We start from the raw sequence: 288,358 nt of genomic DNA, 5'->3' as shown, positions 1-288,358 counted from the left end.
AGACAAATGGATAGCCATGGTGGCGTATTATATATAAAAATTAGACCGGGTTTGCCCCACAGCTGCCCCAACACCCTCACTTTGTCTTATTACCCCTCGGATACGATTTGGAGGAGCACAGCGCGTGCCATCAGCGCAGTGACAGGTTAAAAAGGCACCGTCAATGTCACTTCTCCATCCAAGATTGTGAATAAACCCCTTGTCTGCGTGCGACTGTGACAAACCCCTCAAGCTCTGGTTTTCTTGTCTGGTGGCCATTTTGGTTTTGACGATGGCACTTTTGATCGCCGGGTTTGGACTTTTGCTTTTGTTTTCTGGCTTTGTCTCCTCCTCTGGTCACAGCTTCTCTTTCGCTTAGCAAATCCTGGGACAATTCAGCCGTCGGTCACTTGAGGACACCTAGTGGAGACTAAGGGGCATTGCAGTTAGGTTGGAAATAGAGCAGCACTGCAACCCAGAAAATGCCTTCAACATCTGGAGCAAAACAGCTGGTTATGAGGTTGAAGAATCAGCTGGATGAGACAATTAGCCATTAGGATCATCACGGTCTAAATCCTCTTGTTTATAAAATTTCTTATGCATCACACAAAGCCCCTTCAACTTTCTGCACAGCAGCAGTCTGCAGATTTGATCTTAAGCTAACAAAGATGAACATATCGTGGGTGACAGGACCCTGGCACCCCCCAGTCCTCTGCACGGCCCCTTCACTCAGTTTCAAGTGGCAGAGGATGCGCCACAGTGTGACTTTTGATGGACTTCTGGGAAACACCTTGAAGCGGAGAAATCTGAGATGTCAATGTCAGGGGCTGTCACTATCCCTGGCAATCAAATCCGGAATCTTGAGGAGGTCCCAGCGGAACGCGGCCGGCCGCCGACGCTTCATGCCTGCTGTGCCAAAGTGGAAAAGGCTCAAATGAGAAATTCATGTCTAGAAGGGAGGCGGGAGAGGGAGCACGGAGGAGAACGAGTGGAGGCGCTGGCAGCAACGGTGGAGACACAGAGTCGCCGAAAACGCTGAATGACAGGGCGAACAAGCCGGGGGGATAATTAAAATTTCACAATGCGGTGTGAGAATCGGATCCACTGCCTGAGGAGACCGCAGGGGACAGAATTTGACACGCAAGGGTGGGAAGAAAGGTGACCCTGCCAGCAGCGGCGTCTCATCGGGACAGGGCCCGGCCGCCTCATACCGTCCCATCCCAGTTGTGCTCCCACCCGGTGGGTCCACTTTCTCCTTGTCAGTCCTTTTTCTGAATTGACTTTTTTCTCTTTTGCCCCCACACCCCCCCCTTCTGTCTTAATTACTACATTTAAAAGAGTTTATGATATTTTTTAAAAAAAAAACAAAGTTTATTTCTTTGAATGTCTGGGTCTCCTTGGCAACATGGAGGTCCATGGCACAGTTTGGCATCGTTAAACTCGGCTGTGCCCTCGGTCTCCGCATTGTCTTGTGTTTCTTACATTTGACCACAATCGTTACAATGAAGCAGCTACACTTTAATATAAAATGTTGCACCTTCACGTCATAAACTTTATATCTTCATTAAGGACTAATTGCCATGAAGTGACACCTTAGTCACTAGAGGGCCACCACGCTGCTGCATGGAACTTCGAGCACAGAAGGAAAGAAGAAATAATTCCATCTCCAGAGTTGGGCATCATAACTCTACAGGCTTGCCACCAGGGGGCGACACTGCACTCATTATAGCAAGTCTCTGTAGCGTTCATTTGTTTAAGTGTAGCCATTGACTGCCAGTTGGAGCACCGGGGAGGGAGGCGACTTGCTGTGTGGGGCACAGAGACAGGCGTTCAACTGAATGATTTGCAGCTCTGCGTTGTGCAGCCAGTAGGGGGCACACTGCAGACTTCATATGGCACTTTTCTTCAGCTGTTGGCATGTGAGCCACGAGAGGTGAAGTGGGCCACTCAGGGCCACACTGGCAATCAGTGGAAGGGATGGAGTCTATAACACCATACTATAAAGCACCTTGACCACTAGGGGGTGCACACTGCAAATGGTGTTGCTCTTTTTTAACAGTTTCCATTTTTAAATGACACGGATCATGAGAGGTGAAGTGGAACACTCAGGGCTATGTGGGCAATCAGTGGAAGCGATGAAGTCTGCAACCACATGCTTACAGCACCTTAACCACGGGGCACACTCTACACTTTTCACACACTTTTTCAATAATAATTTGCAGCCTTGTGTTGTGTGGTCACTAGGGGGCACACTGCAAATGTTATGGCTCTTTTCCTTTGAATGTTTCCATTTTGATATGATGTGAGCCATGGGAGTTGAAGTGGGCCACTCAGGGCCACACTGGCAATCAGTCAAAAGGATGGAGTCTACAACACCATACTATAAAGCACCTTAACCACTAGGGGGCACACTGCAAATGGTATGGCTCAACTCCTTTAACTCATTCCATTTGTAAATGGTGGGAGGTGAAGTGGGTCACACAGGGCCACACTGGCAATCATTGGCTCCATAATTTATAGCATCTTAGCCTCTAGGGGGCACACTTTTGCTCGCTTTTCCATAAATGATTTTGCAGCTTTGTGTTTTGTAGCCACTGGTCGGGGGTGTGCGGGTTTGGAACTGCACACTATTTAGCACTTTTTCCATAGTTTTCAATTCCTTTCACGTTCCTACAAAATAATTTGCCCGACTCCCAAGTGCTCACAGTGCAGGAGTAAGGTTTATAAACAGCCAGTCGTAAGGTCACATATTGTAAAATAATAAAACCTCTAGGCATATATTAACCACTCATGAGAAATTTAAGGGATGATTTTATCCGCATCTCCTTATGGGGCAGGTTATGTTTGGCCTTCTATCCAGGATGTGTTCCCTCCCCTGTTGATACATGACTACCTTTTCGAAAATACACGCGTGTGTGTATATGTGTGTGTGTATATATATATATATATATATTGTCAGGGATGCCAGGGGCAACGACCCTGCCGGGACGCCATGAAGGACCGGAAGAGGGTCAAAGCCCACCCTGGATCACGTGGGGGCCGCCTTCCTGGTTGCTCTGGGTGCCACGGAATGGAAGCCCTACCCTCTAGAGGCCTGTGGTCACCGCCAGGAGGCGCCCCAATGCTTTGGGGACCTGTTGCCCCAGCACTTCCGCCACACCAGGAAGTGCTGGGGAGACTTTGGACGACACCCGGAGAGCTGCCGGGAGAACAGCCGGCACTTCCGCCACGCTGGGACGTGGCCAACGGGGGAGTGTCGGAAGCACCTGGAGCTCATCCGGGTCATGTATAAAAGTGGCGGTCTCCCTTCATTCGAGGCTAGAGTCGGGTGGAAGGAGGACGAGGCAAGAAAGGAGAGTGGAGAAAGGCATTTGAGTGGCCAGGACTGTGTTGGGGTTTGTGCACTTGTGGACAGTGGGTCTTAGTGACCATATATATTGTAAATATTGTAAATAAAATACGTGTGATGGTGAAGAACAACATGTCCGCCTGTCTGTGTCCGGGTTGGCTCCACTATATATATATATATATATATAATATTATAAAAGAGAACACAGAAACAACAAAAAGGTTTGGGGATCCAGCCCGTGTATATTGTCGTAAATTATGAGCCCTGACTGGAATTGATTGAGTGGTGGAGAGGAAGAGGAGGGTCCAGCCGGGCGCCAGAGGAAGTGAGGTCAGTAGAGGAGGGGGGTGTGGTCTGGAGAGGGAAGTGGCGATTGGTTAGCCTGTCGTCAGTCCTCTCTTCTGTGTTTCTGCAGAGGAGGGAGAGGAGACCTTAGTGCTCTTCATCGACCGGCGACCCAACCCTACAGCCCATGTGCACGCGTGTGACAGTACACCCTAGCACAGTGAGATACCATTTTATTAAAATGGGCTTAATGGTTCAACAGTAAGTCTGTCTGTTTTGATTGCGTCACCGGATATGCCTTACGCTCCTCTTTCTTTGCATGAGGGACGTTCAAATAGTTTCCGCACTTTTTTTTTTTTTAACTCTATTAAGAATTTCAAAAACAAATGACATCACCTGTCTACATCGTCACCTTCCTTTGCGATGCAATTTTCCAGGTGTCAGACCAGCTTTTTAATGCCATCAGCAAAAAGATGCTTTTGGTTGAGTGCGTAGCCACTGATGCACCACTGCTTTCACATCATCATCATCATCACATGTAGCTGGACATCCGTCACACTAGTACGGCCATTTCCGAACATTTCAATCCACTCATGGACGACTCTATGAGAGAGAGAGAGAGAGAGAGAACTTGATCCCCATACTGAGCACACATGCCGAGATGAATCGGTGCTCCCGGCACACCTTCTGCCCACAAAACAGTGTAAGTATGACAGAACGCTCTTCCTCTTTGGAGCAGTTTAGAAGTTTGGCAGCCATCTTCATCACAGGGTGACGACTCTGACACTAAACTGTAAGGGCAGCCGGCTGGCCAGACAGAACGAGTCACATGACCCTTTCAGACACGCCCAGTGACGACTCCTCCCTCCCACCTTCATCGTTTCCAACGAAAATTTAAAAATGCGGAAACGTTTGGAGTGTCCCTCGTACGTCTTGTTGCCTTCTCTCGTCGGACTCTCCAGCCCTCACGTTCTTCTTTCTTTTGTGTTTTTTGTTACTCTTCTTCATCATCCATTCCAGTTCTGTTGTGAACGCTGGACGACGTGATTCATGGAGGTACGCCGTATGATTTATTATTACGTAGGCCACCAGTCTTTGTTCACTGGACATTCCCACCCCCTTGTGGACACCGAACGACCGTCCTCAGTCCTTATGTCCTGTCACACACGTGCGACTGGGAGACATCTGAAGGGCCTTAAGAACAGTACTACCATGCCAGACCAGGTGGCAGCGAGCTGCACGAACTCGTTTTCTCAATCTTCTGCAGACCATCCATGGGAAATCTTGCCAGGTCCCAGCGTCTGTGTGTGTGTGTGAAGTGATGACATCACTTCTGGTCATGTTCCATGGATGACATCAATTCTGGAATTAAAGTCGTCACTTTCCTTTTTTTTCTTTCCCCTACAGCACCAGTGATGACGTCACTTCCTGTCCTGGGCGCCATGAATGATGTCACTTCCAGGTGTCACAAAAAGACTCCACACAGTCAAAAAGGTTTGGGGCAGCCACCCATACATTATGATCCTGGGTGCAAAAGGTTGAAAAAAATGACTGAGTGAGTTGTTTACAAGACTGAGTCCAAAACGGAACGGAATACGTGGAGATAAGATGGCGGTTTTAAGGGCTGGTGGAGGAAATGATGTCATCTACGCTGGAACTGGAAGTGTCGTCTCTGGAGACCGGAGGTGACGTCATCAGAGGTGCCAGAACCGGAAGCGACATCATTGAAGGTTCCAGAACTGGAAGTGACATCATCGGAGGCGCCAGACCCCTTTGGAGGGATTTTCTGGGAATGGTCTGCAATGAACTGATTTAAAACAGTCCACAGACTCCGCCACCCCCTGGTCTGATGTAGTATTACACTTACTCAAGCCCTTTAGCTGCCTCCTAATCACACGTGTGTGACACGGGATAAAAGACATCACTTCCGGTCCTGGGTTTGGGTGTTGGGGGGAGATCTGTGTGTGTGTGTGTGTGTGTGTGAGTGATGACGTCACTTCCGGTCTCACTGCCATGGATGACCTCACTTCCGGGAATAAAAGACATCACTTTCAGTTCCGGTTCCAGTGACGTCACTTCCGTTCCCGGGCTTTAAATCCGACATCTTTTCCTGTTTTATTCAGTTCTGTTGTGGACTCGAACCTGTGATCATCTCGATCAATTTAAACCCAACTGCAGCCAAGGCACAACATACAGGTGGCTGCCCCAAATAACTTTTTATGTCTGCGGTCTGCTATTGTGACAGTACGCATAGAGCTCCTCACACCTAGCAGCATAACAGTACACCCGTGAGAGCCCAGCTCTAGCTGCTGTGCCGCCGTGCTCCTTTACCGTATATTGTATAGCTGCCTAGCTGGATGAGCAGACACGGTGGGTTTTCAAGCCTCACTTTAATTTTGAAATCGGACCCCTCGAGAGCAGTGACGCCGACACCAGAGATCTCTGCCACTTGTTTCTAGGCGATCACCAGCTGTGAAGTATCAGGCTCTCATTCTAATTTATTTGCTGTCGGCTGGGAGGGGCGCTGATGCCAGGCGGCGCCGTGTCGGGGCCGTTTATCTGCTTTCCTCGCCTGGTATCCTTGAAGATATTTTGGCGCGTTATCGGCTCCCCAGTATACAGCATGATTAATTATCCAATTAAGCCGACTGTCCTGCCGCCTCCTAGTAGGCAAATCAGTCTGTCATTTGTCCCCTCGCTCGTCATTTCATGGAGCCGTCGGGGGTGTGTGGGTTTCCGTCATCTCTGTGACCCCGCCGCCGTGTCCGGCTCTGGGACTGGGATTCAAAAAGAGGATCGCCAGGTGGCACCTTGATGCTGACAGTTCTCTGACATCGCTGATCAGTTACTGACCCATGGGGGACCTTGAGGCTATACGGTAGACCACCATATCCTGACTCAACCTAAGGCCCCTCACATTATATTTATATATATATTCTCTCTCTTTTTTTTTGTGTTGAAGATTATTTCTTCTCTTGTTAGCTTACAAATATCGAAATAATGAATGAGGCCGGGCCAGAAATGGCTGCGCTTCATTTCAGTAATACATCAAAGTGACAGGAAAAACGTTTCGCACAGAAGCGCAATTCCGAAACGAGCGGAGAAAAAGCTGCGGCAAGTTGGCTTATCTGCTCTACCGTCCCCCTGGGACGGCGGGAAGTTTCTTTGTCAATTACCAGTACGGCCCAATTGTTTTATTTGTTTCGGTTGATATGCGGCTCGTGGGAAATACAGTCCAAGTACAGTGAGCTGTTGAAAGATGGCGAGCCGGCCGCTTCATTAGAGACGGCCGCTCTTGATATGAAAGGGGCCCGCTAACTCGGGAGACGCCGCCCGTCGCGTTTGACAGCCGACCCTCGCCGAATGAGGACGTCCTAATTTACGGCAAATGTCTGCCGACAAGTTGACTGCAGGCAGAAGATGAAGCGGCTCTTGTGCTGGTGTCGTAGGGTACACACGTCATTACGCCAGGAGCTTCTTTCACGGGAGACCCTCATAACGCTCGCGTGCGCGGGGGGGGGTATTTGATCTGCGAAGGGTCTCGGGTCAATTGATTTTATATAGTGCTCTGCAGAGAGACGCGGAGTCGTCAGCCCCTCGGACGTCTGCATGTTCTCTTGTCCTGCAGCAGTGGCTTCAATTTGGCTGATCCACTGGAACAAGAAGAAGGAATGCAAAATAAGGAGACGTCGGTGGGAATCGTGCAGTCGCTGAAGAGTCCTCAGAAACTGGGACCTCCATTGTTTCAGCACAATACGTGTAGGGAGAGGGAATTGTCATGGCCTGGTTTTGCTGTCCTCCCCCACCACCATCATCAGCAGCAGCAGCAGCAGCATTATCTTCGGTGGTCCCCCCACAAAAGAGAAGGGCGACCATTTTAGGTGCAGGACCTATAAAAAGTATTCTCCCCCTTGGGCGTCTTCACGTTTTATTGTTAACGCAGCATTGAATCCCTGGGGGTCGAGTTTGGATTTTTTAGACAACTGAGCCACAAAAGGGACTCAAAGTGAAAATGGATCTCTGGAAAAAACACAAGAACTGATCACATGGTACCCCCTAAATCGTCACCGGAGCAGCCCATCGGCTTGGGAAGTCCCGTGTTTAGTTTACGAGGACGACTCATGGTGAGCCAATAGGGTGGGCTGTGTGGAGGAAATCAATTGGACATTTACTAAAGAAAGAAATGTGTGCTCGCTTGTTTGTTTGTCTTTGTGAAGAGGGGGCGCCCTACGGGACGGCTCCCCGAGCCGACGCTGCCCCGCAATGGTCGCAGAGCAAAGGCAGAGACAGACGTGTAGGAAATCGAGTTTCAATGACAACAGCACCTGACATTTACTCTGATTGGTTCATTAGCTTTCTGTTTTGCTTTTCGTAGTGCATGTGCTAATAAAATGCACTGCATTTCTTGTTCCAGTGGAAGACACATTTCAGAAATATGTAGTAATAAAATGCATTGCATTTGTCGCTCCAACAATTGGCATGTCACAGACAATTGTGTAATAAAATGCACTGTATTTGTCATTCCAGCAGATGGCGCATTTCAAACGTTTGCAGTAATGAAATCCATTGCATTTGTCATTCCAACAATTGGTGCATCACAAACTTTTGTAGTAATAAAGTACAATTGCATTTTCATTTCAACAGATGGTGCATCACAAACATTTGTACAAATAAAATCATTGCATTTGCCATTCCAACGGAGGCCACATTTGAAACATTTGTAGTAATGAAATGCATTGCATTTGTTGTTCCAACAATTGGTGTATCACAGACTTTTATAGTAATGAAATTCATTGCATTTGTTTTTCCAACAATCGGCATGTCACAGACAATTGTGTAATAAAATGCACTGTATTTGTCATTCCAGCAGATGGCGCATTTCAAACGTTTGCAGTAACAAAATCCATTGCATTTGTCATTCCAACAATTGGTGCATCACAAATGTTTGTAGTAATAAAGTGCATTACTAGAAATGTTTTGTGAAGTGCCATCTGTTGGAATGACAAAGACAAAGCAACTGGATGGACACACAGATGCAGCCTTTTATTAACGTGGATTCTGAGTCGTAGAGGGACATAAAAACTGATCATAAGTGTTGTGTGGGCCTGACTGTGACATGGTAGTCAGTGGCGAAGTTTGTGGTCGTGTGCCTCGGCCTCTTTGTGTGTCACATTCTGCTAATGTCCTGCGGAGTTGAAGAGCGCGGGTCACACTAAGTATTGCCTCCATGAAGAACGTGACACGATAGAAGTCTGACGCTCTGCCTACAGAGGCCTTTCGCAAATCGGCGGGGAACTGAATCCGCAGGTTTTACTGTAGCAACGAGGCTTTTCTCTCCACTGTGCCATTCTTTGAAAATGTGACCCCTGAGTGGATGTCTGTCTTAATGAGCTGGGGGGTTTATTTTCACCTCTTACTTCTAACAACGGACCCCAATCTTCATTCTGTATCGGAAATTCAAAAGGTTTCACTTGTGATGGAATGGCCGCCAGTCTGTTGTAATGACTTTGTGCTGTGCATGATGATGATGATGAAGAAAGGTTTGACCTGTGATGACGAATGGCGTCCTGCCCAAGGCTGCCCCCTGCAGGTGGTGACAGTTACTATAAATTCTTTTAAAGCGGGTAGCCGCCAGTCTGTTGGAATGACTTTGTGCTGTGGATCAGGATTATGATTATGATGAAGATGATGAGTGGGTTTCCTGATCCATTTAGTTTTTGGTCTATCAATCACCGGGGTGATGAAGATCTTGAGCCCCCCCTTAGACCTTCCACTTATTTGCATGAAGTGAAGAGCACAGTCACCACATCGAGATGGTGAGCAGCGTCTCCCGTACATCAACGTTTACACAAAGGACAACGAGCAAAGAAAATCGTTTGGGAACCGCCATCTCCTAACCGGCGTAATCACGTCACACGGGAGGTGCGTGTGTTGAAATTCAGAGCACAGGTTACCTCCATCGTGCCTCCCTCCTCACGACGGGCACAGAAATTAGCGGGGTTACAGGTGCGGTGAGGCGACGCGCGGCTTTCATCCCGGTGAAGCATCTGCTGTCCCAGAGCAGCGGGGCCGCTATGATGATCGGCGCAATTAGTGCACCATTACCGCTGAGTGCAATCCAGTGCACCCCTGATTTTCCCCTTTTTTCTTTTTAATTTATTTTTTAAGTGGTGCTTCATCTATGTGGTTGGAGGGGGGAATGTCCCTCCCTGGTGAAGCAGCTCCCGCTTTGTTAAAAAAAAAAAAATGCTGCAAATAGGAGTGTCAGGGGTCGTGATGGCTAAATGTAAAAAAAAAAGAGAGAGAGAGAAAAATCAAGATTTAATCGTTTTTTAATATGATTCAGGACCCCAATCAATCCCTGCTTTGTCCAGAGAATTGCTTTACATGTACCAGTTAGAGGCGCCGTACCTGCTCTCCCTGCTAAGTGTGCCAAGATCGATTTCTGTTTGCCGGCTGCTGCTGCTCCTTTCTTGTCATCATATAGAGATGTGATTTTATTCCTCCCGGTGTTAGTAGGGCAAAAAAGAAGCCTAGCGCTATGTTTGGGGGGTTTAGGGTAGGGACATGCAATGCATGTATGAGATCAATCAGTTGTGGGTGCCAGCAACTACACATCTGGGCAGCAGGAGGCGCTGGTTTCATCAGTGTTTGGCTCTATTGTCTGTATCTGATCGGCATTGAGGGTGTACAATCTAATGGGGTCTTAGCTCTAAAGTGTCCGGCGATGATGATGTCTGCAGGTGCTGATCAACATGCAACACGTCTCTACTCTCCGACTCCATCATCAGTGGGTAGAAAAATGTCAACTTTACCTTCAAATGATGGCATCCCTCACTACATCGCCCTCTAGTGTCTGAACTCCGTCACTGATGGCATCCCTGATTATGCTGCCTTCTAGTGTCCCTGTCATTGATGATATTCCTGTCTACATCGCCCTCTAGTGTCTGAACTCCATTACTGATGGCATCCCCAGCAACATCATCCTCTAGTGTCTGAACTCCGTCACTGATATTCCTGACTGCATCATCCTCTAGTGTCACTGATCCTAGCTACATCGCTCTCTAGTGACTGAACTCTGTCACTGATGGCATCCCTGATTACACTGCCTTCTGGTGGCACTGTCACTATTGGAAGTCCTTGTAAGTTCAACCTCTAGTGTCTGAAATCCATCACTGATGATATATCTGACTATATTGCCATCTGCTGTCACTGCTACTAGTGAGAATCCTAGCTATAACGCCCTCTAGTGTCTGAACTTCATCACTGATGGCATCCCCGACAACATCATCCTCCTCGTGTCCAATCTCTTGTCGGTAATGGTAATGCTGACCAGATCACCCTCTAGTGTCCATCACTGATGAAATTCCTGACTATATTGTCATTGAGTGTCACTGTCACTAATGAGACTCCTTGCTACATCGCCCTCTAGTGCCTGAACTCTGTCACTGATAATAATTCTGACTGTATCGCCATCTAGTGTCACTGTCAAGCAGGTTCGGTCCCGGCCAGTGCTTGGATGGCAGTCCAAGCAGGAAAAGCTGGGGTTGCGGCTGGAAGAGGTGTTGGTGGGGCCAGCAGGGGGTGCTGATGCTGTGGTCTGTGTGTGGATCGCAATGCCCCAGTGCAGTGATGGGGACACGGTGCTGTAAAACTGGCACCGCCCTTCGAGTGAGATATAAAACTTGAGGTCCTGACTCAGTATCTTTAGTGTCTAAACTCTGTCAGTAATGGTAATGCTGACAACATCGCCCTCTAATGTCCAAACGCCAACACTGATAATATCCTTGACTATTTTGCCATTTAGTGTCACTGTCACTGATGATAATCCTAGCTACATCACCCACTAGTGTCTGAACTCCATCACTGATGGCATTCCCGACATCACCCTCCTCGTGTCCAGACTCTGTCTCTAATGGTAATGCTGACCAGATCACCCTCTTAGTGTCCATCATTGATGAGACCCCTGACTATATTGTCATTGAGTGTCACTGACACTAATGAGAATCCTTGCTACGTCGCCCTCTAGTGTCTGAACTCCATCACTGATGGCATCCCTGACAGCATCACCCTCTAAACCATGGCTGTCGAACTCCAGTCCTGGAGGGCCGCAGTGGCTGCAGGTTTTCATTCTAACCATCTTCTTCATTAGTGACCAGTTTTTGCTGCTAATTAACTTGACTCCACCCCCTTAGTTGTCTCTTTTTTCTTAATTAGCAGCCAAACAATAATGAGACACAAAACAAGCCGCCACATCACACGATATCTGAAAATAAAGTAAGGTTGATCTCTCAGGTCACCAAAATATTTTGACGGTGTCCTTAGAAAAAACAGAAAAATCAACAGTTTTAAAAATGTCTGCTGTGGCAGAATGAGAGCAGCAACAAGCCAATTAACAGCAAGAATCAGCTTCTCATTAAGAGATTGGTTGGAGTTTGAAATCCCAATTTAGCTGGTCATCTGTCAGCTCATTTCTGTTTGGCTGTCGTTTAATGAAGAAAGGAATAAATTCAGAGGACTGAATCCTTAAAAACAGGCCTATTAAAATGAAGGGAAAAAATAAGTTAATTAGCATTGAAAACTGGTCACTGATTAGGAGAAGGGTTAGAATGAACACCTGCAGCCACTGCGGCCCTCCAGGACTGGAGTTCGACACCCCTGCTCTAAACTAAATTTTATGTCAGTACTGGTAGCACTGATAACATCGCCCTCTAGTGTCTCAACTCTGTCACTGATGGCATCACTGATTTAGCTGCATTCTGTTATCACTGACACTAATGATAATGCTGACTACATCGCCCTCTGGTGCCTGAACTCTGTCACTGATGATATTCCAGTCAAGCAGGTTCAGTCCCAGCGAGAACTTGGATGGGGAACCAAGCAGGTTGCTGTTGGAAGAGGTGTTGGCGAGACCAGCAGGGGGGTCCCTTACCCTGTGGTCTGAATGTGGACCCCCCCAACACCCCAGTGTAGTAAAAATGGCGCCGATCCTCAGATGAGAACTGAAGTCCTGACAATCTTTGATCTCTGTCTTTTGTAAAGTGTAGGGTGTATCCCAATGTCATGGCTAAATTTCCCACCTCAGCCTAGCCATTCGAGCCCCCTAATCATCCCCTGTCTGGGTAGTGAGAAAAGCACTACATAAATGTAAAGAATTATTCTTCTTGTCTAAACTGTGCTAAACTACATCGCCCTCTAGTACCTGTAACTCCTTCACTGATGGCAGTCTTGACTACACTTGCCCTTATGTCATGATGGACATAACACAACTCATGAATTGGATGTGCAGGGCCACCTGGGCCAGGGAATTGGGCATCGAGTCCTCCTTACATCATGTAGAAGTGCCTTGATGGCTCTCAGGGGAAAAAAAACACAAAGTGGCCATGCCTGCATGTGGCACGACTCTCAAGGAAAGAAAGACGGTGACATCTGCTGACAGTGAGGCACGCTGCACAGGCCAACTAGACGCGCTGCAACTGTACACCGTTGTGCTACGAGAAGCAGCATGAACAGCTCAGTGTTGAGCCACAAATGAGAGCTGTTTCACTGACGACGGATGAGAAATGACGAGCTGGTGGGGCACTGCCACACACACACACACACACACCACAGGAAGAGATCAGCTTGAAAGTGAGCCTGCAATTCCTAGGACGCAGGTCAGGTAATGTCCACATCAATGAGTCACAAAGCGCCCTTTGAGTAAGATAACCCTCCCACAATCCTAATCTTAACCATAGTGTAATGCGATGGGCATTGCGTGACTGGCATTGAGGGTGTTTCGAGATGCCAGGGTGATCCATGACTGACCTCATAGGCACTGCGGTGTCTGCAGTTACACTCTGGTGTTCAAAGTAGAGCCATTGAGGCCCGGCACAGACTGCAGAACAAGAAGAACAGCAGCGCCATCTGCTGGGCATCAAGTGAAGAATGCCAACCAAGTTCAAGGTTCGAGGTTGGTTTATTTAGTCATATTTGCACAAGTATGACTTCCTCAGGACTGGCAAGAAGATCACATTTACAAGACGTATGCGGCAGTGACGGCTTTGAGCAGCGTATGAAGTGGGGTCAGTGTACTGGTGGTGGTACTCCATTGATGGCGATACACTACTGGATTATTCCATCACAGAGTGTGTGTGTGTGTGTTCCCCGTTCCACATGAAACGTCAGGTGCTGTGACAAAATAAGTTTCAAGGGAAGCGTGGCTGGGGACCCGTTAAATTACGAGTATCGCGACAGAATCGTTATTGAGCCGGGGTGGGGTTGGAATTCCCCGTGAAACTTTGCGCGCCGATGGTACTGCGTTAAGAAACGTTGCCAGACACGCGTACCGCTGAGTAGCGGCCTCGGACTGTGAGAATCGGGCGCGTCACGGAAGGCGTTTGAGCTGCAGTAAGCAAGTACGAGACGCATACCGACACCGACAAGCGAGCAGCACTTCAGGCGTGTCACGAGCACGGCTTATATAGAAAGGCGTACACGAGCACAGGTCTGGAGGGGTGGGCTTCCTCCGCGACGTAACTGGGCTTCAAACACAGTCTCATACACACGGAAAAGGTGGCGGCACCCTCATCGCCGTGATCAGGGGTGCTGTGTTTCGAGGACCGGTGGTCCGAGTGTTTCCTGAGTTTTATTATTACTCTCATCATTTCTGGATTCCGCATTAAGTGCTTGTTTGCTCAGCCTTAGGCTCTGCTGACAACGCCTGCTCTGTATAAGCCTGCACTGATTTGTTCGGCACAAGTTTGAATTCTGCACACTGCACTCTACCGCCGTTAAAAAAAAGGCTACAGTAGGGACACTCGGCTCTATCTGAGGAAGACTAATTTCTGGAGAGCATTTATGTTCCTACAAGCGTGACAGGCGACGGCGGCCGCTTTGCTGGCTCTGCTCCTTCCGACGTCTGGGAGCAGCCAGTTTCAAGTGCGGCTGCTGGATCGGCATTTTGCTTTGTCTGGAAAATTCAACTTCAGGGATTAATTTGGTGCGTCGCTGAACATTACTTCTCTCCGTCCCCGGCAAATGCAAACTAAGGGGATAAAGACGCAAAAACTGGGCAACATAGCACATCTCAAGTTTGACGTTGTCTTTCCTTCTCGCTCTTTTTGCTCTCTAGCAGTCGTTTGCAACTTAAATCAGTTGTAGAAATGGAAACAAATAAAAAAAAAAAAACGTTTTCGTCGTGTGTGCTTTGACTGTGGTGTGAGGAACCTGTTGGGTGGAGCGACCTCTGAGCGCCGCTGTTATGCTTCCCTAAATTATGCTTATTTTCTTTTTTTGTTGTTGGTTTTGTTTTTGTTGTATAGTGATTCTTTGTTTTTATGTATTTTTTTAATATTGGCATATTTGTATTCTTGGCTACAGTGCCCGAACTTCATAACTGATGGCATCCTTGATGACACTGCCCTCTAGCATCTGACCTCCATTACTGGTGGTAATCCTGACCACATTGTCCACTACTGTCACTGTCCTTAATGATAACGCTAGCTACATAACCGTCTAATGTTTGGACCCCATTACTGATTGAAATCCTGACTACATTGTCTTCTGGTGTCACTGATGATAATGCTGACGACATTGCCCTGTATGGTCTGAACTCTGCCTGCGGTGGCATCCTTGATAACATAAACCACTACTGTTTGAAGTCCATCACTAATGGTCTTCTGACTTATGCACAATGTGTCACTGTCACTAATAGTAATGCTAAATGTGCCGCCCTCTACTATCTGAACTCCATCACTGATGATAATCCTGACTACATTGTCATCTACTGTCACTGTTACTAATGGTAATGCTGGCTACATAACCCTCTAATGTCTGGACCCCATTACTGATTGAAATTCTGTGTACATTGTCCTGTAGTGTCACTGTCACTGATGATAATCCTGACTACATCTCCCTCTGGTGTCTGAAGTCCATCATTAATGGTCACCTGACTACATACATGCATTCTGCTCTAGTGTCACTGTCACTAGTGGTGACTACATCACCGTGTAGTGCCTGAATCTATCTATCTATCTATCTATCTATCATATAGTGCCTTTCGTGTGTCTATCTATTATATAGTGCCTTTCATCTATCTCTCTCTCTCTATCTACTATATAGTGCCTTTCATCTATCTATGTATTTTTATTTACACATTACAAAATATAATCCACAACATTACTATTTTGCCATATAGTAAACACAAATCATTTCATTCCATTTCCATCTCTTTTCTGAAGCCCTCATCCCTCTAAGTCTTTGGACCAAACATTTTTACTATTCACATATATTTTGGTTTAAAGCCTTATTCCCCGCTATCCTCACGACTTTCCGTCTCTCCTGAACAGCCGTGAAACCCCATTTCTCAGTCTCTCTCTTTATTTTCTTTTCAGGCTCCTTTTCTAAAATCGTTATGCTGACTACATCGCCCTCTAGTGTCTTAACTCGGTCACTGGTGGCATCCTTGATCGTGTTGTGTCTGAGGTCTGGCACTACAGGTAATCCTCACTCATTGACCGCTAGTGTCTTAATCTTATTTTCGTTTTAATAATATAATAATTTGTTTAAATATTGGTTAATGATTATAGGTTGTGGGCGGCACGGTGGCACAGTGGAGTTTGCATGTTCTTCCCGTGTCTGCGTGGGTTTCCTCCCACGGTCCAAAGACATGCAGGTTAGGTGGATTGGTGATTCTAAATTGGCCCTGGTGTGTTTGTGTGTGTCCTGCGGTGGGTTGGCACCATACCCGGGATTCGTTCCAGCCTTGTGCCCTGTGTTGGCAGGGATTGGCTCCAGCAGACCCCCGCGGGTTGATAAATGGATGGATGGATTATATGTTGTATATGTGGCCTGTTAAGCTACATTCCTTGTATTCTGTGGGAGGAGACCCAATAGGTGTGGCCATCGTGACATCAGTGGTAAGGACCGCCCCCTGACTTTATATTCTGCCTAGAGCTCCCGCAGAGCTTCATTGAAGTTTAACACGACGTGACAATCACACTCACGGTAAAGTGCAACATGTAAAACGCTGCAGCTGCTGACCCCACTTTTAAAAGCCCTAAATGAATCCTCCGAATCACTTATGAGCCTCGCCGCCGCAATGCAGGGGTCGGCTGGTGCGCGTGTGTCCACAGTCAGGCCGCTGCTTGTCAGTTATTTCTTCGAAACAACCGGCTGACGTACGGTGGAAAGAAAATGCAGCGAAGTTCCGGACGTCAGGTGCAGCATGAGATCCGTTCTCAATGACTGGCACTCAACATGGGAGGGCAACAGATTGTGCTGTTGACAAAAGCCGGAGTGGCGCCGCGTGTCACGGCTGATTATTTTTATGCCGCTTGTACCACACAAACGTTGATTTATCAGACGATGGCTCGGTGTGAGTTTTTTTTTTCTTTGTTTGCTCGTCATTATTCCGCCAGCCTTGTGCTGCTTTTCATCGTAAAGCTGAACACCTGCGACGGGCGGCGAATTAGACGAGTGCATTGAAAGGGGAATCCGCTGAGCCTTTGAGTCGGCGACACGATGCTTGGGGTTGCAAATTTAGTTGTGGAATAGAAGTTTAGTGAAGGAGTGAGTGTGTGTGTGTGTGTGAGAGAGAGAGATATAGAGATAAACAGACAACACCCGTATGTGTTTGTGGTATATGACTGTGTGTATGTGTGGTCGTGCTATACGCCCGTGTGCTGTCTCTGCCGAACCTCCGAGACGAGTACACGAGTACTGATCAGCGTCACTGCGCACCCGTCAACACTGAACTCAAGTGACTACCGAGAATGGAGGACCGAGGACTACGAGCCACTTGCGTCAACAGAGCAGGCATTCAAATGTCTGCCAGCTACTGCCTCGTTCAATAAGGCAGCACGTCATCTGCCAAGGACGCAAACACGCGAAACACAAGACGACACAGTAAACATTATATAGCGCCTTTCACATCTCTCTGTCTGTCCGCCGATTTTTATTATATAGTGCCTTTTACTATCTGTCTATCGGGGTCGATAGATACCGAGGAAAATTTAAGAAAAACACTGTACATGTAGTAGACAAACAGTGCAGAAGAAACTACTCGTCTTCCACCTATCTATCTATCTATAGTGTTTTTCATTTCTATCATATAGTGCCTTTCATTTCTTTCTATCTATCTTATAGTGTCTTTCATCTATCTAACTATCTATCTATCTATTGTAGAACATGGCCCGGACACAGACAGACGGACAACGGTTTGTCACCCAGCACACACATATTTTATTTATATACACTATTTACAAATTCAAGTCCGTGCACAAACCCAGTGCCTCCAGCACCAAATCCCCAAAGTTCAGGCCTCACTCTCCAGTGCCTTCCTTCCGGCCGCCTCCACTCCACTCCACTCTCTCTCTCTCTCTCGTCTCTCGTCCACCTCCTCCCGACTCTTGACTCCGAATGAAGGGAGGCAGCCCCTTTTATACCAGCCCGGATAGGCTCCAGCTGCTCCCCGACACTCCTCCGCGGACACTCCCCTGTGTGGCAGAAGTGCCGGCTGTGCTCCCAGAAGCCCTCTGGGTGTCCCCAGTCTTCTTCCCCCCCAGCACTTCCTGGTGTGGCGGAGGTGCTGAGGTCCAGGGTTCTTCAGGCACCGGGGCACCCCCTGGCAGTGGCCATGGGCCCCTACAGGGTTGAGCTTCCAAGCTCTGCACCCGTGGCCCCCAGTGCAACCAGGGCGGTCGCCCCCTCGTGGTCTGGAGAAGGCGCAAGCCGTCCTCCGGGGCGTCCCGTCTGGGTACCACCCCCAGCTGCGTGCCACACTATCAATCTATCAATCATATAGTGCCTTTCACATTATCTACAGTGCATCCGTAAAGTATTCACAGCGCATCACTTTTTCCACATTTTGTTATGTTACAGCCTTATTCCAAAATGGATTAAATTCATTTTTTTCCTCAGAATTCTACACACAACACCCCATAATGACAACGTGAAAAAAGTTTACTTGAGGTTTTTGCAAATTTATTAAAAATAAAACGACTGAGAAATCCCATGTACATAAGTATTCACAGCCTTTGCTCAATACTTTGCTCATTCCTCTTTGCAGTGCCTCTCAAGCTCCATCAGATTGGATGGGAAGCGTCGGTGCACAGCCATTTTAAGATCTCTCCAGAGATGTTCGATCAGATTCAAGTCTGGGCTCTGGCTGGGCCACTCAAGGACATTCACAGAGTTGTCCTGAAGCCACTCCTTTGATATCTTGGCTGTGTGCTTAGGGTCATTGTCCTGCTGAAAGATGAACCGTCACCCCAGTCTGAGGTCAAGAGCGCTCTGGAGCAGGTTTTCATCCAGGATGTCTCTGTACATTGCTGCAGTCATCTTTCCCTTTATCCTGACTGGTCTCCCAGTTCCTGATGCTGCCACCACCATGCTTCACTGTAGGGATGATATTGGCCTGGTGATGAGCGGTGCCTGGTTTCCTCCAAACATGATGCCTGGCATTCACACCAAAGAGTTCAATCTTTGTCTCATCAGACCAGAGAATTTTGTTTCTCATGGTCTGAGAGTCCATCAGGTGCCTTTTGGCAAACTCCAGGCGGGCTGCCATGTGCCTTTTACTAAGGAGTGGCTTCCGTCTGGCCACTCTACCATACAGGCCTGATTGGTGGATTGCTGCAGAGATGGTTGTCCTTCTGGAAGGTTCTCCTCTCTCCACAGAGGACCTCTAGAGCTCTGACAGAGTGACCATCGGGTTCTTGGTCACCTTCCTGACTAAGGCCCTTCTCCCCCGATCATTCAGTTTAGATGGGCAGCCAGATCGAGGAAGAGTCCTGGTGGTTTCGAACATCTTCCACTTATGGATGATGGAGGTCACTGTACTCATTGGAACCTTCAAAGCAGCAGACATTTTTCTGTAACCTTCCCCAGATTTGTGCCTTGAGACAATCCTGTCTCGGAGGTCTACAGACAATTTCTTTGACTTCATGCTTGGTTTGTGCTCTGACATGAACTGTCAACTGTGGGACCTTCTGTAGACAGGTGTGTGTCTTTCCAAATCATGTCACATCAACTGAATTGACCACAGGTGGACTCCAATGAAGCTGCAGAAACATCTCAAGGATGATCAGGGGAAACAGGATGCACCTGAGCTCAATTTGGAGCTTCATGGCAAAGGCTGTTAATACTTACGTACATGTGATTTCTCAATTTTTTTTTATTTTTAATAAATTTGCAAAAATCTCAAGTAAACTTTTTTCACGTTGTCATTATGGGGTATTGTGTGTAGAATTCTGAGGAAAAAAATGAATTTAATCCATTTTGGAATAAGGCTGTAATATAACAAAATGTGGAAAAAGTGATGCGCTGGGAATACTTTCTGGATGCACTGTATCTCTATCTATCTATCCGTCTTTCATATGGTGCCTTTTCATCTATCTATCTATCTATCTATCTATCTATCTATCTATCTATCTATCTATCTATCTATCTATCTTTTTATTATATAGCGCCTTTCAAAAGGAAAACCACAAACGACCAGCGTATGGTTGAAGATTTAAAGCAAACTAAAATGGTTTTGTAAGTCATAAATGTGTAAAACACATGTAATATTATTCATACTACCTTACGTATACACACACATTTTTCTATAATAAGTTTTGTTTTAATCTTATAAAATGTTACCGGTCACTAAAGACCTGCAGAATTACGTGCTTATCGGGGGGACGCCACTCTTCTTTTTCTCTTGGCATCCCACCTCAGCCATGTGATTTGCTTGCACGGTGGTCGTTCCTTCTCGCGTTTCTCTCAACTTTTAGCGTCTTATTCTCGGAGACAGAAGAAAGTGGGGACCCTTGCATCAACAAGAGTTTGTGTCACTGCGAACGTTTTGCTCGGCGATGTCAGCTGCTGTGGTCGCTCACATTTACGGAGTTAATTGTAAGGAATATCAATTGGAAAAAGAGCCGGAAATCCGTAAAGCCGTGGCAGCAGTTACACTAGAGGGCGCTGTTATTTCCTGTACTCTGTGACATTATCATTATCGGCTCTTATTGGTAAAGCGTGTGGTCAGCAATAGAAGGTGGGGGTTTGAAAGGAATACAGTTGGCCTTGGGGTGGGGTTAGGGGAAGGACCCCTGCAAATGTGAAAATCAATGACTACATTTGCCCCATAAGCCCCCCTAGGGACAACTGCACGTGAATCCAAGATGGCCACGGATTTTGCTCAGCTTGTCAGCCTTGTTCAGGTCAGACAGTGGACTGAAGCACCATTTGTATTCCAAGCCCCTGTCAACGACATTGAATTCTTTGTCAGTTCTTAAGTCTACGCTGTAGTAATGTGAGTGTAAGCTATACCGTCGTAAGCAGTTTATATTTCTGCGTTTGATTGTTCGGCAGGCACACGCCTGAACACTAGTGGGCGGTGTTTGTAACAAACAAGAAACGTGATCAATCCGCGTTTCAGGAGATACGTAGTTACCAAACTGGCCAATCGTAGACTTGGAGTTTGCGTAGGATCCGCGTCGACTTGACGCAAGGTCACATTTTAGAGGAGGTGCGTGTAGTACGGTAAGTGGGCTCGCCTTTAGCCAAACCAGGCAGTGGCCGATGACACATTCCCGGCACCTTTAAGGCCCTTCTGCTTTTGGTTTGAACATCTGACAGCCTTAGTTAGCCCTTCTTGAGGACAGAGCACAAGAAAAGATGATCCACGTGACCAGGCATTCCTCAACGGCTTGATCTGACAGATGAATGTCGACCGCTGAAGCTGGAGGATCTGGTAACAGAAAGAGCAACGTCCATCTTGAGGTGTCCTAATGCAAAAAAGGCAAAGAAGGGTCTCCAGTCATTATGAAGAAAGCACCAGACAGATGATCCAGTCTTTGACAACTTCGGTGAACCGTCAGCACATGTGATACTAGTGAACGAGGCACTTAATAATACTTTAATAATAATTCTTTACATTTATGTGCCGCTTTTCTCACTGCTTTTCATAGGGAGCCACTTCAACCGCCACCAGTGTGTAACATCCAACTGGATGACGTGACAGCAGCCATTTTTGTGCCAGTGCGCTCGCCACACATGAGCTGTTTGGTGGTGAAGGGGTGAGACACCTTCACCAACATCACCTTCCAGCAACAACCAATCCAAGTACTGGCTCAGTTTAGCTGTAGTAATAAAATGTAATGCATTTATCATTCCAACAGATGACGCCTCACAAACATTTGTAGTAATAGAATGCATTGCATCTGTCATTCCAACAGATGGCGCATGACAAACAATTGTAATAAAATGCAATGCTTCTGTCATTCCAACGGATGGCACATCACAAACGCTTGTAGTAAAAAAAAATACATTGAATCTGTCATTCCAACAGATGGTGCATGACAAACATTTTATTGCTACAGGCATTGCAAAATGCATTCCAATAACGATGAGGTCTACGATGGTCTGTTTGTGATAACACCATCTGGTGGATGTCACCTATATAAGATGGTGGCATACAGCTTCTAAAATCTCCATGTTTGGTCTCTTTTCCTAAAACTCTCAATCCTTCTGACATTCGTGCTAGAAGCTAAAAGGTGTTTTGGAGAAGACTTTGATGCTAGAACAGTCCATCGCAGGGTCAACACACACACACACACAGACAAACACACACATGCTGCCAATGCACCTATCCTACATGTCATTTGACTGCTGAAGGAAGTCCACACGGATGCGAGAAGAACATGCAAACTCCATGCAGCGAGCACCCAGAGCTTGAACCTTTGGTCTCCTTGTTGCGAGGCAGGAGTGTCACCATGCCATTCTCGTCCCCCATCCTAATTAAACAAAAGCCATCTGAATAATTATAATTCAGTAACAATCAAAAAGGAACACGAGCATAAGCCAAGGAACAAAGCCTGGCTGTATCGTGACCCCGTTGAGTAGGACGGGCCTTCCTTTCTTTCTGTCCAGGGGTGCACATGGCTGCTTGTCTCTGCACGATAACACGAGCCAAACGACCGTCTCCGCAGGCCTAGGAGCAGAGGTGCAGGGAGGGGGTCCTTGACAGTTCTGGGGGGGTGTACCCCGATTGTCAAGTCTCCTCTCCCATTTTAGGTCCCGAAACATCAGTTCCCCCCTGGTCATTTCATTCAGCTGGCTGCCACGTTTTCTGTCACCTCAGAAGAACGCGAGAGGTGGGCACAGAGAGTCTCAGCAGTGCCCGGGTAATTGTGTCCCATTCAGATTGGTTCTCCTTTTCACCCCCGGGTCCCCTCTATGAGAGAGAGAGATGGGGGATCATTAGGGAGCCAGAATGACCACAGGCCACAGTGGGCATCGGGATACAGCCTACTATTCTTGAAGGATGCCCAAGGATCTTTCATGAGCACAGAGAGTCAGAACCGCAGGTTTTACATCTCATCTGAAGGACGGCACCTTTCTTACAGCACAGCGTCCCCGTCGTTGCACCGGGGGGCATTGGGGTCCTCAAGCTGGCCTCACCAACACCTTCTTCCAGTAGCAACCCAAGCATTTCCTTAGATGGCCTCACATCCAAGTACTGGCCGGGCTGAGCTTCAGGCGGGTGACCTCTTGTGAAGGGTTTATTATAAATATGATAAAAGAATGAAAGCAGCCTTGTGGGGAACTCATATGTGTTAGATTTTTTATATTTTTGGACCACCCCACTGCTGTGCCCTCATTGGCCCCCCTCATCTTTCCTCCACATTACTTTCTATTTCTCTCTTTGGACGAGGACAGATCCCTGAAGAAACTGATGCCAGGTGTTATAATTGTTGAGGGCATCTGGGACTCTGGTGGGCACGTGGCGCTGATTCCTGGCCTATTTTACCAACCCTGCTTATTTTAATGAACTCGGGTGTCTTGGGAGGAGAGAAGTTGCCATCGACTGAAAACCTCACTGGCCTTCTTCGCTGTTTTCTCTTGTCTGTGAGGCTGCGTGGAACAGTGGCAAAGTCAACAGCCATTCTCCTCGGTGAGGATTTTAAAAGTCACCTGTATCTCCTGCATGCGGTGTCAGTAACGTGACAAGCGCTATAAAGTCACGACTGCAAAAGCGACTGGCGTCATGTTACAAGTCCATTGTTTGTGCCAAGCACAGTAGACAACGGCAGAACATGATGGCATAACTTGGGGGTAAGGTTGGCTCACTACAGTACAGAAGACCTCACTCACAGAAAAGCAACATGAGAAGGAGCTCTTAATTGTGTGGCATGTAGAGTGTGCAGCGCAAACGTCCATCATGGCATCCTTCTAAATATCAAACGTCGTTTTAGCACTGGAGGGGTTAAAAGTGCTGGCCTGACCCAAACTCGACGGTCAAGTGAGTCACTTGGGAAAATAATATTGAGGTGGAAGGAGTATAGGGAGACATGCACTGTGAAATAGCATCTAGGAGACAAACACAAGAGAAAAGAACTCCCTCAGAGGCCTAAGAACTCAAATCAGATGTGATTGTCATTGGCCAAATCTCTGTCACTGTCACTGTCCTCTTACTCTGACAGCACTTTGGACTTGCCATCCAACCCCCATGCCAACTCATTTCCCAGCTTAAGGCTCAGCCATTTACTTCTGGGGTTAGGCATGTCCTACACATTCCAGGGTCCAGCCAAATTGTAGCACACCCTGGTGGACCCCTAAAGCTGCTGCAGTCCCCCAGCATTGGTAGTCCACTGAAAAGAGAAAAATACAGAAGATCAGCAGGCACCGCTGCCCAGTAGAACATCACCTGATGGATAGGTATAACCTGCTGCCACCTGCTGGCTGGCAGAAATAAAACCCAAGGACCCTTATGGTCCTTGTCTCATCATGGACCCTATTATATAGTGCCTTAGTGTCCTATCTATCTATCCATCTATCTATCTATCTATCTATCTATCTATCTATCTATCTATCTATCTATCATATAGTGCCTTTCACATTTCTCTATCCAACTATCATATAGTGCCTTTCACATTTCTCTATCTATCATATAGTGCCTTTCACATTTCTCTATCCATCTATCATATAGTGCCTTTCACATTTCTCTATCCATCTATCATATAGTGCCTTTCACATTGATCCGTCTATCTATCTATGTAACAGCAGCTTACTGTTGATGTGGCCTGTCCAGTGATGTCACACAGCGAGTCTCGCATTTGCTCATATAGCGCCTTTCACACCTGATGCCTGTACTGTGCTGTATGTATTGAGCTCAGTTGTACTGAATAGGCAGGATGGTTGGGTCTTCAGGGTCCCAGGTGTGTGTCCTGCACGGCGCCACCTGCTGGCCGTTACGTCTCCGTGTTACTAGTCGTTGTGCTGTCAGATTTTCGTTTGGCTGCTCGTGTTTCCCGCGCCGGCACCCCATGCTGTCCTTTTATGGCAGTCCAGTCTGTCATGACTTTCAGCCTCACTGCCTGCTTTAGTGGTCTGACAAATCAAAATGTAAAAGAAGCTCCAGCAGGTCACTAAACATGCAGCTCTCGTTATTGGGGCTGACGCAGAGGATGTGGTACGTGTGTGTCAGAGGGCCGCGGTGAAAGAAAACTGGAAATCATCTCAATGGATGTCACAGAGCCGTTACTTGCAGAGCTGAAGTTCAGTAAATCGGAGAGGCGAGGCACTGTAAAGACCATTCCAGAAATTCCTTACTTGCCAGTGCCTTACGTCGCCTTAACAAGGACTATCAGAGATTATCAGAATTGTAGGAGTGTTGAGTTTTTCATGTGTTGCATTGCAGTTGCTTAAAGTAAAACCGAACCATCAGACTGCTAGTAGTCAGCCAAGAGTGGGTTTTCAAATGACGTAAAGTGTCACTTTGCCCTCCCCGACCCCGTCTTCTCTCTGTTTTATTTGTTTTTTATTTTTTATTTTATTGCTGTCTGTTCTTGGATGCAACAGAGAAGGTAAATTCCATGTTTTCTTGTGTAAAGAGAACTAAATCAAAGCCCTGAGCCTGGTAAGTGCCCACAGGAAGAGAGAACGGCGTGTCGCTGCGCTGCCTCGAGCTGAGCTCTGCCTTTGAGCCTACGGCCGCCCGTTGGCACACCGTAGATGTCGACCTCGAGGTAAATCAGAAGAAATTTCTACAGAAAACAAAAAGAAAAAAAAAATTCCGCACAAGGCTTTGAAGCCCCCCTGACACCCGCTCAAGAGTTTTCAAAGAGACTCAGATCCTCGGCATATCCAAGAGTGTAACTTTGAAGTGCGCTGGAACTTCCTTTGCTGTGTTTTATTTATATTCGACATGAAGCGTGGATTATGGAGGTCAGACACACAGGCCTACAGGTTGCCACCTGCCGAGACCCTCCAGAGATCCTCTGACTCTTTTGGTATTTTTTTTAATTTACTTTTCTGTTTTATTATGGCTGAGCAGCTCGTTGGGTTTGTGACTCCCTCACCACAGGTGGTCTTTATAGACACGATGATCTTAGTGGCTGGGAGAGGAGAAGCAAAAGTCCACTACTGTTGTGTGCAGACTGGAACAGCCCATCTGTCAAGAGGACAGTGCAATAATCGACCCTAACAAAAGGGTAAGTGTCTGGGTATCTGACTAGTCAGTTTGTTTCTGTCATTCCAACAGATGGCGCATCACAAGCATTTGTACTAACAAAATGCGTTGAATTTGTCATTCCAACAGATGGCGCATCACAAGCATTTGTACTAATAAAATGAATTTAAACTGTCATTCCAATTGATAGTGCAAATGTTTGCGATGCACCAAAAAATGCATTGAATCTGTCATTCCAACAGATGGTGCATCACAAGCATTTGCACTTATGAAATGCATTGAATCTGTCATTCCAACAGTTGGAGCATAACCAACATTTTACTAATAAAACAAATTGAATCCGTCATTCTAACGTCATAAATATCAACACTGCTTTTACAAATCCCATACCAAATGGAAAATAACCAACGATATCCAACTACAGAGCCACAGCTCCATACATCAACAATGGGCTACACAGCAGTTTCACAGTGGAAGGTGAGGTTAGGGGATAGGGTGGTTATCTTATCATACAGCATGTATACTTATGATTAGGGGTAAGTTAAGGTTAGGGTTTAGTGTCGTTAGCGTGTAGTACAGATGTGTGGTGATGTCACTTCCACCATGGAACCGCTGGTGTAGAACTGGTGCTGTAAACTTACTATGTGTCTCTGCATTTGGCTGCTTCTCAGTATAACAGAGATTTTTGCATTGCATTTGTTATTCCAGCAGATTGGGCATCGCAAACAGTTCTAGTAATAAAATGCACTTCAGAAGATGACGCATCACAAACCTGTGTAGTAAATAAATGCCTTGCCATTCCAGCAGATGGTACATCACAAACATTTGCAGTAATAGAATTGCTTTTGTCACTCCAACAGATGGCACATCACAAGCATTTTATTACTACATGCATTGCAAAATGCATTCCAATAACGTTGAGGTCTACGGTGGTCTGTTTGTGATATGCCATCTGTTGGACCTCACCTATATAAGATGGTGGCACACGGTTTCTGAAAGCTCTTTTCCTAAAACTCCCAGTCTCCTCCTGACATTCATGCTAGAAGCTAAAAGGTGTTTTGGAGAAGACTTTGATGCTAGAACAGTCCATCGCAGGGTCAACACACACACACACGCTGCCAATCCGCCTATCCTACATGTCATTTGACTGCTGAAGGAAGTCCACACGGAGAACATGCAAACTCCATGCAGTGAGCACCCAGAACTTGAACCTTTGGTCTTGTCTTCTTGTGAGGTAGGAGTGCCACCATGCAAGCATCACCCCATTCAACAAAAACCATCTGAATAATTATAATTCAGTAACAATCAAAAAGGAAAACAAACATAAGCCAAGGAACAAAGCCTGGCTGTAACGTGACCCCGTTGAGTAGGACGGGCCTTCCTTTCTTTCTGTCCAGGGGTGCACATGGCTGCTTGTCTCTGCTCGATAACATGTGCCAATCGACCGTCTCCGCAGGCCTAGGAGCAGAGGTGCAGGGGGTCCTTCACAGTTATGGGGGCAGCGTACCCCGATTGTCAAGTCTCCTCTCCCATTTTAGGCCGCCCACTCTTACATCAGTCCCCCCCACCCCCGGTCATTTCATTCAGCTGGCAGCCACGTTTTCTGTCACCTCAGAAGAAGGCGAGAGGCGGGCACGGAGAGTCTCAGCAGTGCCCGGGTAATTCTGTCCCATTCAGATTGATTCTCCCTTTCACGGCCGGGTCCCCTTTATGAACCTGAAAATCAGACATCGTCACACCTGCCGAGCTCGCTGGGATGGGGAGACTGGCAGCGAGCTTAGGCTTTTACCCAAATGCGAGCCTGGATCAATCGAGCAGTTAGTATCGATTCATCCTGACATTTAACACAAATACTGAGACGCGCTTAACGCGCAACCTGGGAGGAAGACGAAGAAGAAAGAAAGAGGAATTACAGACTGGCACACGCAGCTATGAAAAATAACCATAAACAAAACAAGGTAACGCAGACCTTGTGCTCTCAACTTTGGGGACCCCTGGCCCAGCAGAACAGGGGCTTTTTCTCTGCAGTGGGGGATCTGGTCTTTAGTCTTGGGTAAAGAGAAAAAAAAAAGACCTTCCAGGGGCTCCAGTTTGCCTAAACTCACTCTGCCCTTTAAATCCCAGCAGACAAAAAAACAGCAGTTTGCCTCCCTGAAAAAGATCGCCTTCCGCTCAAACAGCCGCTTTCTTTCAATGCCACAGAACGTTCAACGGATCGATGCGGCAGGATGAGCACAAAATGGAAACGGAGAACTCGGGGAAGGCGGCCGTAGGGCTCAAGTGCGTCAGACGGCGCCGCTCACGGGGCAAATCGGGTTACAGGCTCAGCTGGAGGCACATCTGTCCTGGTCTGTGCCCAGAACTTCCGTGGATGGGTTTGAAAGTGAAGATGATGATGATGATGATGAAGAACAAGTTGGGGGCACCATGAAGGTGTGAACATTAGAATTAAAATGTCAGCTCTCGCAGGATAGTCTCTGGTGAACATGAAGCGTGCAAAAGTAGTTAGAGGTGGAGGGTTTGGGGGAGTAAAAAATAAAATGGATGTGGTGGTAAAAGGCTTCCAGAATTTGCTGCCAAATCTAAGTGGCTGTGCTATGCATGAGATGTGAAAGGCGCTATAAAGTCATAAGCACATAGTCTCAGCTCTCACCATTGATTCCAAATGTCACTCAAAGTGTGTCACTTACTCAGGTAGTGATGACTGTAGTAATAATAATAATAATAGGACCTGCAAAGGACCTTGGGACAGTGAGCTTCATGAAAGGCACTACATACTGTAAAGTCACATTAGGGTCTCTGTGTGTCCCTATGTATGTCACTGTCAACTAGCAGTGAGATGTGCAGGGCGCTATAAAATTATTAATAGCATAGACTCAAAGCCACTGTAAGTGTGTATGTGATGACTGTAATAATAATAATAATAATAATAATAATGGCGACAGGGGTAGCGCTGCTGCCTCACAGTAAGGACACCAGGGTTCACTTCCAGGGTCCACCCTGCGTGGAGTTTGCATGTTCTCCCCGTGTCTGCGTGGGTTTCCTCCCACAGTCCACAGTGCATTGGCCAATCTAAATTGTACCTAGTGTGTGCTTGGTGTGTGGGTGTTTGTGTGTCCTGCGGTGTGCTGGCGCCCTGCCCGGGGTTTGTTCCTGCCTTGTGCCCTGTGCTGGCTGGGATTGGCTCTACCAGACCCTATAGTGGGTTGGATAATGGATGGATGGATGGATGAAAAACAAAGTGCACAAACTCAAAATACATTGGGGTGGACGGCCAGCCAGGTCCCATGCCCCAGCCGGGACGCCCCTTTGACGCTGGATCCGGGGGAGCAGCCATGGGATGCACACTACGTCCCCTGTGGTGGCAGCCATTCTAGGGTACATCGGGGCCACAGGCCTGGGACTTCAGGGCTCAACTACCGGGAGGAGCTGCACGGCTTAACGAGCCCATGTGGGCTGGAATGCGGCCACACCCGGAAGTGCAGCCTGAATTATGTTAATTATCACCTGAAGCACTTCTAGGTGGGCTATACGAAGACCCTGCAGCCACTACTTGAGGGTCAGTCGGGATGAAGCCGAAGCGGCGCTGCCTGGCAGGGGTGGAGGAGAAAGAAGAGTGTGTGTTGGGGTATTCGTTTGGTGTGCTTCTGGGGACTGTGTAGGGACTGTGGGGCACGGGGAAGACAAAATAATCTTTTATTTTCATTTTCACGTGCCTCCAGTGTCAGTCTGTGTTGGGTCAGCACCAACCAAGTGTTTCTGCCACTATATATATATATATATATATATATATATATATATATATATATATATATATATATAACACCAGAATAAAGCTACACTAGGAGATATCTATAATATATACAAGAAAACATTTACACAATAAGGCACAAGCCGATGCTTGGTATTCTGAACAGAAGCGCTATACCAGGGGTCTCCAACACGTCGCTCATGAGGTACCGGTAGCTCGCCACCCCTTTCCAAGTAGCTCACCAAAGTGTTAATGATTACAACATACATTTGAAAACTGGATTAGTCAAATCAGGGGTGGACGATCTTTCCATAAAAATCATATTACGATCCTTTTAACACAAAATCACGATCCACAATCTGAATTGCTATCTATCTTTTCAATGTGCCATACACTTAAGAGAATATCCGGACTCAAACTCATCAAGTAATAAAGTAACACTTTATTTTAAATTTCAAACAAAGTTGAATTCAGTTGTTCTCTGGTTCCCTAGCTAAGCCGAGTTAAGGGACACGCCCCAAAGCTGACACGTGAGTGAGGAAGGCCCCTCCCCTCGGCCTGTTGTGCGGATTTCAGATTCGCGCTAATAAATCGGTACTGCAAGCGAACTCTGATACACAGCGACATGAGAGAAGTCGCAAAATCAACCAGAATGTTCAAGCAAATTATAGAAAAAAACCCGATCTAAATCCGTTAAGTAATTCTCTCGTGAAAAGCGGACAGACCGACATTGGAATTTATATATTACTGTATACTGTATATTAGTATATATTAGTAAACCTTCAAAATAACGTCCAGTTAAAGTCTTAACAGGATTTCTGGAGCTTAGTAGAGCCTGATAACTATAAGAATTTTCACCAAGCAGCTCTGAAAATGTCTGCTTTGTTTGGGTCTCCATAGCTCATGAGTTTGACAAGAATGTCATGAAATCAAAGTTCAGAACAAGACGGACAGACGATCATTTTAATGACTCCAGATGAGTGAACCTGTGTGGCTCCCCTCCACCAACACCTGCCTCTCCTGTTGGTTCCAAGCAGTGCCAATCATCACACATGCAACCGGACACGTGAATCAGTGACATGTGACAAAATGACAAATGAAGAAGTCATATCTGCGAATTTGGAATTGAATTGTTTTGTTTTGACAGCATTCATGTTTTAATTTAATAATGTGAGATACACTAGAAAATGCATACAGACTTACAAAATGCACTTGCAGGTGAACTAAATATTTTTGGTGATGTTTTAATGCAAAATGTGAGTTGTGGACACCAACATTTTGTAAATGTTCAGGCAGAACAAGCTTATTCAGTTTGTTTGGGTTGAAATAAGCTATGAGAATAAACGTTAGAAAACACGCTCAGCTCTCGTATCTGTAGCCAATCCCGCGAAACGTTACTCCCTTTAACCAATCGCGACTGACGCAGGTGGTCCTCTCCACCTTTGCAATGTAATGGGCTAACGGCCCCATGCGCGAGCACGAGCGCGACCGCCGCGCATCCCGACACGCACTACAAAAGGACGTTTCTTTTTTTTTTTTCTTGGGAATTCCCTCCTCACACGAATGTGCGCACGAACGTTCTTAACCAAAACGCTTCTCACCTTTATCTTTGCCAGTGGCAGGGGTAAAGAGACGACCGCCTTTAGGACGGGGTACGCGCAGCGTCCTCCAAGTAGTCCTGAACTGGAGGCGCGCACGACCCGTCGCCGTCGTCCCGCTGCGTGAACCTGCCAAAGACAAAGTTAAAATGATGAAAGCGCACCCTGCACTTAACGATTTAACAAGGTAATGCTTTATCCTCCTCATTTTGCGACAAAAGTCGAGTTTACCCGATTCTTAGGAATTGTTCTTTCTTTGAAAGTGGTAATGCCCAGTAGGCGGATTACCGCAGAGAGTTTGAAATTCTACCCAAGTGGATGGAAACTTCTGACTTCATCTGTACATCTTGCTTAGACACCTCGACACACACACACAGACTCTCCAGGGGACCCAAACGAGTCACCTTTAACCGCCACAGATGTTCTCCTGAGGCCCCTCGTCATGTCACAGCTGGACGCCCTGCTCCTGTGATATTCCCTTTAAGGCTCCGCCCGATAATCAGCGGCAGAGAGACACGCGAAACGCTCATCTGGCGGAACGAGGACTTGCGGTGCGTTAACGGGCGTCTGAAACGCTCACACGCCGGAGACAAGAGCCTGTCCTGGAAGGCAAATTCCTTCATTATTAGGTTTGGACCCAGTGGCGCCGTCTCCTTTACTCCTGACTACACACACACAACACGCTCACTCATTGCAGACCCCACGCACGTGAAAGGGCGTAACGTGCTGTTCAACAGTGGGCTTCATTTTGTTCATTGCATAGTGGGCTTCACTTGCTGTTATTGCAGCCTTTATGTGTGTGTGTGTGTGGCAGCAATACTTTATTTTTATTTCCATGTTGTAAGTGCCCAGGAGGACAGGCCAGGATGGAGGAAAATGTCTTGCCCAGCCGGGAAACCATAATGGAAGACATCACCCGGCCAGGACCCTTATAATAAAAACATTATAAAAACAAGAATAAACCAGAGTATAATACTAAATTCAATACCAAAATTCCCATCCTGGCTGGGATACCAGAAGGCATAGTGGTCTGATGAGAGCTGGAAACCAGGAACAATTCATTCCCCCAAATTAACAGGTGGCACCCACGGAAACCAACTCCCATGATGAAATGCGACACTAGCGTATCAGGGGATACAGAACCAGCCATAATGTTGTCCTTCCAACATACTGGCCTCCCTGCCGGGTAAGGATTTCCGTTCCCTTACGGTTAGAAAGCCTTTCCTTCTATTTTCCTTTATAGTTGGGTCCATCCTCTGCGACATTCACATGTTTTAATGTTCTAGAATGGGAGCCAAAGGCAAGATTAGACCCCCAAAAGATTTCAAAAGCGTGACGGGGATATCAGAGAGTCAGGCAACAGAAATGAGAAACAGCAGGCAGGATTAGCAGGTGAAGATGCTACTGCGTGTTCTAAAATGCCGTAAGCGGTGAGACACTGAAATGTAAAGCTACGGGGTTTTGCTGAAGCCTGACCACAAACATACACACTCATAACTCAGCTCTGGATATAAAATGACTTTTGAGCGTGTCAGACTTCACTCACTACTAACGTAAATCTTTGAAACTTCGAGGCTTGTTTTCTTAAAAGTAGTCCAGTGGGCTCTGAATGACGGTACTTGTCTGTCCCCTAGTGGTGACACTGTGTCATAGCCACTAATTGACGTCTTACTCAGACCATCAGCCCAGCGCTTCTCCTGTGGTTTTCAACGCCCTTGCGTTTTCAATTAGACGTCTAGCTGAATTAATCAAGTCGGTATTTTCCAGTTTTATTTCTTTGGGGTTCAATTTAGAAATAAATAAAATGTGTTTTGGGATTTTTTTATTTAAATGTGCCGATTATTTATGTAGAGTTGTCTTCAGAAAGTCTCCAGACAACTTCACTTTTTCTCATTTTGTTATAATAATAATTCGTAACGTTTATATAGCGCCTTTATCCCTACTCAAAGTGCTTCAACTTCAACCACCACTAATGTGTAGCATCCACTGGAAGATGCAACGGCAGCGATTTTTGCGCCAGACGCTCACCATACATAAGCTGTTAGGTGGTGAAGGGGTGAGAGAGAGAGACAGGGGATGATTTAGGGGTCCAGAATGACCGGGCTGTGGTTGGCAATTCATCGGGATACACCATGCTGATGCCCAGGGATCCTTTAATGACCATCGAGGGTCAGGACCTGATGGCGCCATTTTTACAGACGGACTGCCAAAGGGGGTCTTACTCTGCTGGGCCCTTGAGCAAGGCCCTTAACCTGCAGTTGCTCCAGGGGCTGCTGTACAATGGTTGACCCCAAGGGGTTATGCGAAAACTGGCAAATTTCTAATACAAGAAATTGTATACGGTGAACAAAAACGAAATATTCCTCATACAATCATACTAATATCATACTAATATTCAAGTTTACCATTCCCACCCCCCCCCCCAGGGTACCACCCGGCCCAGGTCCTGATTAAATGATACCAATTTGAACCCAAAACAACCTGAGCCTTAAACCGCTACGGGTATTCGGTTAACGTTGGGTAACAAAAAGCACAATGTTGGGGAATACAGAGGTGCTAAAGTGGCATATTGAAAACCCAGAAAACGTTATTAATACGAATAATGAATAATCCATCAAGATAACAGATATCAGGATAACCATGCTACAGATGAAAATTAAAGTTAAAAAAACAAAGAAAACCATAAAATAAAAAAAGATCCAAATGTCCAATTGTTTGTTGAGCCCAGTGTATCAGCTCACTGATTCCGTACAAGGAGAAAAGCTGAAAAAAGTACAAACTATGATGTTTGGTTTCATTATAGATTGTGACTTAGTTATTATATCTACTTTTTCTTTCGTGAACCCTTCAAAGAAAGAATTATGCACGACTTAATCGACGTCCCTCCAGCGGGAAGAACTCGTATAACACGAAGGGACGAGAGTCGTCACGTGACAGGGGATCGCCTTCACCCTTCCTTGTCACGTGATGAGGTCGGTGTGGGTCTTCCGGAAGCACGATGGCGGCTCCCTTGTTGGAGTACGAGACGCAAATATTCCTCGATTTGTTCGGCTCCGACGGGCTTTTGGTGACGGCGGAGGGCTTGGGTCTCGACCGTATCCTTCTAAATTTTCTTCGACTTTATTCCGACGCGGAGAACCTGGTGCTGCTGCTGAACACCGGGGTGGCAGAGCAGGTGAGGATCGAGGAGGGGGACACTGGTCCCAATCTAACAAGTGACATGACGACTGCTGAGTAGTTCTGCAGCTTTATTTAATTTGTTTTATTTTATTTTATTGAATGCTCAGCACATTCCAAGAGTATATAAATATGTTTTAGTGATGGCTCTGCACATTCCAAGAATATATTACCTTGTTTTATTATTTGTTATTATTATAGGTATTTTATCATTTGTTCACATGTTTTATTAGAAAAAGATAAGAGTAGAATGTTGAATGTCAAAAAGTATTTTAAAGTTGGACTGCCCGAATAAAGTAGCAGATTTACCTTTTTTGTTTTTAAATCGCAAACCTGTTAGTTTAGTTGTGTAATATTAATAAGTCAATCTTGTTGGTGTATTTAAGTCATTTTAATGTCTGCCAATATAAATGATGATGGCATCCTGGAAAACCTCGTATTATGCATGTAAAATGTAACTCAAATTATAATGAAATGAAGTGTGTGATGTTTGGTTGAGCTAAAGGAGGCATAATGAAAATGTAACGGTAAGTAACACCCCAGAACTGGGATTTCTCCACCAATCGTTTTCTTCACGTCTAAGAAAAGAGCCGACAAACGCAAAATGAAAACATCGGTGGCCGGTACCTTGTGAGTGAGGCCTCTTTACAGAGCACAATACACGGCGTTAATATCAGACGAGTTTTAATCACCGGCTAGTATCCGTGCAATATTGTAAATTGCAATTGACTCTTTTTTTTATTGCTCGTACTGTGACAGAGCGGGACTGAATCGGTGACACTGAGCGCTGCCGGGGACTGCGCCGATTCTTGCATCTCGGACAAACAAAACGGTCCATACGTTCGGCCGCTTAAGGTGGGGACTGTAGAAGCGGGTCTTGCGGGGAGATGCAGTAGTACTTTTGGTGTGCTGTCCGAAGCCTGCTCTACATTACAGCTCCTTATTTATTTATCCGTCCATTTTCTTAACCTGTTTAACCCCTCAGCGGGGTCGCAGGAGAGCTGGCGGCGATCCGAAAAAGCGCAAGGCTGGAACAATACCTGGACAGGACGCCATGCATCATTGGGTGAAGACACACGGGCCTGTATAGCAAAGCCAGTCCACCTAACTTTTATGTCTTTGTACTTTTTGGGGTGGTGGGTGACCCACGTGAACCTGTGGCAAGAACATGCAAAGTGAGGGAAGACCCCAGTTCTCCACAATATTGCATTTACAGTATTTCACCACCAAGGGCCCGTTGTCCTCCACAGGGCTCTTCAAAGTATATGTAGTGTGTATATATATATATATATATATATAACGTGATCAACAATCTTTATGGGGTGTCAGCCTTATACAACCTATACTTATACAAGTTAAGGCTTTGGACCTCAAACCGTGAAGTTGTAGGTTCAAATCCCACCACTGACTCTGTGTGACCCTGAGCAAGTCACCTCACCCACCTGTGCTACAATTAGAGGAAAAAAAAAAAAGAAATGTAACCAGTTGTACCTTAAATTTGTAAGTCGCTTTGGATAAAAGCATCAGCCCGGTAAGTAAATGTAAATCAAAAGGAGGAAGAAAAAGCTGACAGATTAGAGAGTAAGCAAAAAAAAAGTGCACCAAATTAAAGTCTAAATTAGAGTAATATTTTTATAAGGTTCAATTTTGTTGATTGTTCCAAGGGACATAAACTTTAGTTTTAATATTGTTTATATAATCAGTTTAAAACATTTCAAGTAATAATTATACATAATACTCCTTAATTACACTGCTGGTCAAAAGTTTTAGAACTCCTCAGTGTTTTCAGTTTTAATGGAAATGCATTAATGTTTCATGAAATCAAGGCATAGAACTAATAAACAATGGCCAGTAAACTAAATAAGTCCAGGAGTCATTAAGTGTACAAAATTGAATTGATATTTTTGATTCATCAAAGTAGCCCCCCTGTGCTGATATAACAGACAAACTTTGGTAACCCTTGTGATTCCGAATGCCAGTCACTCTGTGCCAGTCACCAACTGTGCCTCCAGCAGAAGGACCCCCAGACCATCACACTTCCTCCTCCATGTTTGAGAGTTGGGGTCACACACTGAGGAACTGTCACTATCACCAACTCGATGGCATACAAACACCCTGTGTGATGAACCAGAGATTTCAGATTTGGATTCACCAGACTATAGGACTTTTTCTCAGTCTGCAGTGGTCCACAGCTGGCATTTCATGACCCTCTTTTATCCTTTATGGGTTTGGCTTTCTTCCTGCCACTCGCCCAGTCAGACCCGCAGCTGACACTCGCTTTTATTGACCTGCACTGTTAGGCTGTGCTTGAAGCTGTTGTGCTGTGAGAGGCGCCTGTCATGTGACCCTCAGAAACCTGTCGTCTTATTGGCTGGTGACTTTTGGCTCGGCCAGATCTCTTCCTATCAGAGTTTCTTCCAGTTGCCTTTGGATTGTGTAGCACACCGCAGTAAACACAGACATTTTTGGCAGTTTCTCTAAATCAGGGGTGCCCACACTTTTTCGGCTTGCAAGCTACTTTTAAAATGGCCAGGTCAAAATGACATTAAAAATGCTTATATATATAATATATATATATATTGAGTATCAGAGGTGGGTAGTATTAAGCTACATTTACTTGAGTTACTTTTTAAAACAATTGTTCTTCTCAGAGTAGTTTTACTGCACCATACTTTTTACTTTTACTTGAGTTTATTTGTGAAGAAGAAACGCTTCTCTTACTCCGCTACATTGGGTAACACTCGACTCGTTACTTTTTTCCATTAGATAAAGTCTGACAGACAATTTTCAATCTGCTCGGTGTAGCGTATGCTGTCAAGTTGCGCACATGCCTTCCATTGCGTCTCCAGCTCTGACGCGAGGTTTTGGATGTTCCCCAAATCAAGGCGCTGCAGCTCTGAGGACAGATTTTGCATTTTTCATTTGAAAGCATTAACTGAGCTAATCGTATTGACTGGTTTTCTCTTTTCCTTGCAGCTGTAAATTAAGCTCATTCAACATGTTGGTCAGATCGGGAAAAAAATGCCAAGTCTAGCAGCCATTGATCGTTATTAAGTTGCTTGTATTCTGCATGTTTAATGACGAGGAGAAACTAGTTTTTCTCCGGCCAGGGGTCTTGAAATCTCAGCAGGAATTTCTCCCTCAACGAAGGCCTCTTTTATCATCTCTCCATCTTGGAAGGACTTCTTATGCTTAATGATCGAGTGACTCACCCTGAACGATGCTTCGGCGTGTCTGCGTGGCTTTTGAATTCAGCCGAGTGAAAAATAACGGCTGTTCGATTAACTGCGATTTTAGTTCCCTCTCCTTTCTCGTTCTCAGATCGCTTTTTGGAAGGACGTCAGTTTCGTAGTTTTTATGAACAGTTCGAATGTGCCTTTCCACATTTTTCTTCTTTGGAATAGCAATGACAGATTGACAGATCAGACAAACGCACTTCGATTGTGACATTGGGAGAGAAAAAAAGTCCTCTTCCAATTCCACATCCAGCCCATAAACAACACATTTATTTTAAATCCCTTCTTTAGTCGATATAAATTGGAAGGCTAACTAGATCACTTAGATAGCTGGAGTTTTGCAGTAGCTCATACGTTTCATCGTGTGTGCGGGATGACCAGTGTGTTAGAAGAGAAGAGATCTCAGACTGGCCGCCCTGTATGTCAATCAAGTGGCAAAAACCATAGGGAGGATCTATGATAGACTAACGAAAAAAAAAAAAAAAATTGTTTTTTGAATGCAACACGATCTACCTGCACTCCCTTTCCGATCTACCGGTTCATCGCGATCGACGCATTGAGCACCCCTGATCTAAATGAAGGGCCTACACTTCTAAGGGTAATGATGCTTTGTCTCGTTTCATTTGCCGACTATCACCGGCATATTGTCCAAGTAGGAGGGTGTAGTGACACAGTCTGCTTCAAGGCAGACTGAGGGGTTTTAAGTAATCAACAGAAGCTGGGACGCCTGTCCAAATTGTTTGCAAGGCTTCATTTACTTTAATTACTGCACAACATCTGTAGGTTGTAACCTATTAGTTGTTTCCTGATGAAGACCCATTTGTAATATTCAGATATTTCCTTTTATTTCCAGTTTTTGGTAACCTAAAACTTCAAATTTAAACCTCTGGCAGTTTACTGCTTACCTTTTCACCATTTTAGGTCATTTATTGCATTTCAACTGATTAAGAAAAAGTGGCAAAGCCGAGGTGTTCTTAAACTTTTGACCGGTAGTGTGCAGTCAAAGTAAAAAGTATGCAAACCCCTAGGAGTTATCAATATTTATGTCTAATTCCCATATAAAACACGGTCGTATCTTCATGTCAGTCACAACAATGAACAAACACAGTCTCTTATAACTAAAGATACACTGATTTTCAGAGAATTTTTGACCATATTGAATAAAGTGTCCTATCTATCTATCTATCTATCTATCTATCTATCTATCTATCTATCTATCTATCTATCTATCTATGTATCTATCTATCTATCTATCTACTGTATCTATCTATCTACTGTATCTATCTACTGTATCTATCTATCTATCTACTGTATCTATCTATCTATCTATCTATCTATCTATCTATCTATCTATCTATCTATCTCATTCAAACTGTGAAACTGAAAGATGGAAAAAGTAAGTGAACCCTAAGCTAATGACTTTTTCAAAAGCTCATTGCAGTCCGAATTTAGCACACGTGGAGTCCATTTAATGAAACGAGTTCAGAAGTGTGGCCCTGAATGACTTTGATTGATAAAAAAACACGATAAAGTTTGAGTTGGAGCTTTTGACAAGAAGCATATCCAGAAGGGAATCACACCACGCACAAAAGAGCTATCTGAAGAGCAACGATGGAGGATTGTTCATCTACAGAAGGCTGGAAACGGTTACAAAGTCATCTCAAAGATCTGAGATATTCATCAGTCTACTGTTAGGCAAGTTATCTAGAAATTGAGCCAAGTTGGTATTGTGGCTACTCTGCCTAGAAGAGGGCGCCCTGCCAAGATGACCCCAAAAGCACAACGCAAAGTCAGCAATGAGGTAAAGAAGAACCCTGGAATGACAGCAAAGGACTTGAAGAAGTCATCAGAACTGGCTAACATCTCTGTTCACGAGTCAACTATAAGCAAAACATTGAACAAGAAAGGAGTCCATGGCAGGACACCAAGAAGGAAGCCACTGCTATCAAAAAAGAACATTGCTTCTTTTCTAGAAACCCAATCAGGTGGCATAGTGGTAGCTCCGTGTCAGCAGACCAGGGTTTGTATCCCGGGTCCTCCCTGTGTGGAGTTTGCATGTTCTCTCTGTGTCAGCGTGGGTTTCCTCCCACAGTCCAAAGACATGCAGGTTAGGAGAGTTTGTCATTCTGAATTGGCCCTAGCGTGTGCTTGGGGTGTGTGTGTGTGTGTGTGTTCACTCTGCAATGGACTGGCACCCCATCCAGGGTTTGGTCCTGCCTTGCACCCTATGCAGACCCCCTGCGACCCTGTTCAGGATAAGTGGGTTAGACAATGACTGACTTGACTATTCAGAAATCTGATTTCCTTTCTGGTGGTCTTGGTTTCAGTTCTTTCGCGTACGGCCGATTGCACCACCCCGTGAAGTGCGGCTCAGCCTGTTGTCTTTGATCGTTTTATCCCCTCCCTGTTTTGCAGGAATTCTTCATCGAGCAGCTCCGGGCCGAGGGTGTGAATCATCTCCCCCGTGTCGTCACCAACGAGGTCCCCAGCGGTGAGCGCTATGACGTGTACACACAAGGAGGGGTGCTCTTCGTCACCAGCCGCATCCTCGTGGTGGACTTTCTCACGGACCGGATTCCTGCCCACCTCATCACTGGTGGGTGTCCATTTTCATGATTCATAGGTTTAGAGGCCTTGCCATGTGCTTGTACTGCAAATGGCACACAAATGGGTGGGTGGGTTGGTGGATGAATTCAGTAGTACAGTAATTAAACAATTCAGGGTGGGGCCAAAAGTCAGCATACAGGATATATTCATACTTACCAATGGAATTGTCTTTTTGGGGGGCAGAGTAAAGGAGAAGGGTTTTTGAGAGGAAGCCCCACATTGATGCTAACCGGAGTTTGGGTGTTACTGCGTGTTGTCATAGTGTGGGGGGGGGGACGGGTTCCAGGAATGTTGCAGTGTTGATGGAGGACATTTTAAGCACCTAAGAGGCAAAACACAGTCCAGTCAGTACAGTATAACTACTCAATACCTGCTGTGAAATAAAGAGCCTCGACACACAGAAAAAGGTTTGGGGCGTTGTACCCAGCAGGGGGCGTTCGCTCTCCTGTTGGAATGAGTTCTTTTGTAATTGTTACATAACCCAAATCTATATAGATGGGATATTAAAAGGTGATACGGCGGTAAGAAATTACATAGGAGAAATAACTTGGCTTTCTTTAATGACAGCTTATGCTGCATAACAGACGAAGGAAGGCGATGGCAAGAACCGGGAGTGGGGGCCCGATGTGTAGAGTCTGCCATTTCCGTTGCTGCGTTGGAAGGATTTTCAGGATCGGATGACGTTATCTCCCATCCGTCCGTCGGCTTCAAAGGTGTGCCGGGCAATGTTCCAAGGCTTTATACTCTTTGTTCATGTGCAGGCCCCCCACTTAGGTAAATCATGCCATTTATTTCAAACAAGGCAAAGAGAGGACAGAGTTTCATGCTGAGTTTGACACACAGAAATAGTATACTGTACAATGGCCATCAGTCTGACTGCCTGTTGTCACTAACTGTCTTGTCTTAAAACGCTTGTTCTTATATGGTGAACCCCTGTGCTACATCTGGCTCGGTGTCAACTATGCATGTGAGTAGAAGAAGGCAGATTTATAAAATATATTTGCACAGAGACAAATTAAACTTGTACATTTACTAGGAGGCTCCGCCTACTGGTCCGCTTCGCTCGCCCAACCCGGGGGCAGGCGCTGGGCTTCCATCTGTCCCGCAGCTGAGCCGCTCCGTTAGAGAAAGCGATTGTATTTAAAGATATGGTACAAGCCCCCCGGCACCTTCGGCCCCCAACCCCCAGTTGCGGCCTAGTAGGCCGCCCCATGACTTTCTTGATATTTTAGTTTATAATTTAAAAACGGACTAAGAATCTGAAAATCTTAACAACATCACATTAACATTCGATAAATTCTGAAAAGAATGATTCCAAACATATATATGCAGGTTTTAAAATAAGCCCGATATAAAATGTGACATAAAAAAGTCACGTAAAATCGTTGCACTTTTAGGCTTAGGATTTTATATATGTAGAGTAGATTACAGGCAGCCACCCGCAAACTTGTGCCCTGGATGCAACGGGCAATTTAAGTTGCAGAGTTATGCACTGGTTTGAGTCCAACCTTTGACCGACTGGAGACAGGAAGTGGTGAGGGTTTAAAGGTGTCTGCCAGAAGTGACGTCTTTGGGGCCGCAGCCAGAAGTGACGCCTTTGGGGCCGCAGGCAGAAGTGACGCCTTTGGGGCCGGAAGCAGGCAGAAGTGACGCCTTTGGGGCCGGAGCAGGCAGAAGTGACGCCTTTGGGGGCCGGAAGCAGGCAGAAGTGACGCCTTTGGGGCCGGAAGCAGGCAGAAGTGACGCCTTTGGGGCCGCAAGCAGGCAGAAGTGACGCCTTTGGGGCCGCAAGCAGGCAGAAGTGACGCCTTTGGGGCCGCAAGCAGGCAGAAGTGACGCCTTTGGGGCCGCAAGCAGGCAGAAGTAACGCCTTTGGGGCCGCAAGCAGGCAGAATTTCCTGTTGTTGACCTGCAGAGATAACAGAAGGAGGATTAGTGCGCCCTGCCACCCCCTGGCCTGGTGTGGAATGACCTTCCTTCGGTCCTTTTAGCTGCCTCCTCATTGCACGTGTGTGACACTGTAAAATTAAACATAAGTAAATAAATTGAAGATACTGTATGAAATACTGTGGTGCCTTAGTTTGCAAGCGTAGTTTGTTTCGGAAGTGTGCTTGTAATCCAAAGCACTTGTATATCGAAGCGAATTCCCCCCTAAGAAATAATGGAAACTCATATGATTTGTTCCACAAACCAAGAATATTCATATAAAAATGATTAATACAAAATATAAAGTAAAAATATATAAAGCAAATTAACCTGCACTTTACTTTTGAAAAGAATCATGGCTGGTGTGAGGGAGACGAGAGGAGGAGGAGGAGGAGGGTTATCGTGTAGGACGACTTTCACTGTAACTAACGGAATCCCTGCTGTCTGTCGGCTCACTGGAATCTTCTTTTTTTGCGACTTTAACAAGGAACCTCCCTATTGACAGTTGCGTTTGCCTGAAGAGTCACTACACTTGAACACAAAATAAAAAATACTTTACGCACTGTAAGGTTTCTAAAATCTTTATGGCTTTCCCCCCCCCCAACGGGACGGCACGTGGAAGAGCATCCCGAAGCAACCACAAGGCTCCCAGCGCTGTAACAGTTTGCCGCAAAAGCAAATCCAAAAAGATTGCGGTCAAGCTATAAGTGCCTGCTGTCGATGGGTGATGCATGGGACATTATAAATGCGCAGGGCACAGAATTACTTGGCCCTGACCCTGCCTGAGTGCTGTGTCTGTGTATAGGAGAGTGGCAGATCCCGCTACAATAAATAACCTTCAAGCTGCATAAAGCTGGTTTTGCTAAAGTACTGAGACTCAGCTTCGTGTTTTGGGGTGCAAGACAGGGACACACACGTCACAACACACACACACACACACACACACACGGGGTCACCATGCCATAGTAAACAATATACGGGCGTACAGATGTTGACTGTACGAGTGAGGCACGCTGACTGAGAACCAGCATGGGAGACGATTACCCACAATCCCACAGCGAGAGAGAGAACAACAGAACCGTCGGCTGAGTGGTGATCACGTGACACTCCGCAGACAAAGTGTATACGTACTACTCGTATTGCAAGACCTCGCTCGTTTATCAAGTTAAAATGTGTTAAAAATTTGAGCTCGTTTTGCAAAACACGCGCAGACCAAGTTACTCGCAATCCAAGGTTTTACTGCACTGCATTCCTACTTTTGGCCCACCCTGTAAATTGGACAAAGTGGTTGCTATTCCATCTTTCACTTGGCTCTTAGAAGTTGCATTGACTAAACAGAGCTGGAGAAATATTTTTTTTTCCTGTGTTTCTTCATTTCAGGCTGCAAAGCAACAAAATGTGAATATTTTGATTCTTTTCTATACTCGCTGTATGCCAGTGGTGTCAAACTCTGGTTCTGGAGGACCGCAGTTGCTGCAGGTTTTCATTCTGACTCCTTTCTTAATTGGTGACCAGTTCTGCTGCTAATTAACTCCTTTTTCGTTCATTTTAATTAACTTCTTTTTTTTTAAGATTTGTTCTTTACTTAAATGGACCCAAACAGAAATGAAATGTGATGTGAGGGAGCCAACAGAAGACCAACTCAGGGCCTCAAACTCCAACCAATTCCATAATAAGGCGCCAAATCTTGTTGTTAATTAAACCCGTTCTTTAATTCCATGGCTTGTTGCTGCACTCATTGTGCAATAGCAGACATGTCAAAAATTGTGGATTTTTACTTTTCTGAGAGCTCCATTAAAATGTACGGGGGACCTGAGCAGATCAGCATTCCTGAGGCCTTCATCTTTCTTTATTTTCAGATATTGTGTGATGGACGTCAGTTGTTTTGGCTCATTTTGTATCTCATTGTTGTTTGGCTGCTAATTAACTCTTTGAGGGCTGAATTCTTTTTCCAAAAAACTCAAGTTTTCTGTAAAGCACACAAAGCCACGGTTTCACACATAGATCAAAATAAAACATCTGGTGCTATGTGGTGTGGCTGATGTTGGCGCATGTTCGGCATCACAGCAGGAGGGTGGAGGTAGTGGTGTCAGTGTGACACAATCTGGTTTGTACCTCTTGTCATCATAAGTGATGGTCCAAGGCGAATGCTGCTGTAGGAGACCGATCAGATGACGCCGGTACCTAACTTTCTTTTTTGATATCCATCTCCAGATTACTCGCAGTCAGAATCCCAGTTTATGAAATTACGTAAAAAGTCCATGGAGTATTTTGCTTCGCACATTCGCTTTGGACTCTCACCAGATGTCAATGCCATTTTAGAGGTTGTAGGGAATTGAGGTTAAATCAGCAAGGCCATGTAACTTACTTACTTGTTAAATTTACGGTAAAAAACTGGCAGCTGGGGTCGCCAGGATTTTACCGTAAAAAAGAAGGTGACAATATTTTTTGGTCTATGGTACACTTTAAAAAATAATGTTAAATTTACGGTAAAATACTGGCAGCTGGGTTGCCAAAATTTTACTGTAATAAACAAGGTGACAATATTTTTAGATCTACAGTATAATTTTGTATTAAAAACTATTTGGTCTTTACAACAAATTCAAACAGAAGAGAATGTTTAACCATAACCAGAAATTCATGTTGTGTAATTAATATGACAATCAATAACCAATATGTATTGGCAGAGTCAAACCCCAGTACACAGTTTGCATCAGTTAAGTAACAACAACCAATAGCAAGCATGTGCCATTTAATTATACACAATGAAAACAATTCAATATTTAAGGAAGTTACGGCACGTTGTCTGGTGGAGAAGTAAAGTTTTCTTTTGTGGTGTATGGTGTCCTAATTATCGAATACAGCCCACCATAAATCAGCTTCCATGACTCAAAAAACCTTCAGCACGTGGGGAAAAATAAGTCTGCTAGCTTAGGTTGAGTTTTTTTCCCTACTATTCAAAGGTATGCGATTCATCAGGAACAATATTGTAAAAAGGGGCGTGTCCTTATGCAAATATCGTAACCGGTTTTACTGAAACAGTGATTTACCGTTTTACATTTTACGGTTGTTTAATATTTTACACTGTAAAATTAACAGATTTTTTTCAGTATAACTGTAATGCATCAATAAACGGTATTTAGCAAATTTTCAAGGTAGAAAAATATTGATTTTACAGAACTTGGCTGAAAAAAATAGTGAAATTTATTGTTTAAGATATACAGGTAATTTTCAGTAGAACATAAGGTAACTTTCCTTTTTTTCAGAAGAGGTCTTTTACTTTCACCATTTACGGTATTTGTACCGTTAAATTTACTGACATTTTTTACAGTGTAGCAAAGAGAGTCGGACTGAAATGTAAGGGCAGGTTTTGTCACAGTTTACAGCTGATTACCATCCTCTACCCCTGAATTTTGACAAAAGTCGACATCGGCCCTGAAAGAGTTAAGGAAAAAGAAACAATTAAGGGGTTTGAGTCTTCAAGAGCAAGTCAGTTCAAATGAATTCAAAAGAAGTTAATTAGCAGCAAAAACCGGTCACTAATTAAGAAAAAAGGTGAGAATGAAAACCTGCAGCTGCCACTGCGGCCCTCCAGGACCGGAGTTTGAGACCCCTGGCGTACAGAAAAGAATCAAAATATTCACATTTTATTGCTTTGCAGACTGAAATGAAAAAAAATATATAGGAGACCCCGGCTGTATGCAGATCTTAAAGTCTGCAGTGTAGAATATTCTTCCAGTTTTCCGAAAAGCACACAAAGCAATGGTTTCACACAGAAATTAATATCGAATGTCTTTTGCTGCACGCCGTGGCTGCTGTTGGCGCCTGTTCAGCGACTCTGGCAGCAGCAGCTACACGGGGGCAGCTCAGTGACCAGCAGGTCTACGCGATGGGCCGGCTTACCTGGCTGTCTTCGTGCAGTAGCAGCGGTCTCGGTGTGACACAATCTGATTTGTACCTCTTGTCATCGTAAGAGGCGGTCCTCCCAGGTGAACGTTGGCGTAAGTACATTAGCTACACGGACGTGTTCAGCACCACAATCGGCAGAGGCTGGTCCCTCACTTTCGTTTTTGACCTGTAGATCACTTACATCAAAATTCGACAACTCGGAGTCCAACTCGACGATACGTAAAACGTTATACACAGAGTATTTCGCTTTGCACGTTCGCTTTGGTCTTTCGACAGATGTTGATGCAATTTGAGGGACTGTTTGCTCTTCACTACTCAGACGTGCGCAGGAAATCTCAGCCAAATCAACAAGGCTAACTTATAAAGAGAGTCAAACTAAAACATAACGGCGAGTTTCGTCACAATTTTACAGCTGATTACCGTCCTCTACCCCTGAATTTTGACAGAAGTCGACATTCGCCCTGAAAGAGTTAATCACGATGTCTGAATTGTTTGATTTGTAATTTTAAACTGTGGAGCAGAGGTGGGAATGTCAAGGTAACGTGTCTTTGTCCCAACCATTATGGAGGGCAATGTATGTGTTAACGAAGCAAAGACTGATATACTTGGGCTTCTGTATTTGCAGGTATCCTGGTCTACCGCGCACACAAGATCATTGAGTCATGCCAGGAATCCTTCATCCTGCGCCTCTACAGGCAAAAGAACAAGACAGGATTCATCAAGGCGTTCACGGACAAGGCCGTGGCATTTAGCTCTGGCTTTTGTCAAGTCGAAAGAGTCATGAGGAACCTCTTTGTGAAGAAGCTTCTCCTGTGGCCGAGGTGCTTGTGCTTTATCATCATTATTCATGGAGTCATCCATGATCAAGGCCGGCTTTTGCTTTCACAGTGGCCTTGCGAGGTCTTTTCATCATTTAAGTGTTTTCTACTTTCATTTCTAACCAAATGTCTATGAACGCATTTCCCATTATTCACAGCTCTTTGAAATGGGATTTGTTTCTTCGTTTTTGTTACAGCGATTGGAAATTCATTCTCTTTGGTAGCAGTGTGCTTACATTACTGTAGACAAAGAGAAAAAACACCATAGTAACACTTAGTTTTACAACAAGGAACTCGCCATATCAAAGTACACTGTAAGTTGTTTTATTTAGACTCAAGAGTGAACCATAAGTGACTGGTATCTGTACAGATACGGAGTGTAATATTATTTATAGGGTCGCCATTGCCACATGTACAGTGAAATTGTGCAAATCAGCATGCAGTGCTTGTTCAGGCCTGTGTTACGAGTGTAGACCAGTGTGTCGTTTTAGAAGGGTTTGGATTCTGTGCTCAGTGTAGGCTTTTAGCAGTGGGGGTGCATACAAACTGATCACTATGTGCCGGAAGTAGATGTATTTATAGACGATTTGGGGGTCCCCACAACGTGTTGTGCAGAGAGGGAGGGATTATTAAATATGGGAGTAGTGTGACCGCCGACGCAGCCCACAGCAGTCCCTGCCACAGCCCGTCATGCGGGGCAATTACAATACACTAGAAACAAAGGGTTATGATAAAGAGGAGGAGCCATTTCAGAACTGAATGATTTTAAAAGTGGTGTCCAGCAGGGGTCAGTGCTGGGATTGCTGCTCATTTTGATATACATAAACAATCTGAATCAATCTATCTCTATATACACTCACCTAAAGGATTATTAGGACCACCATACTAATACGGTGTTTGACCCCCTTTCGCCTTCAGAACTGCCTTAATTCTACATGGCGTTGATTCAACAAGGTGCTGAAAGCATTCTTTAGAAATGTTGGCCCATATTGATAGGATAGCATCTTGCAGTTGATGGAGATTTGTGGGATGCACATCCAGGGCATGAAGCTCCGTTCCACCACATCCCAAAGATGCTCTATTGGGTTGAGATCTGGTGACTGTGGGGGCCATTTTAGTACAGTGAACTCATTGTCATGTTCAAGAAACCAATTTGAAATGATTCGAGCTTTGTGACATGGTGCATTATCCTGCTGGAAGTAGCCATCAGAGGATGGGTACATGGTGGTCATGAAGGGATGGACATGGTCAGAAACAATGCTCAGGTAGCCCGTGGCATTTAAACGATGCCCAATTGGCACTAAGGGGCCTAAAGTGTGCCAAGAAAACATCCCCACACCATTACACCACCACCACCAGCCTGCACAGTGGTAACAAGGCATGATGGATCCATGTTCTCATTCTGTTTACGCCAAATTCTGACTCTACCATTTGAATGTCTCAACAGAAATCGAGACTCATCAGACCAGGCAACATTTTTCCAGTCTTCAACTGTCCAATTTTGGTGAGCTTGTGCAAATTGTAGCCTCTTTTTCCTATTTGTAGTGGAGATGAGTGGTACCGGTGGGGTCTTCTGCTGTTGTAGCCCATCCGCCTCAAGGTTGTGCGTGTTGTGGCTTCACAAATGCTTTGCTGCATACCTCGGTTGTAACGAGTGGTTATTTCAGTCAAAGTTGCTCTTCTATCAGCTTGAATCAGTCGGCCCATTCTCTCCTCTGACCTCTAGCATCAACAAGGCATTTTAAGCCCACAGGATTGCCGCATACTGGATGTTTTTCCCTTTTCACACCATTCTTTGTAAACCCTAGAAATGGTTGTGCGTGAAAATCCCAGTAACTGAGCAGATTGTGAAATACTCAGACCGCCCGTCTGGCACCAACAACCATGCCACGCTCCAAATTGCTTAAATCACCTTTCTTTGCCATTCTGACATTCAGTTTGGAGTTCAGGAGATTGTCTTGACCAGGACCACACCCCTAAATGCATTGAAGCAACTGCCATGTGATTGGTTGATTAGATAATTGCATTAATGAGAAATTGAACAGGTGTTCCTAATAATCCTTTAGGTGAGTGTATTGTGTGTGCGTGTATATATATATATATATACAGTGTATATATTTTATTTATATATATCTATATATATATCTATATATATATATATATATCGATCTCTCTCTCTCTCTCTCTCTCTCTATATATATATATATAGATATAGATATAGATATATATATATATATATCCTTTTGCATATCATTTATGAATTGAAATCTGACTTGTCAGACTCTGATTTTGATGTAAGTGAGCTGGAGATCGAGGCTGAAAACGAAAATGAGGTATCGCTCTCCAGTTGTTTGTGGTGCTGAACTGCTTTTGTGTAGCTGACGTGCCTATGTTGGACCGCCACTTATGATGACAGTCAATCAATCAATCAATCAACATTTATTTATATAGCACATATTCATACAAAAAATGTAGCTCAAAGTGCTTTACAAAATGAATAGAAAAATAGAAGACACAATAAAAATAAACATAAGTCAACATTAATTAATATAGAATAAGAGTAAGGTCCGATGGCCAGGGTGGACAGAAAAACAAAAAAACTCCAAAAGCTGGAGAAAAAATAAAATCTGTAGGGGTTCCAGACCAAGAGACCGCCCAGTCCCCTCTGGGCATTCTACCTAACATAAATCATCATATTTTCATGGAAGGACCTGATGATGATGGTCAACTTCTGGCTTTCAGTCCATCATTGTTGGAGCATCATGATGCTTTGAGATCGAGGCTGGTGGCGCAGGTATCGCCACCACAAAGAAACCGGTGCTGAACAGAAGAGAGTAGGGGTCAGTATGGATTTTAGAGCCACCATGAATAGTTATTATGAAGAATTGAACAGGACAGACAAACCAGATTGCGTTGCGCTGCGAACGTGACCACCACTGCCGCATGAAGACAGCCTGGCAGCCAGCCTGCTGCACATTCCTGCCACCAGTTGTGCCGTCCGTGAGCAGCAAACTGGCGGCCACAGTACACAGCAACAGATGTTTTGATGTTGATCTCTGTGTGAAACAATTGCTTTGTGTGCTTTTCAGAAAACTGCGTTTGTTTGGGAAAAATATTCAGCCCTCGAAGAGTTAATCTCTAAGGGCAAATTGTCTTTGCACATGACCTTTGGATGTCAGAGTGCAGAGTCAGCCATTGTACAGCGCCCTTGGAGCAATTTTTTAGGTTAAGGGCCCAACAACGTAGGATCCCTTCTGAACCGGTAGCCTTCCAGATACCAGCGCAGATCCTGAGCCACATGTGCATACCATATCGTGAGAATACAACATTCTCCTTACAGACAACTGGATGTGGAATTCAGAGCTGGGACGCTGCATCTGGGAAGTGGCACCGCTAACCACTGTGTACCACCCCATGTGTGAACCCTTTAGAGCTGTAAATGGTCAGTTGCCTTACTTTTAATATTTCATGAAATCCTTGCTGTGCTCGCCAGATTTCACGCGGCCGTGAACTCCTGCCTGGAGAGACACAAGCCTGAAGTGGTAGAGCTGCACGTGTCCCTGACGCCAGCCATGACAGCCATCCAGACTTCCATCCTGGATATTATGAATGCCTGTCTGAAGGAGCTCAAGCGCTTCAACCCAGCCCTGGAAGTGGAGGACTTGTCACTGGAGAGCGCCCTGGGCAGGTCCTTTGAGAAGGTGAGTTGGTTTTGTTTTGTCTCCTCAGGTTCTGTATAATTGTGATTAAGAAGTGCTACAAAAAAATAAAGGGATATACTTTAAAGCAGCAAGGAGTATGTAGTAATGAACCCCACTTTCTCTTAATTGTCATTATTCAAATACAATTAAGGGAGCAAAATCCACAGAAAAGGCTGAATTACCGTATGTACTCACGTTTAAGTTCTCCCACAGATAAGTCTGGGTTTGATTTTACTGTATAATTTCTGGTGGTCTTGTATAATACGCTACCGTAGCTGGCTGTCCGGGATTTTAAATCGCCTGTAGCTCACAAACCGTTTCACCTATCGACTTGAAATTTGGTACACATATACTACATGACGTCTACTATACGCTTTCGGGGTGATGATTTTTATTACTCATATTTTTATTTTATTTTATTGTACAGTAGTATCAACCCTCGACCGTGCAGCGCATGCGTATAGGCACCATTCTCATTCCCTACCACCTTCGCTAATCATTCTTGAGGCAGATTGAACACTTAAGTGCCAGCTTAAGTAAAAAATTAAAGAAAATGTACTAAGTCATTGCAACACAAAAATTAACTTAATCAGTTTTAACGCGAAAAGATGCTGACAGAAGAAGAGAAGAAGCGGCCCGCTAGGGTGGAGAAAAGAAGAGCTGCTTAGGAAGGAACAAGAGCATCAACCTCTGAGCAAACGCATGGTAAACGTACAGAGAAAGAGGAGGAAAACTAGGAATACTCAAGTCAAGTGAATTCACAGGACGTTATCGTGCAGTACGCCGTTACTGGTATCTTATAATGTCAGTCGTATAAGTCAAATGTGGAAAACTTGCGCTATTGGTCCAAGAGATTACAGTATGCTAATGCCCACCTGAGAGAGTAACCACGGAGCACACTGCCTTTTTTTTTTTTTCCTATGTATTGTGCCTACATGACCACATGGTAAGACCGAAACTATTCGGAAGCGACGTTTGCACTGTTTTGTATATCTCTTGCCTTCATACACCTTTATCGTAAGAGCATCCCTTATCTACGATAGAGCGTTCGATCAGAAGAAAACATGAAGCTGGTTTTAAATTAAAACTCGTCAAAGTGGCAAAAGAAAATTGGTAACTGGGCTGCTGCAATAAAATTCAATTTGTCTGAGAAACTGAGATTGGAGGAAGCAAGAAGATATTAAAAATAAATAATAATAATAATTACGTGTCGCATTTTTGAACAGGCGTATGTCTGTCGGGGTCTGATTTTATGGTCGATTTTTTTTTTTTGGGGTTTCAAGAATCAACTTATACACAAGTATATACGATAATAGGAAAATGACAAAAGTTTCCAGCTTTACGTTTCTGGGAGTCACCATCTCGGAGGACCTGTCCTGGGCTGATGATAACTTGGCTAGAATAGGCAAAGCACAACAATGCCTCCATTTTCTCGGGAAGCCAAGGAGAGCTGACCTCCCCCAGAAGCTTCTGGTTCATTTCTATCGCTGCACTATAGAGAGCATCTTAACTAAGTGCATGATGGCCTGCAGGTACAACAGATGCACCAAGGCTGCTAAAGAAGCCCTGCAGCGGGTTGTAAAAATAGCAGAGGTCATTATTGGGACTGAACTGCCATCACTCGAACTCGCTGTGTGACAAGAACCAAAAACCTTCTCAAAGACAAAACTCATCCTGGAACTTCTTAGTTTGAGCTCCTCCCGTCAGGCAGACACTTTAGGTCAATCCGTGGACGCACAGACAGACTAAAAATGAGCTTTTTTCCCATCTGCCATAAACTGAACTCTGAATCTCCTCAGTCTGAGATCATTTTTAATTGAACATGTGCAATAAGCTATATTGGTGATGTGCAATATACTAATGTATTACAGTAAAGAATATGTAATGTACTGCTCATTAACAGGTTCAATAACAATTTATGCTGCTGTACTTTGAGCAATAATAATTTGTTCTGGTTATTTGATCACTTAACACTGTATACAACATATATGGAATTATTTGACTTTTCTTTAAATGTAGCTTGGGGCTGTCACAAAAAGTTATTTCATTGTGTTACACAATAAAGTGCTTGATATATACTTGATGTTACAAAAGAAATTTAATAACAAAATGCTAAAATGTCAGTATTTTGAAATTTCTTATGAATGTAAATCTTACACAGCTGCTGTTTTCTAAATGCAGAAAAAGACAAAGTAAAACAATCTGCTCTATGCAGAAATAAAATGACTTCAGGGTTAGAAGAAAAAAACCCCTCAGCCATAGGTGGTCCAACAAGACTGAAACTGGAAACAGTGAGGTTTAGTTTTAAATGATTATCCAATCAATCAATCAATCAACATTTATTTATATAGCACATATTCATACAAAAAATGTAGCTCAAAGTGCTTTACAAAATGAATAGAAAAATAGAAGACACAATAAAAAATAAACATAAGTCAACATAAATTAACATAGAATAAGAGTAAGGTCCGATGGCCAGGGTGGACAGAAAAACAAAAAAAACTCCAAAGGCTGGAGAAAAAAATAAAATCTGTAGGGGTTGCAGACCAAGAGACCGCCCAGTCCCCTCTGGGCAATCTACCTAACATAAATCAGACAGTCCTCTTTGTATTTAGGGTTTTCATGGAAGGACCTGATGATGATGGTCACGTAGACTTCTGGCTTTCAGTCCATCAATGTTGGTGCATCATGATGCTTTGAGTAGGTGGTGGTGGCGCAGGCCGCCACCACAAAGAAACCGGAAAAAGAAACAGAAGAGAGAGTTGGGGTCAGTACGGATTTTGGAGCCACTGTGAATAGTTATTATGAAGGATTGAACATACAGAGTATCAGGATTAAGTTAAAGTTAAAGGCAATCTCTATCACACTTAAGCAGCCATTGGGGGGGGAAAAAATGCAAAAAGAAACATTTTTAGTGCCACATTTATATCTTTGATCACCCAGTCCCCACAACTGTAATGAAGTCGAGGAGCCGCTGCACTCGGGTCCCAATCCCGGTGGTTCGTCATGTGGTGGGTGCAGCAGCGCGCTATCAATGCCTGCTATCAATGCCTGCTCCCAACCTTGAGGGACTATCTTGGGTTAGCATGTTTCTGTTATGGAGATGAGTGACTCTAAGCTGGCCTGGTGTGAAGATGTGTGGCTTTGTGCCTCCATTTACTTTGTCAAGGCCTTTTACTCCATGCTGCTGGGATAGGCACCAGCTCCTGGTCATTCTGAAGCACCTAAGCAAGTTAGAGTACACCTGCCACAATATGCATCTATCCAGTATTTTTATACTGTCTTAACCCCAGGATTAGTTATTTTCTATTCATTTTTGCAGCATTTACCTATTATTTTGTATTCATTTTGGGAACAGGTTCATTTTATAGACTTACCACACGGTGGCAGCAAACAATCAAGCAAACACATGTAGTAAATAGCATCAGCATTATCAGGAAGCCCTGTCCTCCTAAACTTCCTTTGCTCCTCCTGGGAATTCCCCATTTCTTCTACGGGGGTCAACCCTCCAGCATATCCTGCATCTGGCCCTTAAGTCTTCTCCCAGTTGTACAGTCGTGGCCAAAAGTTTTGAAAATGACCCCAAGTGTTGGTTTTCACAAAGTCTGCTGCTTCAGTGTTTTTAGATCTTTTTGCCAGATGTTTCTGTGGTATACTGAAGTAGAATTACAAGCAGCATTTCAGAAGTTTCAAAGGCTTTTATTGACAATGACATGAAGGTTATGCACAGAGTCCATATTTGCAGTGTTGGCTCTTCTTTCTTTTTCAAGACCTCTGCAATTCTTCCTGGGAGGCTGTCTGTCCATCAACTTGTGGACCCAATCCTGACTGATGGCAGCCCATTCTTGCAGAATCAGAATTGGTGGGTTTTTGTTTGTCCACCCGTCTCCTGGGGATTGACCACATGTTCTCAATGGGATTAAGGTTTGAAGATTTTTTTTTTCTTTCTTTATTTTGCCTTCTACAATTTCTTGAATTGGGAATTTGTTAGTTTTCGCATACCCCTTGGGGTCCGAGCACATGGTACGGCAGGTTAAGAGCCTTGCTCAAGGGCCCAGCAGAGTAGGGTCTCAATTGGCAGTGACGGGGATTTGAACCGGCAACCTTCTGGATACCAAGACAGATCCTTAGCCTCAGAGCCACCACTAGCCATGGACCCCAAAAGTTCAATATTTTGTTCACTGAGCCACTTAGTTATCACTTTTGCCTTCTGGCTCGGTGCTCCATCATGGCTGGTCACCAAACTGTTGTTGGATGGTTGGGAGATGTTGCTCTCAGAGGATATTTTGGTCCCATTCTTTATTCATGGCTTGGGATCGGGGGGGCACCACCAGTGCAGAACTTGCTCAGGAATGGCAGCAGGCAGGTGTGAGCGAGGCAGATACTTTTGGAGGATGGCCTGGTGCGTGTCAAGAAGGGCAGCAAAGAAGCCAAGAAAAAACATCAGGGACAGATTGATATTCTGGGTTTGAACTGCTGAGTACTGCTGGCGTCAACTCATTTTTTTCGGATGAATCCCCTTTCCGATTTGTTTGGGGCATCCAGAAAAAAGAAAAGGTGAGCGATGCTATCATCAGTCCTGTGTCACGCCAACAGTAAAGCATCCTGAGAACATTCATGTCAGCCAAGGCGGTGGGCTCACTCACAATTTGGCATAAGAACACAGCCGTGAATAAAGAATGAGACAAAAAAATATCCTGCGAGAGTAACTTCTCCCAGCCATCCAAGAACAGTTTGGTGACCCAAAATGCCTTTTCTAACATGATGGAGCACCGGGCCATAAGGTAAAAGTGAAAGCTAAGTGGCTTGGGGAACAAAACTTTGAAATTTGGGGTCCATGTCCAGGAAACTCCCCATTGAGAACTTGTGGTCAATCCTCAAGAGGCGGGTGAACAAACACAAACCCACCAGTTCTGACAAACTCCAAGCTTTGATTGTGCAAGAATGGGCTGCTGCCATCAGTCAGGATTTGGCCCACAAGTTGATGGACAGACAGCCTGCCAGGGTGAATTGGAGAGGCCTTGAAAAAAAATGAAAGAATGGCCAATACTGCAAATATGAACTCTTTGCATAAACTGAATGTAATTGTTAATAAAAGCCTTTGAAACTTCTGAACTGCTTGTAATTCTACTTCAGTATCCGATAGAAACATCTGACACTAAAGATCTAAAAACACTGAAGCAGCACACTTTGTGAAAACCAACACTTGGGTCCTTCTCTAAAGTTTTGGCCGCGACTGTACAAGTGAGTATTTTTAAAAAGACACTACGATGAAGGCTGACATTACAAGAGTTAGGGGTGGAAATGAGCCTGCAAATGTTAAGTAAAAGGCTAAAAGGTTCAACAAACTTGGCGACACAACGTTTCACGTATTCATCTGTCATTACTTATTTTATGGATTTGCTTGATTAAATATTTTAGGTGGTAGTGAGCCAGAGTCAACCACCAGGAAATGGATAAAATATTTATGTCACAAAACTCATTTTCTACAATTTACAAATGCCATTTCTAGTTTTACTTGGCAAGGGTCACAAAGCCTTCCAGTGAGTCATTGGTTCCAACTGGCCATCGCTCTTCTTAAGACAGGATGAGTGTTAATTTACGACACAACCAACTAATTGCCAGTTTGTTTAGTGGCAAGAATTGAAAAGGATGTGAACTTTTTATCAAAAATCAGGTTTGAAAAACTCTGCCTACAGAGCACCTCCCCATTTTTGTGAAGCCATCTGGTCACCCTGAAGTCAGAGGGTGGCCAGGCGGATCCGAGTTACAGTCCCAGATGTGCTGCCATTGTACGTATAGCATCCTGAGACCACTCGTGTCAGCCAAGGCAGTGGGCTCACTCACAATTTGAACACAGCCATGAATAAAGAATGGGATCAAAACGTCCTCTGAGAGCAGCTTCGCCCAACCATCCAAGAACAGTTTGGTGACCAACGTGATGGAGCACCGGGCCATAAGCCAAAAGAGAGAACTAAGTGGCTTGAGGAACAAAACATTGATATTTTGTGTCCATGGCCAGGAAACTCCCCATTGAGAACTTGTAGTCAATCCTCAAGAATGGGCTGCCATCAGTCAGGATTGGACCCAGAAGTTGGTTGACAGCCTGCCAGGGTGAATTGCAGAGGCCTTGTTAAAGAAAGAAGGGCCAACACTGCAAATATGGACTCTTTGCATAAACTGAATGTAATTGTTAATAAAAGCCTTTGAAACTTCTGAACTGCTTGTAATTCTACTTCAGTATCCGATAGAAACATCTGACACAAAGATCTAAAAACACTGAAGCAGCACACTTTGTGAAAACCAACACTTGTGTCCTTCTCAGACTGCGTAAGGTTTGTTGCTTAAGTGAGGTGTTCTTGCTGTCAGAATTTCAATTGCCACTGCCTAGAAATTCTGCAATAGTAAGATTATAAAACACATGAGGATTCCTTTCCTCCTGTGTTTTGATTTGCCAACATTTTCTAAGAATTGTCAGTGTCAAATTTTTATCCCATGTTCGCTTCTGATGTCTTTCTGAAAAATGGTATGCCTAGTTTTATCATAGGATTACGCTGTCACATTAAAGACACGTGTATTGTCCCACCCTAACTAAAGGGCAGACTGGTGTCACTTTATGGACATAATCAAGTATCAGCATTGTTCTTCCCCACAGGTCATCCGTCATTACCTTGACCCTTTGTGGCACCAACTGGGCATGAAGACAAAGTCTCTAGTGCAGGACTTGAAGATCCTCAGGACGCTGCTTCTTTACCTCACACAGTATGACTGCGTCACTTTCCTGAACCTGCTGGAGTCTCTCCGAACGAGTGAGAAGGCTTTTGGACAGAACTCTGGTACGTTTACTTCTACCTACCTTTTAATGACTGACGATGGTATCGAACCGTTTCCTATGTAAAACCATCCAAACTCTTGTGCTCCTATAGGGTGGCTGTTCCTGGATTCCAGCACTTCCATGTTTGTGAACGCCAGATCTCGGGTTTATCGCATCCCGCAGTCGCTTACAGGAAAAAAGCCTGGACCTGCAGGATATAAAGACCAAATTACAAGTGGAAACTCAGGTAGATGCCTCTATTATTAACTGAGCGGCAAATTTTACTTTTGCAAAGTGATCAGCAGTCTTGACGTTGGTGTCTTTTTCATCCATTGATGATTGGGGAAATTATCCCAATGATTGTCAAGGCTGACGGTAGCCTGCTGTAAAACCTGAAATTTCTAGACATACATATACATATAGTATGTATGCATATGTACAGCATACATTAATTAATAGTTACAAAATCATTACCTACTAAATAATAGAACGTTAAGGTCAGTGTGTGTGTTCATTTTTTCCGTGAAGATAATTCACATACTCCCGCAGCAGCATACTGATAAAAAAACAATATTAAATTAAAGAGTGATAACAATGCAGGAATAACGGACAATAACTTTGTAAAATGTTAATGTTTACCCCACCGGGTGGCATTGGAGAGTCGCATAGTGTGAGGTCTCCTCAGTCTGTCAGTGGAGCAGGATGGTGACAGCAGTCTGTCGCTGAAGCTGCTCCTCTGTCTGGAGATGATCCTGTTCAGTGGATTCTCCATGATTGACAGGAGTCTGCTCAGTGCCCGTCGCTCTGCCACGGATGTCAGACTGTCCAGCTCCGTGCCTACAATAGAGCCTGCCTTCCTCACCAGTTTTTCAAGTTGTGAGGCGTCCCTCTTCTTTATGCTGCCTCCCCAGCACACCACCGTGTAGAAAAGGGTGCTCATCACAACCGTCTGGTAGAACATCTGCAGCATCTTATTGCAGATGTTGAAAGACGCCAGCCTTCTAAGGAAGTATTATCGGCTCTGTCCTCTCTTACACAGAGCATCAGTAATGGCAGTCCAGTCCAATTTATCATCCAGCTGCACTCCCAGGTATTTATAGGTCTGTACCCTCTGCACAGTCACCTCTGATGATCACAGGGGTCCATGAGGCCTCCTAAAATCCACCACCAGCTCTTTGGTTTTGCTGGTGTTCAGGTGCAAGTGGTATGAGTCGCACCATTGATTAGGTTCCTATACTCCTCCTCCTGCCCACTCCTGATGCAGCCCACCATAGCAGTGTCGTCGGTGAACTTTTGCACGTGGCAGGACTCCGAGTTGTATTGGAAGTCTGATGTATTTGGGCTGAACAGGACTAGAGAAAGTCCAGTCCCCTGCGGCGCTCCTGTGCTGCTGACCACAATGTCAGACCTGCAGTTCCCGAGACGCACATATTGAGGTCTGTCTGTAAGACAGTTCATGATCCATGCCACCAGGTATGAATCTACTACCATCTCTGTCAGCTTGTCCCTAAGGAGCAGAGGTTGGATGGTGTTGAAGGCGCTAGAGAAGTCCAGAAACATAATCTGATTAGTCAATTTAGCTTTGTTGTGACTGGTTAGTTTGGCTTTGGTGACGTAATTGAAAGAGGAAGTGTAAGTCACACAAGGACCAGTAAAGGCGTAGGAGGCACGCAGAGAGTCCCCTTCAAAGACAGGAAGTATAAAAGCGGACAAGATGTGAGCAAGGCGTCTCAAAATGACTGATGTCTAAGATCCTGACAAGAAACGAGACAGCCTCGGAAGTCCTTTGTCAGCAGTTCATGTACAGTACACATTAAATGATCATTCTCTTTGCTGGTCTACTTCTACAGAAGTGAAACGGGAGCTGGTTTTAGAGGTTAACCCCAAATGGGAGGCACTATCTGAAGTCCTGAAGGAGATTGAGCGGGAGAATAAGGAAGCGGAGCTGGAGCCAGGTAAAGGGGGTTCTAAAGGCACAGGGGTTGGCCACTGGGGGCTGCACTACTGGCTTCAAACACAACGTTATACTCTGTGATGGTAATTTCTCGCTGATTAGGGTGGTATAGGGTACTGTCAGTTATTTTGTGTTTCATATTTGTAATTAATTTAAACCACTTTGCAGTGATCTGTTTTTGCCTTGAAATTTAAAGAGACTTTTACTGTCGATTGGGGTCAAAAAATCCAAATTCAATCCACTGTGAATTCAGTGTTGTATAAGAATAAAACTAGCAAATCATGCTTGCGAAAACTTTGCAAGAATAAAAGCGTTAATGAAATGATGATGAGGGAGAGAAGAACATCACACATTACAGTAAGACAGGAGATTATTTTAATAAGTAGTGACTTGTGAGAAGAGTCAATATTAGAATAGTCACATGATTAGTATGGGATGTTCTTATAGTCACTCGCAACAGCATAGATATTTACAATACAAAGTGTCACGTGAACAGATTAACAGAACATATCGGATAGGAAGGGAAACACAGGGCACTCGTAAGTCAGTCTGTGTGAAGTGTGGCCGTCAGGTCGTAGTATACCGACATCTATAATAATTGTTGGAAAAACACAATTTATTGCATAAACATTATTGTCGGTGAAAATATTCCCCTGTGTGTAACCCGCAAGTACCTGTACATTTAATCAGGGTTTCGATGTAATTCTGGAAAATGTAGTGTACAACTGGCCATGGGTGAAAACAGGGCCTGGCAAATAAACTCCAGAGTTATTAGACATTTGTCATTGTGACTTGGTGATAGTCATAATGATGATGAGGGAGAGAAGAACATCACACCTTACAATAAGACAGGAGATGGTTTTAATAAGTAGTGACTTGTGAGAGGACACAATATTAGAATAGTCACATGACTAGTATGGGATGTTATTACAGTCCCTAACAACAGCACAAATATTTACAATACAAAGTGTCACATGAACAGATTAACAGAACATATTGGATAAGAAGGGAAACGCAGCGCACTCGTTAGTCAGTCTGTGTGAAGTGTGGCCGTCAGGTCATGTAGTTTACCGACGTCTATAAGAATTTTTTGGAAATCGCAGTTTGTTGCATAAACGTTATTGTCGGTGAAAATATTCCCCTGTGTGTAACCTGCAAGAACCTGTAAGTTTAAAGCGGTGTCGCAAGCATCACACTGAGACATCATGACGGTTTGGGGCAGACACCCGTATATTAAGTCCTGGCTGCAGAAGGGTTGAAAAAACAACAACAGATCTTTACAGATCAGAGTCCACAATTGATGATGTGGAGGTAAGATGGCGGCTTTAATGGCCAGTGGAGGAAGTGACATCATCAGGGGCCGGAAACCAGAAGTGACGTCATCAGAAGTGCCCAAATCGGGCGGGATTTCCCGAGAATGGTCTGCAAGGGATTAAGAAGGACAGTTAGTGCACATCGTCGCCCCCTGGTCTGGCATGGCATTACTATTATTCAGTCCCATTAGCTGTCTCCTATTCGCACGTGTGTGACAACGGGTTTCGATGTAACTCTGGAAAATGTAGTGTACAACTGGCCATGGGTGAAAACAGGGCCTGGCAAATAAACTGACGTTGTTAGACGTTTATCGTTGTGACTTGGTGATAGCCCCACAATATGCTAAAACAACCGGGAAATTGCAGACGCCGTAATATAAAGGGAATATATTTTGAGCTGTCAGTTGTTATGGAATCCCTGTAGTTTTTCTGTTGTAATGTTTCGTGTTGTCTGGCAGTTTGCCGCTGCTCTTCAGAAAGGTCTTGTGTGTAATTCATTTTTCGTTCGCTATCTAGGGTGCGAGGCTTGCTGCCGCTGATCTTCGGATAATGTCGCTCTGTGGTTTGTCATACGTTGTCTTTGTTGTTCATCTCGCCTGTGCTGCTTGGTCTGGCGTGATGTCTTCTGTGCTTTGGTGTGAGTATGTCGGCCGGCGAGACCATTTCTGTTGGTCGCCGCTAGGCTGTATGTGTCTTCTCATTTTATCTGGAGGATTACGTTCAAGTGAAGGAAGAAGGAGGTGTAAAATGGTAGTGTCATAATGCAGCTTCGGTCAGCAACAAAGTATGCACTGAATAAACAGTCGATAATTGGTCACATTGAAGAATTAAAGGTAAGCCTAAGACCAAAACTCTGCCAAGGACACAGATTCCTCGCTATTGTTGTAGAGGGTGTGATGGACGGCCGGGGGGCTACTGGAATGGAAGAATGGGGGAAGGCACCTACTTGCCAACACTGCTTCCCCGAAAACGCTAGATGGCAGCTCCCCTTGCAGTGTGGGTGGTGCCCCGGATTCCCACAGGGCATCCTGAGACTCGGAGTTCAGTTTCTCCGCCCTGTTGGGTGCCGTGGGTGCCACCAGGAGGTAACTGTCGAAGAAGCTGGGGACTCATAATTTCCTTTAAGCCCGGAAGTACGAGATGGTCACGAGGACAGAATCCCTGAAGTACTTCCGGGCTGAAGAAAATGACAGTTCTTCATTAGATCCGAATGTGCCAGTCAGTCACATGGTCGTAAGGACAGAAACACTTCCTGGTCACGGACTATTTAAAGGACTGATGGGAACCCAGCAAGCGAGCCGGAGTTGGGAGGTAAGAGGACAGAGCTTGCTGGGAGGTGTGGAGGAGAGATTTGGAGATTTAAATATCATTGTGTTTATTTGTTTATTGTGGTGGAGATGCGTTGGGCATTATTTACTTGAAGAAGAGAAATTAAACAGCTTCTTGGTGTTTTAAAAACGTGTTGTCAGTGTCTGTATATCGGGTTAAGTGCTGGTATAGCACCATCTAGTGTTCCAAGGCATATAGTAGTAGTGGAAACCGTTGTTTATATCGAGCAAAATAATAGAAGGATGTGAAAACTCGCCAAGGGGGTGAATCATTTTGATCGGCCCTGTATGCACTGCTTATTTTGTGTTTGCTTTTGCCCATTTTCTTTCCAGCTGCTAATAATTCCTGGGCAGACTGTATGCCCAGAATGCCCTGGCACAAGGCCCTAAATGCTCTTGTTGTCTCCCCCAGGACGTGTTCTTATCTGCGCCAGTGATGACCGGACCTGTGCTCAGCTGAGAGAGTTTGTGGTACGAGGACCTGAGGCTTTACTCACCAGGCTGTACAACCGAACCTTTGGGAAAAATGATGCGGCGCAAGACCTAAGCAAGGACGGGAAAGGCAGAAAGCCCCAAGGGAAAGGACAATCGGACAAAGCTGCGAAGGCCAAGAAACCGAAACTGCAGTCCAAGGGAAAGCTGAAGTCGCTGAAGCCTCCGGAACTGACCTTGACGCAGATGGTCGACAAGATGGATCCAGGTGAAGAGGCAGAGAGGGGAGTGGAGCCTATCGATGAAATTGGGAATATCGTTGAAGAAGATGAAGAGGAGGAGGAACAAGAACTAGAGGAAGTTTTACTTAATCTTTCATCTGATTCTTACTATGGCATTCTGAAGGAGCCGTTGACTGTCATTCATCCGCTGCTGGGGTGTAGCGACCCCTACAGCCTCACACGAGTACTGCATGAAGTGGAGCCCCGCTATGTTGTCCTGTATGATGCAGAGCTGTCTTTTGTGCGTCAGTTGGAAGTGTATAAGGCAAATCGCCCAGGAAAGCCTCTCAGGTGTGTAAAGATATTAAAAGAAGCAACATTCGCCAAGCTATTGGAAACCATGACGTTAAAACTTCCTTCACTGCCTTTTGCAGAGTTTACTTCCTAATTTACGGCGGCTCTACCGAGGAGCAGAGATACCTGACCACACTGCGAAGAGAAAAGGAGGCCTTTGAACATTTAATCAGGTAAGCCAGTCCTGTGTTAATGTGAGCGAACGTTATCAAGCCAACGTGATCCGAATCAGAAAGGAACCAAGCTTGTAACCACCGGCTTGCATATTTTCTATTTGTACCTTTCAATGTTTCTGCTAAATCATAAAAGAGAGTCTGACCAGGTAAGATACATTTATGGATTGTGGGGGGTAATCAGAAATAAAGGAGGAGGAATCGATTTAGGGAGGAAATGGTTAAGGAGAAGTGGCAAGAAGTTAAAAGGTGGTGAACAGGACAGAGGAAAAAGTCAGTCAGTCATTCTCCAACCCACCAATCCCTGCCAACACAGGGCGCAAGGCAAGAACAAATCCCGGGCAGGGCCCCCTGCAGGGCACACACACATACACACACACACACCAAGCACACACTAGGGACAAGTTAGGATCACCAGTGCACCTAACATGCATGTCTTTGGACTGTGGGAGGAAACCAAAGCACCCGGAGGAAACCCACACACACAAGGGTGGAGTGGTGGCTCTGAGGCTAGGGATCTGCACTGGCAATCGAAAGGTTGCCAGTTCAACTCCCGTAAATGTCAATAGGGACTGTGCTCTGTTGGGCCCTTGAGCAAGGCCCTTAACCTGCAATTGCTGAGTGCTTTGAGTAGTGAGAAAATTATTATAATTAAACATGCAAACTCCACGCAGGGAGGATCTGGGAAGCGAACCCAGTTCTCCCTACTGTGAGACCGCAAGCGCTACCACTGCGCCACCGTGCCACCCCAGAGGAAAAGTTGGACAGGGAACTGCAGGACTCCAACAGATGAACACCCAAGTGGTGGGGGGGTTGAAGAAAGGCCCTGAAGGGATAGCAGATCCATTTTTCTTTTTGCTGTGTATTTAGGAGAGGCGCCTAGGTGACTGTTTCTTTTGAATTTTTAACTGAATTGTGCAGCAATCACCCTGATTAATGAATATAAAAATTAAATTTGAACTTTTTAACCGACTTTCAAAGGAATACTCCATAAAATTATCATTTTTTTAGATGCTATTTACCCCATATAGTTTGTGGTCATGACCAAGAAAACTTTTTATTCTCATGTTTCCCTACTTTATTGAGATCACAAAGTTTCTAATTAAATGAATATCTATGGTGACCAAAGCTGGAACACGGCAAACAATTTAAAAACATCCATTAAAAAAATTCTCATTTTACTTGTGTTGCATATTCCACATTTCACGTCATCTACAGGTGCATGTTAGTGAATTAGAATATCATTGAAAAGTCCATTTATTTCAGCAATTCAGTTCAAAAAGTAAAAGTTGTATATTATATAGATTCATCACACACAGAGTTATATATTTCAAGTGGTTATTTCTTTTCATTTTGCGGATTATGGCCTACAGGTGATGAAAACCCAAAATTCAGTATTTCAGAAAAGTGAAATATTACATAAGACCAATAAAAAAATGATTGTTAATACAGAAATGTTGGCCTACTCAAACGTATGCCTATGTACACACTCAGTACTTGGTCAGGGCTCCTTTTGCATGAATTACTGCATCAATGTGGCGTGGCATGGAGGCGATCAGCCTGTGGCACTGCTGAGGTGCTATGGAGGCCCAGGATGCTTTGATAGCGAGCGGCCTTCAGCTCGTCTGCATTACGAGGTCTGGTGTCTCTCATCTTCCTCTTGACAATATTTTTACATCCTATATGTCACACTTTTCCTCAGGTCAGGGGTCCTCAGTCACGGTCCTGGAGAGCCGCAGTGGCTGCAGGTTTTTGCTCCAACCCAGTTGCTTAATAAAAAGCACTTATTGCTAAAGTAACACTTCTGCTTCGCTTAAGTGATTTTGAGCCCTTATTGCTTAATTTTGTCTTAAACAGCTATTTTAATTGCTCCTTATTATCAATAACATGCAAATGACAAGAGAGAGCAGCATTTCTCCATTTCGCTTCTTTACATTTACACCTGTGTGTATTTATCTGCACTATTGGGTTTAATGAAATACTTGGAAGAAAAATGAAGAGAAAAAAGTGAAGGACTGAGAATTACTCGTCCATTTTAGCCTTCAAATCATTTGCATGATAGAAAGGGAAAGAAAATCTAGGATATGAGAATGAGCTGACATAGCAGAGTTAATTTAATTTCGTAGCTTGTTAGTGCTTTATTGGCAAGAATTGCTTTCTAATTAAGCAACCAGGTCAGAACAAAAACCTGCAGCCACTGCGGCTCTCCAGGACTGGGATTGAGGACCCCTGCCCCAGGTCAATGGAATTAAGCAATGGGGCAGGCCTTGTAAGTGCTTCACCATTTCTAACTCGCTCTGCCTCACAACACATACTCGCACACAACCAAACAAACACCTTATACACAGTTTATCAGGATGGCTCTGCACCTTCTCACAGTTTCTCTCTTTCCCCTCCAGGTTCTGCCCCATATCATGGCATCCCACTGTCACTCTCTCCCCAGCCCACGGCCTTCTGACAGCATCTGCCTCTCTCTCCCTTTCTCTCTCTCTCTCCCCCCCACCCAGGCTCCGCCCCTTTTGACAGCATCTGTCTGTCTGTCTCTCTCTCCCCACCCAGGCTCCGCCCCTTCTGACAGTATCTGTCTCTCTTTCTCCCTCTCCCCCCACCCAGGCTCCACCCCTTCTCAACACTTTTATAAAAGGGTGGAGAAGCAATGAGGCAGTTTGTAAACACTAGGGAAATGAACTGATTTTTTTCTAATTTGAAGTGTGAATCGGGGACTTTTTTACTGTTTGATTTTTACTTTCTGGCATACGAAGTATAGAGGAAATATTGGAATTGTCCAAAAATTCCATTTCAAGATTTTGGTGAATCGCGACGTTTTAGACCTCCCCGAGTCCAACAGTACCATTTTTGGAATTGTGTGTGTGTGTGTAAACACGATAACTTGAGTACACTTTCACTTAGGTCAACCAAATTTTTCATACAAGTATTGGGTGCTGTAAAACTGATTGTTCAAATTTTTATTTCTCAAAGCTCTCTTTCTCTTCCAGGCTTTGCCCCCTCCAGTCTCTCTCTCTGTCTCTTTAGCCCCCCCTTCCCCAGCCCATGTGACCACTCCAGATCTTTAATGCCAGAAATGTCACTGATTATTATTATTATGTTCATTAGAACGGCGAGTGTGGTGGCAGAGGATTAAAGGACCAGTTCATTTGTCTTTTTTTTTTTGGTATGCTTTAATTTATTATTTGGCTTTCTCACCATTTAGGGAGAAAGCAAGCATGGTTGTTCCAGAGGAGAGGGAGGGCCGTGGAGATACAAACCTGGATCTGCTCCGAGATGCCACGCCGGCCAATGCCACCACGGACACTCGCAAAGCAGGTCGGTCTTTCTTTTTATTTTATGATCACTAACACCTGATATTCAAATTCTGCATCCCGTTTCAGGTTTGGTTAGCTGCTGTTGTGCGTCCGCTGGTTAGTAAGTCATTAAAGGCACAGAACCTTCCTTTTTATCTCCCCTAATTTGGTTTAACTCTTCCTTGTGGATTAATGTAAACTGCTCTCCACTTGTGCCTTTCTGTCATTTTGTAATGGGACACTTGCTGGGGAGGTGTACACCACACAGCGATGATTAGGTTATGAAGCCATTTCGGCAGTATTCCATTCCTCAGGACAGCAATGGATGCCGAGCTTTAAGTCAAAGCTCATTCCAGCAGTTCCAGTAGCCACTCACTATAACAAAATGGAAATTGGGTTTGCAACTCAGCTTTGTCTCGTTTGTTTGTGTCCTGCAGGTGGACAGGAAGGTAAAGGGGAAGCCGCACGGGTGATTGTGGACATGCGGGAATTCCGTAGTGAACTGCCTGCCTTGCTCCATCGTCGCGGTTTGGACATAGAGCCCGTCACGCTGGATGTAGGGGACTACATCCTGTGTCCAGACACCTGTGTGGAGCGCAAAAGCATCAGCGACCTGATTGGCTCTCTTAACAACGGACGGCTGTACACTCAGTGCCTGTCCATGTCGCGCTTCTACCGACGGCCCGTTCTGCTCATCGAGTTTGACCCAAGAAAGCCTTTCTCCCTGACCGCGAGAACCGACATCCGCCAGGAGATCTCGGCCAACGACATCACCTCCAAGCTGACGCTCCTCACCCTTCATTTCCCACGACTACGTCTTCTCTGGTGCCCATCGCCTCACGCTACCGCCGAACTGTTTGAGGAGCTGAAAAGGAACCGACCTCAGCCAGATGCCACAGCTGCCATGGCCGTCACCGCTGAATCGGAAACAGTCCCAGAATCCTCGGACCTCTATAATCCAGGGCCGCAGGACTTTCTGCTAAGGATGCCTGGCATCAGTGCCAAGAACTGCAGAGCACTCATGAGCAAAATCCACAGCCTGGCAGACCTTGTAACCCTGAGTCAGGAAAAGCTGGCAGAGATCTTGGGAAATGCCATCAATGCACGTCTGCTGCATGAGTTTATACACAATCCAGGTACTCAGATGGCAGTGCCCAAAAACAGGAAGGAGGGTAAGGGAAAGAGATAGCTGGCAGCATGGACCAGCTCCATGATAGGTCAACCTGTGAATTTTGAACTGATTGATCTGAATGGAGTGATGGAAAAGCGCAAGAGGCGTCCCCATCACATCCACGGACCCCATTCATCATACTGTGGAGTAGACAAATTGAGATCTGGGGCTCAGGGGCTGAAAAATCTCTCTAGTTTTGTACTGTAAATTATAAATGGAAGAGCAAACTTTTTAACATGGCATAAAATAAATTATATGAGCTATGCAGGCAAACGCAGTGTATCCTCATTTGCCCTCAAAATTGAGTGTCGCCCGCACTTCATATAAATGAAGTGTTTGGACAAAACAAAAAATAACGCCCCCCCCACCCGTAACCTTCAGCGTATCTGTGCTGTTTTCATCAGGTTTCCACATGCAAAACTGGCACTAAATATCCCTGCACGTTTTCATGAAATTCACCATGTTAACATTTGACCACTTGCACCACCACTGCATTCTGGGATAGTAAGGGACGGTGATGAACAAATAAACAATATCATTACCATCATACTGAATTAACAAGGAATATCAACAGCAAACTGAATACATTAACACCTCTAACGTCGTTCCCTCCTTATATGGTAAAGCTCGGCCATCAAACCCTGCCCACAGTCTGACCACGCCCATCCTGTGTTCTGCTTCGGCACATACAGCTGAGGGGGTCTCGCTGGTCTGCCTTCAGGAACGCCGGGCGACCAAGAAAAAGGAAACGTACATACCAGCTGAAGTAGCCCCTCTCAAGGTAAAGCAGACGCCGTGAACTAATCTGTAGTTGAAGTTGCACCAAATGTTTCTCTGTTTTAAGACGGACGAGTTTGCAAATTCAGCCATTGCTTTTTTTTCAGTGGGAGATTTAGAAATTTTAATCATGCATACAGTGAACTGTATTTGAGATATTTTAGCAAAAATGGAGCTGTTCTGACCCTTTTTGTTAATCTTTTATTGAATTTATTAAAAGCAGGTAACATTCCATACAATCAAGTGAAAACTTAACAACCCTCACCCATGAGAAAGAGAGGAAGGCCGTCAGCCAGAGCGTAGTAAAGAAAGAAAGGAGACCAATAGAAATGCTTATTCTAAAATATTATTGATTAGGTCCTGCCAGGTTTTAAAAAAAGTTTTTGTGTGAGAATTTGATTTTTTACAATTTCAAATTTAGATACATATATAGATAGATGGGCGGCACGGTGGCGCAGTGGAGTTTGGATGTTCTCCCCATGTCTGCGTGGGTTTCCTCCGGGCCGCTCCGGTTTCCTCCCACAATCCAAAGACATGCAGGTTAGGTGGATTGGCGATTCTAAATTGGCCCTAGTGTGTGCTTGGTGTGTTTGTGTGTGCCCTGCGGTGGGTTGGCACCCTGCCCAGGATTGGTTCCTGCCTTGTGCCCTGTGTTGGCTGGGATTGGCTCCAGCAGACCCCTGTGACCCTGTATTCGGATTCAGCGGGTTAGAAGATGGATGGATGGATATAGATAGATAGATATATCTACTGTATATAGAGATATATGATATAGAATATATATGTGTAGAGAGAGAGAGAATATAATATATATATATATATATACACAGTGGTGTGAAAAACTATTTGCCCCCTTCCTGATTTCTTATTCTTTTGCATGTTTGTCATGAAATGGCTTTATAACCTTTACCAGACTGATAGATCTCAATGACTTCTGTTCTCATTTGTTCCTGAATTTCTTTGGATCTTGGCATGATGTCTAGCTTTTGAGGTGCTTTTGGTCTACTTCTCTGTGTCAGGCAGCTCCTATTGAAGTGATTTCTTGATTGAAACAGGTGTGGCAGTAATCAGGAAATTGAACTCAGGTGTGATACACCACAGGTAGGTGATTTGTTAACAAGGGGCGATTACTTTTTCACACAGGGCCATGTAGGTTTGGATTTTTTTTCTCCTAAATAATAAAACCATCATTTAAAAACTGCATTTTGTGTTTACTTGTGTTATATTTGACTAATGGTTAAATGTGTTTGATGATCAGAAACATTTTGTGTGACAAACATGCAAAAGAATAAGAAATCAGGAAGGGGGCAAATAGTTTTTCACACCACTGTGTGTGTATGTATATAGTGTATGTGTATACAGAGAGAGAGAAATAGGTAGATATTGTGGCAGATGGCCAGGAACCAAGCCTGGTCAGGACCCCCCTTTGGATCGGGGGGAGCAGTCCTGGGATGCACACTACGTCCCCCAGAACACTTGTTGGCAGCCCCCCTGGGTTGCATCGGAGCCAATATTTTGCCACACCGGAGTTCATTCCTGTTAGACTCCATGGCCACCACCAGGGGGAGCTGCACGGCCTAACGAGGCCGTCTGGGTGGGAACGCAGCCACACCCGGAGGTGCAGCCCAGCCAGTAGGTCAACGAGCACCTCCAGCACTTCCAGGTGGGCAATAAAAGGAGCCGACAGTCACCACTCCGCACACCAGGAGGAGGTGGAGGATTAAGAAGAGTGTTTTCTGGTGGTGTTTTGCTTTGTGCTTTTGTGTGTTTTGGGACTGTTAGGGCTGAGGGACACGGGGAAGATGTGGCCCCCAGCTGAAAATAATAAATGTTTTTGTTCATTTTTACGTGCCTCTGTTGTTAGTCAGTGTTGGGTCAACGCCTATAAAGCTCCTTTGCAACAATATATTCGAATTACAACAGTAATTCGGTCGGTGGAAGACCAGATGATGTTAATGGTTGTAGATATTCTTCATGATATTGTGGGTTGATGTTTTCATCTTCCGCACCATCATCACCAACTGTTTCAGCAGAGACTATTGAAATGCATTTAACCAATCGACAGTGTTGCCATTAATTCGTTTGACTTCATCATTTCTCTGTGCTAGGATTGCCTGTGTACTCATTTCTTCAGTTGATAACCCTTCGGGATGAAATTTTTCAATAAGATTTGGACATAAGTCTTCTTTTATTGGGAACTTAAAGTGAGGAAAACATAAAAGTGTATAAGAGCTAAGAGAGCAGGAACTGTGTCTGACAAAAGCATTCACACCAATGAGAGGTGAGAGGGGCCATGAATATGGTTGAGAGGAGAGCGGGACTTGGAGAAATCTCTTGAAAAAAGTCTCGTCTTGTCCCAAGATGTTTTTATATAATAGAAAGATATTCTAGAAATGCTGTCTGAGTTCTCACCACTGATCATATCTCTTCTGGAATAGAAGTGGTGGGAGTTGTGGAAAACTGGGCAGATTATGTTTAGCAAAGTGTCTGATTTGGAAAGAGGGGGAAAAACTGTGTTGATGGAAGACTAAATTTGGAGTGTAATTGTTCATAGGATGCGCAGACATTATTTTTATACAAATCTCAAAGTGATTTAATCCCATTTGTTTTCCAAACTTTGAAAACTGTAAGTTCAAGAGGGTGGAAAAAAGGTGGTTATGTCGAGGTGCCACAGATAAAATATTCTCTGACTTAAAGTGCTTCCTACATTGGCTCCAAATTCTCAGTGAACGACGGACAAGTGAGTTGTTAGTAGATTGATGATAACTCGTATTTACTGGGGCACAAAGTAAGGAATATAAAGAAGTGCTGCCGGGCTCCATTTCTATTGCAGACCAAGCCTGGGTGTGTTCATCTATTTGCCGACACATTTTCTTGAACGTGTGTACCAAATTTCAACGAATCAGTCCACTGGGAGCCAAGTTGTGGGCAGACAGACCCGGCTATTGCAGTAGGTCATTTTCATATTATATGCAGACTAAACTAAAATGGAGGATTTTCAAATGGAGTATGATATTTTTAAATCTAAAAAAAACCAAACAGTGCCTGTTTTTGCAGTAGTTTTCCAGCAGAGAGCAGCAGACTTTATAGTTAAACTAGGCAGACCCGCCTTTTATGGCGACCGACTTTTAAGTTGACCACCTCTTAAGGCAATTCAATATGTAGATCAATTTGATATCTTATACAAACTCATTAAATTAGGGTTAGTCATTAATCATTGTGTGAATTTCCCCTTGGGATTAATAAAGTATCTATCTATCTCTAATTTGGTTATATTGCATTTGAGCGGTATTACTTTAATACTCGTAGTTTCTGTTATTTTTGTGATGAAATTTAAACTTTTTTTCTATATTCAGGTCGCCCTTTTGAACCCCCCTGATATTTACTACGCGGTGAGGCATTTGTACTCCATCAACATGAATTATTTCCAGAGACATCATTTTGTCTATTTTTCCAGCGCATCGCACACAAAAGCAAGGGAACGATGGGAGCAGCAGAACTCTGCTCACGTCATGTCGCCTGCATCATAAGCTGCAAGTAGTAAGTCTGTGATAAGCAGAATACCGCTACGCTTTCCACTCACGGGACGGAAGGACAATCCCGACCGCTTTTATATAGTAAGTAAGAAAGAAGAAGAAGATATCGCACAGTCTGGAGTAGAAAATCATCTGTTACCTGGAAAAACAAAACTACAAATCCCATCGTGCATTGCAAAATGGACAGAGCGTGTGTGAAACTCCACGCCTACATAGTACTCACAGAACGGAAGGACAATCCTGACTGCTTTTATATAGTAACTAAGAAAGAAGAAGAGATATTGAACAGTCTGGAGTAGAAAATCATCTGTTACCTGGAAAACAAAACTACAAATCCCATCGTGCATTGCAAAATGGACGGGGCGTGTGTGAAACTCCGCACCTGCGTAGCACTCACGGGACGGCAGGACAATCCTGACCGCTTTTATATAGTAAGTAAGAAAGAAGAAGAAGATATCGCACAGTCTGGAGTAGAAAATCATCTGTTACCTGGAAAAAAAAAACTACAAATCCCATCGTGCATTGCAAAATGGACAGGGCGTGTGTGAAACTCCGCGCCTGCGTAGCACTCACGGGACGGCAGGACAATCCCGACCGCTTTTATATAGAAGGATTCTCCTGTTATATTGCCAAACCTGAGCAGATATAAGGGTGAGTCTGACTTACAGAGAGACGTGTTGTTCCAACTTCTCTCTCTTTTATTGTTCAGTGTCTCGGAGGGATGTAGTGAATCAGACGCACATACTGAACTGGCCGTTTTGTGGTTTAAAGTCCATGTTTTGAAAATGGAGTCGTAAAGATGTCAAAATGGGGGTGAGACCTCCGAAAATGAGCCAAGAAGCAGGCCAGAAACCTTACACGCCAGTCCAAAAGGGGCTCACATAGCCCACCTTACTCAAAACTATGATCAGTAGGCTTCTGCCCTAGGAGATCCTAAACAAGAGAGCTGGCGACAGAACAAGGAAAGTCTCAAAATAAAGCAAAAGCCCGGCAAGGAGGAGGATAACCGTAAACCCCTGCTTTGTGCACAGAAGGGCAAATCAGGAATCCTTATACATTTGGATTTAATAAACAAAAATAGAAAATGACAAGAAAATTCTCAAAAAAGGCAAAGCAAGTTTCAATTCACAATGCAAAAGCTGTAAACCGAAGAACGATGTTAGCAAAGCCAATACTTTACATTACTCCAAATACAAACTGAATGATCTCCTAACCTGAACTCTCTTGGTTCCGGTTTAATAAATCAGTCGGGTGGCATCAGGGTGAACACGTCTCCTGTGGCACCACCCACAAACTACTAGGAATGGAGGCACATTCAAAGTAGCTGAACATGCACTACTGGTTATAAGTTTTAGAACACCTCAGTTTATCTTCAAATGAAATCAGTTGAAATGCAATGAATGACCTAAAATGGTGAAAAGGTTAGCAGTAAACTGTCGGAGGTTTAAATTTAAAGTTTAGTTTAGCAAAAAGTGAAAAAAAGGAAATATCGGAATAGTATTACAAATGGGCCTTCTTCAGGGAACAACTAACAGGTTACAACCTGCAGATGTTCTGCAGCAATTCAAGTAAATGAAAGCCTTGCAGGTGGAAGCAAACAATTTGCACAGGTGTCCCAACTTCTGTTGATTACTTAAAACCTCCTCCGTCTGTCTTAAAGCAGAGTTGGAACAGACTGTCACTATACCTTCTGAAATACTCCAGTGAGGTGTTCTGAAACTTTTGACCAGTAGTTTAGTTACAAACAAAGGAAAATACATAAAAATATGAAAAATAATTCGTAGTTCAAATGACAAAAGCCGCACCACCTAAAATACACAAAAATACAGACCCATACGTAACAATCCAGAGCCGTAGCCACTAAGCCACATTGCCTAAAAAGAACAAAAAACAAAACAAAACTACTGACAGGATAGTCTCTCTATTATAAAAAAAAAAATCTTGGGAGGGAGACGAGGAAGTGAGACAAAGACAGATGCTGGTACAGGCTTTTAGATGATCGACGCGCAGTGCAAAAAGCAGAACACGCACCTCGCCGTCAGCAGCTGATCCGTCCACATCTCCTTAGCGTGCGTTCAGCTCCCCCACCTTCACAACACGAGCACGAAAGACGTGAAGTGGCAGGAACGTAGCGCACCTCCCATAGATTGAGCAAAGCGATCGAGACCAGATCATCTCGGAGAGACACTTTGACGTCACGCGACACTAGACATTACAACCTTAGGAAGCAAACACCCGTGAGACGGTGACTTTTGCACGTCATGCCCTACTTACAAACAATTTAAAACAAGTTCACGGACATCTGACCTAGCAGTTGTTGGAATGCTTTTGGCAGACACAGTTCATGTGCTCCCAGCTCTTAAAACAACGGCAAGCAGAACACACAGCTTGCCAGCAGCAGCAGCAGTAAGACAGCAGATGATCCGACCGCATCTCCTTCCCGTGCGTTCAGCTCCCACCTCAACCCGACCCGCCCGCCCTTCACAACGCTAGCGGCAGAGACGCGAAGTGGCAAAAGGACAGCTACTGTATATCAATCAATCAATCAACATTTATTTATATAGCACATATTCATACAAAAAAAATGTAGCTCAAAGTGCTTTACAAAATGAATAGAGAAATAGAAGACACAATAAAAGATAAACATAAGTCAACATTAATTAACATAGAATAAGAGTAAGGTCCGATGGCCAGGGTGGACAGAAAAACAAAAAAACCTCCAGGCGGCTGGAGAAAAAAATAAAATCTGTAGGGGTTCCAGACCAAGAGACCGCCCAGTCCCTCTGGGCAATCTACCTAACATAAATCAGACAGTCCTCTTTGTATTTAGGGTTCTCATGGAAGGACCTGATGATGATGGTCACGTAGACTTCTGGCTTTCAGTCCATCAATGTAGGCTTTTAAATGATTGATACAAAGCATGACAAGCAGAACACGCAACTCGCCAGGGGCAGCAGCAAGCCAGCAGATGTTCTGACCGCATCTCCTTAGCATGCGTTTAGCTCCTCCCCAGCAATGCAAGCAGTGTTTTATTTATATATATATATATATATATATATATATACAGTGGGATGCAAAAGTTTGGGCAACCTTGTTAATAGTCATTATTTTCCTGTATAAATCGTTGGTTGTTACGATAAAAAATGTCAGTTAAATATATCATATAGGAGACACACACGGTGATATTTGAGAAGTGAAATGAAGTTGATTGGATTTACAGAAAGTGTGTAATAATTGTTCAAACAAAATCAGGCAGGTGCATAAATCTGGGCACCACAAAAAAGAAATGAAATCAATATTTAGTAGATCCGCCTTTTGCAGAAATTCCAGCCTCTAAACGCTTCCTGTAGGTTCCAATGAGAGTCTGGATTGTGGTTGAAGGTATTTTGGACCATTCCTCTTTACAAAACATCTCTAGTTCATTCAGGTTTGATGGCTTCCGAGCATGGACAGCTCTCTTTAACTCACACCACAGAGTTTCAATTCTATTCCGGTCTGGGGACTGAGATGGCCATTCCAGAACGTTCTACTTGTTCCTCTGCATGAATGCCTTAGTGGATTTTGAGCAGTGTTTCAGGTCGTTGTCTTGTTGAAAGATCCAGCCCCGGGCGCAGCTTCAGCTTTGTCACTGATTCCTGGACATTGGTCTCCAGAATCTGCTGATACTGAGTGGAATCCATGCGTCCCTCAACTTTGACAAGATTCCCAGTCCCTGCACTGGCCACACAGCCCCACAGCATGATGGAACCACCACCATATTTGACTGGAGGTAGCAGGTGTTGTTCTTGGAATGCTGTGTTCTTTTTCCTCCATGCTTAACGCCCCTGGTTATGCCCACATAACTCCATTTTAGTTTCATCAGTCCACAGCACCTTAGTCCAAAATGAAGCTGGCTTGTCCAGATGTGCTTGAGCAGACCTCAAGCGGCTCTGTTTGTGCTTCCTCTTCATCACTCTCGCATACAGCATCTCCTTGTGTAAAGTCGCGAATGGTTGAACGATGCCCAGTGACTCCATCTGCTGCAAGATGATGTTGTAGGTCTTTGGTGCTGGTCTGTGGGTTGACTCTGACTGTTCTCACCATTCGTCGCTTCTGTTTCTCCGAAATCTTTCTTGGTCTGCCACTTCGAGCCTTAACTTGAACTGAGCCCGTGGTCTTCCATTTCCTCAATATGTTCCTAACTGTGGAAACAGACAGCTTCAATCTCTGGGACAGATTTCTGTATCCTTCCCCTAAACCGTGATGGTGAACAATCTTTGTCTTCATGTCATTTGAGAGTTGTTTTGTGACCCCCATGTTGCTACTCTTCAGAGAACATTAAAGGAGGAGGGAAACTTACAATTCCATCCATCCATCCATTTTCTAACCCGCTGAATCCGAATACAGGGTCGCGGGGGTCTGCAGGAGCCAATCCCAGCCAACACAGGGCACAAGGCAGGAACCAATCCTGGGCAGGGTGCCAACCCACCGCAGAAACTTACAATGGACCCCCTTAAATACTCGGATTCACCTGTGTATGTAGGTCAGGGGTCACTGAGCTTACAAAGCCAATTGGAGTTTCAATAATTAGTTCTAAAAGTTTGGGAATCAATAAAATGACAACGGTGCCCAAATTTCTGCACCTGCCTGGTTTTGTTTGAACAATTATTGCACACTTTCTGTAAATCCAATAAACTTCATCTCACTTCTCAAATATCACTGTGTGTGTCTCCTATATGATATATTTAACTGACATCAACCAACGATTTATACAGGAAAATAACGACTATTAACAAGGTTGCCCAAACTTTTGCATCCCGCTGTATATAAATGTCCCACGAGAAAGCGATTTAACCACGCCCAGGGCCGGAAATAACAGACGAATAGAAGTAAAAGTAAAAATAATGCATATGTAACAATTCCCATGAAAATAAAAATCTCTTTAAATTGTATATCCGGTAAACCAAACCCGGGGGTGAGTGAGCAAAGCGAGCAGGGGGCTAATCTTAATAAAAATAAGATTCAGGAAGCATGGAATACACTGGGATTGGCAGAAGGTGAAAACTCGATAATTACGCCATCTGCATTCAAACAAGCTTCCCTGTGAGCGGTTTGCGGCGGCCATGTCAAACTTATAAAAGTAACTTCTTTTCGGAGACTCGAAACTCGCACTTCTCTCGGCTTCCCCTTCTGCCAAGGGACACTCCTAAAACAGCAGCTGTCCACCCGATCCTGTTTCTATCCCACACCACTGATGTGCTGGAGAGGTCAAAGCGAGCAAGAAGCCGGCCAGTCGAGTTACTTCTGTCTGCTTGGATGTTCCTCCGGAGCGTTGGCTTATTTCTTGCTGTTCACAGCTGGCACAGTCGCACTCTTTATTTTTAGGCCATGGATGACAAACCCATGTTATTTTTATCTAGAACTGCACGTTCTTTCTTTTCGGTTGGCTTGTCTTTCTGTCATTCTTTTATTATCATCTTTTCTTAAATTTGGCTCTTGAGAAGACCGAATGAGGTGCGGAGACTTGGCTGAGACGCACAATGGCAGCACATCTGGGACTGTAACTCGGATCCGCCTGGCCACCCGATGACTTCAGGGTGAGCAGATGGCTTCATAAGAATGGGGAGGTGCTCTGTAGGCAGCGTTTTTCAAATCCGCTTTTTAATTAAAAGTTCACGTTGGTTTCAATTCATGCCACTAAACAAACTGGCAATTAGTTGGTCGTGTCGTAAATTAAGTCTTAAGAAGAGCGATGGCCAGTTGGAACCGATGACTCACTGGAAGGCTTTGTGACCCTTGCCAAGTAAAACTAGAAATGGCATTTGTAAATTGTAGAAAATGAGTTTTGTGACATAAATATTTTATCCATTTCCTGGTGGTAGACTCTGGCTCGCTACCACCTAAAAAATTTAATTAAGCAAATCCATAAAATAAGTGATGACAGATGAATACGTGAAACGTTGCGATGCCAAGTTTGTTGGATTTTTTTTTAGCCTTTTACTTATCATTTGCAGGCTCATCTCCACCCCTGACTCTTGTAATGTCAGCCTTCATCGTAGTGTCTTTTTCAAAATACTCACTTGTACAGTCGCGGCCCAAAGTTCGGAGAAGGACCCCAGTGTTGGTTTTCACCAAGTGTGCTGTTTCGGTGTTTTTAGATCTTTTGTCAGATGTTTCTATGGGATACTGAAGTAGAATTACAAGCAGTTCAGACGTTTCAAAGGTTTTTATTGACGATGACATGAAGTTTATGCTCAGAGTCCATATTTGCAGTGTTGGCCCTTCTTTCTTTTTCAAGATCTCTGTAATTCGCCCCGGCAGGCTGTCTGACCATCAACTTGTGGGCCAAATCCTGACCGATGGCAGCCCATTCTTACATCAATGCTTGAAGGAGTTTGTCAGAATTGGTGCATTTTTGTTTGCACACCCGCCTCTTAATGATTGACCACAAGCTCTCCATGGAATGTTTCCTGGCCATGGACCCCAAATGTCAATGTTTTGTTCCCCATACCACTTAGTTCTCACTTTTACCTTGTGGCCCGGTGCTCCATCCTGCTGTGGGTCACCTAACTATTCTTGGATGGTTGGGAGAAGTTGCTCTCGCAGGATGTTTTGGTCCCATTCTTTATTCACGGTGTGATGGACGGCCGGGTCCCCTTCCCGAGCCGGGGCGCCCCTGCTGCATATTGTAGCGACCCGTGGTGGAGTCTTTAAAGATTTTAGAGCCGAACTCTGCCGTGCACCTCTCCCAAGCTGGAGGCTAGCGGATTGCCAGCGTTATGCACGCAGCTGCACCCAGCTCTTTAGATAACGAGCACTCGTGTCCCATACACCGCACGACTCTGAGTGTCTCGGCAATAATTGCTTAGATAGAATCTTAGTAATGATACAGCTCTGTCCTGTTGTATCTTTTTATTAACAGATAGCCAGTAAAACAAAGCTTAAAAACTCATTGAATAGCCATGGTCAAGGTCATTTACAGAGCCATCTTTCTCATTGATGGTAACTATTTACAATAACAACAACCCCGGACGGCGATAACCCACCCCACTGATTGAGCACAAACACATACAACACTTATAACAAGAAAGACAATTAGGTTACTAAGTTAATTTCGACACAACAATAAGCTTTACATAAATTACCCATAAATTCCCCACAAACTATTTACATAAATTACCCATACGGCGTCACTCCGCCAGCGCTTGCTGCCGGTCGTTACAATATGTTGGACAGCTCAATACCTCCCCCAGGACGCTTGGTGGCAGCCTCCCTGGCCGATGTTCATTTCCCAGTCAGGCCGGTTCATGCGACGCGACGCATGCTGCAGCGGACGCTCCTGCTACGCAAGCGTTGTAGTGTTTATACTTGCGCGCGTACTTTACGTAAATCTGGAGGAATCCACCAGGTGGCAGTGAGATATTATCGCGGTGAGAACATGTTCGGCTTCTCTGTGTTGTGAATTGCCTAGAATACCTATTAAATTCCAATAACACCTTAACGCAATATCTCTGAAAAAGATGTTTATTGATTAAATCCATAAATCCAGGGATGTATGTGTCCATTCCAGCAAGCATTGGGCACGACTGAGAAACAGTCCCTTGACGAGGTCTCCGCTCATCGCAAGGTGAATACAGGCACACACACACACTGGCGTCATTTTAGCGGCACCAAATCCCCAAATCTGCATATCTTTGGAAGGAAACCGAGCACAGTGTGGAATACCAGCAACATAACGTAACTCCCTGCGAGACAGCAGTGCTATCGCTCCGCCACCGTGACACCCCCATGTGTGTATTTATTAACAGTATATTCATTATTTAAATGAAATTATATGTAAAATGTAACATACACATTTTAATGCATTTCATCATGAAAGTGATATCAAGTATAAATCTAAAGATTCTAAATGTGCAGAGAGTTGGAATATCAGACTGTAACAACCGGTGGTTGAGTATTGAAATTCTCGGAGCCGAACTCTACTGCGCACTTCCCCCAAGCTGGTCGGCCAGCGCCATGCACGCAGCTGTGCCTAGCTCATTAAGCAAGCTAACATCGTGTCCCATACACCGCACGACTCCGAGTGTCTCCGTACGTAATTGCAAAGATGGAATCTAGCAACACACAGCTCTGTCCTTTTGTATCTTTTTATTAGAGCAGATAGTCAGAAACAAAGCTCAACATATTGCAAGGTCATTCAGAAAGACATCCTTCTCTATGATGGTAACTGTTACACTTACCACTCCTGGGCTGCAAATGACCCAAGCCCACCCAAGCAACTGCAACACAAACACATAACATTTATAGTACAACAGGAAATCAATTTCCTTGCTTGCCCAGTACAAACAGTAACATTACAGAAATACCCACAATGCACCATGCCGCCAGGCCAGCGCTGACTGCCGGGTCATTACAATAAGTTTAATTTGTTCTGTTTGGCGATCTATTGTTGCTTTCTCGCTGCTGAAGCAAAATGCCGACATACAAATCGTTTCGTGGTGCTTTTATATTGCGCGTAGCATATTTCGATCGTAATGACACGATAGATTTTAAAAGTCTCACATACCATCTTTTGTGCCATCTATTTTTATTGTTTTACTTTACCTGCTCTCAGGTCCAAGAAGCTCGTAGCGATTAAAAACTGGGATGACGTTTGCGACCGTCTGCTTTAATGATAAAGTAAACTACGAGGTTAAAGTGGACATTTCGAGATTAAAGCCGAAATTTCCACTTTAATCACAAAGTACACGTTTTCACCGTGTCCTTTATTTTTTTCTCAGTGGCTCAAATATAACGCTATACATTATGTTGCTGTTGTTAAGTTGCAAAAAAAAAAAATAAAAAAGACGGCACAAAAGATGGTATGTTATACTTTTTAAAATGTATTGTGTCATTACGATCGGGAATATGCGACGCTTGAATATAAAAGCACCACGAATGCATCTGTATGTCGGCATTTTGCTTCAACACTTTGAACCATTCATCAAACAGCAAAGCGCGCACATCGATCCCCGTAGGATCTCCATTGAGGTTTGCTGTCACATGTAGATAGTAAACAGAGACTCTGACGTCACGTTCCGACTCTTAACACACTGCGCCCCCCGACTTTTTGCTGGTACTGCAACTCGCGCACGCGTCGCGTTAATTTCTGAAGACCTGCTCAGAGGACGCGTGAAATGAACGCTGGGAACGCGTGGCAGCCATGATGCGGGCGCGTACGCGTTCTGAGCGTGAAGTATAAATGAGCCCTCACCGCGTGGCTCCATGGGACATGGAGTCCTCCACAGCCTGGTTGGGAGATGGGGTGGCGGAGAACCCGGCTGGACGAATCATCAGCCCCACCCGGAGGTGCAATTGGGACCAGGTGGTCAAGCGCCTGGAACACTTCCGAGTGGGCTATAAACGGCCAGAATCGGGAGGAAGTGGACGAGGTTGCCTGGGAGGAGTGGTGGTGCAAGGTGGAGAGTTGTTGGTGTGCTTAAAGTGCTTTTGGGACTGCGTATTGCCTGTGGGTCACAGGGAAGACGTGCGCCCACGGGTGAAGAAAAATAAAAGCCTGTGTGATTTTTACACGTGCCTCTGCGTCAGTCTGTGCTGGGTTGGGCGCCCTATAGCGCCTTTATCACAACGGCTGTGTTCTTAGGCCAAATTGTGAGTGAGCCTACTGCCTTGGCTGACATGAATGGTCTCGGGATGCTTTACTGTTCACATTACACAGGACTGCTGGTAGCGCCTCTCACCTTTTCTTTTTTCCGGATGCCCCAAATGATCAGAAAGGGAATTCTAAATGGTCCTCGGCAGCCCAGTCCCAGAATATCAGTCTGTCCCTGATGTTTTTCTTGACTTCTTTGCTGTCCTTCTTGACACCCACCAGGCCATCCCCCAAAAGTCTACTGCCATTCCTGAGCAAGCTCTGCACTGGCGATACCCGCAACTGAATCAACTTTAGGAGACGGTCCTGGTGCTTGCTGGACTTTCTTGGGTACCCTGAAGCCTTCTTCACAACAATTGAACCTCTCTGTTGTAGCTCAGTCGGCATGACAGAGTGAGCTCCAGCCTTGTCCTCGACTCGCCTGAGTTAACGAGAGGATGACCGAAGTGACGTCAGCAGGTCCTTTTGTGGCAGGGCTGATCTGCAGTGGGAATGGGCTTTGGGGATGAAGTTCATTTTCATGATAAAGACGGACTTTACAGTGAATTGCAATTCATCTGATCGCTTGTCAGAACATTCTGGAGTAGACGTCCATTGCCATCATCAAAACTGGGGAAGCAAACTTTGTGAAAATTCATATTTGTGTCATTCGCAAAACTTTTGGCCACAACTGTACGTCTTCATAGGTCTAATCTAATGTCACAAGGGCTACAGCTGTCAGTGGTATCATGGGAGCAAAACCCTGGAAACGACGCCTAGGCATTGCTGGGCAAACCCATGGTTGAGGGCAATTTGGGGCCACCAGCGAAGCTAACAAACACATCTGAGAGCAAAGTATTCGGACTCTTTCACTTTGTCTCGCTTTGTTATGTTACAAGCGTGCGTTCAAATCCTCTAAATGTTTTTTACCTCATCAAACAACACTCGATATCCTGCACTGACAATATAAAAACAGGATTTTAGGAATTACTGAAAAATAAAAAACTGAAATACCACATTGACTCAAATCGTCAGAGCCATCACGCCATCCTTACTTGAAGCTCCTTTAGCAGCCATTACGGCCAGGAGTCTTCCTGGGGTTAACATTGACAGGCTTTGCACGGCTGTATTTGGGGATTTTCTGCCGCTCTTCTCTGTAGATCTCCTCAAGATCTAATGGTCAGAAAACCAGGCCCTTTTTTTTTTTTGGGTTCAAAACAAAGCTCAACATATTGCAAGGTCATTCAGAAAGACATCCTTCTCTATGATGGTAACTGTTACACTTACCACTCCTGGGCTGCAAATGACCCAAGCCCACCCAAGCAACTGCAACACAAACACATAACATTTATAGTACAACAGGAAATCAATTTCCTTGCTTGCCCAGTACAAACAGTAACATTACAGAAATACCCACAATGCACCATGCCGCCAGCGCTGACTGCCGGGTCATTACAATACATTTAATTTGTTCTGTTTGGCGATCTATTGCTGCTTTCCGCTGCTGAAGCAAAATGCCGACATACAGATGCATTCGTGGTGCTTTTATATTCAAGCGTCGCATATTCCCGATCGTAATGACACGATAGATTTTAAAAGTCTAACATACCATCTTTTGTGCCGTCTATTTTTTATTGTTTTACTTTACCTGCTCTCAGGTCCAAGAAGCTCGTAGCGATTAAAAACTGGGATGACGTTTACGACGCTCTGCTTTAATGATAAAGTAAACTACGAGGTTAAAGTGGACAATTCGAGATTAAAGCCGAAATTTCCACTTTAATCACAAAATACACGTTTTCACCATGTCCTTTATTTTTTTCTCAGTGGCTCAAATATAACGCTATACATTATGTTGCTGTTGTTATTTTTTGCAAAAATTAAAAATTAAAAAAGACATATATAAATGACACGATACATTTTAAAAGTCTCACATACCATCTTTTGTGCTGTCTTTTTTTGCAACTTCACATCGGCAGCATAATGTATAGCACTGTATTTGAGCTATTCATCAAACAGCAAAGTGCGCACATCGGTCCCCGAAGGATCTCCATAGAGGCTTGCTGTCACATGTAGATAGTAAACAGAGACTCTGACGTCACGTTCCGACTTTTAGCACACTGCGCCCCCCGACTTTTTGCGGGTACTGCAACTCGCGCACGCGTCGCGTTAGGGCTCATTTATACTTCACGCGACGCGACGCATGCTGCAGCGGACGCTCCTGCTACTCAAGCGTTGAAGTGTTTATACTTGCGCGCGTACTTTACGTAAATCTGGAGGAGTCCACCAGGTGGCAGTGCGAGATATTATCACGGTGAGAACATGTTCGGCTTCTCTGTGTTGTGAATTGCCTAAAACACCTATTAAATTCCGATAACACCTTACCGCAATATCTGTGAAAAGGATGTTTATTGACTAAATCCATCAATCCAGGGATGTGTCCATTCCAACAAGCATTGGGCACGACTGAGAAACAATCCCTGGACGAGGTCTCCGCTCATCGCAAGGTGAATACAAGCACACATACACTGGCGTCATTTTAGCGGCACCAAATCCCCAAATCTGCTGATCTTTGGAAGGAAACCGGAGCACAGTGTGGAATACAAGCAGGAAATACCAGCAACGTAACTCCCTGTGAGACAGCAGTGCTACTGCTCCGCCACCGTGTCACCCCCATGTGTGTAATTATTAACAGTATTCATTATTTAAATGAAATTATATGTAAATGTAACATACACACTTTAATGCATTTCATCATGAAAGTGATATCAAGTATGAATCTAAAGATTCTAAATGTGCAGAGAGTTGGAATATCAGACATTTAATTTGTTCTGTGTGGTGATCTTTTGCTGCTTTCCGCTGCTGTCAGGTCCAAGAAGCTCGTAGCGATTAAAAACTGGGATGACGTTTACGACGGTCTGCTTTAATAATAAAGTAAACTACGAGGTTAAAGTGGACATTTCGAGATTAAAGCCGAAATTTCCACTTTAATCACAAAATACACGTTTTCACCGTGTCCTTTATTTTTTTCTCAGTGGTTCAAATATAACGCTATACATTATGTTGCTGTTGTTAAGTTGCAAAAATAAAAAATCAAAAAAGACGACAAAAGATGGTATGTGAGACTTTTAAAATGTATCGTGTCATTACATTCGGGAACTATCTACATGTGACAGAAAGCCTCTATGCCGATCCTACGGGATGGATGCTTCGATGTGATGAAAGTAAAAAATAAAATAGACGGCACAAAAGATGGTATGTTAGACTTTTAAAATGTATTGTGTCATTACGATCGGGAATATGCGACGCTTGAATATAAAAGCACCACGAATGCATCTGTATGTCGGCATTTTGCTTCAACACTTTGAACCATTCATCAAACAGCAAAGCGCGCACATCGATCCCCGTAGGATCTCCATTGAGGTTTGCTGTCACATGTAGATAGTAAACAGAGACTCTGACGTCACGTTCCGACTCTTAACACACTGCGCCCCGACTTTTTGCTGGTACTGCAACTCGCGCGTCGCGTTAATTTCTGTAGACCTGCTCAGAGGACGCGTGAAATGAACGCTGGGAACGCGTGGCAGCCATGATGGGACCGTGCGCGTTCTGAGCGTGAAGTATAAATGAGCCCTCACCCGCGTGGCTCCATGGGACATGGAGTCCTCCACAGCCTGGTTGGGAGATGGGGTGGCGGAGAACCCGGCTGGACGAATCATCAGCCCCACCCGGAGGTGCAATTGGGACCAGGTGGTCAAGCGCCTGGAACACTTCTGGGCTATAAAACGGCCAGAATCGGGAGGAAGTGGGCGAGGTTGCCTGGGAGGAGTGGTGGTGCAAGGTGGAGAGTTGTTGGTGTGCTTAAAGTGCTTTTGGGACTGCGTATTGCCTGTGGGTCACAGGGAAGACGTGCGCCCACGGGTGAAGAAAATAAAAGCCTGTGTGATTTTTACACGTGCCTCTGCGTCAGTCTGTGCTGGGTTGGGCGCCCTATAGCGCCTTTATCACAACGGCTGTGTTCTTAGGCCAAATTGTGAGTGAGCCTACTGCCTTGGCTGACATGAATGGTCTCGGGATGCTTTACTGTTCACATTACACAGGACTGCTGGTAGCGCCTCTCACCTTTTCTTTTTTCCGGATGCCCCAAATGATCAGAAAGGGAATTCTAAATGGTCCTCGGCAGCCCAGTCCCAGAATATCAGTCTGTCCCTGATGTTTTTCTTGACTTCTTTGCTGTCCTTCTTGACACCCACCAGGCCATCCCCCAAAAGTCTACTGCCATTCCTGAGCAAGCTCTGCACTGGCGATACCATAACTGAATCAACTTTAGGAGACGGTCCTGGTGCTTGCTGGACTTTCTTGGGTACCCTGAAGCCTTCTTCACAACAATTGAACCTCTCTGTTGTAGCTCAGTCGGCATGACAGAGTGAGCTCCAGCCTTGTCCTCGACTCGCCTGAGTTAACGAGAGGATGACCGAAGTGACGTCAGCAGGTCCTTTTGTGGCAGGGCTGATCTGCAGTGGGAATGGGCTTTGGGGATGAAGTTCATTTTCATGATAAAGACGGACTTTACAGTGAATTGCAATTCATCTGATCGCTTGTCAGAACATTCTGGAGTAGACGTCCATTGCCATCATCAAAACTGGGGAAGCAAACTTTGTGAAAATTCATATTTGTGTCATTCGCAAAACTTTTGGCCACAACTGTACGTCTTCATAGGTCTAATCTAATGTCACAAGGGCTACAGCTGTCAGTGGTATCATGGGAGCAAAACCCTGGAAACGACGCCTAGGCATTGCTGGGCAAACCCATGGTTGAGGGCAATTTGGGGCCACCAGCGAAGCTAACAAACACATCTGAGAGCAAAGTATTCGGACTCTTTCACTTTGTCTCGTTTTGTTATGTTACAAGCGTGCGTTCAAATCCTCTAAATGTTTTTTACCTCATCAAACAACACTCGATATCCTGCACTGACAATATAAAAACAGGATTTTAGGAATTACTGAAAAATAAAAAACTGAAATACCACATTGACTCAAATCATCAGAGCCATCACGCCATCCTTACTTGAAGCTCCTTTAGCAGCCATTACGGCCAGGAGTCTTCCTGGGGGTTAACATTGACAGGCTTTGCACGGCTGTATTTGGGGATTTTCTGCCGCTCTTCTCTGTAGATCTCCTCAAGTTTTATCAGGTTGGATGGAGAACATCAGTGTACAGCTATTTTCAGGTCTCTCCATAGAGGCGTTCTGTTGGGTTCAAGTCGCTGGGTTCTAGCTGGGCAACTCAAGGATATTCCCAGAGTTGAGGCCTTAACCCACCCGTGTTTTGTCTTTGGATCATGTTTAGGATCACAGTCCTGTTGGAAGTTGAACCCGTGGCCCAGTCTGATGGTCCTGAGCACTCGGAGCAGGTTTTCATGAAGGATAGCTATGTACTTTCCACAAACCTTAATTAGTCTTTGAATCCCTGCTGCTGAAGCATGATGTTGTCACCGCCATGGTTCATTGCTGGAATGGTCATACTCAGGTGATGCCCTTTGCCTGGTATTCCCGAGGGGTGACAGTAAAATTGAGGTCAAATAGTTCCATCTTGGCTTCATCAGAGCAGAGAATCCTATTCTGCGGGATTTCTTCTGTCATCTGGACACTCGTCTATAAATCCCAGATTAGTGGAGTGTTGCAGTAATGGTTGTCCTTCTGGAAGTTTCTCTCATCTCCACACAAGCTCTCTGGAGCTCAGCCAGAGTGACCCTCAGATTCTTGGGCACCTCTCTTACTATGGCTCTTCTCCCCCTATTGCTGAGTTTGGCTGGGCAACCAGCACTAAAAAGAGATGTGGTTGTTCCAAACTTCTTTCGTGTAAGAATTATGGAGGCCATTGTGCTCTTGGGAGCCCTCAGTGAAGTAGCCTTTCACAGATATGTGCCTTGACACAATCCTCTCTCTTGAGCTCCTCAGGTAGTTCCTTTGACCTCATGGCTTGGTTGTTGCTAAACTGTGGGACCTTCCATAGAGAGGAGTGGACCTATCCTAATCATGTACAGTGATCTGAATTGACCACAGGTGGACTCCAAACCAGGTATAGAAACATCCACTGAACAGTGTCATCTCCAGGCAGAGGAGTAGCTTCAGTGACAGACTTTTGTCACCGTCCTGCTCCACTGACAGACTGAGGAGACCCCACACTATGCGATTCTTCAATTCCACCCGAGGGAGTAAATGTAAACATTACTTAAAGTTATTGTCTGCTTTTTTTATTTTTATTTTTTTCATTTTTTTCATTTTTATTACTATTTAATTTAATATTGTTTCTTTGTATCAGTATACTGCTGCTGGATTATGTGAATTACCCTTGGGATTAATAAAGTATCTATCTATCTATCTATCTATCTATCTATCTATCTATCTATCTATTATATAGTGCCTTTCACATCTATCTATCTATCTATCTATCTATCTATCTATCTATTATATAGTGCCTTTCACATCTATCTATCTATCTATCTATCTATCTATCTATCTATCTATTATATAGTGCCTTTCACATCTATCTATCTATCTATCTATCTATCTATTATATAGTGCCTTTCACATCTATCTATCTATCTATCTATCTATCATATAGTGCCTTTCACATCTATCTATCTATCTATCTATCTATCTATCTATCTATCTATCTATCTATCTATCTATCTATCTATCAATCCTATAGTGCCTTTCATATCTATCTATCTATCTATCTATCTATCTCTTTTAACATCTATCTATCTATCTATATCTATCTGCCTATCTACATCTATCTATCTATCTATATAGTGCCTTTCACATCTATCTATCTATTTATCTATCTATCTATCTATCTATCTATCTATCTATCTATCTCAGTAGTGATAAATAGAATGGGATGCACCTGAGCCCATTCTGGAGTAGTGATTGCTGTTTGATGAGGGGAAAAGTGGATTTAAATTATGTTTAGCACAGCCTGCAAACGTAACAAAGTGGGAAAATAAAGAAGGGGCCTGAATACTTTCTAAAGGCGCCGTATTGTTATATGACATCCTTCTCAGACCACGGACTCAATACATTGTTATCACATTCGATTTTTGGAGGACTTATCAGATCATTACTCTCATGAGATGGTCCAAGTTGTTATTGCTCTTCCACATGTTCTCTGTGTTAGATACCACATGGCAGCTACTAACAACAAAGCTCAAATGAGAAACATGCTGGATTTTGTATTGCACTTTGAAGAATTTCCAGCCCTTCTACTGATTTAGCTTTGATTATATTTATGTTGGCTTCACTGTTGGCAGCTATTCATATTTTCTTGGAGGGAGAGAGAAAAGAAACTGCTGAAATAAACTTGATTTACATAGGAATACAAATTTAATTCACTGCAGGGACATGCGGCCAGGTGAGGCAGAGCTTCACCTGTCATTATGAAAAGTAAAAAAAATAATAATGATAACATAAAATAAATCTGTCCACTGGTCTGTGCTATTAATCTATTTTCTGCATGATTCCAATAATTCTGATCATTTTTATAGTCAAAATCAATGAAATGTGAGCATTTCCTGTTCGAAAACAGGGGAGAAACGCAACGAGCCTTACCACACCTCAGACTGCGCTCTCCATCAACATGGACGTGTCTGTTGCTGTCTTTCTGTATGTTGCGAATATAATCTTTGCAGACATGTTTATTATACACCCTCACTTACCGCAGTCTGGCTAATATCTTTAATGAAGGTGTGTGACATATTTAGTCTTGCTGATCAGACATAAAACCGCAGTGAAAAGGCACCAGGCGTGGCAGACAGTACCATACCGCCCTGTAGGGGGCGCATGTGAGTCCAACAGGTGCCCGTTGCTGCTGTTCTTCTACGCAGAGGCGCCAAGAAGTTCGCGATATCAGAAAGTCAAGTGCGCTGCAGAGGTCCGTTTATTTTTATTTTTTGTTCCGACTGACTGCCAAAATAAAAGTTTAAGATTTTTGAAACAAAAGGAAAAAAGGAGGGGCTTTTAGAAGAAAGTGACGGAGACACAAGGATACAAATAAAGGTAAATCCATAAACGGTTTCCGATTTTATAAAAAAAAAAAAAACGGGATATTTAAAAACCAAATGTTGACCTTAAATAAAACACTCTTTTGTTTTTCCTTGTTATCCTTTTGTTGAACAGTCTGTATTAAAAATGATTAAAGCATCAAAATTAAAAGCTTTTAAAAACAACTAAATATTTCAATTACGGTCAAAATTGAAATCCTTTTTTTCTGTACACCACTCAGTACTTTCATTTGTATTGAATATTGAGTATGAATTATGGAATTGCAACGGCAAATTTAGAACACATGGAGGGTGAGGAGCAAATGCGCTCTCTCTGCTCTCTCTCTCTCTCGCTGTTATAAATATAACGTTCTTTCTCAGGGAGTTATGCTCCTTACCGATGTGTGTGTAAAGATGCTGGTGAGATATGAAACATAACCAGTAGTCAGTGTGCAGGCTGCCAACTGAATAGTGAATACGCTGCTCTTTTGGGTTCACATATTTGTAAATCTGACTCTGAAGGAGTCACCAGCCATGAACCTCACCGCACGTCACGGATTCACTGGCTAATCAGATGAACTTGAATGTGAGTGGTCACCCATTCCACACGTGCCAGACTACCTGCAGTACTCAATGCCAATGTCCTTAACTTACCAGAGTTTTACAGACTAGCAGGGGTAGACTAACTAAACCTTGGAATCAAACATAGCCCAAAGTGTTTCTCCATACGAATGGGGAATGTGGCGGAGAAAGGTTCAACAGTGTGGATTTGCATACTAGACAAATACACACACATTCATCTTTACATTGTACATTTGATGCTAGCGCCCTTTCACAAGGCTGTTATTTATTTATTTTTTGTTTTAAATGAAAGATCCAATAGAAAAGTGATCTTCCTATCCTGCTCGACCTTTGATTTCAATTTCCTATTAATTAGTTCAGTGGTTCTCAACCTGTCGGGCGGGCCCCCCTAGGGGGGTGCGAAGTAACAAATTAACTTAAACCACATTCTGATACTAGAACAATAAATATAGAGTTTGATAAATGTCGATAAAAGTTAAGTAGGTATGATAAAATATGCATCTACATTTCAAAAAAATGTTAGGGGAGGGCGCGATTAAAACTGTTATGAAAACTTGGTTCGTGTAATAAAGGCGCTATATAGCGCCCGACCCGGCCCAGACCACGCTGAGGCACGTGTTCACACTCAAAGGCTCTTTTATTTTTCTTCAGCTGTGTGGCACGCCGTCCCCGTGCCACACAACCCAAACACAGTCCAAGCACAAAACACACAGTTACCACCAAACCAACACTTTCCTGCTCCACCACTCCTCCCAGGCAACCTCGTCCTCTTCCTCCCGATTCTCGCTGATGAGTGGTGTTCACTGGCTCCTTTTATAGGTCACCTGGAAGTGCTCCAGGTGTTTGATCACCAAGATCTGGCGGCACTTCCAGGTGTGATGAAGCTGCTGTCCATATGGGCTCAGGAGTCCAAAACACAGCACCCCCTGGCGTTTCGTGCGGGACCCAACAGGGCCGCCCCCAACTCCAATTCCCAGGGAGCCCTGTGGGAAACTGAGGCACTTCACCAGGCCAGGGGGGCGGCCATCTATCGTCCAGGGGGAGGTATTGCACTGTCCAGGGCTGCTCCCCTTAAATACAGTGTGCAGGGGCGTCCCGACTGGGCATGGATGCCAGGCGCCTGTCACAGTCGCAAATACGTAAAGGTTGAGAAACGCTGAATTAGTCTATTGAAATATGTACAAAAGCTGCACTAGGATTAGCAAGGCCGGTTCTCCCTATGTCCATAGATCTATAGGTAGCACTCCACACATCAAGGTGCCATATAACCAGACATCCTATTAGCCTTCTTGATTGCGTCTTCATGTAGACATTAATGATTCCACGACTGTACATGCAAAGAAAAACAAACCTGGATAAAGATAACAATGAATAAATAGTATACAAAAAAAATTTGGACGTGAGCGTCAGTAGGCTTTGCACCCCTGGAACCAAGTTACCCAAACTGTTCTATGACATTTCAGTAATTATTTACCACCCTGATGCCGATCTTTCTGATCATAAAATGGGCCATTTTGATAGCAACTGCAGAATTCCAGTATTTGAGGGTACGTCTAGAGCAGGGGTCCTCAATCCCAGTCCTGGAGAGCCGCAGTGGCTGCAGGTTTTTGTTCTGACCTGGTTGCTTAATTAGAAAGCAATTCTTGCCAATAAAGCACTAACAAGCTACGAAATTAAATTAACTCTGCTATGTCAGCTCTTTCTCATATCCTAGATTTTCTTTCCCTTTCTATTGTAGCGGTGCCACATAGTTAGTGTTTAAATGTCAGTTCTGTGTGTGTCTCGTTTCATTGTCCCATTGACTGCGTGTATGTGTATCAGTTAATGTTGTCCCCGTAAAGGAGGACGGATGATGGGAGGAGTTCACAACCACTAATCTGGAAAGCACCTGTGTCAAATCAATCAATTACTGCCGTCACTGACTATTTAAGGAGAAAAGAAGGAGACGAAAGGGAACTAGCAAGAGAGAAAGAAAGAAAGAAAGAGGAGAACCAATACCGCATTCACGAATACAACCTGCTTGCCGATTCATTTTCATTGCGCTTTTGATCCAGTTTGTTTTTCATTCATCCGGACTGCCTTTCAACCTGCTTGCCGCTGAAGACCCCGGGGTCGAATCATCATTCGCCACACGCCGAGGAATCACGGTGAGGTTGTTCCAAACGCCGGGAAATACAAACACTACAATTGCCGCTAATCAGTACCCGTATTCAGGACATTTATTCACGTTCGGACTCAAGTTCACGATCATTCTGTTTGCTAGTCATTTGTCGTTTGTGTGGTGTGTTATATGTTACGTGGACAAGGGAGGGGATTTGTATATATATTTTCAGTTTTGCTTTGGGATTGTTGGGGTGGAGGAATATTCGGGTGTGCATTTGTCTTGTGGCGTGTCTTGTCTCATTTAATACATTTATTCCTGTTTAATTTTACATTCGGCCTATTGTGTCTTTGCATTTCAAACCGTCGATTGTGGGGAAAGTTTATCTGTGTAGGAGTACGGCTTGACAGGAAAGGCTTCTCAGTAAATTATCCAGGCCACAGGTCTTGGAGGTGTAGCTGCCGGCTGGGAATAAGGGGTCGGCCGTTACACTATCATGCAACTGATTTGAAGGCTAAAATGGACGAGTAATTCTCAGTCCTTCACTTTTTTTCTCCATTTTTCTTCCAAGTATTTCATTAAACCCAATAGTGCAGATAAATACACACAGGTGTAAATGTAAATGAGCTAAATGGAGAAATGCTGCTCTCTCTTGTCATTTGCATGTTATTGATAATAAGGAGCAATTCAAATAGCTGTTTAAGACAAAATGGGCTCAAAATCACTAAAGTGAAGCAGAAGTGTTACTTTAGCAATTAATGCTTTTTATTAAGCAACTGGGTTGGAGCAAAAACCTGCAGCCACTGCGGCCCTCCAGGACCGTGATTGAGGACCCCTGGTCTAGAGCACCCCTTGCACGATTTGGCTCAACAACTAATGAGCTCATCGTCATCTCGTAACCGGCTTAAGTTTCAAGTTTGGCATTTTTCCTTCCAGCCGTTTTAGCTCTAGACCAGGGGTCTCCAACATGTCGCTTGCGAGTTACCAGTAGCTCGCCAAAGGGTTAACGAATCCTACATACATTTGAAAACTTGATTAGTCAAATTAGGGGTGGGCGATCTTTCCAAAAACTCGCATCACGATTCTTTTAACACAAAATCACAGTCCGCAATCTGAATTGCAATCTCTTTTCAATGTGGCAGACACTTAAGGGGTCTTGTTCAAAAAGCGGATGGCATCTTCCCTTCACCCAAACAGTAAACTTAAGGTTAGTAAAGAGGCTCCCTGATGTTAAGTCAGTGATTTGGGCTATAAATAATTTTAATAGACATTTTTAAACCCTATTCATATGCCTAATTTTAAATACTATATTTAATCCCTAATCTTAAAATTTCAGAATAACGGCCCTGATAAGGCGTCTGCTTCTTGAACAAGACCCCTCTTAAGAGACTATCCGGACTCAAACTCATCAAGACCTAAGTAACACTTTATTTTAAATATCAAACAAAAATGAATTCAATTTTTTTCTCTTTCGCTAGCTAAGCGGAGTTAAGGAACACACCCTGAAGCTGACACGCGAGTGAGGAAGGCCCCTCGCACCGACCCGTTGCGTGGATCTGAGATTTATACAAATAAATCGGTACCACAAGCGAACTATAATACATAGCAAAATGAGAGAAGTTGGAATGTTCAAGCAAATTATAGAAAAAAAAACAATCTAAATCCGTTAAGTAGTCGTGAAAAGTGGACAGACATACAGACAGACCGACATTGGATTATATATATTATATAAAATATATATTCTATTAGTACACCTTCAAAATAATGTGCAGTTAAAGTCTCAACAGCATTCTCAGCATTTCCGGAGCTTAGTAGGACAAGATAACTAGAAGAATCTTCACCAAGCAGCTCTGAAAATGTCTGCTTTGTTTGGGTCTCCATAGCTCTGTGAGTCTGACATGAATGCCATGAAATCAAAGTTCAGAACAAGACGGACAGACGAACATTTAAAAATTTCCCCATTAAAGTGTCTGCACTCCACCATACACCTCTCTTGTTGACTCCATGCAGTGCCAGTCATCTGACTAACTAAACAACACATCACACACGCAACCGGACACGTGAATAAAGTGACACAGTGACATGTGACAAAATGACAAATGAAGAAGTCATATCTGTTGTCGCAGTAGGGGGCAGTAGTGCTCCCTTGAACCCTCAGGTACCACGCCAAACACCTGGTAAAAGTGCTACAATTATTCTTTTTATTATAACAATGTGCACTAAGCACCCTCCACTCCACACTATTCATAAATCACAATAGTAAATCAATAATCAACAATCTTCCACTCCCAGACGCGTTGCCCTCCTACCACCCAGCTCAGCTTGTTGTCTGGGAGTTCCCACAGTCCTTTTATTCCCCCTGACCCGGAAGTCTTTCTGCCCAACAGTTCCACAAGTCCTCATTCCTTCCGGGTCAGGGTAAACAGTACTTTTCTTCACCCCGGAAGCCCGTCGCTCTTCCTGTGACGACCTTCCGGGTCATGGTGCCCAAATGAGTCCATTGGCCTCCCGACAGCGACTCCCAGTGGTCCCCAAGGTATCCAGCAGGGCTGTGTATAAAAACTACAAAGTCCATGAGGCCCTGCTGGAATTCGGGGCCCGTATATGCTCTCGGGAGAGCTCCTCCTAGCGGCCAGGGGGTGAGGGCTGGAGTTAAATGCCGGCAATCCACCACACTGCGTATTTGGAATTACATTGTTTTGTTTCGACAGCGTTCATGTTTTAATTCAATAGTGCAGAAAATGCACTTGCAGGTGAACTAAATATTTTTTTGGTGATGTTTTAAAGCAAAATGTGAGTTGTGGACACCAACATTTTGTAAATGTTCAGGCAAGACAAGCTTATTCAGTTCGTTTGGGTTGAAATAAGCTATGAGAATAAATGTTAGAAAACATGAGGGGCTCTCGGCCATTTTCATTTTGTAAAAGTAGCTCTCGGGTTGGAGACCCCTGCTCTAGACGGACCTCGAGAAACTGTGACACACAGGCAGACAGTCAGGCACCCATCATTGAGATATCAATTTTTTCAGTATCGGGACCCTAAAACACTGAGATCCATTGAAAACTAGAGATCGAAATTTTTGACGAATTATGGCTGGGGAGGGCACAAAGCAATACATAATGCAAACTTACATAAGATAGATATGCTAGTAAGAGAAATTGAGTCCTTAAATACACAATTGATTTTTAAATCTCTAGAATTAAGTCTGATGATAAGGTCAGCTGGCTAGGGTGGACAGAAAAAAAAAAATCTGTGTGGGTTCCAAGCCAAAGGATCACCCAACCCTCCCTGGGCATTCTGCCTAAAATAAATGTTCTGAAATAGTTCTTTATTCAAGGCTTTGTGTTAGAGGATTCAGCGCAGTGTGTCTCGTGGCAGGTTGGTGAGTCCGCTTTCATTCAAACATCACTGGTGGCTGCACAGCACTTTGATCAGTGAGCAGACTGCCACCACAGAAGGACCAGAAAACGGAGAACAATTGAGATGAATAAGTTCAGAGAAGATCAAGTACATTAATTCCAGGATTTAGAGGTACAGTGGGTACGGAAAGTATTCAGACCCCCTTCAGTTTTTCACTCTTTGTTATATTGCAGCCATTTGCTAAAATCATTTAAATTCATTTTATCCCTCATTAATGTCTACTATTGACAGACAAAAAAAAAAGAATTTTTGAAATTGTTGCAGATTTATTAAAAAAGAAAAACTGAAATATCACCTGGTCCTAAGTATTCAGACCCTTTGAACCCTCAGTATTTAGTAGAAGCCCCCTTTTGAGCTCATACAGCCAGGAGTCTGTCTTGGGAAAGATGCAACAAGTTTTTCACACCTGGATTTGGGGATCCTCTGCCATTCCTCCTTGCAGATCCTCTCCAGTTCTGTCAGGTTGGATGGTAAACGTTGGTGGACAGCCATTTTTAGGTCTCTCCAGAGATGCTCAATTGGGTTTTAAGTCAGGGCTCTCGCTGGGCCATTCAAGAACAGTCACAGAGTTGTTGTGAAGCCACTCCTTCGTTATTTTAGCTGTGTGCTTAGGGTCATTGTCTTGTTGGAAGGTAAACCTTCGGCCCAGTCTGAGGTCCTTAGCACTCTGGAGAAGGTTTTTGTCCAGGATATCCCTGTACTTGGCCGCATTCATCTTCCCTCGATTGCAACCAGTCGTCCTGTCCCTGCAGCTGAAAAACACCCCCACAGCATGATGCTGCCACCGCCATGCTTCACTGTGGGGACTGTACTGGACAAGTGATGAGCAGTGCCTGGTTGTCTCCACACACTGAGGAGAGGCAAGACACATGACAACCCGCATGGAGTTTGCTAAAAGACACCTGAAGGACTCAGAGATGGTGAGAAATAAGATTCTCTGGTCTGATGAGACCAAGATAGAACTTTTTGGCGTTAATTCTAAGCGGTATGTGTGGAGACAACCAGGCACTGCTCATCACTTGTCCAATACAGTCCCCACAGTGATGCATCTTTCCCAAGAAGACTCGTGGCTGTATTAGCTCAAAAGGGGGCTTCTAATAAAATTAATGATATTAGAAATAACATAGTATATCCCTCCAACACTAAGGATCCTCCTAAACCCCAGCATCCTGTTATAAACAAATTAAACTCTTTCACTAGGATAGATTTACCTGATTTAAAAAAAATAATCTCTCAATTAAAACCCTCCACCTGCGTCCTTGACCCGATACCAACAAGGTTTTTCAAAGAAGTATCAGGCGTGCTAATTGATAATGTTCTGGACATAGTAAATTCGTCACTAGATACTGGGGTCTTCCCAGACTGTCTTAAGACTGCTGTAGTTAAACCCCTACTTAAGAAACATAATCTTGACCCTCGCTCTTGAACATTTTAGACCCATCTCTAACCTGCCTTTCTTAAGTAAAGTTCTGGAGAAGGCAGTCATTATGCAGTTAAATGACCACCTAAATAAACATGCTATTCTTGATAAATTTCAGTCGGGTTTTAGAACAAATCACAGCACAGAAACTGCACTCGTTAAAGTAGTAAATGACTTGCGGGTAAATGCAGACAGAGGCCATTTATCTGTTCTCATCCTCTTAGATCTGAGTGCTGCATTTGACACCATTGATCACAACATTCTTAGAAATCGCCTTAGTCAATGGGTGGGCCTCTCTGGCAGGTCTTAAATTGGTTTGAATCCTACCTGACAGGGAGAAAATTTTTGTTAGTTGTGGGAATTACAACTCAAGACACATGATATCCAATATGGTGTTCCACAAGGCTCTATCCTGGGTCCGCTGCTCTTCTCAATCTACATGCTTCCGTTAGGTCAGATTATCTCAGGGCACAACGTGAGCTACCACAGCTATGCTGATGACACACAGCTGTACTTATCAATAGCACCTGATGACCCTGATTCTCTTGATTCACTAACACAATGTCTGACTTGTATCTCAGAATGGATGAATAGTAATTTTCTCAAGTTAAATAAAGAGAAAACTGAAATTTTAGTGATCAGCAATAATGGATACAATGAGGCTATTAGAAATAAACTGGATACATTAGGATTAAAAGTCAAGACGGAGGTAAAAAGCTTAGGGTGATTGTTGACTGTAATCTGAATTTTAAATCACATATTAATCAGATCACTAGGACAGCATTTTTCACTTAAGAAACATAAGTAAAGTTAGACCTCTTATATCACTGAAAGATGCTGAGAAATTAGTTCACGTTTGTTTTCAGTCGACTAGATTACTGTAACGCACTCCTCTCAGGACTACCCAAAAAAGACATAAATCGCTTGCAACTAGTGCAGAATGCAGCTGCTAGAATCCTAACTAGGAAAAGAAAATCCGAACACATCACACCAGTTTAGCGTCACTACACTGGTTACCTGTGTCATTCAGAATTGACTTTAAAATTCTGCTTATGGTTTATAAAGCCTTCAATAATCTCGCCCCATCTTATATATCGGAATGTCTGACACCTTATATTCCAAATCGAACCTCAGATCCTCAAATGAGTGTCTCCTTAGAATTCCAAGAACAAAACTTAAAAGAAGTGGTGAGGCGGCCTTCTGCTGCTATGCACCTAAAATCTGGAATAGCCTGCCAATAGGAATTCGCCAGGCTGATACAGTAGAGCACTTTAAAACACTGCTGAAAACACATTACTTTAACATGGCCTTTCTATAACTTCATTTTAATCTTAATTTAACTTAATCCTGATACTCTGTATGTTCAATTTCCTCATAATAAGTATTCATGGTGGCTCTAAAATCGTACTGACCCCAACACTCTCTTCTGTTTCTTTTTCTGCCTGCGCCACCTCCACCTACTCAAAGCTTCATGATGCTCCAACAATGATGGACAGATTAAAAGGCAGAAGTCTACGTGACCATCATCATCATCAAGCCCTTCCGTGTGAACCCTAAATCCAAAGAGGACTGTTCCATTTATGTTAGGTAGAATGCCCAGAGGGGACTGGGCGGTATCATGGTCTGGTAATCCCTACAGATTTTATTTTTCTCTCCAGCCATCTGGAGTTTTTTTGTTTTTTCTGTCCCCCCTGGCCATTGAACCTTACTCTTATTCTATGTTAATTAATGTTGATTTATTTTGTTTTATAATTGTGTCTTTTATTTTTCTATTCTTTAATATGTAAAGCACTTTGAGCTACTGTTTGTATGAAAATGTGCTATAGAAATAAATGTTGTTGTTGTTGTTGTTCTACTAAATACTGAGGGTTCAAAGGGTCTGAATACTTAGGACCATGTGAGATTTCAGTTTTTCTTTTTTAATAAATCTGCAACAATTTCAAAAATTCTTTTTTTGTCGGTCAATATGGGGTACTGTGTGTACATTAATGAGGAAAAAAAATTAATTTAAATGATTTTAGCAAATGGCTGCAATATAACAAAGAGTGAAAAATTCAAGGGGGTCTGAATACTTTCCTTACCCACTGTATGAGCTCTGAGGAAAGACTGGAGGAGCTGAGTGTTTATAGTGTGGTATATGGCCGACTTGTCATCCCGGCCAATACCTCCAGGCCGCCAGATGGAGCCCTCCCTGCAGTATGGAGGTGCCCCGAAGACCAGCAGGGAATCATGGACAAAGTAGTTTTTATACACAGCCCTGCTGGATACCACAGGGACCGCAAGAGGGAGCTGCAGGGAGGACCGAAGAGTCATATGTGCCCTATGACCTGGAAGTGCGTCATAGGAGGAGCAATGACAGAAGTGACGTACTTCCGGGGTGAAGAAAAGGACTTGTACCTGACCCGGAAGTGATAAAGAATCACACGGACTTGGTAACGCTTCCGGGTCAGAGAGTATAAAAGGACTGTGGGAGCTCCCAGACGGCGAGCTGAGCTGGGTAGAAGGGTGGCAACGCGTCTGGGAGTGGAGGAATTGTTTATTAGTGATTATTGTGTAATTTAATGAGTATAGTGGAGGAGAGGGTGCTTTGTGCACTGTGGAAGATTAATAAAGTCAACTTGTGGACTTTTATCTGGTGTCTGGAGTCTTGGACAGGGGTTCAAGGGAGCAATAGCGCCCCCATCTGCCACAATAGTTTAGAGAGAGATTAAGCGGTGACATGATCAAAGTCTTTAAAATTATGAATGGAATTAGTACAGTGGATCCCTGCTGTTACTTTAAATTCTTCAACAAAAACACCAGGACACAGCTGGAAACTTGTTATGGACAGATTTTGCACAAATGTTAAATGTTTTTTTTTTTCCTTTCTGCAAAGAAGGGGTTAGTGTTGTGGGGTCCAGCAGCTGTGGGGCATCTGCTGGCGAAAAAAGATTCACTGATCTCGACTTTGCCAATGATGCTGTGATCTTCGCCGTGTCAATGGAGGCTCTCAAGAGACTGACTAAAGTGTCCTGATAAAAACCAAGAGCCAGGCCTTTAATGACCTCTTGGGCACGGCCATCAGCAGTGTGTCTGTTTGCAGAGAGAGTGTCGGCCTCGTTGAGAGGTTTACTTACCTCAGCTGTGACATTCATGTGACTCTTCGTATGAAATCAGTAGACAGATTGGGAGAGCACGGGGGATCATGAGGTCGCAGGAAAGGGGTGTGTGGCACCCTCGATATCTCTGCAAAAGGACGAAAGTCCAAGTCTTTAGAGTCCTGGGGCTTCCAGTTTGCCAGACAAGGACGATATCCAGTCCCCTGAGATGAAGAACGGACCCCTTTGGTCTCTTCAGAGAATCCTTGGGTACCACTGGTTTGACTTTGTGTTGCTCATGGAGTCCCGAATGAGGCACATTACCTGCATTGTGAGGTAGCATCAGTTACGACACTACGGCCATGTGGTATGATTACCCCGAGGGTGATCCATCTCGCAGGATCCTCATGAGTGGCTGGACCAGGGCAAAGGGATGCCCACATAACACCTGGCTGCAGCAGATAGATGGACATTTCCGGAGGGTGGGACTGGACCGGCGTAACTGCCTGGGAGGGTTGCCAACCAAGATCCTGAGCTGTTTCATTGTGTGGTGGGCGCGGCAATGTGCTGTACCAGTGCATGCTCCCCAACCTGACCTGACCGGACCTGCAAAGAACCACAGACACATGGAACGAATGACCAAGTTCTGAGACTTGAAGCACTTTCAGATTTTAACGTGATGTTATTTTGGATAATCTAGGTGAATACTGACGGACCAGCCTGATGAGCTGAATGCCCTGTTCTCATCACAGTTGTTCTAAAGGTGGGATCAACCCTCCTACTTTTATTACTATTCGGTTTGTTATTATTTTCTCTCTTCTTGTCTTTTTCACTCTTATGCCTCACACTGAGTCGACTGCACCTTCAGTTTCGTTGTTCCTTTGTAAAAGTGACAATGACAATGAAGATCCATCTCTCTATCTATCCATACCAGGGGTGCCCAATGCATCGATCGCGATCGACCAGTATATCGCAAAGGTAGTGCAGGTCGATCACGTTGCATTCAAAAAAGTTTTTTTAAAATGTTAGTCTTTCATACACTCACCTAAAGGATTATTAGGACCACCATACTAATACGGTGTTTGACCCCTTTCGCCTTCAGAACTGCCTTAATTCTACGTGGCATTGATTCAACAAGGTGCTGAAAGCATTCTTTAGAAATGTTGGCCCATATTGATAGGATAGCATCTTGCAGTTGATGGAGATTTGTGGGATGCACATCCAGGGCACGAAGCTCCCGTTCCACCACATCCCAAAGATGCTCTATTGGGTTGAGATCTGGTGACTGTGGGGCCATTTTAGTACAGTGAACTCATTGGCATGTTCAAGAAACCAATTTGAAATGATTCGAGCTTTGTGACATGGTGCATTATCCTGCTGGAAGTAGCCATCAGAGGATGGGTACATGGTGGTCATGAAGGGATGGACATGGTCAGAAACAATGCTCAGGTAGCCCGTGGCATTTAAGCGATGCCCAATTGGCACTAAGGGGCCTAAAGTGTGCCAAGAAAACATCCCCCACACCATTACACCACCACCACCAGCCTGCACAGTGGTAACAAGGCATGATGGATCCATGTTCTCATTCTGTTTATGCCAAATTCTGACTCCACCATTTGAATGTCTCAACAGAAATCGAGACTCATCAGACCAGGCAACATTTTTCCAGTCTTCAACTGTCCAATTTTGGTGAGCTCGTGCAAATTGTAGCCTCTTTTTCCTATTTGTAGTGAAGATGAGTGGTACCCGTGGGGTCTTCTGCTGTTGTAGCCCATCCGCCTCAAGGTTGTGCGTGTTGTGGCTTCACAAATGCTTTGCTGCACACCTCGGTTGTAACGAGTGGTTATTTCAGTCAAAGTTGCTCTTCTATCAGCTTGAATCAGTCGGCCCATTCATTCTCCTCTGACCTCTAGCATCAACAAGGCATTTTCGCCCACAGGACTGCCGCATACTGGATGTTTTTCCCTTTTCACACCATTCTTTGTAAACCTTAGAAATGGTTGTGCGTGAAAATCCCAGTAACTGAGCAGATTGTGAAATACTCAGACCGGCCCGTCTGGCACCAACAACCATGCCACGCTCCAAATTACTTAAATCACCTTTCTTTGCCATTCTGACATTCAGTTTGGAGTTCAGGAGATTGTCTTGACCAGGACCACACCCCTAAATGCATTGAAGCAACTGCCATGTGATTGGTTGATTAGATAATTGCATTAATGAGAAATTGAACAGGTGTTCCTAATAATCCGTTAGGTGAGTGTATATCCTCCTTATGCCATTTGCCACTTGATTGACATACAGGGCGGCCAGTCTGAGATCTCTTTTCTTCTCACACACTGGTCATCCCGCACGTACGATCAAATGCGCGAGCTACTGCTGAAACTCCGGCTGTGATCTAGTTAGCCTTCCAATTCATATCGACTAAAGAAGGGATTTAAAAAAATTGTTTGGGAAGGGTATGGGCTGGATGTGGAATTGGAAGAGGATTTTTTTTCTCACAATGTCACAATCGAAGTGCGTTTGTCTGATCTGTCAATCTGTCATTGCTATTCCAAAGAAGGAAAATATTGGAAATGCACTTTCGAACTGTTCATAAAAACTACGAAACTGACGTCCGTCCAAAAAGCGATCTGAGAAAGAGAAAGGAGAGGGAACTAAAATCGCAGTTAATCGGACAGCCGTCATTTTTCACTCGGCTGAATTCAAAAGCAGAGGCAGACACACCGAAGCATCGTTCCAGGTGATATTTGACGAATATCCAAAACCTCGCGTCAGAGCTGGAGACGCAATTTTCAATCTGCTCTGTAGCATAGGCGTGTGCGCAACTTGACAGCATACGCTACACAGAGCAGATTGAAAATTGCCTGTCAGGCTTTAACAGACGGTTTCAAGACTCAGCTTTACTTGAGCCAATCGCTACATTTAAGTGCTATGCATTTAGGGAAGATGTTGAGGGTGATTCACTCACATCGGAAATTGCAACACTGTTTCCCCTAAAACTCCTCTACAGTGGAGGATGAGATTTTGACACTACAGGATGACATTCAGCTGAAGTCTGGGGCTCTTGGACAGTTTTGGAACTTACTCACAGAGGAAAAGTACCCAAACATGAGGAAATGTGCTACCTCCTTGACTGCATTATTCATCTCTACTGATGTATGCAAGTCAGCCTTTTCCCATATGAAGATTATTAAATCCAAATACTGTAGTGACCATAAATGAATTGAATTGTTATTGTGCCATAAAGGTTATTCGGTTATGCAAGGTACGACAACATACATTTTATGTATAAAGTATACTCAGTATACATATATATAGTGGTGTATGGCCGGCCGTTCATCCCGGCCAATACCCCCAAGCCACCAGGTGGCGCTCTCCCTGCAGCATGGAGGTGCCCCGAAGACCAGCAGGGCATCACGGACATTGGAGTTTTATCCACAGCCCTGCTGGATACCGTGGGGGCCACTAGATGACGCTGCAGGGAGGAACGATGTTTATTTACCCTACGCCCCGGAAGTATGTCTGAGTCACATGGACAAGGGGAATGATGTGCTTCCGGGGTAAAGAAAAGGACTTTCTATCTGGCCCGGAAGTGATAGGAGATCACATGGACTGGGGATTGGAACTCTTCCGGGTCAGGGAATATTAAAAGGATTGTGGGAGCTCCCAGACGGTGGGCTGAGCTGGGTGGAAGTGTGGCGGGGAGGCTTGTTTATTGTACTGATTTGTTTATTTGGTGGACTGTGCAGTTTGAATAAAGTCAACTTTTGGACTTTTACTTTGTGTCTGGCGTCTTGGACAAGGGTTCAAGGCAGCGATAGCGCCCTCGATCTGTCACTATTATATGTATATACAGTATATATATATATATATATATATAATTTTTAAAGTAGGTAGATCATTTCGACCTGGTCATTTTAAAAGTAGCTTGCAAGCTGAAAAAGTGTGGGCACCCCTGATCTATACAGAGCACCAGTATATCGTCCACAATCATGTAGGGCCAACAGAAAGTTGTCAATTAAAAGCCTAAGATGTTATAAAGTTAATGAAAAACTGAAGTGCCTGGAAGAAACTCAGTGTAGGAGGACACAGGTAGAACATACAAACTCCACACAGACAGTGGCCGGGTTGTCAACTGAACTCTAGTTTATATTAACAAGCATAAGCCTACCTGTTTTGGACATGGCGGGCCGTCATTAGTACGTCGAAGTTTATATTTTATATTAACTATTAGTTTTACAAGCACAAGCCTACCTGCTTTGGACATGGCGTGCCATCATTTGTATGTGGAAGGTTTTGTGACCTTCATGAAATGACCACAGTATACATACATTGTACGAGTATGTAACCATGTTCTGCGTCGCTGTCCCTCGCACATACAGTATGTTGTGAAATATCCCGATTCCGTCATTTTTTGTCAGGAAGAAACATTCAAGCATTCGCAGGTTGACAGGTCCAAGTTTTCCCGCGCGCGCTTATCCGACCACCCGGCGAAAGCCACCAGGCTACGCGGCAGCCTGCCAGCCTGCGCGCGCGCACACACGCGCGCTCTCGACTGAGCTCAGGCAGCTTCGTGACGTCACTGAACACCGCCGTAGCGGCCATCTTCTCCCGAGCACCGAGGCTCCAATCCACAAGCTCCTGAAGTATCAACTCTGGACACTGAGAGTCGGGCTCCCGGACGTTAAGAGGTAAGCACCGCGTGAATATAAATGTCGGTGAAAGGCGCGTTTCCAACGGATAGTTCAAGCGGGTAGACTGGGTGCTTAGTGTTGGGTTTGTTTGTGGTGTTTTCAGCGATTGGGGAGAAGTGTTTTAACACCAGCAAGACAGTCCCGCGACTACGGAGTTGTACAGTCCGCCTAGCTAGCCCGACGTTAGTGTGTATGCCCGCTGTGTCATTCGGTGTGAATTAAAAGACTCTCGCGATTTACTCCTCCGCACCGTCAGTCGTTCACTGGCAACAGAATTACACAAATGGGGGCGGCTGAGTCCAAAAATCGGAGTTGGCAGGCGCTCGTGTGTACCCAGAGCTCACGAATGTACCGACAGAAAGTCCCCCTGGCACGGAGTTCATCAGCCCCGGAGTGTGTCTCCCAGGTTAACGGGGTATGTGGTTGGCCAGTTGCTTCTCCGAGTAATAGGCGAGCTGTAGCCCCCTTCATACGGGAAGAAGAACAGGAGTGAATTGGGTTCAGGTTCCATACGCAGCCTTGAGATAAGTTTTTTTGGGGGGGTTAGGGGGCGGGCTGTGGCTGTTTATGGTTCAAACAGAAGCGGCGCCACAGGCCTACTGGTCACAAGTAGGATCCCTCAACCCCCCAGTAGTGTGCTTTGTAAGCTGCATAAAAGGTATATGGAGATCAACTCGGTTATTTCCAGCTGCACAAAGAGTGAGGCAGCAAAGATCTCTCATTTAATCAGCTTGGAGATGAAAGGAGGCTGCTGCTGATCATGACGAAAATGGCAACCAGAAGTCGTGATTCCCATGTTTTAATATTCAGTGGCCGATTGTTGACAACACTTGTTTACAGTGCATCCAGGTCCAGTGGATTAATGACTGATTATAAACTCGAACAGGACTTTAATCAGAAAGCAGCTGGGCATAAGGAGGGTGATTTCCAGCTGATCAAAAGAGGCAAAGAGCAATAGCGCAAAATCTCTTTGATTCAACTTAGAAGTTAAACAAGATGTGTAAGGGGATCAGTAGACGTGTTTTCAAGATTTATTTACCAATTATTGATCCACTTGTGTACAGTGTGTCTGCGTCTGGTGGCAAGACGACTGATTTTAAACTCAAAGGTTTCTTTAGTCAAAGGATACACTCTTGCTGTGATGATGTTATTGTTTAACTAAACCCCTCATTTCTGATTCTCCCTTTGTATTATTGCATCATTCTGTTTACGTTTTACATTTAATTATGTGATATGTGATCATAGGGGCATAGAGTCTGTCCAGTCTGATTTAGGTTGAAGTTCAGGAACAACAACAACAACATTTATTTCTATAGCACATTTTCATACAAACAGTAGCTCAAAATGCTTTACATATTAAAGGATAGAAAAATGAAAGACACAATTATAAAACAAAATAAATCAACATTAACATCGAATAAGAGTAAGGTTCAATGGCCAGGGGGGACAGAAAAAACAAACAAAACCTCCAGACGGCTGGAGAAAAAAATAAAATCTGTAGGGATTCATACCCACCATCACGAATGTCAAACTGCAGGCCTGGAGGGCCACAGTGGCTGCCTTTTCCCTAATCAGTGACCAGTTTTCACTGCTAATTGAATTCTTTTTTTTTCCCTTAATTTTAATAGCCCTGTTTTTAAGGATTCAGTGCTCTGAATTGATTCTTCTCTTCATTAAATGACAGCCAAACAGAAATGAGATGTGAAATGAGCCAACAGTTGACCAGCTAAATCGGGGCTTCAAATGCCAACCACTTTCACTCCAACCACTTTCTTAATGAGAAGCTGATTCTTGCTGTTCATTAAACTTGTTATTTAATTCCATGGCTAGTTGCTGCTCTCATTCTGCCACAGCAGACTTTTCTAAAACTGTTGATTTTCTGTTTTTTCTAAGAACACCGTCAAAATGTTTTGGTGACCTGAGAGATCAACCTTACTGAGACCTCCACCTTTCTTTATTTCCACATATTGTGTGATGAGGGCAGGTTATCTGGTCATGTGGTGGCTTGTTTTGTGTCTCATTATTGTTTGGCTACTAATCATACAAAACCACCCTCTTCTTGTATTCCATCCACTGTTCCCTTACCTGAACCCATCTTACTAACCCGCTTACCAGGGGCAGCGACAGAAGGCCACCGGAGCCAATCCCAGCCGTCGTAGGCTGCACAGCAGGAGTAAAACCTGCACAGGGCGCAAGCCCATCTCGGTGTGAGCACATTCACACTCGACACTAGAGCCAATTTAGCAATGCCTATCCATTCAGTATAATTCTACCCTGGTAGCATTAGATGCAAGGTAAGAACAAAACCTGGGAAGGGTGCCATTCTTTTATAGGTCATAGCTTTTCATTTGGGGACAATTTAGTGTCAGCAGTTCACCAGATGTGCGTTTCTTTGTGATGTGAGATGAAAACCTCGCACAAAAGGTACAAACTACACACAGGCTACAAACTAGGCTGCAATGCGATTCAAGTCCCATCTCCTCAAATTTTCACAAGGCAGCATGCCACATTTACTACCAAACTTTGTATTCCTTTTCAGAAATACCTAAAATTGTGTATTGCATGTGCCGCATTAAGAATACATATTTAACTCCATTATCTACTGATAGATATTTTTACAGAAGGTCACTTGATTGTGTAAGCATGCACACATATATAACTGAAGTCACTTATCTGTTATGAATAAATTAATATTTATGCCCTTGTTATAGTGCAAACAGTTTGAAACTTGGATCACTACAAAGTATTCCATTCATCCGTTTTCTGAATCTGATTTCGCCTGGGTAGAAAATATGATTGATTAAGCTATGTAAAGGCTGGAAATTCCATCTGATTAGGAAATCTGTTAGCTCAAAATCTAGCAACACTTGTACTCCTCTAGGTCTATTATTAGGAAACATTGCCCTGGTGGATTTATCAGAATGTGTAGGTGGAAGAAGGCAGTTTCTAGGAAAAATGCATATGCCTAGTAGCAGCAACCCCCCCACCCATAATAAATATGCCAGACTGTTGTTTCAAGGATTTTTGTCTGAGATTTCTGTTGTATTTTAATTGTCTGGCTGGCATCCTTAATTTTGTTACTCTGTATCACATTGCCAGATTTTCAGTTGATGGTACTTATGGTGGAAGAGGCTATAAAAAGATTCTTTAGTTGTTAATAGCAGTTGTCTGCTTTTAAGTCTTTATGATGTCTGAAATGTCTCCAGTGCGCATATACAGTTCAAAACCAAAAAACAAAGTAAGCTTATGGATGCGTTCAATGCTTATATAACAAGGGTGTGCATTTTCCTCTCTCCGTGCAAGATGCTTTGACCAAGTTGTATCTGGCAGGGTTTGCTCTTCCTTTGTAAGATTACTGGGCTCGTTTTCCAAGATATAGTTAAGTGGCACTGCAATGTTGCTTTTTTCTTAACATCATAGAAGAATATTGTCAATTCTCTTCTTTTCAGGGTTAAAATTGTTTGTCCAGGTCTGTTCTCAGATGCGCTTGAAAGGCCAAAGAATGGATCTACGTAGAGTAAATTGGGGAAAGAACTGTCTTCTGGTCTTGCAGATTCACTGTACTCCAGACCTTCACATCTCTTGGCTTTGGTCTTGTCATATGTTGACTACTGCATTTCTCTACTGGCATGAGTACCAGAATGTGTTGCCAAGCTGCTGGAGATAATGCAAAATGTAGTGGCACATCTGGTGTTCAGCCAGCCAAGACGGACATATACCACCCCTCTAGGGTCACTACATTGGCTATCTGTAGCAGCACAGATAAAATTCAAATCATTAATGCCTGCTTACAGAGTAGTCTACAGGTATATATATAGGTATAGGTATATATATACAAGGTTCGAGCCGCATGTAGACGGACTTTTTTTGTTCTTCAAGTCACCAAAGCGCCGTGCAAACTCAGTGCGCTCAGTTTATCAGCAAAGTGCGTATTTGGGAACACCGTAGTGACGACTTGGTTTAACATTACTTGGCAACAGGGAAAGTGGGGCAAGTGGTTGTGTCTCCCATAAAAGCAGTCTCAATTGAAATCACTTTGTGATTGTGCACGGGTAAAAACGTCCGCTGAAGTGTCAGATTCTTCTTTAATTCTTCTGCTTTCTGTATCTTCTGCATTGCATTCAGGTCTTTCAGGTTACCCTGATGTTTTGTTTTATAGTGCCGTCTTAGATTAAATTCTGTAATTACAGCCACATTAGCTCCACAAATGAGACACACTGGTTCAGTAAACATATACTCAGCCTCCCATCGGTTTTTAAAGGCTCTATTTTCAGAATCAACTTTTCTCTTCAGCATCGTGTGAGCTAGCTTCGCAATAACTTGCAGCATCTTAAGGTAGACTTGATTAACGCGGTAACTGTTCGGCAAGGCAGCTGAAGCGCTGCATTATGGGATCTGTAGTTTATTGTGTTACCAGCGCTTCATATACCGGGCTTTAATAACAATAATACAGTATATAAAATGATCTCGGGGCGGATATAATTACACGGGCGGATGTGGCCCGCGCCCTTGAGTTTGACACATATGGACTAAATAGAACTTGAAAAGATATATTTTTCAAATGTGATCGCGCAATTCAGATAGAGTTGACGCGCACTACAGCCTGCATGCCTCAATAAGTCATCCTCCCTTGCCCTTACTTTTTTACCGTTCATCTAATGAATACACTGAGTATGGCTTTACCAAAACAATCACTGATGGCGAATAAAGTATCCATTATTCGAGTATGTAGATCGGGTATATATATATATATATATATATATATATATATATATATATATATACCAGCGTATCGCAGCGAGAAGTAGTGTGTTAAAAAGGTAGAAAAGAAAAGGGAACATTTTAAAAATAACGTAACATGACTGTCAATATACAGTATTTGTTTTGTGAGTGTTACTGAGTGTTGCTGTCATCAAGGATTTGATTATCATTATTTCTTTCAATCAGGTTCGTATTTGTAGGATGTGTTGTGTTCAAGTTACATTCCGTGTTTGTCAATCGTTGTAAAGATGACAGGTTTCATTCATCGATTCGCTTCTTACTGCATCAATAAACAGCTCGTCTTCTTCTTTATCTGAGACCTGACACACTGCATGCACGGGCTTTTTTTACACTGTCTTCCTTTAGCGGGACATTGACTTTTCCAACGTGTGCTTTGTTTCCGCAGTAGTTGGATTTATGAATATGCTTGTATGTATGAGACGCTTCATATTTTTTGCTGCCTTTTCAATTGTGTAATTCAGTTTTTGTTCAGCGTCTTTGGAACTGTTGCCTTTTATCTGTGCACTGCGTCAGTTCACGTGAGCCGCTCGGTGTACATGCATCGAAGGTTCCCAGCTGTGCTGGTGCCATCTGGTGCTATGTCCATGGCTGTATTTAATGTTACCTTAGTCCTGGCACTTAAAACTTTCTCTCGCAGTTTCGCTGAGTTTGTGTCAAACACCACCCTGACCATCTCATCTTCCTCTCCATAAGCACAGTCCTTCACCCGTGAATATTTACCCGTGGCAGTTTGCTATTGGATTGCCGCTGACGGACGGCCTTATATGGGCAGGCACTAAATTACAAACGCCAGCGCAGCCTGTCTATGAACTTAATTTAAAGTGTAGGTTTACATGTGCTTTGTTTCAGTAGCAGAACTCATCAATATGGTTGTATATGTCACTCGCTCGCTTCTTATTGTTTCGCTGCCTTCTCAATTATATAATGCATATTTTCTTCAGCGCTTTTGAGGTCTTCCTGGTTTTCTATGTACTGCGTGATTACGGGGAGGCGTGATGATGTCACACGAAACTCCGCCCCACGGCGTTGAAGCTCATCTCCATTACAGTAAATGGGAAAAACTGCTTCCAGTTATGACCATTACGCGTAGAATTTCGATATAAAACCTGCCCAACTTTTGTAAGGAAGCTGTAAGGAATGAACCTGCCAAATTTCAGCCTTCCACCCACACGGGAAGTTGGAGAATTAGTGATGAGTGAGTGAGTGAGTGAGTGAGTGAGTGAGTGAGTGAGTGAGTGAGTGAGTGAGGGCTTTGCCTTTTATTAGTATAGATATATATAGATATATAGATAGATAGATATATATATATAGATATATAGATAGATATAGATATATAGATAGATATATAGATAGATAGATATATATATATATATATATATATAGATATAGATATAGATATATATATATATATATAGATATAGAGAGAGACATTTGTGAGGTCTTCTTGCCTACTCAGGTCTGCTAATGCCACCTCTGTTTGGCATCAAATCTCAATCCAGACTCTTTATGTGTAGCTTCTAACTGCTCACTCCCTTACTGTGTTTAAGAAGTGTTTAATGACTCTTTCTCTGTGAATTTCTGTCTCATTATTAATGACTTTGATGGGTTCTTTCATCTACAGAAGTGTACCTAGGTGGCATTTTGTTTTGAGCTCTTCTCTTGAGATAATCAAAATTGCTCACCTTTTCCTGTAATACTTGTTCCAAACCAGTTTCCCAGACTGATGTTAACTCAGTAATGTTGACCTTGTTTGTAAGTCACTTTGGGTAAAAGCGTCTGCTAAGTGAATAAATGTAATGTAAATGTAAGTTACATCCTTCAGACCTAGGCCATCATTAGAATTCTAAATTCAGTTGTTATTCAATTTTTGCTTGCCTTGGTGTAAATGACTTTTTAACTCTCTAACTGTCATCAAGTTGACATGTTCATGGCCTGGTTTATATTCCTGTATGTTTTAATCTTGCAGTTGCTAATCAAGGGCCACATGTTCATGTTGAAGGTTTTCATGGTTGCAAAATGAAACACTTGATAAGTAAAACACAAGACATCAGGCAGATGAGCCTCTCTTCTGTTCATGAGGGCCACAACACCTGCGTTCCTTATTTCTTGCAGCTGCATTCTATGCATTGTACTTCCTGATGAGCATTCATTGTCTGCTCTCAAATATTCACAAGCCCATCCCTATGAGTGGTTTAATTTTTGTCAGGGTGAGTGTCTGGAGATGTTGGACTACACATCTTGCATCAGAGGAGCAAGCCACATCTGCTCCCCACTTACAAAGGTTATGCAAATGGCTGTGACTGGAAAACTCTTGTAAAATTGTGTAATGTGACAGGGTCTTAAGGGTTGAAGGATTCAGTAGGTGTTGTGTTGGAACCTAACGTCGTTATATTTGAACAATAAATATGTCTCCATTTTTCCTTATATATGTCTTTATATGTAAATGTCTACTCATGGAAGTGTGTGTGTGTGTGTGTCCGGCCTGGAAGTGCAATGCTACAGCATGAAGCTCACAGAAAGCGACTCTGTCACCAAAGTGAAACCGCAGACAAAAGAGAAACTCGCTTAGCCGCTGATACACAAGCGAGGCGAGAACATTGGCAAAACGAAACCTCAGAGGAGAGAGAAACTCTCTTAGCTGCTGATAGACACCCGAGTCAAGCACGTCGGCAAAACAAAACGGCCGAGGAAAGAGAACCTTGTTTAGCCGCTAATGCACAACCTATGCAATTGATTAATTGAAGTGCCAGAATCCATGGTTTTTAGGAGAATACAGGCTTACACAGCTAGTATATCTCTCTATTATAGTTAAAAAAAAACTTGGGTCGAGACATGATCTTCTTTGAAGATACTTTGACGTCCCGCAAGACAAAGCAGTAAGACAAAAGGACAGCTGCTGTACAGGCTTTTAAATGATCGACAAGCAGAATACGCAGCTTGGCAGCAGCAAGCCAGCAGCTGATCCATCCACATCTTCTTAGTTTGCGTTAAGCCTAATGTGAATGGCAAAGACGCGAATTTGCTGACATAAAGCGCGTGGGGCTCGAGCGAAGCGAGGTGGGGGCTTTGCCCCCTAATATGTATATATAATAGAGAATGCTTGGGTACTATTGTGTAGATCCTTTTTGGCATCAGAATACGTTTTTCGTCGAGAAAACTGCACTTATTTTAAGACAGCATTTTTATTTTCCCCTACTGGTCCTATATACCGATATTTTTTTTATTTATACCATTCCTATGTTTTTCAAGGGCGTTTCTTTGGCAGGTAATTTATTAACTCTTTCAGTTTCCTGAAAAGCACACAAAGCAATGCTTTCACACATAAATCCACACAAAACGTCTGTTTCTATGTGCCGTGGCTGCTGTTGGTGCACATTTGGCATCTCTGGTGGCAGTGTCTGCACAGGGCACCTCGATGGTCAGCAAGAATGCACGGTGGGCCGGCTGCCTGGCTGTCTTGGCACAGAAGGTGGGTGGTGGTGCCGTTCGCAGTGTGACGCAATATAGTTTGTACCTCCTGTCATCATAAGTGGTGGTCCTCCCAGGCGAGCGCTGCTGTAGGTGCACCGGTTACACGAAAGTATTGAGCACCACGATCAGCTGGGGACCGATCAGATGATGCCAGTACCTCACTTTCGTTTTCTGATATCCATCACTTGCATCAAACTCGGAGTCTGACAAATCAGAGTCCTATTCCACGAGATTGCATAAAACGTCCATGCTGTGCACATTCACGTTGGTCTCTCGCCAGATGTCGGTGCTATTTTAGAGGTTGTTTGCTCTTCGTTACTCATGTACACGTTTGGAATCGAGGTCAAATCAACAAAGCTATGTAACTTTCCTTCGAACTAAAACGTAAGGGCGAGTTCTGTTGCAGTTTACAGCTGAACCCTCTACCCATGAATTTTGACAAAAGTTGACATCAGCCCTGAAAGAGTTAAATGCGGAAGAGTGTTCATTTAAACAGAGGTAGCGTCTCTCCACTTCCTCTTATATGCTGTTTTGCTCTAGAAGCATATTATTTCACTTGGTGATGTAACTGTGTATTAAGTAGAATAGTGTGTGATGTAAACCATTCATTCTCTGAAACAGATTGAAGAAGTGCCCAGGGGTGCCGGCGGCAGTTGGGATTTAACTTTCTTTATATGCTTTCCAAAAACGGATTTGGATTTCACCAGCATTCTTTGAGTCTGTCTGCTAAGTTGTTGAAGAGTTAGAGGATTCTGCCCAGGGGTTCACAATGCTGTGAGGTGAACTTGTGCAGCACGTGAGTTGAGGGGTGACAAAAATAGCCACCGTTAAATTTTTTTTTTTCTTCAATTGACAGTACACTTTTAAGAGAAAATCTGCTTCACTCTCAAGCGCTATATCATAATTTTGTTGTTCCGCACTAAATTGTATATCTTACGTTACTATTCTCTGTCGGATTAAAGGCTACTAGTGTTGCTAATTAGTGAACATTTCTGTAGTAGTGGTAGTTTGGAACCTGATTGTAAGTGAGATGTTGGTATTTGAATTATCTTCGGCAGCAGCATCTGATGTCTGCCAATTACTTCACTGAACTTATTCTTTCGATTTCTTGCAAATAAACTAGAAACCAACCCATGACAGGATTATTTTTAATCATAAGATGCATAAAGAAATACTCACAATTGACCAGTTTAGAGTTGTTAACCTAGCATGTGTTTTTTTTTACTTTGTAAGAGGAGCCCTTAGTACTCAGTATTTCACTCAAATGTGTAAAAATGCAAATTACACACAGATAATGACAATGCTAGGAATGATGTGGAAATGCAAACTATATGCAGATAATGACAATGCTGGCATTAACATGCATATCCTTGCAGTTGAAATGCAGTAGTAACCTCCATTCCTAATCCAATTAGGGTTGCTGCCAACCCTGGATGAAGCATCAGTTCATTGCAGGACACACACTCGCAGGCACTGGTACCCTGTAAAGTTATTGGCTTACAAACCATGGATATGTTTGAATTACAGGAGAAAAAAAAACACGCAGATACAGGTAGACCATGCATTTGTAAGCCAGGGTACGTTTCTAACCAAAGTCTTTAGTGCTTTAGGTAGGAGCCCCTTTGATTGCATCACTGTGCCCCCGCCAAAGAGATGGGTTATAATAAAATATTTTATGATGTGATAGAGAAAAATTCTATTGGCAAAATGTATGTTTGATTTGTAGATTTAAGAGCCCATTCACACCTAGATGTTTTTCTAGTGTTTCGGCGCTAGATCAGAATGCTCGTAGACTGCTTGTAAAGTTACAGTATTTGCCATTATTTTCAGTGGCAGGATTCATATCTAAGCAGCTTAGAAAACTCCTCTCTGCTGCAGATTTTGCTGCTTGTTCTTTTGAAATGAATGGCAATGCTCCTAAAACATTTTTTACAGAGAGTCATAACGAGTGAATTAGCTCGTCAAAACTTAAAAAAAAAAAAAAACAGACCAATGTCGTCACTTGTCTTGCACGCACTTGCTTTGGTCAGCTAGCGACGTCTATTGACTAGGCGTGCGTGCGGCTTGCACTCAAGTAACAAGAACAGAACAAAAATGATCAATATAGATTTAGCTGTAATCAGGTTAAAGTTCAGTAAGCTAAGTACAGATGTTTTTACATATAGACAGAGTGGTAGTGCAGAGCTGTCATTCCTGCCCCACCGCACCAGAGTCTGCATGGAGTTTGCATGTTCTCCACATACACACGTGGACAAAATTGTTGGTACCCTTCAGTCAATGAAAGAAGAACTCAAAATGGTCACAGAAATAACTTTAATCTGACAAAAGTAATAATAAATAAAAATTCTATGAAATTTAACCAATGAAAGTCAGACATTGATTTTCAACCATGCTTCAACAGAATTATTTAAAAAAATAAACTCATGAAACAGGCCTGGACAAAAATGATGGTACCCCTAACTTAATATTTTGTTGCACAACCTTTTGAGGCAATCACTGCAATCAAACGATTCCTGTAACTGTCAATGAGACTTCTGCACTTCTCAGCAGGTATTTTGGCCTACTCCTCATGAGCAGACTGCTCCAGTGGTCTCAGGTTTGAAGGGTGCCTTTTCCAGACGGCATGTTTCAGCTCTTTCCAAAGATGCTCAATAGGATTGAGGTCAGGGCTCATAGAAGGCCACTTTAGAATAGTCCAATGTTTTCCTCTTAGCCATTCTTGGGTGTTTTTAGCTGTGTGTTTTGGGTCATTGTCCTGTTGCAAGACCCATGACTGCGACTGAGACCAAGCTTTCTGACACTGGCCAGCACATTTCTCTCTAGAATCCCTTGATAGTCTTGAGATTTCATTGTACCCTGCACAGATTCAAGACACCCTGTGCCAGATGCAGCAAAGCAGCCCCAGAACATAACAGAGCCTCCTCCATGTTTCACAGAAGGGACAGTGTTCTTTTCTTGATATGCTTCATTTTTCTGTCTGTGAACATAGAGCTGATGTGCCTTGGCAAAAAGTTCAATTTTTGTCTCATCTGTCCATAGGACATTCTCCCAGAATCTTTGTGGCTTGTCCACATGTAGTTTGGCAAATTCCAGTCTGGCTTTTTTATGATTTGTTTTCAACAATGGTGTCCTCCTTGGTCGTCTCCCATGAAGTTCACTCAAACAACGATGGATGGTGCGATCTGACACTGATGTTCCTTGAGCTTGAAGTTCACCTTGGATCTCTTTAGAAGTTTTTCTGGGCTCTTTTGTTACCATTCGTATTATCCGTCTCTTTGATTTGTCATCAATTTTCCTCCTGCGGCCACGTCCAGGGAGGTTGGCTACAGTCCCATGGATCTTAAATTTCTGAATAATATGTGCAACTGTAGTCACAGGAACATCAAGCTGCTTCGAGATGGTCTTATAGCCTTTACCTTTGACATGCTTGTCTATAATTTTCTTTCTAATCTCCTGAGACAACTCTTTCCTTCGCTTCCTCTGGTCCATGTTGAGTGTGGTACACACCATGTCACCAAACAACACAGTGACTACCTGGAGCCCTATATGTAGGTCCACTGACTGATTACAAGATTGTAGACACCTGTGATGCTAATTAGTGGACACACCTTGGATTAACATGTCCCTTTGGTCACATTATTTTCAGTCTTTTCTAGGGGTACCATCATTTTTGTCCAGGCCTGTTTCATGAGTTTTTTTTTTTTATTAATTCTGTTGAAGCATGGTTGAAAATCAATGTCTGACTTTTATTAGTTAAATTTCATAGAATTTTTATTTATTATTACTTTTGTCAGATTAAAGTTATTTCTGTGACCATTTTGAGTTTTTCTTTCATTGACTGAAGGGTACCAACAATTTTGTCCACGTGTGTGGATTGATTGGTATCAGTGAGTTTGGTAGATTACCTGTTTTAACACTGAATACTAAACAAGAACTTCTGTTTAGTATGGTGAGTGTCAGGGTTAAAAGCACTAAAGTATATCACTACACTATAACAGGTCACAGCATACAAAATGGTGACCGGAAATGATGGCGATTATATTTTTTGCACGACACACCTCTTTGAAAGCTCTTGGAAAAACTCCAAATTTACAATGTCCAAGTCTGAATCGGGGCCCTTAGAGCCATGGGATGGGATGTGGTTGTTGTATTTCTTGATCTTTTATTTAAACCAGCTGACCATTTGACAATAATCCAAAGAATAATGTCAATACCTTACTGAGTTATGTTGAAGCAGCAATTACAAAATTCTCATTAGTGTTCTGTCTTATATGCGTAATTAGGCAATCTATGTTAAAGAAAAAGGACCAGAAGAGCAGAACATGTCACCAGCCCTCAATTTGTTTTTAGGATGGGTCTTTTCTTCAGTATTTGAATCGGGTTGCTCTTGTTTTCTGGTTCAAATTAAGGGAAGTGTATTACTTGATCATTTCAAGTAAAAAAAAAAAAGAACTAGAAGTTGTGATCCACTAGGATTGTTTTTCAGTTTTTTTAAACAACATTCTAGTTTATTCGTTATGAAACTAAAACCTGGAATGCATAGCTATGGTGACAGGGGTTTATGTTTCTGTGTTGGGAGTTCCATTAATTTCAGGTATCTTGGGTGATCAGAATGAAATGGCCATCGTACACAGAAGTCTTTTTTGGGCTTCCTTTAGCAACGTATCGGAACATGTGTTAACATTAACCATCTAAAGCACATATAAGTACTGAGAATTTTATTGAATCATAAGTGATAAGCATCTTGTCTTATAGGTTTACAGGGTCGTCATTGTCACATGCACTTAGTCAGCACATTGAAATTCACACTTGCATCTGCTAATTAACAGTGCAGCATGTCAACACTCTGCAGCACCAATATTAGGAAGCAGAACTGCCTCAATTCAAACCTTGTATCTTCCTGACTTGATAAAATCTCATAACATCCATTGATCCATTTCTTAACCTGTTTATCTAGGGAAGGGTCGTGGGACAGCTGGAGCCAATACTAGTAATCATTAGACACAAGGCAGAAACAACACCTGGATAGGATGCCCCTCCATTGCAGGGTGAACACGCACAAATACGCACACTCACTACGTCCAGTTTTACAGCTCCAGTTCACCTAACCAGTATGTCATTGAACTGTATGAGCAAACCAGAGCACATGGATTTAAACATTGGGAGGACATTGATTTTAACAATAACAATTTAACAAGCCAGAATACATGTGTGTAAATGAGAAGGAGGTTAGTGGAATGGTGAGGATGCAAGGAGTAGAGTTGGCGAAGGTGGATGAGTTTAAAAACTTGGGATTAACAGTACAGAGTCATGGGGATTGTGGAAGAGAAGGGAAGAAGAGAGTGCTGGCAGGGTGGAGTGGGTGGAGAAGAGTGACAGGAGTGATTTGTGACAGATAAGTATCAGCAAGAGTGACAGGGAAGGTCTACAGGACGATAGTGAGACCAGCTGTGTTATATGGGGTTGGAGACGGTGGCACAGGAGACAGAGCTGGAGATGGCAGAGTTAAAGATGCTAAGATTGGCATTGGGTGTGACGAGGATGGACAGGATTAGAAATGAGGACATTAGAGGGTCAGCTCAAGTTGGACAGTTGGGAGACAAAGTCAGAGAAGCAAGGTTGTGCTGGTTTGGACATGTGCAGAGGAGAGATGCTGGGTATACTGGGAGAAGGGTGCTAAGGACAGAGCTGCCAGGGAAGAGAAAGACAGGGAGGCCCAAGAGAAGGTTTATGGGTGTGGTGAGAGGGGACATGCAGGTGATGGGTGTTAAAGAACAAGATGCAGAAGACAGAAAGATATGGAAGAAGATGATCCGCTGTGGCAACCCCTAATGGGAGCAGCCGAAAGTAGAAGAAGACGAAGAAGGAGTCTAGTAAAGGGAGCTAGTAATACTCTGCAAGTCTTCATCTTTTTAAGACCTTAGCTGCCGCATACTAAACTTACCAAAGCTTTACAATAAGGAGACAAAACAAACCATGACATAAAGATTTGCATACCCATGCAAATATAAAGGATTACTGCCATTTTTTCAGCAGCTAAAAAGGGTGAGATGGGCTTGGTTGTGACATATTTGGTACATGGGAGAAAGTGTTTTTAATAGAATAATTTCTATGAATCTCAAATGGTAAAGAAGGGTTTGCAGTAGTGCCTAAAGTCCTCACCTCAGGACAACTCTCAAGATGTATAAACTTAATGTCTCTAAGAAAATAAAAAAAACAATATATATACTAGGGCGGCACGGTGGCGCAGTGGTAGCGCTGCTGCCTCGCAGTTAGGAGACCCGGATTCGCTTCCCGGGTCCTCCCTGCGTGGAGTTTGCATGTTCTCCCCATGTCTGCGTGGGTTTCCTCCGGGCGCTCCGGTTTCCTCCCACAATCCAAAGACATGCAGGTTAGGTGGATTGGTGATTCTAAATTGGCCCTGGTGTGTGCTTGGTGGGTGTGTTTGTGTGTGTCCTGCAGTGGGTTGGCACCCTGCCCAGGATTGGTTCCTGCCTTGTGCCCTGTGTTGGCTGGGATTGGCTCCAGCAGACCCCCGTGACCCTATATTCGGATTCAGCGGGTTAGAAAATGGATGGATGGATGGATGGATGGATATATATACTAGGGGATTCCCCCTTGCACGCTTCGGTTGCCAACCCCGCCATGTGCTAGGTGCCAACCACTTCGCGTCTCTGCCGCTCGCGTTGTGAAGAGTTGGGATGAATGCACCCCAAGGAGACGCGGTTGCTCCTCTGAAACCCCCTCTTAAACGGTGATACAATGAGAAACAAATGCAGATTTTTTTTTTTTCACCTCCTCTTTGCTCAATCAGCTGCAGGCTTGCTGCCGCTGTGCCACATGATCTGCATCTTGCATGGTGCTTCAAACATTTAAAAGCCGGTACAGCAGCTGTTCTACTCTTTATCATTTGTTTCCAGCCCCGGGCGTGGTTAAATCTTTTGGCACATAGTTTCATCTCGCGGGACATGAGCTCTTGATATTGTTTAGTTAATAATTTAAAAACAGACTAAGAATCTCAAAATCTAACAACATCACATTAAAGTTATATAAATTCTGAAAAGAATGATGCCAAACATATATATGTAGGTTTTAAAATAAGTCCGATTTAAAGCATGACATAAAAAGTCACACAAAATCGTTGTACAAAATCGTTGCACTTTTAGGCTTAGGATTTTATATAGAGAGAGTAGATATATGAGTAGATATTTTTTTTTTTTTTACTATCAATTTTCAGTTTTGCTTGGAGTCAAAAAATGTCATGCTTTCAGTTTGTTTTGCTTTATGCAATATAAAAAATGCAACAGTAATGTTTCTTCTTTACCTTGGTAGGTAACAGTAGATGTATTCTTCATTGTTGGTTATTAATTGTGTGCTTATTACCATAGTGCTTATTCTTTACTGGCTGACTATTACAGCATGTGATTTAAGGTTTTTCTTTTTTATTGCATTGTTATTTTTTCCTACTATGTTAGGTGTAACTATCATCATTGTTATTTTCTTAGACGTGGAAATAAAGTCCTGTATTGGTGTTATTGTACTATATACTGAAGCAAATGTATATATAGCCACCAGAAACTTTAGCCCACATTCAAAACATGCAAATGACTGCATATTAGAAATATGAACTGCTCAGTTCTTCCATTATACATTGATGAAGTGCAAGCAAGCACAATGAAGATAAACATTTTCTCTGCTCTGTGATGGTGAGCGATACTGAGACTATGCATGTAAAATGGAAAAAGCCCATCACTGAGCTCAGCGTCCACTGCTGCTCGACTTAAATAAGAATTTGAATGAAACACTGTCACATTTATTGAAAAGCTGATTATAAGAGGGATCAAGCAACACCCTGACTCTCAAGAGTGGCTGTGTATAAGATATTAAAGTGTCTTTCCTGTCAGTAGATTTCAATTTTATCTTTTTTGAGAATCTAGTAATGTAGCATATTAAAACACAAGATTTAAATGTTTTTTTCAAAATTGGAACCAGTGAAACCATCACTTCCTTTGCCACTTTGCTTACTTACTCATGATGGCTTTATAAAATGTTGGTAGAGTCTGAGCTTCTTATGACTTTCTGTTTAGCAAGTGACTTTTATAGAGGGCATTTCATTTAAAAGCAACCTATATGATGTCTTCAATAAAGATAACAAGTAAGTTTTGCTCTTTTTGTTAGATGTATAACTAATTTGAGGTCTTGCATATGCTGTTGCTGTTTCACCTTTTAGTTTTTCTTAGCTAGCAGGTGTACACACCACTGCCCGTTACTGAATAGAGGCCATGTCACATTGAACAGCCTTTCTGCCAATTTTTAGTTACACTTTATTTACATAATCTTAGCAATCTCAGTTGAGTAGTTGGGCATACCCAGTGATTCAATCAGACTGCTCTTACTTTTATGGGTTTTATTTTGTATTAAGTTTAGAGCATGTGAAAGCAGACAACCAATGACTGCTCACCCAGAAGTACAATTCATCTTATACAACTACAGGGAACATGACTGTTTTAGACTCGACAAATGGAAGTTACCTGTCTGATGTTTTGTATTTTATGTACTGTGACAGAATAGAAAAAAAGCTGAGATAGCAGGGGAAAGGCGCTATATAAATAAAACATTTTTTTTATTATTAATATTATTATTAATTTGTCAACCCATGCCAACAAGGTTGACCCTGAGCTAAATAGTGCATGCTGAACCATCACCAGCACATTGCGAACAACATGCCTTCCTTCTTTATAGAGGCTGGCCGGGATCGCACCTCCCCATATACGACGAGAAAGTAGTTCAAGAGTAGAAAGGTTCAAGCAACTGATGGACTTCAGACACCCACTTCACCATCACCAGGAAGTAAATCGCCGACTACCTTCTCATCAGAACTTTGCCACAGTGGAACCCCTTAATCCAAAGCAGTCCACAAAACACAGGCTTGAGAGGTGGAGAGAAACTGACTGTAGCCCTCCCAGTGAAGCTCTTCCTACACCTCAAGGGCATCTACGCAATGGAACATCCCTCTCTGGGAAAGACTGGGTAGCGCTTAACCAAGCTAGGTCAAAGGTGGGCAAAACAAGGGACAACCTTATTAGATGGGCCTCACAACAAGCGCTGAATATCCCAAACAATGGACCATATTCTCCATGAATGTTCCCGAGGCCCCACATGTACCAATGAAGATCATAAGGATGCTAATGATGCCGCTCTTAAGAGGAGAAAAAGAAGAAAGTGAAGTGCAGAGTTTCTGTGTGAACTTTCTCTGTGGTATGGTGGCCTTTATCTGCCTGTTAGAGATGGACAGGTTAAGCGTATGAGCATGTCTAAGTTTGTCTGGCCTCAGTGAGCCACGCAGTGTGTATGCATGTGCTCAGGGATGGCATGGCATCCTGTCTTTTGTTAATTTCTGCTTTGCACTTAATGCTGATAGGATAGGCTGTAAAAACCTGTGCGCTCTTTATATATAATGGCTGTCTGGCGCATCTTCACACCTCGACTACCTGTGACAGCTTTCGGTTGCAGCATTTGATGTACATTGCCATTCTTGTCTCAGCTACTGCATTTCATGCTTAAACTGGACATAAACTCGGAGACCATCCTTTTATGTTTGCATCCTAATGGCAAAAGGTTCAAAACAACATTTCAATTAGAAACATTCATTTTTTGATGTATGGATTTGCTGATTACATAAACTTTCTTACAAAGTTGACAAACTAGATGTTTTATAGTTCCAAGTCTTTCAGTCACCAACATCACCCTTCACAGAAGAATTCGGTTCCACTCTACTTTCATACATATTTTACCGAGTATACCTTGCTGACTGAATCTCTCTTCGTCTTGCCTTGATATCGGGAAAGTAACTTTTATAGGACTTTTACTTTCAGAGTAACTGCATTCATTTATTCTGCCATTCACACAGCAGGGATTTAATGAATACCAATTAATAATCCTGATGAGTAATACGTTTTGCAAAAGAAAAATGACTAAGAAAAACACATTTAGCATGAGTTACACTTTTTATATCCACAAAAACTAGACAATGACGATTTTGCTTCCTGAACACTTTTGGCCTGCTGACCTCAAAACTCCCCTCAAATTTATAATAATTCTTTACATTACTATAGTGCTTTTCTCACTACTCAAAGCACTTTGCAAACTCTATGCAGGGAGGACACAGGACGCAAAACCATGATCTTCCTACCGCAGGGCAACACCACCACTGCGCCACAGGGAATCATGTACTGTTTTATTGCAGTCACATATTTTGCGATCTTCTATCATATATGAAGAATATCTATACAGTAACTGCTCAAATGCAAAGTCTCTTTTTTCATTCATTCGTTCTTAAGCTTGATAGGAGTACACATTAAAAGATGTGAAGTAATTGACCAGTGGAATCCCGGAAAGCTGATCTTGACCTGTGTGTCAACTCCAGCTCCGGTTCTGTGGGTGGATTGCAGGCATTGCATGTTAGCTTATCTTCATTGCTCAGCATTCTGTGATTTCACTTCCTGTTTGAGGGAACCAAGGAGCAGAGCTAGGCGTGTGAATGTAGATCATAACTATTTTAAATCTGCCTTTCTGCCTACGTTTTTCTCATTGGTGAAATTGTATTAACTTTTTTTTTTTTTTTGGACTGTCCCCATCACACACTCGCCACCACCCTTAACCAAAAAGACTAACTTGTACTCCTGAAACCTACAAACCTATTCTATTCTTAAAGGGGAAAAAAGCTTGCTTCAACATGAGTTTGTTGTTTCCATATATACGAGGTGTGATCAGAAAATATGGTGAGTGTTTTAAAAAAAGAAATGTTTATTGCAGTAAAAGATTTACAACTACTAGTCACCCTCGAAATACTCTCCTCCACTTCGAATGCACTTATCCCCAACGCTCCTGCCACTTTGCAAAGCAGTTCTGGAAGTTTTGTTTCGAGAGTGTCTTTAGTTGAGCTGTCGTGTCTGCTTGGATGTCCTCAATGGATTGAAATCGTTTGCCTTTCATGGTCATTTTCAATTTAGGGAACAGCCAGAAGTTGCACGGTGCAGACACAGCGTAATGTTTTTATTCTACCGAAATTGTCGTACTAGAAGGGATGTGTGACAGAGCGTTGTCATGATGAAGAATGAAACCATTTCAACATTTTCCCTGGTAATTGATGTTGAAGGATGTCCTGATCTTTTCATGTCTTCAACAGAGTCTGATCCATTACGAAATCAATCAGACCTCTTGTAAACAGTCTTAATTGTCGGTGCAGTGTCACCATACTGTAAACCGATTTTTAACGTCTGATGGGTTTTCAGAACTTCTTTCAATTTGAAACAAAATTTCATGTTAATGCGTTGCTCGATATCCGTCATTAATGACACACTTGAACTCAACAGTGGCTCACAAATGACTGACAGTATCAAACGAGTTGACACTTATCACAAACTCAGTTTTAGGATGGACATGTCAGAACCAGCATTGAATTGTTCTGCGTTGCTCTTGGATGGTGCTCCCCATCAACATTCACCGTACTTTTTGATCACACCTTGTGTCTATGTGTATGTGTGTATATATATACTGCTCAAAAGAATTAAAGGAAAACATTTTAATCAAGAGTATAGCATAAAGTCAGTGAAACTTATCGGATATTAATCTGGTCAGTTAAGTAGCAGAGGGGGTTGTTAATCAGTTTCAGCTGCTGTGGTGTTAATGAAATTAACAACAGATGCACTAGAGGGGCAACAATGAGATGACCCCCAAAACAGGAATGGTTTAACAGGTGGAGGCCACTGACATTTTTCCCTCCTCATCTTTTCTGACTGTTTCTTCACTAGTTTTGCATTTGGCTACAGTCAGTGTCACTACTGGTAGCATGAGGCGATACCTGGACCCTACAGAGGTTGCACAGGTAGTCCAACTTCTCCAGGATGGCACAGCAATACGTGTCATTGCCAGAAGGTTTGCTGTGTCTCCCTGCACAGTCTCAAGGGCATGGAGGAGATTCTAGGAGACAAGCAGTTACTCTAGGAGAGCTGGAGAGGGCCATAGAAGGTCCATAACCCATCAGCAGGACCAGTATCTGCTCCTTTGGGCAAGGAGGAACAGGATGAGCACTGCCAGAGCCCTACAAAATGACCTCCAGCAGGCCACTGGTGTGAATGTCTCTGACCAAACAACCAGAAAGACTTCATGAGGGTGACCCAAGGGCCCCATGTCCTCTAATGGGCCCTGAGCTCACTGCCCAGCAGCATGCAGCTCGATTGGCATTCGCCATAGAATACCAGAATTGGCAGATGCACCACTGGTGCCCTGTGCTTTTTACAGATGAGAGCAGGTTCACCCTGAGCACGTGACAGAAGTGAAAGGGTCTGGAGAAGCCATGGAGAACATTATGCTGCCTGTAACATCATTCAGCATGAGCAGTTTGGTGGTGGGTTAATGATTGTCTGGGGAGGCATATCCATGGAGGGTCACACAGACCGCTACAGGCTTGACAAAGGCACCTTGGCTGCCATTAGGTATCAGAATGAAATCCTTGGACCCATTGTCAGACCCTATGCTGGTACAGTGGCTCCTGGTGCACGACAATTCCTGGCCTCATGTGGTGAGAGTATGCAGGCAGTTCCTGGAGGATGAAGGAATTGATACCATTGACTGGCCACCACACTTTCCTGACCTAAATCCAATAGGACACCTCTGGGACATTATGTTTTGGTCCATCCAATGCCACCAGGTTGCACCTCAGACTGTCCAGGAGCTCAGTGATGCCCTGGTCCAGATCTGGGAGGAGATCCCCCACAACACCATCTGTCATCTCATTAGAAGCAGGCACCGATGTTGTCAGGCATGTATACAAGAACACAGGGGCCATACAAAGTGCTGCGTACAATTTGGAGTTGCTGCAATTAAATTTTGGCAAAATGGACTAGCCTGCCACATCATTTTTTCACTCTGATTTTTGGGGCGTCTTTGAATTCAGGGCTCTGTAGGTTGATCATTTTCATTTCCATCAATCGATGTGGCATCCTTTCGTTCCTAACACATTACCCAGTCTATATCAGTATAGATATCCAGGAGGATTTCTTTTTCCCACTGAGATCTGATGTGTTTTCAAAGTGTTCCTTTAATTTTTTTGAGCAGTTTATATAAAAAGCTAAACTGCACATGTAGCCTGTCATTTGATTCATTCACTGTGTGGAAAACAGGTGGTCAAAGCCTTTCTTCCTGTTGACTATATAGTTTCCTGGTCTGTTTTTTGGCAATCGTTACCTGTTATGACACCGACAATAGTCTGTATAGTTTTCCACAGTACTGACTTTCAAAAGGCCAAATAAGAGGAGTGAGAAAACGGGCTTCCGTCTACAGTATCTGAAACTTTACAATGGAGAACGGGCACATAATGACCACCTTCTGGAAAATGGAAGCAGGTCAGGGGACAGGAAAGTGAGAGAGCGTACGTCCTGCCACATTAAGTGGCACTGGGATTGATGAGGGAGAGGTAGGGGTCTGAACAGAAGGCATTTGAACATGGGAGGTGGGGAGAAGCCTACACTACATGTAGATGTAAGTGTCCCCACTCAGTTAAGTGTGCTTGTGACTACTTTTATTTTATTTTTTTTTGCTATGTATTTTTATGCAAGATCAGTTTGTCTTGTCAACTGGGTGTCTGAAGCTTTCACACTTTTTATTTGTTTTAACACTTTTTTTGTCAAGTGTAACCAACTTAAAACACAACTTTCAGAGTTTCATTCATGTTTTGATCCACCTCGCCTAACTCCCTCATCGTTAAGCCTGCTTAATCCCAGCGTAGGGCTGCAGGGATCCAGAGCCGCACAAATTCTTGTGGCAGCTGTACTCTTCAACAGCCACGATCTTCAGCGATTTGACCAGCCAACAGTTTGGTTTAACTAACTGCTTTCTTTCCAGTTGCATCTTCAGATTGGGCGTTTTGTTTTGTTCTTTTCTTTTCTCTTGTCTCACATGATGTGCTGTTTGTTAGGCTGCAGTTGGCGAGTCTGCCACATGATACTCTGCTGCCATGAAATATTAGATCATTGGAGTGTGTAGTGTGCCTCATACCTTAAAAAAAAATGTTAGCAAATGGCCAATTTTTTTTTTTTTTACTTAATAGCTATATACAGTAATGGGATTTCTTTTATGAATGTTAATTTTGTGGCTGACATTGACAGCACAATCACTTACATGCTGTAAGTGCCAGGCCTGAAATAGCCATGGCCACACATTTGCACTCTGGTTATTTTTAGAGGCTCTCATCCTGCACCATCTTTTTGTTTTCTTTCTTTTTTTTTTTTTCGCCTGTAGCGGCTTCAAGTCTCTTGACCACTGGCTTGTTTTGCAGATGTCTGCTGTCATGATTGCCTGTGATGTTGATGCCAAGACATGTCCCATATAAAACACCAATGTGACCGTAACTGCTCAGGGATCGTTTTTACTTTTATAGGACTTTTACTTTCAGAGTAACTGCGTTCATTTATTCTTCCATTAGCAGCAGGGATTTACATAACATGATATTATATTCATTAGGATTTTGACTCCTGCCATTCCTCTCTTTAAAACTTTGCATACGTTTGTATTCCAGTACATTTTAGTTGTATCAATCAAAGATTTTACCTTTTTTCCCCTCATGGTGGAAATGCACTGAATTTATAAAAAAATAAAAATCACAAGTCTTGGGTAGATTATGAGGCCTCATTAATATAATGAATACCAATTAATAATCCTGATAAGTAATAAGTTTGGCAAAAGAAAGACACACATAGCACGAGTTTCACTTTTTAAATCCACAAAGACTGGACAATGAAGATTTTGCTTCCTGAACACTTTTGGGTGTATCTTATGGATTTTGGCCTGCTGACCTCAAAACTCCCCTCAAGTTTTTTTCTATAATAATAATTCTTTACATTTCTCTCTCTCTCTCTCTCTCTCTCTCTCTCTATATATATATATATATATATATATATATATATATATATATATATATATATATATATATATATATATATATATATATATATATATATATATATAGTTCTCACTACTCAAAGCACTTTGCAAACTCCATGCGGGGAGGACACAGGATGCGAACCCCAGATCTCCTTACCACAGGGCAACAACACCACTACTGCACCACAGGGAATCATGTACTGTTTTATTGCAATCACCTATTTTGCGATCTTCTATCATATTTTAAGTACGTATATCTATATAGCACAACACCTACAGCTGGAACGTCTGTGTTGGTGTAAAAGCAGTGGCACAGATATACCAAATCCTGTTGTATTTATGATTGGGACAACGGTGTAAAAGAAACTCATTACACTAAAAAGAACTGGCCTTTCCATAATGCAGAAAAGTGTGGCACATAAACCACTTGTTGACCCAACAAATATACAGTATTTCTGACTCCTCTACATGTACATCTTGGACTGATGACAACTTTTGTGAAAGGAACAATGAAGATGAAGGATTTGTTTCCATGAATGGGGCTGCATGGTGGTGCAGTGGTAGCGCTGCTGCCTTGTAGCAAGGCGGCCAAGGTTGAGCGTCCCGGGTCCTCTCTGCGTGGGGGTTTGCATGTTCTCCCCATGTCTGTGTGGGTTTCCTCACACAGTCCAGAGACATGCAGGTTAAGTTAATTGGTTAACATCAGTTGGCCCTAGTGTGCGTGTATGTGGGGGGGTGAGGGGTGTTTGCCCTGCTACTGACTGGCACCCTGTCCAGGGTTTTTTCCTTTTCCTGTGCTTTGATAGCTGTGATAGGCTCCAGCTGAACCCCATGACCCTGTTTAGGATTAAGCAGGTTAGCAAATAATTGAGACTGACTGACTGACTGTTTCCATGAATAACTGATTCCAAGACTAAGAAAGGCATTTATGTTGGTCAACAACTCAGACACATCATCAATGACAAGCGGTTCAAAGATCTGCTAGTAGGGCTGGAGGAAAGCTTATGGAGAAGGGATTCAAGGATCTTACTGAAAATGTTCTTGGCAACTGTAGAGCACCAAACTATGAGCAGCTGATGCTTCAAGCCTACAAAACCGTAACATACATCCTGTTGTTAAACATTCATGTTCTGCATTCACACTTGGACTTCTGTACTAATCTTGGTTCAGTCATGAGTTGTAGACAGTTGCAGTACATGCCATGTGTTGTCAATTGTGACAGGCACAGGAACTCTGTCATAACCCTCTGAATAGCCTCCACAGCTCTCTGTGACTTGCTACTATAAAATCAAATTGGTTTCTTATTCTCGTCACAGGTCGCATGGTGGTCTCTGTCTGAGAAGCGTAGCAGCCAGTGTGTGCTTAACCAGGTGTTCAATGCATACAATACCTGCAAACAGTGAGGAGTAATGGCGACTGAACGGTAAAAAGAAAAGAGAGTGATTTGGACTGTGTGCATAGGAGAGGCTTGTCCGACTTCAGAGCCAGCACAGGTGACTTTTCGATACCTTGTGTTTGTCATACCATTGTGCTCCATATGGAATGGCTACTGAAATGTGGCAACTTTACACTACTTTCATAGGCTCCAGCAAACCCCTGTGTCCCTTTATTAGGATATAGCAGGTTGGATGATGGATGGATGGATGTACTTTGATAGTGCAATGTGAAATTTGGAGCAATGATGACAAGTCGTGAGGAAATCCTGTAATCAGTTACCACCTGCTATTCCAACTTGTATAAATGTCCTGTCATTACCTTCCCAGCAAGTTTTAGCCGTAGGCCTCATGTACATAGGGTATAGCAAACCGAAGGCAGTTGCGGCATGCATGCTGCTGTGACCTTCAGTTATGAAGACTGCTATACCTCAGTGATTCATTACCAACCAGTCGGTGACTCACTCTGACAAAATCGGACAGGTTTGATTTTTGTCTTAATTTGTAGGGGCTCACTGTGTGTTCAGAAGAGTTGAGAACCAATAAGTGCTCAACCGGAAGTGTAATGCGTGTAATCCATAAGGAAACGTGGGTGTTTTAGACCTCACAAAGAGAAGGGAGATTTGTTTGTCTAATGTCTTGTGTTTTTATGTACCATGACGAAATAGAACTTAATGTGCGAGATTTCCACCAAACTCGCCATCCTGGAAAACAACAGTACCAGCTCTGCTGTGCAGCACTTTATTGGCTTTAAGGAGAAGGTGCACACTCACCGTACCTTGAAAATGTGTGAAACTGTGACTTAGTCATCGCGGAGTCATCCTCAGACGACGAGATCAGCAACAACAGTCATCAGGTTCAACAACCTCTCTGACAACAACAACAACATTTAATTATTTCTATAGCACGTTTTCAAAATGTAGCTCAAAGTGCTTTACATAATGAAGAATAGAAAAATAAGAGACACAGTAAGAAAAGAAAATAAGTCAACATTAATTAACATAGAATAAGTAAGGTCCAATGGCCAGGGGGGACAGAAAAAAAAAAACTCCAGACGGCCGGAGAAAAAAATAAAATCTGCAGGATTCCAGGCCATGAGACTGCCCAGTCCCCTCTGGGCAATCTACCTAACATAAATGAAACAGTCCTCTTTGGATTTATGGTTTTTCACGGAAGGATTTGATGATGATGATGATCACGTGGACTTCTGGCTTTTAGTCCATCAATGCTGGGGCATCATGGTGCTTTGAGTAGGTGGTGGTGGTGCAGGCCGCCACCACAAAGAAACCGGAAAAAGAAACAGAAGAGAGAGTTGGGGTCAGTACGGATTTTAGAGCCACCATGAATAGTTATTATGATGAATTGAACATACAGAGTATCAGGATTAAGATAAAGTGAAGTTATAAAAAGGCCATGTTACAGTAATGTGTTTTCAGCAGTGTTTTAAACTGCTCCACTGTATTAGCCAGGTGAATTCCTATTGGCAGACTATTCCAGATTTTAGGTGCATAACAGCAGAAGGCCGCCTCACCACTTCTTTTAAGTTTAGCTTTTGGAATTCTAAGGAGACACTCATTTGATGATCTAAGATTACGATTTGGAATATAGGGTGTCAGACATTCCGATATATAAGATGGAGCGAGATTATTTAAGGCTTTGTAAACTATAAGCAGAATTTTGACAAGAAGTCATATAGTGTGCCACCAGCTTAATTTGACACACGTCATCAAAGAACCAAGATAGAGGCAAATGCAGTCAGTAAATCTAAAAAGATGTCCAACTACAAGGATCAAAAACTATGTGATGCTGGCTTTAGGCCAATTCATGCTACCTGAACTGAAAGCAGGATTTATTTAATGGTTAGCCCCTGTCTGAGATTCATTTTCATGTGTTTTTCTTTTGAGTGATCCAATTTAAATCGCACACTTTAGAGTTTAAATGGTTGTTTAAATAACAAACTTTAATTTTTTTTCTTCTCCTTGAATTAATTACCAAGGTTGTTACTGATTTGAGTGTTACTTGCATCAGATGATGGTTCCTACTGAACTCTGCTTGGCATTTCCTTGCCTCATTAAGGTTATTATCCCAGTTCACTATTTTTTTTTTTCTCTCTCTCTCTTTCAAATGAATTTCTATAAACAGGGCTTTCCTTGAAGAGAGGTCTCTCCTCCCTGGTTTATAATCCCGTTTTAACATTAGGCTATCTGTTATTGGAAACCACCTGTCAAAGGGGTTGATATGAACTTGGCTGTTGTGATGCAGATCCTTGAGTTCTTAATGGTTGCAAGTGGAAACAGCTGCTGCCATTTGCCAGCTGCTCATGAAAGCAGGTTTCCGGAGCAAGCGGAAGTGGGGACAGGAAAGTGGTATTGTGTGGATGATTTTTTGAATGGGAAACATTCCATGTACAATTCTTTATAGAAATGCCACTTTAAAGTCAGCCTGTTTTTCTTGTGGCCCTGAAAGACACATTTGTTAGATGCCATAGTAATAGGATTCAGGGTGAAAGGTGCTTTGTAACCCATAGCTTAAGATTTATGACCTTTTTTTCCAGACAGTGGATAACTGGTTTACGTTCTGTGGCCCCATCATTTGTGTTCCCTCTTTTATCTCAAAGCTTTGTTTTTCTTGTCTTATCAACCCCGTATTATGTACAGCAGGGAAATCGCTGCCTGTAACTCCTTCTCTGTAAAAGAGTACCAATAGTAAGGATGTCCACCCATCCATCCATTTTACAACCCGCTGAATCCGAACACAGGGTCACGGGGGTCTGCTGGAGCCAATCCCAGCCAACACAGGGCACAAGGCAGGAACCAATCCTGGGCAGGGTGCCAACCCACCGCAGGACACACACAAACACACCCACACACCAAGCACACACTAGGGCCAATTTAGAATTGCCAATCCACCTAACTCTGCATGTCTTTGGACTGTGGGAGGAAACCCACGCAAACACGGGGAGAACATGCAAACTCCACGCAGGGAGGACCCAGGAAGCGAACCCGGGTCTCCTAACTGCGAGGCAGCAGCGCTACCACTGCGCCACCGTGCCGCCCTAGTAAGGATGTGAGGCACTGATTTTGTTCTGTACCAAAAATGATTTCATAAACAGCCAGATACAAAATGTTTGTGTATGTTGTGGTAAACTTTATAAACAATCAGGATATACACACACTCTCCTGTTTTAAATGGAGGTGAAGGTATGGTGAAGGCATTCTGGTTTTTACTTGAAAAAACGAAACCTACTCTCTCGCTGATCAAGAATCAATTTCTTTCCCCTCCGTCGCTGCCCTTGGGGTGATTTGCTCTATTAATTACAGTTTGGGATTCTGCTTTGTCACTGTAAAAGTATGTGTGGGTCAGGGCACAGAAGAGAAGAAAACAGACAGCATTTCAGTTCTTGGCTATAACAACTGAAATACAGGCTGTGACACACACACTGCAGTCAGACGTGATCTGTTCCCAAGAGCTTAGCTTTTTTTTTTTCTTTTTTCTTCTCCCTCTTTTTAGGTGGTCGTGCTTGTATACCAACAGTCAAATGAGGATATGCAGAAGGACAAGGGAGCATGAACGACACGACAAAACGGAAATTAGAGACCTTGCAGCCTGGAGAGTCGAGTTGTCTTGCTCACAGGTGAGTTCCAAGCGTTTTGAATCCACTGAAATTTTGTTATTCTTCCCCTGCCTTTGTCATTTTCGCAAGATACAGTGAAAAATTTAAATAACCTTTGTTGGCTAGAGTTTAAGGCCACCCTGAAGTATTCATGATTGAATGAAGTCTTTGTGCTGCTTGAATGTAGAATTAAGGGGATGCAGGTCCCTGAAGAGTCTCATGTTCCTTTGAAGAGACTCTTGGGTCTATAAATACCTAAGAGACATTGTCTCTGAAAAGCGCTGCTGAAGTCATAATGACGCAGTGCAGAGATTTCTAATTGCTGTTGCTACAGTAACTTGGTGATTTTATTAAAAGTGTGTTTTGTGATACTTGTACAGTGTGCATATGAATGAAGTCTGCACTGTCTGTCTGTCATGTGTTTACCTAGCTCAAGTGACATTGCCTAGAAATCTGTGTGAAAGTTCACAGAAGAGTAGGCGTCTCTATAAATCATCTATTGTCTGTCTTTATGTTCCTTACATTTTTTCATGCCTGCTGCGGTGGTATTTTGATTAGATGTATCGTGCACTTTGTACTGTTTATTTATCTTCAACCATATGGAAGCAGATTGGTATTTATTTTTACAGTGTAAAGAGGTGGCTAATTGTTGATCAGATGTTGCAATTTCCCTTCCACTTTCTCGGCATAGTAGACCTGACAAAGGGAAGCTTCTTTTGCCATAAAAAATGTTCTAGTTTTCAGTTTGTGTGTAAAATATTTTGAATTAGCTTTTGTTGTAAACTGGGAGTTGCACTGTGTAAATCAGATATGCACTTTTTTAATCTTATTGATTTTATTGTAATCATTCCATACAGAGAGATTAATTTTTACAAAAAATAGGATTGAAAACAAATCAACCCAACCCCCACCATGCATATTAAACAGCTGCCATGACTGAAAAAAGAAATATTCATTACCTTTAATTTAACTGTTTAATACTTAGCTCACATTTCTTCACTTACTTCTTCATTACTGTATTTACCGTTACACTTGCTTTTTTTTTTTTGGTCATTACTTTCTCATATACAAAGTATAGGGAAAGTGTCGTAATTGTTCAAAAATGTGATGTTGATATTTTGATGAATCTCGACGTTTTAGACCTTCCTGACTTTCTCGGATAGGGAAAGTATTGGAATCGTCCAAATATTTCATTTCGATATTTTGGTGAATCTTGACGTTTTAGATCTCCCTGAGTCCGAAAACATTTATGATTTTGGAATCATGTCTGTGTGTGTAAGTAAACACGATAACTTGAGCACACTTTCACTTAGGTCAACCAAATATTACAAAGAAGTATTGGGTACAAAACATAGATTTCTATCAACTTTTTGGGCTATTTCTGCTAACCAGAAGTGGTACTTTACCTTTTATTCAGGCAGCTGCAAAGATTTATTCAACTTTACTTTTATAGTACCGGTAATTGTTCAATATATTATTAATTTAATTTTATTTGTTGTCGATTGTTCTTTAATGTACACAGTATAAAAATAGAATCCTTCTCTTGCGGTTTACTTCTCAAATATCCATCCCCATATCTGAGTATACGAGAAAGTCAAGGGGAGACCACTCCTGAGTTTTTCTAACCTGTACTAAACACAGTCATGAGCCCACTTACAGCTCTATTTGAGACTGGCCATTTGGCCGTACATCTGTCACAGAGTGTTCAGTTCATTGCAATTTAGGCCCTGTTGGTCCAGTGTGGGTCATGGGTACACATACTTTAACTGTCGGTACAGAGTAGCGTACACAGATATTCGGGTGTCGTCAGGCGTTTTTCAGGGTGCTGCTCTGCTCTTTTGAACTGTCGCTCTGCTGTTAATCAGGCCACTCAAGCTCCCTACCACATAGCAGTTTGGAAGTGCCGTGCAGCTGTACTCCTCAAACAGGGTAACCGCTCACCGTTCTTTTGTCGGTGCTTTACTGTGATTAATCGATATTTCTTGGAGGACCCCACCCCCACTCTCGTTGTTCACATGTTGCTGCTTCACAGTGTTTGGTACACACAGAGAAAACTTTTCATTCATTTGTTGGTGTAGTGTAGTGGGATTTAAGAAATCGGTTGTAGTAGAATAGTAGCAACTCATCAATTATTAAACCCCACTCATCAGAAAAAAATGGTCTTACCTTGGTTGGCTGTAAATTGGCACATAACTGTAGTTCCACTTATTCTGGAAAACACCTCACTGTCTAATTATTTAAAGAATTTTTGGACTCCTGGATATGCTGTTGCTGTTTGTTTCTGACCCAAACAAGGTGGTGGTTCCTTTTAAGGTGACAAGTACACCGTGTTCTTCCTTCTAATAGGGTGTCAATGCATCATATGGAACTTTGTTTGCAGGTTGCATGGCATGAATGACAATAAATCTCTACCTATGACAGACGGAAATTATTTCCATCAAGTATGTTCTTAACTTTAAAGGAATGTTATGTTAGACTGTGCTTTATGCGCTTGATTGTTACTTGTTAAATGGTATTGGAGATCACGTCTTATCTTTGTATTTAGTTGATCTGGTGGCATTCATTCAGTGAAATGTGTGCCGAGGATTTAGTCCATTGCTTTGAAATACGTTTTCTGACACCAGATAATTAAATGAAACAATAAGCCAAATAACCTATCAAATCCCAATATTTGTTTTGCAAACTCTCCTTTTTCTTTGAAGTAAATTAGGAATGTTTAATGGTGAAACAGTTCATTTTGTTATTTTTAAGCTTAATGTGTATGAAATATATTCTCTGAAATTAGAGAATGCAGTTGTACAGTTGGGTTCAGAGTTGTGAGCTTTTAGAAAAGCATGTTGTCACTTTCTGTACATTTACTTTCATTAGATATACAAGAACAGTCGATTTGCCACCTTTATATAAATAATAATAAATCCAGTCAACACTGGGCATTTTAGGAACTAATATGTTTGAATGCCTTTTGGTTAAAACCTAGAGTTTAGTGCCATGAGTGACAACTGTTTTTAGTATGCTGTTGGAAAGTGTGTATGATTTAAATTTATAATACTAGTTGTGTATGCCTGTACTTTAAAAAGCAATACACTAATAACCCAATTGTGCTCCACTCACTTAGAATCTGGAACCAATGTAGAAAGCATTTTAAGACGGAGAAGCTTCTATCTGTGGCACCTCTGCAAGAGAACCACCTCTTTCAACCTTCACAAACATATGCAGTTTTTAATATCTGGAAAAAATTTGGAATTAACTTGCTTAGAGATCTTTATATAGACAACATCTTTGCATCCTATGAAAAATTACATTCCAAATTTAACATTCCAGCTACACATTTCTTTCACTATCTTCAAATCAGGAACTTTGTTAAACAGAACCTTCCAGATTTTCCTCATCTTGCATCCTCAACCATGCTGGAAAAATTATTGCTCAATTTCAAGGAGTTAGACTCCATCTCTACAATATATAAAATCCTTTTACAATCCCTCCCTTTCAAAGATCCAAGAGTACACTGGGAAAAAGATCTCTCAATTAATATATCAGAAAAGGAGTGGAAAGTAGCAATGCAGAGAATTCACTCGAGCTCCATATGCAAAGCATACAATTATACAACTCAAAATTAAATATCGAGCACATCTGTTTTGACTAAAACTCTCCAAAATGTTTCCAGGGCATGATCCAACCTGCGACGCGTTGCAACCAAGTCCCAGCCTCAACAGGTCACATGTTCTGGGCCTGCACCAAATTAACATTATTCTGGACAAAATTTTTAATTACCTGTCAGACAGCCTTGGACTCACAATCCCTCCTAACCCATTAACAGCTGTGTCTGGTGGTCTTCCAGAGGGTTTAAAGTGGAGAAAGACAAACAAATCGTGATTGCATTCACTACACTGTTGGCACGCAGACTCATTCTGATAAACTGGAAGAATCCAAACTCTCCTCTTTTAAGTCAGTGGGAAACCGATGTGTTATATTATTTGAAATTGGAAAAAATCAAATACTCAGTTAGAGGATCTGTACAGACCTTTTTCAAAACATGGCAGGATCTAATCAGTAATATTTTAAAATAAGTTCATAAAGCACAGAGAATTTTTTTTTTTTAAATTAGGTATGTTTACAAGCCTTAAATTTAAAGTTATTTGGCTTGCTCTCTCTCAGGGGTGGGGATCGATCTGTTCTTAACTCAATTTTTCTTTTGTAAAATCTTGATTGCTTTGTATGGATTGTAATAAAATTAATAAAAAAAAAAAATAAATAAATAAAAAGCCTGTGCTCCTAGAAACCATGGATTCTGGCACTTCAATCAATCAATCGCTTCAGTTGTGCATTAGCAACTCAGCGAGGTTCTCTTTCCTTGTCGGTTTCATTTTGATGACGTGCTCGCCTTGGTTGTCTATCAGTGACTAAGTAAGTTTCTCTCTCCTCGGAGGTTTCATTTTACCGATGTTCTCACCTCGCTTGTGTATTAGCGGCTAAGCTCAGCGGTTTCACTTTGGTGACAGAGTCGCTTTCTTTAAGCTTCATGCTATAGCCTCACACTTACAGACAGACAGACAGACACACAGACACACTTCCACACGTAGACGTTTATATATAAGATTTTATTGTGTAGTGTCGGAGATGGCTTGGGGGGTGACCTGGCCGGGACGCCCAGGAGGACTGGAGGAGGGCTTATGCCTCCCCCAGACCATGTGGGGGCGACCGCCCTGGTAACTTTGGGGGCCACGGGTACAAAGCTTTGTTGCTTAACCCAGGGGGCGCCCCTATGCCTTTGGAGCCCTGGACCTCAGCACTTCCGCTACACCCGGATGTGCTGGGGGGGAAGAGGAGCAGGGACACCCGGAGTGCTCACTGGGGAGTGCCGGTGGAAGATTGCTGGGTAGCACCTGGAGCACATCCGGGTGGATATAAAAGGGGCTGCCTCCCTTCATACAATGGCTAGAGTTGGGTGGAAGAGGACAAGGTCTTGGAGGAGGCAAGGAGGCAGCCTGAAGAAGACCAGGCATTAGACTGTGTGGCCAAGACTTTGGGGACTTTTGGGGTGTGTTGCACTTTTGTAAATATAAGGAATGAAGAATAAATGTGTTGTGAGTGACATGAATGTGTCTGCCTGTCTGTGTTCAGGTCATCTACCACAGTGTGTATTTAGAGTTTTCTTTTGCGTACTGGACATTTTGGTCAATTTTTGCTTTTAAGACTTATTTACATAGAGCGTGGTTTTAGAATATTATATTTGTGGACCTGTTACTCCCATGCTTTAACCTAGGAAAAACATTTTAGTTGGCCTTAAAAGTTTTAAACCAAAGCGCACTATCTCGTTGCAGTCAGAATATTTCTCCATAAAGAGACTTAAATCTATTACTTTATTGTTCATCATTGAGTTAGATTAGAAGTTGGGAATAGATAGGAGAGGAAGAGTTGGCAAAGGAGCAGTCGAGGTGCTTTTGGAGCTTTGTGATCTGTTAAGAGGAAGAAATAAGAATTAGTGATTAAGATCAGCATAGATTGATGCATAGTTGCCATGTGTGATACTCATTAGGGGCTGGGATTGGCTGCAGTTTGACCATAGCTAAATAAAAGGTGTCTATTTTGCAGTACACTTGTTGTAGTCTTCCATCAAAAATGTAACATTTGTGAAATTGGCACACTAATGCAGGGTTGGCTCCTCTCTTAAATGTTATGATGCCCCCAGGACCTCCCATGATTCTGTACTGAATAAGCGATTTACAAAATAGAATGGTGCTATACATATCATTATTGACAGGCATCATTGTGATAGAGTGGTTAACATTGATGCAAGATGGATTTAAAATTCTGGGTTCAAGTCCTGTCCGGTCACAGAATGTTGTACAATTTGCACAAATTTCACGTAAGTCAGTATTTAAAATTGTGAATTTCAGAGGTGTGTTGGCATGCAAGATAAAGTGATTTTAATATTCAAGCAAAAGAAATGTTTTCCTAATCACTAGAAATTTGAGAAAACACATCATAGTTACTGATTTCCTTTATTTAGTGTTCTTTTTATTTTGTTGTGAAATATAAAATGAACATTTTGTATTCTTTTTATATACATTGTAAGAGTATGGCTTTAGTTCATTGCCTCATATCTTTGGAAATGTTATACCCCTTTCATTTTAATTTCATATCAAGCCATTGGGACATTGCATGACTTTTAGTCTGAGGAAAAGTTGGTAATCTTGTCACATGAGCATATTAAACTACATGACTAGAAATCGTAGGTTATGATCAATTTTGCTACTCCGTAATGACTTTTCAACACAGTTTCACAAATTTCAAAGTATCGCAAGTTTGCCCCATTTTCTGCCCACAAATAACGTGCTGCCTGACTGAGACAGTGCTTCTTTGAGAACAGCAATCTCAGCAGCATTCGTAGTCCTTATTTCTTTCTTCCATTTTGTCATGGTACATGTCCGCATAAAACTCCTGCTTTCCCTGTTCCTTGTAGCTGCATTATAATGCATTGTACAGTAAGTCCTCTACATACGAACCTTCAAGTTACAAACTTTCAAAGATGCGAATGTGCATGTCCAAGAAATTAAAAAAAATTATTTAAATAGTAAAAAATTTTAAATTGTATTATAAATTCAAATTTTGAGCCAGCGTGTAAGCTATTTCGAGTGTCTGGAATTAGGTGGAGCGAAAAAACCCACACTATTATTGTTTACATTCTCAGTCATGTGTGTGCATCCTCTACAGGTGGATGTGCTTTTGGCCGTATCTCTGTTTACGCTGAGTTAATGCTGTTTATTTCAAGCCCAAGATGTCCGGAATTAAGCGTGTTCAACAAGAACACGGGGACACGGCTAGAAGCTCGTTAAGGGTAAGTTGTTCTTCTCTCAAAGAACCACATTAACATACCATACAAAACACAGTAGTGTGGTGGAGCGCAGGCTCAATAGGGATCTTCTGTCAGATTGCATAAGCAGCTTGTCCTTGTCGACTTGTCTTGATCAATTCTAATGCATGATCTTCAGATATGAGCATCCCATCAAGAGTACTGTGGGCTTAGTGAGGCCTTTTATTTTGATACACTCAACTTAGAGTTAGCGCCAGAGGTGATTTTTGAATTTTCACCATGGACACTTATTGGGTATCAATATTAAGTTATTAGTGATGGGCAGAAGGTTTCGAGTGATGATGCCATCTGATTGCTCACTTTGTGTGTGACAACTGGAAGTGGGTTTGAAGACAATCATGTGGGCTCGTCTACTAGCGGTAAGCGAGTGTACTGTACAGAGATCAGCTGATGGAAAATAATTTTAATAAAAAATAACGTTCTCTTGTTTATTGATAAAATACACAAGAAATCTTTAACAAAATACTCTGTACAAATACCTGTACGTTTTCTATAGGAGGGTCGGCGGTTGTATTGTGTTTGTTGGGTGCCAAGGCTAACTTTACTGGACTTAACAAACAAAGTGGACTTGTGAACACACTCCAGAAAAAGTTTGCATCAAAAGCTTGCATATTATAATTGGTTCAGTTAGCCAATAAAAGGTGGCAATTTGCTTGACTTCTTATTGCGTCCATAATGGCTAACACGATCCAACACCCTACTACTACTACTACCAGTGTGAAATAAAAGACATCGTTTAGTCAAGGTATTATTTTCATACAAAAATTCATGCAGCTATACAGTAGTTATGATTTACAATGACTCTGAAATGCTGTAAATTCATTTTTATTTATAAAAAAAGATGCTGCTGTTGACAATCAGCAATGTAGTATTGGAAAACATTTAAATAATGAGTTGGCAAAAATGTGTGGGTAGCTACTTTCCACACACAGACGGTGTATATATCATGAAGTTGTAAACAAACAACTAAATTAGATTCACTAAAGAACCAAATTAAGAATATGGATGAATTATGACAAATGAATATTCAAAACCACTAAAATAATTATACTTTAGAAAATACTCCATTTTGTTAAATGTAAATATGTAAAAAGAACAAAAAAGAACTTTTTGTAATTGAACATGTTTGCTCATTTAATTCCTGATAAAATTCTCACATTTGTAATCGGTATCAATTTTAATATGCAAATAAGGCCTGGGAAAGCTAATGTGTTCATTTTTTATGGTCAATGTGGCTGTTTAACGCGTTAAAAAATGCTCTCCAGGCAACTAGGCAATCGCGTCAGGCAGTGCTTTAGTCATTTTCATGTAATTTTGTTTTACATGATGAAACAAAAATACAAAAAATTGAAGTGTGAATCTAAAGAATTACATACACATCCAGTACTGTATTTATATACTACCTTTAATAATTTTGAAAGGTAAAATTATATTTACAAGTTTTAAATTACTCATATCTGTACGTGGTACTGCTAGTCGTTTTCTTGATTTATAGATATCAACATAGGTGGAGGGGAGTGGGAGGAAGGGGGATTTATGGTAGTCCTGGGACAATACTGAAGAACAGCAGCAAAGGTAAAAATTACAGATCAAATCAATGTCATATCACATACATGCATGTTATCAGTCCACTCCAGCCAGTCACTGATGTTGACCCCCAAACACTTATCTATATAATGGCATTATAGGGTCATCAGGTGGGCACTCTCCTTCCCTTTTTGTTTCTTTGATAGGCCCACGATACCTGTGAAAGGTTCAACACTAACACTTGACCTGCCAGGTGCACCCACCATTAACTCCTCCTGTTGGCTGATGGTCATGTTGTTACTAATTTTTGGTCCTTTCTTTTTAGCCAGAGCTAATTGCTGCTTTGCTCAGCATCCACTTCCATTTACTTGATAACCTGTTGGAGGGCCTGTCCTCTGACCCCTCATCTCTTTCAGCAGTCTTGTGATGGCCACAAAGAAATCATAATCAAAACATTTTAATGCATCACTCTCTGGTCGATTAAGATTATTGTTTTTTGCATAGTACAATTCATGTTCGGTTACTAAACCACATAATATTGTAAACAATGGTGGAGTATTACATTGAATTAGCCTTCATAGTTTTATCAAGGATGGGACAAGTCCGTATCTAGAAGTGAGTTTAGATAAATGTGGGAAGAATCTTTCATTCTCTTTTGGTCTCAATGTAAAGAGTAGTTAGGTTTGTAAAATATAAATAACAAACAAAGTTCAGGATACTGAAAACCTGTGAATTTTGTTTAAAAAGTTTTTAAGCCCCGGTTTTCATACACATGCCTGTAATACTAGCTACTTGTTGTTTTTGCCATATGTGCTTTATCATTGAGTGAGAGACACAAAGAAGGCCGAATGTTGGCTTGGCTTCTCATCATTTGGCTGCTACTCCCACCTCCACCCCCTCAATGTACATTAGGCATTGGAACCACAGGAAATGCAGTCATCAGCTTTGCAATCAGGCAGAGCTATTTGGTCAGATTTGTAGTGATGAAGATAAGTTTCACAGAGCTGTGACATCACTTTTGGCTCTTGGGCTGTGATGTTTATCTGATCCAGATGTTTGTGAGCTTAGAAGGGTCATGTTTTCATCTAGCACAACGCTGACAGCTTTGGTGGTATTTCTCAAGCAAATAACTGAGACCATATTTATAAACCCTTCAAGCATTGCAATGGCACATTTGAGGTTGTTTTCTTTTTTCATGAATTTCATGTTTGTGGAATCATCAGAGATGCTTTAAGATAATTTTGGGAAGCAATAACTAGATTCCTTCGGTATCTCTTCACATAACATACACAAAAAGTACAATTATCATTATCACTCTTAACGTCTGGAAGGGTGGGAGGCGGTATAGGACACAGCAATTACAAAGCATGTGTATGTCAACCCACCAGTCTGGTGGTGGGGAGCCTTGCATGTTATGTAAACAGCTCTGCCTGTAGTTGTACACAAATTTCCTCAAGACTATTTCTTAAATATAAATATATAAATATATATATAAATATATTCTCTCATTCTTCACTTCGCACATTTCCAGTACTGAAACTGATTTCTTGTTTTTAGAGTAGTACTAGGGTGTGTTGTACCGTGTTAGCCATTATGAACGTAGTGAAAAGTCAAGCAAAATGACACATTTTATTGGCTAACTAAAAAGATTACAATATGCAAGCTTTCGAGGCAACTCAGGACCCTTCTTCAGGCAAGACGTAACTGCATCCTGCCTGAAGAAGGGGCCTGAGTTGCCTCGAAAGCTTGCATATTGTAATCTTTTTAGTTAGCCAATAAAATGTGTCATTTTGCTTGCCTTTTCACTTGTTTTTAGAGTAAATTACTATTATTTTTAACCTTGAAACAGTATGGATTTTGTTTAAGTCTCAGTCTTTATTTATGAGAACATTATTTAAAAGGCTTTTTACTAATAACTAATTCACAAATTTACAATTTTTACAATGAAAATATGAAAAAAGGTTGGTAAAATCCTACAAAAGTAGTAAAGCAGTGGAATCAAATACAAGGAAGTTGGAACAGAGTAGGCTTTCCCAAAAACCAGAAAACACCTTAAGGATCAGTGCTTTGGAGATTCATTTGGTCAGCTCCTTGTCTTTTTATCTGCTGCCGTTTTCTAAACCACCAAACAAGTCGTCATACATACTTCTTTTGGGTTTAATCCAACTAAAATACAGTAGAAGGCACACTGTATGCCAGTTGTACAAGTACTCTGGAAGATGTACACTTCTAGAGAGGCCTGCATGAAACTGAGTTATAATTATGTAAGTATCCATTAATAGATATGTTGGAGCTTACTAGTACAGGAGCATCTGGGGAGGATGTTGCAGAATGTGGAGAAGAACATCTAGTAATTGTCCAAGATGAGATTTTAAACATAGCTCACCAACATTAGTCCCTTCACCCTAAAGCTTGGACAAGGCAGCCAGAGTAGACTGAGACGGGGAGAAAAGTGAAAGAGGACCATGTTTAGTCCACTTGATAGAGCAGGACCTGTATAATCGTGCCCGATGTTTCTGTTCATTTGCTGTGTTAATTTCTTTTCCCTTTAATCACTCCCCCAGAATGCTTATGAATGCTGTGACCTACCGTGATCATAGGTTTTCAACAATCTTGCTACAGTATTCATGTTGACAAGATGCACTGTTAATACCTTTCATAGCATATTTGATCACATATTAATTTTAAACAAAATTAGGGGCTACTTCCCCTTCTCCCTCCCCCCTCCTGGGGTACGCATTGTGCCAACCACTTCGCGTCTCTGCCGCTTGCGTTGTGAAGAGGGGGGCTGAACGCACGCTAAGGAGATGCGGCCGCTCCTCCGAAACCCCCTCTTAAACGGTGATACAATGGGAAGCAAATACTTTTTTTTTTTTTTTTTTTTTACCTCCTCTGTGCTCGACCTGCAGTTGGCTTGCTGCTGCTTCTACCGTGCTGCGTGATCTGCATGTCGCGCAGCGCTTTTAACCATTACAAGCCTGTACAGCAGCTGTGCCTTTGTCTCACTGCATTGTCTTGCGGGACGTTAAGTGTCTCCGAGAAGGTCACGTCTCAACCCAAGATTTTTTGTATATAATAGAGAGATATTCAGTCAACATGCCAAATTTTACCTTGATGTTTTGATCTTGATCCGGCTTGTAAGATCCTCATCGTTGGGGATCTGACTGGCTGGACTAGGCCAAGGGGTCGCCCACTTAACACCTAACTGTGGCAGATAGAGGGTCATTTCCGGAGGGTGGGACTGGACTGTCTGCCTGGGGGGTTGCCAGCTGGGATCCCGAGTTGTTTTGTCATATAGTGGGTGCGGTGACGTAATGTACCAGTGCATGCTCACCGACTTGACTTGACTTGACTTGTTTTAATCTTATATTCAGAGTGGGAAGACGCGATAGTGATTCTTATTGTTGTAGTTCATTATGACAATATTTTTGAAATGTATTCCTCACTGTTCAGCTCTACTGTGAACACCATTTCTGTATACCTGCACCAAATTTTCAGAGATTTATGTTCTTATTTTTATTTTATAGACCAGCTACTTAATAGGTTGGAGACGGTGGCACTGACCAGAAAGCAGGAGACAGAGCTGGATGTAGCAGAGTTAAAGATGCTAAGATTTGCATTGGGGGTGACGAGGATGGATAGGATTAGAAATAAGGACATTAGAGGGTCAGCTCAAGTTGGACGGTTGGAAAACAAAGCCAGTGAGGTGAGATTGCATTGGTTTGGACATGTGCAGAGGAGAGATAAGGGGTATATTGGGAAAAGGGTGCTAAGGATAAAGCTGCCAGGGAAGAGGAGTAGAGGAAGGCCTAAGAGAAGGTTTATTGATGTGGTGAGAGAGGACTTGCAGGTGATGGGTGTGACAGAACAAGATGCAGAGGACAGAAAGAGATGGAAGAAGATGATCCGCTGTGGCGACCTCTAATGGGAGCAGCCGAAAGTAGAAGAAGTGTGAAGCACACACTACAAAAGGAGTAGGGGTTTAGCAATGAAGTAAGCGCTCAGATGTGAGTCGTTTGTGGGGTTTGACAGGGAACATCATGAAACTTCTAGAAATATAAGCAGGTCACCAAGTGCACCCTTTATCAGTGACCATTTGTCCACCTTTATCTCTCTGCCCCTACGTCTGTGCTTTATGAACCTTGAACACGGGTGTTTAACTCCAGTCCTGGAAGTCTGTAATGGGTACAGGTTTTTACTCCAACCAGTTTTGTAATTAGAAGCCAGGCCTAGCAGATAATGAAACTTTGTATTTTAATTATATGCCGTTAGCGCTGTCATTTCTCCAAGACAAATCTTTATCAAATTGTAGATTTTTTGTTTTCTGAGAACATCATTCATATGTTTTATGGCTCAGAACAGATTTGTACCTCTTGGTCCTTCCTTTCTCTCTCATTTGTTTCGAAACGTTGCATTAAATGATGCATATACATAGATTTAAATGGAAGCTTGTTAGCTGGTGGTTCCTTTATCATTTGTACCTCATTATTAACTGATGACTGCTTAAGAAAACAGGCAGCAATTAAAACTTGTAATGCAGCTGTTTAAAACTAAAATAGGCAATTAAGGATTCTGAATCATAAATGAGTTAAGTAAAACTACGCCCAAAAAAAAAACATACTGCTTTACTACTTAATAAATAAGTTCTAATTAAACATTGTGGTTAAAGGAAAACATGCAGCCACTATGGACCTCCAGGAGCAGAGGTGAGTACCCCTAACTTAGGGGGAAAAAAAGCTTACTTTAGATGGAAGTGTGGGACATTGCCTTAAATGAAGGTAGGCCCCACCATTGTCTGATTATGAAGGCCTAGTTCTTGCGGGGTGCATCAATTAAGTACTTTGTTGTTAAACCCGTTTGGACTTTTATACTAAACATTCACAGTGGAAGGTTCAAAGCCGTGGCTGGCATGATGTTGATGTTAACCTGTCCATGATGGAGGTCACACTGACCTGCTGAGTTATTTGTGCACTTGGTCTTTGGCAGGATTGGAAGTCTTACTCATGTGCCTTGTTTATAAGCCTGGTGTTTATTAAATATACAGAAATGTGGTTTTAATGAGGCGGTTTATTGATCTGGCTGCAGTTGTGCAATTGTTGTACTTTTAGCAACAGTCTTATTAATCTACCAGATGTGTAGTGCATGTTTTGGACTCCCACTTGCCTGCTTACAGGGTATTCTTTTACCCCCAGCCCCCTCTTTATAAGTATGGCATTGTCCATGGTATTTCTGGATTTTATTACCTGATGAAGCTCACAGCTTTGTCGAACATGTTCAAATAAAACATATTCTGAGATATACTGGCGTCATCTTACTGATTGACAGATTTCATGGCATGAGAATCTGATTATTAAAAGGTTGTAGTAAAGCCTGTTTGAGAACTTTTGGCCTGTTTCGGAGGTTACTGTTTTCATTTTTTACAAGGAAAAATAGGACTTCCATAAAAATGTTATTGTCACTTTTAAGCCTCAAAATTCTTTAGGCCACTGTGCCCTTCTTCTTGACAATATGGATCTCCAGTGGCTGTTATGCCTTTGAAGGGAGGTCTCCCAGTAATCCTTCAGATCTTTCACTTGAAACTGATCCACTGTGTGTGCCCCAAGCCAAGTCCTTAAGAGAGGGCCCTGCTGCCCAGTGAATAAAACGGTTCAGACCAAAGGATTCTCACTTGAAATGTTAGTCAGATCTTTCTTTGTGTAGCCCTTTGTTGTACCTTTTTTTTTTTTAAACATTCTTCTTTCAAAACAGGGTATTTTTAACTAAAGAAATATGTGACTCTACCATGGTTTTTAAAAGATCACCTTAACAATTTTGTTTTCTTTTATTCACAGATTAATATACACCCCAAGAATGCAGATTGCTTTCCTTTCCAGGACACTGTGAGAGCTTGACATTTCAGCAGCCTTGAGTCCAACTCCAGGCTGAAGGTAGGTTGTGACACACCAAATGAAACCGTAAGCAACCGCCTCATTAGACTCCACATGCACATTCAGATCTGGTTTCATCGCTCATCCACAACCATCTGGTTAGTCACAGCTGGACCTTTATCCCTGAAGCTATTTACAGACTGGAGAGTAGGCACCCTGTGTAAAATTTCAAATTCACTTTATTCAGCACGATCTTCATTTTACACACGTAAGCAACTATTGATCTAACAGTACATGCATTCAAGTCATCTTGGGAAAGGAAATGAGCATGTAGTGATTTCAGCATTTGAAGTTTAGGAATTAAAAATAAACCCAGCAAATAGAAATTAGAAAGAAATATGTTTGTTCCAACTGCATCCCAGAAGTCTTTAGTAATTCTTTCAATAAGCTGGTTGTTCTCTTTTGTGTTCCACAGTTATGGTACCTGTTTCTATACTGTTTGTTATTCCTAGGGTTTTGTCTTCCATGTTGCTTGTACTTAGGTTAACATAGGTCAGAAATAAGGATTTTCCTTTGTAGCTATGACTGGGTAAAAGCTGGGATTCTAGCTGTTGTTGTTTTTCACTTTTGAAGTGAAGATTATTTTTGTCACTATAGTGGCATGTTCTCATTAGCTCTAGACCAGTGTTTCCCAACCTCTTCCTGTGACTGCAGGTTTTTGTTCCAACCAGATTCCTAATCAGTGACAACACCTGGTAGCACTGATCTCATTTAATTAGCAGGTATTATTTTTCTTTTATTCTACATTCAGAAAAGCAGTACAGTAGCATGCTTTTTACATTTATAAGACATTTAGAAGTATTTCTGCTTTTGCTATAGATTTAAATTCTTAGCTCTTTTTTGTTGATTTCATTATATCTTGCCCTTTCTCTGTGCAGTTTTCCCCCTTTTTTGTATCTTATTAATGAGGATTAAAAACGAGCAGAGCAGACACGCTGGCAAACTACACAAAATAATCAAAGGCTGCAACTACTTTAGCATCAGACCCACTAATTAGTAAATAATGGATTAATTAAACAATTAGAACACCTAGAAAAGTAGAATGAAAATCAAGATGAAAATGTTGTTAAAAAGAAAAAATACATTATTACCATATAACTGCTTGGTACATTTTAATATATATACAGTATATATATATATATATATTTTGGGAATAATATAGAAATTAGAAAACTAAGTTTGGTTAAAAAAAATTATACTATTTTATATATATATATATATATATATATATATATATATATATATATTGTCAGGGATGCCAGGGGCAACGACCCGGCCGGGACGCCGTGAGGGACCGGAAGAGGGTCAGAGCCCACCCTGGATCACGTGGGGCCGCCTTCCTGGTTGCTCTGGGGGCCACGGGTACAGGGCATGGAAGCTCCACCCTGTAGGGGCCCGTGGTCACCACCAGGAGGTGCCCCAATGCCTTGGGGACCTGTTGAGCAGTGCTGGGGAAAGATTTGGGGACGGACAGCACCCGGAGAGCTGCCGGGAGGACAGCCGGCACTTCCGCCACGCTGGGGTGTGGCCAGAGGAGGAGTGCCAGGAACACCTGGGGCTCACCCGGGGACTGTTTAAAAGGGCCGTCTCCATTCATTCAGGGCTAGAGTCAGGTGGAAGGAGGTGGAAGGAGGACAAGGACAAGGCAGAAGAGGTGTGGAGGCACCCCAAGGAAGGCATTTGTGGCCAGGACTGAGTGAGAGTTGGGGTTTGTGCACTAAGGAACTGGGTCTGAGTGACCATATTTGTAAATAATTGTGTAAATAAACGTGTGGTGGTGAATTACAACATGTCCGCCTGTCTGTGTCCGGGTCGTTTCCACAATATATATATATATATATTATATTATATTATGTTATATTATATTATATATATATATATATATATATATATATATATATATATATATATTATTTTTTTTTACCAAATTTGGTTTTATAATTTCTATATTATTCCCAAAACACAGAACTTGGGAAATAACACATCACTTAATTAGTCCAGGAGTCCAATTAAGAACAGAAGCTGGTTGGAACAAAAACCTGCAGCCACAGGACCGATGTTGAGGAACTCTGATCTAGACGCTTTATTTTTATTTAAAAAAATAAAATAAATCAATAAAGAGGAAAATCAGCTCCCCAAATAGGGATGGAAATTGCCATGGGCCCTGTGATACAATATCCTCTCAGTTCTTGATCTTATGATATACTACTATCTTTTATGTTTTGAAGTTATTTTACATAGAACTTATTTGTCCCCAGAGAAAATTTGGCTTTTTATATAAGCTCAATAAATAAATATGACAAATTCAAATATACTAGAATGACTGAAAGGAAAGAAGACTTCTGACTTGGCTGTTACAGTTGCACTGAGGCATTGTGCGGGCATATAAAGGAGACCCCATAGTGTGTTTAGACACAAGTGTGCTGAATTGGCTGAAAGTACTCAATGTTAGTGTGTCAGACATAGGATATGCAGTATTTTAAGTAGGGATTAAATTCTGCAATCTGATGCAAATTTGCAATTTGTTACTCACTTTGCACAGGTCGTGTAAGATTGCTGTTGTGTGGTACAGCTGTTGCGGTTGACCTAGTACTGTCAGGTGAAACTTATTATATTATACTGTGTGTACCATTTTCAAGTACTTTACATCTGCAATAAATAGTTGAATAAGGCATTGCTAGCCTTATCATGTGTATGTTGAAATGTGTGTACCCTGATTTGTTATAAAACTATGTGCAACCCTGTGTAATCAACCTTTTTCCCCACCCTATCTGATTATACTGGGCAATGCTTTTTTTTCTCAAAAGTTTAATTTCCTGAAAAATCTTGATTATGATAGACACCTTCAAGCTAAACAGAAATGTAACTTCTGGCTGCTTGCATCTTGTAGGAATTTGGAGAGATATTAAGTTAACTTTAATTGAATTTAGCTTTTCTAACCACTTAATGATGCTGATACATTGCATTAGTTTCGTTGAGCTAAATATGGCTTCTGGCTGATTTTTGTTTGTAATCAGCATCTGATGCTTCTTGTTTCAGTGTCCAGCAATAGTCAGCCAGGACTGATGTGTTCTCTGATACTGCTTTTTCATCATTGCATTGTTCTGGTGAAACCTTTTGCCATATTCATCACTGACTGTACCAGAATTAGCAGGGAATAAGTCCTTGTATGAATGCAGAAAATAAATCCTTAACAATATAATGAACTTTTGTATGCTTGAAACATGTTTTCAACCAGCTGGATGTAGTTTAGTGCTCAGTAGTTGCCAAGAAAATTCTCAACAATGTTTTGAATGCCTTCCTTGAGATTTCCTCCAGCCCAAGTAACAGATAGATCCTCGGACTGCTTGTCATTGATGGCATGTCTGATTTGTGGACCAGCAAAAATGCCTTTGTCAATTTTGGCATCAGTTATTTGTGGAAACATCTGTCTCAAATATCAAAAGCCTGCTCTCACTGTCCTTGTTCATTGCTCTCACAATATTTTTCATCAGTAAAAGTTTTATATGCAGATGAGACAAAAGTATTGTTGGGTCAACAAGTGGTTTTTGTCTGCCCTGTAGTGGCCAGTTCTTTTTAACATAATACGGCTTTTTAGCATGGCTGTGTCATTCACAACTGTAACAACAGTACTTTCTATATCCGACCTGCCTTCCTAGTAGCAGTGCCACTACTTTTAGATCCACACAGATGTTCAGTTTGTACTGTTTATAGTATGTATATTCATAATATTAGAGTATATCACAAAAATAGGCAATTGCAACAAAAGTGTATGTGATTAGAAAAATAAAGGTTGTTTTTGTACTTAGTAGGCCCAAATCCATAAAATAAAGGTTATTTTTGTGCTCAGTAGGCCCAAATCCATATGGTACACCCAAAAGTGTTCAGAAAGCAAAACTCTTTGTTGTCCAGGGTTATTTTTCCAGAGCCTTCCACTGCTCATTGATTTAGATTAATGCTGTCAAGATTAGGACTTCCCAAAACTGTAGTGGCGATGTGCTCAAGAAACACCTCTAAGCTGCAGTTTTACAGACATTCTGACAGCTGAGCACACAAATGTTTTCACTCCCTGTGCTCTATTGTTCCACACTCTAATACATCCAACTCGAAAAAGCAAATATTTTGTCTTACTCGGAAGACACTGCACAGGACTTTTGTTCCGTGTCAGTCACACAGAGCAGCACACCTTGTGTTTGGTGGACTTTGTAATCAATGCTGAGTCATACATCAGCATCTGTAAGAATGCAGACCAGGGCTGAGCTATTTGTAAAAGTGATGAAGATGACTCACAGTGTTTTTAGAAGTCTGTCTGAAGTTAGGTGTTCATTGCTTTAAACCCTTTGTCTCTGTTATTTCAGCTGTTTTTGAGTAAGACATTAACAGGGTGGGGAGGAGGTTTGAATAAATATGTTTTTTTTTTTGGTAATCCTCAACTGCGAGATGTTGTATCAAGTATGAGGAGAATTAGATAAGGAGATTACTCTTGTCATTGTCTCTATACATCTAGATGTTACTTTAGTGCTGAAGTGAGGATTCTGTGAAATGTGAGAATGTAGAGCTATGGCATCTTGCTACTGGTGCCATTTTTAAAGAATTCTGAAATAGCTTGAAATCTAAATATTGCTCACAATAATTTACGGAACACATTTATTTTGTTTGCTGTTTTTAATTACTGCTTAAAGTTAACAGAGCAGGCAGTGCCTTTCACTGTTACTGTCACATGCTTGAATAATTTTGAGAGACTGTACAGTTATCCATCCTCAATATTTTCCTTGCATTATTCTGCTCTGTGATAGTTTATTTGTGATAATCTAAACATTGTTTTAAATTGCAAAGCAGATGGATTATTGATGCAGATGTGTAAGCATTGGATCTGCAGAACTGTGTTTTGATGATATATATATATATTTTTCTCATTTAGCAGCAGAGTCCTGAGTGCTTCAAAGGAGACTCCATCTCCAGGTCCTGACCTGTGTGTGGACAGTAATGGAGCACCAAGAATTCTTAGGAGTACAAGAGGAGCCTGGGATTTTTGAATCTCTGACTGACAGCCCCCAGAGTGAAGCAGTGGCTCATGAGCTGGAAGAATTGTCCTTACATCCTAGCCAGAACCTACCCCCGCTCAATGAGCGCAAGAATGGTAAGAACCCAGCTATGTTAAGCCTGCTTTTCAGATTTTGACACTTTCCTTCAAGCTTCTCAAAAAAACAAAACAAGGGAAAGTTGCTATATATGTTTGTCTGTCTATCTGATATCCAGGGAGCACTGAGAATTGATTCAGGAATAATAGATGGCCATCACAGTGGCAGAATTGCAGATCGGTAGTCTCTTTATTCCCAGCCAGTTTGCCTTGGAAGTCCCACCATCCCTTCAGTTCGGGACTTGTGTTTTTTTTTCCCCCATTTTTGTGCCCAAGAAATGAAAAACTCTGAATGGTTTGGCCTTATGCTTTTTATATTTTATTTCCTGTCGCTACTTGCACACCTATAATAGTAATTAAATAGGAAATACTAACTAATGTTCTAGATTGTGTCTCTGCTAACTTTTAAATACTGTGATGAAGGTTTTCATCTTAATATTTTTGACTTCGCTTCCCTGTCTTTTGATTTCTTTACACCTTCAAGGCTTCAGGAAATGTCTATTTCCGGTAAACATAATATGATTGGGTGGTGTGTTTGGTTCCCACAATCCCAGCATTCCCTGGGAGTTAGCCAAGCAGACTCTTGTCTGGAAACATTTTGCATGGTATGTGAAATATAGCAGCAGGGCTAGGGTGCAGGCCCCTGGGGATGCGGCCTGGCTGACCTCTTTTAGAGTGGCACAGAGGCATAGAGCTCTCATTTTATGACCAATGTGCTGCCCCAACAGAGAACTTGTTGCACACATTTCATTTTAACCACTACATAACTTTAGGCTGTTGAAAGTCTAGACACTGACAAAATTCTCCAATTAATCGGAAGCATATATTAACAAAGCACTAGGTGCTCGCCTCTCAGAGTTTCTTCTATATTGTGTTTATACCATGTCAGCTCAAAGTGGATACTTTAGAAGAGTTATGTCACTAAATCGTGTTGGCAGCTGAATAATGTTATAAAGAGTTGATTTAAGATTTTGGGCTTGTTAAGCAAATTCAGACAGTGACTGTGTGTCTATACACAAATACTACAAAGAGAAAAACGGAATGCGATTTCTGCTAGATGAGGCAGCACATGGAAGTTATGTGCCGGTGATTCAGTTACCAGCAGCACTGGATTTATAGGATACTGATAAAGCAGGCCAATTTGCACGACATGTGATAGTATCTATCTGCACATACTGGAATGACTGGAGAGGTTCCACAACTGGAATGGAATGCTTTAATAATCTGTTTTATTTTATTGCATAAATTATTTTGTGATCTTGCAAACTCTGAAAGGTGACATATATTAGGACTTTTATTTGTCCTAGTAATCGAAACCAGTACGTTTAATAGGAGAAAAGTGTAATTTAACATTCTTCCTCCTACTTAATCCACTTCATGATTCAGAGCCTATCCTTGAAGCATTGTACTCAAGGCAGGATTCCAAATGATTTGGGTACTCTGGTTCTTCAGAAAATCAACTTAGAACACACACAGACTCACTCTTACAGAGATTATGTTTTACAGTTAACATTTACACTACAGTCACCAGTTAACCAAAGATGCATGTCTTATGAAGTGGGGGACGGGGTTTAGGCATTGAGTACCTAGTGAACCTACAGAGACAAGTCAAGTTGGGGAGCATGCACTGGTACAGTGCGTTGCCGCACCCACTGCACGACAAAGCAACTTGGGATCCCGGTTTGCAACAGCCCCCCCAGGCAGATGCATGGTCCAGTCCCACCGTCTGGCAATGACCCTCTATCTGCCGCAGCCAGATGTTACATGGGTGACCCCTTGGCATGGTCCAGCCACTGTGGTCCCCAACAATGAGGATCTTACGAGCCGGATCACCCTCGGAGAATACGCCACATGGCCGTAGTGTCGTAACTGACACTCCCTCACAATGCAGGTAATGTGCCTCATTCGGGACTTCATGAACAACCGCTCATTCGACACAAAGTCAAACCAATGGTACCCAAGGATTTTCCGGTGAGAAATAGTACCAAAGGAGTCCAGTCTTTATCTCAGGTCCTTGGATAGCTTCCATGTCTTGCAACCATATAGCAAGACAGGAAGCACCAGGACTCTAAAGACTTGGACCTTTGTCCTTTTGCATAGATATCGGAAGCGCCACAAACCCCTTTCCAGCGACCTCATGACCCCCCAGCTCTCCCAATCCGTCTACTGACTTCATAGGAAGACTCACCAGAGACATGAATGTCACTGCCAAGGTAAGTAAACATCTCAACAAGGTAAACTGTCTCTCCACAAACAAACACATATACTGATGGCTCTGCCCAAGAGGTCATTAAAGGCCTGGATCTTGATTTTTATCCAGGACACTCGCAAGCTCAGACACTCAGACTCCTCACTCAGTCTCTCAAGCGCCACGATCAGAGCCTCCATTTACTCTACGAAGATCACAGCATCATCAGCAAAGTCGAGATCTGTGAATTTTTCTTCACCAACAGATGTCCCACAGTCGCTGGACCCCACGACCAACACCCAAACCATAAAAGCACTGAACATAGTAAGAGCAAGAACACACCCCTGACGAACCCCTGAATCAACTGGGAAAAACACAGAGGTCCTGCCTCCACTCTGCACAGCACTCATAGTACCAGTGTACAGGCTGGCCATGATATCTAGAATCCTCGAGGGGATCCCATGAACCCTCAGGATGTCCCACAGGGCAGCTTGATCAACTGAGTCGAACAATTTGCAAAAATTGACAAAGGCTGCAAAGAAACTCCGACGATATTTGTGTTTGCACTTCATGAGAACCCTCAGTGCTAGGATGCGGTCAATGGTAGACTTCTTAGACGTAAAACCAGACTGTTCCGATCGCTGGTAGGTGAGCAAGTGATCACGGATCAAATTGAGGACAACCCTAGCAAGGACCTTACCTGGCACAGAGAGCAGTGCTATTCCCCTGTAGTTGCTACAATATAGGCGATCACCCTTCCCTTTCCCTTTCCTACACAGACACAAGAATAAAATCCAAACTGGGATTTTTGTACGTGCCTTTTTAGTTCATTCTAAAATGTACAAGTAGTGTGCACACGTTTGCAAATACAGTAGTAGTTTCCTAGCATATTTGTTGTTATCCGTACTGCTGCAGTTTGAACAAGCTATAACCTATTGAATGTTTCTCCATAATTACTATGCAAGTCGATTCTTTTATCTGTAATGAAGGTATGTCCCTTAGTGCAATGAAGTCTCTGTCTTTTGAGCTGTATCTCTCTTCAGCATTTTTTTAACATCAAACTGACTGTCTTTACAATAAAGCGTCCCCAGTCTCCCTTTCTCTGCTTACTTTATCTGTAAGTTTCCTTGACCTTTTGGTGTCTATTGCCCCTTTAACACTGTATAGCTGTTTACATTCTGATCATATCACTTTAAACAGTAATTAATATGTTTCTGTGGTCTGGGAGCCTTGTTGCTTTATTAACATGTATGGTAATTACAGACAATTATACCTTTAGCTTGCTGTAGCAGTTAAAAACATTAAGCATTCATTCAAACACAGGAAGTCCGCAGGGGTGTGTCTTATCACCATTACTGTTTACTCTGTACACAAGTGACCTGAGACTGAGCAATGACCATTGCTCTGCTCTATTATCAAGTATGCTGATGACATCATGCTCATAGGGGAGGATGAAAGCCACTATCTAAATCAAGTGGACTGTATAGTAAACTGGTGCAATAAAAACTATCTCATTCTGAATGTAAAAAAGATCAAAGAAATGATATTTGATTTTAAGAGACAGAAATCTGTATGTTCACCCATTTTAGTTCTGGGAGAGGAGGTAGAAATAGCGACTGAATATAAATACTTAGGTACTAACCTAGATAACAATCTTAACTGGAGTACAAATATAAAAAAGTATTCTCTAAATGCAACCAACACTTATTTCTCCTCCATAAACTAAAACTATTTAAAGTAGACAAGGACCTCATGTTGTCCTTGTATCGCAGTATGATCCAGTCTGTGATCATTTTCAGTTTCATTGCCTGGTTTAATACTCTGACAAGCAAAAACTCAAAAAAGCTCCAGCAGATTACGAAGTATGCAGCTAAAGTTATTGGGGCTGATGTAGATGATTTGACTAGTGTGTGTCAGAGGGCAATGTTAAAGAAACTGGAAATCCTCTCAACTGATGACAGACATCCATTACATGTAGAACTAAACTTCAGTAAATCAGGAAGGAGAGTCGCTTTGAAAACCCACCCAAATCGCTCCAGAAACTCCTTCCTTCCTAGTGCCATACGACTTTTCAATAAAAAGTATCGGAGATAAAGATTAAGGTTGTGATATATATCCTGTAACTTTTTTATTTTTTTTATTTTGGTGTAACTGCCTTACCTTAACCTTTCTTGTTTCTATTTGTCTGTTTTATTTCATTCTGTCTGTTATTAGATGCAACTGAGAAGGCAAATTTCATGTTTTCTTGTGTAAAATGACTAAATAAAGAAACCTTAAACATTAAATCAATCTACTTGCTGTACATGAGAAATATACAGTGAGTTAGATTGAGGGTATGCAAAGTTGGTCTTGGAGAGCCCATGTGGCAGCAAGTTTTTGTTTAAACCCAATTTCTTAATGTTAAGTCAGTTATTTCTGTTGAAGCATTTATTGCTTAAGCAACATTTTTATTCTTCATTTTAGTTGTCTCACTTGTTAAGGTTCCACGCCCTTAAATGATTATTTTAGTATTAGCAGCAAGATGCAAACGACAAAGAAAACAGCAGTTTTCAATCTGCACCTTTGTTTATTGATTATGAGCTATCTGGTTTAATGAAATATTTGGAATGAAACTGAAGACACTTAAGTGAAGGGTTAAGAATTACTATTCAATTAAGGCCACAAATCATTTGGTTGATATCTATGGAAAGGGGGAAGAAAAGTCTGTGGTATAAAAATAACCAGACGTGGAAAAGTGAAACACTACCAGCCTTAAAATTAAATTAAACGTGTTATTAGCAATGATCAGTTTCTAATTAAGAAATCGGATTGGAGTTTGTAAATGGAACTGTTACGGATGCCAGGGTTGTATCAGAAGGCAGGCTATAATTCTTTCTAGAAAGCCAGTACACTGTTATTTACTCAGATTGTCGTGTGATTTCATGAATGTTACAAAATAGTAAACATGCCCAGGAAAACTTGAAACTTGCCTAACAATTGATATGACAGCCTTACTGGACCTCCTTGGGTCCGACCGACACTGCGTGATGCCTCATCCTCCTGCTCTTCTACTCTGCTGAACAAGACACAGATGAATGATGTTGACAACAGTATAATATTGTGATGTTTCATGTTTTCATTTGTGGATGTGATATAACCTCTGTGGACAGGGGAGGAGGGTTTTCTCAGTTTCTCTAGAGTTGCAATTTTCAGTGCCCGCATACCTTTGATGTACAATCACCAGAACTTTATTAGCTACATCTTGCTAGTACTGGGTTGGACCCCCTTTTGCTTTCAAAACTACTGTAATTCTTTCTGCCATAGAAACATTCCTCAGGGATTTTGGTTCTTACTGGTGTGATAGCATTACACAGTTACTGTAGATTTATCAGCTGCACGTCCATGATGCAAATCTCCTAGTCCACCACATACCAAAGGCGTTCTATTAGATTGAGGTCAGGTGAATGTGGAGGCCACTTGAGTCCAGTGAACTCATTGTCATGTTCAAGAAACCAGTTTGAGATGATTTGAGCTTTGTGACGTGTGAAATGACATGTTATCCTGCTGGAAGTAGCCATCAAAAGTGGCCTGCTGGAAGTAGCCATCAAAAGATGAGTACACTGCAGCCATAAAGGATGGACATGGTCAGCATCAGTACTCCGGTAGACTGTGGCATTTAAATGATTCCAACAGCCTGAACCATTGATGGAAGGCACAATGGATCCATGCTTTCATGTTGTTGATGCCAAATTCTTGTCCTACCATCCGAATGTTGTAGCAGAAATTGAGACTTTTTCCAATCTTCCGTTGTCCAATTTTGGTGAGCTTGTGCTATTTGTAGCCTCCGCTGCCTGTTCTTAGCTGACAGGAATGGCATCCGGTGTGGTCTCCTGCTTCTGTAGTCTGTCTGCTTCAAGGTTCGACGTGCTGTGCGTTCAGAGATGCTGTTCTGCATGCCTTGGTTGTAACAAGTGATCATTTGAGTTGTTGTTGCCTTTCTGTCAGCTTAAACCAGTCTGGCCATTCTCCTTTGATTTCTGGCATCAACAAGTCATTTTTGCCCAGAGAACTGCTGCTCACCGACTACCTTACCTGTCTACAGACCCACATTGTATTGTAAACTAATCAGAAACTACAAAAGACTTTGCTGGACAGTGATCTTATCCAAAGATCTTGACTGTACGTTGTTCTTATCTCTTGTTAAATGAATCTTAGCCTGAAGAGGTCTAATAATTTTTAACATTTAAGATGTCTCACTTGAATGTTGTGAACCCTGAAGAAGAGGTCTGAGTTGCCTCAAAAGCTTGCATATTGTAATCTTTTTAGTTAGCCAATAAAAGGTGTCATTTTGCTTGACTTCTCACTACATCTAAGAGCTAGAAAGGCAGACAGTGGAAAAGAGACCTGAAGGAGTTGGAGAAGACAGGCTGCGAAGACTAAAGTCATTTGTATGTTGAACATGTTTAAGCAATTGTGAGTGGTTCTGAATTGGTTTCATATATGCATTACAGGAATACAGTGCATCCAGAAAGTATTGACAGCGCATCACTTTTTCCACATTTTGTTATGTTACAGCCTTGTTCCAAAATAGATTAAATTCATTTTTTTCCTCAAAATTCTACACAAGACACCCTATAATGACAACGTGAAAAACGTTTACTTGAGGTTTTTGCAAGTGTATTTGTTTGTTGATTCACCTTTGGCAGCAATTACAGCCTCAAGTCTTTTTGAATATGATGCCACAAGCTTGGCACACTTATCCTTGGCCAGTTTCGCCCATTCCTCTTTGCAGCACCTCTCAAGCTCCATCAGGTTGGATGGGAAGCGTCGGTGCACAGCCATTTTAAGATCTCTCCAGAGATGTTCAATCGGATTCAAGTCTGGGCTCTGGCTGGGCCACTCAAGGACATTCACAGAGTTGTCCTGAAGCCACTCCTTTGATATCTTGGCTGTGTGCTTAGGGTCGTTGTCCTGCTGAAAGATGAACCGTCACCCCAGTCTGAGGTCAAGAGCGCTCTGGAGCAGGTTTTCATCCAGGATGTCTCTGTACATTGCTGCAGTCATCTTTCCCTTTATCTTGACTAGTCTCCCAGTTCCTGCCGCTGAAAAACATCCCCACACCTGCCACCACCATGCTTCACTGTAGGGATGGTATTGGCCTGGTGATGAGCGGTGCCTGGTTTCCTCAAGCGTGACGCTGGCATTCACACCAAAGAGTTCAATTTTTGTCTCATCAGACCAGAGTATTTTGTTTCTCATGGTCTGAGAATCCTTCAGGTGCCTTTTGGCAAACTCCAGGCGGGCTGCCATGTGCCTTTTACTAAGGAGTGGCTTCCGTCTGGCCACTCTACCATACAGGCCTGATTGGTGGATTGCTGCAGAGATGGTTGTCCTTCTGGAAGGATCTCCTCTCTCCACAGAGGACCTCTGGAGCTCTGACAGAGTGACCATCGGGTTCTTGGTCACCTTCCTGACTAAGGCCCTTCTCCCCCGATCACTCAGTTTAGATGGGCGGCCAGATCTAGGAAGAGTCCTGGTGGTTTCGAACTTCTTCCACTTATGGATGATGGAGGCCACTGTGCTCATTGGAACCTTCAAAGCAGCAGAAAGTTTTCTGTAAGCTTCCCCAGATTTGTGCCTCAAGACAATCCTGTCTCGGAGGTCTACAGACAATTCCTTTGACTTCATGCTTGGTTTGTGCTCTGACGTGAACTGTCAACTGTGGGACCTTCTATAGACAGGTGTGTGCCTTTCCAAGTCCTGTCCAGTGAACAGAATTTACCACAGGTGGACTCCAATGAAGCTGCAGAAACATCTCAAGGATGATCAGGGGCAATAGGATGCACCTAAGCTCAATTTGGAGCTTCATGGCAAAGGCTGTGAATACTTATGTACTTGTGATTTCTCAGTTTTTTTATTTTTAATAAATTTGCAAAAACATCAAGTAAACTTTTTTCACGTTGTCATTATGGGGTGTTGTGTGTAGAATTCTGAGGAAAAAAATTAATTTAATCCATTTTGGAATAAGGCTGTAACATAACAAAATGTGGAAAAAGTGATGCGCTGGGAATACTTTCTGGGTGCACTGTATATACTGTAGTCTTCTGTTTCGCCATGTCACTTTCCCTGCACAGAAAAATCTCAATGTTTTTATGAAGGATTTAGTTTTCCAAGTGAAGGCTACATCACTGCACAAGTCATAGGTGCTGCATGCTTTGCTGAGGCACCACAAGCAATAATATTAATAATGAAACATACAAAGGGAGCTTTATTGCAAACATACATGCTGTATAGTAGCACTTGGAACTCTGAATCTATATTAGAGTATATTTGAATTTGTTTTTTATACTAGTGTTAATTCAAGGTACAGCACAACTTTTTTTTTTTTTTTTAAGTAAATCGTAACACTGAACAACTGTTTATCATCCATAAATCATAACAGACACTTATTTGTGATTCAGCCAACTCCACATCTTGTTTTTTTCTATGGTAATGCCTTATTTACTGAACTAGTGAGACTGGATCAAACTCTCACATGTGCTAAAATAAGAAGTAAGTGCCAAATTAACAAAGCTACTGATGGTATAATACTGCACATTTTTATTTAACAAGTACCTGAGCTTGTTTAAAAATTCCTTGTAATCAGAAGTAACTTCAGCAACTGCATTTAGCTGTGAATTTATCATAGATGTGCTGTTAATTCCATGGGCTGTCATGGGGTTATGATTTGGAAATATGGTCATTAAAGTATGTCATTATTTTTGACACATGTCATCAGTAAACTGAAGACAAGTAATGAGCATTTTTCATTTTGTGGTTATGCTTTTTAATTCATTTTTGACCTGCATTACAATGTAAATCGACTGTAAAGGCACTTAGAACGTGAAGAGCACTCAGAGGCATTAAAGTTAGCATAGCTTGGCGGTATTTTGATTGAAAATGCTCTGTGCACACTTAAGTTGAGTGTTTGGACCTGTTTTGATTTTCATAATACTATAGGAAAGGCAACATGCTACTTAAAAACCAACATGAAAATCAAGTTGGTGTTTAATGTGTAGTGTGTTGTGTGTTACAGACTTAATATTTAAAATTGCTTTGAAACTTTTCACATCTTTAGTCAGCAACATTGTGGGGTTTTTTTTTAATCTTCTTCTATTCAAATATAATTTTAAGAAATGGCCTTTTCTGTTCTTTGTAATAAAACACACTATACAGTTGGGGGAAAAAAAGCTAAAGTGGTCCCAGCCTTCCTTTCAAGAGCAATAGCTGACAGTTGTGTTTCTCTCATGAACGTTTCATTCTCTGCACGCACATAGTGATGTAATAAAAGAGAAATCTGAAAAGTGCATACTTGGTGCCATAGCTCTCTCAGTGTATGTGTGTATGTCAGAATTTTATGTAGTAGAAGGTCAATATAAAATCTCTAGTCACATATAGTTGCAGAGCTTTGTCCCACAGTTTGACAAATATGTTAAAGGTTAATACTTGACTGCGGTGGGTTGGCACCCTGCCCTGGATTGGTTCCTGCCTTGTGCCCTGTGTTGGCTGGGATTGGCTCCAGCAGACCCCCGTGACCCTGTATTCGGATTCAGCGGGTTAGAAAATGGATGGATGGGGTTAATACTTGATCAATTTGTAACAAAAATACACTAATACTCTCTTACAGACAAGTACATGTAGTATGCCATACATACCTGTAGGCCCTAGAATTCTGAACCCACTTTCAAATATATTAAATGAGCACATTCCCATCATACTTATTGGTTGACACCACAATTTCACACAAGGGTTTGTCTCAAAAAACATCAACCAGTACCAAATGTTGTCTGTGTACCTATGATTATGTTCGGTCCTATAATCAAGTATTTTTAATCCTACTGTAAACATATTTAAATATTTGAAATAGAAAAATTTAATAGAACATTTACATTGAATGAATTTGACATATTTTTAGGTTTATTGAATTGACACATTTTTTGATTTCAGCTGTAACCTATCTGGGGACATGACACGGAATAGTCATTTCACCATTCAAGTAGTGTGGGGTCCTTCACATTTCCAACCTTTATTATTAACATACATTCTTCAGTCTTTTATAATCCTTTATCAGACTCCTTTCATATTCCCTGCACTGTTTGTACCACACTTGTTGTATTTTAACCTGTAAGTGATGATCTCATCACTCATCGCAGTATTCTTTGGCTTCAGAGAAGCATCAGTATGCAAATCTCTACTCCAGAAGAGGTATGGATTTTGCTAGAGAGATTAGATTAGATTTAACTTTATTGTTCTTGTACAGGTAGAATGAAATGCAGTTTAGCCTCTAACCAGAAAGTGCAAATAGTAGAGTAAGGTGCAATAGACAGTGGGTCCAAATAGTACATTAAAGTGCAATGAGGCAGCATACAAATGAGAATCTAAATGACATTTGAATTTTATGTAGTAGTATATACACAGAAAAGTAAACAGATATGAATACTGATCAACAAGTACAGGTACAAGATATGAATAAATATAGAGATATGAAATATTTTTATGTACAGAATAGATATATGTAAACTGGTGAAAACATACCTAGAGTAGAGTCAGAAGTTATTGATATTTTGAAAGGTCAGCTATTGAATGGTAATGGTTGAGAGTTCAGAATCGTGATGGTGTTCTGAAAGAATGTTCCTGAGCCTGCTGGTGCAGGACTGAAGGCTGCTACAGCGCCTCCTTGATAGAAGGAGAGTTCATGGTTGGGGTGTGAGGCATCCTTGATGATGCTGCGAGCCCGTTGTGGACACCGTGTGTATTGCAGTTCACCAATAGTCGACCGCAGGATGCCAATGATGTGCTGGGCAGTTTTCACCACCCATTGCAGTGCTTTCCTGTTAGCCACGGAGCAGATGCCATACCACACTATAATGTAGTCAGTCAGTATGCGCTCAACAGTGCAGTGGTAAAGGTTCAACAGACTCTGAGGAGACAGGCAGGCTTTCTTTAGCCTCCACAAAAAGTAAAGCCCGTGGAACCATTTTTTCGTTGAAATGGATGTGCCTTGAAAACGAGGCATAGGTGCATTAGTTGCTTATCTCTTCTTTGTGTGTATGGACGTGTGACCCTTTGTATTCCATAAATTGACAGTCTGTATTATGACACGCATGTGTGTACCATGGCGTCTGTTGCGTCCATGTACTACTATCTGTGACTGCAAAGTGATGTGAATTTACATTCCTACATGCGAGGGATCTGCCTAAGTCTTGTAACAAGCTTGATGAATACAGATATTCAGGGCTGCCAAGAAGTAAATATCTTCAGTATTTGTATTCTCATACAGGTGTACACTGATGTAATTTTAGTGTTTCCTTCATCTTAATTTGCTAAACAGTTTGTATTTACTCTAAGCATTTTAGCACTTACCTACACAGCGGAGGAATATGAAATGCGTTTTATGGTGTGTCTCTTAGTGAATTCATTAAAGCAAAAGTATTGGTTGGTTTTTCAAGGACAACAATTGGCAGCAGATACAGTTAATATTCCAAACACAGCTGAGGTAGATAATGCAGTAACTTGATCTCCTTGGATAAAGGGAACTTTTCAAGGATGATAGTTTCATTGATAAAGATAAGAGTTCCCTTGTCTTTCAAGAAGAATATTACAGACAGGAGAAGACCACACAATCACTGTGAAACATACGTGCTTCACTATTAACTGTCTTGTTCCAATATGTAATGCCATAATTTTTAAGAGCTGTCATTTTCTTTACTTCAGCTTTATGATTTAGTAGCTTGTTCAAGATTCCCAGTATCCTTTGCATAAAAGGCCTCTTCTTACTTTGAGCTTTAAATATTCATTTCAATTTTCACTAGGTGTCTTAAAGTATAAGAAGAATAATAGGACATTTGTCAAACTTACAACTAAAAATAACAGCCCCCTGTGGTATTAGGGCTTTTTAATTCTCATTTCCTCAAAGTCAATAGGTTACCAGGACTAGAGAGTCATTTTTTGATTTTTTTAAATAAATTGTTTTCTTGCCATCACCCGTCTCGGTACTCATGCTGCCTTAAATTCTCAGTCTTGTACTTTTAACATTTTTTTGGAGCTTGTGGGGTTAACTTTGCATGACTATGGATTTCCCAGCTGCCTCTCTGATAGGCCGTGTTCTGCTGTGAGTGTGCTTGCCAATAGCAGTGAAGGCTGTTGAGAGCGGAACAACACAGAGCAATGCCTGTTACAGCTAATTTAATCTATCCTCCCTGTGGACTGATCATTGTGACCTGCTTACCTGTCTGTGCTTAGGGCTGTCCCACGCTCATCTGGTGAATAACTGGAATCTTTAAATAGGTTATCCTACTGGAATCAGAGGCTTCTCATCTACCTGGTGGCAGATCCAGATAAGGTTCAGTTTATGTAGTGATATTTTTCTTCTTCTTGATATCTTTTCTTTTCTGGTTAACCTCTCAGGTGAGTCTAGATTGTGTACGTTTCTTAGCGGTTTTGTTGGAGAAGTATAGTTAATTTAAAACTAGCAGAGTCTTCACAGCTTGGTACAGCGTTAAGAAGAACACTGGTAAGCGTGGCTTTTCAGTTTCTCATTTCTGTGAACCTGACGCCTTTCCTTTGACTTGTCCCAAAGATGCACACTCAGTTTTCATATTGTTTTGAGTTTGATTTGCTGTGATATCAAGTAGGCAGGACTTCAGATGTTCAGGTGCTGTGGTTTATAATGTGTTTCTTAATCTCCTTTCTCCACAGCTGTTTTGACAATATTACAGGTCCACGGGCCTCTCACTGGGGCGGTTGTGATGAAAGGCTGTACCGTAGTATACAAGCTATCTTTGTAGGATGGAAACTGAAGTTAACTCCTGTGAAACAAATCTGTTGGCATTACCTTTACAAAGCATGCCAGACAGGTGGCACCTGAGTGAAAGTCACATTGCCATCCTGTTTAAGGGTCTGGCACTAGTTACCACCCGTAATTGTTTTCAGTATGATGTATTGTGCACATTTATTACTAAGCAGGACACAATAGGTGCAGATTACCTTTGTGTAGTGGTTCCCCCCTAATTTTCATTCTTTGGCACAATTATTAAAGCAGGCAGGAACCATCAATTTAAACATGGCAACACTGCTGCTATACAGACATTGACTTGTTATTTAAAGGCTGTGCAAAGAAGTTCAACCAATTCATCCCATCCACTGCTGCCAGTATAGTCTCTTGCTCCCTTCCATATAGATATGAATTAAATGAGTTGGAGAATTGTAAAGCTCAGAATGTGTGTGCTATATGTTATTTATTTATTTTATTTTATTTTATATATATATATGATAGGCTTTGACCACATTTTGTGTTTTGCTTCCTCTCTACAGTCCTTCAACTGAGATTACAGCAAAGAAGAACTAGGGAGCAGCTGGTGGATCAGGGCATCATGCCACGTGAGTGACGCCTTTGCCATGTTCTTTTTTCACATGTTGAAGTTCCAAACTGAAAGAATTTTTTGGCTTACTGACATGTTTTCTGTGTCTGTTTGCATGTATCGTGGCTTTTTGTTTAAATGATAGGCTTTACACAAATGGTGTTTGCAATTGTTTATCATCCTAAGAGGCAGAATAAAGTGGGAAATGTTTGGAGTTGCCTCTGCGCAAATCCTTACTCCACCCTTTTCTCCATCTCCTTCTAAAATGTGTTTGCAGGCGTATGCTGCTTCTGGATAAACTGGAATTACAATCTAGAGTTTATCCAACCAGGACCACATGCACTTTTGCACAAATCAGTCACTTTATCTTATTCTTTATGGATCTCCTGAGGAATCATCAGGAATTGGTTCAGCTTCTTGTGACCCCAGTTTATTTCCTGCAAGCAACTATTTTGACAGTCTTCTCACTCTAGTATTTTATTTCTACAGCTTTGAAGAGCCCTGCTGCCTTCCATGAGCAAATTCGTAGCCTGGAAAGAGCACGGGTAAGTTGAATGAATCGTAGGTTGCTACGAAACTGCATATACACCTGATCTAGTGTCCAATATATTAAGTCACTGAGGACACATACGTATTGTGTTGCGCTAAGGTAACTGCTGAGAAGAATTTGGATGTTGGTCAGAGAACATTTGTTCTAACTCTTATATATCAGAGTTCAGTGTGTCTGTTGTTTTTGCTGAGCAGTATTTAAGTGATGCCATTAAGAGCTATTCTATAGCTGTGTGGACATAGGTCCTGTGGACACCAGGAGGCATAGAGCTCCCCAAACCCCAGACATGACAAGCACAGAGCCCAAGTCCATCACAAAGCATGCCTTTATTAAGTGTGGGAAACGTTTTTCGCTCATGTCCCACCTTATATAGCACAATAAGCACCAATATACAGTCTGTTTCTTCTTCTTTTCTCTATCTTCTGTCTCTTGTCCACCTCCACTCCTCCTCCAGCAAGCTTTATCCTCCACCCTCTGACTCCATGAATGGAGAAAGGTGGCCCCTTTACATGTTCTACAATCTCCTTCTGGCCACTTCAGGGTGTGGCGGCAGCTCTGCAGAGGAGGACTCAGCCATTCTCGATGTGCCCTCTGGCTGAGGCCATGGGCCCCACCAGGGATGAGCTTGAATGCTTCAAACCCATGGCACTGTAGCAAGCCAGGTGGGCTGCCTGCCCCCAGTCATCCCAGGGGAGGTATTGCTTCATGAAAGCTAAGTCCTTCTGTTATGGAGGCATCCCGGCTATCCATTATAGTCCTTATTGCTCTTTCTCAGGTAAACAGCTTATACCCAGCAGCTCACTTTCCCCTTAACTTTATCATGGTCCTAGAGCTCATGGGGCAGTGAAGACTATGTCAATGTGTGTGCCTGTTCATTTCTTTTCCTGTATTTTGCATGTAAGTCACAAGTCATCTGCTATCAGCTAATAGATGACCATGATGTCTTTGTATTCTCCCTTCTCTTTACAGACTGAAAACTTCCTCAAGCACAAGATCCGGAGCCGTCCAGAGCGTGCAGAACTGGTTAGGATGCACATACTTCAGGGTATAAACCATCACTCCCTGTGCAACCTGCTGTTGTTTTTGTACCTTTTCACTTTACATAATACCCACTTCAAGATTACTGTTAAATACATAGGGCATTCGGAGTTTATTTTCAGAGGTGTACAAACATATTTATGAACTAAGTATTGCAGAGGATGAAATAATTATTGACAATCTCACTGTTCATATTTCAGAGACCCTGGCTGAACCATCATTGCAGGCCACTCAGCTGAAGTTGAAACGTGCTCGTCTGGCTGATGATCTAAATGAGAAAATTTCTCAGAGGCCAGGTCCAATGGAGTTAGTAGAGAAGAACATCTTGCCCTTTGATTCCAGCCTGAAGGATGCAATTGGTATGAAGATTTTTTTTAACACCCTTTCAGAATAAGTTAGTGCTAATTCTGAATCTGAATCCCATCCTTGTTACTGTTTCTGTAAAATTTCTATGTTTACTCCATATCTGCCTGGGTTTTTCTCGGGATGCTTCAGTTTGCATCTCACATCACAGGTATGCAGATTAGGTCAAATACGTGTGGGTCATATGTATAATTGTTCATTGTAATGGGCTGGTGCCTTCTCTAGAGATGTTTTTATCTTTAGCCTAATGCAGCCAGAATAGGCGCTGGCCTCTGAACCTGTACTGGTTTAATGATGTATAAAAAGTTCTTAGTGTGGTACTTGATAAATTGTGATCTGACCAGACAGGTTTCATGTTCCTACCTCAAAATGTTGTTTATCTTAGAGGTCATGTGTCTCCAGGCCATGGCAGTCAAGATCCTTATTAGTTTTCCTCTTTTTTTCCCCTCTAGGTTTGTCATTTGATGAAGACAGTGGAGATGCATTGTCCCCAGATCAGCCTGCCAGTCAAGAGTCCCAGGGATCGTTGCCTTCTCCTGCAGAAATCAAATTCAATGAGGCGTCATCCCCGACTCTCAGTTCCATACAACAGGTCAGTTCTTTAGAGTCTCCCAAATCCCTTTTTTGTGATAAGTATTGAGCGAACTCCAGTCTTTTTTTTTGGGTGAGTTGATCTTGAGTGACAACGTTAAGTTAGTAGTTTAGTCTGCCACCCTGGAATTTCTTTTTTTGTGCTCATTATAGTAACCACAGTTTTTTGAACTTTCATTACACCACAGCACCATGCTCTAGTCCTGCAGCATAACCAGGAGTTACCAAAGCCAACCCCAGTTTCTGATTTGCAACCTAACCGTTTGATGACTTCCACCCAGACGATCACTGGCATGGCATCAACAAAACCAACTCCCACACTGGTCAAGGTAAGTGCTGCCATGATGTTCATATTTGAAATTTTGACAATGTAAATGTTGATTTCTTGGGCAAGTCAGCTAAGCAGGGCTTTTGTGGTTTATTTATTGAATCGCCTAAACCAGCAAAATCAGTTAATGAATTTTAAGTTCAGCTCTTCATCCACAGAGACTTACATTTTCCTACAAATAATTCTGTCATCTCTGCAGCAAAGTCAGCCAAAGTCTGCAAGTGAAAAGAGCCGTAATAAGAAGAACAAAGAGACAAAGCCACGTGTGAAAAAGCTGAAGTATCATCAGTACATTCCTCCAGACCAGAAAACTGAACCTAGTGAAGTACCAATGGATTCCTCATATGCACGGCTGCTACAACAACAGCAGGTGTTCTTACAGCTCCAGATCCTCAGTCAGCAACAGCAACACTACAACTACCAGACCATCCTTCCTGCACCTCTCAAGTATGCCCTCTCATCCTCGGTGCCCCACGTTGGTGGTTCTTGTTTCTCTGTATACTTGATGTTCTTACAGTTGCTTTCCTATGTCTTTCTACCTCAGACCAGTAACTGACAATCAGAACAGTCCTACTACTGTGGCTTTGACTAACAACATGCCAACATCCATTGTGGTTTCTCTGCCTACCAGCAGTAGTGCCCGCCACAACAGCAGCCTGGCCAATCGTAAACCTGGGCCACTGCCTGCCAATCTAGACGACATGAAGGTAAGTGTGTATGTGAAGGAATGATAAAGACCCAGTTTAGTTGGGTGTAGGCCATATGTTAACTCCAGTGGAGGTGTTTATATCTGCACCCCAGCATAGTCTGCATTCCTTTAAAAAAGTTAGTGAGGTGCCCCATAAAAATAACTACCCTTGTGTAGCTACTTGGTTAATAAAAGATGTTAATAACAATTCATCAGGTTTCCATAACCCTAGTTCTACTAGTAACCAAACTGTCACACTAGTTATGATAATTACTTCCTGTCCTCATCATGTCTTTAATATCTAAGAGGGCAGCTACTCCTAGTCATGTAGTGAGACACTAGTGGGATTGGGAACCTTTATCATCAATGACAGTTTTAGCATCAAACTAGACCACAGATATGGATTCTGGCCTGAGCTATTTGATACTGTGAGCAGTTGGAGAGGGGAACACAAACAATTGATGTACACAGAGGGTTATATTGTCGTTTGTGCTTTTCTTTCCTGCCTTATACAAAAGAACTTTATCCTCTGTTAGCATGACATCTACCACATTTTAGCCAAAGTTTATCAATCACTCCTTTACAGATGAAGTATTTCCTGATTATGTACATTTGTATATCTGATTTGTATATGTAAATACTGTTTGTGTTGGTGTTTTGTACAAGTCTTCATTGAAAATCAGTACAAGAATACAGTGAGTTCAGTTAAATTTTATAGCTGGAATAGTCTGTGACCTCCATTCTTAGAAAACTGGGCACTGTCATTCTCTTTAGTTAAGTCGATTCACTTCACTAAGGAGTCACTAATTAAGTAATGTGTTTGAAAGCCTGCAGTTAGGTAGCAAACCAGGACCCAAAATGTCCTTTCCTGCCTATTAGAGCAATTTGATTCTGCCATTCTTTTTCAGCATGTCACAGCTAGGCTATGCACAGAGCTTTCATGAAAAAGTAATAGTGGTGCCTCGTGCATTATGACCTGTTATCAGTGCTTTATATGTTTGTGACGTGCTCTTACAGTACATAGACTTGTCTCCTGGTCATTGCAGTTTTTATAACTTCTGTTGCTTTTAATGTTACATCCTTTATGTCATCTGTTCCCTTGCTGTTTGGTTCTTGTCTGGCAGGTGGCAGAGCTGAAGATGGAGTTGAAACTGAGAGGTCTTCCTGTTTCAGGTACAAAGATGGACCTTATTGAGAGGCTTAAGCCATACCAGGATCACTCCAATGGTTCCAACACTTCTTTGGCACCTACTGCAATACCTGCCATGTCAGCAACTGACTCTGCATCATCTTCTATTCAAATGGAGCACATTACTGCAACCCCACCTGCATCCCCAGTCATCTCTGAGCCATCCAGCCAGACATTAGAGAGCTGCATCCTAATGGATACCTTCAGTGAGATCATAAGGACTGCATCTCCTGTTCAGCAAGCTCCAAGCTCCTCTCCATCCAAAGGAAACATTGAAGATTTGGGGATGGAGGTAGAGGCATCTGACAAGGACCGCAAACTGCATGAGAAGGAGCGTCAGATTGAGGAGTTAAAGAGGAAGCTTGAGCAGGAACAACGACTGGTGGAAGAGCTCAAAATGCAGTTAGAGGTAGAAAAGCGAAGTCAGATGCAGCTGCCGCCAGTAAGTCTAGCTGGTGAGCAGATCAATTCAGCACTGCCTTCTGTCAAAGAAGAGAGTCGGATATTGCCCAGTTGCCAGAACAACACACCTCCAGTTAATCAAGAGCAGTCACAGCAGGCTGTGCCACTGTCTTTGTCCCAGTTCTTTGTCAGCCATTCAGGGGTACCGCAGGTCCTTGGACAACCTCATGCACTGTTGGCTACAATACAACTCCCAGCAGCTAACATCAGCATCCAGGTAGAATGTTTGCAATATTTTATAAGTGATACTTATGGTTACCATTTGCAGCAGTATTTAGGATGTATTCTTTTTGTAGGAATTCTTATAAGGCAGAGGATAGGAGGGGATGCCATTCTGCCTTTAGAATACTTCTGTTTACTGTTTTTTTCTGTCATTAGGCAAAGGTGCCCAGTATCCAGTTCTGCGAATTGCATTCTTAACTCCACTCTCTCACACTCTCCCACATATACTGTAGATCCTGTTCAGTCCTCAGAGGGTCTGAGTAGGAGGACTTATTTTGATGCATTATTTTGAGAGAGGTTGTCAAAGCCAGTTCTTGGACATCTGCTTTCGGGTCGACAATATTGTGATTAAACAATACTAACGAGCAATTTTTATCTGTCCTTCAGCCACCGCCCATGCCCAACTCAGTTGTCCCGACTACAGCAGGCATTGTTCAGGCTCCCCTACCCACCCCGACTACGGCAGGCATTGTTCAGACTCCAGTACCAGAAGTTCAAAATAAGGAGCCTGTGGGATCAGTGCAGCTTCTGACTCAAAGTTGCCACATTGCACAGGTCAGTATTTATCAACCTTTTTTTTCCCCCAGATATACCATTTAATGTAGAAATGGAGTGACAGCTACCACTTTAGCTTCTAGACCAAAGTAATTAAACAATGTATGCATAAATACAGCTGATGTCATGGGCCTTCATACTAGCCATTCAGTTTAAGGTCTTGATGTAGAGTTCACTTTGGTTTGTAGAGACTGTAGTCTGTAGGCTATTGAGGATGATGCAGGTTTCTGCTTCAGCTACTTTCTTAATTATTGACCAACTGCTGCTACTAATGGAGCAGATATCTTTTGTCTTCATTTCAATTGATTTTTGTTTTAAGGTTATATCCACTCTACTACATTTTCATTTTACAATGAACACCATCTCCTTCCACACTAGCATTGTCACATTGTTTATGAAAGTATCCGTATGCTTCCATGACGAAAACACATATGACACAGACGTTTTCCTACAGTTGGCATGTGGGCATCAGTGTGAAAACCCCCTGAAGGGTTAGTAACACTGCCAGCCACTAGACTTATCGCAAAACTGTAGCAACCAGTATATTATTTGCCTTTTGTGAGTGTTTATCCATCCATCCATCCATCCTCTTCCGCTTATCCGAGGTCGGGTCGCGGGGCAGCAGCTTAAGCAGAGAGGCCCAGACTTCCCTCTCCCCGGCCACTTCTTCCAGCTTTTCCGGGAGAATCCCAAGGCGTTCCCAGGCCAGCCGGGAGACATGGTCCCTCCAGCGTGTCCTGGGTCTTCCCCGGGGCCTCCTCCCGGTTGGACATGCCCGGAACACCTCACCAGGGAGGCGTCCAGGAGGCATCCTGATCAGATGCCCGAGCCACCTCATCTGACTCCTCTCGATGCTCTACTCTGAGCCCCTCCCGGATGACTGAGCTTCTCACCCTAACTTTAAGGGAAAGCCCAGACACCCTGCGGAGGAAACTCATTTCAGCCGCTTGTATTCGCGATCTCGTTCTTTCGGTCACTACCCATAGCTCATGACCATAGGTGAGGGTAGGAGCGTAGATCGACTGGTAAATTGAGAGCTTTGCCTTACGGCTCAGCTCCTTTTTCACCACGACAGACCGATGCAGAGCCCGCATCACTGTGGATGCCGCACCGATCCGCCTGTCGATCTCACGCTCCATTCTTCCCTCACTCCTGAACAAGACCCCGAGATACTTGAACTCCTCCACTTGGGGCAGGATCTCTTCCCCAACCCTGAGAGGGCACTCCACCCTTTTCCGGCTGAGGACCATGCTCGGATTTGGAGGTGCTGATTCTCATCCCAGCCGCTTCCCACTCAGCTGCGAACTGATCCAGAGAGAGCTGAAGATCACGGCCTGATGAAGCAAACAGGACAACATCATCTGCAAAAAGCAGTGACCCAATCCTGAGTCCACCAAACCGGACCCCTTCAACACCCTGGCTGCGCCTAGAAATTCTGTCCATAAAAGTTATGAACAGAATCGGTGACAAAGGGCAGCCCTGGCGGACTCCAACTCTCACTGGAAATGGGCTCGACTTACTGCCGGCAATGCGGACCAAGCTCTGACACTGGTTGTACAGAGACCGAACAGCTCTTATCAGGGGGTCCGGTACCCCATACTCCCGGAGCACCCCCCACAGGATTCCCTGAGGGACACGGTCGAATGCCTTTTCCAAGTCCACAAAACACATGTAGACCGGTCGGGCAAACTCCCATGCACCCTCAGGACTCTGCTAAGGGTGAAGAGCTGGTCCACTGTTCGCGACCAGGGCCGAAAACCACACTGTTCCTCCTGAATCCGAGGTTCGACTATCCGACGGACCCTCCTCTCCAGAACCCCCGAATAGACTTTTCCAGGGAGGCTGAGGAGTGTGATCCCTCTATAGTTGGAACACACCCTCCGGTCCCCCTTTTTAAAGAGTGAGTGTTTAAACTATACAAAACGCACTTTAGGTGCACACTGGTAAGAAACACAACAAGCGCCATGGAGAGCAACTCCTCTGTGTCCGCTATATTAGAATATGCTTTTCAAACATGAAGGATGAGCAGTCAGGGAATGAGATGTTATAATTAGCAGAATCCAATCGGGGAAGGGCGACCTAATAAGCAGAAACAAACCCGAGTCCAATTAGAGTCTGCATTTTCAAAAGTGTTTGTTTTCTCCTGTTCGTACTGAAACACTGAGGCTGTGTTTTCAGAAGTATATGGTTCTGGAGAGCATTTTCAAAAGTCTTTGTTTTTAGGGGTTAAAAATGCTGGAGTAGTGTGCACCATAAGGCACAAACAGAGAATAATGTCTGCTTTTCTAAACAAAATATAGTAGTGTGGATGCAGCCCAAGATTCAGAACCTTTCATCTTTTTTTTTTTCTTTATCCTAAACAATAATGAGATGCAGGTCAACCCAACAGATAATCACATGACTTCATCCCATTTGAACCTTTTGATCTGTCATATCTGCCTTAATTAAACGTGGAAAGAAAATATTGACGGTTTGGTCAAAATATTTTGATGGTACTCTCACAAAATAAAGAAACTTAACACATTTTTGAAATGTTTGGTGTGACAGAATGGTAGATCCAGCATCATTCTTTCAGCTAAAGGGTGAATCATGTATTCAAGGAAATTAAGAAGGCTCTGGATGAGATATTGGGACAGTTTAGTTGTTAGCTAAAGAAATGGGTGACAAATGGACTGAATGGTCTGTTCTCGTTTGTCAGATTTCTTATGTTCCCTTACAAGCCACAAACGTTAGTTGCCATAGTTCAATAGCTTAATCAATGGACTGATATTACTAGGTTCCATTTATGTTAATCACTTTCAGACTACTTTGTTTTCCTGTCTCTGTGTACGCGTTCTGTAATTAGTAAGTTTTGTAATTTCTGTCCCCGTGGGCTTGTTACAGTGCTCTTGAGTCTGAATTCAATGAAGGCAGTTGATGATTGATTCTTCATTAAGGAAGTGGCTGGGCCACCATGCCCTTTTAGGACCCAAGCTGGACAAGCCCTGCTCTCGCAGCTGCAGTTTCTTCTTTGCCTGTCTGTTACTGAACAGTTGGCTTAATTCAGCTCCTGTTTTGCTTGCCTTTCCATATAAAACATCAGGCTTGAGCTGACTTTTAGGGAATATTTACACCAGTTTTGTATGACTGTCCCATGTTTTCACTAGTGCAGAAAGTTCAGCTCTGTACAGATCCTGACACTTGCCTGGCCATTTGTGTGTTTTTTAATGACCAAAATATACAGCCATTTTACAGTTCCAAGCAACAGTTGATACCGTTTATGTGGGTGCTTCTTTGAGATTATTTTTAAAGTAAGATAACTGACCTGTGAAAAAAACAACCATTCGGTTCAAAATGCTAGTAAGCACTGTGTAGGTTTATTTTTGTATTGGTTAAAATAGAATACTCTCACCACCACAAGGGATTATCTGCACACTCAAATAGTTGAACTGAGTCTGACGCTGTTTATAAAGCCTGTGGGTTCAAGACGCCCCCCCAATCCCTTAGTAAACATTCTCTGCCGTCTCCAGTGCCTGGTTTAACACCGTATTCTTGTTAATAGCGAGGGGCCATTGTTCGGTTCTTTTCTTTGACTAAAGGAGCTGCATGTTTTATTAACTCTCCCGCCCATCCTTTTAGTTGAGCACAGAGCTGTACACTGAGTGGGTGGTATTTATTGGCTTTCCCAACTTCACTTTTTTTATTATTTAAAAGTAAACATTTCTGCTTAATACTGAGAACCGTTCAACTAGTGCCAAGTGATGTGGGGTCCCATCTAGAGGATACTTCCTGCCTCGGCATATGATGAATGCAAGATAAACTTTGGCCACCCATGACCCTGAATTTGGAATCATTGACTTTGAGACTGTTAAGTTATTTCTGCTCTAATGCTATTTGCAGGGAAGGCAGAGGACCCCTTTAATGGCTATTAGACTCTGCTGTTCTAGTTTTTTTTTATAGGTATCAACAATAAAAAAATGACGGGAAAAGTAAATTTCAAATATCTCTATTATAAAAGAAAATCTTGAGATGATACTATATTGCCAAGAGATTTTTTTCAAGTCCCGCCCTCCTGTCAACCATTTCTGGTTCACGGCCCACGCCCGCTGTCCTCTCACCTCTCATTTGTGTGAATGTTTTTGTCAGACACAGTTCCTGCACTCTCGGCTCTTATAAATTTTTATATTTTCCTCACTTTTAATTCCCAATAAAAGAAGACATATTATGTGAAAATCCTCTTGAAGAATTTCATCCCATAGATTTATCAACAGAAGAAATGAGTACACGGGCAATCCTAGCACAGAGAAACGATGAAGTTCAACGAATTAATGTGAAATTTGTCGATCGGTTACACGGCAGATTGGTTAAATGCGTATCAATAGACTCTGCTGAAACGGTGGTGATGGTGCAGAAGATGAAAACATCAACTTACAATATCACAAAGAATATCTACAACCATTAACACCATCTGGTCTTCCACCTGCCGAATTACTGTTGAAAGAAGGACGTATCGTAATGTTATTGTGTAATTTATGTCTGAGTGATGAGCTATGCAATAGGACAGGATTAGCTGTATTGAAAATTGGTTGAACAATTCTGACATGTCAAATTTTAACAGGCGACAAGAATGGTAATGTAGTACATCTTCAGGGGATAACATTAGATACCAAAGGAGATCTTGATATACTATTCGTATTAAAATGTTCACAGTTTCCTGTTAGAATAGCTTTTACTATGACAATTAGCAAATCACAGGGACAAATACGTTGTATTGTCATAATGTAAGTCCAAACACGGAATCAAAATTCAATGCAATATTGACGAAAAGTTAATTCAAAGAATAGTTTTTACAGTTTTTCAGTAAACGTGTAAGTTTAAAAAGTATCTGGGTGTTAATTTCAAAGCCAAATGGAACGAAAACTTATAACGCAACAAATACCTACGTATAAAGCAACATGAAACATAATTTTCTTTCAATTTATTACATTTTACTATTTTTTACTATGGCTCCTTACTCACTGTAATGTAAAATAGTTAGGTCTATTATGCCTATGTAACAATTCCCGTGAAATTAACTCTCTATTTAAACTGTACATCCGCATCTCCATATGTGAGCGGCATAGCCATGAAGTGGCTAGCCTGTAGCGCCTGCCTGGGGGTTGGTGAGTAAAGCAAGCCCCCTAGTTTATAAAAAATGTGTCTTTTAATAAATTTGGTTATTTATATGTGCCCCATTCATGAAAATTAGGAAACCGGCACAGCAGAATATGAGTGATTTCAGTAAGGAAAGATCTGAGCTTCCACACAGACAGAAGACAATGCTGTGAGTATCGAGATTAATTGAGACCCCTGTCCTTCATCTCTGTTGGCTTCTGTTCTTCCTCCAGGTATTTCCACCCAGCACAACTACAAGCACTGGTTACCAATTCAGCTGCAGTCAGCCAGTAACGACAGGCCAGCAGCATTTCAAGACCATCTCTGCTGACACTAAGCAACAACAGGCGTTAAATGTGTTGGGTCAGAAAGTGCACAATGGGCCGAAACACAAGGTACAGTTACTTATGAGTAAATGGGCAGTCTATGGAGAGGGTGGGGTGGGTATTGTGGGTGTCAGTCGCTAAAAAAACAATGACCACTTTAAGTTAATTTGCTTTCCTGTTCTCTCTCAGACACCACAACAGCTTCAGCCACAGTACCTCCTGCAGCATCCCAATTATGTTAACATGGCTCCAAAGATCAAGGATCCCCCTCGCTATGAGGAGGCAGTCAAGCAGACCCGCAATGCTCAGGCTCAGGTAGGGCCACGCTTAACAGCATCCATGTTGTATTATTGTCGCTCTGTAAAAAGATTCTTTGTTAAGGGGGAGCACACAGAACGTTAAAGCTGCCAAAGGATGACACCTCAGCATGTGCTGCCCTGCCCACGTCAATTTAAGCAATGTTACAACTTGACTTATTTGTCTGGAAATCTCAATTCCAGTATGGGCATCTTGGCAAGAGTGTCCCGATTTCTATCCAGCAGGGTTTACCCTGTCTCTGCACCATCTCTGCAAAACTAATCTTAGCCTCTCGCTGGAAATCTCTTGACTCGCTCATTGTAAACTTCTGCCAATCCTTCTTTTTTAATCTAATCTTAGTTGAATTTTTGGCAGCACAGATCAATGAATCAAGTGACAAAATGCTGTGCATTTACTGGGTCGGGGGGGGGGCATCATGCTACTAATCCTAATCTCTTCCCTTTTTATCCCCTCTCCTCATGGGCTCCCCATGCCTGTCGATCCTCTCATCAGTCAACACACGCATCAGTAACTTGTAATCTTATAGGTGCCCCATGTACAGGGACATTTATGGTGGGTGCCCCAGGGGCTAGGGTTTGGGGAGGGTTGTTTTGTTTCTGCCTGTTGTCATTGGCAGTTTGATCATAAAAAAAGAAAAAGCAAGAGTGTCCCTCAAATCCAGGTCAGTGCAGATGACACATGAAAGAAAAATGAGGTGTCTTTTTTTTTTGTCCACTTTCCAGGTCCCCACTGCAAGCAGCCAGCAGATGGATGATCTCTTTGACATCCTAATCGAGAGTGGCGGTAAGTTCTCATTAGGGTGTGGTGGGCATCACTTTCACATAGGCTTTATGGTGTGACATGTTGTTCTCGGCAGCTGTCTGTTATTTAAGTAAGTTATTGCTTCTGTCTGTCAATGCAGAGCTCTCACCGTTTGTCAAACATGAGATGGCACACTCCAGAAAAGTGCTGCCTGTCACTGCCAGCATCACCACCATGCCAGTGAACACCGTTCTGAGCCGTCCGCCTCCACAGGTGCAAGTGGCACCCACTGCAGTGCAGCTCCCGGATCCCTCCCACAGCATGCTGCTCAACACGGACAGCCAACTGGAGGCCTTTCTAGAAGGATCTCTGAACGCAGATGTGTGTGTTCCCCAGCCTGGCTCCAGTAAAGCGAACCGAGAGCACTTGACTCTCATTGAGGACATTCAGGGCGAGCTACTGAGCCAGTCTGTTTGCTTGGATCAGCCCAGTTCGCCCATGGACACCTCTGAACTCCATTTTGACACAGATAGTGCAGGCATCACGTTTGACCTCCATGACACTAACCTGGACAACATGGAGTGGCTCGACATTGCCACGCAGGGACCTGCCCACAGCCTGAACCCTTTGGGAGTAGCATCTGTAGGCAGCATGTTTTCTACCGACTTCTTGGATGTTCACGACCTCCCGTTGCATTGGGACTGACTGGGAGAGTGGGGACCTGTTGGCTCCTGAAGAGTGGCTCCTTGGCTTGATTTTTTTTTCCCTTCAATGTTCACCCAAAAGCACACATTTTGATGTGAGGGGTTTCAAAATTCTCATACCACAGAAACTGGATTGTTCATTTTATTTATTTTCTTACTGCTCCAAAGAAGGGAATTAATTGACAGAACCCTCATTTTCTTTGCAAATGGTGCATTTACTATTAATACTTTAAGGGTTGGGTGGTAAAGGGTGGGAGTCGGCTTGTAGCATGTTGCAGTGATAGAAGAAAGACCGCCACAGTCCTGCTCCCCTTTTCTCTCGGTAGCTGCCTGCCATGCATGCCCATTCAGACTATTGGCTGCTGTGTCTTCTAAATCCTTGAGGCGTAAAGTTCGAGCGCCATTTAAAAGAGCTGCGCTCGCCGCTGTGTTTTCAAGCTCACTCTGGCTGAGCCTACACTTAAGGCCACCATTTTGTAGTTTTTTTTTTTTTTTTTTTTTCACATCTTCTCTGTTGAGGTTGTATTTAGTTCTGCTGTTCCTCCCTGTGCCAACCAGAAAACGCCCACCCACCCCATAATTCTTTTCCTAATGGAACTGTCTGCACTGTTGGATTAGGTGGCCGAAGTTTTATGCGAGTGTCTGAATTTGAGACCCGTGCCAATCTAGGGCAAAGACCGGCTCCTCTCTCCTGCCCCCCCAGCCGACTCTTCCTGTCTGTCCTGTCGGTCTTACATTATTTAAGGGATTGGAACAAAAAAAAAATCATCAGTCACACTGGCATCCCAGGACTGGCTTTGGAAACCGCTGCTCTCGAAGATTCGATTGTCCCGACCCATACCCGTGTAGTGATGGCCGCTGATGTTTGGGTTGAAGGCCTTTAGTTAGAACTCCAGTGCTGTTCTGCTAAGAGCCTAACCCCACCTTTGCATATGGACATAAGTGGCGCACGTACTGCCAAAGAGGGGCACGTCGTGGATCGATGCCATTACTGGATAAGAAGAAGCCAAGGATTTTTAATTTAATTTTTTTTTTTTAATCGAGGTGTATATATTTAAAGTTTTGTTTTCAAGTCGCTGTGCTCCAGTGTGCTTTTTATTAACGTGGTCATTGTAGACAATTTGAAACCACTAGTGAGGGAAAGCGCGCATTTCACACTGAGACTTCGGAATCCTTTTGCAGCTGTGCCACGTTTTTTTTTTTCCTTTTTTATTTTGCCAAATTTTACAGAAAAATTGGTGAAAAAGAGAGAGAGTGATTCAGATGATTCTGCTTTGGGTTTTAAAAGCAGCAGGCATGGGGAATCCTAACGAGTAGCACTTTGGGCTGATGAGATGTGGAACCTCCTGGAGGTCTGTTAATCATCATAGGTAAGTTGGGTGGGGGTGATCAGCCAAAAAAAATCCCCTCCGCAGGATTCGCCTGACACTGGTGGGGTGAGGATCTCGCTCCACAGCGCATGATGTCTCTGCAGGCTGTACCTTTTGCACATTGTGTACATATTTATATATATAATGTATTGCATATTTTTATACACATATCCTACTACACTCTGTTTTGTAAATAGTGGCAAATGGTGAACTACAGATGTTTGTCATTCATCAGTCAATAAACTGCTGCTGTACTGTGAACGTTACTAACACTCATGTGACTGCTTTCTTCCTTCTAGGTGCCTTGTTACAAGGGAGGGCCAACTCTGCTTTGATTTTTAGCCACTTTGCCCTATAAGACCACCGTATTTAAGATTATTGGTAATTTGATGGGTGAAATCTTAAGTAAGTACTTGTGTTTAAGCAGACGTGTCTGTGTTTGTGTGTTTGTGATTCCATTCCTAGCCTCTACTGATATGCATCCCCCATACATTCAAAGTCCGAAAATCCAGACTGCTTGACGATTTTGTCAGTGCTGGATTTCTGAATTTTCCAAATTCTTGGGCAGTATTTCAAAAATTCAAATTTAAGGAAGAATAAAAGATTTTTTATTAATGCAGAATGCTTCACTTAATCAAAGTGAGTATATATCTTTTTTTGTTCGTTTCCATGACCTGTGTTGCATCTTTGGTGCCTTTTGTGGATGGCACACTTACTGCTTGCTCTGTGTGTTTCAATGAGACACTAATTTGACTGGCAGATACTTCTGTTGTTTCCTTTAAATACGTTCATATATCATCTTGTTTACGGCTTTGTAATTTTCTTTGAGTGTATTTTGGTCCGTATTGTGTCTGTAGCCAATCACGTGTGGTCATGCTAGGGTATCCCATTAAAAAAAAAAGCCCTAAGAGATTCCAGTTCTTCACAAGGCTGGTTTTATTCTTTATCATATTTTTAACAAACACCCAAAAATCTTATGAAAATGACCGATGTTACAGGGTGACTACATTTGGTCGTTTTTACATCCTCTGAAGTGAATGGCAGACCACTGTTCCACACTTGTGGGTCCGCAACATCAGCAGTGTCTTTGATGAACTCGGAAAAGTCTTAGCAATGCTTTACAACCAGTCGAGGGGAAAACCATTCCTGCTCCTCGTCCTTTGAACTTTTCAGCGAGACTTGCTTTCCCTTTCATTTGAGTCACTCACTTAGTGTCATGCGTGCCAACAGTTCACAAAATTTGTTGACGACTGGATCATTTGTCCATGGTTCTGGTGGTCTCTTGAGCTGTTCAGACACAGGATCTCAAGCCATTTGTCATTCCTGGTACTTTTGTTTTGCTCCTTCTCCTGTGTGCCTGTCATCCAACCAGGAACTATCATGGGTGGGGCACGGGCCATGAATTGCACTGATTGGTTGAGCACAAGCATTGGTGCTGTCTTACAAATCTGTGAGTAGTCTGGAGAGTTATCAGTGAAGATGGAGTGCCGCACTACGCACCACCACACTCATCATAGCCACCTCCCTGCTCCAACACACCGTCCACCGCATCCAAACTATCACTTCAGAGCAATAAGAGGGGGTTGAGGTGCCATACACGGCATCACTCTTCTTCAACTGCTGCATATTTGGCATAATGGTTAGTTACTGTTGTTTGCAGGGAACGCAACCTTCTGTCATACAACAAAAAATCTATCTTATATATAAATGTCTGTTTGTCTGGCTCAAACATGTAATTCAAGCGGAAGTTCTTACTCGATCAGCTGAAGGCGATACAGTGTTGATTCCTCAAATTGATTTATGTCCATCTCAAACTGGAGTGCCTTTCAGATTGAAACAGCGACAGTTTCCTGTAAAGCCAGCCTTTGCAATGACTGTTAATAAGTTGCAGCAGCAAGCATTGTATTGCGTTGGAATCTATTGGCCGGAACCAGTTTTTGGGCATGGACAAAAGTTATAAGTGGCGTTCTCCAGTGTGTCAAAGTAAAAGTAGAAGAATCCTCAATTCAGGGCACGTTGATTAAAGATTGAGACAAGGTTTTGATACGGAATGACATTTACCGTGAAGTTTTTTTAAGGTGTACGACGTCGAATGTAAAGCCTGCAGGGACAATGAAAATAATACCATGAGTGCCTACTTAACTGGGCCAGTGGGACAACAGCAGAGACAGATCCTCATCCCTCGCCCAGAGTAGTTCCTTTCAATTACCTGACATCTCTGCATTTTAGTTTTCTTTTCTGACGATTTCAGTAGTTTTCTAGGAGCCCAGGCTTACACAGCTATTATGTGTGTGTATATGTGTGTGTGTGTGTGTATATATATATATATATATATATATTTATTCATTGCATTCGTAGTCTGAGTCCTGACCTGATTGTATGGGTGGTTACCTACCAGGTAACGCATGGGTTGTGTCTGCCATTCGGTGTATGTATGTTCCAGTATCACTTCTGAACGGGTGGAGCGATTTTCATGAACCTTGGTACACATGTTTCATATTGGTTGACTAAAAATACTGGAGGGTGAAATCAACCATAACCCATCCCTTCAGGGTAGGGTGGAGGTGGTCTTGCGGTCTTGTGTGCATGTTATCATCCAGTTGACACTTGGAACGACCACCAGAGGGCGAAGTGGAGGTGATTGCCAGCATTCTTTATGTCTGAGCGCCATTGCGCCTGCCTGTTGCTTTTGAAATTAAATATAAATTGTCCCTAGTATGTGCTTGGGGTGTGTGTGTGTGTGTGTGTGTCCTGCGGTGGGTTGGCGCCCTGCCCGGGATTGGTTCCTGCCTTACCCTGTGTTAGCTGGGATTGGCTCCAGATTGGCTGTTCCAGAAAGTTCCCCTTACCACTAGAATGTTCTGTTTCTTTTTTTATGCTATTGAGCTTTTTTTTTTTTAAATCTGTTTACTAATCACTTGGCCATTTATTCCACACAAGTGCAGTATGGATATAGTAACGATGTAAATAAAAATGTTCAGAATGTTTCACAACCAAAATTTCACAGGTAAGCAAGAAATCTCCGATGGACAAGAAGAAGCCTTACAGGAGAAACGATTCAATAGACATCAAGTCTTTACATTGGCTTGTAGAACCACCCTAGTTACTCACGCACCCGCAGTGTTGCCCACCAAAAAAAAAATTTGAGAGTTCTCAAAAACACTGCATTCTTAGGGGTCCAGATTTATTTATTTATTTTATTAAATGAGAGGGGTCAGGGTCCTCTGTGTTTTAAAACCGCATCAGTAATTTAGCAACGGGCCGGCTGAAGAGTCCTCATCAGAGTGTTGGAGTTTTGAGAGGAGCAGACCTTTTAGAACAATAAGTTCAGCAATCCCGTTTAGAGATTCTCCACAAGAACAGCAAATCAGGATTTGAAGACCCCTAAAGTCCCACTGTTTACCACACTATGTGGTCACTTATCCCATGCACTGTGCTTCTTTGTGTTAGAAAGTTTTAACACTTGTGTGAAATCCAGCCTTGAGTTTCTAGTTGTGCCCCCAGTTGTTGTTGTTTCTTTTAACAGAAGTTCATCAAACAGCTGGCATCGACGGCAGCCATTCCTTTCGTAGTTTCACACTCTTCAGTCTCGTCACCTCTTCATTTCCTTTGGCTTGAACTGTAAAGGCTCAAGTGCGCCCATCTCTCCTCGTCCCTGCCAACTCCGCAGTCCTCTGATCAGCCTTGTCGTTCTTCTCTGGACTTTCTCTAATGCTGCTGTGTCATTTTTTTCTTTTTTTGTAATACAATAGTTTATTTTTGTAAGGCCCAAAATCACACAAGGAGTGCTGCAATGGGCTTTAACAGGCCCCACCTTTTGACAGACCCCCCACAGGTGTTGACTTTGGTAGGTGGGTCTCAAAGAGAAGGGGGGGGGGTCAATACAATACTCAGAACACAAATCCCCCTCAATACAATATTCCATACATACTCGTGATTTTACCGTATTATTTCCAGTATTTTATAATGTCAGTCATATTAGTTGAATGCGGAAAACTCACCCTATTGGTCCAAGAGATTACAATACGCGAACACCCACCGGAGGGAGGAACCACAGAGCACACGGCCTTTTATTTCAATGTATTGTGCCTACGTGACCACACAGTAATACCCAAACTATTCCAAAGCGATGTTTGCGCTGTGTTGTGTTTTTCGTATCTCACACTCTCTTGCACCTTTAGCGTAAGAGCATCCCTTATCTACAATCAGAAGAAAATATGAAGCTGGTTTTAAATTGAAAAAGTCGTCAAAGTGGCAAAAGAAATTGAATTTTATTGCAGCAGCACAGTTACCAATGTGTCTGAGAAACTGGAGTGAAATTGGAGGAGGCAAGAAGATGCAATAAAATTAAATACATTTAAGTGTCGTATTTTTGAAAGGGCGTACAAGTCGGGGTCTGATTTTATGATCAATTTTTTGGGTTTGAAGACCCGACTTGTATGCAACTGTATATGGAAATAGTAAAGTAAAAATATTACAAGAACAGAGCAGAATTTAACAGTAGATGATATCCCATAATACGATCTGGATTTATTAATATGAAGACCAAACCTGAACACAGTAATAAGGGGTGAGGCCTCACCAGTGTGTCATAGTGCTCAAGTCTAACCCACCCCTCAATTAGTACTTCACACACAAGGGGGCGCTATATAACCTAAACGGTCTTAATGGCTTCTGAGCAGTGAATGTAGATAGTGACCAAGTCCATCATGTCTTGGGGGTCCTTCTAGTAAAGGGTGCCTTTAAAAATCTGCACACGTGACCTATAAAAAAACAAATTCCAGGGAAAATCAGTGAAGATTTTTCAAGCCTCGTTTTATTCCTTAAATTTGCAGTGATGGGTGAAAAGAAAAGAAAAAAAAAACCCGTCTCTTAAATAGTCGCTTTAAGGATTGAAGTGAATGACGCAGACCAGAGGAGATCTCGGCCCACCATACGGTTACTCATTTAGAGCAACATTTTACTCAATTTAAAAATTAAATAAAAAAGACCACCAGACACTGGTGGTCACTGTGCATGAAGTGTCCTCATTAGTAAAGTCCAGTTAAATTACAGCGAGAGGAAAGAGTGGCACATGTCACCCGCCTGCCTTGACTTGCTCTTTGCACGTGTCGCTTCTTCCAGCTCCGTTTCCAGTCCCACCTGCTTGACCCTCACTTGAGCTTCTTTACAGGTTAAGATGGAGCCTCGTTTAGATACACCTGTGATGTGGCAGTGCTGCCCGATAAACTGGCGACTGTTCTGTTGTTCCACCTTTCACTTAAAGCCTGACAGGACATGAGGACAAAGCCGTGACAACTGCCCATCTTTTATGCTCATCCTTCAGAATCTCTCAACGGTGGTGATGCTGGCTTGGCATGTTGGGCACTGGTGGCTCACATCTTTGCATTCCTTCAGGCAGAAGGGGATTAAACAGCACCCTAAAAATCCACTGAAAGAGAAGACCAGATGAGTTTAGACAGCATGGGAGGTGTCGTTATACCAATGGGTACAAAACAAACAGGCTGGCAGAAGAGTGGCATGGAGGAAGAACCAAAGACCACGTATTGAAAAGTGTAAATGCAGAGCTTGCCATGGTCACCGACGTCCTGGTGTTGTTTAACAAAATGGCAATGGCACTTAGCACTGGGGGCCGGGGTGGGCCTTCAACCTGTGCCCAGGCCTGACCCAATGGGTAGAGAAGGCAACCCAGTTGGGGAAAAGCATTTCTTTTACTCATCCCAGCAGAAGAAATGAACAACTTGACACACAGACACTGCGTAGGCGACTCTCACCTAAAGGAGGAAGGAGGGTCTTTGGGACTTGAGCATGGAGTCGGGACCTGCCATCACGGCCCTAAAGGGAGGGAAGTGGTCACCTCTGAGCTAACTAGTAAATCGAGGGCCTCACTTATAAATCTCACATAAGCTCAGCAGCCATTTCTTACGCAGAGGGCAGGATTTATAAAACACAAAATGTGGAAACTGGATTAAAGTTGACCATTGTTGACTTTTATTTTTTAGTGTTGCCATTTTAACGACTGCAGGGGGCCATACACCGAAGTGAGCAGAAAAAAAAAAAATCTCATTTTAGTGAAGCATCAGACACGTTCTGATGTTCTCGAACCAAATAGTGAATTGTCACAAGTAACTGACACGTTCTCACCTTACAGCTCCCTTCAGTGACCGTGTAGCCGTCTATTCTGAGAACACAGCCATCCAATTTCCAACCCGCTGAATCCGAACACAGGGTCATGGGGGTCTGCTGGAGCCAATCCCAGCCAACACAGGGTACAAGGCAGGAACCAATCCTGGGCAGGGTGCTAACCCACCGTAGCCATATGAAAATTTAATTTCTTAATTAACATGGATTCCTTGGATCAATTAGGGAAATGGAATATCGATTCATGAATTGTCATCGGAAGTGAGTGTGCAAAATTTCAAGTCATTTGGACAATAGGAAGTGGGTTAAATATTGATCACAAGATTTGTACCAGACAACAAATGTGTAGTTAAAATACACGTGGTAGTAAAAATAATAATAAAATAAAAAAGGTTCTCCGGCGTGTTGTATGACAGAACGTTGACTCGTTAGGAGGATATCACCAATGCTGGCTAAAGCCCAATGGGTTTTTGGGTTTGTTTGACCCAATGGTGAGGACTCGCTTATAAAGGTAATTTCGACTTCCTGGAGCCGTCGTGTGCTGAACTGGACCATCGTGCAATCTCGGCCCCATTACAGGTTGATTTTTTTTTTTGTTTTTTTTATAATCACTTAGAGACAGAGAGAGAGAAACAGCCCCCCTATATATATATATATATATATTATATATATAATGTTAATACATCTATGCACATTCATCCATTATCCAACCTGCTATATCCTAACCACAGGGTCACGGGGGTCTGCTGGAGCCAATCCCAGCCAACGCAGGGTGCAAGACAGGAAACAAACCCCGGGCAGGGCACACACTAGGGACAATTTAGGATCGCCAATGCACCGCACCTGCATGTCTTTGGACTGTGGGAAGAAACCCACGCAAACACGGGGAGAACATGCAAACTCCATGCAGTCTATGCACAATGTATCTTAAATTTTCTCTGTGTCATTTTTATTTTCTTGTTAAACTCACTTCCCTTGCCAACCCCCCAGCTGGCACTACACACTAGTGTGTGGTTCTGCCACTCGCGTATGGGGATGTGAATGTACAATTTAAACAGACTTTAAATTTTCATGTGCAGTGTTATATTTCCATCAATGCAAAATATAACTGCCCGTGAGTGAATTTCATTTCATTCTCTCTAATAAATAAACCAACTTTTTCGATTGTTTGTCCCTGTGATTTGCTAATTGTCATAGCAAAAGCTATTCTAACGGGAAACTGTAAACGTTTTAATACGAATGGCATATTAAGATCTCCTTTTGTGTCTCAGGTTATCCCCTGAAGATGTACTGCATTGCCTTTTTTGTCATCTGTTAAAGTTTTACATGTTAAATTGTTCGGCCAATTTTCAATACAATTAATCCTGACCTATTGCATAGCCCATCACTCAGACATAAATTACGCAATAATATTACGATACGTCCTTCTTTCAACAGTAATTCGTGCGGTGGAAGACCGGATGGTGTTAATGCTTGTAGATATTCTTCGTGATATTGTAAGTTGATGTTTTCATCTTCCTCGCCATCACCACCAACTGTTTCAGCAGAGTCTATTGATAAGCATTTAACCAATTTGCCGTGTAACCGATCGACAATTTTCACGTTAATTCGTTTGACCTCATCGTTCCACTGTGTTAGGATTGCCTGTGTGCTCAATTATTGTTGTTAACCCTTCGGGATGAAATTCTTCAATAAGATTTGGACACAAGTCTTCTTTTATTGGGAACTTAAAGTGAGGAAAACAAAAAATTATAAGAGCGGAGAGAGTTGAAGCGTGTCTGACAAAAGCATTCACACGAATGAGAGGTGAGAGGACCGCGGCCGTGGGCCTTTCACCGGAAATGGTGGACAGGAGGGCGGGACTTGAAAAAAATCTCATGGACAAAGTCTTATCTCGCGGGACTTCATTCCAAAAAGTCTCTTCAAAAGATCACGTCTCGTCGCAGAATAAAAAAAGTTTCGTCTCCCAAGATTTTTTTAATTAGATTTAATAATAATAATAGAGAGGATATCATATTCAGATATGTTAGAGGGCGGCAAATTGAAAAGTGTCGAATTAAAATTGGGGGGCTTTCTGTCAGCCACGACTTGATCAGGGAGAGACGGCGAACCCCAATTTATTAGCAGACAGGAAAGGGAAGGCCTACAGGACGGTAGTGAGATCAGCTGTGTCATAGGGGCGGGTGACGGTGGCACTGAGCAGAAAGCAGGAGACAGAGCTGGAGGTGGCAGAGTTAAAGATGTCAAGATTGGCATTGGGCGTGATGAGGATCGACAGGATTAGAAAGGAGGATATTAGAGGGTCAGCTCAGGTTTGGAGACAAAGTCAGAGAAGCGAGATTGCGTTGGACAAGTGGACATGGGGGGGTGATTTGCCTTTTTTCCCCCCTCGTCTTAGTACCACCCTGACGGATTAATTGTTGGACGTTTGTTTTGATTAAAGCAGGGGTCGCATTGTCAGCTGTTTATTATGACGTCACTAGCTGTGTCTGTTCTTGGGGACCAAAAAAAAAACGACTCACAGCAGTTTTACTGTACTGTTGAACTTGGAGACGCGTCAGCTCAGTGGGCCGCCACAGGTTAGTCTGACACAGATGCGCAATCGAGTGCAGGGGTAGAGTGGCACCTGCCTCAGGTAAACGTGTGGGAGCTCACTGGGTGAACGTACATCGTGCGCGTACCACAAGGCTGAGTTGGTCTGCTTGGGTTGAACGAAAAGTGACGTGCGGGCCAGCGCCGAAAAGAACTTAAAAGTGCGATCTCTCCAAGCGCAGGACCCACTGGTATAGCATCTTCATCTTCTGTAGGATTCACACCGACTGCCGTGGCTGTGCTTGAGCGTTAGCAGAGCGGATTATATTTATATATATATATATATATATATATATATATATATATATATATATATATATATATATATATATATATATATATATATATATATATATATACACACACACACACAGGTCTTGCGAAGTGAGAAGTGACGTGCAGGCAAGCAGCGAAAAAATGTAAAAAGTACGCATGCGCCATCTAGTGGCCGTGGTTGAGCGCGAGCAGAGAGGACTGCTCTACACACACACACACAGAGAGGTCTTTTCGTTTCTATTTGTCTAATTTTCGTTAAGTTAAACCCTGGACTGTAGAGACCTCCAGAGCTCAACCTGATGCGGGGTGGGGGCCATTTGGGCAATGCCCGGTGGGCCGCGGACTCTGGTCTGGTCATGGGCCGGTCGTTTCATGAAATAAATGTTATGTACTAGTTACTGTTTGACGTTAGAATTAAAATGTATAAACTACTAAACATCATCTGTCCGCTAATGCGATTTCTATAGTCGTATATAATATACCGTATTACGTCATCAAGTTGTTTTAGTTGTCAGTACTCAACGTTGCAGCAAAATATTTGCACAAAAGCGCTTTTTGTCGATTGCTGTTTCGATCTCGCTATATTTCGGTTATCATGTACATTATTGCAAATTATTTTCTCTCATATCTAGTATTTAAATTCTTCGGTACTAATAATTAGTTTAGATTATGTATTATGCATTTTATTCTTCTCTGGTCGTCGGCATGAGTGATAATTAGTGGTTTTCAGCTGCGATTATTAGTATGATTAAATAAAGTTATAAAGCACAGGATAGGAATTTTTCATATGAGGGCGGAACACTTATAGTTTATCGTTAAATTAATGGAACATTTCAATCACGTGAGGTTTTCATTATAACTTATTCCAAATGAGCAGCTACTAGCCTACTGGGTATTTGGACAGGACACTGACATTTGACATGTACTCTAATAACGTGTAAGCCGTGTTACTACATTTTAAATTTTTCATTAAACTTTATTTCTAAGCACGTCATTTTTAAGTTGTGTCTAAACAACTGTGTACAGATTAAGTTTGGCATCAGTTTAGACAAGAGTTCGTATCATAGGCTCATAGCGAGCCGCGTACTCCACACAGATTTTAAGAAAATTACAATGACTAACGGGCTGAATGGGTCACCTCGCTCGCTCGTTGAAGGAGGCTCAGGCCGGTTTGGAGACCTTCACCTGATATTATGTTGGACAATCTTAAATTTGTTGAGCTATATGTCCGCTTCTCGTCTCTTGTTGTCCCAGTGTGCCCCTGTCACCTCACTACTGCCGGGGTCTCTCTCGATTATAAAAAAAAAAAAAATCCTGGAAAGGAAAAGCAGGGCGGCGAGACGTGATCTTCTCTGAAGACACAAACAATATCAAGTAACACCCAGTCGTGTAAAGACACGTAGCACACACAGATCCTGTGCTCTCAGCACACATAACGCGTATAAAGACAATACGTTCTCCATGAAATGTCAACGACTAAGCAAAGAAGAAAGAGCAGCGCGGAGAAAAGAGACTCAAAAGCGCTGGAGAGAAGAAAGGCAGATAAGAGATTATGAAAGCAGAGGAATTTGAAACAAATGATGGCGCGATACACACGCAGAGAAAGGTAACGAATATGAAAGCAGGAAAATTCAAAAGTATTGTAGCGTCCCAGCCAGGGTGAAGCCTTTTTGGTTTTAAGTGACTGTTGGGTCCGATTGAGGGAGGGCGGAGTGCAGAGACTGATAGCGGTAAGGGGGGTGGGGGCTAGAAAGTTGTGTTTGGGGTTACGAAGTCGCCGATTGGTCAAGTAAAACTTATGACACTTTACCACGTCAGTCGCTAGAGCATCAAAAAAAAAAAGAAAAACAGTAAAGATCGCATGAGCGCAAATAAACGGAAATGAATCATCAGGACCAAAAACAGCAGGACAAAGCGAGGTCAGAAATAAAAGACAAAGAGAAGAAAACAAAGTCTTTTCGCCTTCGCATCATTCACTGCACAAAACGTGGATTTACACAATAATGGACCGCACGCTATGAGAATCTGTGGTCCTGCAATAGTTAAAGCAACGACAAGTTGAATTTCAAAGAAAACACAATTCGGTCAGGTGTGTATTGATGATCACGGAGAAGTAACAGGCGACGAGAAAGGTAATGTACAGTGAGACACCAAAGGAGATCTCGATATGCCATTCGTATTGAAACGTTTACAGTTTCCCGTGAGAATAACGTTTGCTTTGACAATTAACAAATCACAGGGGCAAACAATAGAAAAAGTCGGATTATTTATTAGAGAAACGGAAACAATATTCACTCACAGGCAGTTAGTTATACGTTGCTCTGTCACAATGTGTCTCCAAAACCGGAATCAAAATTCAATGCGATCTTGAAGAAAAGGTCATTCCAAATATTGTTTTTAATGAAGCTTTCAAGTAAAAGTGCAAATAATGAAATTGAAACAAGAAAAAAAAAAAAGCTTTTAAAATTGTATATCCGATTAACCAGACACAGCCAGCAGGGGGCAGAGCCCCGTAGTTTCTGTATTTGTAAAATGTGGCGGCCGTCTCAACTCACCCGAACATGGTGATCGCCAGACACAATATCTTGGTGACGCTGCCCACCTCAGACTTGGTCTCGGTGACGATGGACTGCTCACAGGAGGGGCACACGGTCAGACACGGCTGCAGTGGGAACTCTTCGATGTTCAGGATCGGCCGTGGAGCTGTGCAGATGGAGAGAGAAAGAAAGAAAGAGAGATGAGGACCCCGGTGGGCTCTTTGTGCAGATGGTGACAGGAAGGTCTGAGCAAAAGCTCAAAATGTTTAATGGATGGGGTGGGGTGGAAAGAGACCCCCGACAATAGATCTGGGGTGGAATTTCATTTCAAGTGACAGACTTGAGGAAAATTAGATGACACAAGGGTCGTCTTCTGTGCTTTTGGGACTTCTTTCACTGTATACAATAAAATGCCAGCCTGGTTAAAAAGGGGGGGGGTCACCATCCTGTTGGCAGTGCCCGTTGCATGTACCAAAAAAAAAAGAAAAGCAGCACTCTGATGGATTGGGGGCCGACAGTCACCAGTGCCCTTTTAACCAACTCGCTCATCTTTTACCTTGAAATAAAGGTGGTGGAGGTGGGAAGAAGTCGTCACTCAGGTGAGGAAGAACAAAGACCCCGACCTCTTTAACCTTGTAAAGCCCTGTAGGTAAAAGAAAAGACAAAAAGTCGGAATAAGCGTAAGCTTCACTAATGGGATCATCATATTCATAACCGGATACCCAAAAGATTTGAAAATTGTCATTTTGAACCTTCTCGGAGTGCCTCCTGGAGGGGGCAGAAGGACCACCGGCAAGGAGCCAAATATCTAAATTCTGGTCATATTCGCGATCAGCAACCTTGACAAGGCATGAAACGACACCCACAGGCCGGCATTACTTATCCCCACTTTTTTTCAGTTTTGTAAAAGGATTAACTTTGACCCCCGTCTTGGAGGGAGTAGGGAGGTCGGTTGATCATTAAAAAAAAAAAAAAAAATAATAATAATAATAATAATAAATTGTCGCAGCATCACAAAAAACACCTCACTAAAATGGAGAGGAAATGAAATGCGGTTTGATGCTTTATCCACTAGATGGCACTGCTGAGCTTAATAATGTAAGAACGATGGCTGCCCGGCTGGGTTTTTTTTAACCCTTTAAAGCATGGATGACAGTAGGTTTTCATTCTATAAGTAATTACCATTTTTTGCTACTAATTTTCTCTTTAAATTGATTTGCTTGACTTGCTAATCCCTTAACTGTTTTCTTTCATTCGTTAATTAGCAGCCACATAATAATGAGATACAAAACGAGCCAACGCAGGACCAGCTAACTTGTGCCCATCATACAACATCTTTGGCATTGTTCAGACAAATATAAGGCGGTCTTTACATAATGAGCCCAAATTACAAAGAGACATCTGAGACTTGGGAAACTGAAAGAGACACGAGAAGTGCTTAAATCTGCTCTAACAGTGGGGGGACCTCCTGGGGCAAATTTATTAAAGACTAACTGCTCCCTGCAGCTCCACCTGTGTAGTGGTGACACAGGACAAACTTTAAAAGAGGATTAAGAGGAGACATGACTGAAGTGTTTAAAATTATGAAGGGAATGAGTCCAGTGGATCGAGACGGTGACTTTAAAATGAGTTCATCAAGAACACGGGGACACAGTTGGAAGGTTAAGGTTAAATTTCACACAAACATTAGGAAGTTTTTCTTTACACAAAGAACGATAGACGCTTGGAATAAGCGACCAGGTAGTGTGATGGACAGTAAGACTTTAAGGACCTTCAAAAGTCGACTTGATTTTTTCTTGGAAGAAATAAGCGGACTGGACTGGCGAGCTTTGTTTTGCCGAATGGCCTGTTCTCGTCTCGGGTGTTCTAATAGCAAAACGCAACGGAGATTTCTCATAAACTCTCTGGATGTCCACGGTCAGTTATAACAAAGTCCTAGTTCTGAGGCAAACTGCCTGTCCACACTTTTCCCAGACTGCCTCATTCTTTTTCTTCTTCTTCTTGTACAGTACTGTAACACACAAGGAAGATAGTTTGTTGCTTATGGAGTTTGGTCAAGACGCTGCTAGAAGAGAGAAAGGAGTTGATAGCAGCCCAGAAAACTAAAGACGGACAACTTCCACATCCGACCAAGAAGATCCAAATCGACCTGGAGAACCACAACAACCTCAAACTGCGGCTCCTGCTTGCATCTTTTCGGCTCATCGTGATATTAACAAAGACCATCAGCCACACTTTACTGAGGGAGCATCGCACGTAATCGTCAGCACAAACCAAATCAAAATGAACACGAAACGTGAAATCGGCCGGCCTGTGGTGCTCCAGCTTCCTTTGACGACATGTGGTCTTCTGCTGTTAAAGGTTCTCAACTGATTTTTTTTTTTTTTTGTCAGGTGCCTCCTGATGGTGGGGTCTCGGACTGCTTTAAGGATTAGCAGTTCCAAGACTAATAATAATAATACGTTACATTTATACAGTGCTCCTCCTTGTTTGGGTCACGGAGACACCGCTAAAAGAAATAAATAACCGGTAGCCTTCCGCTTCTTTATCCATAAGCCCCCCCTCTCACTCCCCCCGTAGGCGCCCTGAGCCCCCCGTAACGCGCTCTCTCCAACCACAGTATGTTCCCAATTCGGCGGTACGGGTGGTTAGACGGGAGCGAGCGCAGCACTCCCACCCTGTCCCCGACCCCTCAGCACCACACAAGTTCAGATGCAATGGAGCAGTGCCAGTTTTTGTATGGGGGCCGCCGGAGTGCCAATTCTGCCAACCAACCCCCAAGTTTTCCCTGCCGATTGACATCAGACCCTGGATGGTGCAATTGCAGGTTGAGGGTCTTGCTCAGGGACCCACCGGAGTAGAGTCACTTCTGCCGTTTAAGGGCTCTTCGACGCAGATCCTTAGCCGCCGTCAGAGCCATCGCTCCGCAAACAGCACACAGAAACCCAATCAAATATTTAAACCGAGAAAACGTACCATTTAAAAAAAAACAACTAATACGGGCATTTTGAATTGGACGGCAGCAACAAGTCTCAAAAAAGTCGGGCCAGGACCCCGTTTGCCACTCTGTAGCATCCACATCCGGGAACTGAGGAGAGCAGTTGGCGGACTTTTGGGAGAGGAATGTTGTCTCATCCTTGTCTGATGTTGGATTCTAACTGCTCCACAGTCAGGAGGTCTTCTCTGTCGTATTTGTTGGTTTCATGTTTTCAACTGGTGAAAAGTCCGGAGTGCTGGCAGGCCAGTTCAGTGTCCGGACTCTTGCTGTTCTCACAGGTGCGGCATGCAATATGTGAGGCCTTCCCAGAAAAAGACGTCGTCACCTGGATGTGTGCAGATGTTACTCTAAGACTTTATAGACCTTTCAGTATTGCTCGTGCTGGTCCAGATGTGCAAGCTGCCCAATTCATAGCCCCTTAATGCCCCCCCGGCAAATTGTGTTCACAAACCGCCATTTCTGGAAGAGTTCCGGGGCCCAAGAATCAGACCCGTTTTTAATGCCGTGCAGCCCGAGTGTTAGAGAGATATTAATTATAAAGAGACACGGATCACATTAAAAGGTGCACCTCCCAGCAGGCACGAGAGTGTCTATTATGGGATGTTAAAAAAGCGAAGAAGGTGCACGAGTGCCGCAATAGTCAATTCCGCATTTGTTTGATATAAGTAAGAGTCCGCAGTGTACCGAGTTAAGAGAAGTGTGCGTTGATGACCAGAGGTGGGTTCGTTTGCATATAACTTGTATTTTATGTTTTTTTTATATGTTAAGATGTAAAGTCGTTTACATGTACTGATTACGTTATTGATTTGGATTCTATACTGCCGGTAAGCTAGTGCTTAATTTCAGTAATACTGCCATCTAGTGGACTTTGGGTACTTTATCAATAAGTTTTAGGTATTCTTTTTTATTGTAGACCACACATACAAATCCACCTATACCTATTCGAGTACAGGTGTATATCTCCAAATAAATGAGTTCAATTTCAATCTAAGCTGCTGTGTGGAATTCTCTGCATCATTTGCCAGTGTCCTGATCGACACTCCGGAGTGAACACAATAAGTCCTGAACATACTAAAGATAAAGTGGTCCTTTGTTACACCGAGAGTCTGAAGATTACAGAAATCCAGTACTGATCTGTTCGCTCCTATCCTGTGCGCACTGAGATTTCATCAGATTCTCAAATCATTTGGTGATATTGATGATGATGATGAGATATTCAAAGTCCTCTCAATTTTACATCGAGGAACATTACTCTCAAACTAGCTGTGTAAGCCCCGGGGTCCTAGAAACTACTGAAACTGTCAGGAAAAAAAAACCAAAACGAAATGTCAGGTCATTGAAAGGAGCTCCTCTGGTCGTCTCTCTCTCTCCTAGGAGGTTCCGTTTTACCGACGTACTCGCCTCTCTTGTGTATTAGCGGCGGGATACCGTTTTGCCGATTTAAGCGGCCAAGCGACTTGGTCTTTCTTTGGATGTTCATAGTACTAGGGTGTTGTACCGTGTTAGCCATGAATGTGGAGAAAAGCCAGGCAAAATGACACCTTTTACTGGCTAACTAAAAAGATTACAATATGTAAGCTTTCGAGGCAACTCTGGCCCCAAGTTGTAAACATCTTGCCTGAAGGGGCCTGAGTCGCCTCGAAAATTTAGATGTTTAGGTTTGCTGACGTGTTGGCCGCGCTTGAGTTATTAGCGGCTAAGCGAGTTGTGTGTTTTCTCGGAGGCGGAGCCCTCACCCCGACTCCACCTCTCACTTTCGGGCCGGATACACACACGCGCACATGCACGAACGTGTAAGCGCAAGCGCAGTTGGTGAACCTCTGCCCGTTTTTACTTCCGAGAGACTCTCGGACTCTTTAAGATGCCCTTTTTGATACCCAATCATGTTGCTGGTTCACCAAATTAGTTCCAAGATGTTCCTCCAGCCGTTTTTTCTTTTTACTGCCACTTACTCTTCCAGCCATTTGTTGCCCCCGTCCCAACTTTTTCTAGACGTGTTGCTGCCATTAAAATTCAAAACGAGTGAATATATTTTTTTATGAAAGAATAAAATGTCTCACTTTCCACATTTGACGCGTTTTCCGTGCCCTGCTGTGGAATTTGTGAGATTTGCAAATCATTGTGTGAAATGTAAATAAAAACGGAAAGCAGCGTCCCATTTTTTTCTAAATTGGGGTTGAATTTATGAAACGTGTTTCCTCCTTACAACAAAATCCAAATTCCCAATGCAGCTGTACTGAAAAGAAAAAGAGGAGAAAAAATAGAGAAAGAAAAAAAGAAAAGAGATGGGGTGAAAAGAGAGTGAGGGAAAAAAGAAAGAAAAAAGGAAGGTAGAATAAGAAAACAGAACGCCACTCGTGTCACCCACCTGAGTTGGCCTTGCTGTGCTGCAGGAGTTGCTCTTCTATCTTAGCGACACGTGAACTGCATACACCCGAGGCGATGGTGCCATCTGTTGGCTCGGTGAGCTGCTCGTCTATCTCAGCGATACCCGAGATGTGTTCCTCAGCTGGCATCGGGGTGTCCAGCTCCTCGATCAGTTGCTCCTCCGGCTCGGCTCTATCTGAAGGACACCTTACTGACATCTGCTCCGTTACCTGTTGGTGTTGCTGCTGCTCCTCCTCCTCTTCCTCCTCCATCTTGGCTGCATTGGTATTGCTCTTCTCCAGTACTGCCATGCCATCCATCTCCTCCTTTTCTTCTTCATCTTCCTCCTCCGCCTCTATCGGTTTTATATTTCTCAATGCCTCCTCCCCGATGGGATCAAGCTCGCTGTCGTCCAAGTCGTCCTCATCCAGATCTGTCCAGGACAATAAGGGCGAGAGTCAAACTGGCAGCCGCTTACCTTAACATATTGCAGTTTTACAAATGGGCAGCACTCCCTGTGGCTGGACAGATAAAGGACTCTTCCTCGGCATCACGCTTTGTGATCTGCATTGACCTCTTTATACCTCCCATAAAAACTGGCTGCCAATTTAGCACTGGCATGCTGGGCACTGTCTGACACCCCTGGTTTAGAGGGATTATTTTTTTTTCTGGTGCATTATGGGGCGGTAAGCCCGGCCCCAGCTGCATATGTGATGCCAGTCCACTACGGGGCACACTCACTCATACCAGGACAGTCAACTTTCAATTTCCCCCCAATTTGGAGCGGATAGATGCTGTAGCAGTTTTTGTCCCCAAGGTGCAGTTTGGCTTTTTATAGAAGCTCAATAAATAAAATTAGATTACCGTATTTACTCGTGTACCACGCACCCTCGTGTAAGATGCGCATCCTAATTTTTACAAAGAAAATCGCGAAAATCGTTTTGCCCCGCGTACGACGCGCGTTGTGATCGTATAGTAAGCGTTTAGTGAGAGAGAGAGCTAGTGCGCATGCGAGCGAGCGAGAGAGAGCGCGAGTGCGCGAGCAAGAAAGAGAGAGAGAGAGAGCAAGAGAGCGAGCGAGAGAGAACGAGGGTGCGCATGCGAGCGATAGAGCGAGCCCAAGCAGAAGTAGTAAACTTCTATGACGCGCACCTGATTTTCTAATGCAAATTTTTGGCGCGTGGTTTAGGAGTAAATACGGTATGATAAACACGGCCACCCACCCCCAATTACACCCCAGAATGACTAAAGAGAAAGAAAACAAACTAAAAATGGAGGTAGGAAGAAAGTGTAACCACCACTTGAGCACCTCTTCCTGGACCGAAGGAGGATAAACTCAGGCCACCGCATTCGCCGAGTGCTTCACTTCCTGGGCAGCAGACAGCTAAAGGATGTACAGATTGGGGATGAGAATTTGAACCCCTGATGAATTTGTACGTTTGCTCGCTTACAAACAAATGAACCGACTCGAATGTTTATGGAGGGAGGGAGAGAGAAAGTAGTAAGGGCGACATCTGGACAGAGGAAGGAGGAAAAGGAAACCTGGTGGTGGAATGAGGAAGTACAGGCGGGTATACAGAGAAAAGAGGATGGCGAAGAAGTAGGATAGTCAGAGAGATGCAGAAAGTAGACAAGGAGATAAGGCGCAAGGTGAAGAGAGAGGTGGCGAAGGCTAAAGAAAAGGCGTGTGATGAGTTGTAGGAGAGGTTGGACACTAAGGAAGGAGAAAAGGACCGGTGGGCTACAACGAGGGGCCGAGCTGGGAAAGATGAGCAGCAGGTTAGGGTGATAAAGATGGAAACGTACTCACAAGCCAGGAGAGTGTGTGGAGCAGATGGAAAGAGGACTTTGAGAGGCTGATGAATGAAGAGAACAAGAGAGAGAAGAGGAGGTTGGATGATGTGGAGCTAGTGAATCAGACTTAGCAAGAAGGAAGTAAGCACAGCAATGAAGAGGATGAAAGATGGAAAGGCCGTTGGTCCAGATGACATACCTGTGGAAGCATGGAGGTGTTTAGGAGAGACAGCAGTGGAGTTTTTAACCAGATTGTTTAATGGAATCTTGGAAAGTGAGAGGGGTGGAGAAGAAGTGTACTGGTGGGCCGACATTTAAGAATAAGGGGGGTGTGCAGGACTGCAGTAACTACAGGGGGATAAAACTGATGAGCCACAAAAATCCAGAAAAGACATTACATCAAAGTTAGAAATTGATTTGCATGTCATTGAGAGAAATTAGGATTGGATCCCCTACAACCTGGCCAGAATCCTGGCACTCTCAGTTTAGCGATTACAACCAACCAACCAATCACAGATCCTCTCGATCTCCACTCATGAGGTGTATGAAGCCCACCTGTCCACAGAATCCATTTCTTCCATTCAAGCCTCTCCACCATGATGGGCAACACCAGAGAGCTGTCAAAGGACATCAGGGACAAGGCCTTTGGGCTACAAGACCATCAGCAAGAAGCTTGGTGAGAAAGTGACAACAACTGTTCGTGCAATTACTCGGAAATAGAAAATGGCCATCAAATCACCCTCGGTCTGGAGCGAACATGCAAGATCTCAGCTCATTTGGTGAGCAGAAAACAAACCCCAGAGTGTGAGGTGTCCACCTCCCTGCTTGACTGTGGAGATGGTGGTCTTAGGGTCATACTCAGCATTTCTCTCCCTCCAAACACGGCAGGTCGAGTTGATGCCAGAGGGCTCGATTTGGGTTTTCATCTGACCGCAGCATTTTCTCCCAAGCCTTCTCTGAATCATTTAAGACGGACCTGTGCAGTACCTGTGCCTTCTTGAACAGATGTCAGTCCCTGCTGGCGTAGCGCGTTACCAGTGGTGTTCTTGTTGACTGCCTTCAGATCATTAACAGGCTCCTCTCATGAAGTTTTGGGATGATCCTCACCAGCCCATGAGGCAAGTCCTCCAGAGCTACAGACTGTGGGCGACTGAGGGTGCGATTATTCACAAATGGAAGAAACATTAAACGACCAACAGTTGTCACCAAGCTTCTTGCCGATGGTCTTGTAGCCCAATCCCCCCCCGGCCTTGTCCCGGACATCCTTTGACATCTCTTTGGTGTTGTCCACATGTTAAGTACTGTTGCCTGATTTTAACTTCTTGCTGTGTCTTTTATTTTTCTATTCCTCATCATGTAAAGCGCTTTGAGCTACTGTGTGTATGAAAATGTGCCGTAGAAATAAATGTTGTTGTTGTCTTTTCTGGATTTGTCGTCGATTTGCCGTCTCTCTCCGTTAAAATGAGACCAGCATCAAAATTAGAGACAAAGTTTTCTCACTTTTCTCAGCAGGGGAATTAAAATAATGAAATTAAGTATTTGATCTTATTTTAATTATTTCCCCCGGGCAGCACGGTGGCGCAGTGGGTAGCGCTGCTGCCTCGCAGTTAGGAGACCCGTCTGGGTTCACTTCCCGGGTCGTCCCTGTGTGGAGTTTGCATGTTCTCCCCGTGTCTGAGTGGGTTTCCTCGCACAGTCCAAAGACATGCAGGTCAGGAGCTTGGTGTGTGTGCCCTGCAGTGGGGTTTGCTCCTGCCTTGTGCCCTGTGCTGGCTGGGATTGGCTCCAGCAGACCCCCATGACTGCCGGACTATACAGTGCAAGTGTTTTCATCATGTAGTGTCTGTGTTTTGTTTCATGTGTTGTATCATACACTCACCTAAAGGATTATTAGGACCACCATACTAATACGGTGTTTGACCCCCTTTCGCCTTCAGAACTGCCTTAATTCTACGTGGCATTGATTCAACAAGGTGCTGAAAGCATTCTTTAGAAATGTTGGCCCATATTGATAGGATAGCATCTTGCAGTTGATGGAGATTTGTGGGATGCACATCCAGGGCACGAAGCTCCCGTTCCACCACATCCCAAAGATGCTCTATTGGGTTGAGATCTGGTGACTGTGGGGGCCATTTTAGTACAGTGAACTCATTGTCATGTTCAAGAAACCAATTTGAAATGATTCAAGCTTTGTGACATGGTGCATTATCCTGCTGGAAGTAGCCATCAGAGGATGGGTACATGGTGGTCATGAAGGGATGGACATGGTCAGAAACAATGCTCAGGTAGCCCGTGGCATTTAAACGATGCCCAATTGGCACTAAGGGGCCTAAAGTGTGCCAAGAAAACATCCCTCACACCATTACACCACCACCACCAGCCTGCACAGTGGTAACAAGGCATGATGGATCCATGTTCTCATTCTGTTTACTCACCATTTGAATGTCTCAACAGAAATCGAGACTCATCAGACCAGGCAACATTTTTCCAGTCTTCAACTGTCCAATTTTGGTGAGCTTGTGCAAATTGTAGCCTCTTTTTCCTATTTGTAGTGGAGATGAGTGGTACCCGTGGGGTCTTCTGCTGTTGTAGCCCATCCGCCTCAAGGTTGTGCGTGTTGTGGCTTCACAAATGCTTTGCTGCATACCTCGGTTGTAACGAGTGGTTATTTCAGTCAAAGTTGCTCTTCTATCAGCTTGAATCAGTCGGCCCATTCATTCTCCTCTGACCTCTAGCATCAACAAGGCATTTTTTGCCCACAGGACTGCCGCATACTGGATGTTTTTCCCTTTTCACACCATTCTTTGTAAACCCTAGAAATGGTTGTGTGTGAAAATCCCAGTAACTGAGCAGATTGTGAAATACTCAGACCGGCCCGTCTGGCACCAACAACCATGCCACGCTCCAAATTGCTTAAATCACCTTTCTTTGCCATTCTGACATTCAGTTTGGAGTTCAGGAGATTGTCTTGACCAGGACCACACCCCTAAATGCATTGAAGCAACTGCCATGTGATTGGTTGATTAGATAATTATATTCATGAGAAATTGAACAGGTGTTCTTAATAATCCGCTAGGTGAGTGTAAATTGTATGCATTGCATTAAGTGTTTCATTATAAAGTGTGTGTGTGTTTTGCTATACGTGTTTTTAATTATATATTTAATACTGTATACGTTTTGTGTGTTTTATTACTTCTTGTTTGCGTTTTGCTATATAGTGCATGCGTTTTCATTATATAGTTTTATAGCATCATATGTTTTGTTTCATAGTTGGCACGGTGGCGCAGTGGGTAGCGCTGCTGCCCCGCAGTTAGGAGAGGGTACTCCAGTTTCCTCCCACTGTCCAAAGACATGCAGGTCAGGTGCATCGCTGATCCTAAATTGGGTTTGTGTGCCCCCTGCGGTGTGCTGGCGCCCTGCCCGGGGGGTTTGTTTCCTGCCTTGTGCCCTGTGTTGGCTGGGATTGGCTCCAGCCGCCCCCAGTGACCCTGTAGTTAAGATATAGCGGGTTGGAAAATGACTGCCTGCCTGCCTGGCTTATTTCCCCCCCCCCTGTACGTGTCTCCCAACGGCAGGACGTTTTGTAAATGGACACCGGAGATTTTTCAGTTAAGAGAAAATTTAATAAGCAGGGCAAGCTTACCTCCAACTCTGCCAGGGCTGATGTCAACTTTTGTCAAAAGGGGGAGTTGACGACGGTGATCGACTGTGAACTGCGACAAAACCAACGGTTTTAGTTGGACTCTCGTTGATTAATTGGTTTTGACCGCGACTTCCTGTACACACGCGAGTAGCAAGGCACAAACGACGGCAAAAATGGCCCCCGACATCTGGCGAGAGATCAAAGCGAATGTGTAAAGCAAATCTCTCCGTGGACGACGTGTTGCCCGTTATCTCTGAACTGGACTAGGACTTGTCGGATTTTCATACAAGTGATCGAAAGCGAATGTGAGGTTCCAGCTTCAGCCGACTGGTCGCCAGCTAATCGTGGCGCGGACAAGGCTCGCCAGGGAGGACTGCCACGTAATGAGATGAGGTAGAAGCCAGATTGTAATGCACTGCGACCGGGACGACTGCTGCTGCTGCTGTACCAGCCACGTGAAGACAGCCTGGCAGCACGCCTGCCTCACATTCTTGGCAAGCAACAGACGTTTGATGTCGATTTCTGTGTGAAGCCACTGCTTTCCAGTAACAGCCCTCAAAGAGTTAATGATGGAGGGGGGTCTCCTGCTGATTGGCACATCCCAGCGAGAACTTCACTGGACTCTACATACGGGACAATAAAGGGGGGCTTTCTGTTAAAGCCAATTGGCCGTTGCGGTTCTCCTTCTGCAGGACGGCAGAACAGACGGCCGTGTAACCCACCCGGGGTGGACACGTGGTGGACCCTGACCGTACTGCTAAGCAGGGACACCCCCGTAACGCCAAGAGCAACCGTCCACTTCCATTACATGGAATAACTGCGGACACCTCTGACCACCTCCACGAAGGTCTACAAGAAGTCCGCACCGTCTGTCAACATTGGGAACAGCAAGATGCTCAGCTCAGAGATCGAGTCCACGGCCAGACGTTCTGGGCCTATAAGAAGGTCCTCAAGCCCTTCAAGGTTTTCTCCTTTTAGTGGAACAGAACATTGAATGCCAGTGGATGTAAATTTGGCATTTGTGACCGTGAGCAACAGAAAAAAAATGTCCAAGTGAAAACAGATCTCTCGGCAAAATGGTCTGAATGAGCGGCGATATTGTCATCGTCACTGGCGCAGCCGGCAGGTTTTAGGATTTTACAATACAATACTATTTATTATTTGTATAGCAGCCCAAAATCACACAGGAAGTGCCGCAATGGGCTTTAACAGGCCCTGCCTCTCGACAGCCCCCCAGCCTCGACTCTCTGAGAAGACAAAGAAAAAAAATGGAAGAAACGTCAGGAAAGGCAGTTCAAAGAGAGACCCCTTACCAGGCATACTGGGCGTGCAGTGGGTGTCAAAAAGAAAAGGGGGGTCAATACAAGACAAGACAATACACAAAAAAACTAACATTTTAGAATCATGGAGCAGAATTTAACAGTAGAGGACATCAGAGAAGAAGATTTGGGGAGACCTCAGCCATCAAGCTGCCTCCCCCATTTGGCCATTCCACAGCTGAAACAGAGCTGGGCCAGCCAATCCGATGAAAGGACCCCTCTTTCCCATGATTCCTCCGATCCTCCATAATTAGTTCAATGGGCTGGCACCCTGCCCGGGGTTTGTTTCCTGCCTTGCGTCCTGTGCTGGCTGGGATTGGCTCCAGCAGACCCTCTAGTTAGGATATAGCGGGTTGGATAGTTCAATGGAGGTCAGCCGTCTGGGGTTTCATGTGCCGTATCTACAGGCGGAGAAGTCGAGACTTGATTTTACAGTAGAATTTCTGGTATTTTATAATGTTGGTTGTAGAAGTCGAATGTAGAAAACTAAAGCTATCGGTCCAAGAGATTACGATAAGCTAATGCCCACCTGAGAGAGGATGTGGCAATGCGCCATATCAGCGTGTGCCCCTAACCTCCCTCTCGCTCTCTGTTGTGCCTACGTGACCACACGGTGATACCTGAACTGTTCTGAAGCGACGTTTGCACTGTTTAGTGTCTCTCACACACTCGTTGGTACCCCTTTATCGTAAGAGCATCCAGAAGAAAATAAGAAGCCCGTTTTAAAGTAAACGTCGTTGAAGTGGCAAAAGAAATGGGCAACTGCGCTGCTGCCACAAAATCCAATGTGTCTGAGAAACTGATGTGAGATTGGAGGAGGCGAGAAGTCACAAGCGTCACATTTTTGAACAGGCGCACAAGTCAGGGTCGGATTTTATGATCGATTTTTCAGGTTTCAAGACCCGACTAATACGCGAGTAATACGGTAATAGTAAAGTAAAAATATTACAACTACAAAGCAGAATTAAACAGTAGATGATATCACATAACTGCGGTGGGTTGGCGCCCTGCCCAGGATTGGTTCCTGCCTTGTGCCCTGTGTTGGCTGGGATTGGCTCCAGCAGACCCCCGTGACCCTGTGTTCGGATTCAACAGGTTGGAAAATGGATGGATGGATGATATCACATAAATAGGCAGCACGGTGGCGCATTGTGTAGCGCTGCTGCCTCGCGGTTCGCTTTCGGGGTCCTCCCTGTGTGGAGTTTGCATGTTCTCCCCGTGTCTGCGTGGCTTTCCTCCCACAGTCCAAAGACATGCAGGTCAGGTGCATTGGCGATCCTAAATTGTCCCTCGTGTGTGCTTGGGGTGTGTGTGTGTGTGCGCCCTGCCCATGGCTTGTATCCTGCCTTGCGCCCTGTGTTGGCTGGCATTGCCTCCAGCAGACCCCCCGTGACCCTGTGTTCGGTTCGATTTGGATTTATTAATATGAAGACCAAAACTAAACACAGTACTAGCGGTGAGGCTTCACCAGTGTGTTACAGTGCTTAAGTATAACTCATTTGTACTTCACACACAAGGGGGCGCTATATAACCTAAACCGTTTGTCAGCCATCTAAATGGCTTCTGAGCAGTGAATGTAGATAGTGAGCAAGTCCATCATGCCTTGGGGGTCCTTATTGTAAAGAGTCAAGTTGGGGAGCATTCACTGGTACAACACGTTGGCACACCCGCTACACGACGAAACAACTCAGGATCCCGGTTGGCATCCCCCCAGACAGACACACGGTCCAGACCCTCTATCAGCCGCAGCCAGGTGTTACGTGGGCGACCCCTTGGCCTGGTCCAGCCACTCGGGTCCTCAAAAGTAAGGCAGCTCGGGTAATCGTGCCACGTGGCTGTAGTGCCGTAACAGACGCTCCCTCACAATGCCGGTCACGTGCCTCATTCGGGACTCCATGAGCAACACAAAGTCAAACCAACGGGACTCAAGGGTTCTCCGAAGAGACGCACATGAAGGAGTCCAGTCTTCGTCTCAGGTCACTGGATGGCGTCCATGTCTCTTAAACATATAGCAAGACAGGAAGCACCAGGAATCTAAAGACTTGGACCTTCGTCCTTTTGCTGATATCGGGACCACCACACACCCCTTCAAAGTGACCTCATGACCCCCATGCCCTCCCAATCCGTCTACTGACTTCATAGGAAGTGTCACCAGAGACATGAATGTCACTGCTGAGGTAAGTAAACTTCGATGAGGTCGACACTCTCTCCACAGACAGAGACACTGCTGATGGCTGTGCCCACGAGGTCATTAAAGGCCTGATCTTTGGTTTTTATCAAGACCCTCACTCAGACTCTCGAGACCCCTGATCAGAGCATCCATTGACTCTACGAAGATCACAGCGTCATCAGCAAAGTCAAGATCCATGAATCTTCCTTCACCAACAGATGCCCCACAGCTGCTGGACCCCACGACTCTGCCCAATGCCCAGTCCATGTGATCACTGAAGAGTAGGAGCAGAACACACCACTGACGGACCCCCAGAATCAGGTCCTGCCTCCACTCTGCACAGCACTCACAGTACCAGTGTACATGCCGGCCATGATATCCCGATATGGGGATCCCGTGAACCCTCAGGATGTCCCACAGGGCAGCTCGATCAACTGAGTCAAACGCTTTGCAAAAATTGACAAAGGCTGCAAAGAAACTCCGCCGATATTTGTGTTTGCGCTTCATGAGAACCCTCGGTGCCAGGATGCGGTCAATGGTAGACTTCTTAGGCGTAAAACCAGACAGTTCTGGTCGCCGGTATGTGAGCAAGTGATCACGGATAAAATTGAGGACGACCCTAGCAAGGACCTTACCTGGCACCGAGAGCAGTGCTATCCCCCTGCAGTCCCCCCAATCCGGGCGATCACCCTTCCCTTTCACCACAAGTCCCATTTGCCACTCAGTTGGGATGATGCCCGTCTCCCGAATGGAAGCAAAGATTGCTTGCAATGCCAGCCTTACCACCAGCCTGGAGAAGTTCACCCCAGGATACCACAGATCCCTGCAGCCTTCCCGAATAGGTTGGCTCACCACCTGTGCCATCTCAGCGAGACTGGGGGGTTCACAGACCCAGAGATATCCAACGTCCTAACCGGAGGACATTGTAAAGAGTATTAATAAGCCTTTAAAAATCTGCACACGTGACCTATTATAGGACCCCCAACCCTCCCAAATAGTTGCTGTTAGGACTCCCAAGAGGTCCGAGCAGGGGGGCCGTTCCCAAAACGGCAGGGAAATGGAGACGTGGCAGCCGGTAGAATAAACCTGGTTTTAAAATAAGACTAAAAACAAAGGACAAAGCTGCCCATACCTCCAAGCTGGGGCAGCAGCTCCCCCGTTGAGCTGGCGGATGTGCGCTTGAGGTTCTGCCGCGTCTTCAGCAGGTCCTCTTTGCGTATCGGACTGTGCATCTTGACCCCACGGCGAGTCGGTCTCACCTCAGTCTGCTCCTGCGGAGTCAAAGTGGACATCTTGTTCAAGGCGTCGGGGTCTCCAAGCACTGTGAGGGGTGGGGAACAAAAAAGAGCAAAATGACATCAACATGGAAGAGCCAGCTTGGCACCCCAGAGCCGAGAACCTGCGTATGTACACAGAGCACAGGGCAGGACTGGAGGACCCCCAGCACACAGACTCAGAGTCAGAGAGTCAAACTCTAGCACAGAACATACACAATTCAAATTAAAAAAACCAAAGAAATACTTCACCTGGTCAGCAGTGAAATGGATCTTGGTGGCCTGAGGGGGAAAACTTCCATGAAAAGAGCAGGATTCTTCACCGCTCAGCGTCCGTGTCGAAACAGACGACGATTGTGTCCACAAGTAGGAAGAACAGACGAAGCCGTGACTGCTGCATGTAAATCAGGCGTGTTTGCACAGATCATAATCAGAATCGGCTCAGTGGCGTCTTTGTTTGGAGCCAGAACGAGAAATGACGGGACAGAAACTTCCCTTTAACCCTCTCGCCTTCCTCCAACGTGTGAAGGACACAAGGCCGCAGTTCGATTTTCTAATACCGTACATCAAGCACTGCCCCTGGGAGGCCGCAGCGGGTGCTGCCATTGTAAGGTGCCCACTTTATTTAGCGGAGATGTCCCTGCTTACTGGAAGGGAGTGTAATGGTGCAACGGATGTCCCCCCACTTCTTCTGTCCGGTCTCTGCAAAATATTTTAAAATCGGCGTTCAGCAGAGTTGTGCGAGTTCACACCTCCCAAGAACTCGCTCCAAGTTCAGTTCACACCGATTAAAATGAAGAGTCACGTTCATAGCTCAGCATTTCAATTTTGAACTCGTTCAGTTCATTTTGTATTAAGGATTGAGAATAAAAGACCCCGTGAGTTTACTGGTTTCAGTTTTGCACGCCTTATATTAGGCTACTAGCCATTTGTGCCCATCTACGTTGTGCGTGTTAAAGTTGTCTGTGAAGGGCTCCCTGTTTAAACGTGGCTGCCAGTCGTGAACTGGGCCCTTCGTCGCACAGCATTATGATTTTTTTTTTTTTTTAAGGGAAACAAAAGTACAAAAGAAAACCCCTGGACATTGACTTGATAGGAACGGCCTACTCAGAATCGCTGTCCGAATCGTAATTATGTGGTGGTGTAGGAGCATTTCTGTTTCTGTCCGTTCACAGTCCGTCTCGTTTTCACGACGCTGTCGTTTCCTCTCATGATCTCTTTCTCTTTCTCCAATCTCGCAGGTTGCTTTGTGGCAATCCAAAGAGTACGGCAATATAAACGGAGCAATGGTTATAAAAGGGGGACACACAGGTATCCAGGCTCTTTAAAGCATAAATAGGGATCACTTCACCGACATGTGAGCAAGCCACGGTACAACTGTGAGACGCGCAGCACTCGCCGGCTACAACGTAATGATAAGAATTTCCGGAACTTTGTTACGTTGTCATTCATTTTATCAACTGTCTTTCTTTCATTCATATGTTACGTATGCACGTACCTTTTATCTTCGGCAATCTCATTCTCTAATCAGCGTAACACTGTCCACCACCCCTTTCGTTATTCTGGCATATCGTTGACATCCGTGAGTAACAACAACGTACTAAACTGGAAGGTGGTCTACGCATGCGTGGAATTCGCAGACTAACAAAGATCAAGATCTAAATGAAGATCTCTTTAGTTAATTTAAAGCACAACAATTTGTTTAGTTTGAATGTCTGTGTTTTGAGGTGTGACTGGCGTACCACAGTCTTCAGTAGTATAAGCCTGGAGGAGATTCTTAATGCAATGCCTATGTTTTAGCTGTCTCTCTACTGCCATCTAGTGCTGCTTCTTCTAATTCATTCGCGGACAAACAAAGATCAAGATCCAAATGAAGATATTATATGATATAGATAGAGATTATAGATATATAGATAGAGAGAGAGAGAGAGATTACAGTGTCCTTGAATAATTATGAAGACCTTTTTTTTTATTTAAATACACTTTAATCAGTGAACCCCAGCAACAGACACGTATAACCAAAAATATGCGAAGATCCTCCCGGTCAAAAAAGAAACTAAATAGTCAAGACAACTTTATTTATAAAGCACTTTACATACAACAGCTGCTGACCAAAGTGCTGTACATAAACTAAATAAATTTAAAACAAAACAACTCTGTCAATAAAATACAATAATAACCAATCACAACGTAACAAACAACTAAACAGAGAGTTCAAACAAATAACATCAACTACTCACACAGAATCAAACGCCAAACCAAAAGGATTGGTCTTAAGAGCATCTCTGTCTATTTTTTATCGTCTCTTCTATTTTTCTATTCTTCATTTTGTAAAGCACTTTGAGCTCCATTTTTTTTTTGTATGAATATGTGCTATATAAATAATAAATGTTGATTGATTGAAGAGCAGACTTGAAAATGGGCAGCGAGGAGGCCCGTCGAATGTAAATCGGCAGTGAATTCCAGAGCCTTGGAGCCACAACGGAGAAAGCCGAGCTTCCGCGGAGTCCTAAGCACATCCAGAGACAGCTGACCAGCTGACCTCAGTGAACGAACAGCAGAGAGAACATGCAGCAGCTCAGCGAGGTAGGGTGAAGTACGTCCATTTAAAGACTTAAAAACAAATGAAAGTGTCTTAAAATGAATTCTAAGCTCAACTGGCGGCCAGTTCAGGTGTAATATGCTCATTTTTTTGCGTGCCAGTTAGAAGACGTGCAGCAGTATTTCGCACCAGCTGGAGCCAAGAGAGTAGACTGGCCAACACCAACAGATAATGAATTACAATAGTCCAAGCGAGTTGTAATAAAAGCATGGATTACTGTTGTAAATTGATCTTTGCAAAGAATGTTTTTTCGCTTTGCCAAAATGTCTCCGCTGAAAAAACACCCCAAGATTTCACCACCGCACTAATCTGACCGTCCAGTCTAAAATCCTCATCTATCCTAAAACCCAAAATTTGTAATAAGAGGCCTACCATATTGAGCGAGGGGACCCAAATCCAGGAGCAAAAGTAGAAATCGACCCACTGGTACCTCCAACCTCGGTCTTATTTAGACACAGAACTAAAGTTTGTATGGAAGAAGCATCCTTACGTTTGAGGGGTACACAGACCTGAGTATCGTCTGCATAACAATGGAAAGCGATTTTATGCTTTCTAAAAATAGAGCCAAGAGGCAGGAGGTACAAAGAAAATTGCAAAGGACCAAGTATGGAGCCTTGCAGAACCCCACGTGATAGTGAAGTCGAGGGAGAACTAAATTCATCTAGCCTTGCTGAAAAAGTACTGCTAGTCAAATACGACTTGAACCACGCGAAGGCAATCCCATGAATGTCCACACAATGCTCCAAATGAGATAATAAAATACTATGATCTATGGTATCAAACGCAGCTGTTAAATCAAGCACAACTAAAACCACATAATCCCCTGAATCTGAACCAGCCAGAAAGCAGTCATCAAAAACCTTCAGTAATAAACAGACGCAAGTTTTCATATAAATGGCCGCTCTGTTTCCAACCGTGTGACACAGATGGGAACTGCTGAACCAGCGTTTAGGTGAACTAACTTATTACACTGCCGCTCAAAATTGCATGTCCATTGGGGAAAAACAAAGTGGCCTCACGAAGTCCAACGTTTTCCTAAATGCGGAAGCGGAGCTTCACCATGCATTCGTGTCTGCGGGGGTGGCCATTAGAAAATCCCGTTTTATAATCTTAACTTTAGTTACGCCAGGCTGAGCTAGCAAAGCCATGCATTTATGTGCTCAAGTGAGCCTCCAAACAACGTTTTGGCTAAACGTATTTAGTCACTAACTATGTAGATTGCTGTTAGCTGTTAACATTTCTCAAACTTTGAAGGCTTCCCAAAGAAATCCACCTCAGGAAGCAGTGGGAGGTCAGGTAGCCCTTAGACGGGATTTTGAGAAAGCTGTCCTGTGATGTGTGCTGTTCTAGTTTGGTAACAGACGCTGTACCGGCGTCATATGATCAAAGCTACCACTCGCTCACATTAAAAACAAAGGAAGTTTGACGATTCCTTCTGAGGGTCCAGTCAAGGTGGTCAAAGTAGCCGAGGGTGTTATCAGACAGTCGACATGAGGCCAAGCGGTCAGCCTCTCTTTGATCAGTCAGTTTGTTCGGGCTGAGATTGGTTCAGACATCAAGGAAACACAGTTTGAAATTGACAACCATCATTTTATGCTCATGTCTCTAGTTGTGTCCGTCTTCCACAAACTGAGGCTGCACAGAACAAGATACAGTGGACAGAAAGATATGGAAGATGATCCACTGTGGCGACCCCTAATGGGAGCAACCAAAAGAAGAAGGGCGGGCACAGAGTGGCGGTGACAAAACTACAGCCCTAAAGTCCCCCTGTTGGACTTGTCCATCCAGAAATGTGCTCATCAACTTTCAATGAGGACTATTTCCTTCATTTTTTTTTTTAGGGTTCACAAAGTCACCCAAGTCTTGAAGTCTCAGAGAAGAGACCCAGCTTTTATGAACTTGATAAAATGTCCGACCGGGGATACCGAGAATCTTTTGGGAGGAGGCGCCAAACAGAATCGTCCTCAAGTTTGAGGCAAACGTTGATAGTCCAGTTTCTGCTCTGCCACAAATGGCCAATCTTGGTAGTTGGGATTGTGAAAGTCTAATTCATGCTTAGGGCCTCGTCTCTCTTCTTTTAAGTAATGCAAAAAAGTGCAATATGAACAGCACCTACTGGCGTTATCACAGTTCTCTAGTAACACAAATGGCTCCATAAACCAAAAGCTTGGTTTCCTTCTTGAGGTTACGGTTTACTGCGTCTTCCCAGCATAAATTTCTTGTAAGAAGTAAAGGAGTGCTAAGGTGGCGTGGACCTTCATCCTCAATGACGGACTTCTTACCCGGCTCACCGGACTTAAAAACCCTCAGCTAAGATTCCCACCGCCTTTGACGGGGATGTCAGGAACGCACCCAGCCTCGCCCGACTCACACAAACTCCCTCACAAAGACAAAACAAAACGCAACTGGTAATAAAACAGAAATTGAAGACTGTATTCAAACAATAATAAAACGAAATACAGGCAGTCACCGGGTTACGTAAGAGACAGGGACTGTAGGTTGGTACTTAAGTTGAATTTGTATGCAAGTCAGAACAGGTCCATTCTTTTAATAAATGCGAATGTTGACCGACTAACCAAGTGCTCTGCCAATGAATGATGGAGTGTCACCTCTCCCTAACCTTTTTATTATTTCTACTTTATTTTCAATGGTTTTTCTCATCTTTCCTGTATCACCAGCACTTGCATCAGATTTGTGTTTCAGAAACATTGGTGCTGTGAAGAAGAGCTTATCTTAACCTTTTGTCTTCACCCTTTAACATACACGCCATCACAGCAGGAAGGCACCCGTCGTCAACACGTCTGGCGTACTGACAAGATACAACTTCCTGCTGTGTGCGTCACAGAACAAGCAGGTTTGCTATTGAGAATGAATGGGGGCGGCGAGGTGGGGGTTCACCATTCACCCACCACACAGTCACCTCCACTACAGTATGCTGCCTGCAGCGTCCGCCCACCGAGAACGAACACGTGAAACACCCCCCTCCACTCCATCAAGCCTCCATCCTGCACACGAGCGATAGCTGTGGCCCCGGTGACTAAGAACCACGGGTCACCGCTTGCTGCCGGGAGCGGCCCGAAGGACACTACACTGTGCGAGCAGCGAAATCGCCACCGCTCGCAGCGCCCCCAGGCCAAAGATGACAGAGCAGAAGTTACAGAGGCGCATGCATCACAGCTGTGGCCCCGTTCGTAAGTCATAGGTCGGTTGTCCGTAACCTGGGGACTACCTGTATAACGAGGCAAACTAAACAATCCCACCCCAGTTCCCTTTACAATATACAATAAGCACAAACTCAACAATAACAAATAACTAACAAACACGACGCACAATGAAGTCCACGAAATCAGCAACCGATGCGGCAAATGATGGAGGGCAATAATCCAGAGACCAGCTCGCTGTACGTGAATGGAAAGACAGTCCCATCGGTATTTCCTGAAGATGATGAATGGTGGAGCGCGCCTTTCTTCGAAGGTCGACACCGAATCCAAACAGACAGTCCATACACATGAACAGGAGATAATCCAGGACACAAAAAACAAGAATCCACAGGAAATCGAACTGAACGGGAAGACAAAACAGACGGCACTGGAAAAAAAAAACAGGACTCTACGGCCGGCAACACCAACCCTGCAGAGCAACACAATTCACACTGCCATGTTTCAATTTCCTCCTCTTTCAATTGGCTGCATCCTTGGGGCAACCAAACCAAATTTCTGAAATGCAAAATGTTTATTGAAAAAAAAAAAAGGTTCCTAAAACCGAGAACTATGAACAGCAGCTCCTCAGCGTGGAAGGGTGTCCAAGTTCAGAGAGGATTGTTGGTTACATCAATGGAAGTGACATCAGAGTCCTGATAATCACCGAACGGTGGAGTGGAAGTCCACAACTCGGACAGGAAGATGCCAGACTGATCGCTCGCTACTTGACTAGGGAATGCAAAGTCTAAGGCTGTACGGTGGTCTGCTCAGTCACATCAAGGCAATACAAGGCTGATGTGCTGAATGGCCAGATGTCAACCACAGTTTGGGAATTGAAAGGCCCTCCGAACTCACACAAGGGTGCACATTTCTTTTTGAATAATGGACCATCTGCAAATGTGAAATGTTTGGAATTATTTCCCCAAGAAGATCAAGGTCTTAAAAAGTTAGGGTCTGCAAGGAGGTGTCACTGACTTTCCATCCCAAATGCACCGAGCAGCAGATAAAGGTCTCCATGATTACAAACACAACAGTCATCAGGGGTCATGGAGTCCACTGCAGTAGAGAGGATTGAGGCAACAATCTGGGGAGTTGAAGAGTAAGAGAGAATTATAAAAGGACAAGAGATAACATGGAAAAAAAAATAAAAAAACAGGAACAGAGATTTGCTAAAACAAACAGGACGTCATAAAGTTAAAGATGCAGGACTACTAGACACACAACCTGCTCCGAGAGGTGTGGAGGAGGGAATAATACAAGAAGAAAACTCACCAATGTTCACTTTTTCCTCAGCTTTTTCAGAAAAGTAATTTCATCTCGATTTTTGATCCCATAGCTGTGGAAAATATTTTAGAGACTGAGCTTATTATTGTTCAAAAAAAAAAACAAGTTACACACCTAATGTGTTTTCAAGGGTGGCACGGTGGCACAGTGGGTAGCGCTGCTGCCTCGCAGTTAGGAGACCTGTGGGTTCGCTTCCCGGGTCCTCCCTGTCTGTGTGGAGTTTGCATGTTCTCCCCGAGTCTGCTTTGGTTTCCTCCCACAGGCCACAGACATGCAGGTTAGGTGCATTGGGGATCCTAAAATTGTCCCCAGTGTGTGTGCCCTGCGGTGGGCTGGCGCCCTGCCCGGGGTTTGTTTCCTGCCTTGTGCCCTGTGTTGGCTGGGATTGGCTCCAGCAGACCCCTGTGACCCTGTAGTTAGGATACAGCAGGCTGGATAATGGATGGATGGGTTTTCAGTCTTATCAGCCTAAATATTTGACCATTAGGCAAAACACTTTGCTCACAATGCAATTCAGGCTTCACAATATGAAATTTCACAAAAGAAAGTTACTGTATGTGTAGAGTTAATTATTAGACATTCGTAAACCACAGCAAAATATATTCAAATCCGTGCACAAATACAACTTATGACAAACAGATGGATAGCATTTTATTTCTCCCCAGTGGGGAATTTGGCCTTTAAACAGCAGGCTTGATAAGTAAATATTAAAAATACGCCCCCATCATCCCTCTCTCAAACAAACAAACACCAGAATAACGAAAAGGAGAGAAAAATCAAATAAAAGAAATTTATCTGACCTAACTAAAGGTAAAGAGCAGTCCCCAGTCCCACTGAGGCACTATGACGGCGTATTGTCGTTGGTAAGAAGGAGCTGCGTTGGCGTTTTTCTGCTGAATAAGAACGATCATTTTTTTCATTATTAAAACTAGGGGGCTTCGCTCGCCAACCCGCCTGCAATACGCGCCAGCAACTTCGCGTCTCTGCCGCTCACGTGTGTGGATTTCACTTTCACCAAAACAACAAAACTTTGAATTCTCGCGGATACGCCTCTTCACTGGGAAGAAACACGACTTCTCCCTGATGGCAACACGAATTAGACGATCTACAAGTCTACGACTTAAAGTTTAAATCCAAACAATATCTACATCCTTCTGTTACATCACCTATGTCTGTATATTCGTTCTCTTTTCGCGGTTACCCTTTTGTCATTATCACATTGTTTGGAAGGACATCGTGACGACACAACGTATAACTGTCCGTGAGTGAATATCGTTTCCTTCTCTCTACAAGAAATGTGTCCGACAACAGCATTCACACAAATGAGAAAGGATTGTCCCGTGTGCGTGGTCATGTGGGCGAGACTTTTCCCAAATCTCTTTTCACAAGCTCTTCTCTTGCGGAGCTTGAAATTTTCTCTCGCAGGATTTCACTTTCACCAAACAACAAATCTTTTCATTCTCGCGGATACGCCTCTTCATTGGATGGAAACACGACTTCTGCCTGATGGCGACACGAATTAGACGATCTAATAGTCTACGACTTAAAGTTCAAGTCCAAACAATATAAACTGCTCAAAAAAATTAAAGGAACACTTTGAAAACACATGAGATCTCAATGGGAAAAAGAAATCCTCCTGGATATCTATACTGATATAGACTGGGTAATGTGTTAGGAACGAAAGGATGCCACATCGTTTGATGGAAATGAAAATGATCAACCTACAGAGCCCTGAATTCAAAGACGCCCCAAAATCAGAGTGAAAAAATTATGTGGCAGGCTAGTCCATTTTGCCAAAATTTAATTGCAGCAACTCAAAATTGTACGCAGCACTTTGTATGGCCCCTGTGTTCTTGTATACATGCCTGACAATATCGGTGCATGCTTCTAATGAGATGACAGATGGTGTTGTGGGGGATCTCCTCCCAGATCTGGACCAGGGCATCACTGAGCTCCTGGACAGTCTGAGGTGCAACCTGGTGGCATTGGATGGACCAAAACATAATGTCCCAGAGGTGTTCTATTGGATTTAGGTCAGGAAAGTGTGGTGGCCAGTCAATGGTATCAATTCCTTCATCCTCCAGGAACTGCCTGCATACTCTCACCACATGAGGCCAGGAATTGTCGTGCACCAGGAGCCACTGTACCAGCATAGGGTCTGACAATGGGTCCAAGGATTTCATCCTGATACCTAATGGCAGCCAAGGTGCCTTTGTCAAGCCTGTAGCGGTCTGTGTGACCCTCCATGGATATGCCTCCCCAGACAATCATTAACCCACCACCAAACTGCTCATGCTGAATGATGTTACAGGCAGCATAATGTTCTCCATGGCTTCTCCAGACCCTTTCACTTCTGTCACGTGCTCAGGGTGAACCTGCTCTCATCTGTAAAGCACAGGGCACCAGTGGTGCATCTGCCAATTCTGGTATTCTATGGCGAATGCCAATCGAGCTGCATGCTGCTGGGCAGTGAGCTCAGGGCCCATTAGAGGACATGGGGCCCTTGGGTCACCCTCATGAAGTCTTTCTGGTTGTTTGGTCAGAGACATTCACACCAGTGGCCTGCTGGAGGTCATTTTGTAGGGCTCTGGCAGTGCTCATCCTGTTCCTCCTTGCCCAAAGGAGCAGATACTGGTCCTGCTGATGGGTTATGGACCTTCTATGGCCCTCTCCAGCTCTCCTAGAGTAACTGCTTGTCTCCTAGAATCTCCTCCATGCCCTTGAGACTGTGCAGGAGACACAGCAAACCTTCTGGCAATGACACACATTGATGTGCCATCCTGGAGAAGTTGGACTACCTGTGCAACCTCTGTAGGGTCCAGGTATCGCCTCATGCTACCAGTAGTGACACTGACTGTAGCCAAATGCAAAACTAGTGAAGAAACAGTCAGAAAAGATGAGGAGGGAAAAATGTCAGTGGCCTCCACCTGTTAAACCATTCCTGTTTTGGGGGTCATCTCATTGTTGCCCCTCTAGTGCATCTGTTGTTAATTTCATTAACACCACAGCAGCTGAAACTGATTAACAACCCCTCTGCTACTTAACTGACCAGATTAACATCCCAGAAGTTTCATTGACTTTATGCTATACTCTGATTAAAAAGTGTTCCTTTAATTCTTTTGAGCAGTGTATTTGATTTCTTTATTCTGTTCCGTTATTTCACCAAGTAATTTCCTTTTGTTTGCGCTAATGCGATCGTTACTACCATTTTTTTTTTTTAAAGACTTTTGAATTTTTGCACTTCCATGATCTCTAACCTGCTCTGCACGTGCATCGCACCAAAGTTTTTTTTTTTTTTTTAATTCTTTACGACGTTCTACTTTGTCATCTACTCTTTGTCTTTTATTTCCGGCCCCAAACCTGGTTAAATCTCTTGGCACAAAGTCTCGTCTCGTGGGATGTGAAAGTGTCTGTCTGAGAAAATCACTTTTTTTTTTTTAATAATAATAATAATAATAATAGAGAGATAATGCTAAATTAGCATAAAATATTTGCACTGTAGTAACGCAAGTGTTGCAAGTTCCTTATTACATGTAAGAAAGTATTTTTCTGTACTTGACAGTATTGACCTCATACACCTAAAAAGAAAAAGTATGTCAACTCGTTGGAATTAATCACATTCACGTACAGATTTGCCTTAAAAATATGGTCTTCATCTAAAATGACAAAAATGAAGACCACAATACTGGGTTTGTTCCTGCTTTGTGCTGGCTGGGATTGGCTCCAGCAGACCCCGTGACCCTGTGTTAGGATATAGCAGGTTGGATAATGACCGACTGACCGACTGACACAATATGTTTTAACTAATAACACAAATTATTGAATGTTCTAGTAAATATTGAACACATCATTCAGATATTCATAGTATGTAAACCCCTTAGCTAATGACTTCAAAAGACTCTGGAGGGAGCAAAATTGGAGTCCAACCAATGAAATGAGAGGGGAGGCGTGGCTTAGAGCTATGTTGACCTATAAAATAGAAAAAAAAGACTCGAACATTCTGAGTCCGCAGTTCACAAGAAGCAGATTTATGATCAAGAATTACTGAATTGCATAAAGCTGGAAAGGGTTACAAAGTAATTTTGACAAATGTGGATATTCATTAGTCCACATTTTGTCTAACTGTGGATAAACAGATGATTTTGTGCTGTGGCTACTCTTTCTAGAAGGTGCCTGCAAGGGCACAATGCTAAAAAAAAAAACAATAAAAAGTGAAAAACAAACCCATAAGTAGCAGCTAAAGGCAGGAAGAGCTCACTGGAAAAGGCCAACGTCTCTGCTCGGGAGTCTACCATAATGTAAAACACTGAACAGTGGCCGGTAATCTGCCTTCTTAATGAGGTGTAGGGACTTGAACAGCCATGTTGAAGAGTACAGTGGTACCTTGATATACGTCCTCTTTGGAATAACTCCAACGTGGCCTACGTCCCGTTTGGACGCGAAACATTTTGCTTGCAATACGACTTGTGTGCTAGAACACCGTGCGCTACCCTTTGTTTAGCTCTCTCAAGACAGAGCCACGAGTGTCAGTATACGCTACAACTCTCTGTGAACTTTCACGCGATTGTGTTATTTTGTGTAAATTTGAATGGCATGCGTACCCGGGACTTGGGTGCTGCCTACCGTATGCCGAGAACGATTGTGAAAAACAAAAGACGTTATTAAAAAAGTAAAGTGAAGTTAAATTTTCATTTATGTCATCTAATTGCTTTTGTATTTATGTAGTTTAGTATTAAGCAGTGTTTAAATTATTTTATACAACCCCATCAATGTATAATATGCCAATAACTGTAGGATTTTTTTATTTTTGCCTGGGAACAGATTAATCATTTTCCCTTTAATTCTTATGGGAAAAATTCATTTGGTATACGTCCCGTTTGGTACAAGTCCAAGGATCTGGAACGGATTAAGGACATATACCGAGTGTCGCAGATGGCTGGGACGCCTTGGAGGACCGGAGGAGGGCTTACGCCTCCCTCAGACTATTTGGGGGCGACCACCCTGGTGCCTTTGGTGGCCACAGGTACAGGGCTTTGAAGCTCAACCCTGTAGGGGCCCGTGGTCACCGCCAGGGGGTCTGTCTGTGCCCAGGTCATGTTCCACATGAGGTATCACTGTACACTCGCCTAAAGGATTATTAGGAACACCTGTTCAGTTTCTCATTAATGCAATTATCTAATCAACCAATCACATGGCAGTTGCTTCAATGCATTTAGGGGTGTGGTCCTGGTCAAGACAATCTCCTGAACTCCAAACTGAATGTCAGAATGGGAAAGAAAGGTGATTTAAGCAATTTTGAGCGTGGCATGCTTGTTGGTGCCAGACGGGCCGGTCTGAGTATTTCACAATCTGCTCAGTTACTGGGATTTTCACGCACAACCATTTCTAGGGTTTACAAAGAATGGTGTGAAAAGGGAAAAACATCCAGTATGCGGCAGTCCTGTGGGCGAAAATACCTTGTTGATGCTAGAGGTCAGAGGAGAATGAATGGGCCGACTGATTCAAGCTGATAGAAGAGCGACTTTGACTGAAATAACCACTCGTTACAACCGAGGTATGCAGCAAAGCATTTGTGAAGCCACAACACGCACAACCTTGAGACAGATGGGCTACAACAGCAGAAGACCCCACCGGGTACCACTCATCTCCACTACAAATAGGAAAAAGAGGCTACAATTTGCACGAGCTCACCAAAATTGGACAGCTGAAGACTGGAAAAATGTGGCCTGGTCTGATGAGTCTCGATTTCTGTTGAGACATTCAAATGGTAGAGTCAGAATTTGGCGTAAACAGAATGAGAACATGGATCCATCATGCCTTGTTACCACTGTGCAGGCTGGTGGTGGTGGTGTAATGGTGTGGGGATGTTTTCTTGGCACACTTTAGGCCCCTTAGTGCCAATTGGGCATCGTTTAAATGCCACGGGCTACCTGAGCATTGTTTCTGACCATGTCCATCCCTTCATGACCACCATGTACCCATCCTCTGATGGCTACTTCCAGCAGGATAATGCACCATGTCACAAAGCTCGAATCATTTCAAATTGGTTTCTTGAACATGCCAATGAGTTCACTGTACTAAAATGGCCTCCAGTCACCAGATCTCAACCCAATAGAGCATCTTTGGGATGTGGTGGAACGGGAGCTTCGTGCCCTGGATGTGCATCCCACAAATCTCCATCAACTGCAAGATGCTATCCTATCGATATGGGCCAACATTTGTAAAGAATGATTTCAGCACCTTGTTGAATCAATGCCACGTAGAATTAAGGCAGTTCTGAAGGCGAAAGGGGGTCAAACACCGTATTAGTATGGTGGTCCTAATAATCCTTTAGGGGAGTGTATGTCAAACTTCATCTCCGAGTCAAAAGTATATTTCAATTTTCAGCAATTACAACAATAAAATGTTTACTTTTTTTTGTTTATTGTAAAGAGATACCACAACGTTTGTGGCGCACACACAATGATTTTCAGCCTTGATCTCAGGCACCTTCTTTTGGCCTAAGCCGCCCGTTTATTGAACGGTCTTCTCCTCTTCTGTAAACTGCTGAATACACGAGTGAATAATTACTTACTCTTTCAGTTTCATCTTGTCATCTTCAAGCTTCTCTCCCTGGAAAACAAGATGAAAAGTCCGCCACACGTACTTCCTGCAAAATATGCAAACAAACAAAAAACAAAAGCATGAGTGATGTCAGCAGGGCCTTAACCGAGTTCCAGGATGATCTCCATTTCTTGAAAGTTCAGAAACACACGCGTGAGATAATAATACATTTTATTTATATAGCGCCTTTCCCATGCTCAAGGCACTTACAGAACATAAGAAAGAACGGCAGGGTATACAGTATATAGCATAGTACAAAGCAAATTAATAAATAAGAAGATTAAGACAGTAAACTCAGAGAAAGCCTAACAGACAACAGAATTGATGGTCTGCACACACACACACACACACAGGTTACATGAGCATCTTGACAGAGAGGTAAACTGAGAGAAGGGAATGAAGTCAAATAGAGCTAAAAGCCTTCCTGAACAGATGAGTTTTAAGTTGTTTTTTAAAAGAATTCATGGAGTCAGCTGACCTGATTAATTTCGGTAGGTCATTCCAGAGTCTGGGCGCTATACAGCTGAAGGCCCTGTCACCCATGGAGTGAAGATTAGTGTGGGGCACAACAAGATTGCCAGAATCAGAGGACCTTAGTGGACGGGCAGGCACATAGTGATGGAGAAGGTCACTGATGTAGTTTGGCGAGGTTATTTAAGGCTTTGTAGGTTATTAGTAGGATTTTATATTCGATTCTGTAAGACACAGGGAGCCAGTGAAGACGGAGCAGGATGGGTGTGATGTGCCGCTGCTGCTGGTTCGAGTAAGAACTCTTGCAGCTGAGTTTTGAATAAGCTGGAGCTGTGATATAAGATTAGAAGGGGCACCTGCCAGCAGCGAGTTACAATAATCTATGCGGGATGTGATAAAAGCATGGACAAGTTTCTCAGCATTAGAAAAGGAAAGGAAGGAGCGAACACGAGATATGTTACGGAGGTGAAAGTAGGAAAGTTTCTTAATGTGATTTATGTGAGTGGAGTAAGAAAGGGAGGAATCAAAAATGACACCAAGATTCTTTGCAGTAGAGGCAGGTCTGATGAGATCACCACCAAGATGGACTGGGAAGGAGCTCATTTTATTAAGCTGCATTTTAGTCCCAATTTGCAGGAGTTCAGTTTTGTTGCAGTTTAATTTCAAAGAGTTCTGCTCCATCCAGGTTTTAATTTCACTAAGGCAGGTTGTGAGCTGAGAAAGCTCTGAGGAAGTTCCACTTTTAACATTGAAGTAGAGTTGAGTATCATCTGCATAAAAATGATAGCCCAGTCCATAGCTACGAATAATATGGCCAAGGGGGAGCATATAAATACAGAAGAGAAGAGGGCCAAGGACAGAGCCCTGAGGAACTCCTTGTGTGACTGGCCCGATGGGTGGGGATGGGTTGGGGATTCTAGCCACATTTAAGTGACGCCATTAATGGTCACATTTCCTGTCAAGTCAGCGACGAGGAGACAAGCATCTGAATGAGCCCCACAGTGGTACTATGCTGGTTTAAGTTCTTTTAAAAATTCACGCCCTCATTTAAAAAATGCTCTAGCCAAGATTCCCAAACGAGACCAAAAACCATTATGGTCACTGGAAAGTGAAATGTAATAGATGATATTTCAAAAGGAAAGGACTCCATCCATTATATATATAAAACCCTAAGATTTTAATGAGACAACCGTGGACTGGCATGGCAGCTGGGAAGGAGAATGGTCCATTACCCAGCTAGGAGGCCATTATGGATGAACATCCCGACCAGGAGGACTCCTATGCCCTTTCCCAGTTGAGACAAAGATATAAATGGGATAACAGAGGCAGATTGCCTGCCAAGTACAGTTGTTCCCCCCCCAATATGACTGGTGAATGGGCTCATAGTTTGGATGCCCACAGGGCTGCGCTGAAGTTACAATGTTCTGGTATTGAAGGTACTCCCGGGTCCAGCATAAAAGGAGCCATCTCATCTCACTCCTGGAGTCGCAGCCGGGAGAGGAGGAAGAACAACAGAAAAAGGGATTGCATTGTTGATTGTGCATTGGAAGAAGTCGGTGCAAGGCGTTTTCCTAAAAATAAATGGCCACTTGAAGCTGGGATTGTGCCTATGCACTGGTGTTAGGGGGGTTTTAAGGCATGCCCTCCAGTCACACTTCATTCACTAGATTGTAAATGCAAGAAATACAATTTGATGCCACAAAGGACACCATAAAGTGCAAATGATGGGTGTGGCGGCTACTACTACCGTTTACTGGAATCATTGCAACCCCGGTATGAACATTTGTTTAAATTCAAATCATAAAAATTACGAACACAACTACATCAAATAAAGCGTGTCTCATAAAAAGGAAAGCTAGGCAATGCCTGTAAAATAAAAGCTGGTACATTCACATCTAAAAACCTGCTTTCTTTCCACAGAGTGACCTGAATGGGGAGCCAAAGCTCGAGACGCTCAGGCTGTTCAGTTAAAAGAGGGCTGCTGCGCGAATGAGGAGGAGATTCAGAAAAGCTGCACTCGCTTTCTAGGAGCTCCAAAGTTTAGGGGGGGGGGGAAAAAAACCAAACAAAAACGCTACTTAGGGAACACAAGCGGGGATACCTGGCTGTCGCTCGGGTTGTGCAAAAGTGACACAGTTTCCATATATTATTAAAAATGATTCTTTAAAAGTCAAACTGACATTATTAATGAATAATTTAACAAATCATTTAGAGCAGGGGGTCACCAAGTCCACTCTCGGAGGACCACCGTGGTGCAGGTTTTCATTCTAACCCTTTTTTTTAATATATATATTAATACACACACACACACACCACGTGCCCAGTTTGTCTTGCTAATTGACTTTTTGAGAATTCATTTCAATTGACTTGGTTTTTAAGAAATGTTTCCCTGAATTTCTCCATCGTTCCTCTGAATTGCTTCATTTCTTTCCTCAAATGGCACCCAAACAGAAATGAAATGCGACAATGGGGCAGCACAATAGAAGCCTCAAGCCCGAGTTGCCAAGCATTCATGGTTAAATGTAAATACAACATATTAAAAGAAAAGAAATGAAATGTGAAGTGAGGGAGCCAACAGAAGACCAACTAAGTCAGGGCCTCAAACTCCAACCAGCTACTTAATGAGGTCCCAAATCTCGCTGCTCATTAAACTTGTCCTTTAATTTCATGGCTTGTTGCCAATTTTCTGAAATTGCTGCTTTTCTCTTTCCAAGAGCTGTTAAAATGTTATAGGGACCTGAGCAGATCGATATTCCAAGAGACCGTCAACTTTCTTTATTTCCTGATATTGAATGATGGACTCCAGTTGTTTTGGCTGCAGGTTTTCATTCTCTCTTTTATTGTTTGGCTGCTAATTAAGGAAAAAAAACAAACAATTGAGGCGTCCGAGTCTTCAAAAACAAGTCAATTCAAATGAATTCAAAAGAAGTTAATTAGCAGCAAAAACAGGGCACTCGTTAAGGGTTAGAATGAAGACCAGCAGCCAAGGTGGTCCCCCAGGACCCGAGTTGGTGACCCCTGATTTAGTGTTTTTTGGTTTTGCCATAAGGAGTAAGAACGTCTTAATTCTTTCCTCATTCTGTCCTGCAACAGGAGACATGCAGCTGGCCATCAGAAAAGCGCAGATCCTTGAGGTAAACGGCAGTTAACTTTACCCGACTGTCCTTGCGCTTTATTTATGGACATCGCAAATGCAAGACATACCGGAAATTGAAGCCGTTTGAATAGGAAATGGAGTTTTAGAAAATCGCAGCTATACGTGGAATGAAAATGTCCTTCCCTTTCAGATTCTGGTTAGAATAGTCGAGAACGTGTGGATGGCGTGACAGTGTTGCCACATTTGTCACAACCTTGATATATAAACACTTTTTTCCAATTTAAACTAGAATTTTTCCTCAATTTTTCAAATCATGTTCACACATTGAAATTTTTTTTTTTTTTTTAAATCACTGGAAGTGCAGTAATCCCTCGCTATATCGCGCTTCGACTTTCGTGGCTTCACTCTATCGCGGATTTTAAATGTAAGCATATTTAAATATATATCACAGATTTTTCGCTGGTTCACAGATTTCTGCGGACAATGGGTCTTTTAATTTAAAGTACATGCTTCCTCAGTTGGTTTGCCCAGTTGATTTCATACAAGGGACGCTATTGGTGGATGGCTGAGAAGCTACCCAATCAGAGCACGTATTACGTATTAAATAAAACTCCTCAATGATATACGATGTGCTTCCCGTGCGGTGCTTCACACACTTAAAAGCCCAACAGCACGTATTGATTTTTGATTGGTTGCTTTTCTCTCTCTCTCTCTGAAATTCTCTGCTCCTGAAGAGAAGATATGTTTGCATTCTTTTAATTGTGAGAAAGAACTGTCATCTCTGTCTTGTCATGGAGCACAGTTTAAACGTTTGACTAAAGGGTGTTATTTCATGTCTGGACGGCTCCAATAATGTTAAAAAACGTATTTAGAAAGTCATAAACAGGTTTTCTATGCTCTAACTGTGAAAATATTAGATTTATAAATAAAGAATCCTACTTCGCAGAAATTCATTTATTGCGGTAGAGTCAAACTGATTAACCGCGATAAACGAGGGATTACTGTATAGCTTTTGGATATTTACTCTGTAACTCACCTGGTGATTGCACTGTGATGTTGTCTGTCCCGACGTTCCTTTCTTGCTTATTAGAGACACACACACTATATATATATATATATAAATATATATATATATATATATAAATATATATATATATATATATATATATAAATATAAATATATATATATATATATAAATATATATATATATATATATATATATATATATATATATATATATAATATATATATATATATATATATATATATATATATATATATATATATACACACACATTAAATACCACAGATTTGGAAATGTAGGTTACCCGTGTCCCATAGGTGCTCGCTAAGAAACGGTTTTAAACATTTTGTGGTCCAAGTGCATTCTGTCCGTATGTCTGTCCGCTTTTCAAGAGAGAGTTACTTAACGGATTTAGATCGGGTTTTTTTTATAATTTGCTTGAACTTTCCGGTTGCTCCATGTAGGCCTATATATTCTTGCCATTTTTTTTTTTTTTACTATTTGCAAATACATGATAAAGTAACCCAACACTAACTACAATATTTTTTTATATTCATACGGGACATTTAAAATAAAATTGTAAAAAGTTTGTCATGGCCTGAGCCAAGATGGTCGGGTTTAAAGCCACATCCTGAATGGGATGCCAAAGACATTTAACATCCTCATACTGATGCCAAGCCCTTAATTGGTGGAAAAATTCCCAGAAGGCCTCTAGACCTCATGTATTAATAAGCAAGTCTAAAGGGCTGCAGGGATATTTAATGAAATAATGAAAATTGTCCCCAAAAACACCTTATATTCAAGCTCAGTCTATTACTTGCTCATTTATCTTTTTATTTAGTACGCTACCATTAGGGAATCCATTCCCGGACGGGTTTATCCATTCCTGGGAATTTGGGAATCCACTATGTCATTCCTAGGAATGACAGTGCACGGGCATCTCACATGTGAACGGTTTTAGAGTGAGCGACACTTATTTTTAATATAACTACTGCAGTATGTTGACACCAACAAAAGACTAACTTTAACTACAAGCAGTTCATGCTGTCATAGAAGTTCATGTATCTAGTTAGTTGCGGTAATAAGAGCGTAGAAAGCACAACGTGTCGCGCGTGCGGTCGTCCAGGTGAGCCGCACCTTCATGCAGAGTACGCCAGCCACTGAGAAAGCACGCTCTGTCTCCAGTGAAGTAGGTGGCACAGTCATCAGATACTCATACACTTGTTCTAAATAACGCCCGCACTTGCCGTTGCTCTGACACGCCGCCATTTCAGCTTTTACTGAGGCATCCAGTTTCGTGTCATCATTCTGTGATGTCAAGTTTCTTGGCACAGATAACGCGGATGCAACAGACTGACGCATTGCAATTTCAAGTTGCTGTCTGATGACTTTTGCACGCTATATATGCAAGCTTGGCCATTCCCGTTCACCTGGGAATTCCAGCAGTTTCATTCCCGGGAATGGGAAATGTTCCGGGATTCCCGGGCTCCCGATTACTGGGAGGGGGAATGGATTCCCTAGCTACCATGGCTGCCCGTTTGTCTGTCCAGCTTTTTGAATCACCTGTAGCTCACAAACCGTTTCCACTATCAGCCTGAAATTTGGTACACAGATACTACGGGACCTCCACTATCCGCTTTAAGGGTGATGATTGACCTCCAAGGGTTATTCCTCATTACTTTATTGTAGAATCAGCTCTCAGTGGCAGCGGGCAGCAAGGCGGCCATGCGGCGCATGCAGGGGCGTAGCGTGGGTGTCAGCCGCCCGGGGCGGAGGAAAATTTCGCCACCCCCTTATTTAGGTATTTTAATTTAAAAGACTAAAATATACAGCAATTCTTTGCCACCCCCTAAAAGTGCCGCCCCCACTACGCTACGCCACTGGGCACGTGTACGGGCGCGGTTCTCATTCCTACCACCTTCGCCATCACTTCTCCTACCTCTTCATATCTTAAATCATTCCCGAGGCAGACTGAAGACTTAAAGTGCCAGCTTAAGTGAAAGATTAAGGAAAACGTACTAAGTAATTGCAACACAAACTCTGACTTAAATCAGTTTTAATGTGAAAAGATGTCAACAGAAGATGATGGCCGCTAGGGTGGAGAAGAGAAGAGCTGCTCAGGAAGGGACAAGCGCATCAACCTCTGAGGAAACGAATGATAAACAGAGACAGAGAAAGAGGAGGAAAACTAGAAATGGTCAAGTCAAGTGGATTCACTGCACATTATTGAGCAGTGCGCCATTACCGGAATTTAATAGTTAATTGTAGATTTAGAAAATAAATAGATTGTATAAAAACGGAGTGCTGTAGAAACAGAATTGAGGGGGATTCAGTGGATACAACTGCAATGTAACAAATCTAAACAAGAATCGGCCAACACCGCCCCCACTGTCCCTCATCATCGGAGGTGCGAGACCCCCCAGTCCACTGCCTTACCAGCCGATGCACTGGATGCCTCCCTCCCGCTGCTGTTTCAGCTCCACGTACCGCCGGATTGCCTTCTTCAGGTCCAGAACTGTGGCATTCTGCACCACTACAATTGCTAAAAGAAGAAAGAGTGGGACAACAACATATTCATTGGGTGGCAAAGTAACAAAAAATTTACTTTGCAAGAATTCATCATCCTATACAACAGATAAAAAAGTCAGCGTTTTGTGGCTGCCCCCCAGATTTAGATCTGCTACACATCGCCACGTTAAAGAGAGAGGCCGTAACGTCTGTGGTGCCACTTACGCATAACTTCTCCATCAGCTTTGCAGACTCGGACTGTAATTGCCTGTCCATATTCTAAGGCAATCTGGGAGTTGATTTCTTCCAAGGTAACCTGTCACGGGAAACACAGCACAGAATCAGACCCACTGGCTAGGACGCGGACCACTACGTGTGCCAAGGAACACACTTCCTCACATTTGCATTAATAGTTTTAAAATTCCAATGGAGTACGGAAAAGAACAAAAATAGACTTTTTCTGCTAATCGGCGTCAAAAAAACCAAAATCATATTCACTGTGATTCAATGCTGTAGAATAAGAAAATGTTAAAACTTCCTAGGGGGCGAATACTTTTTACAGGCACAGTCTGAAAATAATAATTTGACTGACTGAAGCGTCCCGGTGAATAACACTATACATATAAAAAAAAATTCTTTATTGCCAATCTTATCGTCTTCTTTCGGCTGCTCCTGTTAGGGTCACCACAGCAGATCATCTCTTCTTGTCCTCTACATCTTCTGTTACCCCCATCACCTGCATGTCCTCTCTCTCTCAACACATCCATAAACCTTCCTCTTCTCCTCTGGCCGATCAGCTCTATCCTTAGCACCCTTCTCCCAGTATACCCAGCATCTCTCCTCTGCACATATCCAAACCAACGCCATCTCGCCTCTCTGACTTTGTCTCCCAACCGTCCTACCTGAGCTGATCTTCGGAGGTCCTCATTTCTAATCCTGTCCATCCTCGTCACCCTCAATGTAAATCTTAACATCTTTAACATCTGCCACCTCCAGCTCTGTCTCCTGTGCCACCGTCTCCAGCCCATATACCACAGCTGGTCTCACTACCGTCCTGTAGACCTTCCCTGTCACTCTTGCCGATACCCGTCTGTCACAAATCACTCCTGACACTCTTCTCCACCCTGCCTGCCTGCACGCTCTTCCACAATCCCCGTTACCATGTTTTGTCCTGGTAGATCTCTCCATTACTCTACTTTCCCCTTTTGTATTAATATGTAGCCTTTGTCAGAATGCCTCAAATCTCACAGACTTCCCGCTAGTGCTGGGCGGTACACCGTTTCATACCGAAAATATATTTTTATTTTTGTTACGATAGAGATTTTTCTTATACCCCAATACCGGTTTAAATTGCCTAAACAACGTTCGGAACGTGGCGCAGCAGGAAACTGTTTAAGGGGGGACCTTTTTCATTGCTACACCACCAAAAACACACATGCACCGGAGTACATAAGGTATCGTGCGGTGAAAATGGACCGAGAACACTCCGAAACTGAAGCTGTAGCAGACGATAAAGTGGAACATGACGACACAGAACAACTTCTGCCGAAAAAAGGAGTCACGTCTGTTGTGTGGAGATATTTTGGTGGACCAAACAAATATTGACTGCAAATGCTGTCGAGCTAAAAATTTGTCACCGGAGGTGGCATCACGAGAAATTTGCTGCGCCACCTTAGCCACACACATGCTTTGGAGTACCGTGAATGTATGGAACTAAGGTTGGCACCCTCCACGTCCTCAGGTAAAACTGAAAAAGCGAGAGGACACTCGAGTCAGACGTCACTTGTGGATGTGTTTGCTGGAGTTACTGCTTACGACAAATAAAGCAAGCGGTGGATCGAGATAACCAACGCCATTACAATCCATATAGCTTACATGTCAGTGGACAGAGATTGTTAACATTAACAGAAAGTGGAGTTGGTTTACAAAAATTATGTACTATTATTACTATAAATAATACTATACTTACTATAATATATATTACTATTTTTTCCTTTTCTAAGACATGTTCAGTGCAATACAACTTTTGACAAGCACCTCTGGATATTTTACTAAGTCTAATACCTCTTTGGATGGTTGAAAATATGCTGTCAAATTTTGTTCAATAAAAAGAAAGGCATGGTGGCACAGTGGGTAGCGCTGCTGCCTCACACTTAGGAGACCCGGGTTTGCTTCCCAGGTCCACCCTGCGTGGAGTTTGCAGGTTTCCTCCCACAGTCCAAAGACATGCAGGTTAGGTGCATTGGCGATCCTAAAAATTGTCCCTAGTGTGTGTGTGTGTGTGTGTGTGTGTGTGTGTGTGTGTGTGTGTGCGCCCTGCGGTGGGCTGGCACCCTGCCCGGGGCTTATTTCCTGCCTTGTGCCCTGGTTTTGGGGGTTGGCTCCACCAGAACCCGTGACCCCTTTAGTTAGGATATAGTGGGTTGGATAACGGATGGATGTTCAATAAAAAGGTTCTATATTTTGACTGAAACTGTCATGCAATGCGATTCCTTCTCTTCATTAGTGCCACCCCCTTGAAAACCATCACTTTATGGGGCCATGCAAACCTGAATTAGTACCTGTGTGCACATTAAAATGTTTTTTTCTACAATGTACAATTCTTATGACAGTGGAATAGGTTATTCTTAGCCAGTCTACTGCAGTAATTGCAGTGGAAAATGTGCTTAATATGCACTCATGCATTGGGGGAAAAAAATAAATAAATAAATACTGTCGAATACCGTGAAACTGGTATCATTTTGAAAAATACCGCGATATAGAATTTTGGTCATATCGCCCAGCACTACTTACCGCTGTTTATAAGGCATCATACCATATACCTTCTCTCCACCTTCCTTTTTACATCTATAATCTCAGGAAATTAGACAAGCAGGAGTTAAGTTACAATTTAAATGTATTATTGCTAATATTCATAAATAATATACAAAAGTACATTTGAATATTGGCAACCATACCACCTGATAAATGCGGATGTGCAGTTTCAGGCGGCACACAGACTTGTTAGTTACTTAAAATGTCTCTAATCAAGGCATCATTTATGGTCGGCTTTCTTCAGAACAGACCGCATGCCTGTCACAAAATGGCTGCCAAACTGTGCTCTTCATGACGTTGTCCTTTTCAGTTCATGGTGTGTGTGATGGTCTTTCATCAGTTTGGTAAGAGAGAGAGAGGGTGAGGTAAATCAAGCAAATTTATAGGTTTTCTGTCCAACCCCTACAGCCAATAGGATGTCATGGTACTTAAAGGCTTCTGATACAAGCCAATCCAGACAGCCATACTTCAGACCAATGGGGGGATAGGATAGAACAGCTTCACACCTGCCCTCCAAACCACATGTTAAGATAAAGCTTGACAGTTAAGCAGCCTGGCCTACCTATGGAAGTTAACCGACAGTGTTTCCTTTGGAGGCATTAGCTCTCCAGTAATGTGTTCTTTTGAAATTGCGGCATGTTAAGTAAATATAGAAATATGATATAAAAGGCGAGATCCCTCCCATCGCGATTACGGCGGTACAAAAATCATGAGAGAATTATATAGTTTAGCTTTCTTTACTGACAATTTTACGCGGTTACAGACAGGAAGCTTAGGACAGGCTCTATCAAGGTGTGGATCTCGATCTATGCAGTCTGCCATCTTTCGTCACCACGCTGAAAGGATTTTCCGGACGGATGACATAATCTTCCGCCCAACAGCTTCAAAGTGTATTGCCAGTAGGTCCATCCTTATATACTGGTTGCTCCACATGCAGGCTCTCTCTCTGGTCTCCAAACAAGGACAGGAAAAGGACGCAACCCCACCTCCAAAAAATACAGGAATAGCACAATGCCTCCATGCAGTTCTCATTCTCCCAACAAGGAAAGAAGATTTTGTGCGGACAGAGGACAGACGTATACTATGCGGTCTTTAGGCTGACTATACAATCCTCCAGTTGTCTTTGGCTAACTAGTCCTATGCTTGGCTGGCAATTCTAAATGCCGAGCCCCTGTGTACCATACTTGGTCTGCCTGTATGAATGAATCTCTGTGCACAGAGACAGCGACATTAAACTTCATATTATAACAAACATTTTATAACAGAGACTTTAGCTGAGAAATATTGGTCAAACTTGTTTGAGGCACTCCCGCCAACCCTGTTGCAAAACCACAAAGAGACTCCGTCCTAAACATGAATGCTTCTCACTAATGTAACACTAATACAGTGGAGCCTTGGGTCACGACCGTAATTCGTTCCTAAACTCTGGTCGCAACCCGATTTGGTCCTGACCCGAAGTAATTTCCCCCATAGGATTGTATGTAAATACAATTAATCCGTTCCAGATCGTACAAACTGTATGTAAATATATTTTCGTTAAAGATTTTTAAGCACAAAAATAGTTATACCATAGAATGCACAGCTTAATAGTAAAGTACTGTAAATGTAAAACCATTGAATAACACGGAGACAAACACCCAGGCGCACTCGCTCTCTTTCTCCCGTTCTTTCCTGTTCTCTTCTTTTTCCCTTTAGCCAACTCGCGCTTCCATTTATAAAGAGGACGTGGTAGTCGTGGCAATCAGCAGCTCCTGGAAACGATTACGGATGCGGTCCGCTTCTCACCTGTGCACTTAGGCGAGAAACGCTCACATCACGAACTCCTCAGGAACCGCTTCGGCCACACACCACCACACCGTCTCGCTAAGCCGCGAGTGCTGTGATTATTCATTAAAACTGGCCTTTTTGACGGGAGCTGTGGACCCGCTATACCACAGGAGGAAGCTGGGTTGAGAGGAGGGAAGAGTCCCTCTACGTGATGAGCCGAGAACAATGTACAGTACAGGGAGAGACCGAACACGTGCGGAAACCATCGGCGCGTACGAACCGGAAGGGAAACTGGCTTGTTTGTCACCCGAGTGTGTGGTCGTGAACAGATGCAAACTTTTGGTCGTAACCCGATTTGTACGTGTTCAGAGACGTTCGTGACCCGAGGTTCCACTGTATTACATTGCTTTGCCTAAATTGCAAGACATATGAAATATTTATCAACTTGAATGCAGAATTTCACATCACAACACTCTGTACTGTTGATCCTCGATATCTCACCAACTCTGCTCCCCTCATCCTCACCATTCCACTGGCCTCCCTCTCATTCACACACACGTATTCTGTCCTGGTGGTCCTACTGACCTTCATTCCTCTCCTCTCGAGAGCAGATCTCCACCTCTCCAGGGTCTCCTCGACCTGCTCCCTACCCTCACTACAGATCACAATAGGCGCTTTTCCACTGCATAGTACGGCACAGCACAGTTCAGTACAGCTCACCTTAGTTCGGCTCGGTTTGCGTTTCGACTGCAGTTTAGTACCGCTTTAGAGTGGGCAGGATTATTCACGTGTCGTTATAGTTGCGCCGCCTCTACTGCCGTGACACCGTGGAACTTTTACAACAACACGCAGACAACGACAACACTTTAGCTCGCGATGCAAGGGTAAGCATCTAAAAAAAAAGCACATCGCTAGCTAACTTTTATCACTGTTGCAAAGCATAAAATGAACTTAACTGCCAGTGTAACATTAAAATGCTGATTCTGTATATTACAGATCTTCCACATTTTGCAAAAAAGTCGCCGCAAAAGACCGTCTGTTTGGACATTTAACCGTGCTTCAGAGTGGTGGGATGTGATTGTTCCCGGTTTTACAAACAAACACTCAGTGGCTGGAGAACTTTAATGTCTGAAGAAACATTCATCCACTTATGCAACAAACTGCGTCCAGCGATGGAGAGACGGGACACAAACTTCCGCGTGTATAAAGAAAAGAATAGCCAGTGACGCAGTAATGACGATTTTCTCCGCCAATCAGTGATTAGCAGTTTACACGTCACGTTTTGGTAACGGTTCGGCACGCTTGGAACCTCGGCTGAGGTGGTACTAAAAAAAGGACCAGGTACCAGGTACTGTTCCCAGTGGAAAACCCCCCAAAAGTGAGCTGAACTGAACCGTGTCGTGCCGTACTATGCAGTGGAAAAGTGCCATATGTCATCAGCACACATCACAGTCCACGGGGACTCCTGTCTAATCTCTTCTGTCCACCTGTCCATCACCACTGCAGATATTTATTGCCAATCTCAAATTTAAATTGAATCCATCACTTATAAAAATGTAACAACTAAAACACACACACATGCACTTGACAAACCTGAATGGGCAGATCACATAGCAGAGGGTCTTGGACCAGCCTCGCAAGGCCTTCTTCAAAGATGTCCAGCACATCAGCGTGGGTCATCTCCTCTTCGTCGTCTTCTTGCTCAATCCGGTCATCCTGACTACACTCCTCTTTCACCACCAAAAGGTCTCCTTGTTCAGCTTCTGCCATCAATAGCTGCGATTAAAAAGAATTAAAATTTAAACTAACAAGCAAGTTTACATGGGGCCCAAGCTGACTGACAAGAAGCATTATGTTAAAATTATTCTGATGAAATACATTAAAATAACATTTTTTTAAAATTATCAATAAACTGTTCTTTTGAATTCAAGTGTCCCTTACTCACATCTAACTTGCTAATCTGGTTGGATGAAGTGCCTGTCCCAGAAGCAGCACAATGGCCAACCCTGGCACTGCCCAATAGGCATCTGAACATGTTGCCTGTGCCTGAGTGGGCTTTTCTTTGCCAAACAAGCTTGCCGATCCTATTCACCTCTACTGGCCAAAAAAAAAAAAAACCAAGTCGAGATTTGAAGGTCCCCCAAGTCCTGTCCTCTACAATACCTGGTCACTTACTCCACGTGTCTGTGGTCCTTCATATGAAGATAAACCTTCTGACATTTGGGCAAAGTCTGCCCTGAACAAGTTTCCATCCGTCACCATGCGATCCTAATGCTAATTTAGTTTAAAACATCTGGGATTTAATGTAGAAAAGCTTCAGCCAGATTAGGAATGTTCTAGAATATGTATTGGTCATTTTACCTGTTTTGAGAATTATAAGCCAGCTTTAAAAAAAAGAAACAGTGAAGGATGTGCAATATTAAAGATCATATGGATACATCCAGGCCTATTAAGTCTAATGACATCAAAAAACCACTATTTTTATTTCAGAAAAATAAAACCCACACTTGTGGTGAATACCAAAAAATAAATACTGCATGTAATTGCAGAGACTGGCACCTACAACAACAACAACAACATTTATTTCTATAGCACATTTTCATACAAACAGTAGCTCAAAGTGCTTTACATATTAAAGAATAGAAAAATGAAAGACACAAAATAAATCAACATTAATTAACATCGAATAAGAGTAAGGTTCAATGGCCAGGGGGGACAGAAAAAACAAAAAAAACTCCAGACGGCTGGAGAAAAAAATCAAATCTGTAGGGATTACCAGACCATGAGACCATCCAGTCCCCTCTGGGCATTCTACCTAACATAAATGAAACAGTCCTCTTTGGATTTAGGATAGGACCTAATAACTTATTTGTTAGGAAGAGGGGTGGCACAGTGGGTAGCACTGCTGCCTCACAGATAGGAGACCCGGGTTCGCTTCCCAGGTCCTCCCTGCGTGGAGTTTGCATGTTGAGGACTGTTTCATTGATGGGAGGTAGAATGCCCAGAAGGGACTGGGCGGTCCGGTGGCCTGGGACCGCTGCAGATTTTATTTTTTTTGGTTTTTTTCTGTCCACCCTGGCCGTCGGACCTTACTCCCTTTCTATGTCACTAATGTTGTCTTATTTTAATTTCTTATGTCTTTTATTTTTCTTTTCTTCATTATGTAAAGCACTTTCAGCTACTATTTGTATGAAAATGTGCTATAGAAATAAATGTCGTGTCTGCGTGGGTTTCCTCCCACAGTCCAAAGACATGCAGGTTAGGTGCATTGGCAATCCTAAATTGTGCTTGGTGTGTGTGTGTGTGCACCCCCTGTGATGGGCAGGACTGTGGAGTCGGAGTCAATTTTGGGTACCTGGAGTCGGAGTCGGCAAAAAATTAACCGACTCCGACTCCTACTAAATTTAAATGGGAATTAAAAAAGTAAGTTGAAATGTCCCAATTCACAAACAGTCATCATGAACTCCGTCTCTGCTGTAAGAATAAAGCCCAATGCGTGCAGTGCATAATGTTACCACAAAACGAACATGTCAAGTAACCATGAAGCATGCTTTTCATTGACTGTATGCGTCACTTTATGGGATGTAATGCACAGGTCAGGTGCGGCACCGCTTTCCATTGTGTCGTGTTCCACTGTTACAGGGAACTGTGAACCTGGCCTAAAGCCCCCCATACATTTACAGATGCACTGCCGATTTTTCGGCCGTTCAACGAGTCATCACGCGTCAAACGCCTGAAAAATCATCTGGTGTGTTCTCAGCTCCCCTTCGCTATGCGCTAGTGAAGGGGGCCGAAGGAGCCGAGAACGCAGATCTCCCTACCGGTCTCCAGCAGAGGCTCGTCCTGCTGATCATTTGGCCGGTGAGTGACACAACGCACTAAACTTCCGGCTGGCTGACAGAGGAGACGGCCACCGCAGCAGACAGAGGCATCACATTACTTCGGATGGGGACGGTGGTCGAGATTTTTGGCAAGCTGGATCTGCCCGTCCATGTGGACACCCGCAATCTGCAGCCGCCAGTCAATTGTGTTTGTCTTTAATCTGACATTATAGTAGAGTGTTGGCTTCCTAGCCAGTAGTTCTGTGGTGAAATGACATGTATGTTGCCTTCCTTTCCTTCAATGGATGTAGAAAATACATTAGCATAGTATATACATACAGAGGAGTCGGAAGATTTAGAAACTGAGGAGTCGGAGCATTTATCTACCGACTCCACAGCCCTGGTGGTGGGCTGGCACTCTGCCCGGGGTTTGTGTCCTGCCTTGCACCCTGTGCTGGCTGGGATTGGCTCCAGCAGACCCCTGTGACCCTGTTTTGGCTCATTTTGTATCTCATTATTGTTTGGCTGCTAATTAAGGAAAAAGAAACAATTAAGGGGGTCCGACTCTTTAAGAGCAAGTCAAACAAAATGAATTCAAAAGAAGTTAATTAGCAGCAAAAAACAGGTCACTCATTGAGAAAAGGGTTTGAATGAAAAGGAGGATATGCAGCATTGTTCATAACGGCTATCAGTTTGGTCTTCACTTTCCTCTCCACTATTGCACCCCATAACTGAGCCTGCCTTCTTAATTACTAGATTGGTTTTGTGGGTCTCTCTTTGGCCGGATTTCCTTCATTTAAAATTTCACAGCATATTATAACCAGAATACAATTTATGTTGATTATAATAGATGATTTTTTTTTTTAATGTAATAAAGCTCAATTTTAAAGGAATTATATTACATTTTAATAATTTGTTCACTCAGATCTTTCTCATATAGATTTTCTGATGCCCACCACTTCCACTAGAGCAGGAGTCCTCAGTAACGGTGCTGGAGGGCCGCAGTGGCTACAGGTTTTCATTCCAGCCAGTTTCCGAATTAGAACTCAGCCCTTGCTGATAATGCAACTTGGGATTTAACTCTAGGATTTGTTAGCACTTTCATTCATCAAAGAAAAATGTTAGTTACATTGTACAGGGTGGGCCATTTATATGGATACACCTTAATAAAATGGGAATGGTTGGTGATATTAACTTCCTGTTTGTGGCACATTAGTATATGTGAGGGGGGAAACTTTTCAAGATGGGTGGTGACCATGGTGGCCATTTGGAAGTCGGCCATTTTGGATCCAACTTTTGTTTTTTCAATAGGAAGAGGGTCATGTGACACATCAAACTTATTGGAAATTTCACAAGAAAAACAATGGTGTGCTTGGTTTTAATGTAACTTTATTCTTTCATGAGTTATTTACAGGTTTCTGACCACTTATAAAATATGTTCAATGTGCTGCCCATTGTGTTGGATTGTCAATGCAACCCTCTTCTCCCACTCTTCACACACTGATAGCAACACACGGGAGAAATGCTAGCACAGGCTTCCAGTATCCGTAGTTTCGGGTGCTGCACATCTCGTATCTTCACAGCATAGACAATTGCCTTCCATTGTTTTTCTTGTGAAATTCCCAATAAGTTGGATGTGTCACATGACCCTCTTCCTATTGAAAAAACAAAAGTTGGATCCAAAATGGCCACCACCCATCTCGAAAAGTTTCCCCCCTCACATATACTAATGTGCCACAAACAGGAAGTTAATATCACCAACCATTCCCATTTTATTAAGGGGTATCCATATAAATGGCCCACCCTGTAGATCCAAGGTCCTCAATGGCTGCAAGCAGGGCTTCCCCAACCTCGCTCCTGTGGCCTCCACTGTGGCTGCAGGTTTTTGTTCCAACCAGCTTCCGTTTTTAATTGGACTCCTCCTGGGCTAATTAAGTGATGTGGTTTTTCCCCAAGTTCTGTGTTTTGGGAACAAAATAGAAATTAGAAAACTAAGTTGGGTAAATATTTGCAGCTGGAGATCCACAAAAGGGAGAAGACAAATCACGGATCATGAAAGTAGTTTTTATTCCTGAGCTTTCAGCCCCCGCCAGGAACCATCATCAGAGGATAAGGATTAGACTTACAAGAATCAAAGGCAATAGATAGTAAAATTATTTAATGAGGTGGGGTTAGGAGGGTGTTGGTCATAAGGGTTCATTTATTATGAGGAAGGTTCTTCTTCTTAAGTTTGCATATGCTGGGTTCATGTCCAGATGTCTGTTAATGGCGTTTTCGTTTGATAGCCAAGATTCAGCCAGCTCTCTGGCACTTTTAGTACTGGCCTTAAATCTTACTGGTACATTGTCCCAGTTAAATGTGTGCGAGTATAAATCAGTGATCGTGGGTCCTTCCTTCTGACGGCGTTGCGATTCTTTTTGACGTTTGTCCTTAACTGCTAGGCAAGAACTGCATGGGATGCTATAAACTGCGTTTCGTGTTTCTGCTGTCAATTTTCTTGTTTTTGGCATTAAAAAGGACCGCGCACAGATTGTTAAGAAGGCTTGTGTGCAATTCTGATACCGGATTTGGACCGGATACGAGCTGCACCTTCTGACACTCCGTGAAGCAGTTCTATGAGGAAGGTGCCTTTTTTTTTTTCTTTTTAACAATATTTTTATCTTGGATTTTCATTCTACTTTTCTAGGTGTTCTGATTGTTTAGTTAATCCATTATTTACTAGTTAGTGGGTCTGATGCTAAAGTAGTTGCAGCCTTTGATTATTTTTTGTTTGTCAACGTGTCTGCTCTGCTCGTTTTTAATGGTCATTAATAAGATACAAAGGGGGAAAACTGCACAGAGAAAGGGCAAAATATAATGAAAATCAACAAAAGAGAGTGAAGCATTTAAATCTATAGCAAAAGCAGAAATATTTATAAATGTCTTATACATGTAGATAGAGATAGAATCATGCTGCTGCGCTTTTCTGAATGTAGAATAAAAGAAAAATCCCAGCTAATTAAATGACATCAGTGCTGGCAGGTGTTGTCACCGATTAAGAATCTGGTTGGAACAAAAACCTGCAGGGGCGGGGCATGGGGGCGGTTCCACAGGACTGAGGTTGGGCTGCAGGTTTTCACTTCAAACAATTTCTTAATTAGAAGCCATTTATTTACTACCAAAGTAATTGGGTTTAATTTTAGTTATCTTGCCCATTACAATTTTGAACCTTTAGTTGTCTATTTTAGTTTTTAGCAGCTGCATTTAAAGTTTTAATTGTTGCCTTTTTTTTTATTTTTTTTTTTTAAAACCAGGCAGTATTTCATAATAAAATGCTGATAACCAATAAACAAGCAGCTCTCCAGCTAACAGGCTTCATTTTAAACCTGTGCCCCATGAAGAATGTGTTAAAAGAAATCTTTAAAAATAAACGAGAAGGGAATTGGAAGGAGCGTTAAGTTTAAATCAGTTCTGGTCCACCAAACACGTGGATAATGTTCTCACAGAATGAAACTCTACAGTGCATTTAAAATTTCACTTGGATGAATGAAAACACTAACAACAAGCCAAATAGTTAAATCCCAAGTTTCACTGTCAGCAAGGATCGTCTTCTAAATTAGGAAATTAGCTGGAAGGAAAACCTGCAGCGCTGCGCCCTCCAGGACCCTGATTGAGGACCCCTGCGCTAAGTGGTTACAGTTCACTCAGGGTCACACCCAGTAGCAAACTTATTACGGCTTAGTATCAAGAAAAACAGAATGAAAAGCGTGCCGACAGTAAAAGTCTTAAAACGATTTTAAAAAGTGCCTTTATCCCCGCAGAAAATGTATAAACGTTAATAACAGTCTACTTAATTAAGGCGGAGGTTCAATTATAAGCAGAAGTTGGTCGGGTCAAAAATCTACAGCCACAGAGGTCTAGAATTAAACACCACTTAACTGTATCACGATAATTAACGGTGTGTGGAGTAGACACGGGTGCAAAAGACGCTAAATTCCTTAGAATGGAGTTTTAAGTGCCATCCACGGCGTTCCCTTCAATAAGTTTCTAAATAAATATTTTGTAAAAGCTTACCCCTCTTTAAAAGATCTTCTTTGCGCTGACGAAGATTCGAGTGCACCTTTCCAAAACAGGGGGATCCACCGTAGTTGCAAGTTCTGTTGCACACCTGTGAACTGTTCTCAATATAAACCGAAATAAATGTATTTGAACGCGCACGCGCACTCGCGCATTAAGTGGTTTTGTAATCCAAGGGTCAAATAATCACTTCCGGCCTAGCAGTCCGCATTTCCGTCGACAGGAAAAGATGAAAGTTGTGTTTTTTTTTTTTGTTTCAAAATAAAGCACAAGATGTCACTATATTAAAATCAAGTATATGGTTAAAATAAATAGGATCATATTGTTAAAACACGTTGACCGACACAGGTCACTGGCAAGCTCTGTGTTTATCGTCCGTCAGTGTTTCCGCACGAGCTCCATCCTGAGGACCCCACGTTTCCAAGTGGAGAGCGTGTGAACGACTACTTGGAGCCTCCGAGGCGGAGAAGGCACCCAAACTGTCGAGCGCTTCAGGAGAAATAAGATGCTGCTGTTCTGTCCGACCTGCGGGAACGTACTGATCGTGGAAGAGGGACAGAAATGTTACCGGTTTGCCTGCAACACCTGTCCTTACATACATAACGTTACAAGAAAGGTACGTATATGTCCGAGAAAGACAGGAAGGGAGGATTATTTGTTAAGTTGTTTAAACGTTTGAGCTGGTGATCATTTGTTTTCGAACTGTTTATCAGAGTTTGTATAAGCTGAAATCTGGCACAGCCCTGTGAGCTCATTGGTTGGCTGCATTGCATTTAGCCAATCGTCTTTAAGATCTGCGCCAACTTTGCTGCACTTGATTTGCGTGGCTGCGTTGCGTTATTATAAAGACGACTGTCTGTCCATCCCCTTTGTAAACCGCTCATCCAGTTTTGCTATACCTAAAATGTGTTTTTTATGTATTCCTGCAAACATTTCTTTGATTATTAGTAACAAAATATATATTTTTTTTGTCACATGACACAATATAGGTGACTCTTACAGTATCTTTCGTGTTAAATTAGAATATCTAATCCAGGGGTCTCCAACTCCGGTTTTCATTCTAACCCTTTTCGTAATTAGCGACTTGTTTTGTTGCTAATTGACTTTTTTTGCCCTAATTTTAATTGATTTGATATCTAAGACTCAGACCCCTTCATTGTTTCATTAATTCGCAGCCAGACAGTAACGAGCCAACTCATGACCAGCAAACTCGTGTCTATCATATAATTTCTGAAAATAAAAAGAGGTGAAAGGCTTGGTAATGTTGATCTGCTCAGATCCATGGAATATTTTGATGTTGCTTGAAGAAGAAAGAAAATCAGAAGTTTTGGAAATGACTGCTTTGGCAGAATGAGAGCGCCAAGATGCCTTGGAATTAAATAATGGGTGTAATTTATAACCAGAATCGGCTTCTAATTTAACAAATTGGTTGAAGTAAAATTGATGGATGACAGATGGCTGACTTAGCTGGTCATTAGTTGGCTCACTTCACGTCCCATTTGTGTATTGGTGCCATTTAAGGAGAAACATGAAGCAATTCAGAGGACTAAATTTTAAATATCCATCCATTCATTTATTATCCAACCCGCTATATCCTAACTACGGGGGTTAGGGGGTCTACTGGAGCCAACACAGGGCGCAAGGCAGGAAACAAACCCCAGGCAGGGCGCCAGCCCACCGCATTAAATCTTAATCAAGTTAGTTAAAATTAAAAAAAGCAAAAACTGGTCACTAATTAAGAAAAGGGTTAGAATGAAAAAGCTGCAGCAGTGCTTCAGGACCGGAACTGGAGACCTTTGATCACATCAGACTTTCCTCTGTCACGTGAGGACTTTAATGACACACACAACTAAAATTTACAATAAACGTCTATTTCTACCATATATGCAAATGCAGCGAGCGTCTCACCTAAAAGGTAGTTTAGCATTTTCTGCTGTTGAGGGTCATTCTGGGACTCCCCTTGCCTTGCCATTAATTTTCCATTTCAAAAAAAACGACCTGATGAAATCGCTCACCATGTTCATCACTCGCCACACACCAAGATCTTCAGGGAAAAACTCCGGATGAAAACCCAAGGAGGAGTTTGTAAAGATGTAAACCCGTAGATGTTTTACACTTTGACATCTGATCAGAAGCAGCGGTCGTTCTGGAAACTTATTAAATGTTCATAAACAGAAGTAAAACATTTTAGTCCTGAAATTAACTTAAAAAAAAAAATAGTACACCTTAGTAAGGGTTTATTGTACTATATATACTAAAAAAAGGCAATTCAAAAACTAAGTGTGATGGGAAAAATGGTGAGCGCTTTTTTTGAAATCACCAGGAAAAAGTACTTTGAAGACACCTGTCAGAAAGTCCTTTGTCAGGTCCAATTGCGACCTCTAATGGCAGAATATTAGAAACACTTGGAGAACTCTTCTGACGTGTTTCTGGGTGAAAGTTCAGGCTTCGCACGTCGTTCGTTCCTTTGTTTTCTTGCTGCACGTTGTGAGAATAGTTTGTTCTTTTTCTCCGATCGCTCGAGCCATTAATGCTGTGCGTCCTTGCGGAAAAACCACAGCAACGGGGATTACAGCACTTTCTGAGTTCAGATTGCGTTTTGAAGTTAATCCTTACCTCGATATTCGGAAAGGGGAGTTTACAAACAAAGCTGTACCACCGTGGATTCAATAGCGGCGCCTCCCGTGGCCAGACATCTGACCGTGCCAGCTGTCAGGCCCGCACCTTTAACCATGACACTAGATAGGGGCCCGTCCTTTGTCAAGTTTTAAAACATATGCACATATTTGAAACACGGAAGGGGCCCGAACTCTGTCAGCTGCCTGGGGCCCAGAATTTCTAAGGTGCGGGCCTGCAACTGTCGTTTGGACTTTATCTCGCCCGCATTTCTTACACCAGCTCTCATTTTTAACACCCTTAAGTTGTTCTGTGACAACATGTATAATGAATCACTTACTTGATCATTCACTGAAAAGTTTAACATTTTGTTCTATCAAAACTGACCTCTCCATTATAAAAGAAAATCTTGAGACGAGACCTTTGCCAAGAGATTTTTTTTTTCCAAGTCTCGTCCTCCTCTTCACCGTTTCTAGTTAACGGCCCGCGTCCGCGGTCCTCTCCCCTCGACCCTCATTGGTGAGGAACAGTTCCTGCTGTCTCAGCTCTTATACATTTTTTATGTTTTCTTCACTTTATGTTCCTAATAAAAGAAGACGTACACTGAAAAAAGTATAACCTCCTTCCCAGTTAAAATAATTAAGGTAATGATTCACACTTAAGATTTTCAATCTGAACCAATATACCTGTAATTCTTTTTACAGTGGTGCTTGAAAGTTTGTGAACCCTTTAGAATTTTCTATTTTTCTGCATAAATATGACCTAAAACATCATCAGATTTTCACTCAAGTCCTAAAAGTAGATAAAGAGAAACCAGATAAACAAATGAGACACAAATATTATACTTGGTCATTTATTTATTGAGGAAAATGATCGAATATCACATATTTGTGAGTGGCAAAAGTATGTGAACCTTTGCTTTCAGTATCTGCTGTGACCCCCCTTTGCACGTTTCCGGTAACTTCTGCTCATTCCTGCACACCGGCTTGGAGGAATTTTCGCCCATTCCTCCGTACAGAACAGCTTCAACTCTGGGATGTTGGTGGGTTTCCTCACATGAACTGCTCCTTCAGGTCCTTCCACAACATTTCGATTGGATTAAGGTCAGGACTTTGACTTGGCCATTCCATAACATTCACTTTATTCTTCTTTAACCATTCTTTGGTAGAACGACTTGTGTGCTTAGGGTCGTTGTCTTGCTGCATGACCCACCTTCTCTTGAGATTCAGTTCATGGACAGATGTCCTGACATTTTCCTTTAGAATTCTCTGATATAATTCAGAATTCATTGTTCCATCAATGAAGGCAAGCCGTCCTGGCCCAGATGCAGCAAACAGGCCCACACCATGATACTACCACCACCATGTTTCACAGATGGGATGAGGTTCTTATGCTGGAATGCAGTGTTTTCCTTTCTCCAAACATAATGCTTTTCATTTAAACCAAAAAGTTCTATTTTGGTCTCATCCGTCCACAAAACATTCTTCCAATAGCCTTCTGGTTTGTCCACGTGATCTTTAGCAAACTGCAGACGAGCAGCAATGTTTTTTGGAGAGCAGTGGCTTTCTCCTTACAACTCTGCCATGCACACCATTGTTGTTGAGTGTTCTCCTGATGGTGGACTCATGAACATCAGCCAATGTGAGAGAGGCCTTCAGTTGGGGTCCTTTGTGACCTCGCCGACTATTACACGTGTGCCTTGCTCTTGGAGTGATCTTTGTTGGTCGCCCACTCCTGGGGAGGGTAACAATGGTCTTGAATTTCCTCCATTTGTACACAATCTGTCTGACTGTGGATTGGTGGAGTCCAAACTCTTTAGAGATGGTTTTGTAACCTTTTCCAGCCTGATGAGCATCAACAACTCTTTTTGTGAGGTCCTCAGAAATCTCCTTTGTTCGTTCCATGATACACTTCCACAAACATGTGTTGTGAAGAGCAGACTTTGATAGATCCTGTTCTTTAAATAACACAGGGTGCCCACTCACACCTGACTGGCATCCCATTGATTGAAAACACGGACTCGAATTTCACCTTCAAACTAACTGATCATCCGTGAGGTTCACATACTTTTGCCACTCACAAATATGTGATATTCGATCATTTTCCTCAATAAATAAATGACCAAGTATAATATTTGTGTCTCATTTCTTTAACTGGTTTCTCTTTATCTACTTTTAGGACTTGAGTGAAAACCTGATGATGTTTTAGCTCATATTTATGTAGAAATATAGAAAATTCTAAAGGGTTCACAAACCTTCAAGCACAACTCTATCTTTTTGAACCCACAATTTTTAAGTTGAGGCAAATCATTTGGGATCATTGGGTGTAATTCACTTGTTTTATACTGAAGTAAATCTGTTTTTTAAGTTGTTACAATTTAAAATGGTTTAACATTTAGATGACAAAAGACACTGGTGGAGAGCTGTGAACGATTTTAAGAAGCGATTTAAGGTTGGACGGATTTACGAGTTTTTTCGTAGTTTTCTTTCGTAATTTTAGTGTTAAATATACAACAAAAAATATTAAACGTTTCTACAGCTTTCTTGAAAGTATGTTTTATTACGAGTTCTTATACTTAAAATTAACAGTTGAGAGACAGGGTTACTTAAAAGAAATCCTCCGTTATAAAAGTCTGCTGCTGAAAATGACCAGACCTGGACAGCCACGTCCACTCCACTCGGGAAAGTCTTCTTCTTTTTTGGCAGTTGGAAAGTTCGACTGGAAGAAAATACAAACACAGCACACGGACACCCTAAAATATTAGGTTCACTGAAATAGGATTCTTATGTTTATTCCCTCCACCATAACTTACTTTGGTACAAACAAATTATTTTACTTTGATTGAGACCTGAAACCAAATATTTCAAGCTACAACACTAAATTGGGATTAATAAAGTGTGTCTGTCTGTCTAATATATAGTACCTTATCACTCTATCTATCTATTATATGGTGCCTTTCACTCTATTATCTATCTATCTATCTATTATATAGTGCCTTTCGCTCTATCTATCTATCTATTATATAGTGCCTTCATATCTATCTATCTATCTATCTATCTATTATATAGTGCCTTTCTATCTATCTATCTATCTATCTATCTATCTATCTATCTATCTATCTATATAGTGCCTTTCACTCTATCTATCTATCTATCTATCTATCTACAATATAGTGCCTTTCTATCTATCTATCTATCTATCTTTCTATCTATCTATCTATCTATCTATCTATCTATTTATTATATAGTGCCTTTCACTCTATCTATCTATCTATCTATCTATCTATCTATCTATCTATCTAAATGACTAATCCTAAATTGCTTGAAAGATAAAATTTACGTTAGATGAACAACATTAATGTTGTACTTCTTTTCAGTGTATTATGTCCAAATCTTATTGTAGAATTTCATAATGAAGGGTTATCAACAAAAGAAATGAGCACAAAGGCAATCCTAGCACAGAGAAACGATGAAGTCAAACAAATTAACGTGAAAATTGTCAATCGGTTTGCACAGCAAATTACGCATCAATAGACTCTGCTGAAACAGTTGGTGGTGATGGTGCGGAAGATGAAAACATCAACTTCCAATATCACAAAGAATATCTAAAACCGTTAACACCGTCTGGTCTCCCATCGGCTGAATTACTGTTGAAAGATGAATGTATCGTAATGTTATTGCGTAATTTATGTCTGAGTGATGGGCTATACAAAAGGACAGGATTAGTTGTATTGAAAATTGGTCAAACAATTCTGACATGTAAAACTTTTAACAGATGACAAGAAAGGTAATGCAGTCCATCTTCAGGGGATAACCTGAGACACCGAAGGAGATCTTGATATGCCATTCGTATTAAAACGTTCTCAGTTTCCCGTTAAAATAGCTTTTACAAAGACAGTTAACAAATCTCAGGGACAAACATTCGAAACAGTCGGTTCATTTAACAGAGAGAAAGAAACGAAATTCACTAACGGGCAGTTATACGTTGCGTTGTCATGATGAAAGTCCAAACGCAAAATTAAACTTCAATGCGATATCGACAAAAAGTTAATTCCAAAATTTTTTTTGCTTACGTTTTACAGTAAAAGTGTAAGTTTACAAAGTATTTGCGTGTTAATTTCAAAGCCAAACAGAATGAAAACGTATAACGCAACAAATACCTCAAACACAACATGACGACACATCATTTTCTTTCAATTTATTACCTTTTACTGTTTTTATTCTGGTTCATTACTCGCTGTAATGTAAAATAGTTAGTTCTATTATGCATATGTAACAATTCCCATGAAAATAACAATCTGTTTAAATTGTACATCCGCTTCCCCGTACACGAGTGGCAGAGCCAAGAAGTGGCTAGCGTGTAGTGCCCGCCAGTGGGCGTAGCTGGGTGGTCTGCCCCAGGCAGCATTCTTGGCCTAAAGGCTCCGTACAATTCGTGTGTAAGCAGCAGGGTTCGGAAAAATCTCACTCATGAATGAACAAAAGTCAAATTCTTGGATTTTTACCCTCGAATGCTCCAACAATCATCTTCAGACTGTCCTCCTGTGACGACATCAGACACAGCAGTTGAAATTTATGAGGCAATCACAGAAATAAAGATAAACATGACACCGATAACAATTTCTAGGAAAATTAACAACTAATTTATAATTTCATTTCATTATTAATCTGAGGATGCTGGGAGTTGAGCTGGCGAAGGTGGACGAGTTTAAATACTTGGCATCAACAGTAGAGAGTAATGGGGAGTGTGGAAGAGAAGTGAAGAAGAGAGTGCAGGCAGGGTGGAGAGAAGAGTGTCAGGAGTGACTTGTGACAGACGGGCATCAGCAAGAGTGACAGGGAAGGTCTACAGGACGGTAGTGAGACCAGCTGTGTTATATGGGCAGGAGACGGTGGCACAGGAGACAGAGCTGGAGTTGGCAGAGTTAAAGATGCTAAGATTGGTATTGGGTGTGACGAGGATTAGAAATGAGGACATTAGAGGGTCAGCTCAAGTTGGACAGTTGGGAGACAAAGTCAGAGAGGCGAGATTGTGTTGGTTTGGACATGTGCAGAGGAGAGATGCTGGGTATACTGGGAGAAGGGTGATAAGGATAGAGCTGATGGGTAAGAGGAGGAGAGGAAGGCCTAAGAGAAGATTTACGGATGTGGTGAGAGAGGACAAGCAGGTGATGGGGGTGACAGAGCAAGATGACGAGGACAGGAAGAGATGGAAGAAGATGATCCGCTGTGGCGACCCCTAAAGGGAGCGGCCAAAAGAAGAAGAAGATTAATCTGAGTGCGTTGTTGCTCATCCCCATCACCTGTCACTTGTACACTACACTGGTTCTGGTTTTCGCAGGGTAATTGTATTAAACTAATAATCAGTGTATTGTCTTTATTCTGTTCTTCTCTAGTTGATGCTTATAAATAATTATTTGTGAAAAATGATTGCTGTTTCTCTATATGTGAATAAATCTATGCAAAATGTATCTTCATTTTTCTCTATACGTCATTTTAATTTTTCTATTTAAATAGGTTAACATATTCAGATATGTTGGAGGGGGGCAAACTGAAGCCCCGCCCCGAGCGGCACGAACTCGAGCTATGCCACTGGCACCTGCTCGGGGGTTGGTGAGCAGAGGGCAGAGAGCACCCTAGTTTAAGTGCTGTGCCCTTCATAGTTAATGTCCAGGCGCCGAGTGGAGTGTCTGCCCTACCATATTGTGGAGCATTTCATTCAAGGCAGGAGCCGCCGTCCCTGGACAGGCCATCATAGGCCAGATTGGCCATACAGGGCAATTCACAGACGCCAGCGCACCTGACATGCTTGTTTTTAGGGTGAATGAGGGAAGCCGTGTAACTGGAGTGAAGTCGCGTGCAAACTGATCAGGCCAGGAGTCCAACACAAGTCCTTGGGCCTTTGAGACAGCAGTGAAACGCCACTAGGCCAGGGTGCCACGTATGAGCGGTTTTATTTTTTTTCATTTCTTGTTTGTTTTTAACTCTGCAGGTCACCAGCAGGAAATATCCAAAGCTGAAGGAGGTGGACGATGTTCTGGGAGGAGCTGCCGCCTGGGAAAACGTTGACTCGACTGCAGGTAACCTTCCTGAGACTCTTGCCACCTCTTCCTTGTTTGAGCATTTCATAGTTGAAGAGGCGTGTAACTGAAGGCCCAGGCTGAGCAGACATCGTACGTGATAGTAATACCGATAGGGGGCTTGAGCATTGGAAAGGTGCCATATAAACAAAATGTATTCTTATTATTACTGTAATCTATAAGGTCCTGGTGCTTCCTGTTTGTGAGTCATGGACGCTCTCCAGTGACCTGAGACGAAGACCAGACTCCTCCATGTGTGTCTCTTTGGAGAATCCTCGGGTCCCACTGGTGTGACTTTGTGTTGCTCAAGGAGTCCCGAATGAAGCACATGACCTGCGTTGTGAGGGAAGTCAGTTACGGCACTACGGCCACGTGTCGCGATTACCTGAGGGTCATTGCTGAGGACCTGAGCAACTGGACCAGGCCAATGTAACACCATGGTGGGGTCATGACATCACTTTAAAGGGGTGTGTGACACTCCTGATATCTGCAATAGGATGAAGGTCCAAGTCTTTAGAGTCCTGGTGCTCCCTGTTTGTGTGTCATGGATGCTCTCCAGTGACCTGAGATGAAGACTGGACTCCTTCATTCAGAGAATCCTCGGGTCCTACTGGTGTGACTTTGTGTTGCTCAAGGAGTCCCAAATGAGGCACATGACCTGCATTATGAGCGAGCATCAGTTACGGCACTACGGCCATGTGGCACGATTACCTGAGGGTGATTCGGCTCACATGACCCTTATTGTTGGGGACCGAGTGACTGGACCAGGCCAAGGCCACCATTGTCATGAGGTTGCTGGAAAGGGGTGTGTGGTGCCCCTGATATCTCTGCCAAAGGATGAAGGTCCAAGTCTTTAGAGTCCTGGTGCTTCCTGTTTGTGAGTCATGGATGCTCTCCAGTGACCTGAGATGAAGACTGGACTCCTTCATTCAGAGAATCCTCGGGTCCTACTGGTGTGACTTTGTGTTGCTCATAGAGTCCCGAATGAGGCACATGACCTGCATTATGAGCGAGCGTCAGTTACGGCACTACGGCCATGTGGCACGATTACCTGAGGGTGATCCGGCTCCCAGGACCCTTATTGTTGGGGACCCGAGTGGCTGGGCCAGGCCAATGGGTCGCCCATGTAACACCTGGCTGCGGCAGATGGTGGGTCATTTCCGGAGGGTGAGATTGGACCGCATGTCTGCCTGGGGGGGGGTTGCCAACCGGGATCTCGAGTTGTTTCGATGTGTGGTGGGTGCGGCAACGTGCTGTGCCAGTGCAGGCTCCCCAACTTGACGTGACTTGAATATATTTCACGATACAATATGTCACCTGTGAAATACCAACAAATGAACCTAAGATGACTTATAAGATCAGGATGTATAACAGATATACAGTGACTGTAAGAGCCATTTTCCTAGTTCTATAAGATTCATTCACAGTTGAGAAGAATTTAAAAATATCAAAAACAAGAAATACTGGGATGAATAAAGAATGCACGTTGAAGATTCTGATGCCAAGTGGAAAACGGTCTTCTGGTCAGATGAGACCAAAATCGAACTATTTGGCCTCAATACCAGACGGTCCACCAATGCAGCTCACCATCCACAACACGCCATACCTACAGTAACGCATGGAGGGGGCAGCATCCTGTTGTGGGGGGCCTGGGGCTCTCATTAGGGTAGAAGGAAAAATGGATGGGGCCATCAAATACCATCAAATTCTGGAGGAAGACCTGCTACCCTCTGCCAGAAAGTTGAAGATGGGCCGCATGTTCACCTTTCAACACGACAAACGACCCGCAGCACACAGCAACATTGAGCACACAGTTGGCTGAAGGAGAAAAAACTGAATGTCCTGGTGTGGCCAGTCAGAGCTCAGACCGAAATCACACTGAACATCTGTGGAAAGATCTGAAGACAGCAGACCACCAACACTCACCATCCATTGTGAGTGAACTTGAACAGTTCTGTAAAGAAGAGTGGGGGGCAAATATTGAGTGGGCTCAATCAAGGTGTGCAAAGCTGATAGAGAAGAATCACCACAGGCTCAAGGGTGACATTAAAGCAAAGGGGGGGTCAACAAAATGACATTGACATCGGGGGGGGTGAGCCTTTATTAATCTCAGTAGGTCTTGTTTTAGATTTTTTATCATTCTTCTGAACTGTAGCTGTGACGTCTTTCACTTGGATGTTTTAGATTGCATTGAGTAAGTAAAGCTGGGAAGAAATATTAGTTTGTGTTTTCATTTAACGCTGTAAAGCAAAAAAAAATGGACTCTTTAAAAGGGGGGATTCTTTTCTATACCCACTGTACGTACAGTATACTGTGCAAACGTTTTAGGCAGCGGTGAAAAAATGCTGTAAACCAAGAATGCTCTCAATGTTAATCATTTATTTTCATCAATCAACAAAACGCGGTGAATGAACAAAAGAGAAATCAAAATCAAATCCATATTTGGTGTGACCGCCCGTTGCCTTCAGAACAGCATCAGTTCTTCTAGGTACACTCGCACACAGTTTTTGAAGGAACTCGGCTGGTCGGTTGTTCCAGACATCTTGGAGATCCTGTGTGGATGTTGGCTTCCTCACATCCTTCCGTCTCTTCATGTAATCCCAGACACACTCGATGGTGTTGAGATGAGGGCTCCGTGGGGGCCATACCATCGCTTCCAGGACTTCTCGTTCTTCTTTACGCTGAAGATAGTTCTTAATGACTTTGGCTGGATGTCCTGCTGCAGAATAAATTTGGGGCCAATCATACGCCTGCCTCCCTGATGGTATTGCATGATGGAGAAGTACCTGCCTGTCTTTCTCCGCATTGAGAACACCGTTAATCCTGACCATATCCCCAGCTCCATGTGCAGAAATGCAGCCCCAAACGTTCAAGGAACCTCCACCATGCTTCACTGTTGCCTGCAGACACTCATTACTGTACCGCTCTCCAGCCCTTCGACGAACAAACTGCCTTCTGCAACGGCCAAATATTTCAGATTTTGGCTCATCAGTCCAGAGCACCTGCTGCCATTTTTCTGCACCCCAGTTCCTATGTTTTCGTGCATACTTGAGTCGCGTTGCAGGTATGGCTTTTTGGCTGAAGCTCCTCCATGAAGACCACTTCTGGCCAGACTTCTCTGGACAGTAGGTGGGCGTACCAGGGTCCCACTGGTTTCTGCCAGTTCTGAGCTGATGGCACTGCTGGACATCGTCTGATTTCGAAGGGTAATGAGCTTGAGGTGTCTTTCATCTGCCGCACTACGATCCTCAACGTTGCCCATTTTCTTTGTGCTTCTTCAAAAGAGCTTGAGCACCACATCTTGAAACCCCGGTCTGCTTTGACATCTTTGTCTGGGAGAGACCTTGCTGACCTTGTGTCTTGTTGCTGTGCTCGATCTTGCCATGACATGAAGCAGCATTCTGTTCACACCTTCTGCACAGCACTGTATATAAAAATTTTTTAAATGAATTAATTATTACGATTAGGAGCAAAGTGTCAAGGATCACACGGATTCCGAAGTGCCTTCGTGTTTCTGTTCCACGCTGCCTGCCTACAACTGCTGACAGCAGAAACGTCTGTGTGGGGGGTCTCTTCGATGTTTGCTCCCCTCGCATTGTGAATCGTTTGTCATGATTTGTTTGAATCGCATCCTCTTCTGCAGACATTCCAGAAACGAAAGTAAAGGGCCTTCAGTTTCACCCTTGACGGCTGCAATGTCTCTGCACAACTTCCTAAACGGGCCGAGTACATTTGGCCCTCGTGCGTCCTTTTAGAATCGGCTGCAGGTTTTTCTTGGCACTTAAGTCAAAGGGTAATTCGATCTGTCAGCCTAATTACGCGCTTAAAGCACATGTAGAAAGAGGTCCACGAGAACGTCTTTAAGAATGAAACGTGTCCGCGATATCGTGCATTTGGTATTAATCCCCAAGGGGAAGGTCAGAGCGGAGGGTCAGCCATTGTACGGTGCCCACTGGAGTAATAATGTCCATGCTGAGGGCCTCACTCAAGAGCCCAACGGAGTCGTAGTGGGATTTAGTGGCTCAAAATGCTGTGCTTTACCCTTTTGAATAACATACAGCATCGGTTAACAATGCGTAACGTTTCCGTAGCCTATGCTGTACATTAATGTTGATGCCACTAACTTCACCTATGCTCTCACTTTTCTGCTTTTAGAAACGTGTCCTAAATGTGAACACGCCCGTGCCTACTTCATGCAGCTTCAGACAAGATCTGCAGATGAGCCCATGACCACCTTCTACAAGTGCTGCAATCCGCAGTGTGGCCATCGTTGGAGGGACTGAGGGGAAGGACTGCTGCCATCCTGCCAACCCAAAGATGTCCTCCGCCTGGAAGGTGTGTCACACGGACTTGACTGTCGGGAGCTCCAACTCGCGCTACTTGGCAGCCGGTGGGTGGTGGTGGTGGTGGTGGTGGGTGCTGGTTTACCATCTTCTTTAACTGGCTGAGATTCTTACTGAGGCTTCAAGCTCCACCCTGGTCTCAGCTTCAGAACGTCCCGGGACGTCTTATTGGAGACAAGCTGCCCGTTCGGACACACACTGACCTCGGATGGGCTTTAGTGAAACTGAGGCAGCAATTCATTCTTGTAAGCGTTTTGACTTTTTTTTTTTTTCTCTCTTATTTCTCTGTTATTTTCATACATCATAAAAATATTTATATGAGAATACAAATAAATTAGCAAACAACGACCTGTGATTTACAAGCTAAATTTATTTTCTACAACATTAATATTACGAAAGATCCACAATCTCAGCCGGTTTAAAATGTCCCTTTCGACAACACGCTCCGTTACTGATGCCGTACTGTGCAAAGGCCTTGTGGGTAAAAAAAAAAACGCTGTCAAAAATGAGCGCCACGAATAGTTTTTAGTAATCGATAAACGTCCAAGCGAGTGCAGCATGTGTGTGAGTAGCGTAGAGTGTCTAGAATGGCATCGGGCGAGAGAGCGAGGTAAATCTACACAGCAAAATGCGTTTATTTATTTATTTAGCAGTAACGGCGCACCACACGAATCCACCTGACTTGACCATTCCTAGTTTTCATCCTGTTTCTTTCTCTGTAGTTTACCGTTCGTTTGCTCAGAGGTTGATGCGTTTGAATCTTCCCGAGCAGCTCTTCTGTTCTCCACCCTAGCAGCCCGCTTCTTGTCTTCTCTTCTTTCATTGGCATCTCTCTTTGTTAAAACTGATTGTCAGCGTTTGTATTGCACTTACGTAGTACGTTTTCCTTAATTTTTCACTTAAGTTGGCACTTCAATCTGCCTCAAGAATGATTTGAGATATGAAGAGGTAGGGGAAGTGATGGCGAAGGTGGTAGGAATGAGAACCGCGCCCGTACACGTGCCCAGTGGCCTAGCGTAGTGGGGGTGGCAAAGAATTGCTGTATATTTTAGTCTTTTAAATTCAAATACCTAAATAAGGGGGTGGCGAAATTTTCCTCCGCCCCGGGCGGCTGACACCCACGCTACGCCACTGTATGCGCCGCATGGCCGCCTTGCTGCCCGCTGCCACTGAGAGCTGATTCTACAATAAAGTAATGAGGAATAACCCTTGGAGGTCAATCATCACCCTAGGGGAAGTGACGGCGACAGTGAGAACAGCTTTGGCTTCGCTGTGTTGTGAATTGCCTGAAACATCCATTAAATTCCGATGACACCTTACCGCAAGAGCTCTGAAAAGGGTGTTTAATGATTAAATCCATCAAGCCCGGGATGTGCCCATTCCAGCAAGCATCGGGCACGAGGCAGGAATAATCCCTGAATGGGGCATCGGGTCATCGCAAAGGTGAATACAAGCACTCACACACACACTGGAGTCATTTTAGTGTCACCAAATCTGCATATCTTTGGATGGAAACTGGAGCCCACTGTGGAAACCCAGCAGGAAAAAAAAAAGTGAACTCATACCAGCGACGTGACTCCCTGCGAGACAGCAGCGCCACCGTGTCACCCCCATGTGTGAAATTATTAACAGTATCCATCCATCCATCATCCAACCCGCTATATCCTAACTACAGGGTCACGGGGGGTCTGCTGGAGCCAATCCCAGCCAACACAGGGCGCAAGGCAGGAACAAATCCCCAGGCAGGGTGCCAGCCCACCACAGGACTCGCCAATGCACCTCACCTGCATGTCTTTGGACTGTGGGAGGAAACCGGGGAGAACATGCAAACACCACGCGAACTCGGGTCTCCTTACTGCGAGGCAGCAGCGCTACCACTGCGCCACCGTGCCGCTAATGAGAGGCCAAGTCTTGTTAATTAAAGCCGTTACTGAATATTACCAGTCGTCGCTGCTGTCATTCTGTTGATTTTCTGTTTTTTCTAAGACCACCGTCAAGATGTTTTGGTGACAGGCAGGAAACAAACCCTGGGCAGGGTGCCAGCCCGCCGCAGTTATTAACAGTATTCATTATTTAAATAAAGTTCACGACATACCTGTAAAATGTATTATAAATACTTTAATGCATTCCATCATGAAAGTGATATCATATATATATTTCCCCTTGGGATTAATAAAGTATCTATCTATTATATAGTGCCTTTCACATCAATCTATCTATCTAGTATAATTCCAAGGATTCTAAATGTGCAGAGAGCTGGAATATCATACATGTGTTCGGTGCTGCTGTCCGCTCAGGAGGAAGTCCCAGAAGCTCGTAGCGATTAACAACTGAGTCAGTTTTAAGATGACGTTTACGACGCTCTGCTTTAATGATAATGGGTCGGCCCTGGGCAGAGGAAGAATCGGTGGCTCCTTCGCCCGCCAATGTCAATATGGTATCTTATGCACAGTGGATGGCCACATCCGTTGCGGACACTGTCTAGCCACCTCGTGCTCATGACACAAGCATTTAACTTCTGTCGAAATTTGCCGCTGCGTTTTTAGCTGTGTCGTTATTTTCTCTTTCTGTTTTATATTCAATATATATTGGCATGGTGGGCCCTGTACAAGTGCACGTGCCTAAGGCCGCCCCTGATGATAAAGTAAACTACGAGGTTTAAGTGGACATTTCGAGATTAAAGCAGAAATTTCCACTTTAATCACAAAACAGACCTTTTCACCGTGTCCTTCATTTTGTTTCTGTGGCTCAAATACAGACAGCGCTGTACATTCTGTTGGTGTTGTGAAGTAGCAAAAAAAAAGACGGCACAGAAGATAGCATGTGAGACTTTTAAAATGAATCGTGTCATTACAATCCGGAATATGCGACGCTTGATTATAAAAGCAGCACGAACGTATTTGTATGTCGGCATTTTGCTTCACCACATCGAGCCGTTCAAACATCGAAGCGCGCACATCGATCTGCAAAGCGGCTTTCTGTCACGTGTAGCTAGTAAACAGAGACTCTGACGTCACATTCCGACTTTTATCACACTGCCACTCCCCGACTTTTTGCTGGTACTGCAACTCGCGCACGCATTGCGTTAATTTCTGAGGACGTCCTGAGCGTGAAGTATAAACAAGTCCTTATACGCGATGTGGCAGATCCCAGCCGAGACACCCGGAAGGTGGAAGGACCGGGTAAGGCAACGGTTCCCAAACTCTGGTACGCAGAGCCCTTTCAGGTGGTACGCATCACGGTCCCTGAAATTTGATTCATCTGTGCAAAACCCTTTATGACAAGCCTGTTGCGAGCAAAAACCAATGAAACTGTTTAAATACAATAATACGTGGACTCCCAAATTTAGTGTGGTGTGAAATTTCGTCATCTGAATAAATAAAACCTATTATTCGAATCAGTATTTAGTTCATTTAACACTACCATAATTCCGTTTCGGGTGGCGCAGTGTATAGCGCTGCTGCATCCCAGTTAGGAGATCCGGGTTCGCTTGCCGGGTCCTCCCTGCGTGGAGTTTGCATGTTCTCCCCTTGTGTGCGTCGGTTTCCTCCCACAGTCCAAAGACATGCAAGTTAGGTGGATTGGCGATTCTAAATTGGCCCTAATGTGTGCCGTTTGTGTGGTTGGCACCCTGCCCAGGATTGGTTCCTGCCTTGTGCCCTGTGTTGGCTGGGATTGGCTCCAGCAGACCCCCGTGCCCCAGTGTTCGGTTGGAAAATGGAAGGATAATTCCGTTTCCCGGAAGTCTACTTCTTCACTGTTTGCGTTTTTGGTCACTAGATGAGAGCACAACGCCGACGCTATTTAGTCTTCGGTAAGTCTGCCTCACAGAAACCGCTCGCACCGTAGTCACTATATAGATCTAAGCACAAAGCCGATACCATTTCGTCACATACAGGCCGAAGTTTCGGGGCGGAATTGATCAATTTATGTACATGCACATTAATTTTATGCAGAATTTCTTCCAATTCTTTAACTTCTATTCAGATTTCGGGGCGGTTTAGACCCGAACCAATCCTTACAGCTCTCCCTCCCTTTCAACAAAGTGCGGCTGGTATGCAACGCAACTCACTTACCCTCAGGTGGTACTTGACGTCCAAACGTTTGGGAGCCCCTGGGGTAAGGGACAATACCTCGCCCCAGGACAACGAGAGGGCAGCCGTCTTGGTCTGCATCGAGGCCACGGAATTGGAGCTTAGAAGCTCAACCCTGTTATGGGCCTGTGGCCGCCACCAGGGGGCGCCCGGATGATCACAGAGCCTTGGATTGCAGCAGTTTCACCACACCAGGAAGTGCTGGCAGAAGATCATCGCGGGACACATCCGGGGCATTATAAAAGGGGCTGCCTCACTCTATTAGGGGAGTCGGGTAGTGATGGGAAGTTCGGATCATTTTACTGACTCGGACCTTTGAGTCTCGTTCAGCAAAATGAACGAATCATTTTTCGAGTCATTTCGTTCAATTCTCTTTCCCGCTCAGACTGAGTTGGTTAAGCTTATGGGGCTGTCACGTGATGAACGAACGACTCGAAAAACCCGAAGACTCGAAACACGGTGAATCAATTCCAATACAGAAACTATAGGAAGATGCGCAAATGCGCATGCGGGACTGAACGAATCACTTCCACGAGACGACTCGTTCTTCCCGAGTCACATTAAAGATTCGAATCGTTCAAGAACGAGCCATCACTAAGAGTCGGGGAGGCATAAGAATTAAGAAAAGGGGAAGAAAGAAGGGACTGTGAGCTCAGTATAGCTGATTTGGTGCATTGTGTGGTACTGTAAAGCCATAAAGAATATTAAACGTGTGTGTTTTTGGACTTCTGTGGTCTGTCTGTCTGTGTTAAAGGGCTGAACCGCCACTGCGAGCATGCACAGTAAACTGAGTTTGACTTTTTGAATTGAATTACTGAAATAAATGTAACTTTTCGATGATATTCTACTTTATTGAGTTGCACCTGAACAAGAAAGCCCGATTCTGCTGCCTGTCCCGAGACTCCCGAGTGCCCGCGCCAGCCTGCTTCAACACAACACAAAGTGGCCGACTGAGTAGAATTGCATTTAAGGGACTCGAGTTCAGAGGAAAAAAAGATTCTCTGGTCTCAGGGGACACACAAATGGAGCGGTCTGATGAAGAGCGGGCACCGGTCATCGCTTTCCCCAGTACTGAAGCAGGGTGGCGGTGGTGGCATCATGCTATGGGGACAGGCAGACTGGTCAGAACTGAGGGAAGGAGGATCACAACCAAAAACAAAGAGCGAGAGAGAGAGAGGACTTCGAAGAAAACCTGCTTCAGAGTGCAGACCACCTCGGACTCGGGCGACTGTTCAATGACAAGGCCGGAGTGGCCTGAGGACGAGTCTCTCGAGTGTCCCAGACCTGAAGATCGATGGCACTTCCCATCCAATCAAATGGAGTTTGAGAGGAGCCCGCCGAAGTCTTTGTGAATCTTTCGCACTTCCTTTTTCGCAGGTCTGTTCGCTTTCCTCTTTTTCATTTAGGGCATGAAGGGGGATACCCGTTGGAAGAAAGCAGGCACTTGTATTGTTAAAAGAATATTTTTTTTTATTATTATATGCAATAGTTAGTGGTCCAACTGTAGTTTACCTAGCAACACTAAGACATACAGTTACACGAAGGGCCAGAACTGCGATTTTAACAAGTCATTTCTGTCTCGGTGTCCCTCGCAAGCCACTGAACTTTGCATACTGGCAGCTGAGAACTCCTAGGAAATGGAAGCGAGACCCCCTGACCCACCATGAGCCCCCCCCTCCCACTCCCCGACCTAAGGGTGTCCCACCCCACTTCCCACCGGGTTCTCAAGCCATGCTGCTGCGGCCCTCACATTCACATACGACTAGCACTTCATACAGAATATCTGAGCACAGCAAACGCTAACAATTTCCATGCAAGCTGTAAAATAATTTCTATTTCCAAAGGAAGGGAAAAAAAAAATCCCACTAAACCCCCGTGACGGACGGAAGGGCCAGCAAACGCATCTCAGATGCTCGTGGCTCAAAGTGCAGGAGAAAGTAAGTAGTTAGAAAAGTTACCAGAAAACCCCGGTCGTGCAACATAAACGGACATCTGCAAACGACACAGGTGACATTCCAAGTCTTTTGGCCCTCGGGGGTCTTCGGGGCGGCTTGCATAAATAATCGTGACCTACCAGCCCGATGGCGGAAACGGTTACTTGTACTGGGAGGAGAGCTCAGAATGGACAGGGTGGCAGGTTGGACTGGGGGTCCTGTCGGAGGAGGACGTCCGTCTAGAGCAGGGGTGGGCAATGTTGGTCCTGGAGGGCTGCAGGTTTTCATTCCAACCCAATTGCTTCATTAGAAACCAATCCTTGCCGATCTCAGACCTTATCTAATTTTATGGCTTGTTGCCCTGCAATGTAAGGTTCTTCTATCGGAGGATATCCTACAAATGATTTGAAGCCTAAAAAAGATCATTTTCAGTCTGTCACATTTTCTGTTGTTTTATTAAATCAAACGGTGCCTGATGAACACACGGAGGTGTAAATGGAGAACTGCTGGCGGCTTTGTCATTTACATCTTATTGTTAATAAGGAGCCATTAAAGCAGGGAATGCAGCTGTTTACGATTGAAATAAGAAAATCGAGGGTGGGGAACCTTAACAAGCGAGACCACTAAAACGAAGCATCAGAATGTCACTTGAGTAATAATTGACTTCTCGTTAAGAAGCCACTGCGGCCCTGCAGGACTGACAATGCCCACCCATAGTGTAGACCAGGGGTGTCCAAGTCCAGTCCTGGTGGGCCGCAGTGGCTGCAGGTTTTCATTCTAACCCTTTTTTCCTAATCAGTGACCAGTTTTCACGACTAATTCACTCCTTTTCCCTTCATTTTAATAGTCAGGCCTCTGAATTGATTCGTTTCTTCATGAAATGGCAGCCAAACAGAAATGAAGACGTGAAACGAGCCAACTGCTAAACTGGGATTTCAAACTCCGGCCAATTTCACTCCCAACTCATCTCTTAATGAGAATCCCATCCATCCATCCCGCTATATCCTAACTACAGGGTCACGGGGGGTCTGCTGGAGCCAATCCCAGCCAATACAGGGTGCAAGGCAGAGTGCCAGCCCACCACAGGGCACACACACACACCAAGCACACACTAGGGACAATTTAGGATCACCAATGCACCTCACCTGCATGTCTTTGGACTGTGGGAGGAAACCGGGGAGAACATGCAAACACCACGCAGGGAGGACCCAGGAAGCGAACTCGGGTCTCCTTACTGCGAGGCAGCAGCGCTACCCACTGCGCCACCGTGCCGCTAATGAGAAACCACTTCTTGTTAATTAAGGCCGTTACTGAATATCACGACTCGTCGCTGCTCTCATTCTGTTGATTTTCTGTTTTTTCTAAGACCACCGTCAAGATGCTTTGGTGACCTGAGCAGACCAATATGACTGAGACCTTCACCTTTCTTTATTTTCAGGTGAGCTGGTCATGCGGCGGCTCGTTTTGTGTCTCCTTTGGCTGCTCATTAAAGAAAAAGAAACAACTAAGGGGGTCCGAGTCTCGTCAATTAAAACAAAGGCAAAACAAACTCATCAGCAGCAAAAATGGCTCACTAATTAAGAAGAGGGTTAGAATGAAAACCTGCAGCCAATGCGGCCCACCGGGGCTGGAGTTGGACACCTCGGGTCTTGACACTCTGGCGAGGTCGATCGACATCCATTTAACGAAGGAGGGGACCACAGGACACCTGATATGCCAAACATGAATGTAGGTGGTCCAGGAGAGGACGACTGCCACTCCCACACCCTGGGCAGCCCATTTGAGCTTCAAGTATCCACAACACCTGCATAGCCACAGAAGGGGGGGGATTTTAGGCCCCCCATCAAAATAATATTTAAAGACAGTGCCAACTAATTGATCACAGACCGAGCTGTGATTCCTGTGCTTTCTCGACTCCTTATAATGAATTCCTCGTTACGGCCCTGGACACAACACTGGAGTCCAGACAAAAATTTGGAAAGAGAATAAAAATGAGCGGACCCTCACTCACCCCAAAAGTCAAGAGATACAAAAGTGGGGAACGTGTACCCACTCGGTGCCTCACCCGCATTTTCCACGATTACGGTTATCTAAGACCTGTGGAACTGTTCTAAGGGGGGGAATAGCCCACCGCCTTTCATCCACACACCACATCCATGCCGTTTCTGTTCTTCCTGCAACGTCCTTTAGTGGTGGGTGGGCTGTCAGTTCCCCCCCCCCAGACAGTTAAACAGGATGATCCCCCTGGTGTATGCAACAGTGGCAACACAAAGATCTCTGAAGGCCAAGAAGATACAAGTTGTTGGGCACATTTCATGCCAACCTTACTTTAGGAAAAGACAAACAGGTCTTCCAGTGGCTCATCTTGCATCACACTACGTAAGACGTCAGAGGTGGGGCGTTCATAGGATCTGCGGGTATTTGGGGTCTTAATGACCCCCAACCCCTGGTGTGGCTGTTGTGCTGTCTTACATGCATGTAAAATTGAGGAGCTGGGGAGGGTTGGTTTTTTATGAAGAGTGAGGGGTGGTCCCCCTTGATGTTTTGTGAACGTTCACATAACGGTGTAACTCGGATCAGGGGCTTACCGTATATAATGATGGGGGGCTCAATGCTATTAACCAGGTATAGGATCAGAGCCGGTCAATCCACTCGGTGACACAAGCGGCCACCTTAAGGCATCAAGACCCGAGGGGTATCATTTACAAAAGTTGAGGGGCACATGCTCCAGACAGTTAGGGGGCGCCATTTATGTAAGTCGAGTAGCCCGAGTGCTCTACCTCTCCATTACATCCACACGATGGACACTGAGGGGCACCACTCCTGGTAATTCAAGGTGTGTACTTTATAGTCACGGTGGTGGGGGAAGGGGGGTTCTCTTCCCCAGTCCTCAAAGGGGGGTTCCCTTCCCCAGTCCTCCAAGTCTAATAATACCACCGCCCCAACGAGGATACACACCTTTCCATTACATCCATGCTAATGAAAATGAGGGGGCAACGGAGAACGACTCCCCCCCAAAATGCTACCCCAACCTCCCCGGACTTCAAAGTCTAATAATACTGAAAGTGCACTATGAACACAGAGGGGCTCGAGCAGCATGTGCTCCGGACCCTTCCGCCTCCCCCACCTTCGTCAATGCTATGGACATAGAGGGGTGCCATTTTGCTAACTCGGGGGTGAGTATACCTCCCTCCCTCCCTCCTCATCCTCCTCTGCCCCCAGGGTTCGACCAGTAGTGTATATGACTGAGAAGAAAAGATCAGGGGCTTAAGCCTCTGGAGCCCCCACTCCCGCCACCGCCGATCAGAGGTGCCATATTGCGAGTGGCCGGCGTCACCAGCCCATCCGCGTCGTTGGCGTGTCAATTTTTGAAAGGTGCTTTTGGATTTCTGGTTAGTTTTGTTGTCTTCATTTCGCACTTGAGGGTTTGTGTCTTGATTTGGTTTTGCCGTTTAGCGAATGGTCCCGTCTCGTACTTCGAGTGGGGGCTTTCAAGGCCGAGCATTCCGCTCCTGCCGTTATTTGCTTGAATCCCCTAATGGTTCACAAGGTGCCCTGTGTGTTTGTTTTACGTAACCTCCTGGACACCATTTTAGGTCCCTGTTCACCGCCATTTTGAGAACCCATCGCTAGGGCAGCATTCCCCCCCCCCACACATTTCTAGGGGCGTGGCCTTTGAGTTCGTGACCTGTTTGTAATCAGCACGACAGGATAAAAGGTCAGGTTTGTTGTTGTTCTCTCTCCCTTATCCGATCTGCGGATACCAAAACACTTTCAAAAACCTTTTACCTTCTCGCGAGTTTCGTTCGTTCTCGTATTTTTTTGACCAGAAATTTTGTCTCCTGCTTTGGCTTTGGGTTTCTATTTCAGATTTTACGTCTAATAACCTCTTACGGTTCTACTCCAACATTTGCCTGTCAGGACAGTTTCACGTTAATTCGGAATTCTTCCACAAGTTCCATATCAGACCAGTGACACCAACTGGTCGGCTCTTCTCTGGTCAAGCTGCTAAGGGACCGAAAAGGATGACTGTGACTCCCAGATGACCATCTGTCAGTAGGACAGCAAAGGTGAAAGGACTCGGCTCAGCACCGACATTAAACCCACCCGATGTACTCGTCAGATCTGAGGTGCCAACCACAGGTGACGTCAGACGTTTCCATCCCCGTTCTTTCAAACTCCCTTTCTAGGCCCTCCGCAGATTTGATCCTAACAAACTATCAATTTGGCAGATCGGTTAAGACATCAGTTAAGGTTTGTGCAGGACACAAGTCATTTTTTTCCACTGATTGTCTTCAAAAGGTAGGAATGTGAACACGTAGAGACACCACAGAAGCTCTCATTTCACTTGTCTACCATTGTTTCGGAGAACGAGAAGAGAGGTTACAAGCTCACCACACTTTCTGAACAGAAAGCAAATAGGAAAGTGTGGAAAAGGGCCCTGAACGGGAGGGTGCCCCTTATTGGTAGCGGACTCATTCCTATCCCTTCCATTGTACATGTGAAATTAGGAGACAAAAGGACACTAGTTCTGGACAATTTGAATAATCTCTGGACACTGGATTTCCTCTTGTTATACGGCCTGTCATGTGTGATTGGTTTTGTACCCGGTGCCCCGTTGGTGAGAATGAGCAAATCCCAAACCGGTGAGCAAACCGGTATCCTCCTGCGATCTATGAATGAAAGTGGCTGGAGAAAAAGGATGAGTGAACCAATTTGGATGATCTGTACCTCTAAGAAAATCCCAAACCGGTGAGCAAACCGGTATCCTCCTGCGATCTATGAACGAAAGTGGCTGCAGAAGGATGGCAACTGAACCAATTTGGATGATCTGTACCTCTAAGAAAATCCCAAACCGGTGAGCAAACCGGTATCCTCCTGCGATGTATGAACAAAAGTGCCCGGAGAAAAAGGACGAGTGAACCAATTTGGATGATCTGTACCTCTAAGAAAATCCCAAACCGGTATTCTCCTGTGATGTATGAACAAAAGTGCCCAGAGAAAAAGGACGAGTGAACCTATTTGGGCTATCTGTATCTCTAATAAAATCCCAAACTGGTATCCTCCTGCGATCTATGAATGAAGATATCTGGAGAAGGACACGTGAACCTATTTGGTTGATCTGTATCTCTAATAAAATCTCAGGAATTCACCTTAAACATAAACTGGCATGAACGAATTAGAAAGGGGGTACTACATTCAAGATGAACCCCATCATGCCTGAAGGGTACTCAGAAGAATTTTCGATTTACTGCAGATGAAGTCTATATGGGGATCTGTAGAATCAAACTGAATTTTGTTGGCCAAGGTTGTGGTAGAGGGTACCTTTCATATGACAAGAGGGGTAAGAAACGTAAGGTAAGCTATGCACACCCCATTTTTTTTTTTTTTTTAAATCAATTCTGTCCCAGGTTATCCCGCATAAAGAAAAGCAGATCCCAGAATGCCTCTCTCATTCCACTTAGAGACGCCAATGTGAAAATCATGACTGGGAAAACAAGAGCCGTCTGCTACAAAGAGACTGTGACACACACGCTTGGAGGGGTTTAAAGAAAATGACCAAAACAGAGAGAGAGAGAGAGAGACTTGCCCGCTAGTAAAACGTCCCGGTAAAACTCTGTCCAAACACCTGAAGCCCTTTTTGTCATTCCTCTTCACTTCACCACCAGCTGAGTTCCCAGGGAGACGTTCACAGCGACTTGACGTGACTAGTACAGGACAGCTAGAGAAAAGCGCAACTATTGTCAGAGAGGTGCTACAATTAAACACGGAGAGAGACAACCGGAGGTCGCGACTACCCCGGGGGCTACTCGGACAAGACATTCCACTAGAGGGCGCCACTGTTAGCACATGCGCTTGTACGTGTAGATGTAGCCTTTGCAGTTGGGGCAGGTGTGCGTCACATCTTTGAGGTCGTCCATCATGAAGGGGATGAGGCAGCAGCCCAGGTCACACCTGAAAAGAGAAGAGAGAGACACACAGGAGTCCAGCGAGGTGGAGGGGCTACACGTCAGTAAGGGGAGCAAATTAACGATGCACACAGACTGCAACGTAAAATGTCATGCAATGTTATTGTCCCCATTTGTATGAACAGGCTACAGTTGTGGCCCAGAGTTTTGACAATGACACATATAAGAATTTTCACAAAGTTTGCTGCCCTGGTTTTTATGACGGCAATTTGCATCGACTCCAGAATGTTCTGACGAGTGACCAGATGAACTGCAATTCATTACAAAGCCCCTCTTTGCCATGAAAATGAACTTCATCCCCAACAAACCACTGCATGCCAGCCCTGCCACCAAAGGACCTGCTGACGTCACTTCAGTGGTCCTCTCGTTAACTCGGTGAGACGAGGACAAGGCTGGAGGTCACTCTTGTCACGCTGATTGAGGGCGCCCAAGAAGGTCCAACAAGCGCCAGGACCGTCTCCTAAAGCTGATTCAGCTGTGGGCACCGCCAGGGCAGAGCTTGCTCAGGAATGGCAGCAGGCAGGTGTGAGGGAGGAGATGACTTTTAGAGGGGGGCATGGTGGGTTTCAAGAAGGGCAGCAAGGAAAAACCATCAGGGACAGACTGATATTCTGGAATTGGACTGCTGGGCTCAAGTCATTATCTCTGATGAATCCCCTTTCTGATTGTCCAGAGAAGAAAAGCTAAGCGGCGCTACCATCTGTCCTGTGTCACGCCAACAGTAAAGCATCCTGAGCCCACTCATGTCAGCCAAGGCAGTGGGCTCACTCACAATTTGGCCTAAGAATAGAGCCAGGAACTAAGAATGAGACCAAAACATCCAGAGAGAGCAACTTCTGCCAACCATCCAAGAACAGTTTGGTGACCAACATGATGGAGCACCAGGCCATGAGGCCAACGTGACAACTAAGTGGCTCGGGGAACCAAACATCGAAATGTGGGGTCCTTGGCCAGGAAACTCCCCATTGAGAACTTGTGGTCAATCCTCAAGAGGCAGGTGGACAAACAAAAACCCACCAATTCTGATTAAATGAGAATGGGCTGCTGCCATCAGTCAGGGTTTGGCCCAGAAGTTGATTGCCAATCTGCCAGGGTGAATGGCAGAGGTCTTGAAAAAGAAAGAAGGGCCAACACAGCAAATATGGACTCTTTGCGTAAACGTCATGTCATTGTCAATAAAAGCCTTTGAAACTTCTGAACTGTTTGTAATTCTACTTCAGTCTACCAGAGAAACATCTGACACAAAGATCTAAAAACACGGAAGCAGCAGACTTTGTGAAAACCAACACTGGGGTCCTTCTCAGAACTTTTGGCCACGACTGTACAGCGGCTCCGCTTTGATCGTGATAAAAAACACGACTTGGCGCTAGAATACTGTGAGGCACTCCTTACAAGACCACCTAAGACAGACGTCAGTTAGTGCAGAGCGCAGCCTCCAGAATCTTAACTAGAAAAAGAAAATCTGAGCACATCACCCCAGTCTTGGCGTCGTTACACTGGTTACCGGTGTCATTCAGAATTGACTGTAAAACACGACTAATGGTGTATAAAGCCTTAAATAATCTCGTCCCGTCCTGTGGTTTGGCCTGTCTGCAAACACTCCAAGTCCTAACCTCAGATCTTCAAATGGTGGTCGATCTAAAATTCTAAGAGCCAAGATTAAAAGAAGTGGTGAGGTGGCATTTTTGCTCTTATGCCCCTAAAATCTGCAAAACTTTACCGACAGATATTTGCCAGGCTAACACTGTGGAAAATAAAAAACAAAACTGCTAAAAACCGACAATTTTAATTTGGCTTTATCAAAGCTACATTTCAGTTGTATTTCCTGATAGACTACATGGGCATAGAATGATCATATTCTTCAGCGATCCGCAATCTAAACTAATCTCCGCTATTCATCCGCTGCCTTTTCTGGTTCTTCTGTGGTGGCGATCTGCACCAGCACCACCTGACCGAGTCACCATGCAGCTCCCTGAGATGATGGAATGAAGGTGGGGGTCTCAGCTGTCCACGAGACCAACTTCATCAAATCCTATCATGTGAAGCCTGAAGCCTCAACATCTGTAGCAATAAAATGCATTACTACAATTCTTTGTGATGTGCCATCTGTTGGAACGGAAAATGCAAATCGTAGGTCTCTGTTATATGCCACTTGATAGGGGATTTATAAAAGCAGGTTTGTGATGTGATCTGCAGGAATGACAAATGCAGTGCATTTTATTACTACAAATGTTTGTGATGCGTCATCTGTTGGAATGACAAATACATTTTATTACTACAAATGTTTGTGATGCGTCATCTGTTGGAATGACAAATACATTTTATTACTACAAATGTTTGTGATGCGTCATCTGTTGGAATGTCACGTGCAATGCATTTTATTACTACAAATGTTTTAATGTGCCATATGTTGAAATGACAGAGAAATAACAACCAGATGGACACACAGACACTTTTTTTCTGAATTACAGTATAGTGTAGTGTAGTGTAGTGTAGTGTAGTTCTCGACTTGTCTTGTGTTTGGTGCACTGTGGTCCTGAGAAACATGATTTTGTTCCACTGTATGCTGCAATACGGTGTATGGATGATATGGCAGGAAAGCCACTGACTTGACTTGACAGTTCTCTCTTTTGGGTATTTAGTGTGGTTTACGATTAACAAACTTGTCTTCATTTTTCAAAGTTTTTGCCTCACAAAGGACAATTTGAGAAGAAGCTTTTAAAGAAAAACTTTGATCAGGATGTTCAGACAATCTCAGGTGTCAGGAGGAGACGCACAACAGCAACCACTTGTGAATCCCCAAGTGACCCCCCTCAGAAGGCAGTGCCCACTGGTTTGCTTCTCTTAAAGACAACTAGAGGACAGAAGCAGGACTACAGGCTCAGACAGGCAGGATGGAATTCACGTCTGGTCTCCGTAAATCACAGAAGTTTAAGAGGGGGGCTTCAATATGAACAACCAGAGAACATAAAGAAGTAGACTTTCTAGTGGACCACCGAAAGAGCAGACGGGCAACCACATTAAACACGGAGCTGCAATTAAGAGGAGAATTAAGACAAAGCACAGGGGCCGAGCTCAGATGTGCCCACTGCATTGGCTGTGAACAGGACTGGCATTCCGCCAATGACATTTCACGACCCACGGCGCTCATCTGACACCTGCAGTTCCTGCACTTTCTCTTTATTGACCGATGGCTCCATTTCTGCTTCTGCAGCAGGAGCTGCCAAGCATATCCCCAGGCTGGATGACCCCCGATTTAAAAACCTGACTGTGCTTTACTTTCCGTAGCCCCCACCCTGACCCCCCATGGGACATCAATGAAGGACACCTACCCGACAAAGCAGCAGAAGAGACAGAAGAGTGTGTTCATGAGGCCTAAGTCATAGGTGATCTTGGTGGTGATGGCCTGCTGGCAGTGGGGGCACACCGTCTGGACTGGCGACGCCTGGAACATCTCCCCCTGTAGGACTGTAACTGTGGTGGCAGCCCCATGGGGCACAAACACTGTGGTGGCATGGGCGCCAGGAGATGGGTAGGGGCCAGGGCCTGGAGGGTACTGGCCTGGAATAGGTTGTGGAAAATGACCTGGTGGAGCATAGTAACCCGCTATGGAGAAAAGAACGAGAAAAAGAAAATCACCTTGGGTCAGTGAACTGGAGTGGGCTACAACCCTCAGGGGGGCTCCTCAACAAGAACACACACACAATCACCCGGCGTCAGCAGATAATCACGGAGGGACAGCATGGACTTGTCACTCACTTTGGAAACGATGGCAATCACAGCGGCATTAGGCCGACCTCCTCGTACCCCGCACCAGCCTCCAGCTCCAGTGTGCCCAGGGTCTGCCCACTGAGCCACGCCTGGCACTTCACCAAATGAGCAGCCATCTGACCTGGCACTTCTAGTGTTGATAACATATATGCACACATTTCTAAATATACATGTTTAGAAAAATAATAAATAATAAAAATAATAATAATTTTATTTATTTAGTGCCTGCAGTATAATAATAATAATTTCATTTATATAGTGCTTGCAATTTAATAATAATAATGATAATAATAATAATTTCATGTATATAGTGCTTCCAATTTAATAATAATAATAATGATAATAATAATTTAATTTATATAGTGCTTGCAATTTAATGATAATAATAATAATTTCATGTATATAGTGCTTGCAATTTAATAATAATAATAATACATTTTATGTATACAGTGCCTGCAGAATAGTAATTTTTATTTATATAGTGCTTGCAGTATAGTAATAATAATAATTATTTTATGTATAAAGTGCCTCCATACTCACACAGTGTCCATATCTAAAAGTATTCTCCCCCCCGAGGATGTTTTCACTTTAACATTAAAGGGTCTTTACCTGCTGACCAGTTATCAAAAAAGGCCAAAATAAATCCCGCTTGATTCAATGTTGTATAAAAATAAATTCTAAAAACGTCCAAGAGGTGAGCACTTAGCAGGATTAGAGCAGGCGTCCCGGATGAGACGGTGAAGAAGCCGCTACTCGGACGGGAGGCCAGTATGACAACGCAGACTATACATAAATAACTCCTTAGAAGCCGAGAGTTGGTTCCATCCCCCAAACGCCAGGTGGGGGTGGTCCTCCTATGGGAACCCAGTCGGGACACCCGCAGAGGTGCTTGGGAGTCCTGAAGTGCAGCCCTGTTGGGGTCCCTGGGGGCCTGAGAGGAGGCACGGTCAGGGGAGAGCCTCCCTACTACTTTCCTAATACTGCACATAAAGACTCACTGATCCATTTCTCAGGACCACCTGCACACCTGCTTACCCGTGCAATCAGCCAATCACGTGACAGAGAGCAGGGCACCCCCTCCAGAATGACTCTCTGCCTGCTCGCTGGAAGTAAAAAGCTGCGAGCTCAACATTTGCACTTCCTACGTGTAAATCTTTACATTTACTGACATTCAGTTTCATCTGCCCAGGACTGTGTGCCATCCAAGACCCCTTTAAATGATTTGACGGATTCTGCCAGTCCACCCAGGTTGGAATCCTTTGCAAACTTAAGCAGCTCTTTACTTACATTAGTATTCAAATTACTTATGTATTAATTTAATATATTTTTATATTTAATTCATTTATTTATTGACAATAGCAGCGGCCCCAGCACTGACCCCTGCTGGACACCACTCTTGACGTCAGCCAGTTGTGATGAGTTCCTTGCACCGTCACCCTCTGCTGCCTGTGCCATGGAGATGCCCAGTAAGTCAATGGCTTCTGCTTGGCCACCACCCACCATCCTGCACAAGCCACCTGTGACATGTTCAATTATCCATCATCAAACCTGCTTAATCCAGTTCAGGGCCGCAGGGCCAGGGCCTACCCCAGCAGCATCAGACACAAGGCAGGAAGCAACCCTGGAGAGGGCAGGGCGCCACTTCAGTCAAAATGTCCTTGCTGCAGACTGGCACCATTTGCAGGTGTCGTTCCTGCTCTGCGATGGGCTTCAGCTTCCCCTGCTCAGGATTAAGCGGGTTTGGATGGATGGATGGATGGATGGATATTTTGACAGGTGCCATTTGTAAAACCACACCACCGACTCGCGGGTACTTTCCACATCTGACGATGATTGCCATTTTGTGGTCACCTTAACGTGGGTGAGTCAGATGGGACTTACTGTTTGGCGGGTACACCATTCCTCCTTCTCCTGGGACGTGTGGCGGTATGAATCCCGGCTGCATGGGCGGCTCATAGGGTGGAGGGCCGTACTCTGGCGGGATGGGGTGCCCATGTGGCTGGGTGACCATTGGTGGTGCAGAGCCTGGAAACAGAAGGGAGAAATCAAACACCGGTAAAGTCTTGAGGGGAGGCTGAGGTGGCATTGGAAGCAGCAGGCAGGGGAAGACATGAAGACCACCGAACTCAATGAGATATCAATAGAGGGTGTCAAAAGGAAGAAAAGCCACCCAATCCCCCCATCCAAAAAAGTCACGTGAAACGAGAAGCACCACCGGCCCCGAAGAGTCTCATCTCACCTAAATTGGGAGGCTGGCCATTCTTCTCTTCGATCAAAGGAGCGCTGGGACCACCAGGATATGGAGGAGGTGGGTCGCTCGACATCCTCAAACAGCGCGTTCAGCTACAAAGACAACACAATTTGAGTTACGCGCCTCCGACCCGCTCGAACGCTTTGTGCACAGTTGGCATCAGGTGGGTAGAATGGTGATTGGTGGTCCGAGTTGGCTGCCACTCACGTGTACTCCCTTGAATCGGGAAGCACAGACCCAGGAAGAGCCAATGAGGACTCAAACAAGCAACGGGGAGGGGCCAAAGTGAGGTGGTCTGTCGTGGCAAAGGACAGCATTTAGATAATTGCGACCCACGAAGTGCAGGCTCCCATCAGGGCACAGGGGTGCCAGGGGTATATAGGGGGGTGGGTCCAATGAGAGTGTCACTCAGGTGCCTCACTCTAAACCCGGAGGGAGTGGGATGTCACACCTGCACCCCCATTAGGTGACACAAGATAACGAGGAGCCTGTACGACAGACGGAAAGGAAGAAGGAAAGAAACAGGAAAGGATGGAGAATAAACGAGGTAGGATGTGGAAGAGAAGAGGTGGGCAGCTGGGAGGAGAGGGGAGTCTAAAGAGAGATGGAGTAGCTGGAATGAGCCAATTCAGAGGGGGTGGGGGGCAATAGGCTGAGGAGTGGCAGTGGGAGACCAAGGAGCAGAGGCTCAGCTCAGCTCAGCACAGCCCCCTGCTGGAAGCCTGAGGGACAGCAGCCTGGATTTTAAAGGTGGCTGTGCCAGTCAATTGGGGGTCTCCTCTGCTGCGATGGTTTTAGAAAGAGATACCCGGGTGTGGGCATTCTTTTGTTTTTAGTTCTTTAAACAACAGAATCCTGCTTGTGATTTGAGCCTCCGCCATCACTGGTTTTGATGGATTACGTATTTATTGGAAGAAAATCCTGATGCACTGCGCCTCTTTGACTGCTGCCTGATTCTTGATTACATCTCTCTATTATAAAAGAAAATCCTGGGATGAGACGAGATTTGTTGAAGAGATTTTTTTAAAGTCCTGCCCTCCTGTTAACGGCCCAGGCCTGCGGTCCTCTCACCTCTCCCCTCTCATTGGTGTGAATGCTTTGGTCATCACAGTTCCTGCACTCTCAGCGCTTCTACATTTTAACGTTTTCCTCTCTTTAAGTTCCCAATAAAAGAAGACGTATTATATCCAAATCTTACTGAAGAATTTCATCCTGAAGGGTTATCAACAGACGAAATGAGTACCACTAACGCAACATGAAGCATAATTTTCTTTTATTATTTTTTTTACTGTGGTTAATTACTCGCTATAATGTAAAATAGTTCTATTATCCATATGTAACAATTCTCATGAAAATAATCTGTTTAAATTGTACATCCGCTTCCCCAAACGCAAGAGGCAGATCTGCAAAGTGGCTAATAGCGGCCGCCCGGGGGTTGGCGAGCAAATCCCAATCAATCAATTATTCAAATAATAAAAACAACATGGAGTGGAGGTTAAAGGTCACCATAAATATGTTTTAAAATCCACAGAAGACCTCCTGACATGGCACTCTATCATAAACCTCCACTAAATCAGTGACCACCATATGCAAAACTAAATAGATAGATAGAAAGATAGACTGAAAGGCACTATATGATAGATAGACAAAGAGAGTGAAAGGTACTATATAACTGATAGACAGACAGACAGATAGATATGAAAGGCACTATATTACTGATAGATAGATAGATAGATAGATAGATAGATAGATAGACTGAAAGGCACTATATGATAGATAGATAGACAAAGAGAGTGAAAGGTGCTATATAACTGATAGACAGACAAACAGACAGATATGAAAGGCACTATATAATTGATAGAGTGAAAGTTGATATATAATAGATAGATAGATAGAAATGAAAGGCACAATATGATAGATATAGAGCACAGTAACTCTCTGCAGCTCCATGCTAATTCACATATTAACATATTCAAATTCAGAGCTTCATTTTAATTTACAGTAAACACTGCTTCCACCCTTAAATGGGCTGGCGCCCTGCCCAGGGTTTGTTTCCTGCCTTGCGCTCGGTGTTGGCTGGGATTGGCTCCAGCAGACCCCCGTGACCCTGTAGTTAGGATATAGCAGGTTGGATAATAGATGGATGGATAAACACTACTTCTGATATCTAGGTGCTCCGTTCTATTTCTATACTCCCATTAACTCGGATCTTCTGGAAAAATCCTGACGGAAATCTACAAGAATACGTGGCTATTAGACACGGTTGGGCATCTCATACTGGCACATGTGTGCTCCAGCTGCTCGTGACCTGCCGACATAACGAATGGTTATTAAGTATAATAATTCACTTTTTTTTGGTCCTATACAATTTCCTGCATGAGACTTGCGTCACTTGCGTCGTGATCGCACACCCCGACTGACCATTCGGAGACGGAGAGAAAAGCCTGAGCCCCGAGCGCAGGTTCAGCTCTTTATGAAGGTTAAAGGGGTCCAACAGTGTGCCATTCTTTCTGGCACTGCTGGGATTTTCAGCAGCAGCAGGACTTTGCAGGGACCCCAGAAAGGGGCTAACATGTCCACCTTTTCAAATTCCAGTTAAACACAAGCAGCGCTGCTCTGAATAAAGCAGTTAGAAGTCATCTCTAATAAATGTTCAAATTCTGTTTTGGACTTAAATTCATAACAAGCCTTTCCAGTCATCTTCTGCCTAATGTCTGTTTTCTTTGGTCCACTCCTAACCTTTCCTTTTTATTTGCCAGTTTGGGGTTTTTTTCTTTGAAACTCTTCCTCTGAGGCCAGCATCCCGGTGTCGTCATTAGGCGACACTGGCTTTTGGCGTGTATTTACGGAAGCTGCCAACTGAGGACCTGTATGTTTCCCACACTACACACTCTGATTGATGTCCTTCTCCTACTATGCAGTTGTCAATCTGAGCCTCCCCTTCTCCTTCTGTCCTGATCAGCTCTCTTCTCGTGACAGTAATTGACACCTTTCTGTCTAACAGTCGCCAATTAACATAACGCACACTCAAACAGATACCACGTTGCTCGAACCTTCCATCACACAGGCACAATGAACCACATTCCAGTGACTGTAAACATAAACATGGGCAAAGTACGCAGCAGCTCCTTGTGCCCAATCGAGCGACATGACCGACAGCAAACTGCTAGCACTCAGTCTCAGTCCTAACACCGTGTATTTTCGCATGCGCAGGACGGCGTGCAGTCATTTATGGGAAATGAAGTCCAGTCGACAGATTTGCGTTGAGCAGGAGATGACTCGGAACTCCAAAACAACTACAACCCCCAGCGAGCTAAGCGTCAAACAATAAACAGAGGTACCGTAATAATAAAGCTAGTCCTTTCTTTATTTATCTATTTCTCTCTCTATATATATATATATAAACATACAATTTCGTTTTTATTTGATCCCGTCGTTGTTTATCAGAAGAATTGCTATGCGTGCGAAACCCAACAACTCCAGATCCTCGGTTTGTCTTTCCACACCGGCGGCTCCAAAGGACGACGGCCCGTATGCGCCCGTGTTTATTTTCTTAGCAGGTTGACTCCTGCCCATCATCTGGAAATAAATATGACCGCCTATACTTACCCCTCAAATCCCATCCCCGTCACCTTCCCACTTCTTAATGGAACTTTTTGGTGTAAATATTCGTCTCTGCGTTTCTACAGCCAGTCAGTCCTCTCCTCTCCTCTGTCTCTATCACTATCGCCGCCGTGCAGTCACCCGTTTGTCCCCCCGGTGCAGTTCACCTGACAGTTCTGCTGACAAAGTCCGGTCCGATCGACTCCAATGCGCCTTCCTCCGCTCCGAGCTGAGACTCCCGTGTCCAGCTTTGCTGGTCCTCCGGTCTTCGACCCCCACACACTGCAACTGATCGCCAGTCTTTGACGCACCGCGTGAAACGGGATTTCTACACGTCACGCCCACCCCGCCACTACAGCTCACCCACGCAGGACAGGAAGGGGCTTCTGGCATCTGTCGCCGAGTCCGAGGTGATAGCGAAGAGGTGAGCAGAAAGGACTGCCACAGATACAAACAAAAAATCAAAAAATAAATACAATAAAATCGATCTGAGGGGGGCACGTCACCCCAAGGCGAGCTGGCGACTACGAGATACAAAAACCCCGGTCATCGGAAAGACAAGCGTATCGTATAGGCCTGGAGACTAAAACAGAAGAAAGCGGTGTCATGTCGCTATTTTGAGATGTGAACGTAAAAGCAAAGGACATGGCGACAATCTGAATTGGAACGCGACGCGCAAAATGCCGAAGACCACCAATCTGACAGGACTCGTCGGGAAAGAAGGGGTGCAAATTGTCATGACCGGACATGACTGGAACTACAGGGCTGAAAATGCCCGGCGGACAAGACCCCCCGGCGCAGGGGACCGTAACACGGGATTACGATCATAAGTGCGCCGCTGGTCGTTTATTTTTAAACACACTAATCTGGGATCCTAAAGTGGTTTGTCATGTAGTGGGTGCGACAAAGTGCTGTGTTAGCGCAAACTCCTGACCTCTTAGTCATATAGCGCCTGTCGCGGAGCGTGTTTTACAAAACACTAAATGAAGTAAAGGAGAAGATAACTGGTGACAGCATGCAGTGTAACATAAAATAACTAAGACTTGGGGGCGACGCCTTTATCTAAGGTGACTTACAACCTCCCAGACACAAGGGGGGGTGAGGAGGCATTGCTCAGGGTCACACAGAGGTGTCAGCCTCAGAGTTTAAAGTATATATATCATATATCTATCTACCTATTATATAGTGCCTTTCATATCTATCTATTATATAGTGCCTTTCATATCTCTATCTATCTATTATATAGTGCCGTTGATATCTCTCTATCTATCTGTTATATAGCACCTTTCATATTTCTATCTCTTATATAGTGCCTTTCATATCTCTCCATCTATCTACATACATACTCGTTGTGTTTCTATTACTTATTATGTTTTATGTTTTTCTTTTATATTATTAATTTTATTTGTTTTGTCATTTGTGTGGTGGGAACACCACAAGAAGTTCCAGGCAGACACGCGTCAGGAAGTAAAGTTCATCTTGAAGTCCAAGTGTGACGCAAATCTGTTATCATCTATTTGTGGTTATTTATGGAGCCTGTTATGGTTCTAAATAAACAAAGGATCTTAGTAATGTAAAATGATAAAAATGTGGCAACTTTTTTTGGATTTCTCTTTCTCAACTCCTTATTCCGTTGGCACAGATGTCAGCCCAAATACTCTTCTTCTTCTTTTTCTTTCGGCTGCTCCCGTTAGGGGTCGCCACAAAGGATCATCTTCTTCCATATCTTTCTGTCCTCGTCATCTTGCTCTGTCACACCCGTCACCTGCATGTCTTCTCTCACCACATCTATAAATCTTCTCTTAGGCCTTCCTCTTCTCCTCTTGTCTGGCAGCTCTATCCTTATCATCCTTCTCCCAGTATACCCAGCATCTCTCCTCTGCACACGTCCAGACCAACTCAATCTCGCCTCTCTGACTTTGTCTCCCAACCGTCCAACCTGAGCTGACCCTCTAATGTCCTCATTTCTAATCCTCGTCACTCCCAATGCCCTTCTTCACATCTTTAACTCTGCCACCTCCAGCTCTGTCTCCTGCCCATATAACACGGCTGGTCTTACTACCGTCCTGTAGACCTTCCCTGTCACTCTTGCCGATACCCGTCTGTCACAAATCACTCCTGACACTCTTCTCCACCCACTCCACCCTGCCTGCACTCTCTTCTTCACTTCTCTTCCACACTCCCCATTACTCTGTACTTTTGATCCCAAGTATTTAAACTCATCCACCTTCGCCAGCTCCATTCTCCTCATCCTCACCACCCCTCTGACCTCCCTCTCATTAACACACACATGTATTCTGTCTTGGTGGTCCTACTGACCTTCATTCCTCTCCTCTCATATCTCCACCTCTCCAGGGTCTCCTCAACCTGCTCCCTCCTCTCACTACAGATCACAAAGTCCTCAGCAAACATCACAGTCCACGGGGACTCCTGTCTAATCTCCTCTGTCAGCCTGTCCATCACCATTGCAAATAAGAAAGGGGCTCAGAGCCGACCCCTGATGTAATCCCACCTCTGTCACTACCGCAGACCCCCCCACTGCCACACTCCCCTCGTACATATCCTGTACTACTCTTACATACTTCTCTGTCACTCCCGACTTCCTCATACAATACCACAGCTCCTCTCCTCACCCTGTCATGTGCTTTCTTCAGGTCCACAAAGACGTAACGCAATCCTTCTGGCCTTCTCTCTAAACTTCTCCATCAACATCCTCAGAGCAAACATGGCATCTGTGATGCTCTTTGCTGGCATAAAACCATCCTGCTGCTCACTAATCATCACCTCCCTTCTTAACTGACCTTCCACTACTCTTTCCCATAACTTCATGCTGTGGCTCATTAGTTTTATCCCCCTGTAGTTCCTACAGTCCTGCACACCCCCCTTATTCTTAAATGTCGGCCCACCAGTACACTTCTTCTCCACCCCTCTCACTTTCCAAGATTCCATTAAACAATCTGGTTAAAAACTCCACTGCCGTCTCTCCTAAACACCTCCATGCTCCCACAGGTATGTCATCTGGACCAACGGCCTTTCCATTCTTCATCCTCTTCATCGCTGTCCTTACTTCCTCCTTGCTAATCCGTTGTACTTCCTGGTTTACGATCTCCACATCATCCAACCTCTTCTCTCTCTCGTTCTCTTCATTCTTCAAAGAGAAACCAGTTAAACAAATGAGATAAAAAATATTATACTTGGTCATTTATTTATTGAGGAAAATGATTGAATATTACATATTTGTGAGTGGCAAAAGTATGTGAACCTTTACTTTCAGTATCTGGTGTTTGACCCCAGTAACTTCTGATCATTCCTGCACACCGGCTTGGAGGAATTTTCGCCCATCCCTCCGTACAGAACAGCTTCAACTCTGGGATGTTGGTGGGTTTCCTCACATGAACTGCTCACTTCAGGTCCTTCCACAACATTTCGATTAGATTAAGGTCAGGACTTTGACTTGGCCATTCCAGAACATTATCTTTATTCTTCTTTAGCCATTCTTTGGTAGAACGACTTGTGTGCTTAGGGTCATTGTCTTGCTGCATGACCCACCTTCTCTTGAGATTCAGTTCATGGACAGATGTCCTGACATTTTCCTTTGCAATTCTCTGTTATAATTCAGAATTCATTGTTCCATCACTGAAGGCAAGCCGTCCTGGCCCAGATGCAGCACAACAGGCCCAAACCCTGATACTACCAGCACCATGTTTCACAGATGGGATGAGGTTCTTATGCTACAATGCAGTGTTTTCCTTTCTCCAAACATAACGCTTTTCATTTAAACCAAAAAGTTCTATTTTGGTCTCATCCGTCCACAAAACATTCTTCCGATAGCCTTCTGGTTTGTCCACGTGATCTTTAGCAAACTGCAGACGAGCAGCAATGTTTTTTTTGGAGAGCAGTGGCTTTCTCCTTGCAACCCTGCCATGCACACCATTGTTGTTGAGTGTTCTCCTGATGGTGGACTCATGAACATGAACATCAGCCAATGTGAGAGAGGCCTTCAGTTGGGGTCCTTTGTGACCTTGCCGACTATTACACGTGTGCCTTGCTCTTGGAGTGATCTTTGTTGGTCGCCCGCTCCTGGGGAGGGTCACAATGGTCTTGAATTTCCTCCATTTGTACACAATCTGTCTGATTGTGGATTGGTGAAGTCCAAACTCTTCAGAGATGGTTTGTAACCTTTTCCAGCCTGACGAGCATCAACAACTCTTTTTGTGAGGTCCTCAGAAATCTCCTTTGTTCGTGCCATGATACACTTCTACAGACGTGTGTTGTGAAGAGCAGACTTTGATAGATCCTGTTCTTTAAATAACACAGGGTGCCCACTCACACCTGACTGGCATCCCATTGATTGAAAACACGGACTCGAATTTCACCTTCAAACTAACTGATCATCCGTGAGGTTCACATACTTTTGCCACTCACAAATATGTAATATTCGATCATTTTCCTCAATAAATAAATGACCAAGTATAATATTTTTGTCTCATTTGTTTAACTGGTTTCTCTTTATCTACTTTTAGGACTTGAGTGAAAATCTGATGATGTTTTACCTCATATTTATGCAGAAATATAGAAAATTCTAAAGGGTTCACAAACTTTCAAGCACAACTCTACATTGAAGGAAAAGCTTCCAGCTGTTCCATGAGTGGCCACTAGAGGGAGGCCGAATTGTCTTCTTGGTTTGACCGTCACGGGCCCGCCGTGTGCAATGTCCCTAGTCACGTGGGCAGAGGGCGCGCCTGTAATCACACAGAGGACTTCCAGAGAGAAAACAGCAAACAGCCCCGGCAAAGCCGCATAGCTGGGGATTTTTAAAGGCCCTTTGACACCGATTTATTGTTTATTATTTAACTGACGCCTTCATCCACGGCGACTTACGACATCTGAAACACAGCTGGTTCCTTATCTTTTCAAGTGCAGTAGGCAGATGAAGTAAATGGCTCAGGGTCACACAGTGTCAGTAGCAGGATTTGAACTCACAATGTCAGCGTTTGAAGCCCACCGTCCAAAGCCTTAACTGCTACGCCACATTTTACGATCGCTCATTAATAGCACTTATTATGAAAGGCACTATATAATAGATAGATAGATAGATAGATAGATAGATAGATATGAAAGGCACTATATAATAGATATATAGACAGATAGATATGAAAGGCACTATATAATAGATAGATGTGAAGGGCGCAATATGATTAATAGATAGATAGATAGATAGATAGATAAATAGATATAGGGTGGTCCAGATCTAATTCTGCAATTTTCATTACACTATAACTTAAGTTTATTACACAGAGAATTCACAAAAATTTCTTTTTGTTGCTGATAGATGGCAGTACCTGCCCTGCATTCCAAAATGGCGGGGAAACGGTTGTCAGTCGAACAGCGGGTGCGATGTGTTCGCCTTTCCATAATTGTATAATTATATCTGGACCACCCTGTAGCTAGATATGAAAGGCGCGATATAATAGATAGATAGATAGATAGATATGAAAGGCGCTATATCACAGACAGCCAGAGCTGGTTTCTGGTTTCCCAGGAGTTCTTGTCACGTGTGAAACTCTTACTTGAATGTGTGTCCAACATGCCCACATCACCACTCTGTGGCACAGCAGACATCAGCATTTAAACTGGTAGCCTTCTGGTTTCAAACCAGTAACACAGACTAACTCTGCACGTCTAACTGGGTGGGGTAGCTGGGGCTGCACCAGGCTGCAGGCCCACCCATGAAGGGCACAGAGGCGATGATTACTTGAACTTGGGACTTTCCTTCCTTCCTTCCATCAGGGTCCATATGGCTCCAAAGTGAGTCTCACAGATGTTTCTAAAGGGCAGAGTGGAGATCACTGGTTAAACTGGGAGCCTTCTGTTTTTAAACCAGTAACATGGTGGATCATACAGTGCTCTGTGGACTCCAGTAGCATTTTAAAATGGGGTGCAGCTGGGCTTTAACTGGACTGTAAACCCTCCTGTCGAGGGGATGGTGGGTTTTCTTGGCTGAACTGGTGGGCTTCCAAAATTCCATCCCATCGGTAGGTCAGTGACTGGGCCAGCATTTGAACTGGGAATGCATCTGGATCTATACTAGGCTCAATGGTCTTGTCTAACAGAAGGTGTGAAGATCACTTGTTTAACTGGGAGCCTTCTGGTTGTAAACCAGTAAGACATTGGATCATAAAGCTGGCCAGAGACTATGTCACCATCTGAACTGGGAGGCGGCCTCGTTCTAAACTGGGCTCTGTGCCCTCTCATGAAGAGCTGAACTGGCAATCTGACTGGGTGCCTCCTGGATTCAAACCACAGCCACATACCCCCCATCAGGAGGCCATTGAGCGCTGATTGGTCTTAAACTGGGCCTCCTCTCAAGAACACTGCAGGGGTCCGTGGCTTCAGACCCCCCGAGGTGCGGTCGAGGTTTCTCCCTGTTCCACCCATCAAGCTCCACCGGGTCACGTTGTCTTTCCTTTGATTTCATTTCATAAAAGTTTCACTGCAACTTTTAAAGGAGTAGAAGCAAGCCCCCCGTGTGACCGCCGTGATGGACTCATCACCCCCATGACATGCTAATTCACAGGCTGCTTTCTAAAGCCCGGGGTCTTTTTTTCTCACGAGGGGGGGTGACGTAGTGAGAAAGAGCCGAGCTGCACACTCATCCCCATTCAAAGGCAGCCAAGCTAATTGGGGGCAGCGAGGACGGGGGTCCGCTGCGCGCGAATCAAACAAAACCTTGTTAGCGGCAGTGCTGATGTAATCTTCCTGTCTGATTGTCAGCTCGGCCAGGCGGTGGGAGACGACTTACTTTGACATTCATGGAGAAGGCCGGGGGGGGGGTAGTGGGGGCTGCCACGATCATCCCGATCATCCTGCCGGAGATCTATTTATACCGAGTGGAGGGGCGAGAATTAGGGAGAATCACTCAGAATGGCCAACAAGACAAGAAGCACACTGGGGCAAAGGAGACCCAAACACAGCAAGGCCATCGGTGAAGACCAAGAGTGAAACTGCAACGTTCAGCCTGAACAGCAGAGGGCGTGCAACCCACCTTAAGACTGAGAGCCTCCAAGAAGAGCGTCAGGCCAGCAGGTGGCAGCAGTGCAGTCTCACCAGAGCTCTTACAGACGGTCTTCCAATAAAGCCCCCCCATCTCGGGGTCCACATGTTTGCTTTGCAACTATTGACAAGGCAGAAATTTGAGGACGAACTGAATCGAAAGAGCAGGGGGCTGAAAGGAGAGAAACACTGGTGAACCCGGGTCCACTCTACAGGGACAGTGACCAGGCTTGGATTTGAACCCGAGTCCCGTCTACAGATACAGTCACCACCACAGAATTTAAACTCCGGTCCAATCTTCACAGACAGTGACCAGGCCCACCTTTGAACCCAGGATTTCAACATATTGATCTTGTCCATGCTTGGATTTGAACCCGGGTCCACTCTTCCAGACCGTGATCAGCTATGATGTGGACCCAGGTCCCCTCTTACTGTACACAAACAATCAGCAGGCCAGAATTTGAGCCCAGGTCCACTGTACACAATTGACCTTGACCGAGCCTGGATTTGAACCCGTGTTCGCTCTACACAGACAGTTACCACACCCACATTTGAACCCAGGCCCACTCAATGGCCATTGGCCAGACCAGGATTTCAACCAATGGTCCACTCTATATATTGATCTTGTCCATTCCTGGATTTGAACCCGAGTCCACTGTACACAATGACCTTCACTATGCTTGAACTTGAACCCAGGTCAACCCTAAGAAGGCAGTGTCCAGGCTTGGATTTGAACTCAGGTCCACTTCACATAGCCAGTGACCACAACAGAATTTCAACTCAGGTCCAGTCTTCACAGATAGTGACCAGGCTACACTCAATGGACAGTGGCCAGGCCAGGATTTTAACCATATATTGATCTTGTCCGTGCTTGGATTTGAACCTGGGTCCACTCTACAGAGGCAGTGGCCAAGCTTGATTTTGAACCCAGGTACGTGCTATATAGATGGTGAGCACACCCACCTTTGAACCCAGGCCCACTCAACGGACAGTGTCCAGGCCAGGATTTCAACTTTAGTCCACTCTACATCTTAACCAGGCTTGGACTTGAACCCAGCTTCTCTCTACAAATTCGGTGACCACACCCACATTTGAACCCAGGCCCACTCTATGGATAGTGCAGTATTTCAACCAATGGTCCACTCCATATGTTGATCTTATCTGTGCTTGAATTTGAACCCAGGTCCAATCTTCAACGACCAGAATTTGAACCCAGGTCCAGTCTACACAATGACCTTGACCAGGCTTGGATTTGAACCTGGGTCCACTCTACAGAGGCAGTGACCACACCCACATTTGAACCCAGGCCCACTCAATGGACAGGATTTCCACCAGATATATCTATCTTGTCCGTGCTTGGATTTGAACCCGGGTCCAGTCTACAGACACTACTAACAGTATGCAGGTGTGATTTTTGAACCCAAGTCCACTCTACACATACCAGTGACTGGGCCCAGATTTGAACCCAGGGCCAGTATTCACAGGCAGGGAGCAGGCCAGCATCTGAATCCAGGTCCACTCTACACATTTACATCATCCAAGCCTGGATTTGAACCCAAGTCCAAGGAGCCATGATACAGTAGTATCTTCTCATTTCCCTCAATGCGTTTTCTCTGCAGTGGGCCGCGGTGGTCCAAAGCTCAGCACAGCTCGGCGCTCTTCTGCAGGTTTATTTTTAGATGGGAAGAAAAGCGATTTGCATTTTGATAAAGCAGCCGTTAGGAGGAGTGAGAAGGTGGAGAGCACTCAGCAGACGAGAGCAGCCACTCGGTGTCCTCGCCTCGGGCGCCGCATCCCAGCGCTCCGGAACATTCTGTGCTGCGAGTGCCTTGCAGTAGGCGGGCGGGCCACCTTAACTCGGAGGACAAAGAAGTGACGGTCAGTATTTAGGAGATAGGGTGGCAATTTGTGTTTTATTTCTTGAGAGCTCCCTCTGGTTGGGGTGGTGGTGGTGGTCTCCCTGGAGTCCATCCTTTCTTCTCTGCACTGGACCATTGTATCCAACAATAGTTAAAAAAAAAATGTAAAATGGAGAATTTGTTTCCATCTTCCAAACCCGCTGGTCTAGAGCAGGGCAAGCTGAAGAGCGAATGAGGCAGGACTGGGCTGTAGGACCTCAAACCGAGACCCCTCACTGTCTGCACACTTCATTGTGCCATAGATTTCATCCTAAGTGGCCATTTTTGCTCATTACTGTACACTCGACAGCCCATAATGACAAAGTTTGCAGAAAGGTCTGGAAATTTCATTTGAAACTGAAAACTAAAATCTGTCATTCACACAAGCATTCAGACCCTTAATCCTGTGCTTGGCAGAAGACCCTTTGGAGACCTCCAGTCTTCTTGGTGAGTCTCTACAAGCTTTGCACCCCTGGATTTGGGCAGTTGATGCCATTCATCCTGGCAGATCCTCTCAATACTTCATTAGATTGGATGGGGAGACTCCTAGAAGTCTTTCATACATATCAATCCGTAATATACTCAGTCAATCATTTTCCAGCCCGCTATATCCTTACACAGGGATCTGCTGGAGCCAATCCCAGCCAGCATGGTGCGCAAGGCAGGAACAAATCCCAGGCAGGGCGCCAGCCCACTGCAGGGCACACACTAGGGACAATTTAGGATCGCCAATGCACCTAACCTACATGTCTTTGGATTGTGGGAGGAAACCCACGGAGACACGGGGAGATCATGCAAACTCCACGCTGGGAGGACCCGGAAAACGAACCCGGGTCTCCTTATTGTGAGGCAGCAGTGCTACCACTACGCCACCGTGCTGCCCCATAATATAGTACCTTTCATATATGTATCTATGTATAATATACTTCCTATTATAATTGTCCATGTCTATTATACAGTGCCTTTCACATCTATGTCTGCTTATCTATCCGTCATATAGTGCCTTTGATATCTGTCTCTAATACAGAATACTTCCTTTTACATTTATCTATATGATATAGTGCCTTTCATACATAGCTATCTGTCATATTGTGCTTTTGATATCCATCTATCTATAACACACAATATATTTCCTTTTACATTTATCTGTATATCTCTATTACAGGTGCCAGTCATAAGATGAGAATATCACGACAAAGTTGATTTATTTCAGTAATTCCATTCAGAAAGTGAAACTTGTATAATAGATTTACTTTAACATGGCCTTTTTATAACTTCACTTTAACATAATCCTGATACTCTGTATGTTCAATTCTTCATAATAACTATTCATGGTGGCTCTAAAATCCGTACTGACCCCTACTCTCTCTTCTGTTTCCTTTTCCGGTTTCTTTGTGGTGGCGGCCTGCGCCACCACCACCTACTCAAAGCATCATGATGCTCCAACAATGATGGACTGAAAGCCAGAAGTCTACGTGACCATCATCATCAGGTCCTTCCATGAAAATATGATGATTTATGTTAGGTAGAATGCCCAGAGGGGACTGGGCGGTCTCGTGGTCTGGAACCCCTACAGATTTTTTTTTTCTCCAGCTTTTGGAGTTTTTTGTTTTTCTGTCCACCCTGGCCATCGGACCTTACTCTTATTCTATGTTAATTAATGTTGGCTTATGTTTATCTTTTATTGTGTCTTCTATTACTCTATTCATTTTGTAAAGCACTTTGAGCTACATTTTTTTGTATGAATATGTGCTATATAAATAAATGTTGATTGATTGATTGATTGAGATTCATTCATTACACACAGACTGATGTATTTCAAATGTTTATTTCTTTTAATTTTGATGATTATAACTGACAACTAATGAAAGTCCCAAATTCAGTATCTCGGAAAATTAGAATATCAATTAAGACCAATGCAAAAAAAGGATTTTTAGAAATGTTGGCCAACTGAAAGGTATGAACATGAAAAGTATGAGCAGGTACAGCACTCAATATTTAGTTGGCCTGGATTACTGCAGCAATGCGGCGTGGCATGGAGTCGATCAGTCTGTGGCACTGCTCAGGTGTTATGAGAGCCCATGTTGCTCTGATAGTGGCCTTCAGCTCTTCTGAATTGTTGGGTCTGGTGTATCGCATCTTCCTCTTCACAATACCTCATAGATTTTTTTTGGGGTTAAGGTCAGGTGTGTTTGCCGGCCAATCAAGAACAGGGATACCATGGTCCTTAAACCAGGTACTGGTAGCTTTGGCACTTTGTGCAGGTGCCAGGTCCTGTTGGAAAATGAAATCTGCATCTCCATAAAGTTCATCAGCAGCAGGAAGCATGAAGTGCTCTAAAACTTCCTGGTAGACGGCTGCGTTGACCTTGGACCTCAGAAAACACAATGGACCAACACCAGCAGATGACATGGCACCCCAAACCATCACTGACTGTGGAAACTTTACACTGGACCTCAAGCAACGTGGATTCTGTGCCTCTCCTCTCTTCCTCCAGACCTTGATTTCCAAAGGAAATGCAAAATTGACTTTCATCAGAGAACATAACTTTGGACCACACAGCAGCAGTCCAGCCGAGACGCTTCTGACGCTGTCTCTTGTTCAAGAGTGGCTTGACACGAGGAATGTGACAGCTGAAGCCCATGTCTTGCATACGTCTGTGCGTGGAGGTTCTTGAAGCACTGACTCCAGCTGCAGTCCACTCTTTGTGAATCTCCACCACAGTTTTGTGTCACAATCCTCTCCAGGGTACCAGCGGTTATCTCTATTGCTTGTACACTTTGTTCTACCACATCTTGTCCTTCCCTTCGCCTCTCTCTCTATTAATGTGCTTTGACACAGAGCTCTGTGAACAGCCAGCCTCTTTAGCAATGACCTTTTGTGTCTTGCCCTCCTTGTGCCAGGTGTCAATGGTCGTCTTTTGGACAACTGTCAAGTCAGCAGTCTTCCTCATGATTGTGTAGCCTACAGAACTCGACTGAGAGACCATTTAAAGGCTTTTGAGTTAATTAGCTGATTAGAGTGCGGCACCAGGTGTCACAATATTCAAATTTTTCGAGATACTGAATTTGGGACTTTCATTAGTTGTCAGTTATAATCATCAAAATTAAAAAAAATAAACATTTAAAATACATCAGTCTGTGTGTAATGAATGAATCTAATATACATGTTTCACTTTTTGAATGGAATTACTGCATTAAATCAACTTTGTCACGATATTCTCATTTTATGACCGGCACCTGTATATAGTCCCTTTCGTATCTAGATATCTACAGTATCTACAAATAAAGGGATTGTGTTAAAAAAATGCTTTAGTTGCCTCACATTTTTATTTAATCTTTTTGTTCAACCCACTGAATTAAAGCTGAAAGTCTGCACTTCAACCGCATCTGAGTTTCACTGTGGTGATGTACAGAACCAAAATTAGAAAAACGTTGTCTC

The 288,358-nt window shown here is 43.5% G+C and overlaps 6 protein-coding genes across 9 annotated transcripts; 3 read left to right on the top strand and 3 right to left on the bottom strand.

Moving 5' to 3' along the window:
* Positions 1-34,353: 34,353 nt before the first annotated feature.
* ercc4 (excision repair cross-complementation group 4) lies at positions 34,354-68,109 on the top strand. The gene is made up of 11 exons (XM_039774490.1): positions 34,354-34,575; positions 40,229-40,409; positions 46,881-47,076; positions 50,567-50,774; positions 57,430-57,610; positions 57,701-57,835; positions 59,439-59,543; positions 62,596-63,187; positions 63,271-63,363; positions 66,575-66,687; positions 67,103-68,109. The coding sequence occupies exons 1-11, from the start codon at positions 34,399-34,401 to the stop codon at positions 67,852-67,854; spliced, it is 2,733 nt and encodes a 910-aa protein (XP_039630424.1). The 5' UTR covers positions 34,354-34,398; the 3' UTR covers positions 67,855-68,109.
* Positions 68,110-104,991: 36,882 nt separating this feature from the next.
* mrtfba (myocardin related transcription factor Ba) lies at positions 104,992-181,213 on the top strand. Of its 2 annotated transcripts, none has more exons than XM_039776009.1 (18): positions 104,992-105,090; positions 133,233-133,356; positions 147,568-147,663; positions 152,588-152,803; positions 166,323-166,388; positions 166,859-166,914; positions 167,889-167,964; positions 168,158-168,316; positions 168,773-168,912; positions 169,100-169,240; positions 169,439-169,686; positions 169,784-169,946; positions 171,052-171,795; positions 172,188-172,355; positions 177,722-177,883; positions 178,004-178,129; positions 178,855-178,915; positions 179,034-181,213. In XM_039776009.1, exons 4-18 carry the CDS (start codon positions 152,650-152,652, stop codon positions 179,576-179,578), a joined length of 3,009 nt encoding a protein of 1,002 aa, XP_039631943.1. In that variant the 5' UTR covers positions 104,992-105,090; positions 133,233-133,356; positions 147,568-147,663; positions 152,588-152,649; the 3' UTR covers positions 179,579-181,213. The 2 variants fall into 2 exon arrangements, with proteins under 2 accessions (XP_039631943.1, XP_039631942.1); XM_039776008.1 differs by having other exon boundaries at positions 152,585-152,803.
* A 200-nt stretch (positions 181,214-181,413) lies between these two features.
* On the bottom strand, positions 181,414-208,426 carry LOC120543129 (histone H3.v1-like). 2 transcript variants are annotated; one of them, XM_039776011.1, is made up of 6 exons: positions 208,311-208,426; positions 207,917-208,105; positions 197,860-198,291; positions 193,050-193,136; positions 192,512-192,659; positions 181,414-183,048 (listed from the first exon to the last, which is right to left on the bottom strand). In XM_039776011.1, exons 2-6 carry the CDS (start codon positions 208,074-208,076, stop codon positions 183,021-183,023), a joined length of 855 nt encoding a protein of 284 aa, XP_039631945.1. In that variant the 5' UTR covers positions 208,077-208,105; positions 208,311-208,426; the 3' UTR covers positions 181,414-183,020. The 2 variants fall into 2 exon arrangements, with proteins under 2 accessions (XP_039631945.1, XP_039631944.1); XM_039776010.1 differs by lacking the exon at positions 181,414-183,048 and adding an exon at positions 185,746-186,378 and having other exon boundaries at positions 208,311-208,425.
* Positions 208,427-214,270: 5,844 nt separating this feature from the next.
* On the bottom strand, positions 214,271-241,433 carry snrnp25 (small nuclear ribonucleoprotein 25). Its single transcript, XM_039774531.1, has 7 exons — positions 241,304-241,433; positions 235,023-235,205; positions 229,074-229,164; positions 228,777-228,882; positions 221,719-221,793; positions 215,133-215,196; positions 214,271-214,944 (listed from the first exon to the last, which is right to left on the bottom strand). The coding sequence occupies exons 2-6, from the start codon at positions 235,197-235,199 to the stop codon at positions 215,139-215,141; spliced, it is 507 nt and encodes a 168-aa protein (XP_039630465.1). The 5' UTR covers positions 235,200-235,205; positions 241,304-241,433; the 3' UTR covers positions 214,271-214,944; positions 215,133-215,138.
* A 58-nt stretch (positions 241,434-241,491) lies between these two features.
* Positions 241,492-254,838, top strand: polr3k (polymerase (RNA) III (DNA directed) polypeptide K). Its single transcript, XM_039774532.1, has 3 exons — positions 241,492-241,922; positions 249,914-250,001; positions 254,157-254,838. Exons 1-3 carry the CDS (start codon positions 241,812-241,814, stop codon positions 254,282-254,284), a joined length of 327 nt encoding a protein of 108 aa, XP_039630466.1. The 5' UTR covers positions 241,492-241,811; the 3' UTR covers positions 254,285-254,838.
* Positions 254,839-262,315: 7,477 nt separating this feature from the next.
* On the bottom strand, positions 262,316-276,320 carry cdip1 (cell death-inducing p53 target 1). Of its 2 annotated transcripts, none has more exons than XM_039775199.1 (5): positions 275,973-276,320; positions 272,352-272,455; positions 271,994-272,137; positions 269,674-269,947; positions 262,316-266,327 (listed from the first exon to the last, which is right to left on the bottom strand). In XM_039775199.1, the coding sequence occupies exons 2-5, from the start codon at positions 272,434-272,436 to the stop codon at positions 266,216-266,218; spliced, it is 615 nt and encodes a 204-aa protein (XP_039631133.1). In that variant the 5' UTR covers positions 272,437-272,455; positions 275,973-276,320; the 3' UTR covers positions 262,316-266,215. The 2 variants fall into 2 exon arrangements, with proteins under 2 accessions (XP_039631133.1, XP_039631132.1); XM_039775198.1 differs by having other exon boundaries at positions 276,134-276,319.
* Between the last annotated feature and the right edge of the window lie 12,038 nt (positions 276,321-288,358).

This window comes from Polypterus senegalus, chromosome 13 (genome assembly GCF_016835505.1).
Source record: "Polypterus senegalus isolate Bchr_013 chromosome 13, ASM1683550v1, whole genome shotgun sequence".
Lineage (NCBI taxonomy): Eukaryota > Metazoa > Chordata > Cladistia > Polypteriformes > Polypteridae > Polypterus > Polypterus senegalus.
Note: the sequence above shows the minus strand (reverse complement) of the source record. Positions and strands in the feature narration are given on the sequence as shown.

What these genes read in the sequence shown, in the direction of transcription:
- ercc4 (XM_039774490.1), top strand. Translation starts at nt 34,399, where the DNA reads ATGGCGGCTCCCTTGTTGGAGTACGAGACGCAAATATTCCTCGATTTG. An exon ending in ACACCGGGGTGGCAGAGCAG is followed by an intron (nt 34,576 to 40,228) that starts GTGAGGATCGAG and finishes CCTGTTTTGCAG; the next exon opens with GAATTCTTCATCGAGCAGCT. An exon ending in TGGGCAGGTCCTTTGAGAAG is followed by an intron (nt 50,775 to 57,429) that starts GTGAGTTGGTTT and finishes TCTTCCCCACAG; the next exon opens with GTCATCCGTCATTACCTTGA.
- mrtfba (XM_039776009.1), top strand. Translation starts at nt 152,650, where the DNA reads ATGGAGCACCAAGAATTCTTAGGAGTACAAGAGGAGCCTGGGATTTTT. An exon ending in CAACTCCCACACTGGTCAAG is followed by an intron (nt 169,241 to 169,438) that starts GTAAGTGCTGCC and finishes TCATCTCTGCAG; the next exon opens with CAAAGTCAGCCAAAGTCTGC. An exon ending in CATCCTAATCGAGAGTGGCG is followed by an intron (nt 178,916 to 179,033) that starts GTAAGTTCTCAT and finishes CTGTCAATGCAG; the next exon opens with AGCTCTCACCGTTTGTCAAA.
- LOC120543129 (XM_039776010.1), bottom strand. Translation starts at nt 208,076, where the DNA reads ATGTCCACTTTGACTCCGCAGGAGCAGACTGAGGTGAGACCGACTCGC. An exon ending in GCTGCTGCCCCAGCTTGGAG is followed by an intron (nt 198,292 to 207,916) that starts GTATGGGCAGCT and finishes TGTCCTGGACAG; the next exon opens with ATCTGGATGAGGACGACTTG. An exon ending in GCACAGCAAGGCCAACTCAG is followed by an intron (nt 193,137 to 197,859) that starts GTGGGTGACACG and finishes TTTTACCTACAG; the next exon opens with GGCTTTACAAGGTTAAAGAG.
- snrnp25 (XM_039774531.1), bottom strand. Translation starts at nt 235,199, where the DNA reads ATGGCAGAAGCTGAACAAGGAGACCTTTTGGTGGTGAAAGAGGAGTGT. An exon ending in AGCTGATGGAGAAGTTATGC is followed by an intron (nt 228,883 to 229,073) that starts GTAAGTGGCACC and finishes TTCTTCTTTTAG; the next exon opens with CAATTGTAGTGGTGCAGAAT. An exon ending in GGCATCCAGTGCATCGGCTG is followed by an intron (nt 221,794 to 228,776) that starts GTAAGGCAGTGG and finishes CATATTTTGCAG; the next exon opens with GAAGTACGTGTGGCGGACTT.
- polr3k (XM_039774532.1), top strand. Translation starts at nt 241,812, where the DNA reads ATGCTGCTGTTCTGTCCGACCTGCGGGAACGTACTGATCGTGGAAGAG. An exon ending in TACATAACGTTACAAGAAAG is followed by an intron (nt 241,923 to 249,913) that starts GTACGTATATGT and finishes TTAACTCTGCAG; the next exon opens with GTCACCAGCAGGAAATATCC. An exon ending in AAACGTTGACTCGACTGCAG is followed by an intron (nt 250,002 to 254,156) that starts GTAACCTTCCTG and finishes TTCTGCTTTTAG; the next exon opens with AAACGTGTCCTAAATGTGAA.
- cdip1 (XM_039775199.1), bottom strand. Translation starts at nt 272,436, where the DNA reads ATGTCGAGCGACCCACCTCCTCCATATCCTGGTGGTCCCAGCGCTCCT. An exon ending in TGGCCAGCCTCCCAATTTAG is followed by an intron (nt 272,138 to 272,351) that starts GTGAGATGAGAC and finishes TTCTGTTTCCAG; the next exon opens with GCTCTGCACCACCAATGGTC. An exon ending in CTCTTCTGCTGCTTTGTCGG is followed by an intron (nt 266,328 to 269,673) that starts GTAGGTGTCCTT and finishes TTCTCTTTTCAG; the next exon opens with GTGTGACCTGGGCTGCTGCC.